Here is a 288358-nt window from a genome sequence, read left to right as displayed (position 1 = left end):
CAAGAGATAAACAGTCTCCTAGGATACAATGAGGAGAAGTTATGGGTTAGAAAGAATGAAGGTCACGCTGATGCCACCTGGACCATAGCTCATCAGTCTGCTAAGCCTTTCAAAGGCCTTGAAAAGCTTCGCTTTGAACATTTGTGTGTATTTTCCATAGCTCACGCGATTCAGCATAAGAATATTTAAAACAGCAAATTCTTAAGTCCACACGATGTTCGGAAAAGGAAAACTTTTCTTCTAAAACAAATTTTTTATTAATTTCACAGAGGAAGGGAGAGGGAAAGAGAGGTAGGAACAGCAACGATGAGAGAAAGAATCATTGATCAGCTGCCTCCTGCATGCCTTACACTGGGGATCGAACCCCAACCCAGGCATATGCCCTGACCAGAAATCAAACTGTGACCTCCTGGGCCATAGGTCAGTGCCAACCACTGAGTCACATCTATGTACAGGTGATGATCTTAGCATAATACAATGTTGGCATGAACAATAAAACACATTGGAATAATGTTGAAAAAAAATGAAAGAAATCACCCTCAATTCTACTCCAAAAACTATTTTTCATCTTTCATCTACCTTCCTGATCTTATTTATAACTGCAATCATAGTTTACATATCATTATATATTGTGCTTTTTTAAAAAGAAAAACAAACTTATCACAAATGTTTCCTACATTTTTACCTTGCTTATTTAATGATTGTATTTAATGGTTGTATTGTAGTTTCTTTTATTGATACACCATAATTCCATTATTCTCTCTTGTTGAATACTTAATGTTTTTCTTTTTTAGTTTCTTCTCTCTGTTACAGAAAGAAACATCTGTCCTACATCTGTCAAAATATTTCCTTAGGAAAAATTCTCTAATGTAGGATTACTTGTTCAAAGGAGATGAATGTTTTTATAGCTACTACTAAATGTTATCTTATCCCTTTAAAACTGAGATATGCTGATTTGAAATGCTCTTTGCTACATATTTGTATCTAAATTTTACTGTCATCTCAGGTGACATGAAATGCCGTCTCTGAATTGCATTTCTTTGACTAGTATCTTTGATTAAGCGGTACTTGAATCCTCACATCTCTCTTTTGTAATTCTTTCTCAAAGCTGAGCTTGTAACAGCAACAGCAGTTTACGAACTTCTTGTTGCTTTCATCCAGCGCTAAGTCAAATTGCAGAAGAAAATACTCATTGTACTTGAATAAACATTTTCCTGACTTCCTTCTGTGATATAAAGAACAACCTCAAATATTTTGTAAACATCCTATGTAATAAGTTAATGTTTCCTTAACTATACAAGGAAAAATGTACTCTAGTTATCCCAGGGGGAAAAGAACCTGTAGGAAATATATTAGTGAATCTGATAGAATATAAGGAATATCTGGGTCATATGATCCTTTCTTAGGATACATTTTATTGCAAGTAACCAAAAATCTGCCTAAGAGTGGCTTTAGAAATAAATAAATTTAATTATCTGGCAAAATAACCTTTCAGATATTTCTGGGCTGGTTTTGCCACTTACCGATGTCACCAAGGAGCCAGACTCTCCATCCTTTCATTTCAGCAGATCAGTGTGAAGCCATTACTCTGCTTGGTTACCTCGTGCTCACAGGACGGCTGCCTGAAGCAGGCATTCCTTTCAAAGGCAGGAAGCAGCGGGTGAGGGCGGTGGCTAAGGCAGAGGGAAACGTATTATTCTTTCTCTTTCTCAAGGAACAATAAATATTTCTCATAAGACATCTGCATAAGTCCTGTTACTACACTACATAGAACTAGGTTTATGAAAATGTTTAGGTAGAACTAGATTATAGGTTTATGACCATCTGTAGACTAGAAGAAGTCGGGCCGTTTTCAAGGAGATCAAGGAATCGTCAGCTGATACTGGAGGGAAATGATGGTGTCTGATAGTGGGTAAGAATGGAAGCTATGCCTCTCCGTAGACAGCCAGAGTGCGTGCCTCATATGAGGACAAGGGAGTTTGTGGACCTTCCTTTCTTCTATTAACAGGTTTTCATTATTAAGAAACTGAATATCTTTTTTTCCCCTTTGGTCAAACTCCAAAGGCCTATAAGAAAGAATCTTATTGGCTCCATGTGACCTACCAGAGAGAACTTGAATGTGGTGTCAGGGCTCCTGGTGCCTCCTCTGATGAGTCACAGGTGGGAGAAACGGGAGTCTCAGTCCTCAAACACTGGGAATTGTCCTGAGTCAGAGATAAACACAGCAGACACCCCTTACATCTATGTCAGGGGTTCTCAACCTTCCTAATGCCTCTAGCCTTAATACAGTTCCTCATGTTGTGGTGACCCCCAGCCATAAAATTATTTTCGTTGCTACTTCATAACTGTAATTTTGCTACTGTTATGAATCGTAATGTAAATATCTGATATGCAGGATGTATTTTCATTGTTACAAATTGAACATAATTAAAGCATAGTGATTAATCACAAAAACAATATGTAATTATATATGTGTTTTCCGATGGTCTTAGGCGACCCCTGTGAAAGGGTCGTTCGAACCCCAAAGGGGTCGAAACCCACAGGTTGAGAACCGCTGTTGTAGAAGGAATTGTGCCTGATCCTGTGGGATACAATCTATAAACTTTGTTCCTCACCCCTAAAGAGACTACGATCTGCTTGAGGCGAAGCTGATCGTACAAATGGAGTAGATGAGAGGCAATTATAAGGTACAGTAGGCAAGCAATGCATTGAGCCTAACAAGTGTTGTTGGAAATATTGGGACATGAACTGCTGCAGGAGGAAGAGAAAAGGCCTAGACATGTTTAATTCATGCAACCAACCCCCAGGGAGTCAGTTATGCCACAGCTTTTTAAAATATGTATATATTTCTTTATTGATTTCAGAGAGAAAGGGAAAGGGAGAGAGATAGAAACATAATGAGAATCATTGATTGGCTGCCTCGTGCACGCCCCGCCCCCTCCCCGCCATAGGGGATTTAGCCCGAAACCTGGGCATGTGCCCTGACTGGGAATCAAACCATAACCTCCTGGTTCATAGGTTAATGCTCAAGCACTGAGCCATGCTGGCCAAGCCACAGCTCTTTTTTGATCACCTCTCACCCCAGGTCCACAGTCTCTTCTGATGTTATATAACACACCATTTGGGGGCCATGGGCCAATGGTATGACCTTAGAGATTGCCTCGGAATCCTGCTTCCTTCAGGCAGCCTTCATCCTGCTTCCTTCAGGCAGCCTTCATCTTCCATTCATTTTAGCCCCTTCATCCCCACTCCACCCCCTCATTTTCTGAGTGGTTAGTGAAAACTCTATTATTAGGTACGAAGGTTTTTAAAATCTCTTTTATAGCCACAAAACAAGCATATAATATAGTTTACAGTTAATGATTCTGCCCCTGGTCTGCTGTGCAATAAACAGCAAGTCACTTAACCTTTCTGTGCTGAAGGAATCATTTAAAGAAAAATAATATTGGTCTCTTTCCCACCTTTTCAATCAGGTTCCTAGTGAAAATCATTAAGATGGACCCAAAAAACTTGGTAGCATTTCAGTAAAATATTTTATGAAAATATTTTATAATAACAGAGTTCAAATGGATGTGTTATGTATCCGCTCTCTCCTTGAGAGAGTTAATAGCCCTTCACTTGAAAAATCCAGTTACTGAAGTCTTATCATTTCTGCTGGTCATCAGAGAATTCAGAAACAGTACAAATCCATTTAAGAAAAAAAAATGTTCACACCCTTAAATGAATTACAGTCAGCAGGACTAAGATCTAATTAAAAATGCTGCTGCCATCTAAGATTACTTATGAGCCAAAAACAAACAGAGTGACTCCCAAAGGCCCTGGAAGAGTGTTTGGGTTCTGAACACGGTTAGTATGTTCCTCCCAGACTTAAGCACCCAGATCTGGGTCCACTATTACCACAGAGGGTTTTTTTTTTTTTTTTTTAATCATTGAATGTTATTCAGGACTATCCCCAGGAAACAGACCCTTAGGAACAGGAAGGCCTTGTAAAAATGTCTCCTTTTAGGAAAAAGAAGAGAAGTCAGGAAAAGGAGCTGCACGCTAGACAAGGAATCCACCAGGTACTAGACAGCATTATTCAGGGTTGCAGTTGAAAATGACTTCCTTTTTAAAGCCTTCCTTGATTCCATAAATTAACTCTTCACTTCTCCATGCTGGGAATTACCAGGGCTGATCATTTTAAATCTTTTCCTAACACTTATTTTACTGACTTACACTGCTGTTAGTTATTGCCCCATTAATCTTTCTCCCCAAAATTGTAACTTCTTGCACATTTTTGTCTCCTCCTCACCCCGACCATTGTCTGGAATAGTTATTTATTGAATAATAACTCCTACTGTATATCAGGCAGTTAGCTACTGGGGAGAAAATGGATAGCAAAATCAGCACCATTCTCTTCACTCATTGCTTAAAGTCTGAAATAGATAAGAGATACAACTGAATTAGCAATAACAACAACATGCCTTGCACTCTGTGAGACGAGCTGAGGTGTTGAGTAAGGGTTTATTTCGATGGTATGCCTGCATGATGAATTCCTCAAGGGCAGTATTTCCCAGGTAAAATGAAATGTGGGTTGTTCAGTAGCATTGCATTTGCCGTTGAACATGAATTCTTAGGAAGCTATGCTGCTAGCATTTTGAGGTTTTGATAAGAATCATGAGAGCCTCACCCCAGACTAGCTCCTCCAACTCCCCAGCTTTGCAGATTGTTCCTTTTAGTGAATATCTTTTCATATATTCCTAAGCCAATAGTTTTCTTATGCTATTTTTTCTTGTGCTAACACATGTGTGAGCCTCGCCATTCATGAGAAGTTCAAAGAATTGGACTTCTAGATGTGGAGACATACAGCCAAAGCACACAACCTATTTTCAACACACAGTCCATTGAATTATGAACAATTATGTAAATATTCAGGGACACTAAGAAAGTAAAAATCCAACTGATAATGATTGCTGACCCATTACATGTATGTTATTGTACAACTATGTAGTTATTTGAGGGTTTGGGGATTGTTAAATTAGACAAGGGTTTATTTCGATGGTTGCTGTTGTTACCTAAAAGCATTGCCCGCCCTTTGGTGAGTATAGGTAAAGATGAAGTGGGACAAGATAGAAAAACTATTTCTCATTCTTTGACACACCCTGTGATTTCCAGCATAGCGTGAGCAGAAGGCACACTCTGTCCATTGTACAGATTATCATACCTTCCTAATCAATGAGGTCTTTTGCTAGATGACTGAAGTTTAAGTCGTCTCCACTCAGTGAGGTTTCACCAAAATGTCCACTTAGATATGATTTTGAATGTGCAAACATCACAGAGTTGTAGAAAAAGAAGTGAGGTTTATTAAAGGAAATCCATTTAAGTTACCTATAGTCTTCTTAATGTATCTATATCCACATTGCCCTATGCACAGAATCCAACCTCCCTTAAGTTTATTAGTGCATTAACAAACCCTTAAAAATAAAATTTTAACTAACTTGCATGTGTTATATAAACCTGGGTTTTCCATGATCCATCTAAAGTTCCTTTTTCTAAATCAGAGGTGAAATGCTGGTATTTTAAAGACCTTTTCAAACCCCTCCATAGATTTGTCCTCAGAGGTTTTAGTTAGGATCATAACCTTGGTTCAAGTTGATGTTTGACACACTAGAGAGCATTTCCTTACTTTCCACAAGATCTTGTTTTTGCATGAGCCTGAACCTTTATAATAGCCACCTCTTTAGAATTAAGAGTGTCTAAAAGTTTCTTGTGCATTTTTTTATAGGGATTCCAGCAGAGATAAGAAACACCTTTCGTTCCCAAAGTCAAATACTATCCAAAAGCATACCTGCTATTTGTATATACATTTATTTTCTGGTCTGTCACTAGTTGGTAAGTAAAAGCGTACGTTCTGACACCTGAGATGATTTAACTTCAGGTGACTCGACTTCATGGCAACTCATTGCTTAACAACTGCTTCACCTTTGACTCAGCTGTAAAAGCGGCTTTCCTTGTCTTAAGGGTAATACCCTTTCTGAAAAACTTATTGTGGTATTGATAGGTACTACTGGGAAGTAAGAGACCGAAGTTTTGTTGATGGCCATGGAGCCACGAACAATTAGATACCCTTGTCTATTGTTTTTTAATACTGAGAGGATGAAAGTGCCACGAGGACTAATGGAGGACAGGACAAAGCCTTTGGATATAAGGCTTCACTATAGAATCGAGGTTTTCCTTGTTCTGGCTCTAAGGGCTATTGGGGAAAATTTGGAGAATAGCTGGGTAGGATCTATCTCAACTTTAACAGGTTCTTTTCCAATATTATTTTATGTTAGTAAAATGTTTAGCCCACAGAGTGCCCAATACATTGTCAACATCTTTATTTAGGGTCCTCATTAAATATAATGGAGAAAGGAAACATGTAACAGATAAAACTTGATTATGAAGAGACAAGTTCTCTGGAACCTCAAAAAACAGTCTACTTGGCGTGCATTTAATTTTACAATTTCCATTTGAAAAGATGTTTTGAAATTCTTGGGAGTCTCTGCTTTTGTATTAGTTTTCTGTTGCTGCTCTAAATAACCCACTGTCTTAAAACAACTCCAATTTCTATGGGTTAGAAGGTTAACAGAGGTCTCACGAGGCTGAAAATCAAGATAGACAATTAGCAGGGGGTTCTAGTGGAGAATCTGTTTCCTTACCTTTTCCAGAGGCTCCCCACATTCCTTGGCAGTGGGCTCTTCCTCCAACCACCTCAGATCTCTGCGGCCCTTCCATAGCTGTGTCTCCGTCTGAATCTCTTCTGTCTCTCTCTCCCTCTTCTCTTTTAAGGACCCTTGTGAATACATTGGGCCCACCTGGATAATCCAGGATACGCTCTACTTTAAGGTCAGCTGATTCACACACTCAGTTCCCTCCGCAAACTTAATCACCATTTGCCTTGTAATCTAAGATAGTCATAAGTTAAGATATGGACTTCCTTGGGGGTGGGGGGGGGGGGGGAGCATTGCTCTGCCTACCATAGCCTATTACATTTACTGGGGTGTTATAGAAGAGAAAGGGATGTTTTCAGTGAAGGGCCCAAGGATTGTAGTTAATGTCTGGGAGCTAGGAAAACTCTGAGGGTTATTTGAATAGTTACCACCTGTGTTGTAGGTTTACTCTGAGGAAGAGGCTGAGCAAAGTTGGCAGGATTTAATTAACATAGAAAGTCAGCACCTGTATCTACCAGGTGCCGGGATTCTCCTTATGACAAACACCACTTCCGTACAACAAATGCAAAGTGAAAGCACACAGCAAACAAAAAGGGATGGAAATAAATGGTCTGATTCCAGCAAGAATACACAGCAAATGGGAGCCGATAACAAAATCCAGAAACCAGACTGAGACTAAATAGCGGAGGAACTCCAAGCCACGAGAGCAGAGTTCAGGCTCGCTGCTGATTTATCACTTTGGCGTTAGCTCACCAACATGAGCCGCAAGGCACAAGGGCCTCCCTAGGTACCATCCCTGGTGGAAGGCTGAATGCTGCACCTGTGAGCCTCGGGGAAAACTGTAACAATAAGCAAAGACCATCTGAATAAAACCAAATCAATCTAATTCAGAGTTTGCTATACAAAGCCATAGTCAGACCAAAAGGGGCACAGAGGCAGGCAGGAGAATGAAAAAGCCTTGGAGTGAGACAAAGGAAGTCCTCAGCTATGTGTTAAGACAAGAGGAGCATGGGATGTGGTTGGTTTGGGGAGCATAGTTGCATTGTTGGCTTTTTCTTGTTCCTTCTTGGGAAGTGGGGAAAATTCTAGGGAGGCTGGTGGTCATTTATTAAGTCTTAACTGTTCTTGAAATATAGAGACAGCGGCATAACCTAATAATTAAGATTTCACAAAATTATGGTCCCTGTCCATGACACATTTACCTTTGGCACATGACAAACAGTCCCGTTCCATGGAGATGTAAAGAGAATCAACATCCATCCATCTTTCATGTCTAACGATGGCACTTCTCCATCTTTATCTCTTCACAATAGCTCAGTTTTGAGTCCCTTTTTGTGTGTGACAGTCTATAGCGGAGCTCTTCTGTGAAATTTCACATTGATCCCAACATTACTACTTATTTGACACTTTACACTTTTATCTTCTTGAAGGAAGAATACACTGTCACCAAATAAACTTGTTAATAAAGTGACTGCTAGTTTATCTCCTGCATGGTATATATGGGTTATATCTTTCTATCTTATCCATAGGCAGGAAAATTCATTCGACATTTCATAAACCAAAGAAGAGTGAGAACAAAACAGACATTCTAAAATAACATCTAACAATTCTTTTTAATATATTCTTATTTATTTCAGACAGGACGTGAGAGGGAAAAAGAGAGAAAAACATCAATGATAAGAGAGAACCATTGATTGATTGGCTGCCTCCTGCACACCCCGCACTGGGGATCAAACCCACAACCCAGGCATGTGCCCCGATTGGAATTGAACTGTGACCTCCTGGTTTATTGATCATTGAACTGTGACCTCCTGGTTTATTGATCAATGCTCAACCACTAAGCCACGAGAGCCAGACTGCATCTGACAATTCTTAAAGACAGGTCCTCTATTGCATTTTAGATTATATTCCTATATACTATAGAAAATATGTAGACAATTATCCAAAATGTTATCTATCCTCTAATTCAATCCCTCCCCCCAAAATATAGGAAGAGGACAACTTGAAGATTATAAACACTGTTTGGGTGAAGAAAACACCACTTGAATTTTAAAGTACATTTCCTTAATGCTAATTTTGACCATAAAAAAAGGATAAGGGAGAATTATATCAGTCAAGATAGACTAGGTTATGGTGCTGTAATAAACAGTCTCAAGCCTCAAATTGTTTAAAATAGTATATTCATTTTCTATTGCTGCTCTAGCAAATTACTACAAACTTAGTGGCTTAAAATAACATAGTTTTATTATCTTAGAGTTCAGGAGGTCAGAGGTCTGCAATGGGTTTCACTGGGCTGAACTCCTTCTGGAAGCTCAAGGGGAAAATCTACTTCCTTCCCGTTTCCAGTTTCTAGAAGCCACCTGAACCCCAGCCTCATCCTATAGCTTCAAGCCAGCAATCACATCATTCCAACCTTTGCTCCATTAACATTTCAAGGACCCTTGCGAATACAAAAGGCCAACCCAGATCATCCAAGATAATATGTAACCCAGTCTCAAGGTCCTTAACTTGACCGTATCTGCAACATCTCTTTAGCTACCTAGAGTAACAGGTTTCAGGAATTAGGACATGGACATCTTTGGGAAGACATTATTCTGTCTACCAAAAACAGCTCCTATTTGTTTCCTGCTCATGCCACATGCAGGGCCCATGGTAATCAGTCAGCCAACCAAGCTTCAGAGCAGCAAGTCTCTTGAGCAACATCAATTACAACAGGGGGGAAAAGATATCTCTCAGAAGCAATCAAATGCTTGGTCCTCAAGTCATACAAATAATTTTGTTTACAATTCATTGCTCAGAACCAATCACATTGTCTCACATGATTTCAAAGTGTCACCCTGCCATGTGAAAGGAGGCAGAACCTGAAATACTCGATGAATGGGATTCCTATCACAGACCTCGTCTCATACCCAAATCCTCTGATCACCCACATTACCCATGCAAATTGTGTTTTTTCTGCATCAAGAGAAACTGTGCTTGTCATTAGTGCTCTTCACCATTCAAATTACCCTTTAGATGCCTGTCATGATCAGACTAATTCAGAGCCACACGGAGAAAGGAAATTTAAAAGATGTTCTAGATATCTTCTACATGATAATGAGGAAACCCTAAGAGAGGTGGACAGTAGTAGTGAATAACCCAATAAGACTAAGGTGTTTGAACAAAAATGCCCTTATTGCATGCTTATTATAAAAGGTCTTGTAATCATGATATTCAATATCAAAACAATTTTAGTAGATTGATATTATCATTCTGAAGTGCTGGAAAAGTCTTATTTCTGGCTCTGAATGTTTGTTTCTTGATTTTCACTTTATAGTTATTAAGCCACATGTATTTTATTCATTTTTCTGTATGTAATAGTTTACAATAAATGAAGAAAAGTTATTAAGCTCAAAGATAGTACATTCAATGCATAGCCTATATTATTTCAATTTAGGGAACTCAAATTATAATCTTTCCAAAGTCAAGCTATCTTTCAGAAAAGCGATCTTCTAGTCCGTTGCATAGAGAACTTAGTAGCGTTCTGATGCATTTGTACTGCTGACGACCAAGTCCGATCAGAAATGATGGACTTTCATTTATCTTCAGCTGATGGAGCCAGAAGCAAAATATGTGAATGCTGTGCTTTGAGTAGCCAATGGCACGGCAGCACTTACTACTGCCCCCACTCAGCTCTAGATTCTCTTCAGGAGAAGAGATGTCTGATCATCAGTCTTCCTAAATCAGGTGATTATATCTAAAAGAGGGTACATTTATGAGATTTCCTCTGCTATTTAGCAAATCTGCTGATGAAAGCTGCAGCTGTGAATTCCCTCATGGGCACTGTGCCTCAGCTGGACACATGACAGAAATACTTGACAAAGAATGACTCGAAGTGTAAGAGCAAATTGCATAGGAAAGCAGATTGATTTTTTTATTTCATAAGTTCAGGCTACTGACTCCACTTTCAGTGTTGTAAACTGAGACTCAGAAAGGATTGCTAGGTGGCCTAAGGTCTCATGTCCAGTGAAGAGAGAAGGTGAGTCTGGATTCCTGTCGCCCAACACCCTGACGGATGTTTTTCCTTTCATGCTACCTGTACTCCCTGCACCCAAATTGGAGGCTCTCGTGCTCATTACTGTCCTTATTTTTCCCCCGTTGTTTTAAACCATACACTTTAGAGCAGTGATGGCGAACCTTTTGAGCTCGGCGTGTCAGCATTTTGAAAAACCCTAACTTAACTCTGGTGCCGTGTCACATATAGAAGTTTTTTGATATTTGCAACCATAGTAAAACAAAGACTTATATTTTTGATATTTATTTTATATATTGAAATGCCATTTAACAAAGAAAAATCAACCAAAAAAATGAGTTCGTGTGTCACCTCTGACACGCGTGTCATAGGTTCGCCATCACTGCTTTAGGGTTTATCCCACTTATATCACCATTTGAATTACACAGAGTTAGTTCTTTCAGGGGTCAGAGTCCTCAATGGAAGTGAAAAAAAACACACATTTTCAGAAGGAAATGGATATAAAATGTTAAGTGTTAGCATAAACTACTAGCTAAGAAAACCCAGCTTAATTTCTTAGTACTGGATTAGCACTTTCAAACTGTGACAGTTAAATAGCCCGAAGATTAAAAAGCAAGCAGCCTTATTACAACTCCTGATTAGCTCATTTGAAAAATTTATGAAGATGCAACTGGACCTTTTTAATGGCATTTGTTACCCATTGTCTTTCCTGTATTTGACTGCTAACTTAATAGAAAATGAAAATGATAAATTTAATGATTGAAGTATTTCAAAACAGCAACCAGTACAGCCTACATTTTACCTCTCTCCCAGCGGCAGAGTATCTATTATGCACAGTTGGACAAACCACTGGGTCCCCAAATGCAGAGAATAGTGCTCTTATCTCCCCGTGAATCAAGCATTGAGAATGAGAACAGCAACATTATACACAGTGTGCATTCAGAAGTTATGTCAGGATATAATCAATTAAATATTGAGTAGAAATGTGAGTACTGAACATGGAAATGTCAGATGCATTTAAATGGACTCTAGAAAATCACATAGAAAAAAAAATATTTTCTTCAGGGTTCATCTCATTCTTGAAATAGGGCCCTCATGAATAAAACTAAAGTTTACTTTTTACTATATTTTCTCCATCCTCACTACTTTTCCCACTCCATAAAACCATTTTCTGTATAAAACCTTGTTATTTATCTGTAAAGACCTTACCCTTGGATGTAAGCTCCCTTGTGGTGTATTGAAGAAGCCACACGCGACGCTCTTTCTGTGTAATTCTTCAGAATTTTAGAATGTACCTGGAGCTCATCTCATTGAGTAAGAGCTACAGACCTACACAAGACAATTGAACTAAAGTCTATGTTTCATGTTAAAATGAAATGGGCTTTACACCATGGCCAGTGTTCTCTGTATTTAGAGCATTGCCCTGTGCATGGAAGGGTCATAAGTTTGATTCACAGTCAAAGGCAGGTACTTGGGTTACAGGTGCTATTGCCAGCCCCAGTAGGGCTGGCAACCAATTGTTGTGTCTCTTTCCCCTCCTTGTGCCCTCCCCTGCACTCTCCCTAAAAATCAGTGGAAAATATATCCTCAGTTGAGGATTAACAAAAGAAAAGAAAGAAATAGGTTTTAAATGCAGCATGCTTCACAATAGACAAGATATGGAAATGGCGTGTCAATGAATGAGTAATTAAAAAGGATATGATATATATAAAATACACACATTATTTGATACACATACACACACACACTGATACAGTGGAATACTTTTCAGCTCTGAGAACAAAAAAATACTATCATTTGCAACAAGATGAATGGAATTTGAGGTGATTATGCTAAGTGAGATAAGCCAGAAAAAGACAAATGCTATATGATCTCTCTTATACATAGAATCTAAAAAGAATGGGACTCAAAGAAACAGGGTGGAATGGTGGTTACCAGGGGCTGGGGAGTGAGAGATCTAATACACAACACAGTAATTACAGACAATACAACTGTATTATCATCAAGCTTGCTAAGAGAATAGATCTTAAATGTTCCCACTAGAAGAAATGAATATCTGACATGACAGAGGGGTTAGCTAATGCTACAGCAGCAATCATACTGCAATATAAATGTATCAAATCATGTACTGTACCCTTAAATTTCACAACGTTAGAAGTTATAGCCAAATAAAAATTGATAAACTCGTCTCTTGGTAGCAAATGGGTACCACTCTTATAAACACCATTAATGGGTTTACAAACGTTTCTCAAAATGCATTACGTAAGTGCTATCTAAAAAATAGTAAGATAAAGAATAGAAAGACCAATCATCTAATTCACTTCTAGATTAATAATTGTGAAACAGTTTTAATAGGCAGAGCTATTTAGAAGCAGTTGCGCTTCAGTTAAAAAAGCAAACTATAGCATTTACACTTTTAAATGCCAATAGAAACTATTCTGAAGAAAGGCTAACTGTTGGTAACATCTCATTGCTTAGAATAAATGTGTTTTCTAAGGTGTTGGTTAGGGTGTTTGGGGGGGGGGTTGTTTATTTGTTTGTTTTTTAAGATAAATTATGGTTTAGTTGCTCTGTGGCAAATACTTATTAAAACAAATTTTAGGCCCTGACCGGTTTGGCTCAGTGGATAGAGCATCAGCCTGCGGACTCAAGGGTCCCAGGTTCGATTCCGGTCAAGGGCATGTACCTTGGTTGCGGGCACATGCCCAGTGGGGAGTGTGAAGGAGGCAGCTGATCGATGTTTCTCTCTCACCGATGTTTCTAACTCTCTATCCCTCTCCCTTCCTCTCTGTAAAAAATCAATAAAATATATTTTTAAAAAAACAAATTTTAGGAAGAAATTTCATATGACCTGAAACACTTAATGTTCATTCTTACACAAATTAACATCACAGGCTTTAAATCCACAGAAAAGAGGATTTATAATGAAAAATGCAATAGCACTGTCACTCTGGCAGAAGTGACAAATCTGTTATAATTGAGGTCATAGTGCTTCATTAATTCAAATGCAAAAATAGCCGATGAGTAGGCAACATGAAAGGAAATGCACTGCATGTAAGTAAAGCCATTATCAAATCTTTCCATTTTATGAATTCCCTCAATAATAATAATCTAACCATAATGTATCTGTTCTTTTGTTGTTGTGTTTTATTTTCTATTTTCTTTTTCCTCCAATACTATTTATGCTCCCTATACCCTTTTCTTCCATCTCCACCCACCCCCCTCACCTGTATCTGTTCTTAATCTCATATAGCCCAAACAGATTTTATTACCCAGCGTATTTCATCTGAAGATTCCCTCTAGTCATCTGAAGATTCCCTCTAATAGTACACACTCTAGTTAAAGTTATATCTTCCTAATAAAACTACAGATTCCTTAAGAGCAGGACTTTGGGAGGTTGCTCATCAGCGATGGCAGAGTTGGAATGTGCATTGGAGGTTGAGGGGACCAGCCACAGTGCGAACCCAGCTGTGTGCGGTGTGACCAGGAGGAGGGTCCTGACAAGGTCGCTTTCTCCAGGCTTCCTATTGATCGGAGAGCCATTCACCACCCTTACCATGATTTCGTCTCCTGCTTAGTTAGGGAGAGTTTCTACTGTGGGCAGCCAGGAACTCTGTCCGGTAAGCCAGAAATAATAAAAGGGCAAAAAGTGCAGGCTTTCCAGTTGTCAGCCATTTAACAGTGTGATTTAAGAGGTAAACTCAGGGCGGTTGTTCCTAAGCTTTGGGCCATGAAGAGCTGGGATGATAAGTCTATTCCATTTATGGTGTTTTTGAATCTAAGCACCCATCATATATTTTCAGGAGGCCAGAAAAAGAGCATGTGTGTCGCATTATAAACCACTCTTTCAGGTGAAGATGCTGAATTGTTTAATAAGATATCAATTTATTTAAAGAGTTACGGAATAGGAAGCTTTCATCATTCTGTATTTTCTTAAGCAAGACAGAAGAACTACTGTCACTTGGAAGCCTAATAAACTAATTCATCTTTTCAAAGAACAGCATACTCAAAAAGGGCTGCAACACTATTAGCGATCTTTTCTTTTTCACACAGAAAGAGTTATTATCAGGTTATTTTCAACCTAAATCTTCTAAATAATCCATGAAACCAATGAACACCTTCTAAATCAGCACAGCGATATGCACTCCTGAATACTAGCAAGCAATGGCAGACAGCTCAGTGACAGACAGGAGAAAGACCTGTGTGAGATAAACATGAAAACCAGTTCACCGTTATTGACGTTACGAAGTTGCAACTTGAAGCAACTGCAGCAGTCACCCAGGTGTTTTTAAGATTAGTCTTAAAAAAAAATAACCAAATTAAAATATATAAAAACCATGGTCAAAGATAGAAAATGATACACAATTGACCTGAAAAGGCAGACACAGGCAGGAGAGCAACATTTACTCTATTATAATGCTCTTCTAGGGTGTGTATAATACATTTTAGAAAGAACTACCATAAAGAAACCTAAATCACATTGTAGCTGTACATATATTTTATTTAGATATATTTTATTATTTTGCTATACATTTAAATGAACAGATTAGTATCTATTTACATTTCATTGGATATCAGAGTTCATATAACTTCTAATAAAGAAAATACTTTGGATATTAATAAAGTGAAGCATCTGAAATAAAATAAAAACAGATTTTGTGCTCTACACTAAGTAGACAAATTATGTGAATATTTCCCCCTTGAGCTTTGAATGAGGCTTTCCTTACATTTTTAAGACACTTTAATCCCATTCTTATTTCCTTTAAGGATTTTACTTACATGTATTACACACATCTCATGGGTCCATTCTTTAATTATCTATAACATGAAACTGACTGTATCTGCTTTATTGGAAAACTCAGACTCTTCAAAAGAATGTGCAAAATTTCTGATTCATGACTTGAGTTGTTTCTTTTTTAGTTTTCTTTTACTTTTAGTATTATTAATATCACTAAAGGATGAATTCAGATCTTCAGTCTATCATTTTGGTTTGCAGGGTAAACATAATATATTGCCTGTGTTAAAACATCCTAGGTAATGAATAGATTAAAGATAAATATAATTAAAAGTAATCATTGAATAGTTTTATTTCTAGCATTGTAAGACCTAATATCCCATGAAAATAACAAAATGTGTGGAATAAAATTATAAAAAACATTATGAATGTTGGCATGAGACGGCAATACAGTGAGGAAATCAGGACAGCAAATGAGCCAAGGTAGAGACGCAGAGAGGAAAGTGGAATACCTGAAGTTGCCCTTGTGCTTCTGAGCATTTTCCAAAACCCAGTGAACTTGACCTTCCAGGGTTCAGGGACCGGAAAATTAACTCAGCCTCACTTTATCCCTCTAAGACAGTGGTTCTCAACCTTGGCTGCACAGTAGAATCACCTGGGAATCTTTTTAAAATCCTGATTCCCAGGTGATTCTAATGTGCAGCCAAGGTTGAGAACCACTGCTCTAATAGGAAGTCGTGGTAAAATGGTGGACTATGAAATCTCCATCCCAACAATTCTACAATTAAACTGTCAGTCTCAAAACTACAAGCTCAATGGAGAAGAGAAAATTTCTCTCATGAATTTTAAACCACAAGCTATCCAACACGTAGGATTTTTTTTTTCTTTTTAACTAGTTCATACCATCTGAGTCGCCAAAACTTAAGAATTATGTTCTAAATGTGCAAATTGCTAACGTAAATACTTTCAGGATGAATTCACCTTCAACCCAGCTTTCAAACAACTTCCACAGATCAAGTTCCAAGGAAACTATATACCTATTGCTAACAAGAATTAAATATGTGTGATGGTAAATTTTATGAGTCAACTTGACTGGGCCACAGAATGCCCAAATATTTTGTCAAACATTATTCTGGGAGTGGTTTTTGAATGAGATAAAAATTCCCCACCCTGCCCTAGTTGTTTTGGCTCACTGAGTAGAGTGTTGGCCTGCGGACTGAAGGGTCCTGGGTTTGATTCTGACCAAGGGCACATGCCTGGGTTGTGGGCTTGATCCCCAGTAGGGGGCATGCAGGAGGCAGCCAATCAATGATTCTCTCTCATCATTGATGTTTCTATCTCTCTCTCCCTCTACCTTCCTCTCTGAAATCAATAAAAATATATATTTTTTTAAATCCCCACCCTAATGCATGTGACACTCCTACAATCAGTTGAAGGCCTGATTCCATAAAAACAATGACACTTGTACAGTAAGGGGCAATTCCTCCTGCCAGAGCCTGATCTGGGAAGCTGGCCTTTTCCTGCTGCGGGGCTCAAATGGAAACATCAGCTCTCCTTGGGTTTCAAACTTGCTGACTTTCAGACTGGAACTTGCATCAATGGCTCTGCTGGTTCTCAGACCTTTGCACTCAGACCAGCACTACCCCATCAGATCTCCTTAGCCTCCAGCTTGACAACTGAAGATTGTTAAAATCAAACAAATAGAAACCAGACTTGAGATTCCCTGAACAGACAAAACCAATTGAGTCATATAAGCAAAACTTAATTCAGCTTATTCTGCAATACAAGCCAAACTCAATTTGGGCTACTTCTTAATACCTCTGAAAATCAAACAAAACTTAAACTGTTCCCCAAAATTGATATGAGAGAACAACTTTTAACAATACTAGTTACACACACATACTAGTTACACACACACACACACACACACACACACACACACACACACTAAAATCTACTTCTGCTATTTCTGAACTTTAAATAATACCCTGGAGTTTCTTAGCCTCCAAAAATCACATGAGCCAGTTACTTAAAGTCGCTCATCATACACAGGTCAACTGAAACCACAAAGAAAAAATTCAAACTCACAAAAACTTTAGATATTTGGATGATCAGACATAGAATAAAATAAGAATTATTTTATTTTCAGATAAAATCAGCTTTAAAAAGTTAGTAAACAGCAAACTTGAAAGTAGCACAATAAAACCATACTTCTAGAAATGAAACTGTATACTTGAAAGCAAAATACTGATATATGTGTAAAAAAACAGCCTAGACATGGACAAAAAAAAAATTATTCATTGAAATATAACTGAAGAAATTAGCATAAATATAGCACAGAAAACAAAGAAGTACCACCATGAAAGTGAATTTAAGTACAATGAAGGTAAAATGAAATTTTAAACATATCCATTCAAAGTCCCATAATGTGAGGATAGAGAAAACATGGCAGAGGCACATTTTAAAAAGGAACACCAGAGAACACTTTATAGTTGGCGAGGAACTCCCATTAACGTTTAATATGCCCAATAAGTCTGAACCAGAGCAAATAAGACATTAATGTGTCCTGGTGAAATCACAGAACAGCTATGACCAAAAGGCCTTACAAGTAACCAGAAAGAAAACATTGCTTTGGGGGGACACCGACAGCGGGGCGGCAGCCGCAGGCGGGGCCATGGGAAGAGACATTACCAGGCGCTGGGCCTGGCCCGCGGTGCATCAGACCAGGGGACCAAGTGGGCCGACCGCCGCCAGGCGCTGCGCTGCCAACCGGACAAGAACCAGGAGCTGGGCGCCGAGGCCTCCGCCATGCTCAGCGACCCGAGCAAGCGCGAGATCTTCGGCCGCTACGGAAAGAAAGGCCAAGGGTGGTGGCCCCAGTGGTGGAGGCGGCGGCGGTGCTAACGGCACCTCCTTTAGCTACACATTCCATGGGGACCCTCAGGCCCTTTGCTGAGTTCTCCGGCGGCCGAAACCCCTTGGACGCCTTTTCTGGACAGCGGAACGGGGAAGAAGGCGTGGGCATTGAGGACCCGTCCTCTGGCTTCCCCATGGGCATGGGTGGCTTCACCAACAGGAACTGTGTCCGCTCCCGCCCTGCCCGAGAGCCCACCCGAAAGAAGCAGGACTCCCCTGTCACCCGTGACCTTAGGGTCTCCCTTGAAGAGAGCCACAGCGGCTGTACCAAGAAGATGAAGATCTCCCATAAAAGGCTGAACCCGGATGGGAAGAGCATTCACAGCGAAGACAAAATCTTGACCATTGAAGTGAAACGGGGGTGGAGAGAAGGGACCAAAATCACCTTCCCCAAGGAGGGAGACCAGACCTCTAACAACATTCCCGCTGACATCGTCTTTGTTTTAAAGGACAAGCCACACAATATCTTTAAGAGAGATGGCTCAGCTGTCATTGACCCAGCCAGGGTCACCCTTCGGGAGGCTCTGTGTGGCTGTCCTGTGAATGTCCCCACTCTGGACGGCAGGACCATACCCATCGTGTTAAGATGTCATCAGGCCTGGCATGCGGCGAAAAGTTCCTGGAGAAGGCCTCCCTCTCCCCAAAACACCCGAGAAACGCGGGGACCTTGTTACTGAGTTTGAGGTGATCTTCCCGGAAAGGATTCCCCAGACGTCAAGAACCATACTTGAGCAGGTTCTTCCAAAATAGCCACCTGTGTTCCCCAAGGACTGACCAGGGACCTTTCCACCAGTTGTGGACCCGCGAGAGAACGGGAGGGCCCAGGGAGGGCTTTCGTACTGCTGAATGTTTTCCAGAGAATATATTACAATCTAAAAAAAAAAGAAGAAAAGAAAAGAAAAAGAGAAAACATTGCTTTTAAAAGAGTGACAATTACCTGACATCTGACATCTCTAAATGTTTTCTGTAGCCCATGCTCAGGGAGGAAAAAAACATTATCAATCAAGAATTCAATTTCTGGCAGAAATATGTTTTCAGAATGTAGGCAAAATATAGAACACATTCAAAATACAATGGGGAGGAGGAGGTTTCTCTGTGTGATATTGAAATGGTTCTCTTTTATTTTTTTCAGGAGATTCCCAAGTCCATAGCTGAGACAGAAAGATCTGAATCTCATAGTTGGTGCGGCAGATCCTTACCCATAGCGAGGGCCCTGAAGATGCTGGATGGCCCAGAAAGGGAAGCAGCCACAGAGGGCCCCAGTGGCACACAAGGCTCCCCGACCAGAGGAGGAGAATCCCAGGGCCTGTTCTCCCCCAGGTGAAATGCAAGATCTGTGGGAGCTTTGGGCACAAGGAAAGCAGCCTCAGGTGTCCCATGAAGCATTGGTATAGGGCTGAGCCCACCCCCGCCACCCACTAGCCCCGAGGATCCAATAAGATGAAGGAGAACCAGAAGCCATTGGCTCCCCAGGATCCACAGAATCCATGTCGTCCTTACATGACTGCTAGGGATATTGAACAGAAATCAAGGCTCAATGAAGAACAGAGACCGGCTCAGAGCGAGAGAGACAAAAAGAGCCTCAGGAAACCTGGGAGGACGAGACAGAACTCTGTGGCTTTGTGAGACATCCAACCCGGCCGATGCCCATCCCCACAAGCAAGAGAAAGTATGTGCAAGACCCAGATGTCACCACTGAGTGACCTGTCAGAAAACCTGACGTGACATTCTCAGCACCTACAATCAAAACACTGAGGGAAGCACCTGCTCACCTCCTTGACTAATAGTGGGCAGGGAAGGCCTGTAGCAGGCACTCTTCACCCAGCAGCACGCTTTGTCCAGAATCCCACCCACAGTGTCCACCAGAGGAAGAACAGGCCCCATTTTGCCTCCAGCATCCCATGCTGCCACATGCTCATCCCTCAGGAACAAGCCAGGTTCCCTGACGGGAACTCATACAAGCCTCCAACCTCCTGCTGCACAGTGTGTGGGCCAGGATTCCAATCTCAGCGTCAAGAGACCAGACATCCTTCCAGATCTGCCAGAAGTGCCTCAAACACACACACACACACACACACACACACACACACACACACACACACACACACACCCCAGATTCAGCATCTGCCTGTCCCTGCAGAAGAACATGCAGAGACCAGAAGTGCAGCGTCTGGACCAGTGCCCTGCGTGTAAGACTGTGCAACCCTGCAATGTGCCCCAGCTCCCACCAATTCCCCAGGTTCCACACCAGCCCATCAAAACCGTCTTTAAGAGAATAGATGCAGGCCACGGGAGCTATAAGCTCCTGACAGCTACCACCCTCCCTCCTGCTGAGAAGCCCACCTGTGCTGCTCAGAGCCCTCACACCTCAGAGAAGTCAGAGGAACTCTGTCACAGGGTCCCTGAGTGTCCTATAGAAGCCCTTCAGGTTTTTTCTTCCTCTGAAGACAGGAACCACCAGTGAGACTCTCGAGTTAGCGATGACTGGCTCTTCAGCCCCAGGCCTCCTGGCAGTGACTGTGGAACTGGGGAGAGGTTGTCACAAGGAGCAACTGTTTCTGCTGGTTCAGAGCCTCTGTGCCATGCTGTGTGAACAGAGGGTGTGATCGCCAATGAGTCTGTAGACACACATGCCCAGTTACTGCACTTTCAAGTAAATGGACTGGCTTCCGACTTCTAGCTCTGCAAGAAAGGAGTTTAGAAGTCATCACCCATCTGTACAATAAGTAAAAAAGCTGAACACATTGAAAAACAACAAATGTTCTTGGGCCCTGGGAAAGGACGAAAGACAGGGGAAGCCACTGCCCCAGGACTGGAAAGACGGCCAGCGTACCTGAGAGGAGTCCCCGGAGCAGAATCCACGGCAGGAATCCGTGCCGGAGGAGGAAACCAGACACTAATTCATCAGTTGCTGGAGGCTCAGTGTGGACAGCTCTGAGATAAAAAAAATCAGGGTCCCCAGCCACAGGAGGCCTCCCACACTATTTTGAGATTTACCTTCAGGAACTCGAGGAGAGTCGAGCAGTAAACCTTCCAGGAAAATCCTCTCCTACTGTCAGGGGCGTGGTGAGAAGAAAAAGCAACCACTTTAATACCCTAGATCAGGGGTGGGCAAACTTTTTGACTCGAGGGCCACAATGGGTTCTTAAACTGGACCAGAGGGCCGGAACAAAAGCATGGATGGAGTGTTTGTGTGAACTAATATAAATTCAAAGTAAACATCATTACATAAAAGGGTACAGTCTTTTTTTTTTTAGTTTTATTCATTTCAAACGGGCCGGATCCGGCCCGCGGGCCGTAGTTTGCCCACGGCTGCCCTAGAGCATGCTGTTCTTCTTGACCAGGTGTACCTGCAGGTGAAACTGGTTAACCAGAGCCTCTGATTATAAAATGTCCTCAGTAGAAAAGAAGTTTAAAACATATACAATAAATGACAAAACTAAAGGGGAAAAAAAAGAGAAAGAAAATATTCTGAGGACACAGATCAGAGAAGTACAAACTGCTAATAAACATTAAAACATAAATGCTTAATATGACTAGTATTGGAAGAAATATAAATTATAACTCCAATAGCAGGCTCCTTTTTAAGCCATTATGTTAGCTAACACATTTTAAAGAAGTTTAGTTATTTTATAAAGGTACATAATTTATTAGCCCACACCTAAATGGTAAACAATTTGCTTTTTAAAAATTTTTCTCCTACTTTTCCTATCAACTCCCTGAGATACATTTCTATAACTAGAAACCCTGAAAGAAACAATAGGCTCATGTGATATGCCAAGTTGCCTTCCAGAATGCCAGCCTGAATACTGCTCGCTCTCAGGGCTGGCATTACGCACACTACACAGTTTCCTGGCCAAACAGAGTCTTGGGGGACAGGAAAGTGGGGAGGCTGAAATTTGGGTTATGATTTGCTTGCTAAGCCCTGATAAAAATCTGGGTCCTTTCTCATCTTTGTTACTTTTGTTCATAGCAACACACTAAGACAGTCCATCTTCTCCAAGGTCACTATACAGCAGAAAGAGCTGGTAGAGTTGCTTCATCGAAAGTGAACACTTGGTTCTTATTGACACAACTGCTTCTTATTCTCTTAATATAGGGAATCATGTCAATATCAGAAGCCAGTATGAAGTTTTTTGCATTCAATTTTATATTTTTCTTTAATATAACCAGTTGTCTTTAATATAATCATGTATTATTATTAGAAAACTGACGTACCATACTGAATTTTACCCATATATGACTTGATTGAATACTGTCATTATGAATTAAAATCTCACATCATTTCTTTTTCTTTTTAAAAATGGCCTTAAGCATTTTTGTGCATTAGTTTTAACAAATTTTGGAGCAGTTCAGTTGGAAAATTTTTTAAAATATGTTTTCATTGATTTCAGAGAGAGGAAGGGAGAGGGAGAGAGAGAGAGAAACATCAATGATGAGTGAGAATCATCAATCAGCTGCCTCCTGAAAAGGATCAAGCCTGAAACCCCGGACATGTGTGCTGACTGGTAATTGAACCCTGACCTCCTGGTTCATGGGTCAATGCTCAACCATAGAGCCACACTGGCTGGGGCCAGTTGGAATTTTTATTACAATTGTATTGTTCTTATATTTATGCTTAATTTTTGTGCAGGGCAAGCTAGTAAATATTTTGACTTTGTGGATCCTACAGTCTCTGTCAAAGCTCCTGAACCCCAGTGTTGGTGCACCAAAGGAGCCAGGTGAGGAGGACTGACCGTGAATCCATCAGGGTACCTGGAAAGGGAAGCCAGATTTGAGGGGCAAGAGAGGCTTATATGGGAAGAGGAATTCAATTGTTAAACAGTTTGAAAACATTCAAGTTGGATGTAACTGCAATCCATGTGCATATGGAGCTATAGGCCAGGGTCTGGCTCAGGGCTTTGGGTTGAAATACGAGTTTGTACTAATCTGCGACTGAAGCCATGAGTTGGATACATTTCACTGGGGACCAAATGTGGAAAAGAAAAGGTCAAAGAAACCAGGATAATCCTTGTACTAAGCATTCAGTTAGGACAATCAACTAGAAGAGCAATTTTTAACCTTTTCATTTCATGGCACACATAAACTAATTGCCAAAACTCTGGCACACTAAAAGATATATTTTTGCTCATCTGACAAAAAGTAGGTATAATTTTGATTCATTTCCAATGGACAGCTATTGTTATGTTGGCTGTTGTTGTTGTTTTTTTGATAATCTAAGGGAAAAGAGGTCAGTGCCCCTGACTAAATAGTCAGGTATTGCATGTTTTAAACATTCGTGTGGCACATAAATGTGCGCACCGTGGCACACCAGGTGAAAATTGCTGGGCTAGAAGCTTGCCAGAGTAAAGCATCTATAACAAAGAACCAGGGAAGGGCAGTGTCTGAGATGTGGAGAAAGAAGAGAGTTTCAAGAATGAATGGGTGGTCAAGAGAGGTCAAAGGAAATGAAGACTGGGGACAGTCATGGAGATGGCCCATAAGGGGGGCATTGTTCTAAGGATGTCAAGCTGAGCCTTTAGGCAAACTCTTCTGCTTTACATGAAGAATAACTAAGAAATTAGAAACAGTACAAAAAGATCTGCAGAAACATTGCTAAGTAGTAAGTATAAATCTTTCGCTAAATTATTTTTGTAATTTGTGGAAGAGATATCAACACCACCTACAGTTAGTTAGCATGTGCTATAAGCTTTTTTTCAAGACTTCTTGGTAACTTTAGAAAAGGAATTTTATTGGGAAACAGTTCTACTTATATTTTTATATAGAGGTGAACAAGGAAGCTTGCAAGTAAGGTACAGTGTAAAGGAAAGCTTTTTTTTTTAAATACAAAAAATATTTTTCATTACCTTATCTGAATTCTGAGTCAAAGAGACAATGATAGAGACTTCTAGCTTTTCATGTGTACTTACTGATTAAAGTTAACTAATATTAATGCAGAGTGTGCTCTGTAGCCAAGCCTTACAATTTTTTCCTTTTCATTTCTCAACCAAGGACTGAAGGCTACTGTTCTGAAATAGATGGCCCAAACTGGCTGATGGTAAAGAATTTAGAATTAATATTTCAGAATTCTATTTTCAGTGTGCCCTCCCTAATCACTGTCATCTCCCATGGACAGCAGACTTTCTTCCCAGGCACTCTCTTTGTCCTTATACTGGAAGGCTTAGAGATGGATTTGCCTAAAGGATGATGGATAGATTAGACAGCATTTCAAGGACCTTTGCTTACAGCTTTCTGATTTCATTATATTTGGGAGGACATCTGTATTTGTTTGCTGGGGCTGCAGTAACAAAATACCTCAGGCTGGGTGGCTTACACAACAGGAATTTATTCCTCATAATCTGGAAGCCAGAAGTCCAAAATAAAGGTGTCCACAGGTTCGGTTTCTTCAGAGGCCTCCAGCCTTCCTTGTAGATGGCAGCCTTCTAGCTGTGTCTTCACATCGTCTTTCCTCTGTGTGAGTGTGCACTTGTGTATGTGTATGTTCTAATCTCTTCTCATGTTGGATTATGAGCTCATATTGGATTATGTTCATATTGGATAGGGCTCAAAATATCATCTCATTTTGCCATAATCACCTCTGCAAAGGCCCTGGGTCCAAATACAGTTTCATTCTGAGGTATACATATTAATTTTAGGAGGGGACACAATTCAGCTCATAATATTGCACGTTATGGCTTGAAATGGCAGCTAATTTTGCAGGCAGATTTAGCTTGCACTGCTACACTGCAGGCCCCATAGCTCTGCTCCACCTTGCTGCTTCATGTACTACCCTTTGGATTTGAATGATTCAACAAACATGTCCACAGTTGGAGTTATGTGCTTCATAAATGTATATATTTCTGTGGAGCTATTTTTTAAACTAAGTTATAAACATTATAACACTCACTTCTAAATATCTGATTATCTCTAAAATACAACTATTTTCCTATTGAATTTATTTGTGATTTTATGAAATACTTATTCTCAAACATGAATTCAATTTTGATATTTTCCTTAAGCACTTATTTTTGCTCTCCCCTTTTTAATCAAGTGTGCATAATAATATCCTCTAGGTTGGTATTTCATCAACATTTTATAATAAATCATTTTGTGGTTAAGTAACATTAGAAAATGCTGATTAGGTTAATCTCAAGGATGTGGTTATGCATCATTATTCATCATTTTAGTAATACTACATTGATGTTAGTCACCCAGGTAAAGTTTATTGATGCTATAGTTTTGTGATTTCTGTCCATGTGAAACCAAAAAGAATCATGCCTCAAGGATAGTAAGTTTTAAATATTATTTTTAACAACATTTTTTTAGCTCTTTTAGTTTGAGCCCTTCCCTATTTTATTCCTTGGAGATACCCTCCCCCCCCCCTTTTTTTTTTCTGGGCTGTGGTCATGTTTCCCCAGAAAATGTATTTTCTTTATCCTTAATACCTGGTAAGAACTAACTTAAGTGTTACTATAAATGAGTCCACCCCTACCCCTCTTTCTATCTTTATTCATAGCCAGTTCTGCATAATGGAACCATTGTGTAGTTAGCTTCCACGTACACGCCCAGCCCAGAATCCTGCAAGGATATTCACTGTCTTCTTCCTCAAACTACATGAAACTAGAACTCCCCATTATCATATCTCTTTATCAGCATTACAAATTAAAATCCTACTGGTCTGTATTTGTCATTTTTTATACATAAGGCTCTATTTTTTAGCCTAGTGCTCTTTGAGTTTAGTCAAATATATTTGACAACTTTCAAGCAAGTGCCTGCCATCAAAGCCTTCACATATGACCCTCACCCTAACCAGAATGCCCTCCCAATTTCTTTTGAGAAACACTGTTATATTTTCGTTTTTTAAAATGTCTTTATTGATTAAGTTATTACATATGTGTCCTTATCCCCATATTGCCTCTCCCCATCCTCCCCCAATCATGCCCTCACCTCCCTGTTGTCTGTGTCCATTGGTTAGGCCTATATGCATGCATATAAGTCCTTTGGTTGATCTCTCCCCCTTACCCCCACCCTCCCCTACCTTCCCTCTGAGGTTTGACAGTCTGATCAATGCTTTTCTTTTTCTTTTTTTTTTCTTTTTTTGCCACTCTACCATTAAAGTTTTTTATTGATGATCTTTTCAAAATAGGCATTTGTGTTTTATAATCTGATTATATGTACTGTTTTGTATTACATTTTTATTTAGGTTTTTTTTAATTGTTTTATTGCTTAAAGTATTACAAAGAGTATTACATATGTCTCCTTTTTTTCCCCGCCCTTAACAATCCCCCGGCCTCCCCTACCCCCTAGCGCAGGGGTGGGCAAACTTTTTGACTCGAGGGCCACAATGGGTTCTTAAACTGGACCAGAGGGCCGGAACAAAAGCATGGATGGAGTGTTTGTGTGAATTAATATAAATTCAAAGTAAACATCATTACATAAAAGGGTACGATCTTTTTTTTTTTTTTAGTTTTATTCATTTCAAACGGGCCGGATCCGGCCCACGGGCCGTAGTTTGCCCACAGCTGCCCTAGTGTCGTAAGTCCATTGGTTATGCTTATATGCATGCATATAAGTCCTTCGGTTGATCTCTTACCCCCCCGCCCCGCCTGCCCCTCAACCCTCCCCGGCCTTCCTGCTGTAGTTTGACAGTCTGTTCGAGGCAGCTCTGCCTCTGTATCTATTTTTGTTCATAAGTTTATAATGGTCTTTATTATCCGTGAGTGAGTGAGATCATGTGGTGTTTTTCCTTCATTGACTGGCTTGTTTCACTTAGCATAATGCTCTCCAGTTCCATCCATGCCATTGCAAATGGTAAGAGTTCCTTCTTTTTTACAGCAGCATAGTATTCCATTGTGTAGATGTACCACAGTTTTCTAATCCATTCATCTACTGATGGGCACTTAGGCTGTTTCCAGATCTTAGCTATGGTGAATTGTGCTGCTATGAACATATATATATAACAGATACAGTCCTTCGTTGCATAAATTTTAGAAGCTAAAAGATGAGCATGTACAGCAATCATGCTGCCCACCTTAGGAGGGAACATTAAAAGAACTCATAGTGTTGCTATGAAAAATGTAGGGCAGGTATAGGCAAATATAATTTTCTCTGAAAACTATATCCTGTAAGGAATCTGCATTGTAAGGAAATTGTATTAAGTGCACAATTTCATTTTTAGTAGGGACTCATTTAAAAATAAATGCCATAAGAAAATTAGACACAACATGTATTTTTTAAACAGAATATTTCTGCCATATAAAGAATCTGGGTAGATGATGTATAATATATAGTGAGATAGGAAAATTTTGTTACCTGCAATGACACCAAGGAGATAAATGACAGTATTACCAATGAGCGTCTGTAGTGGTGGTGACCTGTGCCAATCCTCCCTTCAATCAATAAAAATGTGCTAGATTGAAGGGTTGTTTTTTTCCCCCTCAGGGAAGCCTAAACAGTTACTTCACTAATGATCCCAATTTCGACCAGTGACCCAGAAATGAAACACTACATCTCACAAAACTCTTAGAGTGCACTATAAACAAGACTTACAAAATGTCATGTCCTTGAAAACATGAAATCTAACATGCTGGTATGTGTCCTATATTCAGAATTGGGTTCAGAAAGAAATTGTTTAATGGGCCACAGAAGGAGGCTAGGTATATTATTAAAAAGAAACTCCCTTATAAGTAAAACAATAGAAAATCTGAAATATGAAGTTTCTGTGGTACAAGATCAACCACTCAATTCCTTTCATAACGTAGTGGTGCCATTTAAAGATTATTTATAGCTCTGAGGAGACTACATGGTTTTTGAAAGGTGTTGATCTGGGAAATCTTAGAAAGTCCAGGTTTGTTCACATACAAAAAGTAATTTAGCACTAGCTGATTGCCTGATTTTAAAAATTTCAAATAATTATGATGACCCATTTCTTAAGAAAACAATTTTGCTTGACAATTTATATCTTGAAATTTACCGTTTTTTATTCTCATAGCCGAAGAGAAATACAAATTTCAACCTAACAAATATTCAATTTCATTATAGTATATATGAAAATCATGTTGATATTATTTATTCTTTATCATTTTTATGTTTTTGAGGAAGGTCTTTTATCATACATGATTTGCAAATATTTCATTGCATCCATGTTTTGCCCCCTCGTTCTCTTAACAGTATTTTTTAAAGTCCAATTTGTCAGTTTTTTCTGTTATGGATTTTGCTTTTGATATTTTAATCTAAGTAATATTTGCTTAAACCAAAGTCACAAAGGGTTTAGTCCTATATTTTACTCTAGAAGTTTTATGATTTTTCATTTACCATTTAGGTCTGTGGCACAGTTTGAGTTAAAGTTTAAACATGATGTGCTTCATCTGCAGGTTCATTTTTTGCATATGGATAACCAGTTGGTATTGCACCATTTGCTGAAAAACTTCACTGTATGCATTGAATTGCATTTGCACCTTTGCTGGCAAACAATGGATGATCTCTGTGTAGGTCTATTTCTGAATTCTCTATTTAGTTTCCTTATCTATATATCTATACTTGTGCCTATACCAGCTGTCAGCAAATTATTTCTATAAAAGGTCAAATAGTAAATATATTAGACATTTTTTCTTTTATTTAATTTTCGTGAATTTAACTTTAAATTTACATAACCACATGGGACCAGCATCTACCATATTGGACTGAGCAAGTGTAAAAGGAAGTATTTATATGAGTATTTGATAACTCAAGGGTACATACTGTAATCACTATACTAGGGGATTAAAAAAAGGAAAAATGTTTAATTACTAAGCTTATTAGGTGTAAAGGTAGAATGATAAACATATTCATTTAATCTCAAAGAAATCAATTTAAAAAGAATAGAAATCAAATATTTAAACATAACTAAAGGAAAAGCATTTAAAGCTATACTATAGAAACACAAGCAAAGCTGATTTAACTATATCATTAAACATATAGGCTTTAATGTAAAAACTTTACTATAGATGAAGAGGATTTTTACAGTGTTAAAGGTTTCAATCTGTGACAACATCATAACAATTTTACTTTTATATACCCTAAAATGTAAAAAGTAAAACTGGACAAAACTAAAATCAGAAACAGATCATTTGACAATCATATTGCAAGATTTTAACAAATATCTGTCAATAACAGATAATATATATGTTATAACATGTAATAATATGATAAATATAATATTGTTTTATAGATACATAATATATAATTATATTTAAAATCTACACTAATAAAAGAGAAAAATGGTAATTGGCATACGACGCTACCCTTTTCATTGGCTAATCAGGGCTATATGTAAATTAACTGCCAACTAAGATTGGCAGTTAACTGCCAACAAGATGGCGGTTAACTGCCAACAAGATGGCGGTTAATTTGCATATGTAGGCACAATGCAGGGAGGCGAAAGGGAAAGCAGGAAGAAGCCCTCTGTCACTGACAGTGATCGGAAACCCAGGGGGGAGCTAAGAGCTGGGGGGCAGGGCAAAGGCGGCCCTGGGGCCGCCTTTGCCCTGCCCCCCAGCCATGATTGGAGAATCAGGTGCCTTTTCCGCCCTGGCCAGTGATAGCAGGAAGTAGGGGTGGAGCCAGCGATGGGAGCTGGACACAGTCGAAGCTGGCAGTCCCGGGAGCTAGGGGTCCCTTGCCTGGGCCTAAAGTGAAGCCCACGATCGCGGGGCCACTGCCACTGCGGGTCCCCGCTGCCCGGGCCGGACGCCTAGGCCAGAGGCGTTAGGCCTGGGAAGGGGCGGAGCCTGCAACCATGGGGAGCTGGGGGTCCCCTGCCCAGGCCTGACACCTCTGCCGGAGGCCTCAGGCCTGGTCAAGGGGCCGATCCGGTGATTGGTGATCGGAGGGTGATGAGGGTCAACTCCTCTGGCCGAGGCATCAGGCCTGGGTGGGGGGCTGAGCTGGGGATTGGGGGGATATGATGGTCCCCTTGCCCAGGCCTGAAGCCTGGGTCAGAGGCGTCAGGCTTGGGCGGGGGGTGGGGCAAGCAGTCAGAGGGAGATGGGGGTCCCCTGCCCAGGCATGATTCCTGGGCCAGAGGCCTCAGGCCTGGGCGGGGGCCAGAGCCAGTGATCGGGGGAAGATGGGAGTCCCCTGTCCAAGCCTGACACGTCTGGCGGAGGCGTCAGGCCTGGGCAAGGGGCCGATCAGGCGATCGGAGGGTGATGGGGGTCTACGCCTCTGGCCGAGGCATCAGGCCTGGGCAAGGGGCAGAGCCAGCAATCGGAGGGGTCTGGGGGTCCCCTGCCCAGGCCTGATGCCTGGGCCAGAGGCATCAGGCCTGGGCTGGGGGCAGAACCAGTGATGGGGGGAAATGAGGGTCCCCTGCCCAGGCCTGATGCCTCTGTCAGAGGCATCAGGCCTGGGCAAGGGGCCGATCCTGCGATTGGAGGGTGATGGGGGTCAACGCCTGAGGGCTCCCAGTATGTGAGAGGGGCAGGCTGGGCTGAGGGCCACACACACCCCCCCACCCAGTGCACGAATTTCGTGCACCGGGCCCCTAGTATGAATATAATTTACAATAGCCAAACCCAGGAAAATGACATGTTTTTAAGGTTTTTTTAAAAGGCAAATCTAAACTATCGTGTTAAAAAGAAGAAATTTTTTTAAGAAGGAGAGAGGGGACAACGGCGGGCGAGCAGGAGAGTTGCAAGTCCCTGAGCGGGCTGCTGGGTGGCCTGGCCCAGAAAGATTTCCACGGGCACCCGGGCATTACAGGCATTACGGAAGAGCTGCTGGGGAGCCAGCTCTACCTGGAGGTGCCGCCCGAGGAGTTCCGGCCTTTTCTGGCGAAGATGAGGGGGATTCTTAAGTCTGTTGCATCTGCAGACATGGATTTTAACCAGCTAGAAGCATTCTTGACTGCTCAAACCAAAAAGCAAGGAGGGAATCACATCTGATCAAGCTGCTATCATTTCTAAATTCTGGAAGAATCATAAGACAAAGATCCGAGAGAGCCTGATGAACCAGAGCCGCTGGGTCAGTGGGCTTCAGGGCCTAAGCTGGAGAGTTGATGGCAAATCACAGTCGAGGCACTCAGCTCAGATACACACCCCTGTTGCTATAATGGAGCTGGAAATGGGGAAACGTGGACAGGAATCTGAACTTCTGTGTTTGGAATTTGATGAGGCCAAGGCCAACCAAGTTCTGAAGAAGCCCTCAGAGGCAGAAGGAAGTATCAGCCCACCGACGCAGCCAGCCTGGCTGAAAATGCACTTGTGGAAGCCAAGGTGTTCAGATCTGTTTTGTTTTCTTTAAATATTACTCACCCATTAGTATTAAATCCTCAAATTCAAATTTGCCTGCCTCTGCTTGCTGGGACTTATTTTTTCCATTTACTCTTACAGTTGTTCTACTGCAAAGGCTCTTATACTTCAGCACGTAGAGGGACTTGTAACAGCATTGTTTTTTTTTAAAAGGAGGTGTCCAGAACCCTATCCCCAGAGACTTGGATTCAGGTTGGCTGGAGTCAACTTTAGAAACCCATATTATGGCGGTTTGTTCCTGAGTAGGATTTGAGGAATATATACATGATAAATTATACAAGAATTAGAAAACATTTTATACAAGCAAATACAAAGCTGACCAAATACTGTGTATCTTGAGCTGACACCTAGAGATTTGCTGACCCTTGACAGTAAAACCAGAGATGCTTCTGGAACTGACTCAGGTATTTGAGTTAGTTCTACCCAAATCTGGGGGATCTGGTTTGATCTGAGCTACTGAGAAACATGGGCTTTTTTAGAACCTAGAAATAAATTGATCTCATTACAAAGGGACTCGCTCACCTCAAGTCAGGACTGGGGGAAGAGAAAAATGTCACTGGAGGTGATGTGAGGTTCTTTACCTCAGAAAATGTTACTTGAATCATCAAATAAAACCTCTTTAAGAAAATATCTGCAGCCCAGCCGATGTGGCTCAGTGGTTGAGCATCGGCCCATGTACCAAGAGGTCACTGGTTCGATTCCCAGTCAGGACACATGCCCGGGTTGTGGGCTGGTTCCCCAGTAGGAGTTTGCAGGAGGCAGCCAATCAATGTTTCTCTCTCAGTGATGCTGCTTCTATATCTCTCTCCCTCTCCATTCTCTCTCTAAAGTCAATAAAAACATATTTAAAAAAAAAGAAGGAGAGAAGGTGGTTGGTTGAGGACAGAAAGTAGTCCTCTTATATACCAAAAATAAATGTGTAAGATCTTGACCTGGGCAGTGAGTATATGGGCATTCTCTTTGAAGTAATTCATTGGGCTGTATATCTATGTTTGCCTACTTTCTTTCAGTCTGTGTTTTATTTCAGTGTTTGATAAATTGTGATGAAAGGAGACTGGACTTAGGGTGGTAAACACACAATACAATATACAGATGATGTATTATAGGTTTCTAAACACACACACACACACACACACAAATTAAAAAACAAAACAAAACACATCTTCACTTCTATTCAAGATGGAGTAACAGAGGCCAAATTTACCCAATTGCCTGAAACAACAACCAAAAAAATGGGCAAATATATGAAACAACAGTTTCAAAACCCTGAATGTCAGTCACTGAGGGATAGTTACCCCAGAGAGCTAGGAAACAAAGGAGGTGAGCCCTACAATTAGCCCCTCTTATGGTCTGAGAGAGTTTCTAGCTGGAGGAGCAAAGGGGGAATTCAAACAGAGCCTGGGGAACATCAACAAAAGTCCTGGAGACCAATGTAGCCCCAGTTCCCAGGACCAAGGCCCAGAAGCAGAAAGGCTGCATGGAGAGGGAAGCAGAGATCTGCAGGGCGTCCCCGGTGGGAGCTCAGCAGCATTCTGAGGCACACATGCAAATGAAGAAAACATCCAAATTTGGGGAAAGAACCATCTGAAAGGACCCCCCGGGACAGTATGGAGCCATGGGAAAAGACACACCAGCGGATAGTTACTGAGTGACTCCTGTATGCCAGGTAAGCTGTCATGTATATCTTACCTTTACAATGACCTGTAAGATCAAATAGATAAATAACACCCTCATTTTACAGAAAGGAAGCTGGGGCTCCAGAAGGTAGGACATGCAGGGTTACACAGGTAGCAAATGTCAATGCCAGGACGCAAGATTAAGTCTTCTAACCTAAAAACACATGTCTTTTGTAGTTTTCTGTGCTCTCTCTCCTTACTCCATAGCCTGTGATTGACAAAATTCAGAGAGAATTAGCTTTTCTTGACTTACATGCTGGAGATCTCCTCCCTCCCTTACCAAACAATTGCTTGAAACTTGCACACGACACTTAAAACGTACTCCACTGATCTTAAGAATGCTGCAGCTTTCCTTCATCCTTTAACTCAAGGTCAACCTCCTTTAGAGGAGGGTTACGGTTTTTGATTCATTGAAAAATGAATTGAGTACCTATGGTATACCAGAACAAACTCTGTAAAAACATTTACACAGAGTTTTAAATATTTGTGTTTTTTTAATTTAAAATTTTTATTGTTTGAAGTATTATATATGTCTTCTTCCCCCCCCCCCCCCAACCCCCATGGACCTCTCCCCAGCCACTCCCACCCTGGGGTTTTTTTTCAATTAATGTTTCCCCTACAAAACCTTTTCCCTCTTCAAGAATGTAAGTGAAATCCAGGCACCTTAATTAAGTCATCCCTGAAGTCAGCATCAGATAACATCTCGCAAGGTTTGGTGGAATGAATGAAGGAAGAAGGAAGTCCCTATTTGAAGAATCGTGGAGCTGGGGCTAGTGTGGGCCGTCTCAAATTGAGCAATACCAACAAGGTGTCTGTCCTTAATCTGGGTCACTGGAATCCTGAATCTAGATCCAAAATCTCACATTTGTGCAGTTTTCCTGGGGGAACCTAACAGCTTTCTACAGATTTCAGAAGGAGTTTGTAATCCAGTAAAGATAAGAAACTTTTACTCAATACTAGTAGTTCTCAAAGTATAGCCTCTGGGCCGCCGCCACCACCAGCACCAGGGATCTTATAAAAACTGCAAGCGCTTCAACCTCCCCTAGACCTGCGGAGTCTGAGGCTAGGCTAGGGCCTTGTGATGCGTGTTTTCAGGAGCCCTCCAGGTTGTTCTGATACATGCTGAAGTTTGAGAACACTGCTCTAAGAGTCCCTTGGATTTACCTCAGAAAGCCACTAGTTCTCATCTGGCGGACAAAGGCTTTCCCTCATCTTCGTAGAACCCCCTCCCACCCACCCCCCTTTTTTTTGGGGTCTTGTTCAAGTTCATCTTTAATATTCTACTTAATACAGGAAGCTTTCCAAGCCTGGAGGAATTAAATTTGGTTTCTCCCATCATCTGGAAAGAGCCACCTCCCCCACCTCCCACCCTATCTCAGCACAGGATATTCACATTGTTTCTTAAAAGAAAAATAAATAAATACAGAAAACCAGAATCAAAACTTCAAACCAACCATAAAAAGCACTGGGTGTGTGTTTGGACAATATGTGCATAAACATGTGGCATGTTTATTTTAGCATTTTAGAGCTTAAACGTCTGGACTAAAGGGATTATAACATATGTATACTCATGGGCAACAGAAGAGCCAAATATATTTTTAAATGCTGGATAATAGTAAAAATGCACCCACTTTCTGATTCTGCCCTGTTATCTGCTATAGAATCACAGGTCTGAGTTTAGTTAGCATTAATGTACTTGCTTGCATTTAAACATGTTTATCAGAGGTTATGTCCCCATGGTGCTTTAGCCACTGCATGGAATATATAAAAGCCTCGACCCCTATTCCCATGGCCACTCCCCTGTGGCATTCTGTGCTTCTGGCTTGCCTTTCCCTGGGAAGAAAAACTGAAAACGTTCTTGGTACTGAGCCATGCTCCCATCTGGGATAAAGATTAGGAAAGAGGGAGGGAGCCTTTGTTCAGGTTATAAATGCCAGATGCTGCCACATTAATAGTCCTACACATCCCAGTGGTGCTTATTTCAAACATTTGGTTTTCAAACTCTCCTCTCTAAAGAATGTGCTGGTAACTGCCAAGAGTCACAGAAGAGGGACCCACTGCATTCATGAATACTTACTCCAAAATTGCCACTGATAGGATAAAGGGAAATCCCTAGACCGTATGGTGGTTTATCAGCTTTCACATAGCACAATGTTCCCCAGATTGGAGACTTCCATACTCCAGGGAATCATGAGAATTGTTGAAGAGGTCACCATGTCGGCTTTGAGCCAACAGAACATAAACCACCATCAGTGAAAGGCAGTTTAGCCTTAGAGTCACTATTGACTTATAGGAAACCACTCAGTGGTTATAAATAAAAGAGCTCTTTAACTATTTTCCTTGCAGACTCTGAGGAACAGCAAATGGGTCAAAGCTGTTGTGCAGAAAAAAAGTAGCAAAAAAAAAATGTGAGAGATAACAAATTAAAGAGAGAAAAGGACAGTCAAAACAGAGAATGTGAAAAGAGTAAGCAGGGAAGAGGGGGAAATAGTGCAACAGAACCAACTCAGTTTTTAATTATAGTAATAATTTTAGGCACAGCCTCCAACGGAGAAATAGTTATGAAGGAGTCTAACTAAAATCTATGAGATCAGCCCTGGCCAGTATGGTTCAGTTGGCTGAGTATCATCCCTTGCACTGAAGAGTTCGCCATTTTGATCCCCCGTTAGGGCACATGCAGGGAATGTGGGCTCCATCTCCAGTAGGGGGTGTGCAGCTAATCGATGGTTCTCTTTCGTTGGTGTTTCTCTCCCTTCCTTTCTCTCTCTAAAATCAATAAAAACGTGTTTGTTTTTAAAAATCTATTAAATCAGTATTACTGATTTTTCATTTTGCCTTAAGCTCCAATATGGGTTGCCCAGCGCTATTACTGATCGTGTCTTGATTTAAAATTTTGTTCATTATGGATTGTAATTTTTAAAAATATTGTGTTAAAATATCATTTATCTTGATTACTGAGTTTTGGGGCATCCCTTAAATTTCACAGCCACTTGCCTCACCCTAGTCCTGGCCCCATAGAGCATACTGTTCCTCCAAATTTGGTTGGATACTATCAGAATAAGAGATGGAGAAACAGAGGTGCTTCTTCCAAAGAGAGAGTCTAATTAAGTGTCTGGGTTCAGCTCAACATAGATTTTAAGGCTGGAAGCCCTCTTGGGAAGCTATTATGGGGCTGGAGAAATGCTTGCACCTTGAGAAATTAAGATGTGAAGACTTATTCTGAATAAAATTTCTTCCCAGTGTTCATTTACATCGTCCTGCCAAAGCCATGCAAGCAATGTTCTTATGGTTATCTCTTGCTCTGTCACAGATATAAGGCTCCAAGGTGAAACCAAAGAATTGTCCTGCCAAGTCTGATGAGTAGGGCAAACCAGGAACACAGCAACTTCAAGGTTTAAGTTGTGATCTGATCCTGATAAGCTGCTCCCCGGAGCAAGTGTAAGATGATTCAGGAAATATATGCTTCGACTATCAATCTGTCTATTCATGTGGGAAAGGATACATAGATCACAGTTTATACATATTATATCTGGATTTAGAGACTCCATCAGGAGACTACATAAAAGAATTTATTATTATTATTAAATATATTTTTATTTGTTTCAGAGATGAAGGGAGAGGGAGAGAAATATCAATGATGAGGGAGAATCATTGATCAGCTGCTTTCTGCACGCCCCCTACTGGGGATCAACCCCACAACCCATGTCCTGTGTCCTGACCAGGATCAAACTGCAACTTCTGGTTCCTAGGTCAACACTCAACCACCAAGCTACACCAGCCAGGCCAGTAAATCATTTAAATGAAGAAAATCCTTAGGGAATAAGACTAAAGTGGCTGACAAGAAAATTTGATGTTACCTTTCAAAGAAATGTACAATCCTATCTAATAAAAGAGAAACATGGTAATTAGCGTACGACCACTACCCTTCCCATTGGCTAATCAGGGCGATATGCAAATTAACTGCCAGCCAAGATGGCGGCCGGCAGCCAGGCAGCTTGAAACTAACATGAGGGTTGCTTGCTTCAGTGACGGAGGAAACCAACGTTCCCCGCCTGCCTTGCCGGCCTCTGAGCCTGCAGTTTGAAACATTGTAACAAATATAGAAGCTAAACAAAACCCCAGAAACCTGATCTCAGAGCTGGAGTTATACATTGTTTCGATTATAGAACCGAAACAAACCAGATACTTGCTTTCAGCAACAGAGGCCTCAGAGCTGGAGCCAGAGCTAAAGCTGGCTCAGAATAAAAAAAACAAAAAAGAAAAAAAGGAGCAGTTGGGAGCTTCAATCACCCACCAGCCTGAAAACAGCCCTCAGCACCTCACCCAGACTGGCCAGGCACCCTAGTGGGGACCCCCACCCTGAAGGGTGTGTGACCAGCTGCAAACAGCCATCATCCCCTCATCCAGGCTGACCAGGCACCCCAGTGGGGACCCCCACCCTGAAGGGTGTGTGAACAGCTGCAAACAGCCATCATCCCCTCACCCAGGCTGGCCAGGCACCCCAGTGGGGACCCCCACCCTGATCCAGGACACCCTTCAGGGCAAACCAGCCAGCCCCACCCATGCACCAGGCCTCTATCCTATATAGTAAAAGGGTAATATGCCTCCCAGCACTGGGATCAGCGGAGCCTCGAGGCCTCCAGGCACCAGGATCAGCATGACAGGGGGCAGGGCCCAAACCCCCTGATCGCCCTGTGGCTCTGTGTGTGACACGGGGCGGGGCCACAACCTCCCTATCCGCCCTGCTCTGTTCGTGACAGGGGAAGGTGCCCCAACCTCCTGATCAGCCCTGCTCTGTGCCTGATACGGGGGAGCTCCCCAACCCCCTGATCGCCCTGCGGCTCTGTGTGTGACAGGGTGTGGCGCCCCAACCCCCTGATCGGCCCTGCTCTGTGTGTGACAGGGTGCGGAGCCCCAACACTCCCCCCCCATGGGCCCTGCTCTGTGTGTGACAGGGTAGAGCCATAACCTCCCCATTGGCCCTGCCCTGAGTGTGAGAGTGGTGGCGCCCCTACCCCCTGATCCGCCCTGCTCTGTGGGTAATAGAGGGCAGTGCCCCAACCCCCTGATCCGCCCTGCTCTGTGTGTGACAGGGGGGAGCTCCTCAACCCCCTGATGGGCCCTGCTCTGTGCATGACAGGGGGGAGCTCCCCAACCCCCTGATGGGCCCTGCTCTGTGTATGACAGGGGGGAGCTCCCCAACCCCCTGATTGGCCCTGCCTTGAGTGTGACAGGGGGCGGTGCCCCAACCCCCCAATCGGCCCTACCCTGAACGTGACTGAGGGTGGCATCACAACCTCCCAATCCGCCCTGCTCTGTGCATGACAGGGGGTGGCGCCCCAACTCCCTAATCGGCCCTGCTCTGAGCCCGACCAGGGGCTGCACCTAGGGATTGGGCCTGCCCTCTGCCACCCGGGAGCGGGCCCAAGCCAGCAGGGCGTTATCTCCCGAGGGGTCCCAGACTGCAAGAGGGCACAGGCCGGGCTGAGGGACCCCCCCTTCCCCCCTGAGTGCACAAATTTTTGTGCACCGGGCCTCTAGTCTATACTAATAAAAGGGTAATATGCTAATTAGACAGGATCGGCTGTACATCTTCCTTATGTTTGACTTCCTTCCTGATAAAGCCACGGTGGTTGGGGCTGAGGCAGAGGCAGTTAGGGGCGATTAAGCCAGCAGGGGAGCAAGCAGTTAGGGGTGCGATCAGGCCAGCAAGGGGCAATCAGGCTGGCAGGGGAGGGCAGTTAGGGGTGATCAGGCAGGCAGGCAGGCGAGTGGTTAGGAGCCAGCAGTCCCAGATTATGAGAGGGATGTCCAACTGCCAGATTAGGCCCCATCCTGCAGCAGTCAGACATCCCCTGAAGGGCCTCAGATTGGAGAGGGTGCAGGCTGGGCTGAGGGACTGAGGGACACCTCCCCCTACCCCCCCCCCCCCCACATGAGTTTCATGCACTGGGCCTCTAGTTTCAAATGTGCATGATTCTAACAGTTGGTACATGTTAACAATAATAGTTTTTATTATCTTGTTACCATTTGTTAAGGGAGAACAGACAAAGTACTAGGCATTTTATTTATGTAACTTTTAAAATATTCATAATAACCACGAGTAGGAAACTTTTCTAGTCCCATTTTCCATATGAGGAAACTGAAAGTTAGAAAAGTGACTTGCCCCCAGCCAAATCAAGCAGTTTGTTAGTCATGGGTAAGGCCAGATATTTAACCTTAGTCTATCTAATACCACAATCACTGTGCTCTTCCTCTAAAAGAGACTACACGCCACACACTAAGTCTACTATGCCACCTCATGGACTGGAAACTAAAAACAGTTTTTACATCTTTAAGTGGTTGAAAGAAATCAAAAGAAGAATGCTATTTTGACACATGAAAATTACATGAAATTTACATTTCAGTGTTCATAAATAAAGTTTTATTGGAATCCAGCCATGCCTGTTCATTTTCTTTTTGTCTCTGTTGCATTTGCACTACAATGGCCGAGTTGAGTAGCTGATACAGAGACCTGACAGTGTACTACCTACTATTTACTATCAGGCCCTTCAAAATAACATTCGTAGGCCCTCTCCTGTATACTTACCTTAATGTTCTGTCAATCAGCTCAAACGGCTTTCTTCTTAAATAACAGTCTTCATGGAAGAGAAAAACTAAACAAGCACGTAGATGTGATGCTGGTTTCTTGATAAGTCATGAATTTCTGTCAAACCCATGACTGATTATAGGAATCATATGAAGCCAAGAGAGCTCACACTTAAGTCACAGCAAAAGAATATTTTTCCAAGCTGTATAATTCTATGAATAAAGAATAACAAAATTATGGCTAGGTAAACACTACCACACCACAATGCAAACAAAATAAAAAAGCTATTGCAAAATTCTCTCTTTAAACACCTAGTTTTAAATGTCTACTTCCAATGGATTTCTGCTGCCTGCATTTTCTCTGACAGTCACTCAGCTGACCTGGTAGCCCAGACATCATTGCATAAAATGTTCTGGGAAGCCAACAGGCAGTTTCACTGCCCTAGGTCTTGCCCCCAAGCATTATTCATAATGCTAATGTCATCACCAGGAGCCAGCTGTATTCCCATAATCCCCTTCAAACAGTGAAAGGAAGAAAGCTGGAGAAACTTCTATCCCAGGAACCTCAAGGGTAAGGCTGAGAGCAACTCTTCAGTTCACAGCAACCAGGGATAACCTGCTTCTCTAGCTCTTGCTTCCTGAGCCTCAGAGCATCCTGGATTTCCCTTCAGTGCTTTTCCAGTGGTACCCTCCACTCCAGCTCACGATATTTTGTTTGACTCTTGCCATCCACCAGAGGCATTCATCGAACGAATATGAAATATTGTTAACAGGGCTCGTAGAATGCTTTTTCTTGGATAATGAGGTAGAGGCGTCTATGCCAAAATCAATGTTCTTGGGTAGAAATCCTTTTTTTTTTTTTTTTTGCATGATATTTAGCCTTTTAACTTCTTTTTTCCCTAATCTTTGGCCTTAGTTTAACTCATCTTTTCACAGGAAAAATATTCCCAGCAACCTAAGTGCACAACCAACTTTCCATGAAAATAAACTTTATTTCTCCATTCCCCTGGCCTCCCATTTTTTGACACATTTGATATTCTCTAGAATCTGCCAAAGTCAAAGTACTTCCAAAAATGCCTCATGCACCAGTCTGGTTTTCAGCCCGACTTGATACGATGCAGTTGAAGTTTGACAGGCGAGCAGAAAGGAAATGACTTAAATCAGAAGCAGGCTTGGTTTAAAATTGTCTTGTCTGTGTGGTTGTTTGCTTTTCTCCTAGATGGTTCCAGAAAAAATAAAATACGATTCTTGTGAGTGCCTACTTTGGAAGTTGTTTTTTCCCTTCTTTGTCATTCTCTGTGTGACTCCCAAGGGTCGTGGAAGAGAATTTTCCAGGAGCTAAAGGAAGAGAAGAGCCTGTGAAAGACTCAGTTTGCTCTCACTCACTTAACTCTTTTTCACCCATGGGTGAGCTGTCTGGTCGGCCAGCAATGGCATCATTGTTCAAAGCTCACCTGTTTCCTTGAGTACCCTTTCGTTTAGAGCCGAGACCAGTCTGAAAAGTTCTCTTTAAGAATCTTGATAACGATGCCAGAAATGACTCAGAGAACTAAGGGTGCAGGACAAACCTTTAAAATTTAAAGTACTTACGGAAGGAAAACTAGCTTAAAAATAAAGAAGACAAACCCCAATGAGAGCCAAGATAACCCTTTAAAATATGGGAAGGAGCTGAGTCAGACCCTGTCAGCAAGCTTCACTGAGGCCAGGGGACTTGTAGCAACATGATTTTTTTTTTTAAATTTAAAAAAAAAAAAAAAGCCCTACATAGCAACTTTTATCCAAAGATCCCAAAGTAGTCTACACAAGTGAAATCACCTAACATTCCATCGGAGGGGGTAGGTTCAGGATATTACCATTGCCTCTCCAAAGCAGGGTTTCTCAACCTTGGCACTGCTGACATTCTGGGCTGGATGATTCTTAGTTGTGGGGCTGTCCTGTGCCATGTGAGATGTTTACCAGCATTTCTGACCTCTACCCATGAGATGCCAGTAGCACTACCTTCCCTTCCCCCAGTTGTGACAACCCAAATTGTGTCCTGATATTACTATGTGTCCTTTGGGGAGCTCCTGGTTGGGAACCACTGTTCTAAATGTCCTGCACCACCAAGATACAGAGCAGTCAAAAACTCACACAAGCTGGGCCAGTGTGGCTCCGTGGTTGAATGTCGACCTATGAACCAGAAGGTCGCGGTTTGATTCCTGGTCAGGGCACATGCCCAGGTTGCAGGCTCCATCCCCAGTAGGGGACCTGCAGGAGGCAGCTGATCAATGATTCTCATCATTGATGTTTCTATCTCTCTCTCCCTTTCTCAAAATCAAGAAAAATATATTTAAACAAACAAACAAACAAAAAAAACCACCTCACACAAAAGTGACCAGCCAAAAGGCAGTTGTCAGATTGGAAGAAGAAAATGAAGGCTCCTGAGTCCCAAGCACGTGACCATTACGACCACCACTGCTTCCTACCTCCGTGGAAACTCATCCGAGTTCCTAATTCATTCCTCAGGTTGACGATTTCTGAAAATACATCCACTGAGAGTCACCAGCATCAGTTTTCCCGCACGCTATACTGAAGGCTTGACTGTGTTGAGTATGTCTGATAGTGTTATTCTCCTGGGAGTCACTAAGTGGGTTCCGAGACTGAAAGTCCATATAGCATAAAATGGGCCCAAAGCAACCCTGTCCTGTACATGAGAATAACTTCCAGCTTAAAGCCTTTGCTAAGAGCAGAGCTGCTCATGGGCAGGATGGGGGAGATGAGGAGTCCACAGAATGAGTTAGCCAAGCAGGTAAATGCTTTTAGATTTGTTAAGTCCCTCAACGACATTAACTTTTTTCACAGAACTTCTTGGAAAGGATTGCAACATGCACCTTTGTTAATTTATTTATTTATTCAAAACACATCGTTTGCATACAAAATTTTCAATATGTCCACACTTGTCTCTTGATAAATTTTCAAATACCTGTTCCCTCCCTCCCTCTTCTTTGTTCACATCAGTGGATGAACTTGTTGATCTTTCCAAGTGAGTCAGCGAAGACAGGTACAGATGAATGAACCACATCAAGCATTTTGGGAATAGAGACAGGTGTTAAAACTTATTTTTATAACTTGAACTCTGGGAGGCACAGAAGAGGAGTGAGATGGCATGCTGGTGTAAGTAACTATTGCACAAAACTGGATATAAACCTGCACCACTCTGCTCTATATTTATTCAATGGACATGTGTTGAGTGCCCACTGGCTCCAAGGCCCTGTGCTGATACTAAGGAGAATACAAGAATGCCAAGAGTCAGGTTCTGTGTTGATTTTTATTTTTATTTTTTTGCATAGGCTAACAGAAAAACTATTTCATATGCATAAGTAATTATACTGTGAGGCAGAAGGCAATCAGTGCTTAAAGAGGAATAGGCAAAGTGTGTGATTTTGGCAGTCACAGTTTTGGGTCCCACCATATCACAAACAAGTCAGTTTTCATCATGAGGGGAGAGCTTGTATGAAGTAAAAGGGGCCCTAAATTCAGTATAAAAAACTCTGGGCTGGATCATAGTTCTTTCATTCTCTAGAATGCTACTTAACCTCTCTGAGCCTTCATTCCTTTTCCTACAAAAAGAGAACACGGTAACGATGAACAGCAAAATGTTGTTAAACTTTCAGACAAATGTTACAATTTCTAAGGTTGGGATTTAAGCGTAGCTATACTTTGCTTATTGCTTACTTTGTGCAAAGTCCCTTCAGTATAGTATCTTTGACCTACGGAATAGGCACCATTGTCCTCCTTTTATAGATAAGAAATTTGAAGGCCAGAGAGATGAAGTAATTCATCTGAAGTCACATCTGAAGTCACACAGCTGGCATCCAACAGACTGCTGAGTCTATTGAACCTAGGCCTCTGGAACTCAAGAACATGAGTAAATTTCATATCTCTATGTTGCCATTTCACCATAGTCTCTATTTTGCATAAAAGAACAAGTTGGGTAAACAAGTTACTGGTATGGCACTCATTGAAATATGGGGATTGATAAAATAACCATCAAGAAAAATATTGATTTATCATATTTCAAGAAAAAAAAACAAATACAAGTTACTCTCCACGGTATTCTTAAATCAGAGAAGGTAACTTAGAATTTGAGACAAAAAGTGTGAGAATTCTTGCAGAGGTCCCCACCCTATGCTTTCTTTGTTTAAATACTCAAGCAGATTGAGGGCCTGAAAACCTTGGGAGCTTTCCCGGGTTTATGTTTGAGCTCGGAACAGAGCAGGCCTCTCTTAGCCACAAAGGAAGAAAGGACCAGGCTAACACTGAATTCTGGAGTATAAAGAAGAGAAAGAATTAGATAGCTATTTTCAAGAAATGAATACATTTTCCTACTGGCAAATCATATAGTATGACATATCAGGTGGAAATAATCTACTTTTATGTATTACAGACTGAAAATGCTGCTTTTCTGGGAGGGGACAGGGAGACAGAATCCTGCAAAATATTCAAGGCCAGGGAGTATTTCGAGAGACTTCTTTATAGAGTGGTCTATTATGGGCTGGCTGCATACAGCTATCTTATTTAATCCTTAGGACAGTAATGTGAGCACATGCTGTACACTAGTTTGCGGATGAGTGCAGATGAGAAAATTGAGGTGCAATGAGCCTTGGGCTTTTCCCACGATGTCTCTGGAGTGGTCATGTGCTGCTTTATGAGAACTGCCCAACTTCAACATGGCTCCACCTAGGCCGGCCTTGTTCCGAGCACAGAAGCACTTCCCACTCACCTGCTCTGCACTGCTCTGCTCCAGCTCCGTTAGGCACACACAGGGAACACCAGCTGGTAACATGAAGCAGCCCTGACTATTTCCAGTAGCCAATGGCCTTTGAACTGACCAACGTTTGCAGCCAACACTCAATTATCTGCAAAAGGCTTGTACATCTCCTTGGAAAACTGCCACAGAGCTGTATTCCCACAATACAAGGGAATAATTCGCACAGTGTAAGGGAATGTTCATCTCTGCCTAAGCAAAGAATCAGGAAGATAAATCTGTAAGTGGAAAGGAATCCTATGAGGCCTCCAAAGCCAAAGAGAAATTCATTTTCTTTGGATCATCTATTACTCCCCTCCATTAGGGCAGATTATTGGGGTTGCCTGGAACCTCTAACCTTACTCCACCACTGAAAACTAGGTATTGGTCTATTTTCATAGATGATGAAAGTAAGTCTCAGAGGTTAAGCAACTTGCTCCAGGTTACACAGCTGGGAGGTGCCAGCTTTTCAACCTCACTTACCTTTGGTAAGGCACTCCCTTCCCATTAAAATAAACAGAAATAAGGGGAAACACTCCTTCTCTTTAAATGCATGACTAAAAAGTTAAAACTCTGGCTCAATGATCCAGCATTACACTTTGTCAGCTACCTACGGCGAATGTTGCATTTTATTCTTGTCCTTTCTTTATATCTAGTAAGTTTCAGGCCCCTGTCAATGTAAATGCTCATGAACTAAAGAATATTGTTAAGAGTATATAGCACTTCAAAAATAAAATCAAGGTGGGAAAACAACATCTCTTCCTCCGCCTCTCCAAAAAGCTCCTCTCTCTCTCTTTCTCTCTTTCTCTCTCTCTCTCTCTCTCTCTCTCTCTCTCTCTCTCTCTCTCTCTCTCCTCTCTTTCTCTCTGAAATCAATAAAAAATATATTTTAAAAAAAGATATATGATTCATTCCAAGTCAAACAGAAAAGGGTTTTCAATGAAAAAACAACAACACACGACTTAGATCATTTATTAATACCAGCAATAAAAATTACCATTAGGCATTAATTACATTTGCTCTAATTTATAAAATAAAAATTATTCTTCCTATATCATGCTGGCAAAACTAAAACCAAGCAACCTCTTCAAGACCAATGGCCTAGTAAGTGCTAGAACCTGGATTCAAACTTGAACTTTCTTGCTTACAAACCTATATTCTTCCTACTGCACCAACATCTATAACAAAGAGCTGTTTACATAGACAATCTGCGCATAATGACTTCTCAGCTCCTCGTAAATGTTAGGTGGTGGGAAGTCACAAGACCAAGACATCTGAACGGGTCCAGTGTCCTGAAGTCTTCACCGCTGGACTGTCTTAGGCCTCAAAATTTTCACCCTGCCGTCAGCCCACCAGAAAAATTAAAAATTATTAATTTCAAGAGCAAGCCGGATTAACTTGGGGGAAAGCATCCTGACAGATACTTCAGTCAAAAGAGTATACAGGTGGCAGCGTGAGGGCAATGGAGACCAGGAAAAAAATGGCCTCATGGCAAAGGTCAACCCAACTGCTGAACCTAGAAGCACTCCCCATCTGATGCATGGAGAATGGCTTATAAAAGATCTTTCAACAAAGCAGTGCTTCACTGATCATATGGCTCAGAGACCCCAGCTGCTAGTACAGAACATATATTTGCAAGAGAGGGTTGCCCTGACCGGTTTGGCTCAGTGGATAGAGTGTTGGCCTGCGGACTGAAAGGTCCCAGGTTTGATTCCAGTCAAGGGCATGTACCTTGGTTGCGGGCACTCCCCAGTGGGGGGTGTGCAAGAGGCAGCTGATCGATGTTTCACTCTCATTGATGTTTCTAACTCTCTATCTCTCTCTCTTCCTCTCTGTGAAAAATCAATAAAATATATTTTTTAAAAAAGAGAGAGGGCTAGTATCTATATTGTGTCTTCAAGAAGTAAATTGAGTCAGAATCCTGATTCCTCAGCCACAAACTGTTGCTGTACCAAAAGGACATATCGAGTCATCATATGCCCAGGTACTTTGTCACCCACTGAGATTACGACCCCAAATCTCTCTTCTTTTGTTGACCTGGGTAGGCACAGCGGCCTCCAGCTTAATTAAGGCTTAGCCTAGAAGTTGGCTGAACTTTCTGAGGCCAAGGTACTAGCAAAAACCTTGAACTAGCAAAACCTTGAGTGCTTATTAAAACCTGGGTTGATTCCTAGGCTCCACCCTCAGAAGTTCTTATTCAGTAGATCTGGGGTGGGGCTGAGAATCTTGAATCTCTGGGGCGGGGCCTGGGAATTTGCATGCCAAATTCTCTGGTGATGCTGAGGCAGCTGGTCTGGGAACCGCATTTTGAGAATCGCTATCAGAGATGCACACTCAGACTTGGTTCCCAGGGTCCTACATCTCCAAAAGCCGAAGGAGACAGACAAATGCAAGGAAAGAGCACCAGGACAAGAACAGCTGGCTAGTGGCCCCTTTCCCAGAGCGCTACTCAGTCTTTCCTAGGACTACTTCAGTCCCACTTTTCTTTGAACCAACCACAGGGAAGAAAAAGAAAAACAAAATTTAAGAAAACAATCTGAAGAGCAAAATAAGTTCCCCTCCCCTCTCAAAGGAACAGGGAAAAATGCTAACCTTGCTCCTGCCCAAGAAACTCCACTCCTTATCACAATGACCCAGCGATTGGTCTTCCTTTTAGTGGGGGAGCCCTAACAAGGTCTACAGTCACAGGCTGTATCAGAGGAACTCCATTTTGCAGACAATTACCCTAAAATAAAGGAATTGACACATCTACTAAAAATATCCCTCCAGAAATGCTTTTTGACCATTCCAGAGGAGCTTGCACTAAAATGAATCAACACACCAACACATGGTAACTCCTCAATTATTTTTTCTCTCTTTAGACCTATGGTTTCTGGAAGTGTTTTAACCCAGCAAATTAGAGGGACTGGAATTAATTCTATAATGTATTAGGCCGTTGCTGAGATCACTATTGATTTTTTTTTCACCTCACATGACTCAATTAAGGAACATGTACAATAAATTATCACTTCTTCAAGCTTGAATGGTAATTTATTACATCTTAGGGGTTAGGACCTGTAAAATATATTTAGCTTGGAAGATGTGTTACAGGCTGGAATGTTTGTGGGAAATATTCTCTACATGAAGAATTCCTGCTCCAAAATGCCTGGATTAATGAACATAAACAGCTTTGAGGAAAAAGGGAGCAGCATCTCACGTCTGGCAGGACCCTGGCAGGGTTCACTGGAAACTCTAATGCAAGCCAAGCACAGCGGAACCAGGCCTCTTCCATTCAGGGCTGGTCCAGCTCCAGGGAAACGCCCTAGGCTTGGGACAGTTCTAGAAAGGCTCTGCTCTAGTTGGCAGTGAACCAAAGTCCGTTTCTTCTTCTGCTCCCAGGTCTCCTGGCCGAATGAGTCAGCTCCAGGGCCCTGAAGGTGTGTGCGGCAGCAGAGGAGACCTGCAAGATCCTATCAAGAACAGCCCCAATGACCTGCCTGTTCTTCCCTGGGAGACTGCCCTTCCAGAATTCCAAAAAGGAATGAAGCATTATGGGAAAGAAGAGTAGTATGTACTATAATTATCCAGTTGAGCTTTTAAAGCATACATTATTTTATTTAGTTCTCACATTCACCCTGAAAGACAGGAATGATTGCCTCTTCTCTTATACATGGGGAAAGAGGAGGTGCTCAGAGATATTAAGTAATATGCCCAGCATCACACAGCACATTAATGACAGAACTAAGATAAGGACCAGAGCCTGTTTCATCCAAAGTAACCATGTCTACCAGGTCCTTCTAATTAACTATAGGAAGGGGGAAATTTCAGAACAGCTCTACAATATTTATTTTAAGCCATCCAGACAGAGTGGGGAACAAGTAATGTGCAGGTGTTTATCCATGTCAAGGAGTGATTCCCACCACCAGGCCTTGGGCAACATTTCAAAGTAGGTAATGTTGGTTTTACAACTTCCCCATCTCCCAGCATCCGTTTCCCACCACGCAGGACCTGCATTATCCTCTCTGTCAGAGATCTCCTCCAGCTCCTGAAGTCTTCCAAAATCCTGATGAGGCCCTCTGTGCTTGGACCTTTGCTGAAGCTGTTCCTTCCTCCAGCACACACTCGCCCAACCCTCATTCTTCCTCCCACTAATTAAATGTTATTCATTTCTCAAGGCCCATTTCAAATGTTATTTTCTTCTCAGTGTCTTTCCCAATCCCTCCCAACAGGGGCACATTTCTCCCTGTTTGAGCCGCTCAAGCACTATCTTTGTATTTACCAAAAGGGCTTTGTATTACAGTTGTTTGTGCTACATACTTGTCATATTTCTCCTACTAGAACTCTCATCAGAAAGGGTTGTTCATCCTTGTATTTTTAGCAATGCTGGGCACAATGTCTTGAGCACAGGAGATATTCAATACATGTTTTTTGATGGAAGTGAAAAGAAAACTGTAGAAGCGTAAAGAAGATACATGATCCTAGAATAGTCCCGTCTTTCTTTCTTGGAAAAGCAAAGAAGGGCACTTCGTAAACTCTGTCCATCCTCTTGGAGTCTTGAGCTGCTTTGCTTTGAATATGAAATTCAGGTTATTGTTCTTGCACTTTTCCTTCAGGCAGCTGTGATCCAGCCCAGAGATGAGAGTATTTGTTGAGGGATGACTGGGCATAGGCTAGTGCTCACCAGTCAGAAAAGGAAGTAGCAGGAGACCCGATTTCAGATAAGCAGAATTGTTTGCTCACCTTCCGTACTGAACTTGCTTGCCAATGTCTATAATAAAGCTTTATATTAGTAAAAAAAAAAAAAATGTTTTAAAATAGTTTGTTATTTTTTTCACATCTGGGGCCTCCAACAACAGACTAGTAGCCTGTGGCTTTGGAGTCCTCTCCTAGCAGCAGTGTAGGCCAGACTGATTTTTAAACCCCAATCAAAATGTTGGTTTAGATAGCAATTATGAAAGATTCTGTACGTTAAATTCTTTACTGTTGCCTGATCGCCCTTAGGCATTTTCATTCTACTAACTCAGTAGTTCATGTTACAGCAAGGGTAGCGTCCCCACCATGCTGGAGAGGCTTTTCCCACACCACCGCTGCCCATCAGGGGTCAGGGGCCCAGCCTTCTGTAAGGGGGACAATGCTCCCGAACGGCCGGCCTGACCTGCTGACAAGGAGGAGAAATCCATCGGGGGCAGTGTGCACAGTTTCCAGGAGACTCTGGCCACTCTCCAGGGATGGCGTGAGGTTAAGGAGAGGCTTGCCCTGGGCTCCATGCTTCTATCCTGAAGATTTCTGTGAAGTATGTTCCCACACCGCTTCCCCCCTCTTCCTTCCCATCTATCCTGCTCACTCTGCCAACCTTGGCTCCAGCCAGGTAACTCTCTTCTAGTTCACCTTTGTTAAAAGCAGAAACTCCATGGCAATCTAGTCCCATTATCCAAGGTCCAGCTTGGAAGTATAAAACTGAATAGCACCTGTTTCTTCTTTAGCTTCCTCACTAACTAGTCAGACTTCGGTTTGGCCCACAAACTTTTCTTTTAAAAAAAAAATATTTTTATTGATTTCAGAGAGGAAGGGAGAGGGAGAGGGAGAGAAATATCAATGATGAGAGAGAATCATTGATTGGCTGCCTCCTGCATGACCCCCACTGGGGATCAAGCCCATAACCCAGACATGTGACCTTGACTGGAATCAAACCTGGGACCCTTCAGTCCGCAGGCCGACACTCTATCCACTGAGCCAAACCGGCTAGGGCTTGCCCACAACCTCCTGATTTTCCCAGGGAAGAGACCAATTAGAGGCTCAGGGAGCAGAGCTGAGACTCAGATGATATGATTAGTGCTGTTGGACCAGAAGATGAATCCTTCTCCAACCGGGTGTCCCTGGGGGCACCTCCTAGATGAATCAGACCTGAGAAAAGAGAAATAGGTTTCTTTTTAGGTAGCTTGCACACCTGCCTCTCCTGCATACCTACAACCCCACCCTCCCATCCTCAACACACACCTGTATCAGGCTCTGAACCTCCCAGCCTTCTCTATGAGACCCTCTTCCTGTATGCCCCCACCTTTGTTACCTAGCCACAAAAGCCTGTACAGCAAACTGCTGCCACTTATCTACAAATCAGTGAGAAGACACCCAAGCCCCCTATGCCAATGCGCTTTCATCTATGAAAAGAGTGGAGCTACCCACGTGATAATAGAGAATGAAAGAGAACTCACAATGTCTATCTGCTTTCTAGTTTTTCCTGGGGCCACCCTACATAATCCTCAACAATCCATCTTCCACTCTTATCCAATAAAAAAAGCTGTTCCCAGAGGTGCTATCCCAAACACAGCGCATCACAGGTCAGTGGGCACACTGGCTAGCACGCACCGGGTTCCAATGTCTTAAAGACCCTCAGACACATCTCCTGGGAATTTTTTCCTAGGAGAGGGGGAAGGATTGTGGATCACTTCCCCATCCATTTTCTAATCCTGTTTTCTTTGGCAAATCCTCAAATCCATCGGAGAGGATAAGTGTAGTAGTGAAGTGCAGGGTCTTGAAGCCAGAATTGACTGGGTTCCAATTGTGAATCTGCAATTTGGGTTTTATGGCTTTGAGCAGATTACTCCGGCTTTCTGGGCCTTTGTTCCCTCAGGTGAATACTGGAGACCACATTGAACTTGCCAGGTGCTGTGAAGATAATACACTTCCTTAGCACAGTGAGGGTGCAGCAAAGGCAGGACTGCCAGTGTTGCGTGAGCATTCAGGGCCACTTGGGAACATGTATGAATGGCACACCCTGGAACTGCTTAGCGTGATGCCCAGAGGGACATATTATCCTATATTTCTCAGAAAATGTAAGTACAAAGGAGGACCTCTCAAATCCACATGAAGCAGAAGTTAGTCAGCTAGTGGGAGGTTCTCAGCAGCAGCCATTACATTTTCAATGTTTCCTAAGTACAAAGCTGGTTCAGGACAATTCTGCAGCCAGAGAGGAGGTCAACACTTTTTTAGTATTTTTTTTTTCTTCTGTAGTTCCTGTCACGAAACACTAGAATTTCTGAGTAAGTAATGGGGCATTAGGCAGGAACAAGGGGGATGCTATGCAGATTAGATGTGATTAGACATAACAATAAGACTTAATTGTTACCATTGAGGAGCTTCTAGTATAAAGAGCAGGGATTCTTGATCCTGAATGAGCCTTGGAGGACCCACGCACCTCCTGAAATTGTATGCAATTATGTGTATGTTTGGGGGCAATTTCTGGTCAGAAGGTCCGGAGCTTTGCTCAAATCCTCAAAGGGATCCAACAGAAAGTGTGTATAATAGGGAATAGGGGGTGCTGGGTTGGGGTGAGGGGTAAGAATCAAGACTAAAGAATCATTTAATTGTAATTTTTCTATGGAATGCTACAAAAATAGACTATTCACAGTCATCTAATTCTGGGTTTCTCACACTGGTTTAGATAAAGGACAAGCTTAATTCTTGGCCTGCTGAATTTAAAGATAGCCTTGAGTGTTCCATTCCTCTGTAAACATGTGATTTTTCAATACATTTGGATTTCTCAGAAACGGTTCACAAAACCCGTGCCAAGATCTATGGGCCCCTCGGTATTACATTTGGGCTGCCTTGAGCCACACAATAATTTATAACTAGCCCGCTGCGTTGAGCCCTCTTCCCTGTATGACTAACAGGAAGAGAAGTTTGGCAGCAACACAGCCTTAATGAATGAAAAATGCAAACCTTGCAAATCCCTCTGCATTTAAGTCCCCAAGAGTCCTGAGGCAGACACATTTCCAAAAAGCCTGTCTTTCCAAGATGCAATTTACTGCCCTTAGAGGGTTGCTGTAGGCTCCCCCAAAGTACATTGGCCTTATTAAAACAGATTTTAGCAGCCAAGCACATACAGTGATTTTTTTTTTTCTGTATGATAAAATGGGGACATTTGTTGAAATGAGGAGCTTCAGTGAGAATGACAAGTCACATATTATCACTGCACAGTCCAGGCTGATCTGCACACAAACCAGGAGAGAGACAGCTGACCTCTGAGTCCACGCCGCCACGCTGCATTCCACCACAGTTTCTCGAAGCAGGAAGGTGACTCCCAGCTAGTTGTGTCCTCGTCTGGGGTTTTCTCATAAAAACAAATGGGGCCTAGGAAGAAGCTACCACTGAATTCTCACAGGTTGTAGCCAGCAATTTCTCCTCTTCTGTGGGCTTGAATTTAGTGAGGTACCGACCCTCGGGAGGTGCTGGGTAGAGAAAGGTTGCTTCCTTGTTAGCATATGGAACACATGCTCTCCTGAATATTGTCAGTTAAGGCACTTTCACCCTAGGAATGGGATTTCATTACCCCAGGCAGGATACAAATTATAGTACACATCCAAGATCCATTATTCGAAACCCATCAGGCCAGATGTATTTCAGAATTTGGAATCGTTCCGATTTTTAAAAGTTTATTATTTTTGTTTTGCTTTGTTAATCCTCACCCAAGGCTATTTTTCCATTGCTTTTTACAGAGAGTAGAAGGAAGGGGGAGAGACACGGGAGAGAAACATCCTTGTGAGAGAGACACATTGGATTGTTTGCCTCCAACCAGAGCCAGGGATTGAACCTACAACCGGGGTACATACCCTGGAGTGGAATTGAACCTGGGACTCTTCAGTCCATTGGCTGACACTCTATCCACTGAGTCAAACTGGCTAGGCCTCTTTTAGATTTTTAAAAGGTTAATATGGAGCATATACTGTACTACTCAGAGAGGATGGGGCAGCACGCCATAATCAAACAGACTCCATTTTTATTTTCCTCCAACATTAAAGTGTTGATCATGTCTCCTGACATGATCATCGTCCCAAGAGCGTATAATAACTACATGAGTATTGTTCTCATGCAATGACAATGAAGAACAGAGGGAGAGGGACATGGCTTTCTCTCTTTGTCATCACAGAGAATGGTTCTTTTCTAGAAGCCCCAAGGAGACTTTCCCCAGGTACCATTACCCAGACATAATCTAATATGAATTCCAGGTGAAAAGTCATTCCCTGCAGTGGGAGGGGTATACCCTCCCGGAACACACTGCTGCCATAGCTGAACAAAAAAGCAAGAGCTCTTATTCAAGGAATAAGGAAGGAATATTGTTAGTTGGCAACTAGTGGCAACTACCACCACTACCTAGATTGTATCAGAGAGTCAAGGCAGTGTCCTAGTTCATAGGGAAGAAGCAGCAGAAATGGCCTAAATGACGTCTGATAAAAGTATTAACCCCCTGGGATCTTAATCTATCTGCCTCCTCGAAGAAGCCCCTGTGGACACTGAAACTTAGACTTGTTACTCAAGTACAAAGACTAAGTTCTATTGTTATAACCGGTGGTAATTAGTGTCCTATCTTCGGACTTGATATCAAGGCGTGTTGCTTTACTCTCAGCAATATAAGGGAAAGGGATGAGAGAGGAGATGGGAGTAAGAGAGTGGAAGATTAAGCAATAAAGACACGAGTTATAGACTAGACCAGGGGTTATCAAGCTGTGGCCCATAAAGATATACTGGTGCACAGTAATGCCCCTTGGTTACACTTCGTCTCCGGTTGCCTGTGTGTACAAATAGTAGAGCTGAATAATTGCAACATAGACCATAGGACCTGCAAATTGTAAACATTTGTTATGTAGCCCTTTAAGGAAAGTTTGCTGATCCCTGAGCTGGACCAACTGGACAAAGCAAGGTGATAAGTGAACAAATATAAGATAACACTCTCTGTTCTCAGATCAAGGGAGGATCCCAGAGGAATTAACAGGAATCCCAAAAGATAGACTAGCATAGCAACAGGGAATCTAGATTAAATGCCCTAAAATCTAGGCACAAGGCGAAAGGCATGTGGGAACTTGCATGGCCATGGCCACGAGGAAGAAGGAAATAGCCACACGAGGCCAGATCCCAGAACTCACTGCAGGACTACAGGATGAAGGAATGTGTTGGATGGGAATTCAAAATGAAACCCAAAGTAGATGTACGGTTCTTGCAAATGGGCTTATGAATCAGGGAGTGGGGAAGGATGTGTGTGTGTGTGTGTGTGTGTGTGTGTGTGTGTGTGTGTAAAAATTCAAAACTTTGAAGGTAAAACCCCATAATTGGGGTGAGAGCCCCACACATGACAAATCATGAAACTTGGTGGTCAGCACAGCACAGATTTGTAGCACAGAACCAGAGTTTGGGTATAGTATATGCGATAAACTTGCACTGGTTTGAGGGAACCCTGGGCTATTGAAATGATTTCTGCCTTAAGGCAGAATTGTTCTGGGAAGCAACTGGAACTGAGCCACATGGGGGGAAAGATCAGCAGCTTATCTGAGTCCCTGAGGGCAGTAGAGGCAGGGACACTGGGTGGCTGAAAAATAACTATTTTCATTGGGAGTAATTACTGGAGACTGTTGATCTAGAATCACCACCCCCTATCTTAAATAACATCCTCCCCCCCCCGCCCCAAAATAAAAACACTCCACATTATTTTCCAACTCTCTTTTTTCAAGATTCCTTTTCATTTGTTTAAGTACAAGTACATCCGCTATCTCCCCCTTCCCCACTCTATACTCTAGTGATGTTACTGTAACATGATGCCAGATTATATTTTTGGTTAATATTTCCTGGTGGCAGCAGGAAAGGAACCTTAACATCAATATTCAACATACGTGAACATTGAATTGTGAGATGGGCTTCCTGTAGACAGTGAATCCACATCACAGAGTGAGGATTCTTGCAGCTCCGTTAAAGAGGGTGTTCCCTTCCGGGAGGCAGTGCCCTTGTCGTTTCCTGTTCTTCTACAGCCCAGCTCTTATGAACAAGCCTCCCTAACCCTTGGAGATTTAGGTAAACTTGGTTTGAATTCCCAGAATTACAGCTTGTATGTGCCCAGGGCCTCCTAACATTTTCCCAAGAATTCTTGGCCTTGTAACCTCCTAATCCCTTCTATCTTTGCTCTTACATCTGTTTCTGTAATCTGGTTTCTATCCTGTTGTGGGTTGAATGACGGCTCCCAGGAATGACATGTTGAAGTTCTCACCCCTAGAACCCTCAGAATGTGATCTTATTTGGATCTAGGGTCTTTGTAGATGTAGTCAAGTTAAGAGGAAGTCATAAAGATGGGTCATCATCCAGTATGACTGAATTATTTCTAAAAAGGGGAAATTTGGACACAGAGAAAGACATGCACAGAGGGAAGATGAAGTGAAGAGACAGAAGGGGAAGATAGCCATCTACATAAAAGGAACCCTTAAGGTTACCAGAAGCTAGGAGAGACCCTTCCCTAGTGCCTTCAGAGGAAGAATAAACCTGCTGACACCTTAAATTTGGGTTCCTGGGCTCTGTACCTGTGAGACTATACATTTCCTTTGTTCTACTAAGCCAGTGATGGCGAACCTATGAACTCATTTTTTTGGTTGATTTTTCTTTGTTAAATGGCATTTCAATATATCAAATAAATATCAAAAATATAAGTCTTTGTTTTATTATGGTTGCAAATATCAAAAAATTTCTATATGTGACACGGCACCAGAGTTGAGTTAGGGTTTTTCAAAATGCTGATACGCCGAGCTCAAAAGGTTCGCCATCACTGTACTAAGCCATCTAATTTGTGGTATTTTGTCACAGTCCTAGGAAACAAATACATGTGCCCTACAGGCATGGGCTCAAAAGTCTGGACCGTATCCAGGGAACACCAACAAATCTGCTCATGTCAGGCCTCTCCTGAGATTAGCATTTAGGGTTCCCCACAGCAGTGACTGCACAACCTCCACACTGCCGCCTCGGCCTGCTTCAGCCTCCCCCTCACACTCCGCCTTCAGGGACAATTCACACTCCATGAAGCCTCCTGGGAAGTACAGCTGGGCCCCTGACCAGGCGCACCTGCCATCCCCAAAACTACTGCAGTTCTAGAAAGCAAAATTTCTCCAATTCAGTTTTCTAGCCTAATGTTTATTCCTGGGGTTCAGGTTGCTGATGAGATTTGCACCTTCACGCCTTTCTCCACTTTCTCCACCAAAGAGCAGCAAGCAAGAAGATCCAGCTGTTACCGTCACAAGGTGGGAAAAGGGGAAAGGCTGGGCCTTTTCTTTAACTCAGGACCTCGGAGACATAGCACATTGGCTTGAGCATGGCAGATCCAGGGGCTGGTCCTCAGCTTTCCACACAGTAAACGTTCAGCACGATCAGGTGGGTATAATCTTGAAACCAAAGTGCTAATCCAAGCAGTCTACTTAATTCTCAATATGAAAAATAATTGCCAGACCTACTGAAATACTCACGTCCTCCCTAAAAAAAAGGTGTTTTATTTTTCTTTTCTAAGTAAAAGTGCATTGAGACAGAGCAAACAATATTATGATTTGGACTACTGATAAATATCAAATCAGGATAACAGCAGCTAGCATACCCTGGTATGGAGATAAAAAAGCATCACCTCTAGCCCTAGCTGGTTTGGCTCAGTGACAGAGCGTCGGCCTGTGGACCAAAGGTCCCCGGGTTTGATTCTGGTCAAGGGCACATACCTTGGTTGCAGGCTCCTCCCTGGCCGGGCTAAAAAAAAAAATAAAGTATGAGTTCTAGAGGCAGACAGAATTGGATTTGAATCACAGCTCTACCACTTATTGGCTATATAACCTTGGGCAAATTACATAGCCTCAGTTTCTTCATCTGTAAAATGAAAATAATAATGGTTAACTCATAAGATTACTCTAAGAATTACATGAGTTGATGTAAAGTGCTTAGCAGAGGTCTACCTAATTCTTCCATAAATTACCTATTTTTTAAAAAAAATTTTGGTTAATCCTCACCCGAGGATATTTTTCCATTGATTTTTAGGGAGAGTAGAAGAGAGAGGGAAAGACAGAGAGAAGCATCAATGTGAGAGAAACACTTCTATTGGGCTGCAGTGGAGCCTGCAACCAAGGTAAGTGCCCTTGACTGGAACGGAACCCAGGACCATTTGTCTACAGGCCAATGCTCTAGCCACTGAGGCAAACCCACTAAGGCCATAAGTTACCTATCCTATATAATAAAAGCCTAATATGCTAAGTGTCCGGTCATTCGGTCATCCGTTCAACAAATCAAAGTGTAATATGCTAATGATATGCTAAGCCCGCTCAACCACTTGCTATGACATGCACTGACCACCAGAGGGCAGTCGACCTGTTGACCAGTCACCATGACGTCCACTGACCACCAGGACGCAGACAGTGAACTGGTCAACCAGTTGCTATGACATGCACTGACCACCAGGGGGCAGACGCTCTGACCAGTAGGTTAGCTTGCTGCTGGGGTCCAGCCAATTGGGACTGAGCAAGATGGGCTGGACACACCCTGGAACCCTCCTTCGGTCCCTCCCCGGCTGGCCAACCTCCTGCGTCCCTCCCTGGCCCCAATTGTGCACCAGTGGGGTCCCTTGGCCTGGCCTGTGCCCTCTGGCAATCCTGGACCCCTTGGGGGTGTCAGAGAGCCGGTTTCAGCCCAACGGCGGAACTACTGGTTGCTATGATGCGCACTGACCACCAAGGGGCAGACACTCAATGTAGGAGCTGCCCCCTGGTGGTCAGTGTGCTCCCACAGGGGAGCACTGATCAGCTAGAAGTCAGGCTCACAGCTGGCAAGTGCAGAGGCGGTGGCAGGAGCCTCTCCTGCCTCCTCCGCAGAATTAAGGATGTCTGACTGATGGCTTAGGCCCGCTCCCCTCTGTTAGTCAGACATCCCAGAGGGCTCCCGGACTGCGAGAGGGCGCAGGCCAGGTTGAGGGAACCCCTCCGCCCCCGCCGCCCCCCTTGCAATGCATGAATTTCATGCACCGGACCTCTAGTTAGTTGTAAAAAAGATCAGCTTTCTGATTGGAAGGAGGGAGAGTGGCATCTGCAAGCTATTGCCAGGAACTACATTTGGTTGCTAATAATAGGAATTTGAAATACCACAGTTTAAACAAAATAGAATATTTTTTCTTCCTCTCTCTTTCTCATTCTCTCTCTCCCTTCTCCCCCATTTCTTTCTCTGACAAGCAATGGGTAGCCAGGAAAGGTATTATGACTCACGGTCTAAGGGACTCAGGATCCTTATTCCTCTTTGCTCAGGCCTCTTTATCATGTTGCTTCTTTTCTCAAGTTCAGGTCATAATATAAGATGGAGCTCCAGCCATTACATCTGAATCAGACAGCTACCCATCTCGTTTAGAAATCTTCCCAGAAGAATCTCAACTAAAACCTCCTGTTTACATTTCACTAAACAGAATATAATCATATGGCCACACCTAACTGCAAGGTGGGTTGGGAAAGTAGCTTTTATCTGGGCACTTTGCTTTTCCAGATAAAATTACAGTAGCACCCCGTTATCTCAGTGGAATACAATCCAAGATCCCCAGTGGATGCTTGAAACCATGGATAGTACTAAATCATATACTGTAAAAGCTGTTTTCCCAAGGGGCCGTGGGTAATTGGCTGGCAGGCCCCACCCCCGATTAAGGTTGGGGGGCCGGCTGGGGGCAGGGCTGGCCATGGGGAGGGGCTGTGGGCAGTGGGTCGGCCAGCCCTGAGCCCGAATGGGGTGGGGAGTGCTGATCGGGGCCAGTGGCCTGGGGGAGGGGCCATGGATGGTTGGCCAGCCAGCCCTGCCCCTGATCGGGGTGGGGGGCTGATCAGGGTCGGGGCTGGCCAGGGGGAAAGGAGGGGATGTTTGGCCAGCCGGCCCACTCTTAATGGGGGTGGAAGAGTCTCGTCAGGGGCAGGCCAGCAGGGAGGGGGGGCGGTAAGGTTGGGCGGCCAGCCCCACCCCCTGATTGGTGGTTCGCTGGCCACAGTGGGTGTCATAGCAACTGGTCATTACAGTCATTATGGCCCTTAAGGTTGCTGGCTTTTTATATATAGAGATGTTATAATAAAAGTTATGTGAATTGTGGTCTCTCTGTCAAAATAGCTAATGATACTGTACTCACCTTTTCACTTAAGGAAGCACTTTATGGTTTCTCTTTGGGAGATCCTGATTTCCAGCATCACTACTACAGCACGTGGGGGCCATTAAGTGAAATAAGGGTGAATTGAACACAGGCACTGTGATACCAGGGTAGTCGAGGAAGGTTAGTAAATGACTAATGGTAGGAAGTGTCTACAGCGTCTTACTCAAAACGGCGTGAAATTTAAAACTTATGAATTGTTTATTTCTGGAATTTCCCACGTAATATTTTTGGGCCCTGGTTGACTGTAGGTATCTGAACCCCAGAACGCAAAATGAAGGTAACGGGGGAGAGGGAACTACTATGGAGTTCTCTTACTGAGGAAGAAGAGGAAAATGGATTTTGACAGGCCCTTTGTTCTCTGGAACAAGAACCTTTGTTTTCTAATTTAATCTTCATGTGGGCTTAGAGCTGTAAAGGACTTGAGGTTCGGAGGTCCAGAGAGAAAAAAAGGGGTCAAACTGAAGGGCCCAAATTGCTGAATCTAGGAGACCAGCCAGGATCTCTTTGGCCCAAACAGGTTATTTCTAGAGGCAGAAAGGGAAGAGGACCGGGACGAAAGGAAGACCCTGATTTGACAGGTGTTCAACATTTTAGAGAATAAAACTTGAACACGTTTCAGTGTTATTGCCCATTAGGAGTTGGTGATTTTTTAATGCCTGTAAGGCAAATATTGTAGAATAAACCCTGGACAAGGAAACCTGGGTCTGAGAACTGGTGCCTTCAGGGTGGGGCTTTGACTGTGTCACTCTCCTCCTGAAGGGAGGCAGGAAAAGGCAGTTACATTTACAAAATGCCTATTTTAAAGAAGATTTATATACTATTCTAACAGTTTTGAGGTAGATATTCTGAACTGCGGTATAGATGAACAAACTGAGGATCAGAGAGATTAGATAACTTACCCAGGGTCACTCAGCCAGGACTGAAGTCAAGGTCTACCTCACGCTGTAGCCTCAACTCTTACCTGCTCCATCCTCTTCAGCTGGTCCCTGGATGAGGCAAAAATGAGCCTGACTCATCGGAGGGTGAATGAATACAAAGGACCAGAAACATCAACTAACTTGGTAAACACCTGGGATTCTTTCTCTACCAGTTTTGCTCAGCATCCTCTCTTCTATTTTCTGGTAGGTCTGTTGTCTCGGCCACCATTTTAGTTGATGTTGATGTTATTGTTGATGATGATGATAAGAGACAATGATGATTCCTTGCACCGTTGTTTATTCTCTTGAGAAAACAAAAAGGAGGGTGTTATTCTGCCTTTAGAAAACATTGCACATTATAGCCACTTCCTTGATCCTCTCAGTGCATAAAATCTTGTAGTAAATAACTTAGTTTAATTTAGTTTAGTCTTGCATGGTTTACAATATTCCCTATTTCAGTTAGTGGCATTATTTTATCTTCCATCCAATTACCCATATAAGAAACTGTCAGATACACTGCTCACTCCTCTCCCACCCCCACACACATTGAAGGACCTAAAGGACCTATGCAGATCTTTTAGGAATGAAGGACATCTTAGTGGCACTCTATGTAAAAAAAAAAAAAAAAAAAAAACAACTAAAACAGGGGATGCCACATGACCAGATGATTCCAGGAACAGATGGATCCTTTCCCAACAACTTAGACAAACTGGAGATTAACCCTACTAGACTATAAGCTTCTTGATGGCAGAGCTTTCACAGAATTTCCTTTTAGTATTGCCTCACACAGGGGTGTCTATTACAAGAAATGCAAACGAGTAACAGTAAGTCCTGTTTCCTAGAAGGAAATTCCAGTTCTCAAACTGGAGTCTACAAAAGAAATAGATGCCTCTAGGTCAGGGGTGGGGAACGTCCAGCCTGTGGGCCGTGTAAGGCCCATGAAATCATTTGGTCTGGCCCTGCCGAGGCATTGGGGTGAGTTAATGAAATGTCTGACCAGATCTAGCAGGCTAATTTTTAAGCTGATAATTTTGTATGGCCTTCGAATGATGCTATACATATCCAAATGGCCCTGGGCAGAAAAAGGTTCCCCACCCTTGCAAGCCAACTGGTAATGTCCTAAACTCTATGTTACTGCACATAGCATATGGGACCTGGGGGGGGGGGGGGGGGAAACACAACACACTTCATCCCACTGTGGAGAAAAAAAGGATAGCTAGGACCGAGAAGGCCCACTGTTTGCTGTACGAACAGGGGCTGGTGAATGGGTTTCTGAGGGCCACATCTCACCTGCTCCTGTTTGTGCCTTCATTATGGTATCAACCATAAAACAAAAGACAACTAGGTATTCTGTCACCAAAAAAGATTTTTATTTGGGAACAAGAAAGGATTGCAGTCTGGTACGTGCAGCCATGGCAAGCCTTGCGAACAAACTGAACAAAGATGGAGGAAGCACTTTATAGAGGGGAAGAGGCAGTCAAGGGAAGGGGCTGTTATAACCTTAGAGCCAGGCTGAAAGCATAGACTTCTTCCTGTAGGACCCTGGTGATGATAGAGCATGGGAACTCCCACAGGTCCAAGCTCCGCCCACAGGCCTGCCAATTTCTGTCCTGGTTAAGGTCTCTGTTATAAATTTTTACAGTGGACGGAGGCCATTGCTCTTTGCGGTGGCGGCCATCTCCAGTAGGCCTCAGAGACCCTACTTCTCTTAGAGGCACCAGAGGAGGTGTCTTAGTTGACTGTTCTCTATCTTTCTATCCTGTTGGTATTCAGGCATCTAAATGCCAAGATTTTTTTTTTTTTTAAAGGTCATTTTTGGAATATATTAGTGCTTAAGTTTAAATGACCTCAGAAAAATATTTATTTTTTAAAATATATTTTATTGATTTTTTTTACAGAGAGAAAGGGAGAGGGATAGAGAGTTAGAAACATCAATGAGAGAGAAACATTGATCAGCTGCCTCCTGCACACTCCCTACTGGGGATGTGTCCGCAACCAAGGTACATGCCCCTGACAAGAATCGAACCCGGGACCCTTGAGTCCACAGGCTGACGCTCTATCCACTGAGCCAAACCGGTTAGGGCTCAGAAAAATATTTAAAAAGAAATTCTGAGAGCATATGAACAGGTTATAATAGTTTTCTACTACAAAATATAATGTCTTTGTTTAATAATTGCATTAAAAACCTTTTGAAATAATCAAAACTATACTAGAAAGCAATACCATTTTTTGGAAATCACAGTAGTGTACACATTTTAAACATATTAACATCCTTTTTATTGAACCCAAATGGCTCACAATTGTAATGAGATAATAACTATGGTTTTTGTTTTATTCTTTGCTCATTGCCAGCTTTAACTTTTTGTTAGGCAACTCACAATCTGAAAATAATTAATCACTTATCCAGGAATTCAAAGATGTAAGTATTTCCAGATAAATACATCAATGTTTTTCAATGAGGAAATCTCTGGATTCAACATTTCATAAAAAGAAAGAAAAGAGAACCTGCAGTGAAACATGTGACTAAATCATCAGCTACAATTTGTGCAAAATAACTTTTACGATGAACACAGACATTGAGTTCAGGAAACCATCCTTTTTAAACCGGGAGCTGGGGGGTGAGGGTGTTGAAAGTCTGAGGTGAAAGAGCTGGCACTCAGCGTCTCCATTACAGCAAAAGACTCTCAGGGTATCCTGTGCCCACTTCTCAGACTTGAACCTTGGATTCTCGCTCCTATTTAGATTCAGCATCTCCTTTTCTCTCATGTTGCTCACCCTCAGCTCTTTGTAGATTCCTAGGTCTAGCAATATCCAGGTCTCAGTGGTTTTGTCTTTGATGCTGTCCTGGTCAGTGTTTTTATCAAACAACTTGGAGGAATGCCGAGGTGAGGGAAAGGGCCAAGTCAGTGTGGCCAATGAGGCAACGAAGGTCATTCACTCACATAGACAACAGCAGTTCTGGGCTGAGACCTCTATCAGCATAACTGGGCTCCCCATCCTTCCCTGCTGGATTATTGCAACTCATACTTACAATTGTTTCCAATATGTGTTATTCCATTTGGTTTCCAATTCAGCTTGTCCCTGGCTGCAGATTTCTGACACCTCCTAAAACCCATCTCAGTGCCTCTCACAAAAATACCTGTTGCCAGCTCAGCTGTCTGACCACAGTCCAGCCTTCTAGATATTAGGCAACATCTAATACCCAGTTGAGACTCCAGTCACTGACTGAGTATGCCCCCAGACTGGGTTTCAGACAAGCCTAATCATGCTAGGGTGCAATCGAGCAAAGTTTTCGCATCTGTGGGTGACACAAAGCTAGGAGAGATGGCTATTATGATCTCAAAGCTCTTAAGAGGTTGGAACGCTGATTCAAAATCAACAGAATGAGATTTAATAGCCCTAAGTTTGGGTTCCAAATACCACCTCAAAAATACAGGTGATGGAAAGAAATGGTTTGACTATTTTATGTGAAAAGACTGGGGTGGTTTTGTTGATCATAAGTTCAGTGTGATGTGACTTAGTTGCCTTAAAAGCTAATCCTCTTGTGGGCTGCATTAATAGGATCCTATCCAAATCACGCAAGGCAATAATCTCAGTAGACTCACCTTCAATGGGTCAGGCAACAGCTGACTCCTCAGTTGTGACCTCCCCATCCTAGAAGAGGGCCATTCACAACCACAGGCAATTCAGGGGAAAGCAGACGAAGATGAAGAGATCTGGGCTCACCGCTGCACAGGGAGTGTTGGGGCATCGTTAACATTGTTGGGACAACTGTTTAGCCAGATCAATTGAAACTCCTTTGGTTCAACAGAAAACTCAGCTAGTTTAGGCAAGGAGGGGGTTATGAATCCTAATGATATAGACAGGGAAGCCATTCAGATGAGATGCGTAGGTTTGGCTGAACTAGTTGTTTATCTCTGGCATCTGCTCTGATTCATTGGTTCTCATAGAGTGCTGGCTTTATTGATTTGTTTTTTAATAATGTATCTTAAAATATTTATTTATTTTTTAAATTTTTTGAGGTGACATTGGTTAACAAAATTATATAGGTTTCAGGTGTACAATTCTATAATACATCATCTGAATATTGCACCCCAAGTCAAGTCTCCTTCTACCACCACTTATCCCCCCTTGATCCTCTTCTACCTTCCTCCCCATTCCTTCTGGTAATCACTATGCGATTGCCTGTGTCTATGAGTTTTGGGTTTGTTTGTTTTCCTTAATCCTTTCACCTTTTACACCCAGCCCCGAAACCCCCATCCCCTCTGACAGCTGTCAATTTGTTCTCTACCTATGAGTCTGTTTCTATTTTCTTTGTTAGTTTATCTTGTTCATTTGATTGCACATATGAGTGAACTCATATAGAGTACTGGCTTTAAAAATTTTGAATATCACCCCTGGAAACAGGAGTGCCTCAGGATCCCAGGGTTAGAGCAAGGACACGGACTGTCACTGGGATATATATACTGGCTCTCTGCTTCTTCCTTCTTCATTATTCTCTCTGTGTGCGTCAGCTTTCTCTAATCCCTAGTCCACTTGACAGAAACTGGCTTTCTCATGATCCCAGATCCAGGTCCCCGGTAGAAAGAAATCTGCTTAGTGTAGAATGGGTCGAGTGCCTACTATCCCTATCAACAGTGACCAAGTGAATGGAGAAGTTTAGGCAAATATGGCTGCTAGAAATCCACCCCTATGAATTAAGATGGAAATGATTAATGAATCATTCTGTGCAAATAAGCACCCAAAAAGTTTTGTATCAGTTTCTTAACTTTCTTTGATGTCACAGGCCCCTTTGAAAAGTTGGGGAAACTTACGTTTTTCTTTTTTTATAATTTTTTTTTTTGCTAGAAGCCTTTTATTTTATTTTTTAATATATTTTTATTGATTTTAGAGAGGAAGGGAGATGGAGAGAGATAGAAACATCAATGATGAGAGAGAATCATTGATCAGCTGCCTCCTGTATGCCTCCTACTGGGGATTGAGCCTGCAACCCGGGCATGTGCCCTGACCTGGTTCATAGGTCAATGCTCAACCACTGAGTGATTTTGGCTGAGTGAAATTTATGTTTTTCTTTACACAAAACCACACAATTCTGTTTATGTTTTCAAGAGGTTCCTAAAATCTTGGAATACACCCATGAATCCCTAAATGAGAAACCCTGGCCTAGAAAATAAAATACTCAGAGGAGAAAATACGAATATCTGCCTTCAAATAGCTAAAGAATTGTTGGAGAAGGGTATTAAAATATGTAAATGGATGTATAATAAAAACATTAGAATGCTATATAAAACTGAAAAAGTGTTTCTTTAGAGATGGTATAATGGATGGTTCTTACTTTTTCCTGTATTTTTCAACTATCCTACCAGGAACATATACAGCTAGTTTTATAGTCCAATAAAGCATTTTTCAAAAGCAAAAGTAATTAAGTTTTCAAATACTTTAGACTGAGTTTAGAATAATGTATGAAATTGACAAGAACACAGATTTTGACTCAATGGTGTGGGATAATCACAAGGTCCCTGAATCTATCCTTCCTTTCCCTTCTGTAATCTGTTCTCACGCTAGGAGCCAGTTGTGGTAAAACATAAGTCACAGTATGTCTCTCTGCTCAGAACCTCGCGATGGCTCCCCAGCTCACTGAGCGTAATGGCTACAGTCCTTGCATTGGCCTACGAGGCTCCACATGAACTGGCCCTGTTATACTTCCCCTCATCATCTCCTACAATTTTCCCTCCAACTCAGTCTGATTCCTCAGTTCCTTAAATTCCATCACCTCCTTAAGTCTCTGCAAATGGCATGCTCTCAGTGAGGCCCACCCTGTTTTAAATTGCATTTCCCCTACCCCGTCACCACTGTTACTCTCCATGCTCCTTACCCTATTCACTTTCTTTTTTGCTCAGAGGACTTATCACCTTCTAACATACTATATAAACTACTTATGCTCTTTTCTATTATCTGTTTCTCCATACTTGAATATAAGCTCCATGAAGGCAGAGGATTTTGTCTTTGATTTTTCTGTCTGGTTTGCTTAATCCTAAGCATCCAGAACAGTGCCTGGCTAATAATTTGTTGAGGGAAGAAAAGAAGAAAAGCAGGGAGGAGGGAAAAAAGATTTGAAATGGTCAAGCAAAGATAAAGTGGCTAACTCACAAAATAAATTTTTGAAATGGGGGAAAAGTTTGGTTTGAAAACTTCAAAGTTTTATTGCAAACCTAAGATTCTACATGATAGGATTCTTCCCTTCTTCCACTGTAACCCAGATTTTTACTTCGATTTTTTTACTTGCCTTTTTTTTTTTTAAGACAGGAATTATTTGGGTGCAAAGAGTAGAAACCACCCAGGTTACATTAAATTAAAAGGGAGGTTTCACCCGGCCAGTGTTGCTCAGTGGTTGAGCATCAATCTATGAACCCGGAGGTTACGGTTTGATTCCTGGTCAGGGCACATGCCTGCGTTACAGGCTCGATCCCCAGTGTGGGGCGTGCAGGAGGGAGCCGATCAATGATTCTTTCTCATCATTGATGTTTCTATCTCTCTCTCCCTCTCCCTTTCTCTCTAAAATCAATAAAAATATTTTTTAAACAATAAAATAAAAAGGGAAGTTTTTATTTAATGCATGGGATCTCATGGATCCCAAGGGCAAGAATTCCAGAGGTTGAAACCAGTATTGTCTCTCTGCCTTTCTGGTATTTTCTGAACATTCAGCTCTCTTTCCCTCAGCAGACACCTCATTTCTCCTTATAGGAGAACTTTAAGACCTCCCAGCTCCATGGCCCATCACTAACCAATTAGAGTCTCTGTCTCAAATTCTTTAAGAGTGAATCCAATTGGCTTGGAACAGCTTATCAATTGTTTTCCCATATGTCAAGTGGTATCACCAGAGACAATAGCATTAAAGAATGCAACTATGACCAAAGAATCCACACTGGTGGGCTTGAGAAGGGAAGAAGCACTTGAGCGGATCAGGCGAATTGGCTAGCACACCAAGGCACCACACCATTAGAATCTAACTGCTTTAACATTCTGAACAATCTAGTTTCATTTCCCTAGCAATTTCCTGCCTGGAAGAGGTTGCTGATGTCTTTGAAGCTAAAATAGGCACATCCTTCACTTATAAAAATAATAAACAGCTTTCTGAGAAACTTCTGAGAAAATTTTTTTACCACCTGGAAAAGGATTAATCTCCCAAAATAAAAGTGGCGGAGACTTTATTCTGAAACAGAGCCAAGATGTCACAAAATTCTGCACCATGACAAATGTATATATAATTGTTTTTTTTATAATAAATAAGCTTTTTAAAAATTGAAGTATAACATAAATGCAGAAATATGGACAAATCATAAATGTTCACTTGTACAATTCTTCTGCCCATTTTAATTAGGTTATTTTCCTATTATTGTGTTCTGATAGTTCTTTATATTACCTGGATACAAGTCCTATATCAAAAATTTTATTTGGAAATATGGCCTTCCAGTTTGTGGCTTCTCTTTTCACCCCCAACAGTGCCTTTCAAACAGTAGAGAGTCTTAATTTTGATAAAGTCCAATTTATCTTTTTTTTCTTTCTTTCATGGGTTATACTTTGGGTGTCATATTTAAAAGATCTTTACCTAAGTCAGAGTCACATAGATTTTCTCCTGTTTTCTTCCAGAAGTTTTATTTCTATTGGGTTTAACATGCAGGTCTATGATCCACTATGAGTGCATTCGTGCCTCTGCTGCAGTGTGCATAGAAGTTGTTTTTTTGTTTTTGTTTTGTTTTGTCTTGTTTTAGAGTTTTGATATCCAATTGCTTTGGCATCAATTATTGAAAAGACCATTCTTTCTTCTTCAAATTGCCTGTGCACCTCTGTCAAAAATCAATTGACCATGTAAGTGTGAGTCTATTTCTGGACTCTCTATTCTGTTCCATCAATCCATTTGTCTATCTTGATATCAATACTACACTGTCTTTATTATTGTGGCTTTATATACCTCTTCAAGTCAGATCATATAAGTTATTTAACTTTGTTGTTTTTAGTTAGCTTAAGTCCTTTGCATGCATTTCCATATAACTTTTAGAATTAATTTACCAATTTTAAAAAAAAAGCTTGCTTAAGAATTGATTGGAATTATGTTGAATTTATAGATCAAACTGAGGGAAAACTGACAACTTAATGATATTGTCTTGTGATTTACAAGCTCAGTATATCTTATGCCAGTGATGTTGTGTCTTGAATGTATAGATTTATAGTTGCAAGAAATTTGGATAACTTTTGGCTATTATCTCTTCAAATATTTTTCTATGCCCCACCCCTCGTTTGGAGACTCCAGTTACATGAATATTTTTTTTTTAAGTTGCAATGTAAGCCATTTATTGGGTACAGTTACATGAATATTGGGCCACTAAAAGTGAGCATATTTTTATTGATGCTCTGTTCATTATTTTCAATCTTTTGTTCTCTGTTTCATATTGTTATATGTTCAAATTCAGTAATATTTTCTTCTGCACTGCCTAATTTGTTGTTAATTGCATATAGTATTTTTTCATGTCATTCCTTGTTTTTTTCATCTCTAGAAGTTTCATTTAGGTCTTTGTAATATTTGTCATATCTCTGCTTCCTCTAGTCATTCCTCTAGTTTTTTGAACATGGGATATATATAGTTAAAACAACGGTTCTAATTTTGTTAACTAATTTTCTCATCTGTGTCATTTCTGGGCTGGCTTCAATTGATTTTTCTCCTCATTTTGGGTCATATTTACCTGTTCCCTTTAAATTTCTGATTGGGTGTCAAACATTGCACATTTTATTTTGCTGGGCATTGGGTATTTTTGTTTCCCTATAAATATACTGAGCTCCTGTTTAGGAAATGGTTAAGTTACTTGGAAACAGCTTGATCCTTTTGGGTGTTGCTGTTAAGTTTTCTTAGGAAAGACCACAACAGCATTTAGTCTAGGGCTAATTTTGTCACACTATTGAGACAAAAGTATTTTATAGTGCTTTGTGAATGATGATGTTTTTCATTCTGGCTGGGAGAACAAGAACTATTTCTACCCTGTGTGATTCTCCTGAGATTTTTCCTTGTAATCCTTCCCAGTGGTTCTTTCCCCATTTTTAAGTAGTTTCTTCACCTGCTTCTGCTGAGCAATATTCCGCTGAAGACTTGAAGGGACCACTTGAGTGGGGATCTCCACAGCTCTGATCTGAGAGCTGGGGAGGAGAGCATGATTCTAATTTTTTTGATTCTATAGAACCAAGTGGCATAAAAAGAGGGCAATTGGATTTATAAGTTAGTTGCTCAGGAGAGAGAACTAGGCTGGGGATAGAAATTAGTGAAGTGTCTATATATAGACAGAGTCAAGATCTCACTATATGTGAGAAAGTACAGAATGAGAAGAGAGGTGGGCTAGACCTCAGAATGCTAAGGCCAGTAAAAGAAGAGCCTGCCGGGAAACCTGCAGGCTCAGATTCAGCATTCCACAATGTCTAAGAGACCAAGAGTAAGACTGTTTTTTTAAAAAAAGTTTTTATTGATTTTTTCAGAGAGAGAAAGGGAGAGGGGAAGAGAGAGAAACATCGATGTGAGAGCCCGGCTGGTGTTGCTCAGTGGTTGAGCATCAACCTATGAACCAGGAGATCACGGTTCAATTCCCAGTCAGGGCACATGCCCAGGTTGAGGGGCTTGATCCCCAGTGTGGGGCGTGCAGGAGGCAGCAGATCAATGATTCTCTCTCATCCTTGATGTTCCTCTCTCTCCCTCTCCCTCTCCCTTTCACTCTGAAATCAATTAAAACATATGTTTTTTTTAAAAAAGAAAAAGAAACATTGATATGAGAGAAACATCAATCAGCTGCTTCCTGCAGGATCCCTACTGTGGATCGAGCCCCAAACCCACCCAGTGACCTCTTGCTTCCTGGGTCCACACTCAAACACTGAGCCATACCGCCTGGGCAAAGTACAGAGAGTTCTGACCTTGGCAAGTATAGAGAGGAATTGGGATGGTATCCAGAATGAGACAGATGGAGGAGGGATGGAAGATGAACTAGGAATAGAAACTATGGTCTGGATGTGAAAGAAAAGTAAAAAGCTGAAAAGGAATATAAATGTCAGGAGTTTTTCACATGGTTTGTTTTAGCAGAAGAGATGAGCATATGTTGAAAATGATACTTTTAACAATAGAGGTATATGTTTAAAATGTTATGGATCATTTAATTTATTTTAAATTAAAACTGAAAAGAACTGTAATCTGTTGCCTATAATCCTTTTGTCATATACAATGCAGCCAACTTTCATTTTCTTTTTTAAAATATATTTTATTGATTTTTTTACAGAGAGGAAGGAAGAGAGATAGAGAGCTAGAAACATCGATGAGAGAGAAACATCGATCAGCTGCCTCCTGCACATCCCCCACTGGGGAAGTGCCCGCAACCCAGGCACATGCTCCTGACCGGAATCGAACCTGGGACCTTTCAGTCCGCAGGCTGACGCTCTATCCACTGAGCCAAACCGGCTTTGGCCCAACTTTCATTTTCATTATTTGGTAGTTTATTTAGAAGAATAATGCTACCATTAGGGAAGAATTAAATAATCTGCAACTGCATGTTATCAGCAACTTCATATGAGATTCCTCCTCACAACAGCTACTTTAAAAGGCATCACAATGGTTCGCTTCCATTTTTTTAAAATGTGGTGCATTTGTGAATTATACCCAATCAGATTATGGTGGTGTAAACCAAAATTTGGCAAACTATAGCCCTTAGCCAAATCTGGCTCATCACTTTTTATAAATAAAGTTTTATTGGAACACACACACATAAAGGTGATGGAAATAATTACATTGAGAGTAGAGTAGGCATAGAGATAAGTGATCATTTGTAGGGTAAGGTTCTTTATATATATATATATATATATATATATATATATATATATATATATATATATATATATTATTGATTTCAAAGAGGAAGGGAGAGGGAGAGAAACATCAATGATGAGAGAGAATCATTGATCGGCAGCCTTTTGCAGACCCCCCCACTGGGGATTGAGTCTGCAACCCGGGCATATGCCCTTGACCAGAATCAAACCTTGGACCCTTCAGTCCACAGGCTGTTGCTCTATCCAATGAGCCAAACTGGCCAGGGCAAGGGTAAGGTTCTTGAGAAGGTGCAATGGGATGAAATCTAAAGCATAGGTGGAGTGATTGGCCTTTCATAGGAGGAAAGCAATGTCCTCTATTTGCTGTAGGAAGGAGGGAGAGAAGGAGGGAAGATAGTATGTAGGTTTGCAGGTTTGATGTTTGAAGGCTAAAGGTCAAAGGAGTTTCCATTTGAGCACGTTGGTTTTCTGGTAAAGCTATAAGAAAGATGATCAGTTGATGGGGAAGGTGGAGAGTTTGAAAATTTGAGAAATCTGAAGAAAGTTTGAGAGTTATTGTAAGCATCCTATATAATAAAGATGTAATATGCAAATTGACCTTCACTCCACAGCAGAGAAGGGGTTCCCGTAACAAGCCATAATGAGCGATCAGCAGGAACCTGAGGCTGCGTGGCTCTGGGCCGGGGCGGGGGACCTCAGGGGTGCCCCCCACCCCAGCGCCGGGCCAGGGGACCTGAGGCTGCGCCCCCTGCCCCGGGGGACCTGAGGCTGCGCCCCCTGCCCAGCGGGGCTTGACGGGGGACCTGAGGCTGTATCCTGCCTGGTGGGGATTGATGGGGGTGGGGTCGGCTGGGTCTGGGTCTCGCGAGATTTCGAGGTGCACACATGTGGGTGGGGACTTGGACTCTGGGTCTTGTGGCACACCCCAGACTCTAACAGGAGGAAGATTTTCATATACACTTTACTAATTTTCTTTCATCTCTGACACTTCTATTATAGAGAAAGGGAAAATAGCAATATTAAAATATTTCCTCTAATTAATTCCCTTTTAATAGGTTTGAATTTCGTGCACCAGACCACTAGTTATTCATGATAGCCAGAAAGTCAAAACAATCCAAATGTTTATCAACTGATAGATGAATAAACAAAATGTGATATATCCACACAATGGAATATTCTTTAACACTAGAAATGAAGTACTGATACATGCCACAACATGAATAAACCTTGACAAAAAGTGAAAAAAAAAACAATCACAAAAGGTCACAAACTGTATGATTCCATTTACATGAAGTGATCAAAAGAGGCAAATCCCATAGAAACAGAAAGATTAGTGGTTGTTGGGGGCATGGGGGATGGGGAGTTGGGGAGTGACTACAAATGCAAATGGGGTTTCTATTTGGGACAATGAAATATTCTGATATTAACTAGTGTTGAAGATGAAGAATTTTGTAAATATACTAAAACCCACGAAATTGTGCACTTGAAAAATGTGAATTTTATGATATGTGAATTAAATCTCAATAAAGCTGTTATTTAAAAAAAGAAAGTTATTGCAGAGAGTAGACTGTCCAGATAAAGTAGACTGTCCAGATATCGCCAAGGCTCCAGTAACTTGTTATTTTCTCATTCTAAATACATATTCACCCTAATTTTATATTTGTGATTGAATATTCTTTTTCTTTAAAAGGACTCCCCAAACCATATAAGCTCCAGAAAACCAAGATCTGCCCCTGCAGAGGCATCTATTTGAGGTCATTAAACATGAATATTTAGAGGATCTATTTGAGGTCATTTAACATGAATATTTAGTGGATCACGCATCCTTTTGTATAACTTGTTTCAACATCACTTGGCTGCAGGGATGCAGAAGATGGAGTTGGGTTCATTCAGAGTTGGGGTTTTGTGAATTGGGAGCATGTAGTAAAAGTGTGGACCATAAAATTTAAACTGAATAAGAGGGAGAATAAAGAAAGAAGAGGTCTGTTGGATCATGAGAAAATGGAGGCATCAACATGCTACAAAAGCTGTTGAGAAGAAAGATTACTTAGGAAGAACTTGAAAGATCAAGTTAGAAGATATATAAAGTGGGATGCTAGAGGTAAATGTTAAGGTCATATGGGTGAGTATTTGAAAGTCACTGGAGATAACATGGCCATTTGCGCTAAGGAAATGTCTGAACTCTGAGATTATCTCCACGGATCTGCACATTCTTTCCCTGGCACATTCTGCCTCTAGAACCTCTGCCTGTCACCCAGTGACCCTCTCACTGGCCTCACTGTTGCCTTCATTCAGTACTTGGTTGCTCCTTCTGAGGAGACAGAAGAAAGCTAGGCAGATAGCGGAGGGATCACGGGAAGGGAAAGTAAAACCCAAGAGCCCAACTAGGTGGAGTTACTAAGACACCCCAACTAGGCAGGGAAGAAAGGGTGCACATATGAGACATGAACTTTATTTTATTTTAAAATATATTTTATTGATTTTTTTACAGAGAGGAAGGGGGAGGGATAGAGAGTTTGAAACATCAATGAGAGAGGAACATCGATCAGCTGCCCTTGACCGGAATCGAACCTTGGATCCTTCAGGATGACGCTCTATCCACTGAGCCAAACTGGTTAGGGAAGAGACATGAACTTTAAAATGTATGGATATTGCTAAGACAGACAGCATGCAGATAACCAATCAGGAGCTGTCTCCACTCCCTGAATTAAAAGGCTAGCGCTTCCTTTCGCCCTCTCCCTTCTCCCCTGCATGCACTGGGTTCCTGATGTTTCTTCCTGTGTTATGGGAACGCTGCTCATATGGCTTATGGCCATATGGACCTCCACACATAGTGGACTTCAATTAGCTTGGATGCTGAACTCCTATTGACTGTAACAGGAAAAGGAAGTTCTGGACACTGGGCTGCTCTGGAAACCCAGCTACACCTTTTCCAGGACTGGCTTCTCCCAATAAACTTCGATCTGGCTGTTTTCGTCCGTGACTTCATTAGGACTCAACATCCCCCATTTTGGGTTTCACTTCCAGCCTGAGGACTTGCATAGTTTCTCTTCTATCTGAAATACTCTTCTCCACTATTTGGCCAGGCCAACTTCTACTCATCCTGAGGACCTCAATATAAAATCTTTCCCAAAGGAAGTCTTTCCCAACCTGTCCATTCTCCTTCCTGGTATACAGCCAAATTAGACTCTGTTTTCTTTCACATTACTTATTCACTGTATTGTGAAAGTTAAGGGGTTAATCACCTCTATGGTGTTTTTCTGCAGGATAGAGTAGTCCCAGAACAGGTCGGGTTTTTCCTCCCTACAGTATCTGGGGTCTTCAGGGACTTGATCATCCTAGGACATTCCATAAATATTTGTTGTATAAATGAAATTTAAGGTACTTATATTTAATAGGTTTTTCCAGCATACCTTTTAAAAATATATACATATTTTGTATTGATTTCAGAGAGGAAGTGAGAGGGAGAGATAGAAACATCAATGATGAGAGAGAATCATTGATCAGCTGCCTCCTGCACGCCCCACACCGGGAATTGAGCCCGCAGTCTGGACATATGCCCTGACTGCAATTGAACCGTGACCTCCAAGTTCATAGGTTGATGGGCAACCACTGAGCCACACCAGCCGGGCACTAGCATCTTTTTACAGTATAAAGGTATAAAATCTGAAATGGCATGTAATGTAAAAATAATGCAAATTTCCTTTCTAAAATACATACATAGAAACATATCTATTTTCAACCTCTCCTCAACTTTTATTAGAGCTCTAGAAATACTAATCTAAAACAACAGTCAATGGGAAAAATAAAGATTTCTTATATAGAAATGAGATGATTGAATCGCTTATTTGAAATATTAAAAATATATATTGGAACTTCCAAAAGCTAAACATATAAGATATATTACAATTTTCCATTGAAATGAATTTTATAGCAGGAGTGAGAGAGTGGTAAATTTTTGAAAGCCAACAGTGAACTACCCAACAATGGACTAATCTTACTAATGCTAATTATAAATACTTTTGATTCAGTGTGCTGACACATTACTTATGGGATAATAAGCAAAAAAAAAAAAAAAAAAAAAAACCAAACAAATTTGATGACATATTTTCATTTGGACAACTTGTGGCAAATTGGTATTCACCTACTTAAAAAGAATTGCTTTGGTTTATCAGCTCCCATAAAAATTACCCTCACTTGTTTTCTAAAAAGCCTTTACAACAAACCCCCTTGCTTCTTCTTTCTTTTGCAGTCATCCTTGTGGTTATGCCTTTTATTCTTCCTCAAAACAAGTCTGCTTCTCCTCCCTTACATCTTTCAAATATCTGGCTAAATGCCTCTTGGAGGAATACTTACCTCTTTTCTATCTGACCTAGTCCTACTTCTTTATTCTTTCAATTTACTGTGTTTATTTCCCCAGGGCATATTTTTCACAATCTGTACTACATTGTAGACCTTATATTTGCTTACTATCCTATGTCACCATCGGAATGTTATCTCAGTTAGCTCAGGGACCTTTATATGACACCACCCCCAGCATCTAATTTCCTGCTATAATTGTACATTTTCAAACTCAGAGGAACTCCTGGATATGAACGTGTTAATAAGAAAATGCCTAAGATAATTGTTTCCAGAAATATTCATTTATTTCCTAATACTTACAGCAGTTTTATCTATTATATTACCTTCTACGTTTTCTTTTAGGGCTTTGTCTTTCATAAATACGTTTGAAAAGCTATTTCTGTTACAGGATCGTGTTAAACCCAGGATCAGGTACCATCATTGTAAAACACACACAAGTAGGCACATAGAACATCCAGTAAGTTTCCCTTTTCTAGTCCAACATCTCAGGAGTCGATTTTTAAACAACTACAGTCAAGCAGAAGAAACTGGGAACAAAGAGACAGCGTGAGGCTTTCAACTGTCCCAAAGACAGACTCGGATCAAATCCTTTGGCCCCACCATATCCCGTGCGTTCCCAGCACACTGGCAGGGCTGCTCCGGGGACCATCCAACTCGAGCCCGGGGGGTTCGCCCCTCCAGGCCGGTATCAATGGCGCTCATCCCCGCGCCCTGCCCTCCCGGTCCCTGCCCTCCGGTTTCCCGGGCAGCCTCCCTCAAGGCCGGCTTGCCTTGCAGGCTGTCAAGTAGAGAAAACTCCACAAACTTCAGATCTCATGCACAGTACAGACTCCGAACAAACCCTATGATCCAAGACTGCAAACCCGACAGAACATGCTAACGTTCCTCACTCCACCCAGCGCCCAAGCCCGGGCCGCGATGCGCTCGCCTCGGCCTCGGCCGCCTTCCCCCCAGGAACCGGCGGGGGGCTCAGCCGCCGCCGCCGCCCCGCGGCCGAGGACCCCGCTCCAGCTTCCCGAACTACAAATCCCAGGGTGCCGCGAGGGCGCCGGCTCCCTCCCTCGCTCGCTCCCTCCTCCGCCAGGCGCCTCCTCCCCAGCCCTTGTTGTTTTGGCTGGGAGCGCTCGGGCGGAGTTTCAGAGAAAGTCTGGGCTGACACCGGAGCCGGCCCGAACGTGGGAAGGGGAGGAGGAAAGGGAGGAAGAGGGAACCCAGAGGCCGGGAGAGGGAGGGATCGGGCCGGGGGCCGGGCGGCTCAGAACCTGCCGCGCGCCCCGGGTGGGGGAGGCGGCGCGGGAGGAGCGCGAGGGCGCGGGACAGTGGGACCCATCCCCGGAGCCGAGCAGCCGAGCGCCTCGTTCCTCCGCCGCTCCCCGCCCTCCTCCGCGGCCGCGAGCGCGAACCCACCCTTCGGCGGGACCCGCTCCCTGCCCAGCGCCCGCCGCCCGGCGACGCCCCGCGCTTCGCCGCGGACCCGGGACCTGCCCTGTGCCCGCTGTCCACGGGACCCTCGCGCTTCCCTTTTCCTCCCGGCTTCCCGGGTGTGCGGGGAAGTGACCCACCCTCCCCCGGGGAGGGGGAGGAATAGGATCGCCCGAGGCGCACCCGAAACCGAGAGCGGGAGAGCCGGAGTGGGCGCCGCGCTGGGCATTGTGTGCGTGCGAGAGTGTGTGTGTGTGAGAGTGCGTGTGTCGGTGTGCGCGCGTGCAGCGTAGTGTCCGCTTCGGAAAACGCTCTGGGGAGGTGCTCCTTAGGGGGCGGAGCGCAGGGGGACCGAGGCCCCGGCTCGGCGCCGGGGCAGAGTCCCGCGGAGCCCGATCGCTGCTAAGGGCCGGCGGGACCGGGCGCCTGGCGGCGAGGCGGACTCACTGAAGGGAGGCCGAAGTGCCCTGGACGGGCGGCGGCCTCGGCCCCGAGGTGTCGGCCTCGGGGGGCACAGCCCGCTTCTGTTCCCGTCCGCCGACCCGCGGAGAAGAGGCTCGGACGCGGAGCCGCGCCGCGAAGCCAGCCCACCCCGCCCACCCCGTCGGACTGGGGTGCAGAGCCGGAGCGCGAGGTCCCCAGCGCCGCTCTGCCCGCCGGCGTCGGCTGTGTCTGGAGCGCGCCAGCCTGCCCCTCGGCTGCCCGGGCCGGAGCCCGAGGAGCGCGCACCATGAGCGGCGGCGAAGTGGTCTGCTCGGGATGGCTCCGCAAGTCCCCCCCGGAGAAAAAGTTGAAGCGTTATGTAAGTAGAGCTCCAGGGGCTGCGCGAGCCTGAGCGCCGGCCCCTCTGCCCGGCCGGCTCGCCGGTGGCTGCCGCTGGCCGCGCGCGGGGCTGGTTAGTCCCCGTCTCCTTCCCCTCGGCCCCCTTGGGACCGATCTGTACACTCACACCCAGACCTCCACTTTGCTGGGTAACTCTCTTCGTCCAGGTTCCAGGCGCCTTGCTTTGCGGGCCCCAGCGGCCCAGAAGAGGGCCCGGGATTTCCAGCTAGACGCCCGCTGACTTTTATGACTTCTTTTAGCAGGGCCGGGGAGAAGAGCATTCTCCTTCCTTTACATTTGCAATGGAATCGCCGTGGGGCTGCTGTGTACTACATTCCCCGCAGCAGGAAAACCGCAGAGGGTGTCATAAGTCACCAGCTCTCTGGACCGCACACCCTCTTGCTTTCTCCTGATGTGGGTTCCGGGAAGAGGGCTGTGGACCTGGGAAGTTAGCATTAGACACAAGTATCTCAAATCTGCAAAAGGAGAAAGAATGAGAAGTGATTACGCGCCCTACCGTTTGCTTAGCAGGGTTCACATTTTCGCGGTTTGAATCCAGCGACTTTGGAGTTTGGCCCAAGCGCCTTGGCAGCTTGCTGCGGGAGGAAGGCGCTGGGGGGAGCCTGGCGGCTGGTGTTTGGGCGCCTGGGGCACGCTGTCGAGCCCCGCAGGAGGGGACAGCTGAGGCTGGTCAGGATTTCTGTGGTCTTTTCCCAGGCCACTGGAGTTGCTCAAATGGTGTTTGTGTAATTGGTACAAGATGCCGATTATGTGTTAAACCGTTTTAACAGTTAGGAAAAATATTCCTTGAAAGAACCAACCTACTTTGGTGGAAATCTGTGTCTTCTTCAGGGGTCTGGGATCTCCTCCCTCCTTGTTTCTTTGGTCGCTGCTCTCCACCCTCCACACCCCCTTGCAAAGGAAAGAAATGGCACTTTTGCCCTGGCATATGGAGCAAAATTTCCCTAGTAAAATACATTTCAAAATCAGAATTTATGCCCCCTTAATTATAAATTTACTACCAAGGGGCCAACACTTCTAAAGGAACGTGTTCCTTGTTGAAGGGTATCTATACCCAGTATCAGAATGAAGTTAATCCTTTTAGTAACTGCTTGCTTGCACAAAACGGGGTGAAGTGCAATACTTAGCTTCACTGACAACTGGCCAGTGAGTTTCTTAGCTCTGCCAGGATTCGTTATAGACACGTAATTCTCATTTAAGGACTTGATGCCACACAGCCTAAGAAAGTTCTCCAGATATTTTGAGTCCTTCTAAATTCTGTCTCTTCACCTGTCACCTGTCACAGTTTGCCTTAATATCCTGGTAGAGAGTCTAACTTTATTCCAAAAGTGTAAGAGAGGCAGTGGATATCCCCCCCCCCCCCCCATCCCATACAAGAAGAGGGAATAGAGAGATAAAGAGATGTATTTGTTTTGAGAAGGCACATTTAGGAAACACCTACAACGAAGTGAGTGGGTTCTTGGGGGAACTAACGAACTATACATTTGCTGAAATTGGTAGTGATAATAGAAGTTTGATGCATTCTTTCACATGGTTGGTCTGTGGCTCTCTCAAAAGATGCTGTGCACTGGACTAGGCACCATCAGACTAGGAAACACAGTAAAAGTAAAGCCTGCCTTTTGGGCTTGCAGTTGAATGTAATATAAACCAGGAAGAAAATCGTCCGGAAAGATTGTCTTCAAGGAACCCCCCCAAAAAAGGAAAGTCCAAAATTTTTAAAAGTTATTATTTCATTTGATCATTCCAACAGTTCTATGAGGGAGCTTTATTTCTGTTTTACAGATAAGAAAACAGTCTATATGACTAGGATGTGCCAGAGGCAGAATTTGAACCTGGATCTGCCTGATTGATTGGTTAATTCAGATTAGACCATCTCTAAAGGTCCTTTCAGATGATAATTTTCTAGGAGTCCATGTGAATATGAGCTCAGAATGCAATGAAGAGGTGGAGTGTGGCACAGGCGAGCATTGCTGGAGGAGCAAGACCCCTCACGCGGCTTTCCGAGTCTACGGGAAGATGAGACCAGTATAGAGAGCAGACCAGCAGAGTGATTCTTGACTGTGTGCCCAAGCTGAGTGCCGTTGTTGTTTTTTTTAATAGATGTTTGGAGGGAAAAGCTCCGTGTAGTCTGAAACCCTGGGAATACTTTAGAGACAGTGGGCTCCCTAAATTGTGTTTTCAACAGGGGGAGCAATCTGCCTAACAGCTGGAGGGAGGCTGAGTTTTTCTCGCCTGGTGTAATATTAGTGTTTTCTTTTCTTTTTTTAAAACATTTTTATTGATTTCATAGAGGAAGGGAGAGGGAGAGAGAAACATCAATGATGACAGAGAATCATTGATCGGCTGCCTCCTGCACGCCCCCTACTGGGGATCGAGTCTGCACCCGGAACCCCGGGGGCATGTGCCCTTGACCGGAATCAAACCTGGGACCTTTCAGTCCACAGGCTGATGCTCTATCCACTGAGCCAAACCGGCTGCGGCTAGTAGTGTTTTCTCTTCACACTAGCGAAGTACCTGGAGGTGGCCCAGGAAGACAGTGGGTAGGCTGGTTGTCAGAATCGAGGGGTCCAAGAGGGTGACTAGGGTGTTACAAGTTAAAATGAAGCTTATGTGTGTATTTTAGCTGTCAAGTTTGTTGCCCAGAATATTTTGAAAATCTCAGATTATGGATCTTTTGGCTTTGGTATCCAGTTTCGATTGCTTTTGCTAAAGCAGCTTTGATCCTCACAGATATAGGCGCGCATTTATGCATTTCTTATGCTTGTTTTCTTTTCGTGTGAAATCTTTGTTTTCTGGTTAGAAGGAAACCTTGTTGGCTACCGAACAAGTAAACAGTTGCTTAATAATGTTTTGGTGTTTTTTTTTTATTCCTCAGCCAATGATATGTTTATTGATTTTGAGGGGGGTGGGTGGGAAGAGATATGTGAGAGAGAAACACGATTGATTGCTGGGATTGAACCCACAACCTAGGTATGTGCGCTGACCTGGAATCAAACCTGCAACCTTTTGGTGTCCTGAACAACCAAACTGAGCTCCAACCAACTGAGCTACCCAGCTGGAGTTTGATAATGGTTTTTAATGAATGGGTTTGCTGTGAAAAGATACTAGGATGCATGGTACTGTAATTGTTGAATGAGACTTCAGGGAGTTTGAGTATTGATCCTTTTGGGAAACGTTTGGCCCATGGGACTTTGACAGTTGTCTTGTTGTTTATAGGGTAGTCCCAACATTAAGATGATCCGAGAAAGGGCTGTTAAGTGACAGTTTTATCTCTAAAGTCATCTCAAGTTATGGCCCCAATGCATTCCATTTACAACTTCATTTTATGTTCACTGTTGACACTCAAGCAGCATTGTTTTTGCATGCTGGTGTGTTCAACTGATAAGGAAGCTTTTCTTGAATTTCCTAAACTAAGTGAAAGTGGCATTAAAGGAAGTGAGAGAAAGCCTGGAGTCCTTATGGATTCCTTAGCCTTTTTGTCTCTTTGTAACCTTTTCTATCTTTATTTGAAAAAGGGCAAGAATCTCTTATATGTGTTTTATTCTCTCTGAATTTTTCAAAGTTTATTAAGATGGAGGTGAAATTTTACATGCTTTTTTTTCCAGTTTTGCTGCTACTGTGTTGTTTTTGTCCTGCATTATATATTAAACAGCTGCTTTTTTATTTTTAAGGACCTGAGTGGAATCATATACAGATCACCACCACTAAGGGATATAGAAAACAAACTCTTGATAGTATGCGTTCAACAGATATGCTCAGATTTTTAAAGAGTTATTTAAAGGCAAATCTGCCATTTGCCTGGCTGGTATAGCTCAGTGATTAAGCATGGACCCATGAACCAGGAGGTCATAGTTTGATTCCCTGGCTGGTATAGCTCAGTGATTAAGCATGGACCCATGAACCAGGAGGTCATAGTTTGATTCCCAGTCAGGGCATATGCCTGGATGGTGGGCTCGACCCCCAGTAGAGGGCGTGCAGGAGGCAGCTGATCCATGGTTCTCTCTCATCATTGATATTTCTCTCTCTCCCTCTTCCTTTCCCACTGAAATCAATAAAAACGTACTTTAAAAAAAAAAAAGTCATAAATAAAGACAAACCAGCCACTTGAAATAATGATGGACTTTTCGTCAGAACTTGAAATTTTAGCTGAGATAAAATGTAAGTCTGGAAACAAAGGACTGATTCACGCCAGCTGGCTATCACCATCTCTCTGCAGGAGGAGCTGCCCTCTGGCCTGCCTTAAGCCTGGACACCCCGTGTGGGCTCCTCCATGGCCCAGCTGTCAGCATTGGGCAGGTGTGCAATCTCAGCAGGAGAACCTGGACAAGGTGGCCTGTTAGCTGCCAGCCAGCCTGGGAGCAAGAACTCAGCCAGTTCTCGGTATATAATCTGCACTGAGCTTGGCTTCTGCTGCTCTTCACTGTCATTTAAGAGGATGGTTCTTGTCTGGTCTTCCAAAACATATCTCCTCTTGCCCCAGTACTGGAAATGGGCCTAGAAACAGAAATAGCCTCTTGCTCTGTTTGGGCACCTGACATCTTACACGGAGAGGGGCATGGGCAGCCAGAGTAGCAACATCTCCTTGTTCAAGGACAACCTGGGACCTGTGCTAAGTGTTAAGTCTCTGTTCGGTAGTGTGGCTACAACCAAGATGTCTGGAAGCTTCTCCTGCCCCTTTTGGCGATTAACAGAAGCAGTCAATGGATTCTGAAACTTTTGCTTACAGTGAGTGAGGGACAAAATTATTCTGTTGAAGAAAATTTTTTTTCTTGCAATCCCCATGTTAGTAAACATTCCATTAAAATTCCAAATGTGTTGTTTTTGTTTTTACCTTTTCCATTGTGGCCGGAACATTGTTTCTATTAACAAAGATCAACAACTACCAATTGCATTAAGCCTTTATGATAGTTAATGATAGCTCATGCTTTCATTGTGCCCTGGCTTAACGATGAGTACAAAACTCCTTGTGAAACTGGCTGAGTTCCTAAGTCTGCTTGTCTTTTGGGATTCAAAATTACTGTGAGGAAGTTGTATCCATTTGGAAGGAAGCTTTAGAGTTCTGCTGTTCTAAAAATTTGTTTTTAAATTTTTAAAAAAGATCATCTTTGAACAAAACATAATATGGCAAGAGACTAGGATAATCTGGCTGACAGCTGAATTGGTTCTTTCAGTGTTTTGTTATTATAAGTCTGCTTTAAAAATCTGAAGGAAATACAATAACAAAGCACTTTTTAAGGCTAAATAAAATTCCACGTTTTGGAGTCAACATGAAGAACATAGATGAAGTCTTGACAGTTTGCAGATTGAGGAATTTTAAGAGGTGATAGATTCAAAACATTAAGTGCCGGCACTCTAATTTTCTTGTAGGTATTAATACAGGAGAAAGGAGGCAACGGGTAGACTTTATTTTCAACAGTTTTGGGTAAATTGTGCTACCGTGTAAGAAACCCCGGACTGAGTGTCAGGACCCAGAATTTGACTTGACTTTGCCACTGCCCAGTGATCTTTTGCCCGGTCTAATCCTCAGTTTCCTGTTCTATAAAATGGGGAGGGGTCGGTAATAGATCTACATTCTAAACCAGAGGTCCTCAAACTTTTTAAACAGGGGGCCAGTTCACTGTCCCTCAGACATTCCACACATGCGCAGTGCGGGCCCGGGACGAGTCGGCTGCTAAGCAGGACAGGCAGACAGGCAGCGGCGGCAAAAACACCCGGCGGGCCGGATAAATGTTTTCGGGGGGCCGCATGTGGCCCGCGGGCCGTAGTTTGAGCACGCCTGTTAAACTCTTGCAGGTTTTACATTCGTCTTGTCAGACATTTCCTTGGGAGATAGAGGCAGATGAGGAGCTTCTCAATAGGCCTTTTGGGGAAATAAATATTATTTATTGTTCCTTTTAAATAGTTTGGTAACTCTATTAGGAGCTGCTCAAGCAGAGGTTCTTTGGGGACTCTGGGTGTTTTGCTTAATAGAAATGCAGGCTCACTGAGCACCAGGCAAGCAGTTTCTGTGCTGGGTGCTGAGCACCAGGTAAGCTCAACAAATCTCTGTTAACTGAATAAATAAATGAACAAGTATTTCTGGAGCTTTTGCACTGTGCCGTGTGTGGAATACAATGGAGGGAAAGGCCCACTCCCTGCCCTTAAGGAGTTTCTAATCTGTTTTGAAGACAAACTGTAATTAATGCACGTACATATAAATCGTTTTATAAGACATGTTATAAAGCCATATATGATTAACCGCCAAATGAAACGATACAGATAATAATTGCTTAACAGTTCAGACTGAGGGGGCAGGGGGTGGGAGGCTGCCAGGGAAACTTCAGAAATGAATTTCAGGCTCAGTTCTAGGAAGAATTGAGATACTGCTGGTAGAAATGGCAAAATCATAAGCAAAGTCTGATTTTCAAGGAGGAATGAAGAATTTGTGTTGAGATCAGATACGCTCATGAGGAGAACGGCTTCAGGACCCCTCAGGTTCGTACATGGAGTTTGGACAGGGCTGTACTTGTGGTTCCAGAAGTTTCTGTTTCTGCTGTGGTGACCTAATGCTCCTGATGGGATCCGGACCGCAAGTGAATTTTATGTCTCTACTAGAAACAAACAAAGCACCGTGTTTGGTCACCTGAACTCATTAACATTCCAAGGGACATGTGTTAGTTAAGATTTCTTTATGTCTGTTTTGAGCTAAATAATTCATTCTGGCAAGCGTTTAGTTTGCAACAGAGAGGGAGCATGTTCTGGTGGGAGGGAGAATAAAGAGCCTTTGATTCCTTTGCTTCTGAGTTCCAGCAGGAGGGCCAGCGCCCGCCTTGGGCTAGCCTCTTATTTTGGACTTTGGAAGCCATCTTAGCCCAGCTGTGGGAGTGCCAGCTAGTGCTGGAGGAAAGAGAATAACCCCATTGGATCACATTAAACCCCCAGCTGACTGTGGATGGAGGGGTTTCTCTCCTTTCACATTCCTTGCATTAACACGGTGGCTAATTTCCACGAAGTTAGAGCTCCATTTGAATTTGCCATTTGAACTTGAATTGCAGTCACCACATTTTCGTGACTCCTTTTATCTCTGTCCACTAGAAAAAAAGGAAACTTATCAAGTCCCAGGTTCCCTCCCCCCCCCCCCGCCCCCCCTTCTGCTACAAGCACAACTAACGTTAGCATTCTTTTCTTCTTTCGATTACTCCTGGGGGAAAGTGGCTGTTTGTACTGATTTCTACATCCATTAAATAAGTAGCCTCTTCAGTTGCCAACCTAGTGGCTGAGGAACCATAATATGAATTGTCGTTGGAATGGAAGCCTGTGGAATTACTGGGAAAAGTCACTCCATGAACTGGAAGTTTGTGACCATTCCAGGCTTGTATGTATATAACACGAGAATGCCTTACCTGGGGGGAGGGGGGGACTCTTTTATATTTTAAGCAATTGTTTTACTCATAGGAGCAAAATTCTCCCTACCCGAAGAGAAAAATTCTCATCGCTGAATGCGTATGAAGTTGAACACAGCCGGCTATATAAAAAAACAGTTGAGCCTGTGCACTGAAATGCATGTGAGGTCGTTATCTCTGTTACATTAGCTCTCGAAGCATTCTGATTACGACTTGTAGCTGCCAAGCCCCGTCCTGCAGTGTTATCTGGAGCAGAAATTTTCCATGTGGTTTTTTTAGCAGAGCTACTATATGCAAACTGCACATGAAGCTGTAAGTTGCAAAGAAAAGAGCTTCTAGAAGAGGAAATGTGAGTTATCTTAATTTTTTTCTGCCATTTAATTGTTCTTTCCCGAGTGCACGTTTCAGACATTTTTATCATATTTCTGAGCTGAGTTTTATTTTTACGTATTGGAAAGAATGCCGAATTTACCATGAGTTTTTCTTACGGTGGCGTTTTTGGTTTTTGTTTGTTTTTTTTTCTCCCGGCTTTTTACTCTGAATTCATACTTGGCCTAGGTAATTCCCTGTGTGTTAAAAACAAAACAAAACAATGTCCCAAAGGGAAAACAAACAGACATGGCTACATTGTTCCATGAATTAAAAACAATATGCTGAGAGTCCAAACATTTCTTCTAAATGTAAAAAATTTTAGGTCATTATTTTTATAGGAAGAAAAATACTAAACCTTGCTTTAACTATCCTGTTCATTGTTTTTCTTCTCCCTTTTTTATTTATTTTGCTTTGTTTTGACTCATGTAGTTTAAATGTTTTTGAAAACAGTATTTATATGTTCTTCTTTACGAACATGACACATAAAAAGGAAAACATCAGAATTCCATTTTACATTTGAAGAGAAAAGTGACAGGAAGACATGTAGTCTAATGAGGGCAGGACATGTCTGTTAACATCAAGCTTTTTAACGCTCACGTTGCTTGGTTGCATTGCATAGTTGTCATTATTGTTCAGCTAGTACACACGAAATAGGCAGGTGAGTGCAATGTTCGTTAAGACGTTCACTTTCATGAAGTGACAATGTAGGACAATAGCATCAGGAGAAGGCTGAGAATTCAATCTGTTTTTTGTTGTCATCTTTATTATTTAATGCACCAGTTAGCCAATTGCTATAAAATTCTAATTGCTAACTTTTTAAAGTGGGTTAAAGGTAAAAGCATTCTTTGTCCCCTGGATCCCTACCCTCTGGCTCTTTTCCTCTGTTTCCACGTCTTCTCTGTAACATAAGCCTGGCCACCAGCATCGCAAAGTACAGTATGTGTGTCAGAATCTTGACACACACATTCTTTCACCTTTTCTCTAAAAGGGGGAGGCATCTCTAGCCCGGTAATGTGGTAATCGAGACTAGGAATAATCATGTTCCACAGGCATGTAGATTGTTTTTCTCTCCTGAAATTCAGTTTTAAGTTACTACTGTATTGGGAAATGTGGTTAGGGCACTTTCTGACGAGCAGAACTCCTCCCTGAGATGACTACCTGATTAAAGAATTAAGTACCTGGTTTGTTTTCTCTCAGCTCCAGCCCATCACACATTCCCATCAGTGCCTTGGCCAGAGTCTCCCAGTAGCCAAGATGAAAGCGCTTCTGGTTGGAGGGATGACCCATTTGATTGGCAGGAGAGAAGTGCTTTCATCTTAAGTTGACTCTGGGTAGAGACTTTGGGAAGAGAAACACTTGGTAAAAGGATACCTTCTGTGTTTTGAATTCCAGTGCTGTTAGTTGAGCTTGATGAGGAATGATCCCCTCATTTCACTTAGGGAGGTATTATCTGAACCGCCTTCTCTGTGTTAAAGTCATAATTGACCCTGAAGTTGTGGAAGAGTATTGGATTTTACACGTTCTCCTGGACAATTTCAGGTTTAAATGGTTGAAGTGCTGAGAGAAGGTAAAAGGAAATACTGAACTAGTAAGAATGCAAAATATTTGGGAAGCTACTTTGTTCTTAGTGATGCTGTTACATACAGCCAAAGCTTTCTGAGTAACCTTCACTGGATATATAGGTCATTTATTTCCAAAGAAAGTGGCACAAAATTAAATTGGTGCTGTTGATAGTATTTTTTTTTCTATATCTTCATTTAAACAAATAGTCACAACGGGAAAAGCAATATTTTAAAAAATATTTTTGTAGATGACTTTTATAATGACCCACAGATTACAAAGTAGAAAGTGTATACACATGCTTTGCTTACAAAGAAAATTGGGGCTTCATTTATCATCCTTTGGTGTTTGTAATAGGACATTCATTTCCAGAGGACAAAGATGGCATTTGTCCTCTGTGTCTAAAATGTACCACAGGATACCTGGCACAGCCTCTTGAACCATATGACCAGATAATTGTAGAACTTTAAACCTAAAAGCATAAATCATGTTGTCCAAAGATTCTCAATCTTTTGTAACCCATTTCTCTCTATGGTACTGTTTGAATGTCCTTTTTTTAAATTTTTTATAATTTATTATTTTTTAATCCTCACCTGAAGATGCTTTTTCATTGATATTTAGAGAGAGTGGAAGTGAGGGAGTAGACAGAAATATCTATGTGAGAGAAACACATTGATTGGTTGCCTCCTACACATGCCCCAACCAGGGCCTGGCCAGGGAGGAGCCTGCAACCAAGGTACAAACCCTTGAACAGAGTCGAACCTGGGACCCTTCGGTCCGCAGGCCCACACGCGATCCACTGAGCCAAACCAACTAGGGCTGAGTGTCTTTTGACTTTTAATCCAGTTTTACTTTCTATGATTTGTATCACCAAAACAATAGCTATATTGAATATCTTTTCCAGTTTTACATATCTCCTCCTTCCCTGGTTGAGTCCAGCCTCCTCATTTCACAGGGAATGAAACTTGGCCTCTGGCAGACTAATTGATTTGCCCGAGGTCATACAGTGCAGGGCCGCATGTCTCACCGCTCAGGTCGGATCCTTCAGTCACTGAGGGGATGTCTACGGAGAAGAATTCAGAAGAAGACCAAGAGGGCACTGTCCCCACGCTTCAGGAGTTTATATGCTACTAGGGACTTAGGATGCATTCAGTGCTGCAAATTATATTATGATCAGGAGTGTGTGAGACAAAGCTCCAGAAGAATTCAGCAGCGGGAGGTGAATTCAGGGACTCTCTGAAGGCTTAACGAAGGTGGTAAGAGAGATTTCACCAGGACCTTAAAAGATGGATTCAGTTTTCAAAGATGCGGCTGGAGGGAGACTCTATTTCTCCTTTTTTCCAGCCAGACGCTTGAGTGAGTTTTGTGCACTTGGCTGTCCCTTCTTCCTCACCTGCCACTCATTTCATAACCTGAGTTCTTCTCCACCACTCTTGTTGCCAAATCGAACAGAGCTAGACTTCAGCTTTGTGGTTCTTTTTTTTTTTTCATGAAACTCCTGATGGAAATGACCAACCCCTCTTCTCAAAAATGTGTTCTTTCCTGTGCCTTCCTGATGCCGGGCTCTGGTTTCCTTAATGTTGGAGTTCCTACGGGTTCTGGTGGTCTCCCTGGATGGTCTCTTCTCCCATCTCACACTGTTAGTGGTTCTTCATCTGTTGTGAGTTCACGAACTCTGAAAACTTGATAAAAGCTCTGGGCACACAGTTTCTGCAGAACCCTTACAAACTTGGATGCAGATGTTATTACAACCTTGCACATTTTCTAACCTTTAAAGCCCATCTCTGGATCTGAAATGCCTCTGAATTTATACTGTATAGGCTGATGATTCGAAGATTCTGTCTCACCCCTTTTCTCACTCCATGTCTATGGATCTGCTGAGATCCGTGTAACTGCTTAGAGAGCCTACAGCAACTCAGTTAGCATGTCCACAGCGGGCCTTCCCAGCCTGTCCCCTAAACCTGGTCCTCTCAATCCTCCCTCTCTCAGTCGCACCACCATCTCTTGTCTTGTGGCTTCAGCCAGAAGGTTTTCTTTGTTGTCCCTTCCTCATTCTCCACACTCAGTGACCAGATTCCGTCAGTTTACCTCCCAAATATCTCTATGCTTACTGACCCTTCTGTTGCCAAAGCTATTTTTGCCTTTTTTTTCCTGGATTGTTGCAATAGCCAGTTGATCTCCCTACTTTCATTCTTGCCACCCCTCGGCCCCCAGCCTGCCTTATCAAGGCATCCAGATTGGCCTTTCTGAACACAAGTCTGATAATACCATTCCTCAGTCTGAAGCTGTTCTGCAGCATTCCTTTGCCCCCCAGAAGGCCCACCGGGTCTCCCCTGAACTCACACATGCACACGGTGGGCGGAGCGTCTGTATTGTCCTCCTCCGATTCTCAGCACAGCCCCTGTCACACCTGATTATACTTGCTGCTTTTAATTGCTTTTCTCCCCACGAGATGGCGGAGCCACAATGTGAGGTTTTCCAACCTCTGGTACTTTTGCCTTCACGGCCCCCCAACCCCTCTAAAACGACAGAATAAACATTATATTTTGCAGCTGCACCAGTATGAAGATGAATATATTCCAAGCTGGCTTTGTTATTATATCTTTATTATTGTTATACAGGTGCATAGTAAATCAGGTTGAAAATAATTGTATGTTGAAAATGTATTTAATTCATCCTACCTACTGAACACCATAGCTTGGCCTAGCCCACCTGAAACGTGCTCAGAACACAATATCCAGAATCACTGGCAGCGCAGTCCCCTGCAGAGTGTGGGGTGGTCACCCTGCTGACCACCTGGTTGCCGGGTTGCTGCGCTCGCGGTCGCTGTCCAGCATCATGAGAGTGTATTTTACTGATTATCGCTAGTCTGGGAAAAGCTCAAAATTTGAAATACTAAAAAGGAGACAGATGTAAAACTTCAGAATAAAGAAAAGAAAAGAAAAATATTTCTTCTTAGTTTTGCTTGCTGGCATAGCAAACACATTTACTGACAAAAGATGTTTTTCAATAAAGTGCCAAAAGTAAAAATGGGAAAAAAAGTTTGAAGTATTGTTTTTACTGAAGGTGGGTAGCTTTTGCACCATCATAAAGTTGAGAAATTCAGAGTTAAGCCATCATAAATTTTGGAGACTCTGTATTCATTATTAATACTGATTTTAAAAGAAATTGATATTAACACATTTTTTTTGTGGGCTCCTATAAGCCTCATGGGCACTAGCACTGTGCCTCCTGTTAAATGGACATGAATGCTTTGGAGAGTCAACTGATTGATTGTGACCAGGAAGGGTGAGGAGCCCACTCAGTTATTTTGTAATGTGGCATTTCTGTAATGGCTTGGGTAGCTTACTAAAACAATAGTAAGATTTTGCATTTTAGTCCCTGGTAATGGAAAATAGGGTGATAAAAGGTGTTTTATATATATATACACATATATATATGTAAGAGCAAAAATCATGACGTGAAAAATATGTTCTATGAGCTGTTGATGATGTTGCTGCGTTGTTTTTTTAATCTTTATTGTTGAAAGTATTACATAGGTCCTCCTTCTCCCCTCCCCCCCATTAACCTCTTCCAGCCCTTTCCTGTCCTCTCCACCCCCCTTCCCACTCCCCACCCCACACAAACCAGACCCAGACCCTCACCACCCCATTGTCTGTGTCCACGCTCTGTGTTTTTTTAATGGGAGTGGGGAGGTGACATTTGGCAATGTCTGGAGGCATTTTTAATTGTCACAAATAGGGGTACTACTGGTTGATAGTGGGTAGAGGTCAGGGAGGCTACTAAACCTGCCGCAGTGCACAGGACTGCCCGCACAACAAACAATTACCAGGGCAGAGTGTCGAAGGTGCTGAAGTTGCAGAACATTTCTGTAGGGGGATCCTTCATAACGCTTGGTTCCTGTATCTGTATTATGTATTTAGTTTATTTCCCTGTGTTGCCTTTGAAAGCCATAATCCAGGTACAGGATTGTGTTGTAACACTGGAACCGAACATTTACTTTTCTGACTTCAATAAAGTTGCGGAAAGCAGTCATCAAGGTGACTGAGTTTTTGAACACCAGAGTTTAGTGCCCCGTGACCCTTCAACACGGGCTTAGATGATCGACAAAATCTCTCTCAACCCGTCTGTTGTCATTTAAATCGTTACCCAAGTACTCATTTTGCCCTTGCTAATTCTAGCTGGAGTACAACCAATTGTTGTCTGGGTGGGGAGGGGGGATGCTGAGTCATTTCTTCATGTTTTTTATTACCTCTTGGCGTGAATATCACCATTCATTGTTCCCAAGCCGCCCAGCTTGTTTACTTTTTATAAATTACATGCACTCACTCCTCCTGCAGGGCTGGCTACTGTAATTGGCAGTAGCCACAGAGCAGGGCTGACGGGTCTGCATTTATGCTGATGTTTCACATTCAGTTCCTGATGTACTCTCTATGCTTTCTTGCTTCTTCTATCTTTGTTTTAAAAGGAAAGCGAAGAGAGAACCACCATTCAGATGCTCTGATGGTACTTATTTACAGCTTGGCAGAGTCCCTGTGTCCTTTGGTTTGGGGAGGAGAGTCAAGGCTTTGGGTCAGTAGTCCTCAAATTTCAGTGTGTATAACAATCACCTGGGTAACTTCTAAAATGAAGATCCTGCCCCCCCCCAACCCCCCCTCCAGTTCTTCTCATTCACTTATCTTTTTAAAAATTAAAGTATACTTGGCATGCAATAGTAAATGAGTTTCTGGTGTGCACATAGTTATTCAACATTGATAACCCTTTGAAGTGATCACTGCAATAAATCTAGTAACCAGCTGTCACTGTACAAAGTTATTACAATACTATTGACTATAGTCCCTAATCTGTACGTAAAAAGAAGGTTCATGAGCCTTACCCACCTTCTGATATTTTTAGGAAGTCTTGGTAGAAGCCCAGAAATTACTTTTTCTAATCCACACCCCTGCTGATTTCTGATGTAGGTGGTCCTTAAATTATACTTGGAGAAATCCTGAGGTGAGTGTGGAGGGAAAAAGAGAGAAGGGAGAAAATCCAGTAGAAGCAGATTCATACAAAGAGTGGAAGAGGGAGATAAGAACCAAAATTCAGAAAGTAATTTAGCCTCTCTTTTGTGAGATACGGGAAATATGCTATAATGATTAACAAGATATGTGCTTAATGTTTTCTAGCAGTGATTTAGATCAAACTGTCTCCTAATGGCATATTTAGAGGATGACAAAAGTGAAAGGGAGTTTTTAGAAAGTTTAGACTATGAGAAAGTACCTAACTATTGGCAAGAAAGTCAAAAGGCTTTATTAAATCAAGGAAGGTATTATGTAGGTATTGATTTTAAAAAGAGTCTGTGTTCCTGGATCGAGCTTACGATAGACTTAAAAATGGAGAGGAGAAATGAAAGGGGGTTGATTAGCTCTTTACCAGATTTCTGGCTATTGGATCTGAAAGCATATTATTGAAATACAGTCCAGATTTCCTGGACTAGTTATGATTTTAAACATTCTTTCCCCATTGTCTTTATATTACACGTCTGGTTGGCCCAAATTTTTGGTTAGTTGAGATGTTTTTGATTTGTAAGAGCACCAAAGTAGTTGTATTTGACTAAAGAAGATCTCTGCACCCTCTTTCCTACTCCCCCCCTTTCTCTGTCTCACTTATTTTACTTAGCATAACTTCCTCTAGGTCAATCCATGTTGTTGCAGATGGCAAGATTTTGTTCTCTTTTATGGCTCAGTAATATCCCATCTAGATATATAAAAGCCTAAGCGACCGTCTGTTTGACCATTCGACCAGTAGCTATGATGTGCACTGACCACCAGGGGGCAGACGCTCAACACACAGGCATGGAAACATGGAACAGACTGATGAATCTCCGAGGGAAGCGGGGAGGAGGGAGGGCAGGAAGAGATTAACCAAAGATCTTATAAGCATACTAGAGGCCCGATGCACGGATTTGTTCCTCAGCCTGGCCTGCAGGGATTGGGTGAAACTGGCCCAGTGCACATAATTGTGTACCGGTGGGGTCCCTCGGCCTGGCCTTCAGGGATCGGGCTGAAACCGGCAGTCCGACATCCCCCGAGGGGTCCCGGATTTCGAATGCATGCACCGGGTCTCTAGTTTTATATATATACCACCTCTTCTTTATCTATCTCTTTTAACCTAAACTTTGATTTTAAAATCCGCTTTAGAGAAAGAAAGCAAAAGAGACAGGCAAAACAGACTCTAGTTTAGAAAATTGGTCAAGACATGGAACCAAGAAGGAATGGTTATTTAATTCCAGCAGGGGACTAAAGTAAGGGGTTTTATATCCAACTATGCACTGAACGTTGTTTCTAGAAAGCTATCATATTTTTCGACATATTATTTCCTTAGTGGTACTTTACGGTTTCTTTCGGTTACCTTGCAGAAAGTTCTTGACACACTCCTTGCCTAAAGTAAGAGGAATTTGGGGAGTTTCTTATAAAAATGACTATCATTAGCTTTCATTAAATCATTCACTAACCTGCTGTGTCTCTTCGTCGCAGCGTTCGTTTTTACATTTACGTCACCCTCGCCATCTCTGTGTCAAAGTGTTCCTTTTCCATGCTAGGAACCTAGATTATACTGCAGACCATTTCATCACTAGTTTGCTAATCTTTCCTTCCTCCCTTCCTATTCGCAATTCTCCATGCTCTCGCCCTTCTCCATTTCTTTTACTTCAGCCTCTTAGGTACTACGCTACGCCCATCTGCCCACAAGCTCTTATAGGATCTTCCTATCTCCTTTGTAAGTGGTGAGTATCATTATTGATATTGTTTTTTATAACTTTATTTCTTAATTACAGTTGATGTACATTTTTATATTAGTTTCAGGTGTACAACATAGTGATTAGTATTTATATAACTTACGAAGTGATCACCCCAGTAAGTCCAGTACCCATCTGACACCACACATAGTTATTAAAATATTATTGACTATACCCCATATGCTGTACTTTACAGCCCTGTGACTGTTTTTATAACTGACAGTTTGCACATCTTAATCCCTTCCCTATTTTCCCCATCCCCCCAGCTCCTCCTCCCATCTGGGAACCATCAAAGTGTTCTCTGATTCTGTGAGTTTGTTTCTGTTTTGTTTGTTCCTTTATTTTGTTTCTTGGTTTCCACATATAAGTGAAATCATATGGTATTTGTCTTTCTCTGTCTCACTTATTTCACTTAGATTACTTTCTCTAGGTCAATCCATGTTGATGCAAGTGGCAAGATTTTATTCTCTTTTATAGTTCAGTAATGTTCCATTTTATATATGTACCACCTCTTCTTTATCCATTCCTCTATCAATGGACCCTTAGGTTGCCACCACTTCTTGCTACATTGAATGTAAGAATGTACATGTCTTTCGAATTGGGTTTCTTGGAATACATACCCACAAGTGAAATTGCTAGTTCCTTTTTTGTCTCTTGTTGCAGCTTTTGTTTTAAAGTTGATTTTGTCTGATATAAGTATTGCTACTCCAGCCTTTTGTTTTGTTTGCTTTTCATTTACGTGAAATATCTTTTTCCATCCCTTTACTTTCAGGCTGTGTATCTTTTGATCGAAGTGGGTCTCTTGTAGACAGCATATATAAGGGTCTTGTTTTCTTATCGATTTAGCTACCCTAAATATTTTGACTGCAGTATTTTATTCATTTATATTTAAAGTAATTATCAGTGGTATGTAGTTGTCATTTTATTATTCATATTTTAAAATATTTTCTCCCTTAAACAAGTTCCTTTCACATTTCTTTTTTCATTTTTTATTTATTTAAATGTATTTTTATTGATTTCAGAGAGGAAGGGAGAGGGAGAGAGAGACAGAAACATCCATGATGAGAGAGAAGCATTGATCAGCTGCCTCCTGCACACTCCACACTGGGTGGGGATCAAGCCCGCAACCCAAGCATGTGCCCTGACCAGGAATCAAACTGTGACCTCCTGGTTCGTAGGTCAGTACTCAACCACTGAGCTACGCAAGCTGGACAACATTTCTTGTAATACTGGTTTGATAGTAATGAACTCCTTTAGCTTTTTCTTGTCTGGGAAGCTCTTTATCTGCTTTTTCCCTACTCTGCCATCCTGACCCGAAGTCCTTCATTACTGTTATTATATGAAGCCTCTGCCACACCCTCTTATTACACTGACAGTCCAAGTGCGTTTGGTTAGTAGATCACTTCGCTCCTGAAGTGAGTAATAGAAGGGCTGTTGCTGATGGTGGTGGAGACCCAGAACCAGCTGCAACCATTACTCTGGCAACCAGGCATGGCTAGGTTCCTGTGACTTCTATCCTGAACAAAGAATGAAGGCTAGGCTCACGATTGACTCCCTTCATTTCCGGTAACCTTATTTTCTTGCTTGCATATGTTTTTTAAATCATACATTTGGTAAACCTCTTTTATTCTTAATATTTCTAGTTATTTTTCTACAATTTATTCTAACCCATATGTTGTTTAACATGGTGGTAGATGTTTCCAATGAATGTTTATATTGGCTAACAACAAGTATAAATGCTTTGACGGAGAACCGTACGTTAAGTAGTCATCCAAGTGCAGCGTAAGAAATGTAGCTTATAAATTTTCGGTGGGAATATTTTAACGTAACATATTCTGGTTTGGGTTTAACATACAGAAAAAAATTATAAAATAGATAAGCAGATTTATTGCTCTTTGCATAAGTTAATAAAGGGAAATGTTTACTTAATAATTATATAAGGTTTATCATTAAAGTTAACACGCATATTTAGCTTTATAATCATTGTATTTTTACTTATATTTGAATAGCAAATAGACACAGGTTCACTTAAAATGCATAGATTTTGGTACTTTGATTATTCCTGTGTTTCAAGATATAATTTTTAATGTTCAGAACATATAAATGTTTAATATCTCCCTACTACTTATTTCAGTGATTTTTAAACAACTAAAAGATAGTCTTTTATGATAGGTTGTCTGCATACTAAATTTTTTAGCAAATGTGGTTTTTATCCCCAAGTTGGAGAAATAGTTGTATGTTGAGAAACCCATGTTTTTTACTAAGGGAAATTGTATCATGGATATTAAAATACTTTCATCTTTCAAAAAAGGTTCTAACCTTGAAAGCATCCATGTCTGTTTTCAAACAGAATCTGTTGTGTTTCTAAACCATATATTTCCAAAGCAGAATAAATTTTCATAACTTTCGAGATTTTTATGGAAATAGTTGAGAAGAAAATGACTTAAGGCAGTGGTTGGCACACTCATTAGTCAACAGAGCCAAATATCAACAGTACAACGATTGAAATTTCTTTTGAGAGCCACATTTTTTAAACTTAAACTATATAGGTAGGTACATTGTTATTAACTTAATTAGGGTACTCCTAAGGCTTAGGAAGAGCCACACTCAAGGGGCCAAAGAGCCGCATGTGGCTTGCGAGCCGCAGTTTGCCAACCACGGACTTAAGGAAGATAAAGGCCAGTTTTTCTTAAATGAATGAAAAGAGAAAAACTTTCTTTACTGTTCCTATTCTTTTTTTATTTAGTTTTTTTTACTGCTCCTATTTTTAATAGCAAAATGAGGCCCTAGGGAATTGAGGCCTTGGAAATACCCTGAGTCCAGGACCAGCTGTTTTCAGCAGGCAGATGTGGATGTGAACGCAAGCTGCCTGCCGCCTAGCCCTATGCCATTCCCAATCTGCCATACCCACCTCCTTCTTCAGTGGGTTGGTGTAATTTCTAAAATTCAGACACCTGACATTATAAAACATTCTAACTGCTCCTCAGAGCAATGGCAATATGGTAAGTTCAGGCCAGTCCCTCTCTTTTTTATTTTTAATTGTGGATAAAAGCACATAACATGAAATTTAACCAACACCTATTGGGAAGGTATGCACCGCACCTGTTTTTGCTTCGGCCCTGTAGTAGGAAGCTAATTATGTGGGATTGGCTCACCTGATCCCCACAGAAGCTCTTCCTTTAGTGCACATTTGGAAATCCCACACCCCTTTCTGGCCCCGAGGAAAAATTCTTTCCTGATCTTAGGTTCAGTGCTCAGTTTAATCTTGAGCATATGAGAATGAGTCACCCTGGGTAAGCATGCAGTCCCATTTATACCTTCCTTCCAACCTCCCTTTAACTTTTAAACTTAAGATACTGGATCCTGATTTCCTTCATAAGGTCTGGTAATCGGGGGGCTAATTTAGGAACTGGAAGATATTTAGGAACTGGGAGACGTTGAGGTTTTTTTTTTCGACCAGCACTTTCTGTTCCACTGAAAGTGAAGCTGCAGAGCCTGAGTTTTAAAATTCGGACTATGTGTGGAATGTCTTTGTGGATGAAGAAATAAGTAAATGCTTTTGGGGGGAGGCAGGCAGAGAGAGGAAGGAAAATTTTAAAATAGTCTGATTTTGTGGGAAATTTTTAGACTATGTACCAAAAATGAGTAACTAGTTGCTTTGTGATTTCTTTGTGGTTCACCAAAGAAATACTTGACATTGTGCTAAAGAGATAATTGTTGAATAGTTGTGTGAAGTGATTGGATATCCAAGTTCTGCTTTTGATTCCAGTTATCATTGTCTACACAGTGTATAACTACTGCTTCTACTGCTCATTTGTAGACTGAAAAATATTTCACCGGGGAATTATTTTTAAAAGAATACTTGTAAAGGGGCTTGGAATTTTTAAGGTACTTTGAATATAGTACTTAAAAATGTAAATCACCAATGCTGATGTTTTTACACCAATAGAGTAATATGGGAGTGGGAGTGACTTGACCATCACAACATTCATTTTTGAAGACAGCATACATTTGAGCAAAGCCATTCTCCCGTAAATGCTTATTTAAAATTGACAGTGTTTGAGCCAACAGTCAGTAATCTCACTTAGCAAGTGCTTTAACCTGCACCTGTTTTAACCTGCACAGGTTCAGTTCACACAAAGAAAGGGAGGGTGGGGTTATGTGATGGGAGCACCCTGTTCACTTTATTAACATATTTTGAATAATGGTATTTGAATATTTGCCAAGTAAGCTAGGCTATGAGGAGGCCTGCCAGTGAGCAGTGGGAATTTCTGAGAGGAGTGTAGAGATTTGAGCCTATAAAATACTTACTTTTTCTTCTTGGAGGGAAAGCATTTTAAAAGATCCTAGTTAGGATATTTTCCTTACTCTCCCAACAACATTTTAAAAAATTCTGCAGAAATCTTGGACCTTCCCTTTTCACCACCTTTTGGTGTTTTTTAGAATATGTACCAGAAGACTTGTCTCCAAAACAGCTTTTGGTAATCTCTCCTGGGTGAGTGTGAGTTCCTACGCAGCCGGTTTTTTGTCTTTGCAGAATTAGTCCTGAAGCTCTTTCTGTGAGCCTAGCTAGGGAACCTCTTCTGCAAGCCTATCTTGTGAACACAAATGGTTGGAACAGGACAGACAGGCTAAACTAGGGTGCCTGTAGCGTCAACTCCTACCTAGTAGATGCTCAGATCATCAAGATGCCAGCCTGGCTCAACTCTGTAGAAATGCTCTTTACAAGGTTCTAGTTTTGTGGCCTGTCTCTGCATCTGTCAGAAATATTCTTTTGACTTTGCATTGACACCTGCCTGGATGAAACCCACAACTTTAGATCCTAAAGCTAGTGAAAGGAGTAGCCATTAGAAAGCAGGGGTTCTCAAATATTCTGGTGTTAATCGGGTTTTAAGAGTGAGAAGGAGAGGCAGTGCATATGCTTGGTTCTCTCGTTCTCCTTCGAAGGCAAGTCAGGGGAATATCAGAATCACCAGGGAACTTTCTGAAAAACCATGCACCTTGATCCCCCTGCCCCCACTTACCTATTGCAGTGAGGGGTGGGGAGGGGTGGCGGAAATGTAAGGAGGTGGCATTTGAATCTAGAATCCGTGGAAGCCTTGCGAGCTTGCCACCCTGAAGTAGTTTCCATAGTTTAGTCTGGTTTGCAGCCCCTTCTCATGTTAGTTTTTGGAATGGAAAGATACAGCTTGATGATACCAATTCTCACTCCTCCTATCGAAGATTTTGAAATGATGTTAGATATGCATCTAATAAGATGCCAAAAGAGGGTCTCCTCTCCCCTGCCCTCCCCATTGGAGCTTTGTTTTTTTCTTTGTGTCTTTAAAGGTAGTTCTTAAGACTGACTTTTTTTTTTAAATCAGAAAAATGGGAGTATCAAAACCAGGAAAGAACAAATTTGATCATAGCTGTTAAAAACTTATTTTTAAATGCGAACCTAAGAAAGAACTCTGGTATATTAAACCAAGCCCTAAATTTTTTAACAGGCATTGTAATGAGCATATACTTATATTTTATATGCTAATCACATGTGTATATAAGTATATATGCTTTTAACTTTCTAGACTGAAGTTATTACATTTCAGCTAGCTTTTGTTCAACTTCACTGATTAACTTGTAATTTTATGTGTGATTATTATATTTACACAATCATTATCTACTCTTAACTAACTACAATGGATTCTTCATAACTTTTTCCCCCAGTTAATTCATAGCAGCCTGTATATAAGAAAAAATTTATAGGTGATTATAATCACGTAATTCATGAAGCATTGTAGGGTTAATGAATAGCTTTGATACCATTTTAGTATTTTCCATTTTTATTATAAAATGTTAAATATTGTATTTGTGGAGCTTCTCTGTTGTAGCAGTTTATTGTATTATAGGAATATTTACAAAATGTTGACCAGTTTCACTATTTAGTACATCTTTAACATTTCTGAGGGTGGTAGATATGAAATCTGTTTCTCAAACAAGTACATGCAGGAAACTGAAACAACTTATTCAAGTCATACAACCACACTAGTAAAACTTGAATTCTGGCACTCGGCCCATATTTAAGCTGATAGCATGTTTGTGTGGGAAGATGATACTAATTACTGATAACCTCTTTATAATGCATTAATATTTTTAGGTCCAAATATGAGTTATTCAATAGGTATACCAGATTAAAGAAAAACTAAGTGAAATGTAAATATTGACTTTTGTGTCCCTTTTAATGAACTTTAGCGACTTAGTAAGTTGGTACTTGTGGAAATATGCATAATAAGAACTTCTTTATTGGTTTTTGTATTCTCCCTAGTTTATTCATAAAGTGCTAGGAGAGTAGAGTGAATGAAGAGGCTGCCTGTAGGTGTAGTGAGGTTTAACTCATTGTACCATTGTTCCGGCTTGTCTGCCTGTCAGCTGGCTCCCTAGCTACCTGGCTTATTTCCATATTATTCAGTCCAGACTGGCTTGTCCTGTTTGCTAGGTTTGTTATAAACTGCAGAGCGGAGTCAATGTGTGATAACATTTAAGTGGCATTAGAACTTGAACAGTACTTGAGGAATGATGTAACACAGGGCCCCGGCTGTCAGGTGTCCCAGGGCCCGTTTTGGGGTCATTTCCCTTTTCTCTGAGTAACAGGAAATAAACGTGAAACTGTAGTAATGCCTGGCAGGAGGACCACTCCTTTGTCCAGATGATATCAGCATGCTACGTCTGATACTGAGAATGTTTGATACTAAAAGTAGATGTTAACTCTCTGTTAATGAGTTCTGTACATACTCAGAGATCAGCAAACTGAACCATTTTCATCTGTCTGTGCCCAACATGAGAACAGTGAAGGACAAAGATAACTAGATGAATCCAGTTCCCCTCCTACCCCGGTGTACAACGAGAGAATGTTTCCACCTGCTTTGGGATGAGCATTTCTGTTAGCTGCACGGTACCAGGTTAAGCTGATAGGCGGTGCCTTAACTCATCCCCAGTCCCTGGGTTATTGGCTTTTCCAAAGCATCCTCATTCTGGTCTGTCTAACTTCATGGACGGTGTGCGGAACCCTCTGTAGGGCTGTGTGTCCCCTTCAGTGTTGAGTATGTCCTTCAAGATTCACTTTTCGTCAGGCCCCCAGCTGGGAATTGAATCTAATGGTGGGCGTGGAAGCCTTTCCTGGAAAGCCTCCCCCCACCATATCGGCCTCTGAGATTTGCAGGGGTTGCCAGTGTCCAGGGTTGCTTGGTCAACCTAGAGTGATGGCCATGATCTCCTACTGCCATGTGATGCTCTACCATCTCTCACTTGTTCAGTCTCAGGGCTTCTCTTTGAGCAAAAAAACCTGGGGAACCTTCACTTAGAAGATCTCAGTTTAACAACCACCTACTTTTTCCCCACGAGTCACTCTTAGTTTGAAATATCTTAAAAGAGATTGTCATTTCTGTAGGTCAGGCAGGTTGTAGCCTGCTTTATTTATTTATTTATTTATTTATTTATTTATTTATTTATTTAAGTATCTTGGGTTAATAATGACTTTAGAGGGTAGACGAGGAAATGGCTCTTTTTATGAATGTTGCATAAAATGTTATGGCCTTCAAGCTCTCCCTCCCAGGAGCACACCCACGCCTTTTCCCTTCCCCTTCTTCTTCACCCACAGGCACGCATCTCCTAAACTCTAAGGGACCCCAAGGAGACTCACAACCAGGGAGCAATGGGCACCTCCCAGGAGCACACCCACGCCTTTTCCCTTCCCCTTCTTCTTCACCCACAGGCACGCATCTCCTAAACTCTAAGGGACCCCAAGGAGACTCACAACCAGGGAGCAATGGGCAGTGGCAGTTCGTCCGGGGCTAACCCCTGAACTATTGGAGTTTATAATCAGAAGATTGTGAGACCTTTAGAGGACAAAATGGAAAACGAAATTAGGTTTAGGACAAGGAATTCTACTTGGATATTGCAAAAATAGCAAACAAAAAATTTTAAGTGAATGAATAACTGGCAACACAGACTCTTTCCTGTAAGTTCCCTTTTCCCAAACCCTTGCCATCATACTAAAAAAAGTTTTCTTGTGAGTTGATTTTTTCTCAGAATCCTTCTGCTTACGGTTAGTAAGAATTCTTTCGTGTGCCAAAGTTTTGTTTTTCAAGGGATTTCTGCAGCCATTTGGTCTTACTGAAAATATTTTTTAAAGTACAGAGGTAAAAGTTAATGATAATAGGGCAAAAGGAAGATTTGATATATACTTCTATACAGTTTAGTTATAGTGACTAGGGGAAATTAAATGCATTACCCAAGGTGAATGAAGTTAGATTATTATAAAGGAAATATCAATTCCAACTAAAGATAAAGTATGAGTACTTATTTCCACTTTTAAAAGTTACATTTTTCAATTCCTACCTGGTCTTTTCCCCCAAGGATACGTATATTTAAGATTTCTCTATCAGGCTAACGCAAGGTGATGCTACTGACTGAACCAGCTTAATGGAAAGACATTACAGTTCCTTTGGGAATAATTAAGAAGGGAGATAAAAACTCAAATTTTCTGAAGGGAACAATTAGACCTCTTAAGCAAGAAAGTAACTGAATGCTTTTTAGGGGCTAGTGAGTGTTCTGCATTTCTCAGTCTGATGGGAAAGAAAGAAATCATGCTAGAATACTACTATTAAAACAGCACAGTGATGTAGCCATCCTATTGTTCTTGTTAAGAAATGATTTCAGAAATGCTCAATAACACCTTGGCAGCTCTCTCTGACTCTCTGACTTACTGGGAGGATCTCGCTGTATTTGTTTGCACTGTAAATCTTACCGTGGCCTTTGACCAAAAGTAATAAAATGTTACCTGACTTGGTAGATGAGTCAGGATTCTCAGCTGTAAGCAACAGAAACCTTTGGCTGATTTCATCAGAAAAGGAATGTATTGAGGACCAGTTAGTTAGCTCACAGTCTACTTGCATACAAACGTTTGGGTTATGACCTTTCTATTACTTGGGGACTGCCATTGCATTACCAGGAGCTTCCTCACTCCCAGGCTCCAAGGGGCCTTCCTTTACCTCTATAACTTATATCCTCAGCCCATTTCTTCTACGAATTACTTCCTCTACCTCTGTGGTTTTATAAGTAAATGTTCTCTTATTAAAGAAAACTTCCCTAAGATTTTTTTAAAAGAAGAGGAAACAGCAAAAGACACAGAGTGATTTTTACTTGGTAGGAGGAGATCTACAGTAGGGACCTCTTAGGGGAACCAAAGATCATAGTGTAAGAAAGAAGGTGTGGTTGGGAGTGAGGTGCTGTGGGAATCAAAATAAGATGGGATGGAAAAATGGCCATTGGAGTGGACTGGCCAAGCAGGGAGTTATGGTGGCCTTTTGCAATTTAAAAGAATATTCTCTGAATCTTTCCCTTCTATAAATCTACCACCAAGTGCCGTGACAGAGCACCACCAGTATTTTAGGTTTACATATTAAATGGATACATACAATTTGTCTATTTGTTTTTAACATTTTTAATTCTTTTTCAAAATATACGTATTTGTTGAATTTAGAGCGAAGATGAGAGGGAGAAAAAGATAGAAACATCATTGATGAGAGAGAATCATTGATCAGCTGTCTTCCCCTGGGAATCAAGCCCACAACCCAGGCATGTGCCCTGAGGGGGAATTGAACCATGACCTCTTGGTTCATAGGTTGTCACTAAACCACTGAGCCATGCCATCTGGGCTTAATTCCTTTTTTAATGATGCTTTGGTTTGGAGGACCACCCCATACAGTGAACAGTCAAGATGGATTAGAGTGTTTCTTCCCATTCTGGAGTCACATTTGCTGGTTTTGATGCCATTGTCCCTCAAAAAAGACTTAGATTGATCCCCACTTGGTCGGTTATCTTATGTCTACCCACATGGAAGCTAATCTTCCACTTTACTTGTGAAATCTTCTAATCTATTTGTCTTTATGCAAATCAAAGAGCCTAATGTCATCTTAAAGTATCCTTGTAATTAAACTTCAGAAAGTATGAGTGATTAAGATGTGGCTATTTACAGTTTAATTTCTCCTTCTCCCTCTTCCAAGTACATAGGCATGGGAGCAAAAGTATTCCTGGATAGATTATAGGAAACTAGTGGCCCGGTCCATGGGTTCGTGCACATTGAAAGGAAATTAATTAGAAGAAAGATTCATGCGGTTATTACGTTACTGCAAAAAATTACATGTCAAAATAGTATATATAATATCCTATATAATAAAGAGGTAATATGCAAATTAACCCTCACACCCTCACAAGATGGCTGCCTCGACCAGGTTAGTGAGGGACAACCAAATGACTGAACAGCAGGCTGCGTGGGGTGACCAGGCTGGCAGGTGGGCTATGAGGGATGACCAGGCCAGCAGAGGGGGCAGTTGGGGATGACCAGACCAGCAGGGGGGGCAGTTAGGGGTGACCAGGCAGGCAGAGGGGGGCAGTTGGGGGCAATTAGGCTGGCAGGGGGGGGCTGTGAGGAGCAACTAGGCTGGCAGGGGGGGTGCAGTTAGGAGTGACCAGGCTGGCAGTGGGGGGCAGTTAGGGGTGACCAGGCCAGCCGGGCAGGCAGTTAGGGTGATCAGGCCGCCATGCAGAGGCAGTGAGGGGCAATCAGGTTGGCAGGGGGTGGCAGTTAGGGGCGACCAGGCAGGCAGGCAGGAGAGCAATTAGGAGCCAGTGGTCCAGGATTGTGAGAGGGATGTCCGACTGCCGGTTTAGGACCAATCCCCGGGATTCCCCCGAGGGGTCCCGGATTGGAGAGAGTGCAGGCTGGGCTGAGGGGACCCCTCCCCATGCACGAATTTCATGCACTGGCCCTCAAGTAGTATAAAATTAAAACGTGTGCGATTGGCACCAGCAAGCGCTTTATAGGTACAGTGGGACCTTGACTTACGAGTTTAATTCGTTCCGTGATGGAGCTCATAACTCAAATTACTCGTATGTCAAATCAAAAAGTGAACGAGTGAGACACATGATGCTGGGCTGATGTTGTGGCATTCACTGTGACGTTCGCTGCGCCAACTAGCGGTGTGGTATCTGAAGCTGGCTCGTAACCCGAATTTTAGCTCGCAACTCAAAGCAAAAAATCGGCCGAGAGACGGCTCATATCTCGAAAAACTCGTTAGTCAGGACACTCATAAGTCAAGGCCCCACTGTATTGTGCATGCGCGAGTCAGCGTTTATTTTTAAGTTGTCATTGTGTGTCATATGTACCAGCCGGTCTGTCAGACGGACGGACGGTTGGTCACTTAGCCTTTTACTAGTATATATATAGAGATATAGATATAGATAGATGGATAGATAGATTATGTGGGAATCTGGAGGGGTGTCAGAACAGATTTTAAAACCTATGAGGTTGTATGTCCAGAGCAGCCTTTCTTGGCTGGGCTGGAGCAGGATGACTTTCTGTGATTTAGTTGCAGCCTTGTGCTGTCTACTCCTGCTCACAGCATGATTTCTCCTCTCTTCTGGGGATGATGGGATTCCTCTCAGTCCTTGCTCCTCATTGCTGTAGTCACAGGGTTTGCTAGTGCACTCCCCCACTCCGCATCAATGCCAGTCATCTCTGCCCTGCATTAGTTGGCACTGGAATGGAAGCAGGGAAGATGAACATGTAAGCTCTCCATGCATCTGCTTTTTAGTTATTGGTTTTTGTCACTCATCGCCTTTCACCTCGATGATGAAATGAATGCAAGTGGAGGGGGAAATGTTGCCTGACATTTCTAATATTCTTTTCCTTTTCTGCTCATGAAACCTCCCTCCCCCACTCCCACTCACCCTCGCCGCATTCTTCTTTCTAACCCTTCAATGTCTGTCTTCCTTGTTGGACAATAAGCTCCAGAAGGAGAAAAATCATGGTGATTTTTGTCTCTGCTGTGTCCCGCAGTGCTTAGTACAGGGCCTAATCTATAGACCTCAAAATATGCTTGCTTGGTGAATGAGTGAGGAATGGAGGCCAGTAGAGGGAGTAAGCTGTTATTTTTCCCTGTGTCATTCTTGACAACTTTACATGGTCTGATCTCTTACTCATCCCCCCATTCTCTAACCTGCTTCCCGGGAGCCTGCTTCCTGGGCAACAGCAAGAAGATGTTTGCCATAATGGGGTGCTAGACACATGGTCCCAGGGTGCAGTTTCTGCATGGTGGTTAGTCTGTTGGAACTATATACTTAAGGAAGCTTTTGTGGGCTGGCCAGAGAAGTGAACCATTATGTACAACAATGTTTCTATGGGAAAATGCATTCTGAGTTCAAATAAGTCTACTTGCATACAAACTTTTGGATTACGACCTTTCCATTAGTTGGGGATTGCCATTGCATGATCTTCCGTTCAGGCTTTTATTCATTACCAATATATAAATGAACAATAAGCCGTTTCTTTGTAGAAGGAGCAGAGCCAGGAATCTTTCCTTCTGAAATTGTAAACTATTACATTAAAATGAATTTCATTCATCCAACAAACATGGTATCTTATTTCAAATGTATTTATAGAATGCCTGGCATATGCTGGGGTTCATGGAAGGATTCACACGTGAATAAAATAGGGTCTCTATCTTGGCGAGGTCACAGTCAGGTTCCTAGTTAAGTAGGAATCGGACTCATGTAGTACACAAGGTCACTTCTAGCTCTGAAATTCAGTAATTCTCTGGTTCTGAATTGCTCTATTCATTTGCTCATTTTCCTTGTTATATATGGTTCTCCTATAAAATGTATTTTTAGAGATTACAAGAGGCATATTCACATTCATGAGTAATAATAGCAACAAACTCACCTTTTTTTTTTACCACTTTAAAGTAATTCTAAATTTGCTCTGTTTTTTTGTTTGTTTGTTTGTTTTTGTGTTTTTTTAATTAAGAATGCATAATCCAGGAACAACCATTTACTTAAAAATTTAAAAATTGAATTTATTGGGGTGACTGGTTAATAGAATTATATAGGTTTCAAGCGTACAATTTTATAATACATCATCTGTATATTGTATTGTGTGTACAACCATTTACTTTTATTGTGGCTTTTTATCATAAAAAGAATGAAGTCAGACATATCATGAACTAGACATAAATATGGAGTGATAGGGGCTATTACTTTGAAAGGAAAATATTCCACAGAGGTAATATAACATGGGTGTTGGATTAACAAATAATTTTGTTTGTTTGTTTTCTGCATGCTTTTCTGTAATTTTCCAACTTTTTTACAGCAAGTATGTGTCACTGCCATCATCACACACACATGCACGTGCACAATATTTCTTCAGATCAGTGAAAACATTTCAGTGAGGCGCCCTTTTTCTCCCCCAAATTATTTACCCATGTGTCTTAATAAATACTTGATGAACAAAACCTACTTTCTGGGAGTTGGAATATGGGCAATCTGGATGTTTATATAAAAAATTCTACAGACATTTATGAAATATACTTAGAACTCCCTGGAATAAAAAGCCTTTCCTGCACTTTCTGAGTTTTGACTTAGGTTGTGTGGAAATAGTCTTGTTCTGCCCTGAAACTTGGAAAAGTTACCTGGTAGTTGGATCGCTTTCATTTTTAATAAAGGCTGTAATTCAAGTTATACATTAACTGTTTCTGTCAAGCAGATTAGTGGCTGTTTCCTCCCAGGACCTGGAGAGAAACAGGTACTATGTCTAGCTTCTAAAATTACATTTAGTGATCAGGATAACAGGATAACCCCTGAATTTGTACTTAAATAAGAATTTGTAAATACACTTTAGAGTGTTATTTTTCTTTACAATAACTCCCAATAAACTGCATATTTTATTGCCTTGTTGGTTTCTTACTCATCATTTTAGCAGTTTCTTTCAATATAAAAATCGATCTTTGGCTGGAATTAGCTCCCCATAATTATGGGAAATTGAAAACCCACATCTGAGAAGTAGTTCAGCTGCAGTGAAAGAATAGTTCATGAATTATTCAGTAATTTGCTTTGGTGATCCTGTAAGTATTCTTACTGTTCTGTTTAATACAGAATGATAACTCATGCAGGTATCCATCACAGTGCTTCCACTGACAAAAAGAGCTTATGAGCTAGAGTTGGCAAGAATCTTGAGTTATTCAAACAAACTGGACTATCATATTAACTTGGTTTAGTCCATACTTATTATTGTTTCACTATTATAGAAATTAGAAGTAGAGATACTTTGGCAAGTTTATTGGAAGATTGTTTTGTTTTGTTTTTTAATTTTATTTATCTTTATTGTTGAAAGTATTACAGACATCCTCTTTGTTTTTTTCCCATTGACCCCCTTTACCCGCACCTGCCCCTCCCATTGTTTTTAACTAAAGTTTCCATTTTTAGGAGAAAATCACGTAATTGTAAAGTAATGAATCAAACTTAAAATGAGGGGAAGGCTTGATAACTGGCACATAATAGGTACACGATAAATGCTAATAATTTTATTGATGACAGAGACATCAATATTTGGATTTAGAAAGCTAAGGACACCTCACAATCCACAGATCTGCACATTGGGAGGCATTTTCCTTCTATTTTGCCTCACATATGGGCACATGGTGCAGAATTGGTGAGCTTCTTAAGGTTCTATGAGCAGTTAGTTGTATTACATTTTTCAGTTTCATTTGTTTTTACTCTTAAAGTGAACATTTACTTAAGCTATTTTTTTGCTTGTGATGAACCAAGTTTTGCTTATACTTGAATTTTTCTAAGTTCATGTGTATAGCAAAATCAGAAATTTATGGTAAATATAACCCAGAAGAAAATACTGTTAGTTTTCTTAAGTCTTCGACCCTTTCTTAGTAGAAGATACAATAAATTAAATACTAATATCAGGCCCACTTTGTGTAATTAAGAACAGGTAAATGAACCACCAACACAAAACAAAACCCAGTATCTGAAAATTTGTGATTATTGATTTTTACATCATCTTAGAAAACATATACAATGGCATATAGCCTCAGGTTTTTTGTGTGTGTTTTTTTAAAAGCCATTTGAAAATTAAACTTGATACCATATAAAGAACACTAATCACTTATACTAATGACTTCATTTTGTGTTCAAATATTAAAATTTACATGACTTCTGCTTATTTGTCATTTGTTTTTAATACTTGAAGTGAACCTGTTTGGGGGGTTAAGAAGAGAGCAGATTCATTTTTTTTTTTACAGATTCATTTCTCTTAGGACAGTTCTAAGGCAATGAATCTTAAACTCTTAAAAAAGATGTCAGCCTGCTTTTTGGCCCTATGTTCTGTACATATGTGGTATTCTCTACACATAGTTAATACATATGTCTAAGTGAACAATATGTGGACACTAGGCTAGCTATTCAAATTCTTTATAAACATTAAAAAGAATTAATTTAATTTAATTTAATTTTATTTTTTTTATTGCTTAAAGTATTACAAAGGGTATTACATATGTATCCATTTTATCCCCCCGCCCTAGACAGTCCCCTAGCCTCCCCTATCACCCAGTGTCTTATGTCCATTGGTTATGCTTATATGCATGCATACAAGTCCTTTAGTTGATCTCTTACCCCCCTACCTCCTGCCCCCCAACCCTCCCCAGCCTTCCCGCTGCAGTTTGACAATCTGTTTGAGGCAGCTCTGCCTCTGTATCTATTATTGTTCAAAAGTTTATAATGGTCTCTATTGTCCATGAATGAGTGAGATCATGTGGTATTTTTCCTTTATTGACTGGCTTATTTCACTTAGCATAATGCTCTCCAGTTCCATCCATGACGTTGCAAATGGTAAGAGTTCCTTCCTTTTTACAGCAGCATAGTATTCCATCGTGTAGATGTACCACAGTTTTCTAATCCATTCATCTACTGATGGGCACTTAGGCTGTTTCCAGATCTTAGCTATGGTGAATTGTGCTGCTATGAACATAGGGGTGCATATATCCTTTCTGATTGGTGTTTCTGGTTTCTTGGGATATATTCCTAGAAGTGGGATCACAGGGTCAAATGGGAGTTCCATTTTCAGTTTTTTGAGGAAACTCCATATAATTTTATTTTTTATAATAGTTTTATTGAGCTATAAATCACACACTATAAAGTTCACCCTTTTGTAGTGTCCAGTTGAGTGGTTTTCAGTATATTCACAGAACTGTGTATCCATCACCACTATCTAATTCCAGAGCATTTTTATCACTCCCAAAAGAAGCCCCAAATGCATTAGCCGTCACTCCTCATATCGCCTAAACAGTCCCCTACCAGCCTTAGGCAATCCCTAAGTGTACTTTCTGTTTATATGGATTTGCCTATTCTGGATATTTCATATAATGGAATATGTAGCCTTTTGTGTCTGGCTTCTCTCACTTGTTATGTTTTTAAAGTTCCTCCATGTTGTGGCATATAGAACCTAATTCCTTGTTATTGCCATTCCATTTTATGGCTATATTACAATTTGTTTGTCCAAAATGGATTAAATTTATTTTTGATTTAAAAACTTTACAGTCTTCAAGGCCCTTCATAATTTTCCCAGGCTTCTTTCTCTTACCTCTCTTTGTGCATGTGCCACACCTTTCAATGCAACTTTCTGAATTTTTCCCTTGGTCCCTTGAGTAATAAGCAGTGTCTTCCTTCAGATTCTCACGGTTCTTTGTCTTTCCACACTTTCAACTTCTGCTTTTGGTTATCTCTCATTTCATTTTTGAATACATGAGACAGGGACATTTCTGTTGCTATCAGATGTAGCTTTGCAAATAGCCAAAAATCAATAAAGAGTTTTTAAAGTAATGAATGAAATCATTGGAGATCACCTAGCTGTCATAAGGCTAAGGCTGTAATTTATATCTAGTTGGATGCCAAAACATTGTCTTAGGAATTAAGGAAAAATAACTCCATTTTTTTGAAAAAAACAACAACAACTATCTTCTTGTTATTAGTGCAGTGACCTAGTGTTTGGCACCTAGTTTGAACTTAATAAATGTTTGCTGAACTGGACCAAGTATTCGATAGCAGGACTGGGGAAATGTTCAATGTTTCTAGAAAGAAACTTCTGTAGTATTTCTTTATAAATATACCAAGAAGTCCCAAGTTTAAGAGAGAGAGAGTGAGAGAGTGTTTGGAGAGTGCCTCTTTGTAGGAGAGCCCAGGGCAATTGCTTTTCACTTTTATATTGGATGTGTCATATTTGGATATGTCAGCAAATGTTTGCTTTTTTTCTTTTCTCTTCCAGAAGAATAAATTTCAGTTACACTGAAGCCTTAATAAAACAGACTATAGTAAGTTCCCCTCTAAGAGCAAGGGCTTGAGGGTACAGCTCTCATCTTTTTTGTAGCTATTTGGACCAGCCTTAAGTCCGAGGTAGAGTTGCAAATTCGGATGAGGGTCTTTAAGTTCTGGTGATGGGCCCTTCACAGAGTGCTCCTCTTGGCTGCAGCATGGACTTTGATTCTGGGCTAGTGTTTTCAGTCACATCCACAGGGCTTTGAGAAGGAAGAAAGAGGTATTGGTAAGCCCTATTTTTTGAAGAAGAAAAAAGTGAACAGGGGTTCTGCTAGCATGACAAAGAATTTCTTATATTCTAGTGTTAATTTATATGGTCAAATATGAGAGAAAGGTCAGGACACCTGCCCAGTGTTGGAAGAGGTAAGCACCAAATACTTGGGGTTCTCTTAGTTTCTGTTTTTTCTCTAACAGTTGTCCCCCAAACAGGACTGTGCTGTTTTGGAGTAGATGATGCTACTCCGTCATCTTGTGATTGTCTAAAACTTAGATATTTAAACAGTTTGAAAGTTTGTTGCAGTAGGAATTATAAAAGTCTTATGACATCCACTTTTATCGTCTCCATTCTCACCTAAGTTACCAAAGATATGACAAATTTCTATAAATATATGCAATTAAAATATTTTAATTATAGTCCAAAAATAGTTTTTCTTGGCAGTAGATTCCTATGGAAATTTTTCTTCATATTTTGTGCAGTTCTCAAGGTTTTGTTTCTCTTTATGCAATAATTTATAAAGTCTTTGCTTTCCTTTGTCTAAATTCATCTGGCTTTATGTCTACTTTTCACACCCGATCTTTGTTTGCTTACTGCTTGCTATGTCCCTAGGCCATATAAAGAAATACTGACCCTTACCAAGCATTTTTATTCATTCTATACCACTGTGATGGCAATGAGAAAACAGTATTTTCCAACATGATACATTCTTTTAATGTTTTATGAGATAAAAATCAATGCACAGTGAAAATACCCTATTGCTCTAGTACTTTCCACAAAAGGCCAGCCTCCATAATAAAAGATGGGAAAGAGAAGTTTGGTGGTGTTTGTTCTTCCACCAACTCGCATCTGGAGAAAGCACATAACATAGACATGATTTCCTGATAACTGCCGTTGGTGTCCAAAATCTGATATTGTTGCGAGATAACCTGACATTGCTTCCTGTTTCTGAAGAAATGATTGGATGTGAAGCCAAATTGCTTGCTAAACCGGGAACTGCTCTTACAGAAGCACAGGAAGTCCAGCTGCTTGCGCCGTTGTGCTGAGACACAAGACTAACTGTAAACTGCACGGGCTGCGTGTCTGTCACTAGCGTGGCTGGTTTTGAAAGCTGGCTTCAAATAAGCGAAAGGCCTAGTGTTATTGTCATAGTCGCACTAAAACTTACGAATAAGAATGATAGAGTTGGCTGGATATGAAGGAGACACATGTAACCATTACAGCTGCGCAACGGAGCTCTCTAAAACCTAGGGTGCTCCCTCCCTGACCTGGAAGTGTTCGAGCAGAAACTGGGTGAGTACCCGCTTAGATGGGGCATTGGTCAGGGGCCTGGTGGGAAGCAGGTGGCAACACTCAAGTTGGGTATTTTGAGGAACATTTAGTAAAAAGACTACTTAACAATATATAGAGTCTACTGAGCATATAGGGGCAAGTAAGAGGGGTGGGCAAGGGCCAGTACCTACAGCTGAAGAGGAGAAAGGAGTTGCCTTTCCCATTTCGTTACCAAATGCCAAGAGAGAGAGGGCTGTGTAGAAATGGCTGCCTTGCAGAAGCTGAGGTCTTCATTCAAGGGGAATGACCACCTATTGAGAACACATAGGGGTGCAGCCAGGGGATCAGTCACTTGATCCTAGGCCCCTCGCCCTATATTCCCTACAGCCAAACCCAATCAAAAACCAAAGAGTGAGAGTTTGGTGCAGTCCTTAACAGTTCAGCCTCCCCAAGCTCAGAGCGGAATGGAACTAGGTGGAGCGTGGATCTGGAGTGGGTTGTGGAAACTGTCCAGTATGGATGCTGTGAAAGAGATTCCTGTGTTGAATGGGACATCCCTGTCATCCCCATTGCCACTACAGAACTCGTTTCTATGAAGAATCATTGAGTCTCAAAAATACTTGGTTACCTAGTTCATCCAATATCTAATTTAATATTTTAGTTAAGGAGAACAGTCTTCAAGAAGCAGCTTGTTCTGTTTTGAACAGCTCTAATATTGGGAAGGTTTCTCTTGCAATGATATTGGGCTTCCTCTAACTTGTAGTGGCTACCAGTTCTCTCTTTTGGAGCCATATAAAAAAAGACTACTCTTTTTCCCTTTAGCTGTTATCTCCGGTATAGCCTTTTTGTTGTTGTTTAATGGTCATGTGTTTATTCAATATGTATTTACTGAATGTCTGCTATGGATCAGGACTTCTTGGTGCTGGATAGTCAGTTGTAAACAAGATAAAACTGTTGCATTCATGGAGCTTCCAGTCTAGTGGGGAGAGACAGACATTGAGCAAACAAATATATAGTATGATGTCCAGGGTGATAATTGCTGAGACCAACAGCTTTGACTATCTTCATAAGAGAAAGCGATGGTTTTAGCTTGGTCTAAGTTCATTATGAGTCATCTGTGTAATGCAGTTGCCAAAAGGCCTAATTCCATTTTAGGCTGCTCAAGTAGAATGCCCACCACTAGGGAGGTCATGTTTCTCTGCTTCCTATTGTCCAGCTAGCACTGGAGTATTGCATTTACATTCTAGAGGGACATTGACAGGGGATGTTTCATCGGGGGATGTCCCCATTATGGCCTTGTAAATAGTTGAAAAAAGCCATCCCATCCCCCACAGAGTGTTCTGTAGGCCAAACCTTCAACAGTTTCTCTTGTGGAGCGATTTCTATGCTCTTAATTGACCTGATCTTTCTGAAATAATTAATTTTCTCTTAAAATGCTGCTCTCAGAACTTAACTTGTTTCTCTAGGTGTGGTTTCAACCTGGGTAATGCCTAGTGGACTGTTTCTTCCCTTGATCTGGTTATTTAATTTTAGTAATGCAGCTGAAGATTGCACTTTTTAATAGCTGTGTTAATTCTCACCCTAGAGTACTGTTAAACCAGGTCTCCAGCATTTCTCTTTGTACAGTTGATGCTTATACTTAAATATGGGACTCAAAATCTGTCTCTATTAGAATGCCATCTCACTGCTGTCCGTGCAGAATTCTACATTCTACAGTAAGATTCTTTTGAACATTTTCTTTCATCTAACTTTGTGTCATTTACAAAATTAATAAGCATATTCTCAAACTTCATCTATGTGATTATTATAATCATCAACTAAAAAAAAAATAATAATGACACCAGACCTTTTCTTCAGATTACAGCCACTTACTAATTAATACTCTTAGAGGATGGCCTTTCAAAAAAACTGGGCACACTTAAACTATGTCATCCATCTCACATTTCTTTTCATCCAGACAGTGTTAGGATGGCGATATGTTCTATTTATGTCATTTCTCTGATACCAGGCTTATCACAAAACATGTTAGGGTAATTGACATGAAATTGGAAAATACAATAAGCCATTGCTGCTCCCTCCTTCCCCCAAGCCTTAATAGACTATGGACTTGAAAACTGCAAGGTAGGATTTTGTTTGAATTGATCCTAGCTGACCCGTTTGGTTTACCCTTTTTGTATGTATCCCTTTCTCCTATGGAACCTCCACCTTCATGTGTAGAGAGCGTGTCAGTTATCATCCCCTTGGTTCCTGAGGATGAGATGTGGCTAAAATTTAAAAGTGACCTTTGTTCCCTCTTTTTAGGATGGGCTACCATTTCCAGTTTTAAATCTCTTTCTTGATCAAATCTAGAACACTGAGCTAAAATAGAAGTTGCGCAAACTGGCCTTCTGACTTTTGTGAAAGCTGTGCCATCTTCCTCAGAATTTTCCTCTTGCTTCTCATAAGCTCAAAAGAAGGTGAGAGAATGGCTGTGTTGCCACTGCTGCTGGCTGTACCTGAGGTCTTCCCGGGCCCCTCCAGCCTCCTAATGCACATGCAGGCACTGAACTCCTGCATCCGGCCTTCGGTAGTTGCCCAAAGCATTAGCACATGATTTTGGTTTGCTTTTTCATCTGCAAGCTCCCTGTCTGATTGTAGTGTTTTCTTTAGAGACCTCCTTATTTATGCGTTGGAAAAAGGACAGTATTGACTTCATTCTTCCTGGAAATAGTTTTGTTTTCAAGAGGTTGGTATCCTGTTTTCTAGGATTCTCTAGATTAAATGTCTAACATCTTGGCTCCGCTCAAATGCCCATGACCCCATACATCTTGCCGATAGTGTAACTTGAAAGGGAAGCATTACGGAGGCCGTCTCTTGACTTGGTACAGACAAGTGTCCATGGACCAGGATGTGGTTAAACATGACAACCCTGTAAAGTCAAATGACTTTTAACTGAGGGTTTGCATTGACTGCAGGTTCCAGAAATGTGTGTGTGCTGAATGGAGGATCGGTGTCTTAGGAGGGTCAGCATATCAGCTAAACTTAAAAGACCAGAAGCTGTTTAACAGTTGTTCTGACTCCCACCTGCCCACTGCTGTGGGAATCTCATACTTGAGGTTCATAAACAGAGTATGTTCAGGCTTTTCAGATTTGGCACTTGCTTGGGTGTGTTCCGTGTTGATTCTATACTGAGTATCAAGTTTCTTTCCTTTGGATTATAACAGATTTTTAGTTAACTGAAAAAGTTGAAGTCATATTTATGTTTGGTACCTACAGCTATTCCCAGGTTCATGTGGGCCTCATTGTCCACCTGCTGTTACTTCAGAAGTGCTGCCATGGCTGTGATGGCTTTGGTGAGCACTTGTCTTGATTTTGTATACTGTTGTCCCGGTATAACTCATTCTCAAAACTATCTTGGTTCAGAAGAAAACTTGTACGGTTCCCTTGGCTACATCCCAGAATATCCTAGAAAGCAGGTGGTTCCCACTGTGCAGTCATTGCTCTGCCATCTGGGCCTTCTTTACTAACCTCTCCCTAAAAAAAAGAACCCAGTGACTTGCAGGACCAGAAAACCCAATAATCCTTTGGATACTGTTGTCTTCTTGGAGGGACATCTGATTACATAATACCTTAGAGCAGCGGTTCTCTACCTGTGGGTTGCGACCCCTTTGGCGGTCGAACGACCCTTTCACAGGGGTCGCCGAAGACCATCCTGCATATCAGATATTTACATTACGATTCATAACAGTAGCAACATTACAGTTATGAAGTAGCGACGAAAATAATTTTATGGTTGGGTCACAACATGAGGAACTGTATTTAAAGGGCCAGAAGGTTGAGAACCACTGCCTTAGAAGGACAGAGATGATATGCATGGCTCAGGAACAATTTCTAGTGGGATTGATCTATGTCAAAACTTGCTAGTGAAGGCTTCTTGGTGATATCTGCCGAATAAATGAAGTTTTGATATCTAATGGGTCTTTTAAAGAACCCGTGGACTTTTTGCAAACTGCATTGCATCTTTCTCTATCCAAGTTTTGATCACTTTGATTTTTCTGTCTCCTTCACTAGATGGTAGCATTGGAAGGCAGGGACCATGGCTCATTCATCTTGCATTCCACCATTGATCATTCAGCAGTATGGGTAAGAGAAAAACGGAGGTAGTGCAAGAAAGGGAACCATGAATAAGTCCTGTTGCTTTCTGCTTCCCTTTTAGGAACTGAAGTGTTTGAACTGCCTGTCTAGGAAAAGGAATGCCTGTCTAGGAAAAGGAGTAAATATTTTAGGAAATGGCCTCCACAGTTTTCTGAATATGACATATGATTTAGTTTCCCAGGCTTGTTACCCTATAGCAGTGGTCAGCAAACTCATTAGTCAACAGAGCCAAATATCAACAGTACAACGATTGAAATTTCTTTTGAGAGCCAAATTTTTTAAACTTAAACTATATAGGTAGGTACATTGTTATTAACTTAATTAGGGTACTCCTAAGCTGGCCTTTGCTAAAAACGTCCTCAATCTGATTGAGGTACATTCGCTGAGGTCGACCCCTTCTAACTCTCCCACCCACATTTGTCTTGTATACTTGTTTCGCCTCTCTCCTTTCTGAAAATCGACTTCTGTGCATGGGCCACGAAGTTTCAATCGCACTGTACGTGAGCGCCCGCACATGGTATTTTGTGGAAGAGCCACACTCAAGGGGCCAAAGAGCCGCATGTGGCTCGCGAGCCATGGATTGCCAACCACTGGCCTACAGCAGGACTTCGCAACCTCAGCACTATCGGCAGTGCTGACCAGGATGATCCTTTGTAATGGGGCTGCCTGTGAATTGTAGTATGTTTAGTTCACAGCATCCTCAGTTTCTACCAGTAGATGCCAGTAGCACAGCTCACCCCCAGCTGTGATAACCACAAGTGTCTCCAACATTGGCAAATGTCTAGGGGGCAAAATAGCCGCCCTCCCCCCTCCTTAAGAACCCTTGCTCTACAGGAGTTCATGTCTGGGATAGAGGCAGACCAGAGAAACCAGCAAATGATAGGATTTGGGGGTTGGAAGGGAAGTTAGAAATCTTGGAGCATGTTGCTTCTCCTGGTGCCTCTTGCCCACTTCCACTCCAACACACACCACCATTTTGTACCTGAAGAAACTATGACCCGGGGGGATTAGTGAATACAAAAAAGAAAAAATACAGGTATTTGAGGTAGTGTTGATTTTGGACTGTAGGCTTCTCTATTTTAAGCTTGTTCACAGATTGGGCAAGTAAGTCTACTTTCTAGCAACTCAAAATAAGAAAACAGGCTTATGGGAACAGATACGGGGGGCTGAGGATTGTGTCACAGAAAAGGTGAAGGCTAGCACCACTGAAAAAAGAACTTAATAAGTGTGTTACCTGTTTTTCAGACTTAAAAGATTAGAGCAAACTCAGTAGAGCATGGCTGGCTTTCTGGCCCAGCCCTGCAGAGCTGTAGCGGCCTCACATTAGACTATTTTAAGTGCTTGTGTCTAAAAAAGAAACAGAAAAGAGTATTTAAAGAAAAATAATTTGCCTTTTTTTTAAAAAAAAAATGACTAGCTTTTGATATCTAGATAATCGAGATAATGGCCTACCTGATACTTCTACTGTAGGTTATGTTTTATAAAGGCATTTTATATCTTACTGAGAATTCTCACTGAGAGGTAAGAACACCAAATTAAATATTAGCTGCTTATGGTTATTTTAAGACTCATCTCAATAACTGAGGGAATTTGGTTCTCACACTTTGTACCTTTTGATTTCAAACAGCTTTAAACAGGTTTATGTTGTCCTTCATCAAAAATTATAGAGGATCGGCAGACTGAGACGCTTTGGGATTGAAATTAGGCCATTCAGAGTTCCTCATGCGTGGTGGCTGCCTTTTGTGTTGATCCCTATCATTCTTAGTCTGTCTTTTTCAAGAATATCCTGGAAGGACTGTCCTGAGTGAGGACACAAGCGAAAATGGCAGGCTACTGAGCCACCGGGTGCACACAATACCTGCTCTTTGAGGTAGGGGGAAACCCAACTGGCAGATTGTTGTCAGGACTACGTTCTGGTCACCAATGTCCTTTAATAGCCACAGTGATCACAACTCTTCTCTTATTTACCTCTGCATATATGAGCTGGAATTTTTATCTTCTTAAACCTGGCACCTCAATTCTCAGTGACACAACTTTCAACCATGTATGTGGATGGTCCGTTGAAAATTCATAACTGAAAACATGCCATTCTGCTTTTAGTATTTGAAATCCCTTGGCCGGGAGACATTTTTCTGAAAACAGATCTGAAGGACCTCAAAAAGTTAATTATTCTGGTAAGACACGCTTTCTAAATCATTACAGTATTATGCTGATTTATCTAAAAGTGGGTTCTGAACTTGACTAACTGCCGAGTCCTGGCAGACATGAGCATGTCAGATGTCTTGGCAGAGTGCGGGGCCTGAAAGGGACTTTCCCACTTCTTTATGTTATCCACAATCATGACATGTGGGAGTTTTATGAAATTTCTTCTGTTATACTGAAATGCTTAGCTTTTCATACTGTCCGTGCAGCTCAGTGAAAACAGGCTCTGTGTGTGTCTGTATATATTTAAATGAAATGAAAAAGAAAAGTGAAATCCAAGAAATTCCTTACGTTTGCAGTGGTAATTATTTTTAGGCCAATGTTCATGTGTTTCAAAAGATCTCTTTTTTTTTTTTTTTTTTTTTTTTCTTTTCTTTCTTTTTTTTCAAAAGATCTCTTTTAAGTCAATTGATTGGAACTTGGAACAGAGCTGCCTATGGAAACAATAGTGTAGCATATGTGGTAGTAAAGTTTCCAGACTAGCCCTCAAAATGTATTTAACCCATCAAATGCTAACTTGCTTTGCAGTACAAGGGACAGTGGTGAGCAGCCTATCCAAACACTGTTTTTTTTGTTTGTTTGTTTGTTTGTTTTTTGTTTTTGTTTTTTTTAAATATATTTTATTGATTTTTTACAGAGAGGAAGGGAGAGAGATAGAGAGTCAGAAACATCGATGAGAGAGAAACATCGATCAGCTGCCCCCCACACATCTCCCACTGGGGATGTGCCCGCAACCCAGGTACATGCCCTTGACTGGAATCGAACCTGGGACCCTTCAGTCCGCAGGCCGACGCTCTATCCACTGAGCCAAACCGGCTTCGGCTATCCAAACACTGTTTAATGATATTCAACTTGCAACTTGTTTCAATGCTAGAGATTAAATAAAATTGAAATTAAAAAATGAATAAGGAATAAATTTGATTTCTTTTAAAGGGGAGCGGAGTTGTAGGGAAAGTAGTTTTAAGACGTGGGGTGGGGTTGAAGGGCCCCAGGCAGACCTAAACAGGTGCTATTAGCAGTTTGAGCATCTTGGACAATTGCATCAACCTCTCAAGCCTCAGTTTCTTCAAATGTCATGAAGTTGTTTTGAGAATCAGAGCAGAAGATGCACATAAAGGTGATTTGTAATCTGTGGAGTTCTATACACATATATAGTGTATGTTCCGGTTCCTTCTTTAATATATGAGAATTCTGTCATGGCCTTTCTTTTTCTTGACACATAGGTATTAGTAGCAAAACTCTTTATGCTTAACAGCAATTAATAAAGTCCCACCTAGCTCACAGACACAATATATGCATGCTATTTTGACTCACTTGGAAGACAGTAACATTTGCTTTTTTGAGACGGTAGGAATTTCCAAGGTAATCTCTCACTCTCCTCTCACTCATGGTCTCATTTTTCTAGTCTCCAAATCCCTTCTGTTCTTTCCTTGTCTGAGTATTTCTTTCTCAACCACCTCCTCGAGTTTTAGATTACACACCAGGGCTCACACTCCAGGCTGGCCTCCCAGTGGCCCTGGCCTCTCTCTGACCTGTGCCTCTGGCCTCAGACCAGCTCCACAGTCCTGGCCGACCCTGACGAGGGGCCCTCTTCTGCTCAAGGTCTCACCAGATACCAAACAGAGGCAGCCTGTCTTGGGGGAACGCAGCCTGTCTGGGGAGAGCGCAGCCCGGCAACAGTATTTCTGATGTGATAGGCCCAGCCTTGGGCCCTGATCCAAGAGTAAAACTAGAAGTACAGTGGGCCTAATCCCCCAGACCCGAGGATCTTTTCTGGTAAACGTGTTAGGAAAGGAAATGAGGATTCAGTGGCCACCGAGGAGAAAAGCTTTCCCATTCCCTGCCTCATTCATTGGGGCAGGTGGGGTGGGGACTACTTGTCTACCCCTAAGATTCACAGTAACCCCCAAACAGGCAGATTGAAAGGGGCTTACTAAAATATTTGTGTGTGTGTGTGTGTGTGTGTGTGTGTGTGTGTGTGTGTGTATAAAAGTTATACCTTTAAGGACTAAACGGAATAATGACATTTAATATGGGAAGAGGCCTCCTTAGCGGTCAGGAAGTACAACGTATTCCTTTTAGAGCAGAGGAGTCTTAGCCTAGACAGGTGAGTGTTTTGCAAGTGTCTGTGCCTTCCAATCTTGAGTCCTTTCATAGCAGGTCCTTAAGACACTACATCTGGGTCTTGTGTCTTGTGCCCCCTCTTTCCTTGTGTAAATTTGGCACTAATCTTGCACAGCTATGTGCCGAGATCCTAAAATCTGCTAAAAAGACCCGAAATGAAGTAGGGGGTAGCATACTACACCACCTCTGACTTCTTCCTCCCAACACAGGGAGAAGTAGTAATATTTATTAAGCAAGGCAGTTTGTAGGATCTTAGAAACAGGAAATATGACACAGTTCCAGCTCTTTTAGAGCTTACAGCACTGTGTTATCTTAGTCATTAGAGGGAGCCAATTCTGGACCATGGAGCACACACCGAATTGCATATTAGTGCATGGGTTCTAGTTTTGTTTCTTCCCCTGGTTCTTGTTAAGACTTAGAAAAGATTGTGTACTTCTTGGGGCTTAGTTTTCTTATCCATCAAATGAAGAGATTGAATCCTAAAGCCTTATGTCTGTTCATTTTGTGAGTCCTAGTTTCATGATCCTTTTTTTCTTTTTTCATCACCGGGCTTTTGATCCCTATTACTCTTTTTATTTCAATAAATTACTGGCCAAGATGTAGTAGACACTAATTTATTTGTTGATATGATAGGCAACTTAGCAATTTGACCCACAGGCTAGAAAAAAGAGTCTGAAAATGTGTAATGGTCCATTTCTTCAATTTTGAGGCAGAACTAGATCCCAAGCCTGTGTAAGATCATTTGGATTATTATATACCTCATTAGGTTTGTAAATTAGAATATACCTGCTTTTGGATATTCAGAATCTTAGAAAGTACAATAGAGGGTGATTATTATAAAAGAACTTTTGACTTTACAAAGGGATTGGACCACAGAATTCTTTTTAATAGTGAGTTCCTCCAGTGCATTTAAAACATAGTATGATTAACAGAAGCTTAGTTTATGTACATCAGAAATACACGGTTGTATTTACAGCTCATAATTTTCCGCAGCTGTACTGAGCTTGTATACACCAAATATGCTTTCTGCTACCTAATTGGGAAATTTCGATGGTTTGAGAGTGGGGGTTTCTTTTTTTGTTTGCTTCGCTTTTTGCTGTTGTGTTGGAATTTCACGGACCTTTCTTCCCTCACTGCCCATGTTCTTTCCAGTTGGTCAGGCAGCTCAAATATGGGAAGTCATCTCCAGCTGTTGGATGGGTTGCCCATGTAGGGGATGAGCCTGTGACTGGGGTGGTAGGATGCTTTCTTCAAGGGCAGGAACATGGACTCTTAAAAACAGATGTAGGTTCAGATACCTCTCACTAGCATTCAGCAGGGTACTAACCCTTTACATAGTCTCCATTTTTCATCTGTAAAATGGGAATAATCATCATAATGCTGATATCACATGATAAATGAGAGCATTTATCTTTTATGAAGGGGCTGATATAAAACAAGGACTCAATGCAAGGTAGCTCTCTGCCCTTCCCCTCCAATCCAGGGAGTAGCCCCAAAATGTAGCCCTGGGAGTAGCAGTGACTGAGGCCTCCCTAAGGTTTAGTCGGATGGGGCTGTGTCCAATGGCAGGATTCAACGTGGGGTAGTCTGGGTTTAACTGTACTAGCCCCGTGATCTTGGAAAACTAACTTACATGTTCAGTACCTCAGTTTCCTTAACTGTAAACTGAGGCGAATAGCACTTATCTCTTCAGGTTGTTGGAGAACCTCTGTTTCAATTTGTATAAAGTGCTCAGGTCAGTTCCTGGCACATACACTCTGTGTTAACTACAGTCCATTACAGTGAAAACCCTTTTTGTTAGAATTTAATGCAAACTTTAAAAACATGGCATGGCCCTGGCCAGCTGGCTCAGTTGGTTGGAGTATTATCCCGTACACCAAAGATTGGGGGTTCAATTCCGGTCAGGGCACATACCTAGGTTGCGGATTCAGTCCCCAGTGAGGGCATGTACCGGAGGCAACTAATCGATGTTTTTCTCTCTTTTCCTCTCTCTCTAAAAATCAATCAATAATTGTTTTTAATTGGCCTGGAAAAACTGTAGGCTTTGTAAAGAGAACTGATTTTTTTTCCATCGAGGAGGCTGTTGTTTCTGAACAGTGCTCGGCCAGTTTCTTTCACAGGAGATAGATTTGCTCTTAGAAGTCTGCACCAGTCTTTCATCTCTTCCTCTCTCCCTGCCTGTCCACTCTGTACAGCTTTTGTTATTAATGTGGAGCAGTTGAAGTCACTGACTTGGGTGCAGGCCAGGCCAGCGTTTCTGTGGGCATATCTATTACTTTCCTAGACTCTGGTCATGAACAGGATGATGGAAGGCAGAGGTGCGGGGACGCTGTCCTTGTAGGCAGCCTGCGTGAAAGGTGTGTTCGTTGTCTTCGTCACATTGATGCTAATAGATCAGAATCTTGCTTTGTATCTTAGCACTGTTTTTCTTCTCTTACCCTACAACCTTTATCTCTTTGGACTGTCATTTTGCTTGCTCTCTGGTAAACAGATGAATGCTGTTTTGTTATGTCTTTCTCCATTGTTGTTTCATCGTTGAAAAGCTTTTCTTCAGTTAACTAAATATTTATTTAAGGCAGGTTAGTTTTCTCCATGAAACTGTATATTTCTGTAGGGTACCCCCCCCCCACATACACACACACTTGGGGATTATTTAGTCTATATTGTCTTTTTTCCTCTGTAAATAAAATAACCCTATGGAGTTATTTATTGAACTAGCAAGTGAAGTGTGTTTCCCTTAGGAATGGTGTAATTTGAGAACACACTTTGATTTTCTGCTCTGCTTTTGTATTAGAGCTTGGGAAACTAGTTTTTGTTGTTTTGGAAAAGCAATGGAATTTTATCACACATTTTCCTGAAACTCCCTAGCTTCACCTTTTCCTGAAATATTTCTTTCAAAGGTCTGTTTTCCTCTGTTAAGAGGTTCCATCATTTAAAAAGTAAAGGAGCTTGATTAACTTAGGCCTTTTTACAAGCTGTTGGCTTTATAAAAGAAGAGACTGTTTGTCTGAGAAACAGTACTTGAGGGATCATATGACCATTAGTGTGAAACTTGGGCCAGTGATATGTTAGCTTGAGCCATTATGATTTTTCCCCCCGGTATCTGCAAATAAATACATGGCCTCGGACCTTGTTGTGCCTTGTGACTGGTGGTAGGTTATACTTAGTCCGGTTTTGGACTTTATTCTCACTCTCTCTAATTGTGGGGTTTTTTTTATGGATTTAGAAATCTTGTTGTGAAATAACTGATTTCTAGTTGATTTTAGCCATTGCTAAATTGTGACATGCATATATTTCTTTTTAATTTAACAGTTGTTGTTTTTCTTTCTTGCTCTTTTATCAATTTGAAAGCAGTAATTGTGAATTAGAATTCCTGGAAATATTTGTCCATAATGATATGTCACAGATGTTTGAGTGCTCTGCACACTCCCCACTCCATTTAATGTCAATTTAGTGAAGAGAAAACGTGGATAATAGCTGTGTGTTGTAGTGAGTCCGGACCCTCTCCCCAGTGGCTCTGCTTCTCCATATGTTATGGTACCTCTCTGATCTTTCTGAAATGTGCCCCGTCAGACACTGAGACTTGAGCTGTTTCATATGAGTGTCTGAGATTTTTATATGATTTGGACATAAAGTAGCGTGTACCATTTCCCAAACCACATTCTACATCCTCTTACAGAACACAGTGAAAGGAGAAAACTGCCTTTGGTGTCATGATGGTCTTTATAGAGTCTAGTGCTTTTAAAAACATACTTTTATGATATGTTATAGAACATTTTGAAAATGCTGGGAAGAAAAGTCACTTGTAATTTTACCACTCAGAGGAATGAAATGTTAACATATTTATTTCCAGACTAATTTTCTATGCATATTTATATAGATACATAGTCATTCCTTTATAAGAATGTCTACGATGCTTTTTGAAACCTGCTTTTTTTTTTTTTTAACAAAACAGTGTATGTGAGAACATTTTCCATATCACAGTTTATTCTTTGACAATATGATTTTAAATGGCTGCATAGTTTGGCATCCATTATGGTTTGGCTCTGGAAATACTTAGAGATGTTCCAAATGAAAAAGACCATTTTGGGAGTGAGGTCTTCCTTCCTAATTTTAATATCAACAGAGAACATGTTAATTTCGTGCTTTACTCCAGGTAGACTTATCTGTTCTTCGCTATGTTTCTGTAACAAAACACTTTCTTTAAATATACTACAGTCTTTGGTATAGCAGCCACTAATTATAATTAATTTTTAATCAGCCATTTATAGCAGATTCAACAAATGAAGTTTTCAAAAATCAGCATACTATTTAAAGAAATCAAATTAATTTTGAAGTAGATTAAACTTTTCACAACTGAATTTGGGGTGTACCTGTCATGATCAGGTGTCATAATTTCGGGGTGAACTCGACTTTCCTTGAGCCTCCAGGCTGGAGGCTCCAGGCAGGACAGGAGAGGCCATGTGGTCAGGGAGACGGAGCCAGATGGTCCCCTGATGGGTGCCAAGCTCCCAGCAGAGACGGATGCTACACCTGACAGCCCGGAGTAAACAGCAAATGTTGGTGGCACGGCTCACCCTTTCCTGGAGAGAAAAGAAGCTAAGCTCTTCGCCTCTGCTGGCATAGTTTGAAACTGCTTTGCAGGCTCTGTTCAGCCTGGAGTAGCAGGTGTCCAGGCAGTGAACTTCTAATGGGCAGTGGAGGAGGAGGAGGAGGTGGAGGCCAGGCTGGGGCCGAGTTGGCAGCCCCTGTGGCTGTCTCATGAAATGCACTTTCTGGCATTCTCAGAGCCTTTCAAAGGAATCTGGGTAAGTCATTTAACCTTGTGTCACTTTGGTTTACTTGGCTTTTAGAAGGGAGTAGTAATTAAACCAAATGGAGCCGTCAATCAGTGGATCTCTGTGGCGCTTTTCAGTTTGAAAAGCGCAGAGCCATCTAAAGTCACAGAGCCATCTCGAAGTTTCACCCTAGAATTGACTACTGTGGCTTGTCCTTGACACGAGGGAGCTGATTTGGGGGGAAGAACGTGTTTGAGAGTCATATATCCCCGAGTTAATACACCTGGCTGGGCAGCTACTTAGGAGCAGGGTGACTTGGGGCACATTGATCTCTCTGGGCCTCATCTGTAAAAAATGATCATCATAATAGCTGCTTTCAAGATAAGTGAGAGCTGTACTTTATAAGTGCATGGCACAGAATAAGCTTTCAGATGTTAGTTCCCGCGATGAAGATAGATTCGTGCCCAGTCATCTGACCACAGTGTGGGTTTGTGATTGATCTTCGATCATTGGATAGCCCTACAACAAAGTGCTCTCCCGTTATGAATACAGCTGCATGCACTGAGATAAACTGGAAAATGCAAAGCTTTATAAAAAGGTCCCCCAAAGTATATTGACCTAAGCAGAAGTGTTGGGGGCTTTCTTTTCTCTCTCTCTCCCCCCCTGTCTCACAACAGTCCATCTGACCCCCAGCTAGGACAGGGCCCCAATGGACAGGTCCCTTCCATCTTGTTTCTGTGCCATCCTGAGGGTGTTGTCCCACCTTCACAGTCTAAGTCAGTGGTTCTCAACCTTCCTAATGCCGCGACCCTTTAATACAGTTCCTCATGTTGTGGTGACCCCCAATTTCATTGTTACAAATTGAACATAATGAAAGCCTAGTGATTAATCACAAAAACAATATGTAATTATATATGTGTTTTCCGATGGTCTTAGGCGACCCCTGTGAAAGGGTCGTTCGACCCCCAAAGGGGTCGCAACCCACAGGTTGAGAACCGCTGGTCTAAGGTGACTCACTGTGATCTCTTTTCATCTGAGAGGAGGGCGGTGGTCTGGAAGTCCTACGGCCATTTTCACTCACGTTCTCTTCATCAGAACAGTCACTAACCACAGCTAGCTGTCAGGAAGGCTGGGAATTGTCATCTTTAGCAAGCCAGACACCCTGTGGAAGTTTCTGTTACTATAGAACAGGAGTCTGAGCGACAATCAGCCTGTCATTGTGAGTAAAATTGTATTGGGACACGGCCACTCACTTAGGAATTGTCTGTGGCTGCTCTCACAGTGGGCGGAGTAGAGTGGTTGTGACAGAGACCATATTGTCTGCAAAGCCTAAGGTAGTTGCTCTCTTTCCCTTTCCAGAAGTTTGCCTAGAGAAAATGGGGAAATGAATATCAGGGGAGCAACAGGTAGTCTCTGCCACCATCAGGGACCTGGTGAGCAGGTTAGTCACTTGCTGCCTTGGAAATGCAGCCTTAGGAGGTTGTCCCTTTGAAGACTAGTGCCCCATGGGAGAGTGAGTTGGTGTGCGAGCAATTGTTGAAGAATCGTGTTGGAGGGAAGATTTGAGGAGCCAGGCATGCAGTGGCCTGGTGGAGATGGAGGAGGGGGAGTTAGAAAGCTGCTTACTGAAGTGAGCTTCCATCTTAAAGTGGAGCACCACAGTGGAAGTGCTTCACCGTCCTGCAGCCCGCGCGGTCTTGCTTTGACACTTGCTGCAGTCCCACTGTGACCAAAGGCTCTTAGCTGATGGCCTTCTCACTGGTCTCCCTGCCCAGAGCCTCAGCCTCCTCCAGACCCTCCAGGGTAACCTCCTGTGACTGCCCTCAGAGGACTCAGTGCATTCCTGTGACCTACTCAGTAAAGGCCCAGCTCCTCGGTCTGCCCCTCCAGGGCTTCTCCTCCTCACTTCTGTTTCCCTGCACGGTCTGACACACACGCTGGGCTCCTGCCTCACAGAGACACCTGTCCTCTCAGCACTTTGCTGTCTCCATGCATTTGCTCCAGTGTCTCCTGAGCCTCCCTCTATCAAGGCGTTGGGGACCCAGGACTGCACAGGCACAGGATACACATCCAGAGCAGGGCACCTGGGGATGCTGGCTTCCTTTTGGTACTGCCCACATTTGTATTTCCTCTTCCACCTTGTCCCTTTCTCCCAACCTAAGGATTAGCTCTCCCCTCTTGAATGCTTACAGGGTGTTGTTTGTATCCTGTGTGGCCCCGGTGGCTTTCTGTGGTGTTGGAGCTGTTCTGTGCCTGTTTCCAGTCTTGTGGAGACTGTGAGGTCTTGGAGGCCGGGTCCAGATCTGACTGAGCTGCTCAGCCTACACTTTCATCTAGTAAGTGTTGGCCAGTGTTGCCATGATGCTGTCTACAACCATCACCATCCACAAATGAATGCCTCTCAACGAAAAATGTAATTTACAACCTGTAGGGATTTAAGGGCAAATGAAAATAGAGTGCTGGTAATTGTGCTGAAAATGAGTGTGTCATGTAAAGGCTTCACCCAGAGCAGTTTGTAGCTAGTTTTTAGTGAAAGCACACTACATTTAAAAATACTTTCTTAAGATCGGAAGCAGTTTTTGAATACAGTTCCATTTGGAAATTTTAAACAGTTCCTTGTACAGGAGATTTGATTTTGGGTGGTGGGCACACAGTGCAATATATAGATCTTGTAACATAGAAACCCACACCTGTAACCTATATGCTCACGTTGACCAATGTCACCACAATAAATTTAATAAATAAACAGTTCCTTGAAAAACCAAGACTGAGTCCGAAATCAGCACTTTTGTGGGGCATAAGTAGGGGCATATGAGCGGAACTCCTGGAGTGCAGAGATGGGCCACCTGCAGAAAAGCCAGGATTGGAGCATTTTCTAAAAGCTACTGATTGCCAGAGACATCACTAACTACCCAGAACAGTGATTTTCAACCAGTGTGGCAAAAGAGGCACACTGGTGTGCTGCAACAATGTTTAAAACATGCAATACCTGACTACTTAGGGGCACTGACCTCTTTTCCCTTAGATTGTCAAATAAAAGAATGACAACTGCCGACACAATAGCTGTCTGGTGTGAATGAATCAAAAAAATTCTATTTTTTTTCAGAGCGGCAACAAATACAATATTTTAGTAATTAGTTTATGTGCGCCAAGAGATGAAAAAGGTTGAAAATCGCTGACCTAGAAGATCCATCTAAAATTACTCACATTATACTCACAAAGGTTGTATTTTCACAGCTTCGTCTTTCCACAGTCGGTAATCAAATGTAAGAAGAGCTTTTATTTTTATAGAAAAGTTACCCGATGGAGTGCCAAGTTCTTTTTTACCAAGCATACAATGAGGAGACCAATCTAAATAATGAAATACTTGCTTATGCTGGCAAAGGATTCCCGATGTTCACTCATCTCCTGTTAATTAATACCTAGCGAAGTTGGCGACGATGTTGGGAAGCAGATGGATGCGCATGAGTTTTAACTGAATATTCACAGCTTTGGAAAGGACTGGAAGGAGAGATGCTACCTAGACAGGAGTTGTAAAGCTTCACCTTTGAGCTCACTAGCTGATGTTGGGAACATAGAGTGCTTATAGCTCCCTCCTCCCCACTCCCCTGACAGAGGGCTGTCTGACAGGTAAGCACAGAAAGGAAAGGTTTTCTTTCCTTGCAGTGTATGTGTTTTGCAGTTATTAAAGAGCAAGGCAGTTCAGGAGTTTCTATTCAAGCGTAAGGTAGGATAAAAACCAATACCATTATGTGAAAGTCACTGCTTTGCCCCTGTTCCTTACCTCTGCTTGTGCATACTGTTCTGTGTCCAGTGTCTGGCATAGTACTCAACCAACAGTAAATGCTCAGTTCGTGTTTGTTGAATGAATAAGTAAATGGACGCTGGCACTTCATTATAAGAGGTTTCTGGAAGAGTAAATGGATTCTTAAGCAAAATGATTTCTTTAAGGGGTGAAATGTGAAGACAAAAGAAGCTCATGTTTCCATCCCCCTTCACCCTGTCAAGCACCCCAGTACTGCACCCTGGCAGCTCTCCGCGTGTGAGTTTTAAACGTTTGGGAGGAGTAAAGGTGTGTGGCCTCATATTACTGAAAGGAAAACCCCAAGGTTGTGTAAATGTTTCTTGGCCCATTCATAATAAACATAATGTGAAACACAGCCAAAATGAGTTCCTTTTGAATTAATCCTGTTTCTTACAGTGCTTGATTGAGGTACAGACCTAGGCTTTGTGTAACATAATAGAATTTTGGAAAGGGAGTACAAAGTTTCATCCAGAAGGCTGTTTCAACTTGGCCCACTGTCTTTTATTCCTTTGAAGTTTGGGGGTATTTATACAAATTTAGATCTTCAATAAACAGATTAAGGCTATTTATGAACAAGCCAAATATAATTTATATCCCTTAATTTGAGCTCATAATTTCTACCCTAGGTAGATAAGCAATAACACAGAAGAAAAATCTCAGTTAGGGTGAGATTGTACAATTGCAAAGTGATTAGGCTTCCTTCTAAGAAACACCGCCTGTGATCGGCCTTTGAACTTTGCATCACCCAAATCTGAATTGAAGAATTGTTTTGCCACTCTTTGTCCCTGGGAAAAAACTCTGTCCTCCAAATCTGTGTTTCTGATTCTGGAAAATGGGAATAGAGGCACATTCATGAGATAATTCAATGTAAGGCATCCAGAACATTGCTACGTGTAGTGCTTGGACCGATTACGATAAAGAGTCTTTACTGCTGGAACAGTGACCCCAAAATGCAGTAAATTAAGGGAGATACAGCTTCATTTACTCTAACAAGGCAAGCATTCTAAGCTTGCAAGGCAGTCATGCTCCTTGCAGAAATTCAGGGACCCAGGTTCCGTCTACTTTGTTATTCCACCCTTTCAACATTGAAGAGTCCATCTACATAGTCAAGGCAAGGTCATGGGCACTTCTTTGTCCCAGCTTGAGGGGAGGAAAGGAGTCCAGAGGCATCATGCCCTGTGTCTTTAAGCCTAGAGGCCCAGGAAAGGTATCCATTCCTGCCACTCACTTTCCTTTGGGGAGAATTAAGTCACTTGGCCACATCTGTCTATGAGAGAGGCTGGGAAGTGGGGTTTCTAGCTGGACGCCATGTACCCAGTTACAAAGCCTTCACTGTGGAAGATGGGAAGAATAGATTTCAGTGAGCATCTAAGGGTCTACAGCACCATGCTTAGTTAATGCAACCATTATTCACTTATTAGAAAACAGTAGTTCAAGTGAGGGTTTAAATGTCCTTGTTCTAGGGGTAGAGGAATTAAAGAGCAGCTGCAACTCAGAAGTTGTGTCTCCAGTAAGTTGTTAATTATTTTGGGGGGGGGAAAGGGGCCCCTTAAGTATTGAATCACAAATCTAAGTAAGCCCTGAGGGAGAATAGAAAGGGTGGCAAGAAGCAGTAGAAGGGGTGGGAATGACCCTGATTAGCTATGCTCTTCCTGCTTCTCAGGCCACCTGCTCTGTAAATTAAACTTAACCCCTTATCTGACCTGGTGAGGACAAAGTACACTAGCTTCTAAAGAAACTTTTCTAGAAGCAAGGTTTTTGTTTCCAAGCACAGAAAAGAAGGCAGAGAAGAGGGGAATTGTACAGGGTAATATCCACCTTGAATTTTCTCTTTGAAAGACATGCTTTGTGCTATAGAAAGGAAAAAAAATTATATAAATACTTATTGAGACTATCTCTGACTTGACACCATGGCCAAAGAAAAAACAAAGGCTAAATACACGAGTCTCTGCATGTAGATGTACCCCAGGTAAAAATTAACTATTAAGTAAGCAACTTTTCTCAACAGGAGAAGTGTACAAATTCTTAAGGACATCCAAGTTGGGGGTATAGATCTAGGGTTTCAGGAAATATTTTTAGCCGCTTATAAAATTACTCCTCACAGTCACTGTATTCTTCTGTATTTAGCAATTGCTAAGAAACAATAAGAGGGAGTGAAATGATGTCCTGAGTTGCTCCATAGTATTTGAAAAAATTTACAATTTCAGGCTTGGCGAGGAATATATACTGGACTTGTTTGTATGCAAGTCATGCTCATATGTTTGATAACGGGGTGACCTTAAAGAGCAGGCATTTGTTTTGGTTTTTATAAGTAACCCATTGCCTAACTGCTGAAAATAGCTGCATTTATTTTAAACAGGTGGTCCAAAGTTGATAGGAAAGAAAGTAGAAGTGAGTCTGTTTCTCAATTTTGATTTTTTCCCCACATCAAAAATCATAGTTAACAATATATACTCTGAACCAAATGTCGTCTAAATGTTTACCTGTAAGGAGTAGATTGCCTAAGAGATAGGATTGTAGATTGAGCTGTTTGACTTGTGGAGTCAAAAGCCAAAATAAAGTGCTTCACTTCTTATTTTCTGATTGGGTTTATCAAAATGATCAAGGCATTGTTGAAACAGAGCTTTTGATTCTTAGAAGAAAATTAAGCTGTGAAATATACTGAGCCTATGAAAACTTCAAGAAGTTCAGGTGGTAAGTGCTGATGACTTGTTCAGATTTGATGTGAGTAGGACCTGGCCAGAGGACCAGGAAGAATACAGATCGAAAGTTCACATTTCCATGATTTCCAAGTTCCACGGAGGTCTTAAGCCAGTAATTCATTAGCTTCTCTCCTTTGGTTTCTGACATTGAAGATAATGAATATTTTGGTAATGCAACAATGAATTCATATTAATGAAGGACATTGAAAATAAAGCATTTCTTTAATATGCAGATGCTGTTTTTAGACATCAGTGAGCAGGTTACGATAGTAATTCTGTCCGCTGATAATGTAAGGAACATGAAAATCTAGAGTTTTCTATAAGTGTGAAATACTAGGTTGCTGAAGTTCACTTAGATTTTTGGTGTGTTTTTTTAAATTAATTTACATTTGTGATAATTACACCTGGGTCCTATCTATAAACTTATGCCTGTGCATGTCCACAAAGCACCTACAATTCTTTGGTTTGATGTTTGCGTTTTCTTCACTGTTTCCACACAACTAAGAGCTCTTGGGCGCTCATAGACTATGGCAGGGCTGGGCAAACTTTTTGACTCGAGGGCCACAATGGGTTCTTAAACTGGACTGGAGGGCCGGAACAAAAGCATGGATGGAGTGTTTGTGTGAACTAATATAAATTAAAAGTAAGCATCATTACATAAAAAGGTACGGTCTTTTTTTTCAATAGTTTTATTCATTTCAAACGATCCGGCCCGCGGGCCGTAGTTTGCCCACGGCTGGACTATGGACTGTAAATTCACCTATCATCTTTCGCTTTTGCTTCTATCTCAGTTTGTCTAAATGAAACATAGTGGGACTGGCTCATATTAAGTAATAAAATCATAGCCTAGCAGTCAGCAAACTATAGCCTGTAGACCTGGTTATGTCTAAGACAGTTATTTACATTTTAAAAATATTGTAACAACAACGACAAGAAGAATATGAGATGGAGACCACTGTAGCCTGAAAGACCTAAAATATTTATCTGGCCCTTTACAAAAAAGTTTGCCACCCCTTGTCATAGACAGATAATATAATGTTAAGTGGTTAAGGGCACTGGTCTTAGGGCCAGAGTGCATTGGTTCAAATCTTGTCTTTACCACGTTCTAGTATGACCTTGGGCAAATTACTTAATCTCTCTGTGACCCATTTTCTCATCTATAAATGGGCATAATTACAGGGCCTACCTCATAGGGCTGTGGTGAGAACTTTGATAATATATAAAGTGCTTAGAACAATGCGTGGTACTTAGTGAGTACTCAATAAATGTTAATGATTATAATGATTATGGTGGTTGAAAGTTTTGAAAGACCATTTGAACTAGTCCTCACTTTCAACAAACAGGTGGACTTCCAACTTATCAAAGACTATTTTCTGTTTCTTTCGTCAAGAATGAAGGCCCGTTTTCTTTTCAATAGTGCCTGCTTTACTGGAAAAAGTCAAGACAGACCTATACTCAAATGTAAAAAAAAAAAACATGTTTGAAAGTATAAAAGGAAATGATAAAGATAAATTAAGAAAAAGACATTAAATGTGACACTAAAAAAAGCAAATTCTGTGGTGTACTTATGATAACGTGCAAGAAGAAACAAAGTGGAAATGAGAGACATAGAAGAGGGATAATGGTTAGAGAGAGAAGGAAGAGGAAACAAGAGTAAGAAAGTCAGCAGAGCAGGAGAAAGATGTAGATCGAAAGGGAGGCTGGAGGTTATTCCAGAATGTCCAGTGTTAGCATCTCTCCTTCCCCTGGAGCCCGCCTCAGTTATTGTGTCCAATAAAATTGCTTCCATTTGAAAGAAAGCATGGCTCCTTTTGTGTGATTATTTTCCATTGCAGAAATAATTTTTCGGCATCAAGTGTTTGTTGGACACATGTTGTGTGTAAGATATGTTTCCTAAGAAAACCTGTCACGTAGTATATCTACAAAACCATCTTCTTTTGTATATTTTTTTAGGTCAAATAATTTTCTTACCTTTAGCCACTTGCCTTAACCATCACAAACCATGTGTTGATCCCTAAATACCTTTATCTTCTTTAACACCTCTTTGTTTGCTCCATGTGCTCTTTTAAGTAGGGGAAGAATAGGCGTAGTTGTTTACAAAATGTAGAAAATGTTTTAAAAACCAGAAAGTGTAATGAAGTATAATTTGTTCTCTTTTTTTCACTTGAGTTGTTTATTCTGTTTATGTACATTAGACTAGAGATGACTGTTCCAGGACTGGCATTTGATGTTGTCCAGGGACCGAAATAATGGCCGCACACGGCGCTTTTACTGGTTTAGTTTTCCTCCACTAGAATTTAAGTTTGCTGAGGTTGCTGAATTTTTGTTTCTTGAACTACTATTCCTCCAGCAGCTAGAACAGTGGCACATGTAGGTGCTCGATAAACGTTTTTGGAGGAGCGAATGAATGAATGAGTGAAAGAATGAATGAAATATAGCTACTCATTATTTCCACTGAAATATCTTCCCCAGGTGCATATAGCTTGCCAGTTGATATAATTTTAGGTGCCTTTATGCTAAGAAGAATATTTTAAGAATGAATTCTGTTTAATAAATACGCAATTGAGTACATAAAAGGGAAATTGAACATGAAATCCACTCATGGATTCATACTAAATTAAATGGTAAACAGTAATATTATTAGGTGCACATGACTCAGACAGTTAAGACCTTTTGGGGAACTCAACATTTTTGAGAGGGCTTTAAAAAATATTGTTCCCTTTATTCTAAGAGAATAGCATAATAAATACTAATTTTTAAAAACAATGTTCTTTCGAATAGAAATGAATTCTAAAACATAATTAACCTCTCCCCTGCCTACTTTAAAGCATGCCTTCCATGTACTCTTTCTTAGGATGTGGATGTAACAAAATGGGGAGTAAACTAAGATAGAGGAAGGCATGGCACGCAGGGGTTGGTGGGCCCACCCTGGGAAAGCAGTGTAGGAGATGAATGGGTGAAAGCCTGAACCAGGCCTGTCAGCACCCATTCCTAGGAAAGGGGAAGGGCGGGGCAGGGTGGGACCCAGAAGAGGGCACCTAGAAAAGGGGAAAGGAAGGATAAAATAGGAGGCTTGGGAAAAGTTGACAGTCTAATCAAGGTAATTGATGAGATAGAAAACGGCATCCATTCATCCTCACGTGACCTGGGAGGTAGGGGGTCCTGACACTGGACAAATACAGACGTAAATGCAATCCTAGCCTCTACTTGGGACTGTAGGGAACAACACATCCAAGGTCGTGATAGTGTACAGGCAGTCCTCGGGTTACCTCGGACTCGACGTATGTCATTTCGTGGTTACGTTGCCATCTCCTATTTATTTATAAAAAAAAAAAAGTTCCGTCATTTTGACGTATGTACATATGTGCTTTATGTTTTTTATCATTTATTTACCACAAGTAAAGGTCAGGAATCGTTATCTTTCTTTTGAATTTTTTTTACTGTTTCACTTCATTACTGCTGTGCCTGTGCTCCACGTGAGTGGCATAGGTGCTTATGTAGGTGGGTTCCGACTTAACGGCGAAAATCACGTTACGTCGCGCCATAGACGTAACCGAGGACCTACTGTATATTCATTCCCTTGATTGGTTTTAGGCTCTTAGACTCAACCTTTAGGGTAAAAGAAACACATAGAAAATTGAGGTGGTTATAGAACAGAATGTAAATGTTATTAACCTTGACAGTGTAAAAGTATATGCACAACAGATGAAAAGTCGCCAGTGGAAGGGTGTGAGGGAAGATGAAGGGAGAGAATGGAAAATAACACACAAGAAAAGTCAGTGTTGCCTGCAGCCACTCTGTGGCTGGCCAACTAAAACAGCGGCTTAACTATGTGGCTTGAAGTCCCTCTGGTTGAGGGACTGGTGGTGTCACTGCCTTGGGAGGAAGGAGGGAGAGGCATTGGGGAAAGTCAGCCGACCGTTAAGGCTGAACGTCAATAATTAATGTCTAAAAATGATGTCATATATAAGCATAGAATTTGGAAATGTGAGGTGTCCTTTTTAGTGTCCTGGTAGGAAATGCTGATTTTAATGAAGAGACTACGTATGGTGCTTTGGGCTGGGTTTAGATTAGGGTCCTTACACCTTTAGGGCTGGAGTGACTGGAGGAAATTTTAAAAGGTAATTTTAAAAACTGTGTACACTAGACCAGTGATCCCTGGAACAGTGGAGGAGTGACGACCAAGGGTGCTGTGGTCAGGAAATTGGCAGCCACTGCTGGAAACTGGGAGTTAAAGCCAGGAGAGAGGGAATACATTCATCTCTCCCCAAACAGAGAGAATGGGTGGGGCTGGGGTGCAGGGGTGGGGGTGGGGGAGAGGGTAAACCACCAAGAGGAGCCCAAACCAGGACTTGCTTCTCTTTGGAGTGGAACCAGGAGCAGGGATACCCAGGGTAGGTTTATTGTGTTGCCTATACGCTCTTCGGTACAATTTGATGTTTTAACTTCCTGCGGGTATGAATTTAATAGTATTTTAATATAAATACTTTTATTCAGCACCTGTTATTTCATCTAATGGGCTGGGAGCTTGGTGGGCCAGAGTGACTCAAACAGAGAGAATCTCTGTCCTGAAAATGCTTTTGGTCTCCTTGGAGAGATAGGATGCTAAACACACATAATAGGTGTGATTACAAGTGGTGATTAATGCTTAAGTTTAATGTCATAGCACACAAGAAAAATCAGTGTTGCCTGCATAATCTTAAGTCTTTAGTAATGATGTAACACTAATTTATAAAACATCATTTTTTGGGAGTAGAAACAATTCTTTCTTGAGTAGCCTGTTTCGCTCTATTTAACTATAAATACACTACATGCTCTAAATCAGATATACTGATGAAACAGCTGCCTCTTCATTGTTTTATTCCTTTGTTACTCAATTTAATGAATACTTTGAACAGATTCCAAAACATTAAATTAGATGTATACGCATGCTTTAAGAATTATATCATGATGTTAGTGTATTTAAAACTCAGTGATATCATTGTTTAAATATAGTAAATAAGAAAGTTAATTATTTGAGCCACTTTTACCCTCTATAAATAATCTGGCAGTACAACAGACAAGAGATAAAAATTAACCCAATAATCCATATCTAAGTATAGAGTCAGGGAAATTCCCCCCACCTTCCTTCTTCCTGACATATGAACCTTGATGATTGCAATAAATCTTTTGAGGCCCTTGATTGAAATTTGCCCTTCCTTGCTTTTCTAGTAGAGATCTGAGCAACGACAGACATTGGGGGGAAACATTAAAAGCACAAGAATTTTATTCTGTCTTCCTTGATACTTCCGTTGGCTGACTGTTTTGTCCAAAGGGAATAGATGAATGAACAGAGGAAGCTGGTTGTCAACTGTCTCCTATCCCTCCCACCGTTCACAGCACTCACAACAGTCTGAGAACAGAAAACTTTAAATCCTGTGTTCCTATATCCTGAGCATTTTCTTGTTAAAATAAACCGGTGAACACTTTATCTCCCTTGATTTAGTTTATTCTGTTTCCTCCATGAAAAAGTTGCTGAAGGTGTTTTAAGCTGATACTGCATACATGTAAAGTATAGTCATAAATCACTGGAAGCTCACTGCTTTTAGAACCTGCCAGAATTATCATACTAATGCACTTCCACAAATGGTGTTAAAAATAGTAATTAAGTAAATTCTATTTATCTTAGTCCCTCTTTTCATCTCAACTTTTTTTTTTTTTTTTTGGTATGGATTCTGTCATTTGATTTTTATACAGTTCTGGGAAACAGAATTCCTGCCAATACAGGAGGAGTTTTATACGTTTAAGTCCTTAAACATGGGAGAAAATCTAGAATTGCCCCTCTAGAAATCATTTTGTTTGCAATAATCATGACTTACTATGCATTCTGATTGCCCTAGAAGTTAAGAAATGAAACCACTGGGTCACTGAAGATCCAGAAACTATGCCTAATGCTTATATTTCTCCTTCAGGGATAATTTTCTAATGTCTTATTCAGGTAGTATAGTTTGTATAACCCTGGCCGACTGTCTTGCAAATGTGTGTCACCAGTCACAAGGGGAGGGGTGTCACGTGATTGGTTGTTTACATAAGTCACAGTAGCCATGTCTGTCATCTTCATATTTAAAGAACTATGCATGTTGGTGCAAAACTGTAGTTTAAAATGGGAAGCCGGTTTAGAGAGTCCGCTGTTGCTGATGATGAGATCATAGACAAAACCCACACCCCTTTCTAGACAGAAAGATTCCCATGGAGATAAGCATGCCTTCTGAGAGGAGTCACTCAGCCACGCCTGCCATCACTGAACCACTGTCTCCGTTTCACTTTACCTGTTCCTTGACTTGGAGTATTGCGGAAATTAATCCATAGATTTCCAGAATCTTCTTCATGGAAATGATTTTGTTTTTGCTATACATACACCTGAAAACCAAAAATAAAGTGGCCAGACCATGTCAGCTTACTAGCAGTCAGTAAATTATTTGTCTGCTTAAATATTAAGAAAGGCATATACTACCTAGATGCAATCTAGAGGTGCATACTTTTCCTTAAAAGGCAATGATTAAAAGTCCAAAGGTGCACAAGGAATTGGTGAACCTAAGTTGATACAAAGTTTTGTCTTTGGGACAAAAGTGTTAAATAGGAATTCATAAGTTAACTTTTCTGTTCTTGAGTGACTGCTTTATACAAGTCCAAAGTTAGCTCTCTGTGCTTTGTGTTCTGTTCTGTTCTGTTCTTTTTATTTGTTTTTCCTGATTTTTATAGTGCCTGCCTATCTTATGTTTTCTATATTCATAAGGACTCCACTAGGGGGCAGACAAAAGAATGGAGATGAAAGGAAAACCACATCAATGCATTTACTTAACTTTATGCCTTATGTTTGCTGCTGCTTTTGCATACCTTGTGGAAAAGTTTTTCTATTTAGTTGTAGTTCGTATAATAGCACCTAACGTAGTTTTTAGTATGCTTAGTTCTACATCTAAAGCGTAAACGCTTATACTGATTTAATGGTAATTTTTCAGTTAATTGTCACAATATTTCTTTTGCTTTTCTGGCATGTTTCCACCATCAAACCACTTAATAATAAACACTTACTTAGTAATTGTTTGTGGATGACTGTAATGCTGATCCCCATAGGGTTCACCTTACACTGTGCATCAAGACTGAGTCATTCCTCCACTCTCTCAGTCACCACTTGCTGAGTCTCTACTTTTTGCCAAGCATTGTGTGTGTTAAGTTTTGAGAACAGAGCCTTGAAGAGAAAGACCCTAAACAATTGAGTATAAACAAATGATTAGTTATAGTTGCCCTCTAAGCCATTTGGTGAAAGACTAGGCTAAAAGGAACCAGAAGGGATTCTTAATGCTACAATGCTGGATAGTTTTTATTTCTGATTATTCTTTTCAGACTGCTCATGAAGATTAAAATGTCATATAGGGTTGGCTTAGGGACTTCAATTGGAAGTGAGTGAACTGAACTAGCCTCTCCCTTAATCTGGGAGGCTAGCTAAAGATGTGGTTTTTTGTTTTGTTTCAATTTTTTTCTTCATTTTTCAATTATAGTTGACATTTTGTATTACATCACTTTCATGTGTACAGCATAGTGGTTAGACATTTATGTAACTTATGAAGTGATCCCCCCAATAAGTCTAGTACCCCCTGATACCATACATAGTTATTACAATATCATCAAATATAGTCTCTATGCTGAACTTTATATTCTTTTTTAAAAATGTATTTTATTGATTTTTTTACAGAGAGGAAGGGAGAAGGATAGAGAGTTAGAAACATCGATGAGAGAGAAACATCGATCAGCTGCCTCCTGCACACCTTTTATTGGGGATGTGCCCACAACCAAGGTACATGCCCTTGACTGGAATCAAACCTGGGACCCTTCAGTCCACAGGCTGATGCTCTATCCACTGAGCCAAACCAGTTAGGGCAAGTACTTTATATTCTTGTGACTATTTTGTAACTGTCAATTTGTTCTTCTTAATCCCTTTACCTTTTTCATCTAGTCCCCCAACCACCCTCCCACCTGGCAACCATCAGTTTATTCTTTGTATCTATGAGTTTGTTTCGCTTTTGTTTGTTTGTTTGTTTGTTCTTTAGGTTCCAAAAATGAAATTGTATGGTATTTGTCTCTGTCTGACTTATTTCTCTTGGCATAATATCCTCTAGGTTCATCCATGTTGCAAATGGTAAGATAATCATTCTTTTTTTAAGGCTGAGTTGTATTTCATTGTATGTATTTACCACATTTTCTTTATTCAGTCATCCATTGATGGACACTGAGGTTTTGTTTTCTTATTCATTTAGCCACTCTGTGTCTTATATAAAGCATTTAGTTCATTTACATTTAAAGTAATTATTGATAGTTATCTAGTTATTGCTATTATAGTTCTGTTGTTACTGTTTTTTTCCTCCTCTTCCTCTTCCTCCTTTTTCTCCTTCATTCCTTTAACTGTTAAAGTTTAACATGTCTTGTAATACTGCTTTGTCTTTAACCTTTGGTATTTTAATTATGACATGTCTTGGTATGGTCCTCCTTGGGTTCATCTTGTTTGGGACTCTGGCTTCCTGGACTTGTATATCTATTTCTTTCATCAGGTAAGGGAAGTTTTTCATCATTATTTTTCAAATATGTTTTCAATCCTTACTCCCTCTTTCTTCTCCCTTTGATACCCTTATGATGCCAATGTTGGTATGTTTGATGTTGTCCGAGAGGTCCCTTAAACTATCCTATTTATTTTATTTTATTTTATTTATGTCCTGATTCAGTGATTTCTACGACCTTATCTTCCAAATCACTGATTTAATCCTCTGCTTTATCTATTATACTGTTCATTCCCTTTAATGTAGTCTTCATGTTGGTTACTGTATTCTTCATTTCTAACTGGTTCTTTTTTATGTTTTCTATCTCTATTTTTATGTTTTCTATGTCTTTGTTAAAGTTTTCACTGAGTTCATCTATTCTTCCCCCAAGTTCATTGAGCATCCTTAGAATCAATGTTTTGAACTCTGTATCTGTTAAATCGATTATTTCCATTTTGTTTAATTCTTTTTCTGGAGTTTTGTTCTGTTTTTTAAATTTGTTTTCATTTGGGACATGTTTTCATTTGTCTCCTAATTTTGGCAGCCTCTCTGTATTTGTTTCTATCTATTAGATAGATCTGCTACATCTCCCAGACTTGGCAGGGTGGCCTTACCATATATAGTAGCTGTCCTGTGGGACCTAATAGTGCAGTCTCCTGGCCACCTGAGCCAGCACTCCACGGGCATGGGTTGTTTGTGCCCTTCAGTCATAGTTGAGCCTTGATTGCTGTTGGCATGTCTGTGAGTGGAATTAACTCTCAGGCTGGCTGGCTTTGAGGATTGGTCATGACTACAACGGATGAGTTGTGTGTGGGCTGACCCCACAGATTGGGATTCACTGTAGCAGGTCTCTTGTCTGCTTACTCCGCCCTTTGGTGAAACTCATTGGGTGGTGCTCTGATATGGTCTGAAACCGGTCACCAGGTGTGTTGATTCTGGGGCCTCTTCTTGGAGGGACTCTTTTGCAGGCCCAGGGCAGCCACTGTCTGTGCCCTACCCAGGCCACCTAGTAGGAGCTACAATGAATCTGTGGTGGGTAGCTGCCTATTCTGGGCTTCAATGTGCCTGGGAGTGGCTATACTACAAACCAAGGTTGGCTGCTACTAATGCTGGGCTTGGAGCTGCTTTGCAAGAACTACAGGGCACCCTGAGGCCAGCTGCTGCTTGTTCAGAGATCTTAGGGAAGACCACAGGGTACGCCATGGTCAGCCACTTGTGAGTAATAGCTGCTGAAAGAGGTTAGGGCCTGTGCACAAGTTGGGTGGGACTAGTTCTCAGGGAATCACCAAGGTGGGGCAAGTTTGATGGAGACTCGGATGTGGTGCCCACCACCTGAAGCCAGACAGTTCAGTTCTTCCCCGTATGTCCCTGGTCCTTAGGAGCAGTTGCTCAGTGCTGGAGCTTAGAGCAAGTGAATCTGTCAGCAATACATGGGCCCTTTAAGAGGGATGCCTGGGGAGCCCAGTGTGGAGCTGGGATCGCTGGCTTCTCAGCTGGGATCTCTTTCTTCTCTGCAGCCGAGACATCCCTTCTGATTCTTTACCGCCGCACATGTGTGTGGAACCAGCCTATTTCCAGTCTCCACCTCTCCTACTAGTCTCTATGTGGCTTCTTCTCTATATCCTTAGTTATTAGAGTTCTGTTCAGCTAGTCTTCAGGTGGTTCTCAAAGGAGGCGAGTACAGTGTTTCCTTACTCTTCCATCTTGTCCAGAAGTCTCTAAAGATGTGATTTTTATTGTCTTTGTGCTCCACCAAGAATTGGATCTAGTTACCAAAAAGTCATTTATCTCAGTCAGCCTAGGGTTATATAATCTTATTCTTTAAATGAATATCTCATTGCTTTGCCTTTTCATGGTCAGTTATTCAATGAAGTGGTGCTTTTGTTTTTATTTCTTTTTAAAAGCGGGGTCAAATTTTAACTTGAGTTATTTTGTTTCTCTTCAACTTTCTCTTTATTTTTGGAACAAACCATCATGTGTTCATTGTAGATAATCTATCAATAGATTGCCTAATATTTTAATTTTGAAGGCATAAATACTTAAGTGGCCAAAAAGTAGAGATATTTATTCTAAGAATGTCTTCAGGTTACAATGCCTAACATAAGTTGGAATATCAAATGATTTTTTTTTCTGGAATAAATTCTTTATAGATTTAATTATTTTATATAGTGTTAGATTGCAGTTATTGCTAAACAAGTATTTCTGTTGAGAGGATTATATACACAGTAGTTCCCCTTATCTTCAGGGGATATGTTCCATCCTTTTTTATATACATTCATAACTTTTCACTTAAAGGAAGTACTTCATGGCTTATCTCTGGCATATCAGAATTGCCAGCATCTCTTTTGTGTTTAGGGGACATTATTAAGTAAGATAGGGTTATTTGAGTATAGGCATTGTGATACCATCTGATGACCAAGACAGTTACTAAGTGACTAACGGGAGGAGACAGATACAGCATGGAGACTCTGGACAAAGGGATGACTCACATCCTAGGCAGGACAGAGTAGGATGGTTCAAGATTTCATCACACTACTCAGAAAAGCATGCAATTTAAAACGTATGAATTGTTTATTTCTGGAATTTTCCATTTAATATTTTTCAGACCATGATTGACTATGGGTAACTGAAACCATGGCAAATAAGACCACGGATAAGGTGGAGACTGCTGTGCTTGCTTCAGTCATTTTTTTAAAAATATATATTTTATTGATTTTTTACAGAGAAGAAGGGAGAGGGACAGTTAGAAACATCGATGAGAGAGATCCATCAGCTGCCTCCTGCACGCCCCCTACTGGGGACGTGCCCGCAACCAAGGTACATGCCCTTGACCGGAATGGAACTCGGGACCCCTCAGTCTGCAGGCCGACGCTCTATCCACTGAGCCAAACCGGTTCGGCGCTTCAGTCATTTTTTGCTTAGAGCATCAGCTGCATACACAGGACAGTCTTTGAGTTAATTAAATAGTTTAATTGCTAGAATATATCTGGGATACTGTGCTATGTAAGAAATTCCATGGTGAATAAATGTCTTGTGTTTTTACAATCATCAAATGTACCTTCTTTTTAAAAAAAAATATATTGGTTTTTTACAGAGAGGAAGGGAGAGGGATAGAGAGTTAGAAACATCGATGAGAGAGAAACATCGATCAGCTGCCTCCTGCACATCTCCCATTGGGGATATGCCCGCAACCAAGGTACATGCCCCTGACTGGAATCGAGCCTGGGACCCTTCAGTCCGCAGGCCAACACTCCATCCATCCACTGAGCCAAACCAGCCAGAGCTAAATGTACCTTCTTAATTGGGTTTCAGAAAACATAAAAGTGAGGTCTTCACCTTTATTTGTGTAATTTTAGCATGATAAACAATACTTAGAAAAAGTCACACTGTGAAATATTAATGAATTAAAATTTTAAATCTGAGAATTTTAAAGCTCAGGAAGTTAGAAGTGTGGCTCGTGAAACCAAAGATACATTTAAAAGTATGTATGTGTATGAATAAAAATTAGATGAAGATATTAAAAACTATTCTTTATGGTAGTGGGATTATATACAATTTTTCCATGATTTTTCAGTTGAATTTGCTCTTAGTAGTTTATTAAAAAATAAATTTGTTAAGAAAATGCCCATAAGACTTACATGATTTTATTCTGGAGAATACTTCACTTGGACATATTGAATAACCTCCAGAAATACAGATTTTATCACAATACTATAAATTAAGAGGCACAGACTTTTGATGTTTATGACATACAACTATAGGGGTAAATCTGTTGGTGCAGGTTTCTTTCTGTTATGTTTCTTTGTTTGTTTAGTTAGTTACTAGAGACCCTATGCATGAAATTCGTGCAAGAATAGGCCTTTGCAGCCCTGGTTGCCTCGGCCCTCGCAGCCCCAGCTTTGTCCGGAAGGTCGTCCAGAAAGACGTCCTGGCAGTCATTCCGTTGTTCGGCTGTTCAGTCGATTTGCATATAATGCTTTTATTATTATAGATTTTTATTGATTTCAGAAAGGAAGGGGGAGAGAGACAGAAACATCAATGATGAGAGAGACTCACCAATCGGCTGCCTCCTGCACACCCCCCAGTGGGGATCGAGCCCGCAACTCCGGCATGTTCCCTGGACCCAGAACCCTTCAGTCCACAGGCTGCCACTCCATCCACTGAGCCAAACTGGCCAGGGCCTTTCTGTTATGTTTTGAACAGCTGCTGCATGTTCAAGATTTAGAATTAAAGGCAGAGGGTAACATTTAAACCAGTCCTATCCAAAAGTCAATTTCCCCTGACTGATGTGGCTCAGTTGGTTAGAGCATCATCCCATGCACCCTAAGGTTGTGGGTTTGATTCCCAGTCAGGGCACACACCCAAGTTGCAGGGTGCATGGGGGAGGCAACCGATGTTTTTCTCTCTCTCTCCTTTCCTCTCTCTGAAAATCAAGAAAACTTAAAAACATAATAATAATTGTACATACTTACAAGAGACAACATAGACATTTTTTTTAATGCTGATAAAATACTCACTTGAACTCTTAATGGTCTTAGTACAAGTGCCCCAAGAGTTCCAATTGATATGAGCATTATAGTTTTTAGTTGGAAAGTTTTCCCTTGTTTGATTTAGATTTATCTCACTCTGCAGGAACAGGATAACAAATTACTGTTTTCAAAATGCATACACTCATGTAGCAGTTGGGATGTGGGGAAGTTACATCGAGGTACATGTCCCACTTGACTTCCTGTCTGCAGTTATCTGTTGCAGCAGTGTCTACAGGTTTGAGAGTGAGGAAAGGGAGAGGGACAGCTACACTGGGAAGTGGATGTGCGGAGTGGAAAACACAGACAGGATATCCCCTTTCAGACTCTGAGGAAGGTCTGTTCCACCACAAAGAGTTAGGGGTTTGGGGTATTCTGGAAGCCCCCTTATTAAATGGGGGGAGGGTACCATCTGTTCCTTTCCTGCTCGCCTTCCCCATTCCAAACCCACCCCTTCCTCACTGTAGTTAAATACCACCAACTGTGTATTTAACGTAAAACACTGAAATGTGGATTTCTGAGGTGAAGTGTGGGATGTCCTGATGACGCTTCCGAAAAACCCAAAGCCAATCCCTGTCCTCCGAACTCACGGTTTATATTTAGAAGACAGCGTGGATCCTGTATTTTTAAAGTGCCGTAAACATGTTTGTGTGGTTATTTTTAGCTTTCACAGACTTTAGTGAATGTCCAAGTTGGCAAGTCAGACACAGTCAGTTGTCTGTTACCTCAGAGGCCAGCACCCTGAATGACTGATTGTCTCACAGGGTTTCTAGCCTGAGTAACGCAGATAAGTGTGTAAGCGATCAGTGTCAACTGCATGTGGTGTATCTACATTCTGTTATCCCACATCCTGTACATAGTCCTTTTAGCCTTTATGGATGGTATGACTTGGATAACAGTGTTGTTTGGAGTTCAAGATGAGTTGGTTTCTGCTAAATGGCACTGTTATTCCTCTGGCAGAAATAGTCATTTTCTCTCCCCATCCCCACAACCCTAATCTCCTAGTCCCCAAGCATTAAATTATGCATACACAAGTCCTTACAGTCGCTGTTATCTTTAGTCCACTGTATCTGCTTCCTGTGGGTCAAAAGTTATGAGGCTTGGGTGCCATAGAGGGAGGTGGAAAGTTGGCCTCAGGTTAGGGCAGACACACCATAGAACGGGCAAGATAGCACTCCATGTGCTGAGAACAAAAAGAGGTAAATGGACAACAGCTTTTCTTGGAGGATGAGATTATTATCTGTATATTACATGGATGAAAAAGCATTTCCCCCCAAAGAATCATGTTTTGCATGGAGGGGTCGGGAGGTCATTAGCAGCAGTACTTGAGCTAAGGCTTCCCTTTTCGCATCAGAGATCTTCTTGATGTCATATCGGCGGAGTAATTTTTGTATCAGGTTCAGCTTTGTACTCAGTTCTTCTCTTTGGATGAGGTTCTTCTTCCTTGCATCTTGAACTTAATGTGTTCTGTAGTCAGTGACTTTAGAATGCATAATTTATCTCATTGGAAGTATGTTTTGTTTTGTTTTTAAGGAAACCTTTTATTGCCACATATCTTTTGTTCTAGAAGCTTTACACTGAGTTTTATGTTGAGAAGAAAATTACTGTACTTAGGCATTATTTTGGCTTATTGCCTATAATTTTGTAATTATGGAAATGTACTTATGGAAATTTGAAATTTCTTTTTGTAGCACTTCAGTGCTTTTCCTTTAGTTCCTAATGTGTGTTGTTTTTGAAATGTGACCCAGATTTCCATGTATCGTTGTTTTAATTTATTGTAAATTGTGAATGTTCAATAAGAAACTTAGAGGATAAGATGAGAATGTCTTTATATGTTTTGCCAGAAACTTAAAACACTATTTCTACCCTAGAATTCTTTTGGATTAGATAACTGAACAACAAATAGAGTTTAGAAATTTGTAGGTTTTATGAAAGATAAATTTTTAAAAATATATATTTTATTGATTTTTTTACAGAGAGGAAGGGAGATAGAAAGTTAGAAACATCAATCAGCTGCCTCCTGCACAGCCCCCACTGGGGATGTGCCCACCACCAAGGTACATGCCCTTGACTGGAATCAAACCTGGGACCTTTCAGTCCGCAGGCTGATGCTCTATCCACTGAGCCAAACCAGTCAGGGCGATAAATTTTTATTTTAAAAAATCCAGATTGTTATTAGTGTTATGTGTGTGTTTTTTAAATCTCTATTTAAGCAAGCATTTTTTCCCCCCCCAAAAAATAATAATAACAACAGCAACCCATGTGACATGTTTTTTTGGGGCAAAGTAAGTTTGTGGAACATAGTAAATCAGGAAATAGGTTCATGTAATTGTTAGCATCTCAGACACATCAGCTTATAGTAGCACTACAGAATTTAAACATTAATTTTATTTTGTTTTATTGTCATTTAGAACTACAGTTCTTCAGGGATTACTATTGCTTTTCCCTCAATTCAAATAAGTGGCCTTTAAAACTGTACTGTTCAGATGATAGCTCTAGCTACACATGACAAAATTAAATTAAATTGGACAATTGATTCCAGCCACTTTTCAAGTTCTCTATAGCCACATGTGGCTAGTGGTTACTGTGATGATCAGCACAGCCACTTTCATCATCAAGAATGTTCTGTTGGACAATACTGCTTTCAAACTGCAGTTAGAATTGTAATTTGCATCTGTGCTAGAAAATTGTGTGACTTTAATTTGAGATATGATATCGGTTTCCTATCACTTAAAACAACAATGTTTAAGTAAACTTCTCACACCTTGTTCTTTAGTTAAACATTTACGCTGATACCATAGTTCATAACACATGGCATTTGCCCTTATTCTCTCCAATGGTATTACGTTCTACCCTCAGAGACTGGAGTGGCCTTACACATACACACACACAAAACAATGTGGAATATCTATCTGTCTCAGAATCTACATATACATACAGAGAATATATCACTATGTATATATAAATAAATATGCTAACATAATGTTATATAACTAAAATATGTAGACATTCTCATAGTACTATAGGTACTGTCTGAAGTTGTAGGTTCCTAATATTAGCATACTAGAGGCCCGATCCCTGCAGGCCAGGCCGAGGGACCCCACCAGTGCACAAATTCATGCACCAGGCCTCTAGTATGCATATAAGATATTTGGTTAATCTCTTTCCGCCCTCCCCACTTCCCTCTGAGATTCATCTTTCCATGACTGTGTGTTGAGCGTCTGCCCCCAGGTGGTCATTGCACATCATAGCTACCGGCTGGATGGTCACTTAGGCTTTTATATATATAGATCGGCATGGTATCATATTGACTTGATCCTTAAGTTTCACTTTTTGTTGACTGAGCCTTGTGGAGTTGGAGATTTGGCAGGGTTTATCGCTGAATTCTTACAGCAGTAAGAAGCTCCACTGTTGGTTTGGTGTCTCGTCCATTTATAGTATTAAATACTAAGTTAGTGAAGAACAGAGACCACATCATCAGGGTCACCAGGAGTCATTAATTTGTTCATTTATTCAAATAACACACATGCCTTTTAAGCAGCCAAGTCCTTTTGCAGGCTCTACACTATACTCAGCACCAAAAATGGAATAAGACAGGGTATCTCGGGGAGGAAAGCAACTATATGAAGGATTGATTGACATACAGGAGGGGAATACCTTGATGGAGGTGTGCACAAGGTGCTGTGGATACCTGAGCGGTCAGCGCTATCTGGCACAGCGGACAGGAGAGCCAGAAAAGATAGAAAAGAAGGTATATAGCCAGTATTCCTCCACACCAGATTCCATTTAACTCCAAATGGAAGATTAGTTCATTGCCAAGATCTCAGTATTTTGGAAATTTTGCAAACCATGGAGACCTACGGGAAAGAGGGATATTTTTTAAATACCATTCAAATGTGGGTTTTTTTGCCCTAGCCGGTTTGGCTCAGTGGATAGTGTTGGCCTGCAGACTGAAGGGTCCTAGGTTTGATTCTGATCAAGGGAACATACCTCAGTTGCAGGCTCCTCCCCGTCTTGCAGTAGGCAACCAATCAATGTGTTTCTGTCACAGTGATATTTCTGTCTTTCCCTCTCTCTTCCACTCTCTCTGAAAATCAATGGAAAAATATCCTTGGGTGAGGATTTAAAAAAAAAAAGTGTAGTTTTAATGACTGTAAGTAAGACTCCCTTGTGGAGATGTATCATAATTTATTTATTCAATCCTGGTTTGCCCAGGACTAAGGGGTTTCTCATGATGGGGAACTCTCAGTGCTAAAATCAGGACAACTGGGAAAACTGGGACGGTTGCGCTGCCTACCTACTGTCGAATGTTTAGATTGTGTCACATATTTACTAGAGTATAAACACTGAGTTGAGTATGTTGAAGCCTACATGTTTAGCTGCATTTTACATTATTTCCTTAGGTGGGATTCCTAGAAGAGGAATCAATGGCTCAATGACCCTGGGCCTGAATACGAATGCTCTTAGTAATGCTCGCAGCCCTTTACTGTGCCTGTACCGTTTACCTCTAGATGGGTGGGAGTCTGCCTGGACATTTACGCTGCCTCTGCTTCCACAGGCTCTTAGGGAGATATACAGAAGACAGGGCCAGGGGCATACTTGTCTATCACTAGAGTGGCTCCCAGTCTCTTAACTGGCCAGATTGCATGTGACTCTAACTCTCCTTTTCTCTAGGCCAGAGGCAAGCTGACTCCGATTCCAAAAGATAGAGTGGACCCCCTGACTCCATTTTCCTCTGGCCACACCCTGATGTGAGCTCACTGACTCTTAACTGCACGTGGTAGGAAGGATAGGGTGATATCAGATGAAACACAAGGCAGGTGGTCTTTCTTCCCAGTACAGCCTCAGCTGTGCATCACCATAGGTCTCTGTTCCCAGTCACACAGGACAGTGCAAGCTGGGCTCCTGCCTCCCTGCAGCCTCGTCCTGGGCAGGGTGAACGCACCTAAAACCCTGGAATTAAGAGAGTGTCTCCATAGCCCTGACAGTCGGTAATTCTGATGAGATAGGAACTAGTATTTACAAGTAAACGTATGCGGGCCCCATAATGCTCTATTGAGAGCGACCTACTTTCCTATGGACTTTTAGTAACTAAATTTCCCTGGTTGGGGGGGTCCAAGGTCTCAAACCACACTGTTCTTTGCAGAAAGAAGTATTAAGTATAGTCTGTTTCAACTGTTCTTACCGTGTGCCGTACGAGTCCTGTGATCCCCTGAAACTGCGTACAATTTCAAAACCGTGCCTTTTTTCCAAGAAAAAGTTTCATTGCTTTTCTCAGATTTTCAAAGCAGTTCTATGACCCAGAAAAGGTGTAAGAACTATGTACTCTGTATATACTAAATGCTAAGGAGTGTTTGTCATTACTTTTTTGTTTGGTTTCTGCAGGACTTAGGCGGACGGAGCTTTGGGGTGGGCATCAGTTTAGCAATGATTTCAACAAGTAAATTATATGCACTATTAAATCATCATTTAAAATTCCCACATGTTTTCCCCCAGCTGCGATGACATTGCTGTTGAATTGGATGTTTTGGTTAGGTTTGCTGGTAATGAAATCGTTTCAGGTGCAGCTAGTTTGTTTTTGTCCGGGCCATGTATGTAAACTCCTATTGAAAAGGTCTGTGAATCAGTTGTTAGCTTCCATCTAGCCATTGTTCTGCATTATTTTTGGTGTATTCTTTTGTTTATATTACTAAGCTAAAGTTAGCACAGATAACACTAGGCTAGAAAATGGTGACAATCGTTTGAAAACAGGAAATTTTAGGCTTGTGTGTGTGTTTGGAACAGATGATCATAATGATAGAGCCGGTGGAGTGGAAACTTCCACCGAGCCTGTTTTTTCCTTATTTTGCTCTATGAGAAAAGATGGTGCTTCCTGGAAAACAACTCAAAGTGTTTTAAAGCAAATGGTTTTCTTTTGTCCCTGCTGCATGGTTAATTTGTTTTTCTTTATAGTATTTACCCTGATAGTATTATTATGGAAATTTAATATTTTTAATAGGTAATTTCCAAAGTGCTTATTTTAGATATTTAAATAGCTAAGTATGTTACCATTTACTGACATGCTTTGTAAAGAAAGTTAAAATAGTATGTATAGTATAACCACCAGACTTTATGGGAAGAAGAGGAGAAATTTGTTCCTCTATTTTAAGTGTTCCCAACTTTCCTTTTTTTTTTAACCCTCCAAATTTCAAGTCTTTAAAAACAAAGTCGTTCTACTTTATTTGTCTAAGCTATTTCCTGACTGAGACTCCTTCCAGATGTATCCTGGAATTCTATATTTAAAAGAAAGGTTAAATTCATTCATTAGTTGCAGAGTAAGAAGAGAGGGTGCATTTCCATATGTATATGAACGTTTTTGTTTTGTGTACATCATTTCTAGATTAAAAAAAAACACTTCTTTTTTAGAGCATTTCTAGGCATGTGCTTTTGTTTTTGTGAATCCTCACTGGAGGATTTTTTCCCATTGATTTTTAGAGAGTGGAAGGGAGGGAAGGAAGGAGGGGGGGGGAAGATCAGTGTGAGCGGCACAGCGATTGGTTGCCTCCCACATGCACTCCAAAATCCGACCTGGGCTGGGATTAAACCTGCAACCTATGTACCTGAGCTTCACTGGGAATGGAACCAAATTCTTTCCCCTTGGTGCAGGGCCAATGCTCTAACCCCTGAGCCACATCCACCAAGTCTAGGTATATTAGTAAGCTTTTAAACATGTGATTTTTAAAAAAAAAAAAACAAGAGTAATAAATGGAAGTTCTTGAAAATCAGACTATAAAATATATATATATATATATAATAAAAATATGAAACGTCTGACCTACCATTCCTGTTCCTGGAATTACCACAGTTAACATTCCTGGTATGTCTCCTTCCAAACGTGTCCTCTAAGCATAGTTTGTGTTTGTTGTGTGTATACAAAAACAATCACTCAGACAGAGGAAATTATACACGCACAATTCCGCAACATGCTTTTTTTCTTATTCAATAATTAGCTTGTGGGCATTTGTCATATATATAGTCTTGGTTTTTAAAGGTTTTGTATCAATTTGTTATTATTATATAGATATCTCATAATTTATTTAAATTTAAGCTTACCCTGCTGATGGAATTTACATTAAAATCTATCTTACTAAAAAATAGCATTTTTCGCCCTGACTGGTTTTGCTCAGTGGATAGAGTGTTGGCCTGCGGACTGAAGGGTCCCAGGTTCGATTCTGGTCAAGGGCATGTACCTTGGTTGCGGGCACATCCCCAGTGGGAGGTGTGCAGGAGGCAGCTGATCCATGTTTCTCTCTCATCGATGTTTCTAGCTCTCTATCTCTCTCCCTTCCTCTCTGTGAAAAATCAATAAAATATATTTTTTAAAAAATAGCATTTTCATCTAGCAATCTAATTTTGTCTATTGATTGGATAGTTGTTCTCAGTCTTGGTGACACCTTAGAATTACCTATTGAGCATTTAAAACTACCTATCCCTGGGCCAAGGCTAAACCCCCAGACTAGTCTTATAGGGGATCTCAGGTGAGTCCCTTGGCATCTTTTCTTAAAAAGTTCTCCAGATATACAGGTAGGGTTGAAAATCACTGGACCACCCTGACCTCTCTTTGCCCACACAAATATTGGCTATTTCTTTAGTGATTAGCTCTTCCAGTAAAGATATATTGGAGAGATTAAGGGGCCTTGGCAAGTGTTACACCAGGCTTGAGCTCCATCAGTAACACCAGAGAGAACTCAGAAAACAAGTATAAAGAAACTTAATATCTTCAACCCTAACATTCTTCAAATTTCTGAGATGACACATACATTTTGAATTCTACCAAAGAATTCACAGTAATGATCTTCTTTCCTGAAATATCAGTTGTGAAATACCGTTTAAGAGATTTCAAAATAAGAAAGTCCCACTATCCTTTTCCCCCCAGTTCTCTGGGATAATGTAGGGTTATTAAGATTACAGTGCTGATGTTTCATAATGGAAGGGCTGTTGGCTCAAGAATGTAGAAAATGCTGTTCTCCTTCAGATTATCAGCTCAAACTCTACTATATAGGGTTTGGCAACTGAAGACCTACGTGTAGTAGTCATCAGAGTTCTTTCTGAAGTGCGTAAGGGAATAGATTGCTAACAAGCTACTGGGAACCTGTGTGCTGAGAGCTCAGAGGAGTAGCAGCAGGTAGGTGCCTTAACTTGGAGGGGGGCAATTAAAGATGGGGATACTTCAAAGAGGAGTCCTTGGGCTAGGTCTTAAAGAGTGAGTAGGAGCTCATTGGATGAGAATGAGGATGGGTTAGATTCAAAATAAAACAACAAAACATAAAGCCATGGAGAAAGGAAGAAACCATGTGGGTGTTTGCTGCAGTGGAGGTGAGAGATGGGAGACGTGAGGCAGGTAAGTATGGTTCTGAGAACCTTGTATGCCATCCCCTGAAAGGAGTTTGAACTTTACCCTAATAACAACTCTAGACTTCACTTTCTTTTCCCTGAGGTCCTTTCATGTAAGATCACTGGCTTTCCATGACCATTCGGATGAACAGAAAACTTTAAAAGCATTCCACCCAGGCTGTGAGGGCTTCACACTGTGCGAAGCGCTGTCACAGATACAAAAAAAAAATGTAAGGAACGGTCTCAACTTTCAAGGAACTTGAAGTCTAGTTGGGAAAATAATTCACAAGCGTTTGGAACTTTGGTAAATGTATTTAGTAAAAATAACAGATGGCTCCAAACTGTTCCGTAGCAATGCAAGAGGCATTTCAGGGCAGTAGATGGTGGGTTGCCAGGAGCCCAGAGGGAAGGTGTGGCGAGGAAAAGACAAGGTTTGGACAGAATGTTGAAGACTGGATGAGGTTTCCAATAGTAGAAAGGAGTTTAAACATTCGCTAATGGGATAAATATTGTGAACAAAAACAGGGAGGGGGATATAAACCACATTGGGAAGAGCTGAAGGCAAGAGAAGATAAGGAATTAGATATGTGCTGAAAAGGACCTCTGATCTATTTTGTAAAATTCTATTTTAAGGAGCAATCTAATCCTGTTTATTGATTGGATGGTGGTTCTCAGTCTTGGTGGCACATTAGAATTACCTGTTCAGCATTTAAAACTACCTATGCCTGGGTCAGGGCTTAAGCCCCCAGGTGAGGCCCCGGGCATCAATTTTTTTTTTCAAGTTCTCTAGATATTTGTTATGTTCAGTTAGGGTTGGGAATCACTGGACCACCCTGATCTCTTCTCTTTTGCCCACCCATATACTCGCTGTTTTCTCAGTAATTATCTCTAACAGTAAAGGTACAGGGAAGATATTAAGGGGCCTTGGCTAGGGATACACCAGGCATGTTCTCCATCAGTTATGCCACAGAGAACTCCGAAAACAAGTATGTAGCAGTTACCAAGTTTTCTTTATGACTGAGCCCATTTGCCATTTAGGCAAGCTAGGCACATTTTGTGAATATGTTAATATTATTGCAGATAATGGCTTGAGACTAATGCAGATTGAATTTATTTATTTGTTTGTTTGTTTGTTTATTTATTTTTATCACTAAGGAACCTCTGGGTAGGGAGGATAGGACTCCATCTGTACTTCCTTGCCGATATGTATGTATGTACATATCTATTCTCTATAGGGTGTGTGATAAACCTATCTTAAGACCTCGATTCAGTGTGACAGGTCTATTTTCAAATTTAATATATACAATTTGCTTAAATGCAGAAAGTATGTATGTATGTATGTATGTATGTATGTATGTATGTATTTTAATATATTTTATTGGTTTTTCACAGAGAGGAAGGGAGAGGGATAGAGAGCCAGAAACATCGATGAGAGAAACATCGATCAGCTGCCTCCTGCACACTCCCCAATCGGGATGAGCCCGCAACCAAGATACATGCCCTTGACTGGAATTGAACCTGGGACCTTTGAGTCCACAGGCTGACGCTCTATTCACTGAGCCAAACCGGTTAGGGCAATGCAGAAAGTATTTAAAATAAATGTTTTTTAATGAAGTTTAAAAATACCCTTCATATCTATAGAGGTTTATTATTATTATTATTAATTTATGGTTTGTACCCCTCTGCCTTGCCTGACAATTCTTGTGGCAGTGGTGTCAATACCCCATAAAGCCTGGATAGTGTGAGAGCTCTATCCTCGCCTCGCCTCTTTGGTTGGCATGCTCAGCAGACTGAGTAGCTACTGGGGACTAGGCAAGGGGGAAAAGAAAGATGAAAGGTGAAGAGACACGGATCCAGTCCTCTTTTTAGGGGTGTCAAACTCCGTAAACTAGGAACAAGGCAGAAATAAAGGAAGAGCTTGGAGGGGCCCGCCCAGGAACGGTGCTCCGAGGAGGTTGAGCTGAATCCAGGGGCTGGATTATGTGCCGAGGGGGAGCAGGTGTCGGGTCCAGAGGCAAAAAAGAAGCTGAGTGTTAGGGGAACTGCAGGCCTTTCCCATGTGGGTGGAAGACAGAGAGGCAAGAAGTGAGGTTGGAAGAGGTAGGGAAGACTTGGGGCCCCTGTGACCTGCCCAAGAGTTAGGTTTTACCCTGCAGACACTAGTACCCACTGAGCTTAGGGAATGTGTAAGTTGCAGTGCCTATACTCCAAACATTATAGATATTTATTTAGTGTGGCAGCCTGATCTAGGTATATTTTCATTGGGATCCGTGGACTATGCGTGCTGTTCTCTTTTGATATTAATGCCGTAGCCAACGTCAATCCTGAAATCCTGAGATGAGGCACTGGTGTCAGAATATGGTGCTTTTAAAATGCACTCTAGCTGATGAGGGCTTACTTAAAATCGCAGTGACTATTACATATAGAAAATGACCACAAACATTTTTGCACAGTTCCTCTCAAGCAAACCTGCCTGTAATGGGAGTCCAGTAGTTAAAAAGATTTTTTTTTTCCACATGAATTTTGTGGAAAATTGCACTGAGGGCTTGATTTTGAAAGTTTCTAGAAAACGTGTCCCCTTTTGTCCGTTACTGCTCTGCAGCCCTGGTGAGGCAATGTACAGTTTCCTCTGGGGCTACCAAGGCAGCAAGGATAAAAATAGGGCAAACTGTAAGAATCCCAGATATTTTCGGATAACAAAGACCGATTTATGTGGACCCATTTTGTGCTCTGACAAAACATAGAGAAGCTTTTGTGCTGTGATTAGCAAGGGTGCTGATGTCAGTTCTCTCATCCAGCATCCAGCTTTATTCTGTGGCTAAATTGTGCTTTGTACCGTAATCCAGAGAACCTTTGTATCTGCCTTATTAAAGTGTGTAGTTTATGTAATTGCTTTTGTTTCCCAGTTTAATCTGTGCCAGATTCAATGAGAGTGACTCATTTTGTGACTGAGACAAACATTCCCATTTGGACCATGTTAAAAATAAATAAATAAGTGGCAGGTGCTGCTTGGCTAAATTCTGTGTTTTAATGCTGTAATTTCCTGCTGTAAAGAGTTCCTCTCTTATATAATGTCTACTCAGGCGTCTGTAATCACTAGCCCAATCTGTCTGGTGCACCTCGATTCATTGCTACTCATTTCTTGGCAGTTTGTTTTCGTTTCCAGGGGCCTTGTATATTTTAACGGTATCTTTTCAACAGATAGGCAATGAAATGAATGGGAAGCGACAGTTAACCAGAAGACAAAAGAGTGACACATAAGCCATAGCAAAAGGACACATTCCCTTCTTTTCTCTTTTTGTCATTTCCCAAGGTTGCAGGTTGGATTCCCAGGTTGGATTTCTGTTTGGGGCACATGCCTGCATTGTGGGTTCCATCCCCAGTCAGGGTGCGTGCAGGAGGCAACTGATCAATGTTTCGCTCTCATCTCTCTCCCCCCCCCCCCCTATCTAAAATCAATTTTAAAATATATCCTCAGGTGAGGATATGAAAAAAAAAATACAGCTCTTATCCATGTAGTCTGAACAGCAGTCTAGCCAAAAGGAAGACACAGTCCACTTATGTGTTTACTTTATTTGCTTACTTTCCAGGTAAAAAACCAGAAACATTTCTATACCCATTTTTTCCTCCCTACTTCTTACCTGAGCCCGCCCCCCCCCACCACACACACAGACACACACACACACACACACACACAGAGACAGAGAGAGACCTATCGCCTAAAATATGAAGTGTTTTGAAGAAGCACCTTTGTGTGTACTCTTTATGGCATGATGTTAACACATAAAAAATTGCTGCTTTAAAAAAACTGTAAGATATTTAGCAAAATTTACAATTTTAACCATTTTTAAGCGCATTAAGTACATTCACATTAATGTGCAGCCATTGCTACCATCCATCTTCAGAACGTCTTCATCATCCCAAACTGAAACTCTACCCATTAAACACTAACTCTTCTTCCTCCTCTCCCCACAACCCCTGGCTTTCTGTCTTTATGAATTTGGTTACTATAGGTACCTCATATAAGTGGAACCGTACAATTTTTGTCTGATATATTTCACTTACCATAACATCTCAAGGTTCATCCATGTTATATAGCTTTTGCCACAATTTTCTTCCCTTTTAAGGCTGAAAAATATTCATATATATATATATATATACATATATATATATATATAATTGTATTTATTTCATCAGTAGACACTTGGGTTGCTTCCAGTGTTTGTTGTGAATAATGCTGCTATGAATATAGGTGTACAAATACCTGTTTGAGACTTTGATTGCAATTCATTTGGTTATAGACCTATAACTGGAATTTTTTGAGGACCTGCCATACTGTTTTTTTACAGCAGTTAGGCTGTTTTATATTTCTACCAGGAATACAAAACATTTCCGCTTTTTCGATAGTAGTTATTCTAATATGTATGAAGTGGTATCTCTTTATGGTTTTGATTTGCATTTCTCTAATGATAGTGATATTGAACATCTTTTCATGCATTGGCCAATTGTGTGTCTTCTTTGAGAGTCTATTGAAACACTTTGCCCGTTTACACTTTGCCCGTTTTTTAATTGGGTGGCTTATTTTTATTGTTAATGAGTTATAGCTGTTCTTTATGTATCCCGGACATTAATCTCTTATCAGATATATGATTTGCAAATATGTTCTCTGGTTCTTTGAGTTGCCTTTTTACTCTGTTGATCATATCCTTCAACATATAAAACTTATAAATTTTGAAGTAGATCAGTTTACTCTTATTTTTTCTTCTGTTTCCTGTGCTCACAGTGTCATATCCAAGAAGTTATTGCCAAATCTAATGTCATGAAGCTTTTGTCATGTTTTATAGTTTTAGCTTTTACATTGAAGTCTTTGATCCATTTTGAGTTAATTTTTATATGATGTAAGACAAGACTCTAAGTCCAATATTTTGCATGTGGATATCTGTTTTTCTAGCATCATTTGTTGAAGCCACTGCTTTTTTAGTTAGTAATACCTAAATCTTCCTTGTTTTGTTGACTTGATATCACATATTGGTGTGATATCTTTTAATATCAATCAATATCTTCTCATATTCTATTAGGAGCCCTAATAGAAAGTAATAAACATGTATAGATACACATTATTAAGTTAATTTGGGCATCAGTAAACTCCACTGGAGTGTAGATAAGTCTATGGAAACAGAGAAAACATTGTATGTGACTTTCTCTAGACCAGGGGTGGGCAAACTTTTTGACTCGAGGGCCACAATGGGTTCTTAAACTGGACCAGAGGGCCGGAACAAAAGCATGGATGGAGTGTTTGTGTGAACTAATATAAATTCAAAGTAAACATCATTACATAAAAGGGTACGGTCTTTTTTTTTTTTAGTTTTATTCATTTCAAACGGGCCGGATTCGGCCCGCGGGCCGTAGTTTGCCCACGGCTGCTCTAGACAATGCCTTTGTAAAATTGATTTGATAAATGCGCATCTTCTTGAAAACTTTCTCAAGTTAACACGAGGTGGATATTTTGTTTTGTTTCTAGGCGTGGAAGAGGAGATGGTTTGTGTTACGCAGTGGCCGTTTGACTGGAGATCCAGACGTCTTGGAATATTACAAAAATGATCATGCCAAGAAGCCTATCCGCATTATTGATTTAAATTTATGTCAGCAAGTTGATGCTGGGTTGACATTTAACAAAAAGGAGTTTGAAAACAGCTACATTTTTGATATCAACACCATTGACCGGATTTTCTACTTGGTAGCAGACAGCGAGGAAGAGATGAATAAGTGGGTTCGCTGTATTTGCGACATATGTGGGTTTAATCCTACTGAAGAAGGTAAGTTCAAGATTCTCCTATTCAACCTCTTTCCTTTATTATTGCATTTTTAGAACGGTTATGAAATTCTTTGTTATTTCAGTTACACGATATAATATTTGGGATTTTTTTATAATAGTAATAACATTTGGAAAAAGCAACTGAACCCTTTCATCAGACTGGGCTGCAACTTTTTATAGGTTTTAGAAAGAGAAATTTAACCATTGTGGGGCAGTGTCTAAATAATTGTCCTGAAGAAGAAGGTGACAAGAAGACATACTATTTCAGAGCCTTTCTTGAGTTCCTGTATAAATATTACTTTGAACTTATAACATTCCTATATGAATATTACTTTGAACTTATAACATTGCTGATATTTTTGACCAATTAAAAGCAGCATTTTCATGTGGCTCAATGTAATTCTTCAGTTATTTTTAAAACTATGTTGCCACGGCAGGTGTCAATAACTATGAAAAGCAAATGAGAATTAATCACAAAACATGATGAAAAAGTACAATGAGTTTACTTACCACAGGGGTAAGAGGGGGCTTAAGGTTCAGAAAAGAGGTAGTGAAGAAAGCTCAGAGGAAAACACAGGACTTTTGGAGGAAGTAGTATTTCTACGTAAGTGAAGGGAGGGGTGCAGAACCCTCCAGTCTTAGGGGCTAGAAAGAGGAGGAATGGAATTCTCCTTGACTCCAAAAGGCCAGGGGAGAGTCGCTTGAGGAGCTGAGGTTTGGGGTGCTTGTCCTCGGAAGAGGCCTCAGGAAGAGTTTTACAAGTGGAATTCCTCTCCAGGTGCGTGTATATGGCTGTCCTGACCACGTATCCCCTGTCCACTTCTCTTCCTTGTTAAACAAACACTAAGAACCTATGTAAGGTTTGCAGAGCCAAGAATCAGGAATAATGTCTTTGACCCTATTGTCTTCACATTTATACTCAAGTTCACAAGTGTGCATTTCCAAATATCTATATTTAGGAGTGCTGGAGATTCATTGAGGGGTGGAAAAATTGTATTAACAATCAACATCAAGTTTGGGGTTGAAATGAAACAGTAATCATCTCTAATTAGCTTAGGTCAGCATGCTGTTTCCTCTCTGGCCAGTGAGCAGGCCAAGAGAAGGGCCTTCGAGGCCTGGGATTGGCCCAGCGGGGTTGGGGAAACCCCTTGGTAAGGATTGCAGAATGCCCAAGGGAGCAGTGCAGAGAGAGGGAAGGAGGCATCCCGTTTAGACAGGAGGCGGCTAATGAAGGAGAGCTCTTCACCAGAGCTCTGATTAAAAGCCTCACGGCAGGGCTTCATGTGGGGAGTAAAGGCTTCAGTTGTTTTTGTGAAGTTACTAAATATGTTCACATTCTAAGTAGGTCAGGGGTATTAGTTCTAACTCGAGTTAAACTCCTTTCCTGTCTTGTTTGCATATACAGTCTATATTTGAGTGCAGTGGAGGATTTTAAAGTTAAAGGCACAAATGAGATAGCTTTTTATTTAATGGTTACTTAACAACCACTCTGTAATGACAATTACTGGATTTGGATACCACATTAGTTTTGTCATGTGATGGACTTTTAGTTAAAATAATTTAAGTCATTGTATAATCTTCTTGCCGATGTTCTTTTTGCCTGCTGCCTTCCAATTTAGAATTTATTGGGGGGACATAAAGGCAGACTTCTGTCCCCTTTGGTTGCCTTATTTTTTTAATAGATTCGGCTGATCTGAAAGACTGAGTAGGTGTTCTTCCATCTCTCTTTGTTTTCTTTATAATTCTCCTAAATATATTTAACAAAAGAAATGAGGTGCCCCTCTTAGAGGAGCTGCATTGTTCAGTTAAGAACTATGAGTGTCTAACTTTTGGAAGCTCATTTAGGGGTAAGTAGTGTTACGAACCCCCCAAATAAGAATTTCTAATGCTCACCTTGGCTGGTGTGGCTCAGTTGGTTGAGTATCATCCTGTGCGCCTAAAGGTTGCTGGTTCAATTCCCGGTCAGGGCACGGCCCTGGGAGGCAACCAATCGATGTGACTCTCTCACATTGTTTCTCTATCTCCTCCCTTCCACTCTCTCTAAAAATCAATGGAAAAATATCCTCGGGTGAGCATTAGCAACAACAACAAAAGAAATGTCTGACTCTACGATGTTGAAGACATGAGTTTCTTGGAAGAAATCAGTAAAAGAGGAACAGTTCTTCATTGTGTAGTATCAGGGAGCTACAAAAATATTTCACGCTATAAGGTTTTAAAATCAACCACTGAATTTCCTTATTCATTTGGAGTAGCTGATTTTGCTAGGTTCTGTTTTAAAAACATCTACACACTTAAAAATTTGTATCAAAATAAACCTCCAAGAACTGCTATTATCCTTTATGATCACATTCATACAGTTTAATATGACCAGGTAAATATCAATGCCATTACTACTTGCTTTATATTCTCTTGCTTCCAAATAGATGCACCCCCTCCCCCCCATCACTAAGTAGGTGTTTTTGTTTTTACCTACATCTGCCTCCTTGAGAGTTGAAGATGCCCCCACTCATGCCTTAAAACTGATAACACAAAATGATATTTAATTATACTAATTTCAGGCTAGACATGGGAAGAAATAGACTCTGCTTAGATATTGTAGTCTGAGAAAATAACTATCCCCAGTCCCTAGGAGAATAACTAATTTTCTCCTGAAAACAAAAGGAAAGGGGAAAACTCTGACCTGTGTTTTGATTCCAGGAACCTCTCAAAATATCGTTACCATGTTATTTCCGCTGCCCCAGGTGACCACTGCTATTATTGAATACTCAGAATGCTGGCATGCTGAATCTGTTTTTGAATTCTAAGCTGGTTGAACTGTGTGTGGTTCCTATGAGTGGCTTTTATTTAGTAGATTTGAGGATAGAAACTAATTTCTTTTGTTTTTCTTGGAAATGGGCAGATTTATTTTTGTTTCTGCACCGACTTGGAAACTGGTAAATGTGCTGAACAAGTGCCGGGAAACACAGCCTAAGGGTTGTGTGCAGCTAACTAACTTGGCGCAAAGGCTCCTGCTCTAATTTTAGGATGCACCATAAGAAAGTTGCCTCTTATCAGTTGAGATACTTTGCCCAAAATGCCCAGATAATAGTGGCTTAAAAAAAAAAAATAGTGCGATTCTCGGTTTGATTTTCTTCTTTTTGGGAAAGTAGGTTAATGATTGTCTGACTACTGTGTTGTACACCTGAAAGTAATAACAAAAAATATGTTAAAAAAATATAATAATAATGAAAGTAGGTTAAACTAACACATAAGACTACACATATGCTTCCTCTCCCGATTCTTAATTAGGAAACTTTTAAATTTCTTTTTATTCACTTTGTATTTGGGTATCACTTACTACTACGAAAAGCACAGAACTTAAGTGTACAGTTCAATATAGTTTTATATATTCATCTATATCTATACATAGAAATCTGTGTAATTGGCAAACTCAGATCAAGAAATGGAAATTTCTAGTCCCCAAAGGTTTTCTCATGCTTCTTCCCAATAACCCCCCCCCCAAAAAAAAAAGAAGCCCAAGGATAACCATTGTTTTGCATTTATAACCATAGATTAGTTTTGCCTAGAGTTGAACTTCATATAAATAAAACCTTTGAGTCTGGCTTGTTTTTCCCAATCTTAAGTCTGTGGGATTCATCCCCGTGGCATGTAGCAGTTCTTCATCCTACGTAGCATTACACTGTGCAACTGTATAACAAACTTTTGACCAATTTGAATGTTGATAGACATTTGGGTTGTTTATACCTTTTAGTTAATATAAGTAAAGTTGTTGTGAACATTCTTACACATGTCTTTTGATGGACATGACACTTAGTTTTTGGGGGTATGTACCCATGAGTGGAATTGCTACATCATAGGATATGTAGCAATATATATATACATTTAGTGTTAGAAGATTTAGTAGCTTTAGTTTTCCAAAATTATTGTATTAATTGCTTTTCTACCAGCAGTGTAGGAGACTTTCAGTTAGTCTGCATTCTAACAACACTTGGTATTGTCAGTCATTAATTTTAGCCATTCTAGGGAATGTGTAGTGGTATCTCACAGTAGTTTTAATTTGCATTTTCCTGGGGATCAAGTCAACCAGAGAATTTATTTTGTTTTATTATACATTTTCAAACTACTGCCCCTGAGATCTTGATTCATTGAGTCTCCTGAGATGGAGCCCAGGCACCTAGATTGCTAAAATACCCCACAAGTGATTCTGATGTCATGATACCTCTGGGATAAGAATTAGGCATTTATCACCACTTCCTAAAGGTTTAGTTTCAATGTCTCCAAGGAAGTTTTCACAGTCTGTGAAGGAGATGGTCATGACAAATAAGATAAAAAAAATTTCTACTTCAAACACGTTAAATAGATTGGGCTTTGATTAGAGGTCTTCAATATTTGACTAAATAAACTGAAGAAACTGCAGGTTGCTTCACTGGAAATTGCAACTACTGCTGTTTCTTGTTTGTATCCATTTGTGAAATTTACATTTATAAAATGTTCTTTCATAAAAAAATGGTCTGTTCAGAAGTGAGAAGATTATTTTAGCATTAATGATAATGCATACTCTTTGTGGGCTCTTATTTGCTAAGTTATTTAGACATAGATCTATTCAAAGTGCTTCTCTTTACAGGAAAAAAAATTTTCAACAGACCAGATAAGTCAGTAATCAATAGAAACCGAGTAACCTTGACCTATTTACCTTTAATTGTGAGCATCAAGATAACACTTTTTCAATAGAAACCCAGAGCACATTCAATTAGCAAATGTCACCCATCTTCAGAGAAAAGGACCTCCTCTGGTCCAAGAGGGACATGAGCAACACCACAGTTTTATGACCACATGCTCAGATACAGCATGCTAGTGTCACAAAATCCACGGGCCTATGGCATCAACTTTGAAATATTCTCCTTACCAGTAAGAAAGAGTAGAATTGCTTCCCTGGGTTTCAGCTCTTGAGCCATTTGATTAGAAAAACATGTATATTCTTTTGAATATTTAGAGGCATTATCAGGGCAACCCAACTTCTGTGACGTCAGTAGGGTTTCAAATAGGATAAAACTGTGCATTAAGCTAGGGACAGTTGCAGACCAATTTATTATTTGCGGTTCTCCTCACATACCAATCTAATTCTCTCCACCGAAAGCTGGTGGAGACTTTCCTTAGCGGTGTTCATTCATTTTCCAAGTGAAATTCTATAGGAGTTTGCTCCAACAGCTTATTAGCCCTTTAATGAATGCTGATTATACTCTTCATGCCTTCTAAATTAAGAAATAACTCAGAAAATAATTTTACACACATAAGCAAACCCAAAACTGATATTTGGTTCTCAGAAACTTGATCCCAACATTACTTGGAAAGAGCAGTAAGTTAGAAACCTAGGTGAGGCAAAAAGCAACAAACATGGTCCATTCAACTACTTGTAGAGTCGAATGGGGGCAAATGACATGTTTTTATAAGACAGAAGTTTCTTTTTTAGGTCAGTTGATTAACTTTGGACAGAAATTTTATTTATAGAATATTAAGACAATGCAGTGCTTACATTAAAATAGGAAGAGCTGAGTAAATGGTCAGATTAACATGAGTAAAACAATCCTGAAGACGAAACTTGGAAAATAGTGCATTTTCTGAGCCAAAGTGGTAGGGCAGTGTCCCTTTCCTTTTAAAGAACTTTGCTCATCATGTCGTTTGGGAGGGTTGGGCTTGCTTTTTATGGCTGTTGGGAGGTCTTTTCTTTCATGAGCTTGCTAATGAACATAATGGAAGTTTCTTTCTAGTTCCTGGCCCATAGTTAAGTGCTTAATAAATTAGTTCTTTACTTGCTGACACCTTTTGCATGAAAATCCTACAGAAATACAATAAATGGCAAATGAGATGATGAGTTGAGGGAAGGGGGGATGCCTTAAAGAAAAGCTCTTTCCCTGAATCCCCCAGTTAGAACTAGTTCTCCCTAGTCGGCTGAGAAGTAGAAAGATGAGCAGCAGAATAAAGATGAGGTCAAGAGCTGACCCTGGTACCCGCAGCACCATGGACCTGTAGGCGCCACATAATAACATGGCCACCTGGGAAGGTTGGCTTGGCGTAGGAAGCACTTTATCATCATGGAAAAAATCTGCCTTTTGTGCTAAAGATGGTAGAATATGGTAGATCATCTTCCTTTCCAGGAGCCTCAAAGCTAAAGACTGTTCAAGGCAAGGTTAACCATGGCAGCCTCTGGAAGACAGATCCCTGCTCTTCAGATCTCTTTAATATGAAACAGTTATCTTCTGTATAAATGTTGTCATTTAGGTGGTCGTATTTGTTTTAACTGACAGGATCATGCCCGTGGTCGGCAAACTGCGGCTCGCGAGCCTCATGCGGCTCTTTGGCCCCTTGAGTGTGGCTCTTCCTAAGCCTTAGGAGTACCCTAATTAAGTTAATAACAATGTACCTACCTATATAGTTTAAGTTTAAAAAATTTGGCTGTCAAAAGAAATTTCAATCGTTGTACTGTTGATATTTGGCTCTGTTGACTAATGAGTTTGCTGACCACTGGTTTAGCCTATTTCCATGTATTTAAACAACTTACCTCCAAACTTTCAAGTGGCTTTGCTTTAGAAAAAAATTCTTAACATGGGATAGAGAATGACAGCCCTACTTTGGCGTCGCAGATCCTGTGAAGCCCCCTGGCAGCTCCTTACAAGTGGATTTACCGTCGGCTGTCATTACAACACCACCGTCCGCCCAGGTGAACTCGTCCTCTGGTGCCCAGCCTCCTCCATATCAGCTCATTAACCTGCCACCACATATGGAGACTCTTGGCATCCAGGAGGATCCTCAAGACTACCTCTTGCTAATCAACTGTCAAAGCAAGACGCTTGAACCCACCAGGTAAACCACATATGCCTGCCTCTGTGTGTGTGTGTGTGTGTGTGTGTGTATGTATGTATGCGCGTGCACACTCATTTAGGAATCTTACCTGTAAACTTTTTTAAGGTTTAAAAGAAACCATCCATATAGGTTTCTATTTTATGCATATATTTCAAGTTTATATTCTTCCACGAATGATCTCTGTTATTCATGAGGTTTTGTTGAAGAAACACGTTCTCTAGCATCTTTGGCAAGGAACACTTATACCGGAAGCTCTTTGGGAAACCTGTCTTCCGTTTCATAGTCTTTGTTACAGACTCACAGTATTACTTGCTTAACAGATTTCACTGATTTAAAATGGTGATCTTGCTCCATTTCTTATGTGATTATAAACCAGCCAAGGGTCATCTTTTGTTTCTGAAGAAGGAGAGGAATACCTACTGCTAGAAGATTTTGAAAGCAAAACGATTCCATTGCAGTGAGTGTGTTGTGGTTGCTTTGGATCTGTGTGAGAAATCATACAGGTAAAATCCCAATATAGCAAAACCTACGGAAAACACAAATGGAGCTTTAGTGAAATTGGATGAAATCAAATATATTGCTAAAAGCTATGAAAGGTGGATTTTCCTACCTAGCAGTGAAGTGGAGCTTACCCAAGCCTTCACTTTACAAATTTTAAGTAGAAAGAAGTATGTGGATTTCGGTGCTTGACCAGAGGTATCATAAGGACCTTCCCAAATCCTGGCTTTTCCCGTCATCTCCATCCCTGCTCCAAGACCCCTCTCTTCTGAGCTGTAAGATATTTTAATTTGATATTGAGTAATTGGAAGGCTTGAGGTCATGGTAAGTGTTGGAGCTGAAAAATAATGATCAGGAGGCCTGTCAATGCCATTAACATCTGTGACAACTAATGATATTGGGTATATTTATTATCTGAATTTGTAGTATAAATGTGGACATGAATTGCATAGTAGATGTGAAGGATTTTTAAACAGGGTTATTGGATACTAAGCATTATTGTTTATAACAAAAAGATTTTTTTTTCATGTAGACAGTGACTGGGCTAGAAATACACAAAGCGCTTGTTTAAAAAATTTTATATAGAATTTTTAAGATCCACAAATTCATTTCTGTGACCTATTCCCTAAGATAATGGAATCAAACACAAGATGCATTTCTATATATTTGTTGTAATGGGATTTTACCTGTAAGAGAAAATGAAATAATTTATAAATCAACACTAGTTAATAATACCAAATTCTAACTTGATTTTTGCTTGTTTGCCGTGAGTATTTAAAATTACACACTTGCAACTTTGTTACCTATGCTACTAACTAAGATTTTATTTTACGGAGAGTCACGATTATTTTTCAGTATCAACTTTTTAAAAAGCCAACAGTTAAGTGACAGTTTTCAGTACATTTTCTTTTTATATAAAATCTTTCATTGATCTCACTGTTATCACAGCTTTCCTGTTGTGATCAAAATTATGCTCAAATACATTTTGCATCTACTTTTTTTGCAAAAATGACAGTTAACAAATATTTATGTGCCCACTATTTCGTTAAATGCTCTGAAGGTACAAACTAATTACATACGTTACAGCCCCCTCAGATACAGTCACCTTCACAGTTTACAAGTAAACCTGTGAAAAAGTCAAAACATGTAAATATTTTAAGCATTTATAGATGGAGGCAAGATAGGAGAATTGCAAACCCTTGTTCAGACTGCAAGTCTCAGCTCAGACATATGTAGGAAACATTTCCCCAAACTCCATGGCTGGATTAAATGCCACTGTGGGTCTTTATAGCATCCTGGTTGTACCTTCATATCTCTGTTTTATCATAGAACTGGAAATAGATTGATATTTTTATTCACTCTCACCTAAACTATAAGCTAGTCAAAGGTAGGAAGTTTATTGCTCATTGTGCTTCTGGCATCTTATAACTCACATGTTTGAATTCACTGACAGTGCACATTTTTAGAAAATGTGTAAATATGTTGGAAATTCCTTCCCAGGGAGGAGTAGAATTTGAGCCACACCTGGTTGGTAAGAGAAAGGGAGGCTATCATTAGTAATTTGCATAAAAATGCTTGAGGGATAGGAGAGGTGAAAATGAGAGTGCTGGGTTGAAGATGAGGAGGAGAGCCTGCTGGAGTAAAGGCTTTGGTTTGCGGAATAGTAGGACATAAAAGGTAGAGCCAGGTTATTAGTAAGCCTCAATGCTAAGGGGACTAGTTTGTGGGCTTTTTGTAGTTCCCACACCCATAGAGATCTTAAACAGGATTTTCTCTAAGTGTATAAGTGATATGAAAGCCATGTTTTAAAAAAATATATTTTTAATCCTCACCTGAGGTTATTTTTCCATTGACTTTTAGAGAGAGTGGAAGAAAGAGGGAAAGAGAGTAATATTGCAATGTGAGAGAAACACATCGATTGGTTGCCTCCTGCACGCGCTCCGACCAGGGCCCACGCCGGGGAGGTACATGCCCTTGACCAGAATCAAACCCGGGCCCCTTTCCAAACTGTCTAGGGCTGAAAATATTGATCTTACCACAGCATAGCAGTATGATCCCATGCATAGATTGGAAGAAAAAGAATCTAGGGTACAGAAGTTTACTTAGGAGGGTTCAGAAGTATAGAACTTAGCAGAGACCTGAACTTGGGTTGGTGACAGTGAAAATAGGGCAAGGGATGGACACTTGGTTAGGAAGAAAGACTTTGTGACTGAGTGATGGTGGTGATCAAAGAGAATGAATCAAAGCTGATTGGGTTTTGAGCCTAGAGAACCTGAATGAGGACATTTCTTTTAAGGGTAAATCGGAAAGGGCTGTCAAAGTTGGGTTTTGTTTGATTCACATAAGCTACTGGAATAACCAAGTAGAAATATGAACAGTTGGAGAATACGGGACTCATAGATGGAAGTTGTCAGCATTCGCTGGAAGGTGACGGTAGGAGACAGGAGGACTTTTTAATGGTGTGTGTGCTCACGAATGAGAGGATTGAATTCTGTTGGCCATTCCTAGGCAGAGAGACAGGAAGAAGGAACCTGTCAGTGAACAAGGGGATGATCAGTGAGGGACAAGGAAAATTAGGATATCACAACATGGGTTCTTTATAGCAGCAGAGGAGAATGCCAAAACATAAATGGAGTACGTAGAGCCAGGTGTTACTAAAATGTCAAGGAAGAAAAGCCCTTAAAAATCTCTGACAAGTTCATTTTTAAAATTAGTAAGTTTAAGTTCCTACAGGACTTCAGACAGCAAGCATAGGTAGCTTAGGGATCCTGTTTAACATTACGGAGTGGGCTGGTATCCAGATCGTAGCTTCATTTTGCCTTCTACCCACATTTTGTGATACGACAAAATGCAGAGACTGAAAATGTACCCAAAGCATAAAATATACTCTAATGAGATTCCTCAAGGTTAATTAGTTTGGAATTGGCTCACTCTGTGACTTGTGTTTTGATCCTCTTTACAGTATTGGCTAAATGCTTGTTAAAGAAAATTAGTAGAACGGAAGATATACCAAGCCTTTCAAGTTGCCCCCCCCCCCCCCCCCGGTAGATCACACTGAATTTATTCAATGCCAGGTAATCATTCGACTTCCAGTGGTACAGAACAACAGATTAGCCACAGGTGGGCTAAAGAGCAATGGGATCACCTTGATAAGTTGTGTTGGCACCACGTTTTTGCATGCTCTTCAGAGGAAATGCTTTTTTTCCTTGTGTCTGTGCCTTAATCATTTACCTTTCTAATTCCAGTACTTCAGGGATTGTGGTTTTATGTGTGGATTTAATAGGTGGAGTTAGGGGTGTGGGCAGGTCCAGGACAGAAATTAGGAAGAATGCCTTTGGTGGTTTTGTGGTGGCGGTTTTGTTGTCTGGTGTATAATCATAAAAATGAGCAGCATTTGTGCTTTCAATCTCATGGATCACACCAAAAAAAAAAAATCTAATGAAAAAAGCCATGGATTTTGATTGCTAAGCTGTTAATATATTTATTAAAAAGCAGTCTTATGTCCTCACCCTGTTTTATTTTCTGTCATTAACAATTTTTATTTAGAGCACATGCTGATTCCGCAAAATCCACCTCTTCTGAAACAGACTGCAATGATAATGTCCCTGCTCATAAAAACCCTGCTTCCTCCCAGAGCAAACACGGGGTGAACGGCTTCTTCCAGCAGCCAATCATGTATGACTCCCCGCCGCCTCGCGCCGTGTCTGTTTCTGTGGACTCCAGCCTCTACAACCTGCCCAGGAGTTACTCCCACGACGTTCTACCAAAGGCGTCTCCATCGAGTACCGAGGCCGATGGAGAACTCTACGTGTTTAATACCCCCTCTGGGACTTCGAGTATAGAGACTCAAATGAGGCACGTGTCTATTAGCTATGACATTCCTCCAGCACCTGGTAATACTTATCAGATTCCACGAACATTTCCGGAAGGAACCTTGGGACAGACGTCAAAGCTAGACACTATTCCAGATATCCCTCCCCCCCGGCCACCGAAACCACACCCGGCTCACGACCGATCTCCTGTGGAAACGGGCAGCATCACACGCACGGCCTCGGACACCGACAGTAGCTACTGTGTTCCCACCGCAGGGATGCCGCCCTCGCGCAGTAACACCATCTCCACCGTGGATTTGAACAAACTGCGGAAAGGTCAGCGCTCCTTGGCTTCTCTATTAGAGGTTCATGATGGAAAACATGGTGTTCTGAATATTGGTTCTTTTTAAAAAAAAATAAAAATACATTCTTACTGATTTCAGAGAGGAAGGGAGAGGGAGAGAGAAACATCGATGATGAGAGAGAATCATGGATGGGCTGCCTCCTGCATGCCCCACACTGGGAATCGAGCCCACAACCTGGGAATGTGCCCTGAATGGGAATTGAACCTGTGACCTCCTGGTTCATAAGTCGATGCTCAACCACTGAGCCACACCTGCCAGGCTGAATATTTGTTCTATTAAGCATAATAGGATACCAAATGATAGTCCTTTGTTTCTTCAGTCCTGCAGTTACCCACTCATGTAGCAAAGATACCAGGGTCTCAGTAGATTCCCAGGAGAGAGAGAGAGAGAGAGAGAGAGAGAGAGAGAGAGAGAGAGAGAGAGAGAGAGAGATATGAGTGCCTGTGTGTGTGTTCTGCCAGAAGGGACAAAGAGTTGGAGGTTTTCATCCCTGAAGAAGTATAGCCTTAGCAGTTCTTTCCCGCCTCAGGAAGTCTGCAGCCCTCTCTCCCTCTTTCTATATATCATGGAAGGATAGACCCTGATGGGGCAGAGGAGCAGGAAATGGGCCAGCCACACAGCTTCCGAGACTCATACCCTTTCCTGTATTTGTGCCCTTAGGGCCACTTCTATGTGTCACATCGATTGGGCTCCATTTCCTTCCTTGCTAGATAAGCAGTGTTTACGTTGTGTCTAGCAGGTAATCATCAGTCCCAATCAAGCAACTCTGATTTTTGTTTGCTGTTTTTTATTTTTAAAGCTCTGAATCTTCTCTCTCCTTATTCCTCGTCACTTCACTTATTCCTGCTCTGTCTCCTTGAGCCTTCCAGAAGTTACAGACCTTGAGAGGAGAAAAATTGAGTCTGGGTTATACCCTAAGATTCTTAATATCCTAAAAATAGAAAGTCAAAGTGTAAAATTCTCACACCCTAAAAAATATGGTGGAGTTATCCAGCTGTCTTACAGAAGATAAAGATTTAATGCATCTAATTCCCTTGAAGTGTTTGGGCAATCTGGGTGTAAGTTAGTGAGATATAATTGAAGCCCAACGTGGTGCAAAAGGTAAGAAAATAGAAGTATATCTTTCTCCATTTTTGGATAACCCACCACGACCCCAGTCTTAGACAGTCACTCACCGTCATAATCAAATACTGGTACTGGTTAGCATGTGACCGAGTGCCTGCATTTTCTAACGTACCAATTCAAGATACTATTCTGTGAGCATCCTTTTTAAGGCCTGTGTGCATATGTACCTGCATGTGTGTGTGTGTTTAAAGAGAGAGAGAAAGAATAGGTCATTCCTGACTACCCTGAGAGCTGGCAAATGTGGGAAGAAATGTTTATAGTTTGTTCTTTATTTTAGATGCTAGTTCTCAAGACTGCTATGATATTCCACGAACATTTCCAAGTGATAGATCTAGTTCCCTTGAAGGCTTCCATAACCACTTTGTAAGTATAACTGACCTTGGCATGATCGAGTGTATATTTCATTGTCAAAAATCTTGATGCTTAGTTCCCTGAGACTAAATGAGATCATGAAATAAAAGCCCCTTCAGATCCTTAGGAATAGGTGTGACGTACAATTATGTTTTCCTGTTTGACAGCAGTTTTTGTTTATTAAAAGAAATGTATGTGTGTTTTAGAAAATCAAAAATGTATTGACAGTGGGAAGTGTATCAAGTGAAGAGCTGGATGAGAATTACGTGCCGATGAATCCCAACTCTCCGCCGAGACAGCATTCCAGCAGTTTTACAGAACCCATTCAGGAAGCAAATTATGTGCCCATGACCCCAGGGACGTTTGATTTCTCTTCATTTGGAATGCAAGTTCCTCCTCCTGCTCATATGGGCTTCAGGTCCAGCCCAAAGACCCCTCCCAGAAGGCCCGTCCCCGTTGCAGACTGTGAACCACCCCCCGTGGATAGGAACCTCAAGCCGGACCGAAAAGGTAAGCAGAGCAGGGCATAGCAGAAGAGTCTAGCTCTGCCTTGAACTGTCATTAAATCCAGAACAGGATTGGGACTAGAAATTCTGAAATATTTCCTATTACCTTAGTTATTAACTTGTTTGAGCGATATTGTTGTAGATGAATAATTATTATATTATATGTTGATGCCTACATGCGATTTTTAAATCTCCTGTCTCGACAGCACAGGTTACAAACTAAAGCACTCACAAGGATTGGCAGGGAAGAGGAGGAGAGAATTAGGAAAAACTCGAGTGCCCTAATTGAAGTAACTAACTGCTCCTGGACCACAATCCTTTGTTGACTTGTGAAAATAATATAGACCCGTACATGCAAATCTTCTGATGTATCAGGAGAAACCAGAAATTTCACATTTAATGTGTATTATCTTTTGACTTTTAAGTTCTAAGAACTAATTTAATTATTTTAAACGAACAAAACATTGCAGATCAAACCAGAGTATATAGTATCAAATCAAACTTGAGATAATTAATGTGCCTGACAGTGAGATTGCTTGTACAGTCTTTCCATTCTGTTGTATAACAACTTCTTAAAAATTATTCTTCCTTGCTGGGGTATAAATAAATGCTTCTAGTCTTTTCTTTCGTACTGGCCTTCATAAGTAACATTAATTCTCAAGTAGCGTGGTTTGTCAAGAACTCCATGGAAAATAAACTTTTCAGCCAAATGGGTGATATGTACTAAAGGTTTACAATTTGGGTTTGAGTGGTTAAGACCCTCACAGCTAGCTGTGTTGCAGCTTTGCTGTTAATGTGACTTAATCTGGACCACTGAGTAAGTTATTAAATCTGCTGTGACCAGTGGCACAACTTCTGGAGTATTCAGCACATTTGAAAAGTCTCATGTGCTATACATAGCTTTTATCTTTTTCTTTTTTTAATATATTTTTATTGATTTCAGAGAGGAAGGCAGAGGGAGAAAGAGATAGAAACATCAGTAATGAGAGAGAATCATTGATTGGCTGCCTCCGGCATGCCCCGCACTGGGGATCGAGCCCACAACCCGGGCATGTGCCCTTGACTGGAATCAAACCCAGCACCCTCAGTCTACAGGCCAGCGCTCTATCCACTGAGCCAAACCGGCTAAGCTATACGTAGCTTTTTAAGAGCATGTCATGTCTGTGTAAATTTCTCATTAGCCTGGGCTTAGATCATTAATATTAATTCTAATTAAGTACCAGTTGTGGGGAAGGGAGACGGACTCTCACTCAGAGTAACTTGAACGTGAGTTTTGTTTCCTTTTGCTGTAAGTGAGGAAACTCCTGTGCTGAAGTGAGAAAGTGATTGGGATCTGAGGCACCCCTAGGGCACTGGCACTTTGTCCTGCTCTCTGCATGTCTGTCCTGTGGGAAGTCTTCTCGTCTGCTTTGTTCTCTCTCACATTCTTTCCTTCTTTGTGTTCCTCTGCTCTGTATCCTCTACCTGACTTGGTTTTCTGCTTTCCCAGAGCTCTGGCCTACAGTGCCCCCTCGCTGGCCTGGATTCTGCCTCGCGGCCCCTTTTTACATGCCCCTGCAGCTTCCACATCTGCTAATTGCCTCCTTCATTATTTACGCACTTCAGGTCACTCGGAGAGATTGCTCTCCCTTGTCGTTCACACCAAGCCACATGATAGATGGTAGGCCAGGCCACAGTTTGGCTGCTGTTGGGTCCCGGGTCCACCTTTGGTCCAGCCGCTGGGAAGATGGTCACGTTTAACATCCATACCACCCAGACAGCCCCAGAAGCAGGGCCATGATCCGGACGGTTACCTTACAAAGGGTGTGAGCACCACTGGCTTTTTACTTAATAATTTTGTCCTTCTGTTACTCTTTGTCCTCATTTGTCTTTAAATTTATGTAGACACTATTGGTCGTTTTCTTCTTTGCCTGCAATGTGTGAAAGCATTTTTGGACATGCGTACACTTATCATTGAGCTCAAGGTCGCTGAAGGATTAAAATTGCAAGTGTCACGAACTCTTTGCAATTATGAAATATTCATTTTAATGCTACACTGGTTCTTTTCTTATTTTTCTGTAGTTAGTGCATGGTAGCAGAAGAGCTACACTTTTTAACGACAAACGTCACAGTTGTATATCTTGAGGTCTTCCGTAAATGTGGAGGTGGTGCAGGTGATAAGGTCCAGGCTCCGACTCCCACCTGTTTTACTCCCCTTCCTGTTCCTATTTCCCCTCGGGCTGTGCGGAACGCAGTTTGACAATTCCTGGTCGATTTCACAGTTAATAATTCTATGTGGTAAGCTTAATGCAGAATCAGAAAAGATCCTTACTTATATGTTAGAAAAGTTGTAAAATAATGCTTTTAGTATCATCGAGATCTAACAGAGCTTGTGTACCCCATATTATAATAGACAGTATATCATAATAATATGGCATGTACTAGTATGCTATATCTGATATGTTATATATATAACATATTTGTATATTTTCACCTCCCTATGTGTATAGTGACAGTATATTCTAGCACATGGCAGAGTAATTGACCTCCATAAAGTGACTTCACATTAGAACAGAACAAAGCAGGTTTTTGGTGACTTCTGGAGATTGTGTTCAGTCTTTCATAAAATTAGCTGAACTGTTGAGAGACAGTTCTGAGCGCATGGGCCAGAATATTTATTTGGTATCTTTTCTTAGATGCAAAATGAACTGAGAAGGCACCCAGAATAAATACCCACATAGTTTTTGGCAAAATCAAGGAGAATGGGTTTTGCAAAATAATAGTTACTAAAATCATAGTAATAAAGAAAATGTTGACCTAGCCTGTTTGGCTCAGTGGATAGAGAATCGGCCTGTGGACTGAAGGGTCCCAGGTTCAATTCCGGCAAAGGACACATACCTTGGCTGCAAGCTGGATCCCTGGCCCTGGTCAGAGCGCATGTGGAAGGCAACCAATTGATGTGTCTCTTTCACATTGATGTTTCTCTCTCTGTGGCTCTTCCCCTCCCTTCTACTCTCTCTAAAAATCATTGGAAAAATATCCTTGGGGGAGGATTAACAAAAATAATGAATAAATAAGAAAATATTTTTGCTTTTCTTTAGTACTGTCCTACTTTTTCAGTAAATATGATACAAGAGAGGATGCGTGAGAAGGTATTTAATATTGCAGTACAAACATTGTCAACCTACTTTAGAAAGTTTTAACTATTCAAGAAAAACACATTTTAAACCTAAATTTAGACCTTGAAGCAAAGTTTATTCTTCAGAACTTAAATTGTAAAACAAATGTCTTATTTGGTCATGAAATTCTTTTCATTATCATAGCATCAGATGAGTCTGTTGTAAATTTTTCATTCTGTGACATCAGATACATGACTCAATCTATTATTCTAGTATCTCTTATTAACTAAACATAATAATAAACAAACCTACTTCTATCAAATATGGCTTGATTAGTTTCAGAGCCTGGTTCAACATCCAGTATTGCCAGTTTCTGGAGTATCTTTGGAAGGGTCTATAATAAATGAGTGACATTCTAGTCTTATTTATACCCCCAATTATAGATGTCAGCTGCTGTAGTTTGTAGTGCAGATGAGTTTTTCAAATACTTCTGAGTAACTGAAGCCGCAGAAATACAGAGATATTCTAAACTCATATGTTTAATGTATTTTCATGGATCCTTGGCCAGTCCCCTAGCCTGTGATAGCTATATTTTTACCCGTACCATTTCTGTCATGATAGTATTTGTTTTGAACCAAGTTTTATGTATATTACTAGAGGAAAATACATCATTCCATGTGTTCTATTAAATATTAGGAAAGCAGATGAGTCCTTGGAAATGCAGCACAAATTATGTTTTGATTGTTTTCACTGAAATGTTTATATTTTCATAGAAAAGCTATTGCAAAGTTTGAGAAATTTCTGTAAGATGTCTATCGTAGCTTCTCTTAAAGTCAGTCTTTGCATAAATCTACCGTATTTAATCACGGCACTTGTCTAGACCCCTTCCCCGATTCAGTCTCCTCCTAACATGATGGAGCAGCTGTTTGAGCCTCAGATGCTGTCTTTTTTATTTTGTTTTGTTTGGCTTTGTCCATTCATGGCTCTCTGCAGTGGTTCTGACTGTTCGCTATGGTATTGGTTTGGAAAAAGCGGTGCAAGCTTAGTTACTTCTGGTGTTTTGGTACATGAGTTTGGTTAAAGTGCCGTCAAGTCTGGCTCGTCGCTTTGGTGCAGGAAGCATCGTGAAGAGCTTCCTTGGGTGGGTCTTTTCTGGGCACAGTGATACATTTGCTCTAAACATTTTTTTCAAGACATTTTCTATAGAAGTTTTTGAATGTAATTAAAAATTAGCATGCTTTCTCAAAGTGGCTTTTATGCTATAATAAATGGATGATGGATGAATGACACTGGCAAAAATAACTAGATTTTATTAAACAAGTGTTAAAGTTTGACTTTCAGTTAGGTTTCTGTTTGGTGTTACAATGTAAAGGGAGTGAAAATGGAGTGTATTTTTACAGCATCGCCTTTACATGTGGGGTTTTTCCCCCCTAAACATTCTGGACCTCCCAGTATAATTATTATTATTCTCTATACAGTGAGACCATTAAAACAAGTGGGAAAGTTTTTCATATGCTACCTTGATTACTTTTTGGAATTAGCAGAGAATAATAACGTAAATTAGTTTTCTTTCCTGAATTTTGAGATGCCTACTGGAAATAGCATAATCTGCAAAAGTTCGGAGGAGCATAAATAATTCCACGTTGAGTTGAATGCATATAGAGGCAGTACCTATTAAAATAATATTTGAAAGTTCATGGATTTTGCAAAAAGATGGCACCTGCTTATTTGAAATGACCTCATGTGACTGCCGTGACCGTATTTGGGGATGACCAACTTTTAAAACATTCATTCACTCTTTTTTACCTCTTAAAGGACAAACAAAAAATTATGACATTGATCAGATTACACACCACAGCTTTTTAAATATGGTAGGTTTCAGTGCCTACCAGCTTACCCATGCCCTTTGCTAGGTCTTGTCGGGGAAGGAAAGATGGCTTCCCTGAAGAAGCTCACCTTCAGTGGAGGAGGGAGAAAAGTAAACACATTATCATAATTAGCATGGAAGGGGCGGTGGTTGAGGTAAGCTCTTGGCACTATTAGCTAAGCTCCCCTGAGGATAGTCTGAGTGGGTGAGTGGCAATTAAATGATGGTAGAGGAGGGGAGGGTGGCAGAGGATCTTCTAGTCAGAATAAACAGCATGCCCAGATCCTTTAAAAAGAGGGGAGATGGGGCTGGCACAGTCGTGGGTGGGAGGGAGGGAGGAAAGTAAGAATGGAGGAATGGATGCCAAATGCCTTGCAGGTGCCTGATCCTGAGAGTATTATGATCCACGCTAATGAGTTTGGGCTTTATTCTGAGCACCTCATGAAAGGGTTTTATACAGGCGAGTAATATAATCAGGCTGGCCTCTAGAAAGCTCATTCTAAGACTGAATGATCTGATAGAAATATTGTTATTGTATTTTAAAATTATACCTTTTTCAGCATCTTTCTCAGAGAGTGCTTTGCCTTCATTTTCCAAGTCCAGGGTTCTTGAAGCCTTGATTTAGAGATGATCAAATAAGAAAGGCCTTTCCTGGCTCTCAGTGCTCCCTCAACGTGGGGACTTACAGTGATTTTTAAAGTTTGAGGGCACGTGCAGTATACGGGGGAGGTCATTTAGCCGCACAGTGTGAGTTCTGCTCCCCAAAAAGCAGGTAACTGACGTGCACATTAGTAAAGGAAGGAAGGACTTCAGACTTTCAGATTTTTTTTTAAATTCTTGGGTGAATGAAAACAAACAATTACATTGTCAGTATAAGTATAAAGTAAACCTGATATAGGGAGGTGAGAAAGTGGAATCTGAGAGATCTGCTGTGGGAACCAGGAGTATAGGAAGCGAAGCAGGTTGGTGGTGGGTGAGTCAAAGGATAAATTCCTTTCTGAACATGTAGTGCCAACGCCCGCAGACCATCCATGCGGGTGGTTTTGTAGATATGTGGATTAGGATCTGGAGCAGAGATCTGAACCAGAGATTAAGGTTTACCAAACTGTGCTCCAAATAAGGAAGAAACACATGATCCAGAGATTGACAGTCTGGGGGAGATAAGCACAATAGGAATTTCAGCAGTAGTTGGCACTTTTTGCCAAATGAAAAAAAAAAAAAGTCACTTTTTTGTTCCAACCTCGTCCAGCTAAAGCCAAGTCATAACTAACTGCCTTGGATTTAAAAGTTGAGGCTCAAATGAGTTCCTCTGTTTACGCTCCGAATTTGAGAATCAGTCTATCTTCAGATTGGTTCATTTTTGCCTTTCTTACCTCTTACTCTTTATCTTCACACCTTTCTTCAACAGTCAGAAGAGCATTCAAGTATTTGCCTAGAAGGAGAAGACATTACAAGACAAGCATATTTACACCGTGGGGCGTGACTTTTATTGAGTTTGGAAGGATAGAGAGAAATATAGCTAACAAAATGTCTCAGTGACTCAGCACAGTTCAGTACAACCTATCCACATTGCAACTTTTCTCCTAAAATCAACCTTAAGCTCTGGATGCTGAGAAAATACATGTAAATGTTTTAAAGGCACTTTAAAAATCTCACTCAATACCATATTTTTCTATTCAAAAAAACAAGGAGTACCCTTGAGAGTACTTGAGAGATGGCATTGGTTTGGAGGAGAGATGATGACCTCAGTGTCAAATGTTGGAAGGATAATTGGAGGTGACCTGTCAGACAGCTGAAGTGTGGAAGTACGTAGATCAGAACTAGGTAGATGTAGAAGTCATGTGACCTTGATTATTTAACCACAAATATAGGTAAGATGCCAAGGGTGAAAGTTGAGAGATGTAAGGAATGACCCACTGTTAGACAAACCACAGTGAAAAATCAGGCAGAAGCTGCGAGCTAATGAAAGCGGGTCTCTTAGAAAAGGAGGCGGGCAGAGAACACACTGAGTAGGCACCAACAAACCAAAAGTAGCTCTAAAAGCAATTTGTAATTTTTAAACATCACCCCACTCACATATCCACCATCTGTGGCATTCAGGTCGATGTAAGATCTCAAGCAACTGAGGAGTTCAAAATGAAACTCTAAACACTGATTTTCTAAGATTCTCTATTTCCCAAAAGGATAGAGAGGTACAACAAAATGGGATCGTACGGGAGCATGGTGTGACCTGAGCAAGTCACTTAACCTCTTTTCATCTTCAAGGATATCTCATCCCTAAAATGAAGAAGCTGGGTTTGGGCTGTAAAGGCCTTTCAGCTCTAAAATAAATGTATTTTCTTATGGAAATACACTATTTTGGAGAAGTATAAAAAGCTGACATGCCCTTTTGTTTTAGAAAAGTTCCCGGTCAGCATGGGCCCTGGATAGGTCAGTATTAGGAGTAGGATCATGGCCCAAAATGTTAGCACTCACATCTTAAAGTAGGCCTGCGTCATTTCTGAATTAACTCAGTGTATTAATTGCATAACTCAGAAAATTGGTTCATTAGAGAATGTTCATGTTTTATAATCTAGATAATCACATTTAAAAAAATATATTATTCATTTCAGAGAGGAAAGGAGAGGGAGAAAGAAATAGAAACATCAGTCATGAGAGATTCATTGATTGGTTGCCTCCTGCACATCCGCTCCTCTGGGGATCAAGCCCGCAACCCTGGCATGTGCCCTGGTTCATAGGTTGACAAGCACTGAGCCACACCAGCTGGGCTCTAGGTAATCACATTTTAAGAAACTTTTAGATTTGGGTAGATAAGGTGCAGATATCATCGATTCTTATTTTGCCATCTAATAGATGTCAACTCAGCTTTGTAAAAGCCATGAAAAAAAGAAAATTTGGTACCATTGAGAATAGAGTAGTTTAAGTAACTTATTCAAATGATACTGCTACTCTGACATCCAGGCTTCATGTGGGAAAAAGGATGAAGCCAACTGCTGGGTATTGACCCTGCCTTTTCCAGGTTTTTCATCATCACTTGTCTGTGCCAGAGATTACATGGAAAGAAAACGGCGAACGAATTTGTGTTTTTAACTCCTTACATTGAAGCTAGACCCTCGGCAGCTCCAGAATGTAGACGTCTGATCCGTGCAAAATGATGTCACCAGACACCACTGAGTGTCCAGGGGAAACAAATGTTGGTCTTGGGTTAGCAAGCACTGCAGCGTCCACATGCCTCTCTAGAAGGGGTTTGCTCAGGAGGTGAAGGAATGGTCAGATTAGGCTTTTGAAAATACCTCCACCAAATTAATATTGAGGAAGGGGGTAGCCTCAGAACTTTATTAGGACACCAAACTTTAAAGAAAAGGCATACTTGAGATCTGACTGAGGGATTTAAAATGTTTTTTATTTAACCCAGTTTTCTAAGGCATGTTAGAAGAGCTAACATGGAACGTCTTTTTCCTCCTTCCCACAAATAAAGATAACTAACTGGGCCACTTATCCCACTAAACCCCGCCACCTGTTGTAACACTTCGCATATTATATTGTTGCATGCAGCTTTCTCTTTTCCAGTGGATTGAGCGTGAGTGATGCATAGCAAGATTGAAATATCTCCACCAAGGAACTTTTGTTTATGCTTTTGAGATGTAACATTTCTGCTCAGGGCTCTGTTGCTTTTTTACAGAGTCCATTTTTTCCCATTAAAAAATAACATATTAAGAGAGTCTTCTTTTTACCAATTAGGTCAAAGTCCTAAAATTTTAAGACCCAAACCCCATGGTTTAGAGCGAACTGATTCACAAAGCATACGTGACTTTGCTACGAGAAGAAAGGGTATGTACTTTAGCACCGCATGCTGGATGGGGCGTTTGGGAATTTAATTATTTTGTGAAAAGTAAAGATAGAGCCTTAAATCCCACTGCTTTGTAAATAAAGCTTCCCAGCATGTTATTTCTAATGAATGCTTCCCGTAATATAAAATGAGTCTCCTTGTTATGCCATTAACAGCAGCATGTTAAACATTTGATAATATGTGATAATCAGTCTTGTCCTTTTGCATTCTTTTAACCCTTTAGGCTTCAATACATTGTTTTCTTTAAGCTTGTGAGCTGCTTGTGAATTCCAATCATCTCCTATATTTATATATAATGTATGTTTTCTGTTCTGAGCTAGAATGCAAACTCATTCCCATGGATTAATTGTTTTATGCCATGACTTAGAATTTGACAACTAAACTGCTATTAACCTTTGGGTTTCAAAAAAAGGGAAATATAAGAGTTAAAGAAATACTTTCAGTCAGCACAGTATTCTGTACATGTCCATTGTAAGTGTATAGATGAGCAAAATTATTTTAACTTGAACTTAAATCAATCTAGTCTTTAGAAAATCACATTGAGTTTTTTGTATTTGAGTTAAAACTTCGTTATGAGCACCAGTGAATCTACCTAGCCCTTTAAAATGACCACTTATTTTATTGTTTGATGGTAATTATAACATAGTTGGTTAAAAGTACACATATATGGACAAAGTCTAGAAGGAAACCTGGAAAAATAAAAATTTTTAATTTAGAATGGCAGGATGAAAGGTGACAAATACTTATCTAGTATATTTAAATAGTTTCCTAAAATATAATTAACATTAACAAATAATATTATTTTAGTTCTTCTGCTCATTTAATTAATTTCTGAAGTGTTTCAGTCTTGATGTGAAGGGCCGAGAGCTCTGTGGTTTATACTAGCATAGCTGTTGTCACTACAATAATGAGGTAAATAAGCAAAGACCATTTATAAATAAAACAAATAAGAATATTAGCACTTATTTTTTTTTTTTACTTAATTTGGTAGAGGTAATTGCTTGATTATGGCCTTTTCTCAGAGCTGAATTTGAGTCTAAAGATATAATTATTGCGTTGTTTTCTTTGTTTCCAGAGACTGAGCATGAACTAATTTAGAAAATTTAGTCATTCATTTTTTTTGTTTGTTTTTTATTTTAACAAAATTTTGTATTTAATGCTTTTCATACATTATTTTATTGTATAGTTATATAACTGATACTTAATATTGAAGAATTGGAACATTTTTACATAGATGATTAAATTTCCATATTTAAGGATAAAATTAGGTAAAAATAAAATAAGGAAATCATGAAAAGTATAAATCAAGTAACTGTGAAGGAATTGCATCACATTACTCTCTTTTGTTATCATTTAGTTTATCTTCATAAAATATTTAAATTAAGAAGCAACATGTTTGCAATAGAGCTTTAGGCTTTCAGTCAACAATCATGAAACATTACCTGATTAACTTTGTCACTAATTGTTTAGCTGTGTAATCTTGGGCAAATCATATAAACATCCACGAACATTGTTTCATCTGTGAAACTAGTTGGTCTTAGATGTACTCTGTCTATAACGTATAAATATATAGGGAGAGGATCTGGTTTTGTTTTCCAAATTTCTGTATACTAAAAATCTCTTTTTCTCTCTTTTATTCCAGCCAAGCCAGCACCTTTAGAAATAAAACCTTTGCCAGAATGGGAAGAATTACAAGCCCCAGTTAGGTCTCCCATCACTAGAAGTTTTGCTCGAGAGTAAGTCTTACTTAAATATATAGCTTGATTGTTCATTATAATGGAAAATACAGTACCTGGAACAGTGGTTTTCAAAGGACGGTCTGGGAAGCTTCCTTTTGGGGGTTCTGTGAAATCAAAACTGTTTTCATTAAGATACCGAGATGTCAATTGCTTTTTCCACTCTTCTTCTCTCATGAGTGTACACTGGAGTTTTCCAGAGGCTGCATAATATTAGATGAGATTGTGTGACAGCAAATAGAATGTGTATTTGTCTACTCTTATGTTTAAAAATTTTTATATTTCTTGTAATATGGTAAATATCAATAGTTAGAACCCATATAAACAAAAGTTCCTTGGAGTTCACAATAGTTTTTATTTTTATTTTTTTAAATATATTTTATTGATTTTTCACATAGAGGAAGGGAGAGAGATAGAAAGTTAGAAACATCGATGAGAGAGAAACATCGATCAGCTGCCTCCTGCACATCTCCCACTGGGGATGTGCCCGCAACCCAGGTACATGCCCTTGACCGGAATCGAACCTGGGACCTTTCAGTCCGCAGGCCAACGCTCTATCCACTGAGCCAAACCGGTTTCGGCCACAATAGTTTTTAAGAGTGTAAAGGGTTCATGAGGCTAGAAATTTCTAAGAACTAAGTGATATGGAAAATATGGTAGTTTCTATGGTAGGAATTTATTTAATTAAGATTCATTTAAATGTATATAAAGAAATGAATATATGAAGTTACTAACCTATGTTGAATATGTGTTCATGTTTCTTGGTATATATAGTTATTTTCAATGGAAATTCATAAATCTTTTCTTTTTATATCTTTTGACTTTCTAGTTATCCTCCAAATCCCTAACAATACTTTTTTCTTTGTTTTGCACAGATCATTTGGTGCCCAAAATATACATTTGCAATGTAGCTATAAATATTGGTTGTGCGTTTGAATGTGTGCTAAAATTGGATTATAATAAACTAGAGGCCCAGTGCACGAAATTTGTGCACTTGGCAGCAGGGTGGGGGGGAGGGTGGTGTCCCTCAGACCAGCCTGTGCTCTCTCACAGTCTGGGAACCCTCGGGGGATGTCCGACTGACATGGAGGCAGGAGAGGCTCCCACCACCACTGCTGTACTCGCCAGCTGGAGCCTGGCGCAGGGCTTCTGGCTGAGTGGCACTCCCCCTGTGAGAGCACACTGACTACCAGGGGGCAGCTCCTGCATTGAGTGCCTGTCCCCTGGTGGTCAGTGCACATCATAGCGACCGGTCGTTCCACCGTTCATTCAATTTGCATATTAGCCTTTTATTATAATAAATGTGTAAATAGATTATTATAAACTTAAATGGGAATTTCTGAAAGAATGGAAACTGTCACTCATTTTATTTTGGAAGTGATATTAGAAACTTTGTCAGGGTTTGTGTTTGTAATGATCATTTTTGTAATTAGTTCCTCTAGGTTTCCCATGTCTCCCCGACCGGGTTCAGTGCATAGCACAACCTCAAGCAGCGACTCACACGATAGTGAAGAGAATTATGTACCCATGAATCCAAACCTATCTGGTGAAGACTCGGTATGTAAAGTCTCATCTTAACTTCTCTCTTATTTCTCCCAGTGTATCAATCTTATCCTTACAACTTGCTTTATACCTAAGGAAAAAGGATAAAAGACAGTTTGTTAGTGCTTTTTAAAAATAGTATGCTAAAGCCTAAAACCAGTAGAGGGTCAAAGTGTAATATCAATATCTAAAAAGTAGAAATAAAATTAATTTTAAAAGGCTTCTAGTTGTAATTTTTATAGGATGTACTTGATTTTTGAAACTATCCAAGAAAATACTTTATACTGGATGCTGCCTATTCATTTATACACAGATCCAAAGTCAAGCATTCGTGAATTGAGCCCTTAATGTGACTCCTGAAATTTGAATGACAAATACCTCATTACTAAAGACAAATATTGTTATGTAACAATAACAACAAAAATATGTTCAATAATTTTGCAAACTTTTAAAATAATTTTAGGAAAACAAAGTTGTTTTTATTTTATTCTTCTAATTCGCAGAACACTCATAATAACTCCTAGAATCTTAGGGTTTTTCTAAACTGTTTTGAGAAAACACTGGGCTAAAGGCTAGAACACAGTGACAGGCTGTTCCCAATTGAGATTAGATCAGGAGCACATAGGGGCATAAATTTTAACAATACTTCAAGATGAAAAAATTTCCAGTTCTAGTAATAATTAGAAAACAGTTTACCTAGCAATTCTGAGAAATCCTTTTTGGGAACAACTCACTGACATTAAACGTGTACATCAAATAAACTCTTGGGTCCTTTCATAGCCTTGTGATACTGTGAATTCTAGGTGTTTCCAATTAGGGAAATTCCAGGTACAGGTTCTTCCACTGGTCACATTTGAATACAAAAAAATTTTCACACATACACACACCTGCTTGATTTTTTATGTTAGAATGAAATATCACCTCACTTAGAGGAAAAAATCAGTTTCTTTATGAATTAGGAGAAAAAGGCAGGAGGAAAATGGCTGTTTGTACTGAGTACCAAAACTTGCTTATTTTTTTGTCCCCTGCATGTTGTATTAGGAATAGTTGACAAATTTGGTTTAAAAATCTGTTCCTGCTAATAGAGCCATCACATTCGGTGGTGCAGATTGGTTACTGCATAATCACCCTGCCTACAGTGTGTAGTGTGTACAAAAGGCTGCACTCACGAGCTATGGAGCAACCCAGACCATGTCCCGTCCACCCGCGGCAGGGCCTGGCACAGAGCCTTGACACCCAGAGGAAGGAGAGCATCTTTTTCTAATTCACAAAAACATTGCACACGGCCTGTCAGCAGCCCTGCTTACAAATGAGGGGTAAACTGTTTTCCTAGCAATTATCTTTGCCCTAAATCACAGTTTACTCTGTTTAACCTTAGCAAAAATTGCTGTCCACTATCTCCCTTCTTTATCTTTTTTTTTTTTTTTTAGAGACTAGCCCTACTCTTGTACAAATCCTATTAGGATGGAAAGGATAAGACCAAGAGAAGACAGGAAATTAAGTGGTAAAAATTCTAGATGGTAGAAATAAAATACAGTTTGCCAATAGGGTCATTATTCTAGAAGAGTGGTTCTCAACCTGTGGATCACGACCCCTGAGGGGTCGCCTAAGACCATCAGAAAATACATATATAATTACATATTTTTTTGTGATTAATCACCATGCTTTAATTATGTTCAATTTGTAACAATGAAATTGGGTGTCACCACAACATGAGGAACTGTATTAAAGGGTCGCGGCATTAGGAAGGTTGAGAACCACTGTTCTAGAAGCTTTCTTTAACATACTTATTCTAAACTAATTTCAGTGTGAAAGCCTTTAAGTAAAATATAGAACTTTTTAAAAAAATTTAATTTGAAGGCAAGGTGCATACGGATCCTGTAGTTTAAAAATATAATTGAGCCCTAGCTGATTTGGCTCAGTGAATAGAGCATCAACCTGAGGACTGAAGCGTCCTGGGTTCAATTCCAGTCAAGGGCACATGCCTGGGTTTTAGGCTCAGTCCCCAGTAGGGGGCATGCAGGAGGCAGCCGATCGATGGTTCTCGTTCATCGTTGATGTTTCTATCCCTCTCTCCCTTTTTCTCCCTCCCTGAAATCAATAAAAATATATTGTAAAATAAATAAATATGTAATTGAATACATATATCATTTTAATAATATTCAAGTTGAGCTATCAAAACTTATAGTAGCTTGACATCCCAGTCTTGGTTTGAACCAAGTTTGACTTTTGACACTACTTTTAGCTTATTCTAAAGTAAGTTTTGATCAGTTTTTTGAGACATTACTTATTTTTCCCCGATCCTAAAAAGTTAGTTTTCTAAGCAGACATTTTTCCAGCTATGTCCTCTTGGAATAAATATTTAGGCTTTAGTAGGTGGCAAGTGAGAAAAGCAATATGTCTCCTGAATGTTTGGCAGTTGATTTTGTTGTATTGTCCTTTCAGAATCTTTTTGGCAGTAGCAGTCTTGATGGAGGAAGCAGCCCTATGATCAAGCCCAAAGGAGACAAACAAGTGGAATACCTCGATCTAGATTTAGATTCTGGGAAATCCACACCACCTCGTAAAGTAAGTGAAAGCTCATTCTGTAAATACAGGGTGGGGGGAAGTCGGTTTACAGTTGTGAATACGTGAAACATAGAGCTTATTCTTGTATTATTATTATTTATTAGTTACTGTATTATTTTCCGTATGAAAAACTTTACTAATTCTCTTCTTTGAGGTTTCTGATTAGACATTAGTTAGAACTTCTCATTCTATCTTTTGTACCTCTTATCCCTCTTTCATATTTTCTCTTTTTTTATTTTTAAATTCCTTTGAGCATTTCACACATATATATTTTATGTTTATGCAATAATTTCAATATCTGAAGTTCTTGGGGGTCTGAATCTGTGTGCTTATTGTTTTTGCTAACTCGCACTCCTGATGGCTTGTTTCCTTGTGTGTTTTATTTTTATTTTTTTTAATCCTCACCCAAGGATGTTTTTTCATTGCTTTTTAGAGAATGGAAGAGAGAGGGAAGGACTGAGAGAAACATCAGTGTGAGAGAAACACATCGATTGGTTGCCTCCTGCACAAGCCCTGACCAAGGCCCAGGCCTGGGAGGAACCTGCAACTGAAATAGGTGCCCTTGACTGGAATCGAACCTGGGACCCTTCGGTCCGCAAGCCGATGCTCTATCCACTGAGCCAAACCGGCTAGGGCCCCTTGTGTGTTTTATACATTGTTATTGTGAATTCATTTTGCTGAGGCTATCTGTGGGGATCTTGCGTTGGCCTCTGCTAGGAAGCCGTGGTGCTCCCATGCTAGGACCAAGTCAGTTCGCTTCAGGGCTCCCGAACTTAACAGAGTAGACCTGGTTCAGCATGCCTCCCACCCAGCGCCTCTTAACCTTGCAGAGATTGACATCCATCCTAAAGACAGCACTGCCTTTACCATTTAGCAGACCTCTGCTGCCTCTGCTTCCCTCACACCCTGGGTATTTTCCGTATTGTCTAGCAAGCCCAGCAATGCATTAATCGTTGTTTTTGGCCCTAACTGGTTTGGCTCAGTGGATAGAGCATCAGCCTACGGCAGGGGTGGGCAAACTTTTTGACTCGAGGGCCACAATGGGTTCTTAAACTGGACCGGAGGGCCGGAACAAAAGCATGGATGGAGTGTTTGTGTGAACTGATATAAATTCAAAGTAAGCATCATTACATAAAAGGGTACGGTCTTTTTTTTTTTTTTTTTTTTTAGTTTTATTCATTTCAAATGGGCTGGATCCGGCCCGTGGGCCGTAGTTTGCCCACGGCTGGCCTACAGACTGAAGGGTCCCGAGTTCGATTCCGGTCAAGGGCAAATGCCTAGATTGCAGGCTCAGTCCCCAGTGGGGGGCGTGCAGGAGGCAGCCCATCAATGATTCTCTCTCATCATTGATGTTTCTATTTCTTTCTCTCACTCTCCCTTCCTCTCTGAAATCAATAAAAATATATATTTTAAAAAATAATATTATTATTTTTGTTTTAAGTTAGCTAGTGTTTAGTTGTATTTTAGGAGTTAGAGGGCCAGCCCATCTGCCTGTGTAGTTTGTCATTCTTGAAAATACTGCTTTTCAAAAAAACTTTTCTTCACTTCTGAAAGTAAGCACTGACACATGTTCTCAGGACTTGAAAAAGTTAAGCTTAAGCTAAAGGCTAAAGGGTTCTAGAAGCAAATTGTGTGTCTTAAGAGAACCAGGTGTCTGCTATCCCTACTTTATAAGAATTTCATCTGTGATGGGGAGCATTAGTTTGAATTCTTACTATATACTAGAGGCCCAATGCATGAAATTTGTGCAAGAGTAGGCCTTTCTTCCCCCCGGCTGCAAACACCGGCTTCCCTCCGGCACCTGGGACCCGGGCTTCCCTCCGGCTACTGGCAGGCACTCAGAACCCAGGCTTGTCCAGAAGAACGTCCAGTCTAATTAGCATGTTACGCTTTTATTATTATAGATGATAATTTTAAATGGAAGGAAAAACAATGTACAGTTAAGAGAGAGACAACATTGTTAAATTGAGGTGATATTTTTGTGTGTGTGATCAAATAGAATTTCAAGAGTTATTTATTCTGCATGTTTATCTGTGTTTTAAGACTGAATTTTTTGTTATTATTGTTAATCCTCACCTGAGGATATTTTTCCATTGATTTTTTAGAGGGGGGGGGGGGAGAGAAAGAGAGAGACACAGAGAGAGAGATTTCGATGTGACAGAGACACATCGATTGACTGCCTCCAACACACACCCAGACTGAGGCCGGGGATTGAACCTGCAACACAGGTATGTGCCCTTGACTGGGAATTGAAACCACAACCTTTCAGTGCGCAAGCTGACACTCTAACCACTGAGACACACCAGCCAGGGCTTAAGACCAAATTTCACTCAGAAGCACTCCTTTCTATGTGGAAATTTATGAGTTTTTTTTTTTAATTTGCATTTTTCTAGCAAAAGATCAGCGGCTCAGGAAGCAATGTAGCAGATGAGAGAGTGGATTATGTTGTAGTTGACCAACAGAAGACCCTAGCTCTGAAGAGCACCCGAGAAGCCTGGACAGACGGGAGACAGTCCACAGAATCCGACACACCAACCAAGAGTGTGAAATGAATATATTGCTCTGCTGTGTCTGAACAAAAGAGAATGGATTGTAAAGATAAATCCTGTTTGAAGACAACTTGACACTTAAACTCCAGGTAGATCCTGGAGTTTACTCTAGTTGAAGTCAAAGGACCTTTCAGACATAATCAAGCAATTTACACTGTCACTGGTGCTTTATGGTATCTGAACAGTTCATAACCTGTAAAAAAAAAAAAATGTAGGGAAATAGTATTGTTTAGCTCCCAGAAAAAAATTGGTTCCATAGTTAACACACTTGTAGTATTACTGTATTTATGCACTTTTTCATTTAAAACATTGATTGGGGTATTCGCAAATGTACCTTAACATAATTCCTTGGGAAGTGTTTGTTTTTCCTCACACTACTGTAGATGGCCATACTAAGTTAACTAAGCTACTTGTAGGTTTGTAAATTTCTCTTTAAACTTCAGTGTAATGCTAAGATGAGAAAGTAGATTCACAATTTACCTTTCTACCTGAAACTGCAGGTGGTAGTCATTAAACTACAGAGTACAGTTGGACTCATCATTCATTGCTTTCTCAAATGCTAAGGATAATATGTATACTACTATTAGGACTGGTTCTCTGGTTCATGTACAGTTAGTTCTCAGTGTAGAACTTTATTATATTTTGTTAATTACAGTGTTCTTAGTTCACTGAGTGAAGATTCTGCCGGGTGGGATCTTGTACCTCGGAAAGACTGAATAATTACACTACCAAGTAAGCCTACAGATCACTGATGGCATGAGGTGATGATGTGCTCTCACACTTGTTAACATGTATTAAACTTTATATTATTTGCAAATTGTAGTTTATGTAACTAATCAGGTACGTACCAGGCACTGATGTGCTAATACACCAGTCAGGTTTAGACAGTGAGCTTTAGTTTGCTCTTGTTAGTCCTGATTTCCAATTTGGAATTAATGATATAGTTGACATTCATTGTTAGTTATAGCAACATACTGTGATTTTTTTTAATTAGACAGTAATTCAGATTTATTACTCTAAGAATGAAATTCTATCTTTTGACACCATAGTGCCCTTTCTATGATTTTTTAACTTTACTTAATATTCTTCTTAGCCTTATATTTAAATTCCTATGCAATTAATATTTTATACCTGCATTAAAAAAAAAGATGTTATGTAAGTGATACTCATATGTAGTACCTATTGCTTTTCCAGTTAAAAAAAAAAAAATAAGGATTTTGTACTGTGATTTATATTCACTGTCCCAGTTCAAGAAATATTGGAGTCTTGCTATAATGTGAAATCTTGTAGTCATGGACCTCTTTCAACCAGATTTCTGAAACCACCAGAGGAATCATATAATTCTGTCTCACCTATACATGATATCAAGACTACAAATTATAGTGAAGCTACAATTATATGTATCTGTCTTGGCTTTGGTATGTAATTTAGAAAGCAGAGTTGTTTGTTTGTTTTTAACTAAATGACATACAATCTCTTATGTATTGATTTAAGATCTACTAACAGTTGTTAGAGGGGGCATAGAGATTGCAGTGCCCATGGCTGAGGCAAGACCCCCTCCATTCAGACCTCTGTTGCCTGAGTACACAGATGTGCCCTGATATCTGGCCTCTGGCCATAGTTCTGTGCCTAATCAATATAATGGGTTTGTTTCCCTGATCCACAAACTAAAAATGTGCATAACAAGATGATGAATTGTAGATTAGTAACAGTTGATGCTTTCAAATGTTTGCTTCTTTTTCAAACAAAGGCTAAAACCCAGAAGTGAATTTTGAGGTGGATTTTTAAATAAAGAGATTGTTTGAGTTTGGCGTGCGCAAGCTGTTTCATACTGAAACCACAACATAAGATCTAAAATCACTGAAATGTGCCTGAACACAATGCAGTTTGGTGTGTGATGATAGGAAATTGTGTCATGTGGAGGAGGGCCATATTTTTAGATTAAAACACCATACACATTAATTAAAAAATAGAAATCTTATTTAAAGCTGCCTATCAAAAGAGTTTAAGCAATTATGAATTTTTTAGTGTAATTTTTTATTACAAGTTACCATTTTTGAAGATCTGTAGCACTCAGATTTGTAGAAATGTTCCCATTGTGCAGAAGAATTTAAGAATTGAAATGTCTTAAGTTTGTCTCAGACATTGAACATTGTATTAACAAATTACATTAAAAGGCAGTTTCTTGTGGAGCACTCTTTTCCAAACATTTTTAGCCTAGAATCTTTTTTAAATAAAATTTTGTGTACCCCCAATACCGAAAGCCTGAAAAGTTTATTTCATCAGTATAAATGCGTTTGAAGTTCACATTTATGTTCATTTATTTTAGTCCATTTCTGAATAACACAGATATGAAATTGGGGTTATCGATAGCTGGTGAAAAGCTTTAGCAGTTTCTATCCCTTGTTTTATTTGCATGCTGTCAAAACTTTGATTCACACAAACGTATGTAAGTGCAAATAATAGCAGGTTCTAAGCATACTTATCAGAATGTTCTTAAAGGTGTATTCCAAGGTTGATACCAAAATAAATTATCCTGGTAGGAGAAGTTAATACATAAGCAGTCTCCAGTATGGAAAACTTGGGGTATGTAACAAATTAGGATGTACATTTTTATTACATTTTTTTAAATATCTAGATATGTAAAAGGCTAATATACAAAGTGTCCCCTTGGGAGTTCGACCAGGAGTTCGATCGCTCGCTATGACGTGTGCTGACCACCAGGAGGTGGCATGGAACAAAGGAAGGCCCCAGCTGGCAGAAGGCCCCAGAGAGCAGCCAGAAGGCCCCTATCATCCCTGATCACTGGCCAGGCCTAGAGACCCTACCCATGCACAAATTTCATGCACTAGGCCTCTAGCATACTTATAAAAACAAAATTTGAGTCAAGCCCTTTTAATAACCCTGATCACCTCCAGGAAGCTGTGTTTGGGCCAGGCCTCGGTTGAAAACCACTGGTTTAATCATGTGACAGTTATAAGTCAGAAGTCTTTTATCTCTTACATGTTTGATGTTGTCTACCTTTTATTTCTTACTTGGAAAAACTAAAATTTCACACAGATTTGAATACCAAAACACAGCTCTGTTTTCAAAAATCAAAATTCAAACTTGAATAATGTAAGCTATGTAACCCACAGAGGGTATTGCTTAGTAAGCTATAAAAGATGGTTTTGATCTACATTCTGGTTTGTACATCTTCATTTTTATTTCTATCAGTACCATATAAGCTACTGTGAGCATTTTAGAGAATTGCATAAAGATACTAGGAGTGTGTGTGTGTGAATATTGAGCATTGTATTTAAGCATTGACTGAGAAGAAAGTACTGTTTCAGGTTTTTATGCTAGTAGATGGTGGCTTATTAAAAATTAAGTCATTTGACTAGAATAACTGCTGCATATGTGGCATCATGCAAGGTGCTATGGAAAACACAGAAGAAACATCATCTTTTATCTTTACAAATAGTATGTGTAAATAAAAACAAAGATATGGGGTATTACTTCTGATGTAACAGCAATAAACTACTGAAGGAAAATAAATATATAAATAATAAAATAAAATAACTACTGAAGAAAAGACTGTCAGAGAATCATAGTCAAGCCCGGTTGGCCTGGTTCAGTGGTTAAGCATCCACCTGTGAACCAGGATGTCACAGTTCGATTCCCTGTCAGGGCACATGCCTAGGTTGCGGGCTCAATACCCAGTAGAGGGCATGCAGGAGGCAGCCAATCAATGATTCTCTCTCATTGATGTTTCTATCTCCCCTTCTCCCTTCGTTTCTTTGAAATCAATTTTTTAAAAGTAAACTGTAATTGAAAAATAATAAATAAATATTTCATAGAGATTGAGCAGGACTTTGGAGAATAGACAAGAAGGAAAAAGGAAGGCATCCGAAAAGAGAATAATATGAACAATTTATTTATTAGTTTGCTATTAATTTAGTTGTTTTATGAGGAGTGTAAAAAAGAGAAGAAAAGCAGAATATGGAGACTATTAGGTGGAAGGTTATAAATATTGTATGTATCTAATGCTGTGTAACAAGCCAAAATGTAATGGCTTAAAAAAAAAAAATGGTGATCTATTCTCACAGTTTCCATGGTCAGTAATTAAGGAGTATCTTGGTGAGACTCTAATGAAATGACAGTCAAATCAGCTGAGACCATAGTCATCTTGGGGCTGAAGGCTCTGTTTCCACAGTGGTCTGCTCACATGGCAGAAAGCCTGTGTTCCCCTTCATGTGGGTTCTTCACAGAGATGCTTGAGTATCCTCACAGCATGGCGTCTGGCTTCCCCCAAAGCTAGTGATCCCAGAGGCTCAGCAGAGCTGTAATGCCTTTTATGACTCAGGCTTAGAAGCCACACACTGTCATCTCTGCTGTATTCTAGTGGGTCCTACAAGCCACACACTCATTTCCGCTGTACTCTAATGGGTCCTTGTAAGTCCTTGTGGAAGCAAACTTACAAGGACATGAATAACCAGGAAAGATCACTGGTAGCATCTTTGAAGCCAGCTATCACACAGGCAGAGCTGAGCATTATGAAGTGAGGCAGTATATTCTGCATCTTCCCATTGCTATGAAAATGTGATCCTGGGTTCAGCCATTGGGGTGGTGGCTTCCTGAACTGGATTCCTGAGTGTCTCCATCTTCGGCAGTACTGTGGCATTGTTCCGAGAGCCACTCCTAAAGACCCTTCACACCCATCGGGGATTGCAAATACCTTAATTCTCTATATTCCTCTTTGTTTAGAGGGGCTTAAGTCTTTTTGAGAACTGACACAGGGCCCAGCCCTCTTGCATTCTGGAATATTTTTCTTATTCCCATGTTGTAAAACGGTAATTAAAGAAAATTTCAAAAGAGGAAAAAATGCCCACAAACTGTTACTTCCCTATCTTTGACTGTAATTGGATCCTGCTATTTGCATTGGTTACTGTCATAAATATTTCCCCAGGTGTTAAGGATCTGAATTGTCATCTTTTTAAAGACTGCATAATATTCCTTCAAATATTTAAAAATACTCAGTGATCATATCCAATACAGGTGTGGCGAGTAGAACACTATCATATATTACCAGGGGGACCATCAGTTGGTACAACTTTTTAAACTGTACTTGATCAACACAATATTAGTCTTGAAACTGTACTTAACCTTTAATCCAGCAATTGCATTTCAAGCGTTTAATCCTAAAGCATTAGTCAAAGGTGTTCACAAAAATTTATCTCCAAGGGATTAGAAGCATATCCAACAATGGAGAATTGGTTAAATTGTACATGCATATGTATATAGCCATTCATAATATAGACCAATAATCTTCAAGTGTGTTTCTCCATGAGGAGAAACCTCTGGAACAAAAGGGAGACCAAGTATTTGGGAGATCCAATCCTCCTTCACTTGGTTTATTTAGAGCATCTCCACATTTTCTTTGGTCTGAAGTCTATTTTATCTGATAATGATGTAGCCACTCCTTTCTTTCCAATAATGTTTAAGGTATATCTTTCATCTTCTTAATTCCAGTCTTTTGAGCAAAGGCACATCCAGATTTCTCAACCTTTAATCGAGCAAGTGCATTGCTACAGCTAATTCTTTTGAAAATGTTTCAGGGGTGGTGGCAGTACATTTTAACTTAGGGTCATAATATCTGGGTCCCTCGAACCAATTCAATGAAGAAGAAAGTATTTTCCACAAGCAGGAAGGAAATGCACAGCACACATATGGACACGTGATTTATGGCAAGGTAGCTCTGCAACCTGTGGGAAAATAATCTTATTTTCAATAAATTGTGGACCAACTGGATATACATATAAATAAATAAAAGGACTAACTTCTAGCTCACATCATAAACAAATATCAATTCCCTGTAACTTGTAGACATTGTGGAAGGCAAAGAACACAACTAATATAGGATAATTTTATCATGATTTGGAGTAAGAGGAGATTTCTTAAAGAGTACCAAAAAAAGAATGAGTCAAAAAAGAAATTATTGATAGATTGGATTGGATTAAATAAAAATTAAGAATATCTATTCATCAATAGACACCATTAAGAGAGTCAAATCAAAACATTCTGGGTTATATTTGCAGCCCATTTAACTGACAAAGGCCTATTGTAATCTAAATATATCTAGAACTCCTATAGATGAATTTTAAAAATGCAGTAATCCAAAAAGGAAAAGAGGAGACAGAAATGAACAGAATTTTCACCAAAAATACATTAAAAAGGCTCATATATGAAATGGTTCCATATTCCTCATAATAGGGAAATGCAAATTAAAATCACAATGTCGTAATACTGTATATCCACCAAAATGATTAAAATTAAAAAGACTGCCAATACAAGCGTTGACAACAGGTATTTTCATACAATGCTAGTGGGAGTTCAAACTGATACAAGTAGTTTGACTCATTTCTTATGAAAGTTGCACATATACATACCCTATGGCCCAATAATTATATTCCTGTGTATTGTCCCAGCTGATATGCATGCTTGTGTGTACAAAGAGACATACACAAGAATGTCCATGGTAGCATTGTTTATAAAAACCAAACATGCAAAGCCCAGCTGCCGTGTCTCAGTGGTTGAACATCAACCCATGAACCAGGAGTTCACGGTTCAATTCCCAGTCAGGGCACATGCCCGGGTTGCAGACTTGATTTCCAGTAGGGGGCACGCAGAAAGCAGCCGATTGATGATTCTCATCATTGATGTTTCTCTCTCTCTCTCTCTCTCTCTCTCTCTCTCTCTCTCTCTCTCTCTCTCCCTTTCTCTCTGAAATCAATAATAATAATACATGGGGAAATCCTTGAGCTCATTAGAATATGTTTTTAAAAAACTAGTAGTATGCATTAGCAACCATTTTTAAAAACATTTTTTTAAATATATTTTATTGATTTTTTACAGAGAGGAAGGGAGAGAGATAGAGTTAGAAACATCGATGAAAGAGAAACATCAATCAGCCACCTCCTGCACATCTCCTACTGGGGATGTGCCCGCAACCCAGGTACATGCCCTTGACCGGAATCGAACCCGGGACCTTTCGTCCTCAGGCTGACTCTCTATCCACTGAGCCAAACCTGCTAGGGCAATGTCAATTGTTTTTTATACTTTTCCCCCTGAGGTTTTGTTTGCATATTTCCAGCAGCTATGAACAAATTTGTTATTTGGTGGACATCGCCCTCTTGTGTATAAAACCGAATCTGCAAGTTTGTAAGTCCTGGCAAAAAAAGTGGGATAAATTCATGAGTATTCTTTTTTTTAAAAAAAAAAATATATTTTATTGATTTTTTACAGAGAGGAAGGGAGAGAGATAGAGAGTTAGAAACATCGATGAGAGAGAAACATCGATCAGTTGCCTCCTGCACATCTCCCACGGGGGATGTGCCCGAAACCCAAGTACATGCCCTTGACCGGAATCAAACCCAGGACCCTTGAGTCCGCAGGCCGGCACTCTATCCACTGAGCCAAACCGGTTTCGGCCATATGAGTATTCTTTCATGGAATTACAGTCTACTTTTGCCTCTATAGATTTCCCTTTTCTAGAAATTTAATATAAATGGAATCATATGAGGTTTTATTGTTTGTGAATTTCTTCTTTTCACTTAGCTTAATGTGTGCAAGATTCATTTGTGTTGTAGCATGTTTCAGTATTTCATTCCTTTTTATAACTGAACTAGAGGTCTGGTGCATGACATTCGTGCACTGGGGGTGGGGATCCCTCAGCCCAGCCTGCACCCTTTCCAGTTCAGGACCCCTCGGGGGATGTCCAACTGCCACGGAGGTGGGAGAGGCTCCTGCCACCCCTGCTGCATTTACCAGCCATGAGCCCAGCTTCCTGTGGGAGCACACTGACCACCAGGGGGCAGCTCCTGCATTGAGCATCTGCCCCCTGGTTGTCAGTACACATCATAGCGACTGGTCATTCTGCTGTTTGGTCAATTTGCATATTAGGGTTTTATTATATAGGAGGATAATATTCCACTGTAGGGATGCACATTGGTAGACATTTGGTAGACATTTCCACTCTTGCTATTATAAATAATGCTGCCACAAACATGCAATTTACAGTTGCAAAAAGAGAAGCCTTCTGAACTGAATAATCAAAGGCTTATAACAGGAGGTAGGAATTGTCCTACTCAGGACGTCACTTTGCTCATCACTGCAAACACAGTGGCAGCCACTGTACCTGAGGGCTCCTCACATCCCCAGTCACCCCAACATTCACCTGAAGTCTTGTCATCTACCACTCCAGTTCACCAACTCCAAAAATGACCATCCTGTCAGCTGCCAGTCTCCCACCCCTTTCCCTTTCCCAAACCTTTTTTCTGGTTCTCTGCAAACTTTATTTTGACTTTATGCCACATTTGCCTTGATGGAATGTGGGCTCCCCTGAGGATACCACTTCCCCAAAGTCTTCCATGTGGAGCTATTTCCTGTCATACTCCAGGCCCTGGAAGCAGAAAGTGAATCCCCTTCTTCTGCAACACTGCTTCAAATCAGTTCTCCTTTCTCCTCCCCAAACCCTGGCAATTGGGGAGCTTCAGGCACCACCCTTCTTGTCACTATAATTCAGTGACTCCCAGTCACCTGTTCTCATTCAGTGATCACTCCCTCCCACACCCCACAGCTCACCATCCCTCGTCACCTCCTCTCCATTCCTTCCAACATTCTGGATGATGTTAATTTCCTTTCTGACTTTTATGGCCTCCTGAGCAGTTCTGACAGTACACAAGCTTCTCTCAGTTTCTGAATTCCACCTGCTCTAGCCATCCACCATCAAGTGTCCACCCTAGATCTTGCAGAATCAGGTCAATTCACAAAACAAAACAAAACAAAACAGTTGGCAGAATTTACTTAATTCTTGTTACTATAAATAAAATTAAGAATTCTCTGCCTACCAGAAAGAAGAGTAGCTCCATATATCTGGACTGGGGATTTATTGTGTTGTTGTCTTTATGCTTGCTTGACCTGTGACTGAAATTTTAAAATTGAAACTATAAATGTTTTCTACCTATGTATATAATGCAGAAAGATCTTTACTATTCATTGTGTCATTGTATAAGGTTTTTCCATTTCAGGACGTGATTGATAATTATACAGGTTTTTTTTTAATTTGTTTTTATTGTTGAGAGAATTACAGATGTCCCCTACTTTCTCCCCCTTTGCTGCACTCCACCTGATTCCCACCTCACCCCAGGCCTTCACCTCACTATTGTCTGTGACCATGGACTATGCATATATGCATATACGTCCTTTAATTAATTTCTTCCCGCCCACCCCTGAACCCACGTCCCTCTGAAGTACGTCAGTCAGTGTGTTTCATGCTTCCATGTCCATGGGCTGATTGTGTTTGTCAGTTTATTTTGTTCCACGTGTAAGTGAGATCATGTGCTATTTGCCTTTCTCTGACTGGTTTATATCACTTAGCATAATACTCTCCTGGTGCATCATGATGTCTCAAAGGGTAAAAGATCCTTCTTCTTCATTTTTTTTTACAACCGCATACTATTTTATTGTGTAAATGTACCCCAGCTATTTTTTTAATCCCCCCCATCTTCTGTTGGGCACTTGGCTGTTTCCAGATCTTAGCTATTGTAAATAATGCTGCTATGAACAGAGGGGACATATATTCTTTCTGATTGGTGTCTTGAGTTTCTTTGGATATGTACCCAGAAGTGGGATCACTGAGTCAAGGGCAATTTCATTTTCAATTTTTTAAAGAAATTCCATACTGTTTTCCACAGTGACTGCACAGTCTGCATTCCCACTAGCAGTGTACTAGGGTTCCCTTTTCTCCACAGCCTCGCCAGCAATTGTCATTTGTTGATGGTAACCATTCTGGCAGGTGTGAGGTGATACCTCATTGTAGTTTTTATCTGCATCTGTCTGATGATTAGTGACCTTGAGCATTGTTTCATATGTCTCTTGGCCAGCTAAAGTCCTCTGCAAAGGAACCCATTGTGTGGGAGAACATGTTCCTCAGTGACACATCTGATCATGGGTTAATTTCTAAAATATATAAAGAACTCATATAACTCATCAAGAGGAAGACAAACAGTCCAATTAAAAGATGGACAAAGGACCTGAACAGACACTTCTCCATAGTATATAGTTTTAAAGGGTCCTGTTCTGATTGGCTGATAGGGGTAAATATGCACCTGCATGGGTTGAAAGTTCCTAAAATTCCCAGAAATTAACAAACTTGTAAAACTTCAAGTGTGCTAGAATCTAAAGGGAAATAAAAGCATTCTTTAAAAAAATTAACAAGTAATGTTTAAAGAAGCGAAGTTCATTAAATTTAGTGAATCTTTGGCAAACACGAATAGTTTAATATTTGTTTTTAATATTAAACTATTCAAAACTAGCTATGTCTTCTCTGGCTTATCAGTGTTAAATATAATGCAAGCCTATATTCTGTTCGAGTTGGGGATGTTCTTCTTCATAAATTTATATTGGTTTATTGATCAAATAAGCTAATATTACTGCCAGTTAATGTTTAAGATTATAAAAAATATAAATTAGTGTTTGTTTATTTTTGTTAATCCTCACCTGAGGATATTTTTCCATTGACTTTTAGGGAGAGTGGAAGAGAGGGAAAGACAGACAGAAACATAAACACATCAACTGGTTGCCTCCTGCATGAGCCCGGGCTGAGGAGGAGCCTGCAACCAAGGTACATGCCCTTGACCGGAATCGAACCCAGGACCGCTTGGTCTGCAGGCCAACGCTCTATCCACTGAACCAAATGAGCTAGGGCATAAATTAATGTTTAGATAAACTGAATCATTATTCTGATTTTCAATAGTAGTTACATTTTATGACATGTGCTAACTTGCTCATTTCTTTAGGTAATTTTGGACTTACATTAAATTAATTCCCAGATAGTCAGTGGATGCCTAAGTCATTTCTAAGTAAGAAATGACACTGAAACATTGATTACTAAATAGAACTTTCAGTTTATATGCTTTTGGTTTGTATTTTAAATGCTACAAAGAGGCTATTTCTGTGGATCTGTTAATGAATGTGCTTATTTTGCCACTTTGAGACACCTTGTTAAGGATGAGTACAGCTGTAGAAATTATGTGTATTCATGAGCTTTGCTAATCTGCAAAAATGCCAGTGCATGACAGTTCACAATTATCCACCCCCTAGTGTTCTGTGAAATCAAGTTCCTTTGGTTAAAAGTTACTATTAATACAAATGATTGAGACTATACTTAGGAGCAATAGTTTGAGAAAAATACAACTGTGTGTGTGCTTCTGCTTTTCAGGGAGAATACTAGTTTTTTCCCTAAAGCAGCCATTCTCAGGGTTTGTTTGTTTTTAATATATTTTTATTGATTTCAAAGAGGAAGGGAGAGAGAGAGGGAGGGAGGGAGAGAGGGAGAGCGAGAGAGAGAGAGAGAGAGAGAGAGAGAGAAAGAGAGAGACATCAATGTTGAGAAAGAATCATTAATTGGCTGCCTCCCCACACTGGAGATCGAGCCCGCAACCCAGGCATGTGCCCTTGACCAGAATCAAACCTGGGACCGTTCAGTCCCCAGGCTGACGCTCCATCCACTGAGCCAAACTAGCTAGGACTCACGGGGTTTTTTGGTCTACAAATTCCTTTGCGCCACATCTCCATCAGCAATGTATGAGTGATTTAGTTTCTCCGTATCTTCACCAGCATTTGGTGTTGTCATTATTTTCTATTTTAGTTATTCTGTTAGATGTAAAGTGATATATCTCATTGTGGTTTTAATTTGCATTTCTTTTATGACTAATGAAGTTACACATTTTTTCATGTGCTATTTGATATCTGTATATATATTCTTTTATATATATACTAGAGGCCCCGTGCACAAAAATTTGTGCACTAGGGGGAAGGGAGGGTCCCTCAGCCCGGCCTGTGCCCTCTCGCAGTCTGGGACCCCTCGGGAGATAACGACCTGCTGGCTTAGGCCTGCTCCCGGGTGGCAGAGGGCAGGCCCAATCCCTAGGTCCAGACCCTGGTCGGACTCAGAGCAGGGCCGATTGGGGAGTTGGGACGCCTTCCCCTGTCATGCACAGAGCAGGGCAGATTGGGAGGTTGCGATGCCACCCTCAGTCACGCTCAGGGTAGGGCCGATTGGGGGGTTGGGGCACCGTCCCCTGTCACACTCAAGGCAGGGTCGATGGGGAGGTTGCGGCGCCACCCCCTGTCACGCACAGAGCAGGGCCCATCAGGGGGGTTGGGGCTCCGTACCCTGTCATGCACAGAGCAGGGCCAATCAGGGGGTTGGGGTGTTGCCCCCTGTCACGCACAGAGTAGGGCCCATCAGGAGGGTTGGGGCTCCATACCCTGTCATGCACAGAGCAGGGTCAATAAGGGGGTTGGGGAGCTCCCCCGTCATGCACAGAGCAGGGCCGATCAGGGGGTTGAGGAGCTCCCCCCTGTCACTCACAGAGTAGGGCCGATAGGGGAGTTGGGGCACCGCCCCCTGTCACATTCAGGGCAGGGTGGATCAGGGGGTTGGGGTGCCGCCCTCTATCACCCACAGAGCAGGGCTGATCAGGGGGTTGGGGTGCTGCCACTGTCACACTCAGGGCAGGGCAGATGGGGAAGGTTATGACTCTACCCCATCACACACAGAGCAGGGCCCATGGGGGGCGGGGGCGCCGCCCTCTATCACCCACAGAGCAGGGCCGATCAGGTGGTTGGGGCGCCGCCACTCTCATACTCAGGGCAGGGCCAATGGGGAGGTTATGACTCTACCCTGTCACACACAGAGCAGGGCCCGTGGAGGGTGGGGGGGTTGGGGCCCCGCCCCCTGTCACACACAGAGCTGCAGGGCAATCAGGGGGTTGGGGCGCTGCCCCCTGTCACACTGATCCCGGTGCCGGGAGGCATATTACCCTTTTACTATATAGGATAGATGCCTGGTGCATGGGTGGGGCTGGCTGGTTTGCCCTGAAGGGTGTCCTGGATCAGGGTGGGGGTCCCCACTGGGGTGCCTGGCCAGCCTGGATGAGGGGATGATGGCTGTTTGCAGCTGTTCACACACCCTTCAGGGTGGGGGTCCCCACTGGGGTGCCTGGCCAGCCTGGGTGAGGGGATGATGGCTGTTTGTAGCTGGTCACACACCCTTCAGGGTGGGGGTCCCCACTGGGGTGCCTGGCCAGTCTGGGTGAGGGGCTGAGGGCTATTTTCAGGCTGGGACTGAAGCTCCCAAACGCTCCTTTTTTTCTTTTTCTTTTTTTTTTTATTCTGGGCCAGCTTTAGCTCTGAGGCCTCGGCTGCTGAAAAGAGGTTTCTGGCCTTTGTTTACCGTCTGTATTTGATACAATGTTGTGGTCTGGCTGGCTGAAGCCCCGCTGAGTAAAGCAGGTTTCTGGGTTTTTTTTAGCTTCTATATTTGCAACATAGTTACTTAGAATTGCAGCTGAGAGGCCCGCAAGTCAGGCGGGGAACGTTGGAGTCAAACATCACTGAAGCAAGCAAGCAAGCCTCCCTGTTCGCATCAGCTGCCTGGCTGCCAGCCGCCATCTTTACTGCCAGTTAATTTGCATATCTCGCTGATTAGCCAATGGGAAGGGTAGCGGTCGTACGCCAATTACCATGTTTCTCTTTTATTAGTGTAGATGTGAAATGTCTATTTCTTTTCCCCACATTCTAAATAGGCTGTTTTTCCTGTTGAATTTATTATATTCTAGATACTCATCCTTTCTCTGATATTTTGTAAGCATTTTATCCCACTCTATAGTTTGTCTCTTTGCCTTCTTGACAGTCTCTCACAGAGAAAAAATTTTAATTTTGTGATACTGTTTATCAATTTTTTCTGTAATCATGTTTTTTTTTGTGTGTGTCAAAGGGCAACTCTATTATCTAGCCCTAGATCCTTAGCATTGTCTCCCTTTTTTCTAAAATTTTTATAGTTTTCTGTTTTACATTAAATCTATTATTAATTTTGTGTTGCTTTTTGTACAAAGCATGAGACTTAGCAAGATTCTTTGTTTGTTTGTTTAAACATATGTTTTTCCAGGACCACTTGTTGAAAAGACTATTTTTCATTGAATCCACATGTTTATTGCTAGTTTTAAGAAATACAGTTGATTTTTCAAAGTTTATCTTGTATCCTGAAACCTTGCAGAACTCAGTTACAAGACCAAGGAAATTTCTTGGAATTTTCTATGTAAATAAGCATGCCACCTGCAAATGAGTTTTTTCTTTCTTGCACTGTGTTGAATATCAGTGATGTGAGCAGAATCCTTGCCTGTGTCTGACCTTAGGGAAAAAGTAGTCTCATTAGGAATAATGTAGGGCACCTGGCTGGTGTGGCTGTGGTTGTGTATCCACCTATGAACCAGGAGGTCACAGTTCAATTACCAGTCAGGGCACATGTCCAGGTTGCAGGCTCGATCCCCATTAGGGGACGTGCAGGAGGCAGCCGATCAATAATTCTCTCTCATCTCATCATTGATGTTTCTAACTCTCTCTCCCTCTCTGAAATCAATAAAAATATATTTTAAACAATTTTTATTAAATGCTTCTTCTACATTGATTAATAAAAGCATGCGTTTTCTTCTCTAACCTGTTAGTATGGCAAATAAAGTTGATTTTCAAATATTGAATCAGTCTTGCATCTCTGGAATAAATCCTATTTGATCAGGGTACATAATTCTTTTTACATATTGTGTAATTGTATTTGCTAAATACTTTAAGAATTTTGCATCTATATTTTTCAAGAATATTGATCTGCCAATTTTTATAGTATCTTTGTTTGGTTTGATATCAGGATTATAGTAGCTTCATAAAATGAATTGGAAACAGTAACCTCTTCTATTTTCTAGAGGAGATTGTATATAATTGATGTAGAATTGTGCAGAAATACTCGGTAGAATTCTCCTGTGAAACCACCTGGGCCTAGAGATTTCCTAGGTCGAGGCTCAATCACTGAGCAGGCTGGGCTGCCAGTTTTTGCTTCACATATTTTGCAGCTCTGTTGTTTGGTGCATGCACATTTTGAAATTTTATGTTTTCTTGGTGGATTGACACTTTCATCATTATAGAATGTTCCTCTTTAATTTTCTTTGAAGTCTACTTTATCTGATAATGATGCAGCCACTCCTGCTTTCTTTTGAATAAGGTTTGAGGTATACCTTTTGCATCTTCTTAATTTCAATCAGTTGAACAAAGGCAAACCCAAATTTCTTAATCATAGCTTTGGCTATGGTTGATTCTTTTGAAAATATTTCAGAGTTGGTGATAGTTAAAATTTAACTTCAGATCATAATATTTGGGTTCCTAGGAGTATTTAGCCTAAGAACCAGAGAAGAAAATGTTTTTAAAAAGCCGGAAGGAAATGCACAGAGAACTTGGACTTTTAAGTTATAAAGAGTAAGGAAAGGCAACTCTAAGTGACTATATATATATATATATATATATATATATATATATATATATATAATTATTTTTTCAACAGATACTAACTCGTCCAATGATGTCAGTTGGTGACCAATTATGAAGGGAATGTGTTTAAACCTTACTTATTTATTACGAGAATAATGTTTTTCTTTAATTGAAATCCCCTTACATGGCAAATAACCTACCTAGGAGAATTCTGAAAAAGATACATAGATGTGATCATCGATATCCAGTGTTGGACAGTCCCATTCTTAGATACAAATCAATACTGCTTTATTGTTGCAATGTAATAGCCAACCTTTATTTTCCTAGGCTTTTACAAAATAAAATAAGCATGCAATGAAGAGGCCCAGCACTCCTACTCTGTCCTTGATTAACTTCACTCCTTCCTGTTACTATTCAAGGACAAAATGCTGAGACAGTCCTGGTTCTTTGGCATCTTTTGTCCCCTGGCAATCTCTCTTTCCCTCCCTATTTGTACTTATTCAGTACAGCACATGCTGTTTGTTCTAGCACACTAAATCTAAGGAAAGGAATTCTAGATATAAATGTAAGTATTTGCATATTTGAGATAGAACATTGTAACATTCTATTTCTGAGATCATGCTTAAAACACGAATCCCTGGCAGTGTTTTCTTGACACTATTCCCCTTTACCCTTCCTCCTTATTCAAAAACCATCGGATTCCCCTTCCTCCCACTACTCTCTAACCTTTATGCTTATGATTCTTATGACAAGAATATTTAACACTTGAATCCAGAGCTCACTATATGTTGGGTACCATAGTAAACACCCTACATGAACTATCTTATTTAATTCTTATGACATTATTATAAGAATATTATCCAACACATATGCACCCATATGTTCACAGCAGCACAATTCACCATAGCTAAGATCTGGAAACAGCCTAAGTGCCCATCAGTAGATAAATGGATTAGAAAACTGTGGTACATCTACACCATGGAATACTATGCTGCTGTAAAAAAGAAGGAACTCTTACCATTTGCAATGGCATGGATGGAACTGGAGAGCATTATGCTAAGTGAAATAAGCCAGTCAATAAAGGAAAAATACCACATGATCTCACTCATTCATGGATAATAGAGACCATTATAAACTTTTGAACAATAATAGATACAGAGGCAGAGCTGCCTCAAACAGATTGTCAAACTGCAGCGGGAAGGCCAGGGAGGGTTGGGGGGCAAGAGGGAGGGGGGGTAAGAGATCAACCGAAAAACTTGTATGCATGCATATAAGCATAACCAATGGACATAAGACACTGGGGGGTAGGGGAGGCCAGGGGATTGTCAAGGGCGGGGGGGGGGGGGGAGGACACATATGTAATACCCTTTGTAATACTTTAAGCAATAAAAAAAGAAAAGAAAAAAAGAATATTATCCAACATAAAGTTGGGATAAGATACAGGCATATGTTTATTGCACTTCACTTTATTGTGCTTTACAGACACTGCGTGTTTTTTTGTTTTGTTTTGTTTTGAAATATATTTTATTGATTTTTTTTTACAGAGAGGAAGGGAGAGAGATAGAGAGTTAGAAACATCGATGAGAGAGAAACATTGATCAGCCGCCTCCCGCACATCTCCTACTGGGGATGTGCCCACAACCCAGGCACATGCCCCTGACCGGAATCGAACCTGGGACCCCTCAGTCCGCAGGCCGACACTCCATCCACTGAGCCAAACCGGTTTCGGCAGACACTGCGTTTTTATTTTGAATTTTTAATTGAGGGTTTGTGGCAAGCCTGTGTGGAGCAAGTTTTTCAGTGCCATTTTTCCCACATCATTTACTCACTTCAGGCCTCTGTGTCACAGTTTGGTAATTCTCACAATATTTCACTTTTTCACTATTATTACATTTATAATAATGAATATTACATGAATATTACATAAACTTAGTTGATAAAACAGCAGCAGGATTTGAGACTGAAAGTTCTTTGAAAAAAGTTCTACTGTGGGAAAAATGTTATCAAAAAGCATCACATGCAATCATTCCTGAAGGGAATAGTCAGTTGATGGGCAAACTTCATTGATGGCTTATTTTAAGAAATTGCCAGAGCCACCCCAACCTTCAGTGTCACCCCTCTGATCAGTTAACAGCCATCAATATTGAGGCATGACCCTCTACTGGTAAAATGATTGACTCAGTTAAGGCTCAGATGATGGTTAGCATTTTTTTAAAAAAAGTAATTCACAATTAGGCATGCAATTTTTTTTTAGACATAGTACTATTTCAGACTTAACACATTTTGTACCGCTCAGTTTTCTCGTGTTTCGCGCCCATGGAAAAAGGAGCAAATCTAGATACTTATGTAAATTTTGTTTGGTCCCTCTTCATAGAGGAAAATGTTTTAAGCAGTACCATATGTTAAAAAAGTAATAGGAACTTTAATTGTTTTTGTAAATAAAAATGTTATAATTATTGAAAAACAAGACCTAAAGTGCATTATGATGATTTAAATAACGTGCAGTTTGCCCAAAAACGTGCGGTCCCTGGCGTATGTCTTAGAGATTTCTATGTGGTACGCAATGTGTTTAATAGACTACAGTACACCGTAAGCATAACTTTTATATGCACTGGGAAACCCCAAAATTTGTGTGACTCACTTTATTGCAATAATCACTCTATGGTGCCTCTCTGGACTGAACCCACAATATATTTGAGGTATGCTTGCAATAATAAAAAGATGGGAAAACTGATTTCAAATAAGTTATAAAACATCTGCATTCACACAGATAATAAGTTCTGAAGTCTGCACTGGAATCTAAGGTGCACAAGGTCATTAGGCTGTGCAAATAATTAATGTTGATTATCTGTTAACATTTCTTGAGAAGAACGTAAATTTTTATTTAATATTTGATGGTTGAGGAAAAGATATGACCCATGGTCTCTCTTCCTTATCTATCGGTTACTCATACACTTAAGGTAGCCTGCACTTAATTTGCTTACTTTTAGCGTATAAACTAAGAGGAAATATCATCTAAGTGTGTATGGAGGGGAAATAGAATGTATTTAGATATGACTGACATAAATAACGTGAAAACTAAAAATAAAAAAATCACACTAATTGGTACTTTTTCCTCCCCAACAAAAAACTGAACCGTCACTTGGGATAACCATAATGTCGTCACGCCGTGACGTCACGCCGGTAGGGGGAGGCAGGATTGGGGTTAAGGCCAGTGCAGTCATCCAAGTTTCATTAGGCGGCACAGGAGCTGGGCACGTTCTCAGCGAGCGACGCAGGGACAAGAAGACACCGCGGCGGAACACACTGGGCGGGTAAGAACACGTGTAAGCCTGCGCTCGCGTCCAGTCCACGGATCCCACACACAAACCTAAACCTAAGCCACCACGCTCCGCACCGAGGCCCCGCCCACTCCGGAGGGGGCGGGACCACGAGGAAGGCGTGGAGAATGCGCATGCGCATCCCAAACCCAGCCACTTCGCCAAGTATCAATCTCGCGAGGGTTGAAAGTCAGTGGCGTAGATAAGTGTCCTGGATCCTGGCGAGATCTATGATAGCGACCCAAGAAGACGAAGCGGCGAGTCTGTTTCCTCGCCTCGGCCTTTCTTTGGCTTTCTTTTCCCTTTCCCTCAACTCTCCACGCTCCAGGAAACCAGCCCGCCTTTCCTGACCTCCGTGACCCGGTGGCCCCGCCCACTCGCGTCGACGTGATTCCCGCCGTGAGGTCAGCACCGGCCGAACCTCAGCCCGGCGGAAGCGGCGGACGAGGAGAGCTGTGCTCGGCCCAGGCTGACCGCGGATCCCGGCACTCGGGGCATCGGGGTAGCCTGCCCGTCCCTCCCGTCAGTCCTTTGCGACGTAGCCGCCCCAGCGTAGGCCTCCTCATCCCTGCGGCGCCTGGCTCCCAGCGGCTGCGGGTGACGCAGACGGAACATCATGTCGTCCGCGGCCGAGCCTCCGCCACCCCCGCCTCCCGAGAGCGCGCCTTCCAAGCCCGCAGCCTCGGCCGCCAGCAGCGGGAGCGGCAACAGCAACAAAGGCGGCCCCGAGGGCATCGCGGCCCAGGCGGCTCCCTCGGCGGCCGGCGCCGGCTCCGCGGACTCGGAGATGGAGGTGAGAGTGCGGCCCGGGGAGGGCGCGCAGTGGGAGAGGAGGAGCTGGTGCCCTGCGCGCATTTTAGCGGCCGGACCCCTCGGCACCCAAACTCGGCCTCGGGCCTTTGGACCCGAGATGATGCTTCCACCTTCTGTGCTTAACCTTTCCAGGCGGACTGTGGCTTTTTGGCGCCGCGCATTTTTTTTTTAAGCGAACCTTGCCACATCTTCCAAGACTCTTAGGAAACATATGTTCTTGGTTACTGAGGCGGAGCGGGACCTTCCCGTTTGTTTGCCCCAGACTCCCATAATCCCCTCCCCATCTCGGAACCAAGGTTTTAGTTTCACTGAACTTGGGGGAAGGGCGAGAGAGCGTCCCCTTCCAAGTGAGGGATAGACGCGGGTGGCGGGGGGAGGAGGGGGTGCATTTAAAAGCCGCGCATCGTCGGACTCGGGCCTCCTTCTCTTAATCCCGGTTCTTGCGGGGGCGGTATCTGTTCCGGGGAGAAAACAATGGCGAGAGCTGGATGGCCGAGTGCGCAGTGGGGATGAGCGAGGCGCAGCTGCCCTGGCGGAGGGAATGGTGGCCCCTCCCAGGCACTGTGCCCCTGGGGAGGGGAACGACCCGGCGGTGGCAGCTGTGTCTTGGACCCCCTCGTCCCCCCCTAATGTGAGGGGGGAGTGGATGGGTGGGTGAATGAATTAGTAGGTCAGGGTCGGTGGGTTGGCTTTCAATCCAGCTCTGTTCCTCCTTTGGGGCCTTGGCCTTTTTTGGGGGCGGGTTGGGGGGCGAGGGGTTGGTACAGCTTGCTGCTGAGCCTGCCTTCTGGGCTGGTGTTGGCGGGGGGATGGTGAGAGTCCTGCGGGTGGGGGGGAGGGGGTGGACAGACGAGGGAGCGCCAGGCGGGTCTCTTGGGTGCGCTCCAAGGTTTTGCGATGTCTGGGAACAAAGTGCTTCTTGCAGATTTTATGCTTGGCCTTCAGTCTGTGTAGGCGTTGGGCCCAAAGGTTTCTGGGATCCTTCCATCCTTGGATAGGCAGCATGAAGGTAATGCTGCTCTCGGAATGAACCTTGATGCAGAGTTGACACAGTAAGGAACCCGTAGCGCCGTTTACCATTGAAGCATTTGGCGCAATAGTTTATTTGGTCACCAAAGGTCTAGTTTGGGGTGAAGTAACATTGTGTTACTAGTTTTCGTTTGTTTTGTTCATCCTCACCCGAGGATATTTTTTCATTGGTTTTTAGAGAGAGGGGAAGAGAAACACATGGACTGGTTGTGTCCTGCACGCGCCCTGACCGGGGCCCAGGCCAGGGCAGAGTCTGCCACCCCGTTGCGTGCCCTTGACCAGAATCAAACCGGCACCCTTTGGTCCGCGGGCCCCCGCTCTGTCCACTAAGCCAGACTGGCTAGGGCTGTGTTATTTTAAAGAGAACTTTGAGTGGTTTGGTAGGTTTTAGGGGAATAGGACACCTGATATTCTGTACTTTTAAGTGATTTGAAATTTGCCTCAAATTCCTATCTACTGATGCCTATTTTTTCCCCCTTAAGGTTTTAAATGGTTCTTTTGGATCACCAGGGCTGTTTAATCTGCTCCATGGCGTAATGGGGGTTGAAAATCTGTGACACTGAAATAGTGTATCTAAATGAGCAGTTCTTTACAAAGTGATGTTCATAGTCTCCATTAGCTTCTCAAGAGGATCTGTCATTCAAATTTTGGAATAACAACCAATGTCTCACTAGAGATCTTATTTAAACATCAGAAAATAGTAATTTAAGGCCTAAAATAAATATTTTGTTCAGTTGCTGTTTTAAAAATTGAGTTAAAGTTAGTATGAATATTGATCTGATAACCATATGAAGTCAGCGATACTTTTCTTTGCCCAATTGGGAAGTAGAACCTGTCATAGAACCTAGGTCTGGCTCTGAAACTGACCCTTTTCCAACATGTGTCCTGTCATATTCTTTTAAAAAAGATAGTTGACAGTTTTATTTACTGAAGAATGACTTAGTTATTTCAAACTTCTCAGTATAGGAATATTACTAATTTTATCTTTTATTAGTCTTTCACTAATTGTTTTTTTCATATTATAGTGTGATTTTTTGTGTCTTTTAAAATAAATGTACCTTCAGTATTTTTTTTTAAACTGAATTTAGAAATCATTGAGGTTTACTGGTAAAAACCAGGTTTGAGCATAAATGTGTTATAATTCCTGACAATAATGTTTCACAGTTGAAAAAAGTTTTAATGCCCTTTTCGTGTTTTCACATAGAATATAAAGCAGGTTTGTTGTGGGGTTTTTTTTTTTGACAAAGCTGACTGTCACAAATATTTTTTATTTTTGTTTTTAAATAGGCTTTTATTGCGTTTTAGAGCGAGGGGGGAAGGAGAAACATCTATAAGAAACATCACATCCATCTACTGCCTATTGCATGCTGGCTGCTGGGGATTGAGCCCACAACCCAGGCTTGTGCTCTGACCGGGAATTCAACTGTGGTTCATAGGTGGATGCTCAACCACTGAGCTACATGGGCTGGACCTTATGTTGTTTTTTAAATAGATGATTAGAACTTTGCAGTGTAGAAGTTAGTACTGTATTGGTTTTTTTATGTGGTTTGTGGCATTTTTAATACCAGGAAGAATAAATTTGCAAGAGTAACACATTTATTACCAATTTAGGAATCAGACTGTATTCAACTGAAGCAACATGAAAAATTTTTTGCAATATTCCGAAAGATAGAAATCAGGTTGACTAAATACTACTACTTCCCAGGTATACATTTGTATTGTAGCATAGTTGATACTGCAATTTTGTGATTACAGTGGAACCTTGTTTCTTGAATTTAATTCGTTACAGAAGGCTGTTTGAAAACTGAAGCATTTTTTTCCCATTAGAAATAATGTAAATGGAATTAATCCGTTCTGGACCCCCAAATGATTCCCTTTTGTAACCTTTCTTATATACGCTACATGTCTACTGTACTGTTTGATCTATAAATAATACTTTAAAACAAAAAGGACATGAACTGTAATTGAAAATTTAACAAAAAGGAAATGTACAGTAAAAAAATGAAAACTTAATAATCAGCAACAAAAGCAAAAAAAACCCACAAAAATATTCACAGCAATAAATTGACGCATACTCGAGAATTCTCTCCTTTTTTTTTTTTTTTGCCTGAGAGATGCGTGACGTCATACAGGTATAAGCATGAAAGTGTTGTCAAGTTGAGAAGGAATTGTTCAGGATGGGAGATGTTCGAGAATTGAGGTTTGACTGTAAAAAGAAACATTTTCTTCACTTTTTATACTGTTTAATTTGATCTCATAATTTTTATTAGAAAAAGAAATAGATTTGCTGAAGATAATTTTGTTCTAGGATGTTGTAGATAATAATCTGTTGTCAGTAGCCATGCTGTTTACATATGTGGGTTAATATATAGGTTGTATCATTTTGGTGTTACATTTCATCAAGGTTTTCTATAAGGTTAGTGATAGCCATTTAATTATCTGGGACAAGAATATGTTACTTATAATGTGTTTCGGGCAGAAATCAGTCTAAAAATGGTGTGTTGACTATTCTTGAAAAACAATCCATGATTTTTCCCTCCTACCAGGAAGTATTTGATGATGCATCTCCTGGAAAGCAAAAAGAAATCCAAGAACCAGATCCAACCTATGAAGAAAAAATGGTATGTTCTAGGTTATATGAATAGAGTCTATAATAATAACTTTTTATTAGGTGATTGACTATACCAAACTTCTGTTCTATTTAATTTAGGTATAGATAGCCAATTGAAATGCATAGCATGGGATTCTTTAACCTGTATCTTATTTGCCTATATAGAGCAAATATAGAAGTCTTACATGAATTCACATAATACTATGTAATTATATGGATTGTGTTAAAACCCCCTTTATTTTAAAATTTAGCATCAGTGAGATGAGTTAAAGACCAGAGAAATTGTTATTAAAGTGAATAATATAAGCTCCTTGCTCATAGCATTCAGTATGCATGGGATCTTTACAAAAGAGGACATGATGTTATAATTGAATCCTTGAAAGACCCAGCTTACATTTCATATCCTCTAGGAAACTTTTGTTGTATGTCATTTAACCAGTATTTACAAAAAGCTTTAAATTTAAATGTGTGTGTACCTGTAACTGTTCCATCTCCTTTATTTGTTGTCAAACTTATTTACAGAAAAAGAGATAGTTGCCAGCTCTACTTTTTCCATTCATTCCTTTAACTGTCACAATTTAGATTTTGCTATTAACACTGTGTTAGTGATTCTAATTGCCAATTCTGTGGCTTAATTTTAGCTTCATTCTCCCTGATCTCACTTGACTTTCACATTATTGACCATGCCTCAGAGATTTTTTACTTGCCGGAGAGACCCTTTTTTCTTTGATGATATCCTATTTACTTGACTTTTCTTTTGTTCATTACTTTCTGAACATTTCTTCCTAGATATTTTTTATCCTTATCATTGGTTTTCATCTGCCATATTTATTTGTAGCCCAAATGCCTCCAACCATTTTACCCCTGAGCATTTATTACTTTCTGACAATTTAACATAATTTACCTATTATGTTTGTTTTTGATATTAGACTTATAATGAAAACTTCATAAAGAGACAAAGTACCTTTTCTGATAGGAGTATTTGTTGAACAGCTACGTAAGATGATAATGTGAAAGAAGTGAAGAATACTTACTCAGTGATTTGAAGAATGTAGAATAGTTTTTACCTTAAAATGGCTAGGTTTTAACCTATCTAAATTTATTTCCAGAGCGTATTTCTCTTGATTTCAAATAATTGCAACAATTGAATAGTCTTTTTTTAGACCCAGTATCTTCTAGTTGCATGTTCTTGGCTTTTCTTCGATTATATATGAATTAAGAAGACTGTCATTTTTTGACTTAACGAAACATTCTCACCATGTGCCTTGCTGGTAGCAAATTGGCCTTCAGGTTTTTTTTAAAATATATTTTATTGATTTTTTACAGAGAGAAAGGGCGAGGGATAGAGAGTTAGAAACATTGATGAGAGAGAGAAATATCGATCAGTTGCCTTCTGCACACCCCCTACTGTGGATGTGCCCGCAACCAAGGTACATGTCCTTGACCAGAATTGAACCTGGGACCCTTCAGTCCGCAGACCAATGCTCTATCCACTGAGCCAAACTGGTTAGGGCTGGCCTTCAGTTTTTATATTGGTGTGATTTTTTAAAAAATTACATAGCTTTTACAATGCAGTGGTATATGGATGCCTCTGGTGTTTGCTTGCCAGGTAAAAGGTCTTTGTAAAATTCATTGTAAAACTGATATTTAAAAAATAACTGGTTTCTCTATTTGTTGCTCTTGTTTCCCCTTTTTATTGTTATTATTTTTAAAAAATGTATCTTTATTGATTTCAGAGAAGGAAGGGAGAGGGAGGGAGATAAAAAGATCAGTGATAAGAGAGAATCATTGATCATGACCCCCACTGGGGATTGAGCCTGCAACCTGGCCATGTGCCCTTGATAGGAATTGAACCCGGGACCCTTCAGTCCACAGGCAGATGCATCCACTGAGCCAAACCTGCTAGGGCTCTTGTTTCCCCTTTTTAAAACCAAAATACTAGTGTGTCTGCAAAGGGTCTGTTGCCTAATGACTTTAGATTTCATTGTTTATTTTTGTAAAAACTTGATTTCAAGGATCTTAAATTTTTCTGTTCAAATTATTTCATTCTTGGTGTGATACTAGGGACTATTGAAAATGACAGATGTTAGATATGAAAGGAAGAAATAGTATTAAACCTGCATTGGGTAAATGGATAATTAATGAACTTAATAGGTGCTTTCCATGCTTGATACCTATTTAAAATTGGCACAGCCTAACTGATTAATGACCAATGCATTTTTCTCCACTTTTGGATAAATTGACTTATATTACATTATGTCTTCTAAATTTGCATTTGCTATTTTTGGTCAGCTCTGTTGGAGTATAATTTTTACACAATAATTTTAAGTTCTTAACTCAAGTTTTGGTACACATTCGTAGTCATTTAACCACCACTACAATTATGATGTAAAACAGTTCCATCATCTCAAAAAAGTTTGCTCCTGCCCTCTTCCCCTTGCTACTTCAGATCTGCGTTCTATCATTAGAATTTTATAAAAGTAGAGTCATACAGTATGTGATTGGTTTCTTTTATATAGCATAAAGCTTCTGAAACTAATCTATGTTGTTGCATGTATCGGTAGCTTGTTCCTTTTTATTGCTGTGTTCATTGTATGGAGACATGTTAAAACTTTGATTTCTGAAGTAATTTATATTAATCTAACAAAATGTGTCTCAAAATTTTTTGCAGCAAACTGACAGAGCAAATAGATTTGAGTATTTATTAAAGCAGACAGAGCTGTTTGCACATTTCATTCAGCCTGCTGCTCAGAAGACTCCAACCTCACCTTTAAAGATGAAACCAGGGCGCCCACGAATCAAAAAGGATGAGAAACAGAATTTGCTATCAGTTGGCGAGTGAGTAATGGTTTATACTTCATAGTTGGACTCAGATTTATTTTTATAATCTTTATTAGAAGCTTAAAATCATTTCATTTCAAAAATTGTTTTAATTCTGTTATTTATTTGGCCCCCATTGGTTTGGGCAGGATGTATTCATACATGTATAAATAAATAAATATATCTTTATATAGCATTATACAGTTTGTGGATTGCAACAACTATATTGAGTAGGGAATTCAAATTTTATGCTATTTATGCTGTTCCTTGGAGAGGAAACAAATGCAGAGGTTAAGTCTCTACTGATCTGTGGAATATTATGATGATTTTTGCCACAGCAATTTGTTTAAAATTTTTGTTACATACTTAGTTGTCTTTACACAATTGACATGCCAAGATACTGTTCAAAGTGTGAAATAACTCTTTTATGTTGAATTTATTAATTCTGCTTTAGAATTCTTGTGCTAGTTGGATAACTAAGATGTTTAATTAGTAATAATTAATAGATATAAAGCAGTCTCAACTCCCTAGATCAGCGGTTCTCAACCTGTGGGTCGCGACCCCTTTGGGGGAAGTCAAACGACCCTTTCACAGGGGTTACCTAAGACCATCAGAAAACACATATATAATTACATATTGTTTTTGTGATTAATCACTATGCTTTAATTATGTTCAATTTGTAACAATGAAATTGGGGGTCACCACAACATGAGGAACTGTATTAAAGGGTCAAGGCATTAGGAAGGTTGAGAACTACTGCCCTAAATGGTTGTGTGAAAAATGAAATGTGGTAAGTAAGGAATGAAAATACTCAAGGTTATCTAAAAGAGGAAATTACAAACTGTTATCAACCATCTTAAACTTATAACACAATTTACAGAAGCATGGGAAGTATAATCTCTGTCTTAAAGGGATTATCATCGAAAACATAAGCATAAGACCTCATTTTATTGGGATTTTCCACTCATCCAATATATTTTGCTCCTTATCCATTGTATACAACTAGAATGCTATTGTTTTAATACTTATGAAACTTCATAAGAGAGAACATTATACTTCAGATGTGTTTAAATGGCTTCAGACTTAAGTTTGCAGCTGTTTAAATGGCATTGGTCTCATCCTCTAGAAATATGAACTATAGTGGATATGTAATAGGGTAGTCAATATGGTGTCATGAAAAACACTTCTATTAAGATGAGATCTAGATATTCTATAGTAAATACAAAATTGTTTAGCTTGGTCTACTTGTTAGGGTTATTAGGGAAAGGGCACCTCAGTTAATAGATTCCTTTTCTTCCCTTGGTAGAAATTAAGCTATAAATTAGATTTAGAGGTCATAATAGTGGCATAATCTGCTATTTTCTAATTTAAGTGAGAACATTTGGAAGTATAAAGGTGTAAAATTGTATGCTTCAGAATTGGAGAGTAACTAGTTTTGCTAACCTAAAATTTACTACTTCTTAAGCCCTTTTGGGATTAAGACATCTGGCATTATTATGACTTATGAAAATTAGTTTGTAAAAGGATGTACTAGTATCTGACTCTTGGGATATTGAATCTGGGGTTGTGTAATCAAAAAGCTTTGCGTAATTCTGATGAATCTATGGTTAAGAGTCATTGCTTAAGCTCCTATGTGTCTATTCTGCATATTCTGCAGCTTTTGGTGAAAATAGTAGTTTTAAAAATGTGATTTCTGGAACTATTTTTTTCTGATAAAAATACATAAAAAGGTAACTTTGAAATACAAATTATGAGGTTTAACTGACTGCATATTTCCTTGAAAATAAATTATCACATTTAAGTTTATTGGTTCTGGTTAACATAGGGTACTACTTTGTTTAAACAATTCTGTATTTTAGAAAACCTTGTAAAACATTTCCAGTTTAAATTTACTATTTCGATTGTTCACTTAAATACTATTTTTAATTACTATTATGGGATTTTGGTCAGTCAACTTAACTGTTAACGTTGAAATAGTTGCAGCTAGTTAAAATTACAGCCAAAACTGATAACACTTGGTTTTTTTTTAAACTTAATAGTTATCGACACCGTAGAACTGAGCAAGAGGAGGATGAAGAACTATTAACAGAAAGCTCCAAAGCAACTAATGTTTGTACTCGATTTGAAGACTCTCCTTCATGTATGTATTATGAACTTAATTACTTGATTTTTAGAAAACTCCCTCACCCCCCTTTTTTTGTTGTTAATTCTCACCTGAGAATATTTTTCCATTGATTTTTTTAGAGGGAGTGGAAAGGAGGGGAAGAGAGAGAGAAACATTGATGTGAGAGACACATCAATTGGTTGCTTACTGCCCGTGCCCCTTCCAGGGCCAAGGTGCATACCCTTGACCTGAATCAAACCTGGGACCCTTTAGTCCTCAGGCCAATGCTCTCCACAGAGCCAAACTGGCTAGGGTGAAAAATCCCCTTTTGAGACATCCTTTGGTTAATGTTTTGGATTTATCTTGGCTGTAATTTATAAAGGGAATGTTTAGTAGTCTTTTGAAATTTATTTCACTGGTTGTGAAATAAACCAGATTTTTTTTTAATGGAAATGATAGTATATTGTGATAGAGGTGCTAATTTCAAAGGGGCATAAAATACCATTGTGTTAATTATTGCCTTAATGAATATGTAACACTAGAAATAGTTTTTATATTTATATATAAATATATAAATATAAATATAAATATATTCACACACACACACACATACATACATACATACATGACATGCTGTTTGGATTTGTTTTTTTATTGCTGTTAACTTGAATTCTTTGGAAATTGAACTTGAGGCAAGACAAAATCTGGTTAGAAATTCAGCAATTTGTGTAGTGTGTACTTTCACTTTTTAAGGGGGGTTTATAGAGTACCCAGTTTCATTTCTTTTCATGATGCTAGAGGCCAGAGACAGTTGTATGGTACAAGGGGGAAGGAAATTGAATTATTTGGGTTATTTCTTTCTTACATTCCTACATTTAACTATTTTTCCCAATATTGGTTAGCTTTTCATCCTGAAGTAGTGTTTTTTGAAAGAGGATGGGGATACTGAATGTACTAACTTTAAAAAAATCAGGTGATTGGGATGTATATACAGTATTTAGTAATAGGAGAGGGGGGAGGGATATGTAGTAAACCCTGAAAGAGAGATCGTCTCTCTTTTTTTTTTTTTATCCTCACCCGAGGATATGTTTATTGATTTTAGAGCGAGAGGAAGGTTGGGGGGTGGGGGGGAGAAAGAGAGAGAGAGAAAGAAAGACATTTCATTGATGTGAGAGAAACATTAATCAGTTGCCTCCCATATGTGCCCTGATTGGGGATTGAACTTGCAACCTTTTGGTGTGTGAGATGACACTCCAAACAAATGAGCCACCCAGCCAGGGCGATAGTATCCCTTTGTAGGAACTATTGGAAAAGTAACTTAAAAGGAAATAAGAGCCTCCAGGACCAAAAAATGGGTAGCACAGGAACCCGAGTGTTTGGTGGGTATTGTGTCTACAGTCATGTTTCCTACATCTGGTTATCTTTCCTATCCATCTATTCCTACTTCACTCAAGACCACAGTCACTGCCTCCAGGGACTTGCAAAATTGGAACTTTTCAAATTTCCCATTCTAAAATCTAGTAAAGAAAGAGTAAAGACATGTAGGCCCAAGTTAAACCTCTGAGTATCAGATGAAGGGTACTGCCTACCTATATTGCTTGTCTTTAAAATATGTATTTGTTTTTTCTTTTGTTTTTAGATGTAAAGTGGGGTAAACTGAGAGATTATCAAGTCCGGGGATTAAATTGGCTCATTTCTTTGTATGAGAATGGAATCAATGGTATCCTTGCAGATGAAATGGTATGTGTTTGGTAGTTTTTTAGAAGGTGTTATTTTGCAATTTAAAATTTATACCATTATGTTTGTAAAAGTGAAGACAGTATAACATAGTTTTTTTTTTTTTATTACAATCTAGAACTGTTAGCAAACTAATTCTCTGACAAACTGATATAAGCAGCTTGCTTTTGTTCATAAAGTGGGATCTATATTGTGAGGAATTATTCATTATCTATGAAAGTAATACATTTAAAAAATACATTTTGAGAAACATGCTTTTGGTTGACTTTTGTAATGTAATGATTGTGAGGAATTATTCATTATCTATGAAAGTAATACATTTAAAAAATACATTTTGAGAAACATGCTTTTGGTTGACTTTTGTAATGTAATGATTTTGCCATTTTCCCCCACTTCTATAGAAAACAACTGAGGTCATTGAATGTTTAATTTATCATCAATAAATATTTTTTTCAGGGGGCTGTTTGTGCAGTTCTGTCTCATAAAACATTTTATCTCTTGTTTACTTACTAGTTATGTAGTGAATGTTTAAAAACATTTCCATATACCTATAGTGATAAAACTATCAATTGTTTGGAGAAAGTATGGAGGCAAAAGAAATGGGTTTCCGTAGCTCTATTTGGTGACCTCCTTCACAGACTTGTAAAGATTTAAATGACACAACAATCATAAACGTGACACATATCAAATCTTTGTCATTTGTTAGCTATTAAAAACACATAGCTTTTCTTATAAATGAATATGTCAGAAAGCATAAATATGGAAGTCTGTATTTTTGTTGTTGTTTTTAATTACTTTGTGGTTATTCTGAAATCTTTCAGGGCTTGGGAAAGACTCTTCAAACAATTTCTCTTCTTGGATACATGAAACACTATAGAAACATTCCTGGCCCTCACATGGTTTTGGTTCCTAAGTCTACATTACACAACTGGATGAGTGAATTCAAGAGATGGGTACCAACACTTAGATCTGTTTGTTTAATAGGAGATAAAGAACAAAGAGTAAGTTTCTAGTATTTTTGATATTAAAAGAATTTAGGTTTGGTGCAGAGGGAATAGCTAGAGGAGGGATAAAAGAGCAGAGGTCCATAATAAACTTGGTCTTTACAAATATCAGTAATTTACAAATGTAGTATTGCCTTGGGGGTTAAGAATCATATTGGGGAAAAGGATTTATAGACTATAGAGAGCTATGAGAATATAGTTTGTTTTTCCTTCTTTTGGGGGTGGTTGTATAAAATCAAAGGCTGTGTTCTCATTCTAGAAGCATTTTCTTGTTTTTAAAAGAAGATAAGTGTGTGAGGCGGTTGGAAATGTAAGGAGTCAGTTTTTTGGATTGGAGCATATAATGTTAATAGTCATAAAATAGTAATTTTTTAAAATGGACTAAGTCAATTATAGTAATTTGGTGAGTTGGTATGATAGCTATCGAAATAAAGTTAAAATGTTTATCAATTTGACATCCTTTTAGAAGAAATGGAAATAATACTGTTAAAAACATAAACCTTAGATTTAAAAATTTACTCAACCTGTACTGAAAGATTATATGCTTAATTTTGTTTTCCCTTTTTTTGGTTATCAGTGATGATTCTTGATATTTTTTCCTCCCGTTAGAGATACTTTGAGTATTTTAAGTTACCAAATTGGTTTTTATGTTTTGGAGCCCAATTGTTTAACCACTATTTGCTTCACTTTCCTTACTTGTAAAATGAGAATAGTAATACAATGTCTTACTACAGTCCATAAACATGAAAAGGCATGAAAATGCTTACTGCAAACTATCCTTTAGTCCACTGTCTTTCAGTATGTCAGACCCATCCCCCTTTTTCCTAAACCTGTCTTCTAAGAATTTCAGGACCTAGTAGAATCTGAGAAAGAAAACATTTTAAGAGTTAGTCTGTTGAATTTTGCCCTGATTAATATTGTCAGTTATTTTTTACTAAATGGCTTCAACACTTAAATGACTAATGAAATTAACTTTAGTGATAAGAAACCATGCATAATATAGATAACTAGCCCTTTTTAATATTCCCACCACTTTTGTGTATTAGATTACTAGTCACCAACAAATTTGATATATAGTTTATTTCTGCATGATGTATTTTTTTTTTTTTTTTGTCTTGCTACACAGGCTGCTTTTGTCAGAGACGTTTTATTACCGGGAGAATGGGATGTATGTGTAACATCTTATGAAATGCTTATCAAAGAGAAGTCTGTTTTCAAAAAATTTAATTGGAGGTACTTAGTTATAGATGAAGCTCACAGGATCAAAAATGAAAAATCTAAGGTAATTTGATATTTAGATGTGAAAATTATTTGTGCCATTATGTGATCAACATGCAGAATATACTAATGATGATCTTGATTCTTTTAGTTGTCAGAAATAGTGAGGGAATTCAAGACTACAAATCGACTGTTACTAACTGGAACACCTCTTCAAAACAACTTGCATGAGCTCTGGTCACTTCTTAATTTTTTGTTGCCAGATGTCTTTAATTCAGCTGATGTAAGTATTTCTAATTGTTCTCTGGTTGGACTAATAATGTTTTTATTTAAATGTTATACATTTTCTTGTAATAGAATTGGCCTGCTTTTCAGCACTCCTAAGGGTTTTAGGGGAGGTGACAGGGGAAGAGCTCAATAGAATGAATATTCAGCAGCTTTCCAAGTCTATCCTTTCAGGGTAGGCACCAGGGCAGGGGGTCATTATTCAGTGCAGCTGTTCCTGAGGTCATCCTTGGCCGGTGTTGCTTGTCTGGTTTTGCTGCTTTTCTGTGCCTGGAGCTGAAATACAACTAAGGCCTAGATGTTATCTTTAGGGAAAAAAGGTCAGAGTGCCAATCCCATGACCAGGAATGTGCTAGGGGAAGAAAGATCACCCTGGGGGTGAGGTCCCACCCTATAATTGCCCTTTGCTAGGCACCCAGGGGTTTTCACCCTGGTCACCTTTTGTACCTGGCCCATCGTCCTTGCTCTGCTCCTCTAACTGCCTACCATAGTCCGTGTGGTCTTAGAGAACAAACTCTAAAGTGATTTTAATTTTTTTTAAAAAATATATTTCTTTATTGATTTCAGAGAGGAAGGGAGAGGGAGAGAGAGCTAGAAACATCAATGAGAGAGAATCATTGATTGGCTGCCTCCTGCAACGGCCCCCACTGGGGTTGGAGCCTGCAACCCGGGCATACGCCCTTCGCCGGAATCGAACCTGGGACCCTTCAGTCCACAGGCCGACGCTCTATCCACTGAGCCAGACCGGCTAGAGCGTGATTTTAATTTTTAAGCTTTTCTGAAACAGGATATATTTCAAGAATATTAATTTTCTAGTTATTTTTATACTTGCTTTCCAACTATTTTCACTGAAAATTGTCATCTTGATGTTTTTTTTTAAAATGTTTGGAAATAATATGATTTTCAAACTAGTTATAAAATTATTTGCTAACAATAGTGCACCTATGAAAAATAGGGGATTAAAACGAAATGATTTTTGTTGTTCACAACTCAAATATTAAACAGTTCTAGAAATCAGTGCTATAGCTAGCATAATAGGATATTTGTATTATTACCTCTGATTTTAGCATATGTTTTGTTTGTTAATCTAGGACTTTGATTCCTGGTTTGATACAAACAATTGCCTTGGGGATCAAAAGCTAGTTGAGAGGCTTCACATGGTAAGTATTTACAGTATGATTAAGACACATTTCTAAATGGGAATAATGATAGAGATTTAAATTAGTGGATTACTTCTCTGTTAACAAAATATAGTGGCTTTAGAATCCGGTCTGTTTGAATCCTGCTTCTTAATGATTTGATCTTATAATGGGGGAAGGAGTCATGTATGGCATTTTTAGTGTTAGGACCTTGGATGCAATCCTGGATTAGTGATTGGAAAAAGTAATCCCTTAGGGTTAAAAAGAAGTACAGTGGGGAAAAGAAGAGTTGCATAAAGATTAACATAGACAAGTTTTCAAAGGTTAATTCCATTTACATTCTGTAGAAGACTCTATATCAGGTTTCATTCTGAAAGGCTTAAAGCTCCATCCGTTCAGTTCTTAAATCCAATGACTGTGTGTAAGCAATTGCTAATGGTGCATTGTGAGCAGAGTTTTCCTTGCTATGAAGATTCACAAGTGAAAGCTGGTAGGTAGAAAAATTTATCTAATAGACCCCCAGATAAAGAAATCCTGGCCAACAGGATAAAGCCAGACCTTGTAAGCCAGGTATATAATAAACTTCTATTGACATTCCAAGTCAGGATAATTCTTTGGGGGAGGAGGAAGCTGATTTTCCTGTGTAATGGCATCCTGACACTTCTACCAGAGATACCAGTAAGCAAGCTCCCATTGGTGACAAGCAAAAATGTCTGTACGCGTTACATATGTTCCCTTACATATGTTCCGTTACATATGTCCCTCTAAGGCCTAGAGCAGTGGTTCTCAACCTTTCGAATGCCGCGACCCTTTAATACAGTTCCTCATTTTGTGGTAACCCCCAACCATAAAATTTTTTTCGTTGCTACTTCCTAACTGTAATTTTGCTACTGTTATGAATCGTAATGTAAATATCTGATATGCAGGATGTATTTTCATAGTTACAAATTGAACATAATTAAAGCATAGTGATTAATCACAAAAACAATATGTAATTATATATGTGTTTTCCGATGGTCTTAGGCGACCCCTGTGAAAGGGTCGTTCGACCCCCAAAGGGGTCGCGACCCACAGGTTGAGAACCACTGGGTTAGACAATTACACAATTTACGAAGTGATTACCCCAATAAATCTAGTATACATCTGACACCATACATAGTTATTATATTACTAGAAGCCCTAGTGGTAGGTCCCTAGTGGCTGCCGGCTGCTGGCCAAATGCTCCCTCCTTTCCCCTGGCCAGCCTGCCCCCTGGTCGAACTCCCAGAAGAACTCCGGTCAAGCGGACAGTTTGCATACTATGCTTTTATTATATAGGATTGTCTATATTCCCCATGCTGTACTTTACATCCCCATGATTATTTTGTAACAACCAATTTGTAGTTTGTAATCCCTTCACCTTTTTCACTCAGCCCCACCTTCCTCTCTGGCAACCCTTGGTTTGTTTTCTGTAACTATTAGTCTGTTTCTGTTTTGTTTGTTTATATTTTGTTATTTAGATTCCACAAATATATGAAATCGTATGTTCTTAGTCTTTCTCTATCTGACTTAGTATAATACCTTCTAGATCAATGGTTCTCAACCTTCCTAATGCCTTGACCCTTTAACACAGTTCCTCATGTTGTGGTGACCCCCAATTTTATTGTTACAAATTGAACATAATTAAAGCATAGTGATTAATCACAAAAACAATATGTAATTATATATGTGTTTTCCAATGGTCTTAGGCGACCCCTGTGAAAGGGTCGTTCGACCCCTAAAGGGCCTGCGACCCACAGGTTGAGAACCGCTGGCTTAGAGGGACATCATCCCCCTCAACCCCCTTTACATGATCTAACATTTCTCCAACTTCTATTTCACATCTTTAAAAAAATTTTTTAAATTACAGTTGACATTCAGATGTACAGTGTAGTGATTAGGCATTTATGTATCTTATAAGGTGTTATATTCCACCCACCCCCCCTTGCTAAGTCTAGTTATTTCACTTCTTTTTTTTTTTTTATTGCTTAAAGTATTACAAAGGGTATTACATATGTGTCCTTTTTTTTTTCTCCCCGCCCTTGACAATCCCCTGGCCTCCCCTATCCCCCAGTGTCTTATGTCCATTGGTTATGCTTATATGTATGCATACAAGTCCTTCGGTTGATCTCTTACCCCCCTCCCTCCTGCCCCCCAACCCTCCCGGCCTTCCCGCTGCAGTTTGACAATCTGTTTGAGGCAGCTCTGCCTCTGTATCTATTATTGTTCAAAAGTTTATAATGGTCTCTATTATCCATGAATGAGTGAGATCATGTGGTATTTTTCCTTCATTGACTGGCTTATTTCACTTAGCATAATGCTCTCCAGTTCCATCCATGCCATTGCAAATGGTAAGAGTTCCTTCTTTTTTACAGCAGCATAGTATTCCATCGTGTGGATGTACCACAGTTTTCTAATCCATTCATCTACTGATGGGCACTTAGGCTGTTTCCAGATCTTAGCTATGGTGAATTGTGCTGCTATGAACATATGGGTGCATATATCCTTTCTGATTGGTGTTTCAGTTATTTCACTTCTTATGTCAAGCTTTAATTTGCTAGAATTTCTGAACCCATGTCAGTTTTCTGTAAACATGCTAATTCCAGTCTCTCTGTCTGCTTATTTTCCAGTTACATCTGGTATCCCCTTTCCTGCCTTCTTGATTAGTACCTAGCTTAAGATTCATTGATTAAGTCACCTCTGTTAAGAATACCAAAGCTGAGGCCAGCCAAGAGATGCCTGTGTATTCCATCTTTGATAATTTTGGCATTCTAACATATTAGGACTTTGCGTAGGGTAGTGAAATGACTAATTTACAAGTGTTTTCCCTGATGCGTTGTAAACAAAAAGGCAGAAAACATGTCATATTTGTTTTTTTTTATATACATATCATCTTATTGATTTCAGAGAGGAAGGGAGAGGGAGAGAGAGATAGAGACATCAATGATGAGAAAGAATCATTGATTGGCTGCCATCTGCATGCCCCATACTGGGGATCAAGCCCACAACCAGGCCATGTGCCCTGACAGTAAATTGAACCGTGACCTCCTGGTTCATAGGTCGTTGTTCAATCACTAAGCTGATGCTGGCCGGGCTGTCTTTCTTTTTTTTTTTTTTTTTAAAGTAAAGTATAGTTAGCATACAATGTAATATTAGTTTAAAGTGTACAACTTATATTCTTTGTATCCGCCTGGCTCATAGTGGATATTTGAACAGTGGGGAAAATTAAGTATGAATGTTCAGTTACTATATAAATTAATGATATGGTACTTTAAAATTCTTGTGCACTTAAATTCATTTTGTTAGATATTTAAAGGTGATAATCTCCTATGTACCTTTGTTTTAAACATGTAAGACCTCAATTTAGATTTACCTATTTGAAGGATTATGGAGTATATATGTATACTTTGCTTTATTAAATAGACTAGAGGGGGGGTGGGGGCCCCTGAGCCCTCTCTCAGTCTGGGACCCCTTGAGGGATGTCCATCTGCTGCAGAGGCGGGAGAGGCTCCCACTACCGCCGCTGCGCTCGACAGCCGTGAACTCAGCTTCTGGCTGAGTGGCACTCCCCCTGTGGGAGCACACTGACCGTCAGGGGGCAGCTCCTGCGTTGAGCATCTGCCCCCTGGTGGTCAGTACGCATCATAGCCACCGTTTGTTCCGCCGTTCAGTTGATTTGCGTATTAAGGTTTTATTATATAGGATAGGATAGGTGCTTATAGGTAAAACAGTCCCCACAACAGAATCAACCAGTTTTGCATCTCTGTTTATATTCAGAAAAGTAGTACAAAGATGCTTATCAAATCCATAAGAGGAGGTCTGGTAATGACCTTTCCACTCTCTTAATTTTTGCTCTGAAATTCCTGTGGTTTTGAAAGAGGATATTCAGAATTTGCATGGGTATACTTAGGAATGAGATCATTCTTACTTGATGTGTCAGGTTTCTACTACTGCAAAACATCCCACCCCCAGAAAACCTTAATAAGCATATATTTAATAACTCCAGAATTTATGGGTTGGTTGAGTGGTTTCTTTGCTGGTTTTACGTGGATTCATCCTGCTGCATTTACATGGACAATTCTGGAAGAGGGCCACTGGGGAACATAGTGTTTTGATAAGCCAGTATAAATAGAACAAGGGAAGATACAAATAACAGGTTTTCTTTAGTTTCATATTTGACAGTTTATGAAAATGAGTTACATACAACATGGATATGTCTGTAAGCATGATGTTGAGTAAAACAAACTAGATATAAATGAATCTGTATATAAAGTTAAAAATAACAGACAAAACCAATCTACTATGCTAAAAAGTATAAAAATATTGCTTACCCTTTGGGATGAAAGGGGGGATAGTGACTGGGAAGGTTTTAAAAACTGTAACTGTAAAGACATCTTAATGTGGATCTTGCTATTTCTTAAGTAATATCAGACAATCTTTATGCAAGTAACTAGTTCTAACCTGAAACGCAGTGAATGTTGAAAACATTATCTTTAAAGCTTATTATTTTTAGTAATTTATGACACTATAACAAGATATACTCATTACATATATTAAATAACGATATTGTATTAACCTTCAGGAAATCACTAATAAATTTTTATATATTTGGAAGGGAGAAGTCCTAAAACTCACTTGATATTTAAACAGATAAGTTTCTTTCCCATGTACTTAATAGGCAATTTTGAGATCCTGAAATTAAATACTTTGGTTACAGATAAGGTCATCTGTTGTTGTTTTTTATTCTTTTAAGGTTTTGCGTCCATTCCTCCTTCGTCGAATTAAGGCTGATGTTGAAAAGAGTTTGCCCCCCAAAAAGGAAGTGAAAATCTATGTGGGTCTCAGCAAAATGCAAAGGGAATGGTATGTGATATCACTATTGATTTTTCACTAATTTTCATTTGTATTTTGTTTTCCTAATTTATAACTTCCAGGAATTTCTGTTGGCTGGATTGAACTCAGCATGAAGAGTTTTCTGGTCATATAACACAGGGCTTGCCAATCAAATGTATGATACAAAGTCTTAGAACTATTGGATGATGGAATCAGGATGGGAAGTTTATGAATCTGAAAATCAAACTTGGGATTTATTAAACAGGGATACAATATAAAGTCCTCTACTTGAGTTTTTTTTTAAAGAGGATGCTTTGATTGCACAAACATGAGACACATAATTAACTTAGTAGATTGTAGATTCTGGGTCAGGGATTGGTGCTAGTCTCTGAAGTTGCAGATTATTTGTATAGATATGAGAAAAATGCAGTTCTTTATTTTATTCCATAAAGCTACATTTAATTTAAAAGATTCCATTCTTTGTTGATGTCTTATTTTAGGCAGGATAAAATGTCTTTTTGTGAAATTATGGTGATGATACATGGTGGGTGGCTATTTTTTAAAATACCTACATAGGACAAAATAAAAATCTTGAAAACTGTGTAAGCTGCTTCTCCTCCCCCCCCACCCCCAAGTTTTGTTTTGGTTTTTTTAAATATGTTTTATTGATTTTTTTACAGAGAGGAAGGGAGAAGGAGAGGGATAGAGAGTTAGAAACATCAATAGAGAAACGATTCAGCTGCCTCCTGCACACTCCCCTACTGGGGATGTGCCCAAAACCAAGGTACATGCCCTTGACCAGAATCGAACCTGGGACCCCTCAGTCCACAGGCCGACGCTCTATCCACTGAGCCAAACAGGTCAGGGCTCCCCCCCTCCCCCCCTCCAGGTTTTAATAGATGTATGAAATCCAAAAGGCTAGAAACCTTTAACTTAGTATTAATTTGTGTGTGTGATAGAAAGCTCAACTTGAACCAACAATGTGAGTTAGCTACACAAAAAAATACTGTAACCTAAACACATCCTATATAATAAAAGTCTAATATGCTAAGTGTCCGGTTGTCTGGTGACCAGTTGACTGTTCAACCAATCAAAGCGTAATATGCTAGTGATATGCTATGGCGTTCACTGACCACTAGGGTGGCAGACAGTCTACTGGTCGACCAGTTGCTATGATGTGCAGACGCTCTGACTGGTAGGTTAGCTTGCTTGCTTGGGTCGGCTGATGAGGACTGAGCGAGATGGGCTGGACATGCCCTGGAGCCCTCCCACAGTCCCTCCCCACCCCCAATCGTGCACTGGTGGGGCCCTCAGCCTGGCCTGTGCCCTCGCAATCCAGGACCCTTCGGGGGATGTCAAAGAGCTGGTTTCGGCCCAGTCCCACAGGCTACTCCCCTCAGGAGGGTGCCAGACTCAGGGCTCGTGGCTGGCGAGCGCTGCTGCAGCGGCACAAGCCTCTCCTGATTGGGACTGATTGAGTGCGAGCCCGCGGCAGGTGCAGTGGGGCCGGGATGAGCGAGAGCAGCAGGTAGGAGCTTGCAGGCAGCATTGGGCTGTGGGTTTCGGTTGCAGGCCACCCTGAGGGATCCCACCTGTGCACAAATTTGTGCACTAGGCCTCTAGTATTAATGTAAGTGTAGTGTTTAAGGTCAGGAAATAATTAGCCACCTTGTTCTTTACTGGTTACACCACATCTCAGGTATATTCAATTCTGTACTTAATATTGATCAGTATTTACAAGGGGCTGGAGTAGTTGGGAGACATAATGAAAGGCTGTAATTTAAAGAAATGGATGTGTTAATGGAAAAGAACCACCATAGGACTATGGTAGACCACCTTAAATATCAAAACTTTAGAAAGGCTTTTATAAGGTAGCAAAGATACTAGGCTTATCTTGTGTGACTCTAAAGTACAGAACTAAAACATGAGTTCGTGCTAAGAGACGAAAGATCTTTTTTAGCTAAACATACTGATAAACTATCTTAGAACTGTGATAGGACTGCCTTTAATAATATTTTGTGCCCCATAATTGGAGTTGTTAAGCATAGATTGCGTAGGTTATTCAACTTACTTTGTTGAGGTTTCAAGGTCCTGAAACTTTGGTATTTAGACAGATTGCTCTGTCCTGCAGGATAATGTCTAAATACTTAGTGTGTATTCAAGGCTTTTTACAATCTGGCCTGTGGCTGTAGCTTGTATGACCTCTCCCATGTACTTTTATTTATATTTAAATCATGTTGTATTCTTCTTATGCTCATCGTCATGCCTTACTCTCATGATTCTTCCTTCCTCCTCAATTAGTGTTCGTACCCAAATGCTGTACTAGCTACAATGGATATGACATTCTTCTCTTAGAAAAGATTGAAAATTAAAACCATTTTTAAACTTAGGTTTTAAGTTATGCTTATTAATTATTTTTTAAATGTGGTATTATACTCTTTTAATTTATCCCAAGGAGATGAATTTATACTCTTTTGGGACTCAATGCCCAAGGCACAAGTGTGGACATAAGAACACTGAGGGCAATAGAGAAAAACAGGAAAAAAGAAAGAGATTATATATGGTAAATTCCTAACCACACTTTAGAAGTTGATGGGTTGTTTTTTACAGATTTTTTTTTTTTTTTTTTTTGGATTGAAGTAGGGAAGGTGATTGAGTGTGTAAAGTGGCAGGAACTGATCAGGGAGTATATGAGCCCTCTCAATATATTTTTCTCCCAATAGGTATACTCGGATATTAATGAAGGATATAGACATTCTGAACTCTGCAGGGAAAATGGACAAAATGAGGTTATTGAACATCCTGATGCAGTTGAGGAAGTGCTGTAATCACCCATACCTCTTCGATGGAGCGGAGCCTGGTCCACCTTATACAACAGATATGCATTTGGTCACCAACAGTGGCAAGATGGTAGTGCTAGACAAGCTGCTTCCTAAACTAAAAGAACAAGGTATCTGTGTTACCTGTATCATAATAAGAAGTAATGAGTCCTGCCCTGGCCAGTATGGCTCAGTTTGTTGGGCATCATCCCATGCACTGAAAGGTTGCCAGTTCGATTCCAGGTCATGGCTTATACTTGGGTTGCCACTTCGATCCCCCAGTAGGTGGCATGCAGGAGGCAGCCAATCAATGTTTCACTTTATATCAATGTTTCACTCTCATATCGATGTTTCTCTCTTTCCTCCCTTCCTTTCTCTAAAAATCAGGTGTTTTTTAAAAAGAAGTAATGAAAATTTTTTAAAGGTTCGAATGTTAATAAGGAGCACTACATGAAAAGATGGGATTTCCTAAAGTTGAAGTGTAGAATATTTACAAACTTCTATTCATTATTTGAGCTCCATCTTCTCCCAAATTATAGGCTTTAAGTCGTTTAGAAAGTATCAGGAGTTAGGGCAACCATACTTCTGGATTTGGGGGGAAGAGTTCTCATTTTATATATGTTTTCCCAGAAATACCAACTTTTTGTTTTAAAATGCTAAGCATGCTCTCCCCACCTATACACAGTTCCTAGATACTTGGGTAGACAGTGATGGTGTGTTTGTGGTATTGTTTTTCAGTTACTTACTTAAATATTATGTGTATGGGTCCAGTTTTACTTACAACATCAAAATGAGTATGTGGTATGTGTACAGGTGTATTTAAATTACATGAATTTAGAGCTAACTTAGTATAGATCCAGCTTTAACAATTATAAACTCATGGCAAAACTTGTTTTTGTCTATATTGTACCTGCTTGTCTCCTGTCAGATTTCAGATTTCTCCATTTGTTTCTCTATTTTTTTTTATTGTTTAAAGTATTAAAAATAGTACATATGTCTCCTTTTTTTCCCCCAATTGACCTTCCCCCAACTGACCCCCCTGCACATGCCCTTACCCCCCTCCCAGTGCCTTGCGTCCATTGGTTATGCTTATGTGCATGCATACAAGTCCTTCTCTCTATTTTTTTAAATATATGTTTTTATTGGTTTTAGAGAGAGAGAGGAAGGGGGGGGAGATAGAAACATCTATGAGAGAAACATCATCCATCAGCTGCCTCCTGCATGTACAACTCGGGCATGTGCCCTGACTGGGAATCAAATCAGCCACCTCTTGGTGGGTGTCATGATGCTCAAACAACTGAGCCACAATGGCTGGGCTTTCTCTCTGTATTTTGATAAGAATGACAGTTATACCAATAGATGACTATATGATAATGACTATCAAAAACAGTCAATCGATGTTTCACTCTCACATCAATGTTTCCTCCCTTCCTCTCTCAAAATCAGTTTAAAAAATAAAAAGTGATGAAAACTTTTTAAAAGTTCGAATGCTAAAATGAGCACTACAGAAAAGACTATTCTGGCATTTCCTAAAGTTGAAGTGTAGGATATTTAAAAGCCAATTCACTAACAACTTTTGTCCCACCCTATATGTGTGACTAAAAGGTAATGATTCAGCCTTTGGGATGGCAAGACCTTCCAGGGTAGACACATGTACCCTTTCCTACTTACCTTAGTGTGCTGTACAAATGTTGCCCTTTTCTACATATGTCATAATGGGGAAAATGTGAGGAGTGACTGACTCGGTTAATAAATAATGTAATTTTTCTTGTAACTAAGTAGGTAACTTAGATTTAAGGAGTAATTGGTTAGCTTCAAATTTTTAAAGAGGTTTTTTTTTTATGATAATGTGCTATTATATTCAATAGGTTCACGTGTACTAATCTTCAGTCAGATGACAAGGGTTTTGGACATTTTGGAAGATTACTGCATGTGGAGAAATTATGAGTACTGCAGATTGGATGGGCAGACACCCCATGATGAGAGACAAGTGAGTAAAATCCAGAAAGGGGAGATAAAAAATAAATATCAGATAAAACAATTGTCTGACATTTCTTTTATTTTATGTGTATAGGACTCCATCAATGCATATAATGAACCAAACAGCACAAAGTTTGTTTTCATGTTAAGCACACGTGCTGGTGGTCTTGGCATCAATCTTGCTACTGCTGATGTAGTAATTTTGTATGATTCAGATTGGAATCCCCAAGTAGATCTCCAGGCCATGGTAAGAGATAAATAAATTTATTATTTTGTACTTACAGATTTTTTAGTTAAAGCAATATAATAATCTACAAATGCCAGTGATTTAACCAATTAGAATGTTATTTTCCTCTGACCTGATAGTTTAGTGATACTTTACAGTTGCTCTTCCATCTATATCAATATACACATGCTCTTTGACTTAACAATGGAGTTATGTTCTTGGGACATAATCTCATCATTAAGTTTAAAATACTGTAAGTTGAAAAGGCATTTAACCTGCCAAACGTTATAGTTTAGCCTACCCGGTTTCTACTGGTGTGACACCATCGTAGTCGGAAAATCATCAAACCAGTGTAAGTCTGGGACCATCTGTATTTCCATCTTCCAGCTTTGCCATGTCTTAGGACCTTGGAGTCCTGCTTGGTGCTCTGCATTCTGGTGGCAGAAGGGGGAAGAGAGAGAGAGTGCTGAGGAAAATTTTTTATGGGTCAGACCTGAAAGTGCCCTAATATTCCTTAGCCAGAACTAGTCAAATAGCATACTTGACTGCAAGGGAATCGCTAAATGATCATGTAGTTGTGCTCTAGAAGGACAGGAAATGGGTTTTGTGAACTACAAACTTCCTGCCACATTAGATGCTTAAAATTTAGGCCCATGTCTGGGAATACCTTGGCCAGATCAGGAAGATGATTCTTTTTTGAGAAAGTTTATGATCTGTAGATTAAATAGAAAACTTAACAAATTCTTAAGACTGAGATTGCTAGAGATTTGACCCATGATATTGGTGAACATAGACCCAACGGTTACATCTCTGGTGTTAGTCACTTCCATCCTGTATTCTTTGTAAGGGTGGCTGGGAAGATGAAGCAATAAGATGGGGGTGTTTGATAGGAATGTGGTTTGTTGAACTTACCAGACTGGGATTTTTATATTGTTTGTAGAGTTCATAGCAGTGAAAATTCATATTTGACTTAGGTAGAAACACATTTTGAAAAAGATTTTTAATAAACTATCAAACTTAAAAACTATAGTTACTTATTGTCTTGAGACATTATGTGTATTTTTTCTCAGTATAATTTAGTAAAACTAATCTGAAAATTCTCACAGATTCAGCAGCTATGATGTGTTCCATACCTCCTAAAAGTTTTCCTTGTGAGATAACCAGTTAATTTGATTGAAACTAAGAAACTTTGAGAATTTAAGAAATGTACTAGTAACATACTGTGAATCTATCTTCAGTATAGTTTTTTGTTAATAATTTTTAAAAGTTTTTGCTTGAATATTTAAATTCCGTTTCTTAGTATACACACATTTTTCAAATGCTATTTATGTGAATTTTTACCTTATTCAAAATATATGGTAATTTGCCTAGGACCGAGCACATAGAATTGGACAAACCAAGACTGTCAGAGTGTTCCGCTTTATAACTGATAACACTGTAGAAGAAAGAATAGTGGAACGTGCTGAGATGAAACTCAGACTGGATTCAATAGTCATTCAACAAGGTGAGCCTTAGACCTTAAAAAAATTTGCCCAAGTTGTATTGATGGATGTTTTCCCCCTGGATGTTGAAGGAGATTCCTGTTATTAAACATCTATTGACTCAAGCTAGCAGCCAGAGATAGTAAGCTTTAGTTTTGCTAAAGGGATATATTCAGGCTCAGAAAGGTTTACATTTGAATATTGACTGCCAGTTAGCAATTCTTTTATACCATCTGAGCCTGTTTTTTCATCTAGTAAATCAGGATAAAGGTAACTACTATTTAGGATTTTTAAGGATTAAAGGTAATAATGTACATAAAATACTTAGCATTCAGTGTGGTGCATAATGAACAGAGCTATGGTGATTATGATTTACATGTACTAAGCACTCCATTGATGACTCTGAGGGATACTGAAGAAATAAAAATGAAACTCAAACTGATTATTAATACTCTGTCTAGTCTGCAACTATTTATTGAGCTCCCAGCAGATGCCAGGCACTGTTCTTAGTGCTGACAATACACTGGTGAATGAAACTGACCAATGTTCTTACTTTCAAGGAGCTTATAATTTAGTGAGAGGGAGAAATGGAATAAACATTTATGGAAATAGGACTAGAGGAAAGTGGAATTTTATTTTGAATTAATTGAAGGAAATTTCAAGTTCTTACTGTAGATCAGCTTTTAAGGAAGAGATTTATGTTTTCATGAAGCTATTGTTGATGATGAGACGTGGAGAAAAGCCTGGCCGGCATGACTCAGTGGTTGAGCGTTGACCTACGAACCAAAATGGAAAAAAAAAAATTCTCCATAACTTTAAACTGACATTAGTTATTTTCCTTCTCATAATGCATCATGAGCATATTTTTTCTGTCTGAAAAACTGAGAGGTACACTGTTACCATGTTCACTGATAATGTATGTATCTTGATTTTGTCAACCAGTCTCTAATTTCCATATAAATGTCACATTTCTTTGCTATCTGTCTCATAATGCCAGCCATAGTGTTGGTCACACGTCTGAATACCTGAAGACAGTAAATGATTGATTATTTCTAGTTGTTTTTGTTAATAATAGTTTAACATTGAATCTTGCTTTGTGCCAAACAGTCTTTACATCCGTTATGTCCTTTAGTCTTCATGCCAGATTGAGGCTAGCATCAGGTAGGAGCAAGTCACTTGTCCATCGTTTTTATACCAGTACAGCTAGAAAGTGACTCAGACATGGGTTCAGGAACTATATTAACTATTAGAGTGAAGTGTATAATTAGGAAAATCTCTGGGAACTTAAAGGGACTTGCGAAAGAGTGAAATTTCTCATGGGTGATGCAATGATTAGTTGTTTTTCCCCCTCACAGTTATCCATGTGTTTAGAAAACACCTGCCATGTGGCTCTTGTTCTCAATTATTCTCACCTATGAAACATGTTTGTTTGTTTTATATTAAAATAATATTAATTCCTTTACTTAGAAAATCTGTTTGAGTTTTTCAGCTTATTTTTTAAAGTTACTTACTGGGGCAGATTTTGTGCCAGTAGCTTTGTTACTCGGGTGCATGCCTCTGTTACTGTCTTGTGGACTTAGGGACAAGACGAGAACCCCGGAAGCCCCGTACGTCTGAAAAGCTTCCTCACAAGGAAGCAGTTTACATGAGCCTAAGGACAGTTTCGACAGCCGTGTGATGGGTTTTAACCCAAAGAAAAATGCTCTGTGGACACAATAGTTCCCTCTTATCCACAGTTTTGCTTTTTGTGGTTTTGTTATCCATAGTCAACCACAGTCTAAAAATGCTTAAGGGCTATTTTTAGAAAACAAAAAACACAGTTCATAACTTTTAAATTGTGTGCTGGCTCATAATGTAGCATAAATGAAATCTCCCGCTTCCGTCCCACTTGGGACATGAATGATTCCTTTGTCCAGTGTGTCTATGCTGTACAGCAAGCATATCAAACTCCTGTAGGCCACATACCTCGTTTATTTGGCCCGTGTTAGCCTTTGAGTTTGACATGCTTGCTGTATAGGCTACCTGCCCATTAGTCACTTGGTAGCTGTCTCGGTTATCAGAGAGAGACCACATTCACACAACTTCTATTATAAATATATTCTCATCAAGATAAACTTTCAACAGTTTCAGTTCTTAAGATTAGGGAGTTTTCAGAAATTGATGTATATTTTGGTCCTTACATAAAATTTGGAGATTTGAAGTTTTTTTTGTACTCCACCATTCTGAATAGGAAAAGTTGATTTTAATATTGCTAATAATTTCAATTTTACATATCTCAAATTACTATTATTCACCCAATACAAGAATATATTTTATTGACTATAAAACAGGTTTCATCACATAATACATAAATAGGTTTAGAAACATTTCAAAGCTTACCAAGTGAAAATTTGGCTTTAAATTTTATATAAAAATGAAAAGTATATGTGACATATGAAATGACTGATATTTGAAGAAAAATGACACACTATTAGGTCTGACATTTAAAATTTCAGGTTTCCAGTAAAATAAAGTTCAGTTAACATTATACAACATAATATTTTTTCAGGAAGACTTGTGGATCAGAATCTGAACAAAATTGGGAAAGATGAAATGCTTCAAATGATTAGACATGGGGCAACACATGTATTTGCTTCAAAGGAAAGTGAGATTACTGATGAGGATATTGATGGTATTTTGGAAAGAGGTGCAAAAAAGGTGAGATATAGATTAAATGATAATCTTTGCAATATGTGAAATATTTTAAACCCAAACTGAGGAAAGAATTGTTATGTGAATTATAGTGTTATTTCCATAAAAGCTTTTGTGTACTGTGAAGCCTAACCCACTTGACCATAGTTCTGCTTTTTAAATTCTTAAACTAAAAGGTGTTTCTTTTGTTCTTAGACTGCAGAGATGAATGAGAAACTCTCCAAGATGGGTGAGAGCTCCCTTAGGAACTTCACAATGGACACGGAGTCGAGTGTTTATAACTTCGAAGGGGAGGACTATAGAGAAAAACAAAAGGTACTTACACAGAGGCTTTGCTGACTCGAAGGCTTTTTTTACTTGAAACTTGGAATTTTCAATGTTAGTTGTAAATTTATTAACATTTAGACATAATATCCTCTGAATATTGTCTAGGCTAAATATGTATCTACATTTTTCTCCTAATTTGAGTTGTAGTATACATTTTGTTGCTCCTCCCCCCCCCACCCTTGAATAGAATTATTAATTTGGTCAAAAAATACTTACTGAATAGCCTGTGCTCTTCACTAGACATTATACTACATGTTGATAACAGTGTTGAACAAAGTATCGCAGTCCCTGTTCTTGTAGAGCTTGTAGTCCAGGATTTTATGAATGTCTTTCCATTTGCAAGCAGTAATCTAAATCAGCGGTCGCCAATCTGTGATCCATGGACCACTGGTGGTCCATGAGGTCCGAAAGGTTGGCGACCGCTGGCCTAAATGATGTATACAATGTAACTAGCATTTCTGTAAGATATGCAACTAGATATAATAAAAGTCTGTGATTTGAATTGTTTCTCATCTGCTAGATTGCATTCACAGAGTGGATTGAACCACCTAAACGAGAAAGAAAAGCCAACTATGCCGTTGATGCCTATTTCAGGGAAGCTCTTCGTGTGAGTGAACCTAAAGCACCCAAGGTGAGTTGACAGAGCAAAAAAACTTTGATATTGGAAATGTAAAGCATTTTTTTCTCCTTTTTTAAGTATGTTTTTATTGCTTTCAGAGAGAAAGGGAGAGGGAGAGATAGAAGCATCAATGATGGGAGAGAGTCATGGATCAGCTGCCTCCTGCATGCTCCCTACTGGGAACTGAGCCTGCAACCCAGGCATGTGCCCTGACTGGGAATTGAACCCTGACTTCTTGGTTCATAGGTCAAGGCTCAACCACGGAGCCACACTGGCTGGGTTCTTTTATTCTTACCAAATTTCCCAGGAAATTTACATTTCGTGTGATTTCTTATAGTGTGCCTCAGTCAGTTTTTAATTGCTAAAAGTTTTCTTAAAATTGATTTTGGATCTGCATTTAAATGATTGTTATTTCAGTTGTATTGAAATATGAATTTTCTTGCTTAAAAAATTGGTTGCCATGGTTTATGGACTAAAGATGATTAGAGATAGATTTAAAGCAAAATAGTTGATTCTTTACGGACAATATAATTTTCTTTTTCTCTAGGCTCCTCGACCTCCAAAACAACCCAATGTTCAGGATTTCCAGTTCTTTCCTCCACGTTTATTTGAATTATTGGAAAAAGAGATTCTGTATTACAGAAAAACTATTGGGTACAAGGTAATAACAAATAACACTTTGTTCATAACTAATCTGGTTTGTTTTTAACTTAATAAAATAAATAGAAGCTCTTGGTACGTTTTCTTGCATGGTTGGATTAAAATTTGTGAAATGTCATTTAGTTTAAGGGTTAATTAGTCCATCACATTTTTTGTAAATTTTACTGATTGGTGACATAGGAAAATATACTTTTTTTAGGTACCTCGAAATCCTGACCTACCAAATGCAGCACAGGCACAAAAAGAAGAACAGCTTAAAATTGATGAAGCTGAACCCCTTAATGATGAAGAGTTAGAAGAAAAAGAGAAGCTTCTAACACAGGTATAGTCTTCAATCAATACAAAATTTAGTAACTGTTGTTTTGTAAGGTACTGTGTTGGGTGGGGTATACAAAGGAGTACAAGTTTTGGGGATTAAAAATGGTGGCGGAGTAAGTGGACGCTGCATGGACATGCTCCTAGGACCAAACTATAATTGCAACTAAAATACAGAAAAACTTCCTGAACAAAAGAGTACAAGTTTTTGTTTCAAAGTGGAGCAATTGAAGATGATAAAACATGGGTTAAGGCTATATTTTGATTGTCACTAGTTAAGGTAGTTGAGAAGATGATAGATTTGCACCAGCCTTGGTTAAGTGGGTGTCCTTTTGATTAACTTTCTTCTAGTGTTCTCATCTTTCCTTGTGAATCTTCCACATTGCTACTAAGTTATAATTGTCAGTTATACATCTTTGCTTGGTGCTTTTTGCTTATCATCCTTTAGAGTTCAATAAAAGTCTTTCAGAATCTGGCCTTAATCTAACATTAAAGCTTCGTTTTCCCTTTTCTTAGGTCTCTGCTCTTTAAGCTATGTTCATTCTTCCTGGCGAACTCCTTATCTGTCAGAGCTCAGTGAAAATGTCACCTTTACATGCAGCATTTCTTACTCTCTTCCAGTTAGATTGAGTATTTGTGCAATATATGTGTACATGAAAAGTTACCACTGAAAAATATTTAATTTAAAAAAAGATAAACTAGAACCCTGGCCAGGGGGTGGGGATGGGGGTGGGGGGGCTGAATGTCTAGAGCACCCACTCTCGGCACCAAGGGGACACAGGTTAGATTCCCGGTCAAGGGCACATACCTGGGTTGCAGGTTAGATCCCAAGCCTGGTCAGTGTATGCATGCAGGAGGCAACCAATCGATGTGTCTCTCCCACATTGATGTTCCTAACTCTCTCCTCCTCCCTCCCTTCCACCCTCTCTAAAAAGCAATGGGAAAAATATCCTCGGGTGAGGATTAACAACAACAACAAAAAGATGAGGAACAAGCCAAAATTAGTATTTTCTGTAATACTTACAAGCATTGATAAAATGTAATAGCATCTTTTCTAAGTTTATTGTGCTGTGATTAAATATTGTTTCTGTTGCTTTGAAGGGATTTACCAATTGGAATAAGAGAGATTTTAACCAGTTTATCAAAGCTAATGAGAAGTGGGGTCGTGATGATATTGAAAATATAGCAAGAGAAGTAGAAGGAAAAACTCCAGAAGAAGTTATTGAATATTCAGGTAACTCTTACTTTAATCAGTATAAGAATGTTCTCAGCCTTTTGGAGAGCTGCTGGAAAGTTCAGATTTTCTTACTCTGAATTACTGTGTTTTGATAAGCTAAATTTTGCCTCAACTTCTTAAAACTGAGTTAGAAAATGTTCCCTTCTTTAAAATGACACAATTGTTTATTTTTTTACCCTAGCTAAATAGCTATAGCCAAGAAAGTAAGAATAGGTTGCTGAAAAGTATGCTGTCATTAATACTTTATCTCTCTCCATAACTTCTCAAGTGTTAAACACCTGTTTCTTAAAGTCAGTTGGATTGTCAAGTGTATATGTGTAGTTGGGCTGTGATGAGTCTGCTTAGAATTTCAGAGTAGCAGAAATTGAAGAATTGGGAGGTATTTAAATCATCCAATTTATCTCTTTATTTTTTTTTACAGTTAAGGAAACTGAGAAATTATAAATACCTATCTACTTTCCAGTATTATATTTGGGAGAACTGGAAACATTTCTTAGCAAATAAAATAAGAGCATTAATACTAACAAGTTATATTTCTCTCCCTCCCACCCATCTCATCTGTCCAACTTTTATTTTACAGCTGTGTTTTGGGAAAGATGCAATGAGCTCCAGGACATAGAAAAAATTATGGCTCAGATTGAAAGGGGAGAGGCAAGAATTCAAAGAAGAATTAGTATCAAAAAAGCACTTGATACAAAGGTACTTGGCACATTAATAAATGTGGTAGTTAGTAACTTCTATCTGTATAAAAATTAAAATAACCTTTAACAAAGAAAAGAATGATGATTTAAAATTAGAGTTTTCTTCAGAGAAAAACGTTTAAATGTTACAGGTATTCTCTCAACTGAATTTACCTCAGATTTCAGTTGCTGTATCTGGGTCTGAGGCAATCAGCTCTTTCTCTTTAGAACAGTAAAGACTAAAATTGTTTTAGGACAAAGAGGATATAATGCAATTGAGGTGTTATGGGTAGAAAATTCTGATTTGAAATATAGCATAGCTAATTTTACTAAAGCTGAGTTTGAAATCCAGATTATATAGGATTTAGATTTTATATAATGTAAAATCTGACTTTGCTAGATTGGACGGTACAAAGCACCTTTTCATCAGCTGAGAATATCATATGGTACTAACAAAGGAAAAAACTATACTGAAGAAGAGGATCGTTTTCTGATCTGCATGCTTCATAAGCTTGGATTCGACAAAGAAAATGTTTATGATGAACTGCGACAGTGTATTCGCAACTCTCCTCAGTTCAGATTTGACTGGTTTCTTAAATCCAGAACTGCAATGGTGAGTGCTTGGGTCTTGTGTAATGCGCAAGCGGTTACTATTCTCTAACTAAGGTAACTTCTTTTCTTAGAGAAAATTGTGCTTCCACTGCTTCTTTGAGTTAATTTTGTTAAAATATTGTTGGTGTCATAGGTTAAATCATTAAAATCCCAGTACCATCTATAACTTGAGTTTATTGGTCCTATCCTTTACTATTATAGATACTAACATGCCCAAAAGTTTTAAGTTTGGGAAATATTGGGATAAACAAAGTTTAAACATCTTTATATTTATAATACGATTTCCTTAGGTATATTTAAAACGTACTGTCACTCTTCAAGATGTGGGATAGTGGGCAATCTTTTCATGTTTGACGACTGAAGAATTTTCCCCCCCAGTAAACATCCAGAGGGGTTGCTGTTTTGTGAAACCCTAACTTGGGAAATGCCGAGGTACAAATGCATTATAAATGTAGTTAGAGGTTATAGATTCAGTTGCTAACGGCTCTACCATATGCCCTTTCAAGTAGGAGCTATTTATATAGTTCATAAGGAAGCACAGTTTTGTGCTGAGTAAAACAAGACACATAGGGTCACATCGATTTACCATTACAATGCCATGGTGTAAAACTGTGTATTAACTTTCATGTTTTATGTTGAGTCACACATAAAAATTAATAATATGTATGGCCCCTTATGATAAACAGTTGAGGTGTAATCCTTTCCTAAGAGCCAAGAGAATTCATACTGCAGCACATCTGTAACACATCCTGGCATATGTGCCTCACAGTGCCCCTGTTAAGGGAAATACAGTGTTCTGCCTCCTAGCTCTATGCTATTGCAAATATTTCTAAACCTTGTATGGTATATTCTATAAAACAGTATTTTAAAATGATTTTTCTGTGATTGTGTAATAGTATCACTATAAGAAAATAATTTTTGCTCAGGAAGGAAGGGAGCTGCTAGCCAGCAACAAGTAGACTCCTGTTTTTTTGGGGGGGAGGGTTATCTATTTCTACACTATACTCTAAAATCTTCTCTGGAGGTTGTATAGGTTACTAGAGAGAGAGGAGGTAGAGCTCATCGTAAACTTCATTGCCTATAATTTCAAAATTGGGGAGGATGGCATGTGGTACTGATAATGCTTTTAAGGCAAAGATTATATGCACCTGTTACTAAAGTTATAGTTGGTTTTTAAAAATACATTTTTATTTCAGAGAGGAAGGGAGAAGGAGATATAGATAGGAACATCAGTAATGAGAGACTCATTGATTGCCTGCCTCCTGCACATCCCCCACTGGGGACTGAGCCCGCAACCCGGGCATGTGCCCTTGACCGAAATCGAACCCAGGACCCTTCAGTCCACAGGCTGACACTATCCACTGAGCAAAATTGGCTAGGGCTCTAGTTGATTTTTTGACCCTCAAATATGCACACTATTACCTAAGTTTGGATATAAATGACAGTTCTCAGGCATAGACTCTTAGTAGCAGTGTTGCATATATTATGAGATAATCATTTTCACTGTTAATTCTGAAGTGAATGAAGGGTTTATAAAGAATCACAGTAGTTTGGCTTTAAATAATAAAAATATTTACAAATACGTTTTTATCCTTATATTTATTACAGGGGTGTAAGTGACTTTATATTACTCTATTTAAACATTCTTTAACTATAATCATGAAACGTATAATGAAAAATACAAATACTGTGTAAATTTGTGTTTGCACTCAGGAGCTCCAAAGGAGGTGTAACACTTTAATAACCTTGATTGAAAGAGAAAACATGGAACTAGAAGAAAAGGAGAAGGCAGAGAAAAAGAAAAGAGGACCAAAGCCTTCAGTAAGTAGTCACAAATATGTGAATACTAGAGGCCCAGTGCACGAAATTTGTGCACGGTAGGGTCCCTAGGCCTGGCTGATGATCAGGGCCAATTGGGGCCTTCTGGCTGCTGGCTGCCAACTGGGGCCTCCCTTCCCTGGCTGCTGGTTGCCGGCTGGGCCTCCCTTCATTCCATGCCGCCCCCTGGTGGTCAGCACAGGTCACAGTGAAAGGATAGCACTCCAGGCTGAACTCCCGCAAGGGCACTTTGCATATTAACCTTTTATATATATATAGATTTGAGCACTTAATTTTTTTCTTTTTAAGAATATGTGCACTACTTGGCTATCATTGATATTAGGTTCCTTTTGTTTTGGTTTTGGTAAATAATATAGCCTTGGGTCACTTAAAGTATAAATTAAACTTGATTGCATTGTGGATGACATCACATTATGATATGATAGTTCATAAATATGGGGGATTTGTGGAAATCTGCAAAGTATGAATGCCAGGAGTGTACACGTGACCTTGGGGAATACAAGTTATAATTTAGAGTGTTTAAAGAAATATTAGGATTAACTTAAGATGGCCAAAGCACTGATATTACATATTTGCTGTAAAGAGAATTATAAGCGTTTTATTTTTCTGATATTAAAAGTTACTTAATAAAGACTTGTTTCCATTAACTTAAAAAAAAAAAAAGAAATAGTAAGAAAGCAATGGCTTTACAACTTCACTATGAACTTGATTTATTGTCCTAGTGATTGATATCTTAGCAATGTGAAAGTAAAACTTTTAAGGTAAAGAAGCCATCTTGTTATTTAATAGTTTATAAAATCATGAATAAATAAATGTTTCTGGATAATATCTGATATATACGTAATCTCACCAAATACTTTTTATTACTGCTTTCTTTTGGTAAGAGGGCATTTTAGATATTTGGTGTATTGATTTACCTGCTGCTCGTGAGTTATTTCATTATTAGCATTAAAAAATTTTTTATTTGTTAGTAATATGAGTAGATAAGATTCTGGGTAAGAGCATCTAATACCTATTACTATGTAGCAGTTATTAGTAAAGTGCTATGGTGTGTCTGTTAATACACTTAACATTAACATTAGTCTTGTGATGAAAAGTAATCCTTCTGTTTGTTTATAGACACAGAAACGTAAAATGGATGGAGCACCTGATGGTCGAGGAAGAAAAAAGAAGCTGAAACTATGAATACACATTTGTTTCATAATCACTAACTTTAAACCAGTAGTTCTTTAATTTACGGGTCTTCATAAGATGTACTGTACAATGCTCAATTGTTATGTCATTCAAAGACATCAGGTTCATCTGTTTATTGAGCTAGAAACATAGTATGTAGTTTCACTTTTTTAAATGCAACAGCTGTGCTGAAATTTTTTTATCATTAACACTTGAAATAATAAAATAGGCTTCATTTATTAATAAATGTTTCATTTGATTTATTTTTCTATTATAGTTCCATATGTGAAGATTGTGCCTATTTGTTTGTCAGCTATAGTTTCTACACTCACAGGGCTTAAAAAAAGCAAACAAAAAAAAATGGCAAATGACATTTGTCCCTTCAGTTTTCACTTCTGTAATTGTTTTAATTCACTTTGCCTTTGCAGAAATTTGGGTATCACCTTTGTAGTGCTATTTAGTCTCATCTGGAAAGATTGTATAAATTCTCCTTGCTTATTATATGGGTAGAATGGGAGAAAAAGGCAAGAAAAATTATCATTCTATTCTATGCATATTTCTGTTACGCTTTCTGTTTCTGTAGTTGGTTGTGAGGTGAATAAGCCCCATTCTTTTGGGAAATGGCCTTTTAGTTGTATAGCCAAAGACATTTAGTATCTTCTGGTTCCTTAGGTGTTACCATTTTATAAGAGGGATATTATTTTTTTTAATTGGTGAAATTTTGACTAATTACCTTCTAAAGCAGCCACAACTTAGAAAGATAATGTCAAAACTAAGGTGATTATTTTCCCAGCCAAAATAAGGTTGTGAATTTGTCATGCTGTTAAACTGAAATTGGTAACAAAATGTATCCCCTTCCAGTTTACCTTTTTTGAGTTTTAGAGAATTGAAAACTTTATTTTATTATATTTTAAAATAATTTCTACATGTGAGCAGCAAGACTGACTGTAATTCCAGTTTTAATTTTCTATGGACGGACTTGACAAACTGGAGACCCTGCAGCAGGATTACCCAAATTGTAGTGTCAGGATTTAGCTGTACCAGAAGCCTTTATGTGCTACACATAATTTGTATAAAGTTTTATATGTACAAATTGGGTACATAAACAGTTCTCCATTTTTCTAAGGGAATGCAATAAATGTAGCATCGTGAATAAATATAACTTTTATAATCCTTAAGTGGTCTTTTCTTTCCATTTCTTTATCTTTCTTTTCTGAGTTGATTTTTATTCACTTATTTCCTTAGGACATTATCTTTTCCCTTTACTTCGACTTCTTCCTTTAAAATTTCTGTGTGTTGAACAAAACAATGTTTATGGCAAATGTAGAGTAATTTGAATTTATTTTGTGCTCCCCCCAAAGTGATTTCTATACTACCTTGGATTCTTAAGATAATAGTCATAGATCTAATGCAGGGGTCCTCAAACTACGGCCCGCGGGCCACATGCAAATACAAATACTGTATTTGTTCCCGTTTTGTTTTTTTTTACTTCAAAATAAGATATGTGCAGTGTGCATAGGAATTTGTTCATAGTTTTGGTTTTTTTTTTAAACTATAGTCCGGCCCTCCAATGGTCTGAGGGACAGTGAACTGGCCCCCTGTTTAAAAAGTTTGAGGACCCCTAATCTAATGTATGGAAAATTTGAGGAAAGCTTACTCTTTTTCATGGAAGGAGCTACTAAGAGTGGTGACCTCGTTTTGGAAGAAATAGGAAAAATAAAAGCCTGAGGAAATGTTACAGGGGACACACAAAGAAGGGATGTTTTCTAAAGGAAGAGAAGTGGTCTAAAGCTGGGGTGGGGGTGGGGGAATAGACAGTAGAAATGCAAAATGAATCAAATATATAGTGCCAGCCCCTAAGAACATGTGGACTCAAATACAAAAGAAAGGGAAACACTTGAAAAAAGTATGTAAGAAACAATACTCAAATTTAGTGTATCAGTTTAGCCAATTTGTGAGACTGGTGTTTCACAAGTTAATTTGGCTGTTGCTACTGTATGTTTACCTAGAATAAAGTAAAGCCATGTTTTTTATATATACTGTTAAAGGAAGGAAGCATGGTCAGACCGTGATTTAAATAGGAACTATGTTGGAGAAGATAGACTAAAAGTTGAAAGTATATTTCCATTTTTTTTTCCAATTTCCATTGAGGAAGAAGAAGCTTTAAACGTAGAATGGTGCCTGAGGCCAACCTAGAAGCTGGTGCTTACATAGGTGAACAGGGTTACAGTCGTTTGTTATTCAGAATGTTACGTTGAATACCTGAGTAAGGCTATCTCTCTATATCATTAGGAAGATTATATTTTATTGAGATCCTGATAAAATGTAATCATTTTCAACGTTAATATTTTAAATATTAACATTAAAACCTTGAAGAAATGATAATGGAGATTTTTCTGTGGAGGCAGACAAGGTCAGAGCCAAGAGGAAAGGCAGGGTACAGAAGGTTATCATGGAAAGCTGCAGGTGTCTAGCAACAGGCAAAACTGGGAAATCAAGGACCTCACCCCCAGGGTAACATTACCATACCTTCCCTAGTGTATCTTTGGTCATGCAGTTTTGAGCCCTTGACATTCCATAGCGCTGGTCATGTGATTTGAATTCTTCCCTGCTTTTTCCAACTATGGCATGTTTCTAGTCATATGCGTTAGGACACCCCCCCCCCCCCCCCCCTTAGAGGGGGAACGAACAAGGGGGCTGCAGAATAGTCTAAGCATTAAGCCTCCAGGACATTGATGTTCTGACACATCAAATACATCTAGGCCTCAGTTGTGTTGTCAGCTCCAGGCCCAGAAAAGCAGGCTACCTCAGGACTAGCTGCATTGAATAATGACCCCCACCCCCAAGGACACACCTGGAAAGCGGATGAGTATTAAGACTAGAGGCCCGATGCACAAAATGTGTGCACTCGGGGGCGGGGGGGTTCCCTCAGCCCAGCCTGCACCCTCTCGCAGTCCAAGAGCAGGCCTAATCCGGCAGTTGGACATCCTTAGTGCTGCCGCAGAGGCAGAAGAGGCTCCTGCCACTACCACTGCGCTCGCCAGCCATGAGCCCGGCTTCTGGCTGAGCGGTGCTCCCCCTGTGGGAGTGCACTGACCACCAGGGGGCAGCTCCTGCATTGACGGTCTGCCCCCTCCCTGGTGGTCAGTGTGCCGCTCAGTGGATTTGAGCATTAGCCTTTTATTATATAGGATTCTCCCCTAGATCCTCCCCTAAAGTCCCCTGCCCTTAAAAGCCCTTAGGATGTTCCCGCACTTTTCCCTTCTTCATTGTTCCCCCTACTTTTAGAAGGGATAACTTTATCTTTCTCCTATGCTCCAAAGGCCCCTTGCCTCTGTAACTTGTTTCCTGAGCCTGCTTCTACTTCTCCCTTCTACTTCTGTGACTTTTTTCCTTGTTTTTAAATTTCAGTCAGCTTTTCTTTTTCCCCCCTATATCCTCTTCCACCTCTGCCCATCCCCCTCTGCCTGTGATTTTCTAAATAAATGTGCTCTTATAGTTTGAGTCTTGGCTCTGAATTCTTTCCTAGGCAGAACTCAAGTATTGAGGTTCTGAACCAAGGTCCCATCTGATTCCTCTGGTCTAATATCTGGCGCCATTCTCGCTGCTGCCAACATTTCCAATAGCAAACTTATTTATTTAGAGTACTTAACATATAGTAGATGAAGTGTGCCTAATTTTATAGCAGTGCTTATACTTATTACAACGTATTAAAAGTTATATTTACCTCGGAAATCTGAATGAAACAGTCCTAATTTAGGGTAGTTGCATTTATATGCACCTCTAAATGTTGGTCTTCTTTAAAGGAGACACAATACCTTGTTACATGTAGATATATCATAGCAAAAAAGTAAACTGATCAATATTTAGTATTTAACACTTTGCTAATTAGCCTATCTGTTGATAGCTTTCAAATATTTTTCTCAAATAGAATTATGCTTTATAATATTGTTTATGTAATCTTAAAAATGTTAATTCAGCCCAGCCAGTGTTGCTCAGTGATTGAGCATCGATCCATGAACCAGGAGATCATGGTTCAATTCCTGGTCAGGATACATGCCTGGGTTGCAGGCTCAATCCCCAGTAGGAGGCATGTAGGAGGCAGCCAATCAATGATTCTCTCTCATCATTGATGTTTCTCTCTCTCCCTCTCTCTAAAATCAATAAAAACATTATCTTTTTTTTAAAAAAAAAGTTAATTCAGTGAGCAATCTTGAGCCAGGCTAGTAAGCCAAGACAAGCAGAATAGGGAAACTGAGACGGTTAAACAGCAGTTTGCAGCCATATAGAAAATCTAGATGCAAGCAGTTTGCAGCCACCTATTAAATCCTATCTTCCCTAAACCAGGGACATGTAAGAGTAAGTGAGGGTAAATAGCTTAAATTACCCTACTCAGGGAGATAGCAGGAATCTAATTAGTGCCATTTGCCAACCCTACCCAAGGACAGATGAAGAGAATAAACCTCATTTTGGTACATAAGCATAAAGCTGGTGAATATTCTATTGAGATCCTCCCCTAAACACCCAGCCTTTAAAACTTTAAAACCCCTCAAAACAAAGGTCCCACCTTGTTCTCTCCCTGCCAGGAGCACACTGGAGCCTTCTCTCCTCCTCCCCGCCCGCCCCCCCAACCCCCACCTTTTTCCTCCCACAGGCAAACATCTCCTCAATTCTAAGGGACCCCAGGAGGCTTGCAATCAGGACAGCAATGGGCAGTGGCAGTTCATCCCGGGCAAACCACTTGAACCTGTCCCCAAGGCCCCCTTTTTTATGACTTCTTAGCCAAAGCAGCCCAGCCTAGGCTCATTTCCCCAGCCCTTGTTTTACTGCCTCCAGCTTTAATAAACGTCCTCTAAAATTCTCCTGGACGTGTGTCATCCTTCCTGCACGAAGTCCAGAACTCACACACTACCCACTGGCCTGAGGCAGACCCGTTCAGGACCAGGTCCCCTTCCAGTAACAATCTCAAGTTGAAAAAGTATGAGGAAGTTGAATCAAGTTCAAAATATTGCACTTGCTCCAGGCATTGAACACATTCCTATTGCCATTTTTAATTTTTATTGATTTTAGAGAGGAAGGGAGAGGGAAAGAGATAGAAACATCAATGATGAGAGAGAATCATTGACTTGCTGCCTCCTGCACACCCCCCCACTGGGGATTGAGCCCGCAACCCTGGGCATGTGCCCTTGACCGGAATCGAATCTGGGACCCCCGGTCCGCAGGCTGACGCTCTATCCACTGAGCCAAACCAGCTAGGGCCCTATTGCCATTTTAAAGAAAAGGGCAGGCAGCTCTTTTAAATATAATGATGTAACCTATTTCAATGTATCTATCCAAAACAGTGCATAGGCCCCACATTCAGATTTAGGCAGCCACGGTTGAGAATCTGCTCAAGGTTAGGCAGTCACCCGTCTCCGGTGAACCTCAACAGCATAAATGTGGTAGGCAGTTAGACAGACGTGAGCAGAGCAAAGACGATGGGCCAGGTACAAAAGATCACCAGAGTGAAAAGCCCTACGTGCCTAGCAATGGACAGGTGCAGGATGGGACGTCATCCCCAGGGTGACCTTTCCTCCCCTAGCACATTGCTGGTCTTGCCATTTGGACTATCCTACCTTTCACATCACTGATCATGACCCCTGACCTTTCCTCCCTAGAGATAACATCTAGGTAGGCCTCAGTTGTATTTCAGCTCTAGGCCCAGAAAAGCTTCAAACCAGACAACGCAATGGCCAACGGCATTGAATAATGACCCCCTGCCCTGGTGCTGGCCAATCAGCCAGTGGAGACCACAACCCTGAAAGGACACACCTGGAAAACTGTTGAACATTTTATGGAGATTTCCCCAGTGTCCTCCCTTAGAAACTGCACCCTTAAAACCCTTAGGAAAGGGGACACGGCTCACTCTCCCTCCTGGGAGCCCACATCTTTTCCTTCCTCCTCCCCCCCCCCCCCCCCCAGGCTCATCACCTTTACCTCTCTCACTTCTAAACTATAAGGGCCCTCCTTTTGCTTCTGTAACTTGTTTCCTAAACCCATTTTTTTCCCATCACCTACTTCTTCCACCTCTGTGATTTTCTAAATAAATGTTGTCTTATAGTTTGAGTCTTGGCTTTGAATTCTTTCCTAGCCAGAACTCAAGTAGTACCAAGGTTGCTGAACCCAGGTCCGGTCTGACTCCACCAGTCTAACACCTGGTGGTGTTCCCAACAGAAACATTCTAATGTCCTCACCATGGACACGCAGGTCTCTTACTCTTGCCTGAAACCACTTTCTTTCTGCTGTCTCGCATCACTGAGCACTGCATGTTTTACTTGAAAAACCTGTTACTCTAAGTCTGATGTAGTTTGAAAATTGAGATCACAGTAAACTCCAGGCCTTCAGCTATAAGCTCAAAACCTTCACCGGGGAGCTAGTTAGAAAAGCAGAATCTAAGGCCTCCTCCCAGAACTGCTAAATTAGAATCTGCATTTTAATAAGATCCTCAAAGGCGATCCATGTGAAAAGCACTATTTTAAAACATGTTGCCAAAGAAAGTAAAATTAAACTTAAACAGCTATTTAACATACCTCCAGATTAAGGTGACCTCCCAGTCACATGGATTTTATTTTAAAGTGTAGAGTTAGGAAGATTATTCAATAGTATTTCAGAGAAAATGTTTTTATCTTGAATATTGGATATGCAGATAGCTTACCAGGGGTTTCTCTGGTTGAAACCGGATAACCAATGGGTCCGGGCTGCCTGTCGCCACTTGAGCCAATTCAGCAGAGACAGGGTTGAATCATATATGAGTGTTTATTCCAATACTGCCAGCAGTATGGGAGAGCAGTTGGTCACCCACAAAAATCTGCTCTGACCCCCCTTGCCAGTTGGCTGGTTATAGACACATGAGGGAGAAGATAGCTACGTGCAGCTGCGAGCTACAAGTGTAACATGGAAAGGCAAGGGTAGAGTCTGCAGTCCGGCCTTCAGGAGCTCCAAGTCCGCTAACAAGGTGGCTAACCTTCTATGATGTTACAAACAGCTCAGCCCGTTCCTGGGACTGGAGAATGCTCAGCGTTCCTGAGAAAAACTCCTGGAGGAGGTCAGGGTCCAGGTGCAGCGACCAAATCAAAGCGTGTCCTGTCCTTGGTCTGCTCTCAAAATGTATTTCTTTTCTGAGTAATGGACCCATCTGGGCTCTGAGGTGTCTTATCTTTTATAGGCTGTTTCATCCTCCAGTTTCCCAGGGTCTGTAAGAAAACTTACCTATAGTTAGTAAGGTGAATAATTATTAGACAACTGTGGCTCTGTTCTCATTACATGTCCTTTCCCACTCTCAATTTTCACCATTACAATCAAAAGAGAAGACTCAAGTGATTTACATGAAATCCATTGGTGATAGATTAGGAAGGCGGGAATTGGAAAACCTCTGGAATTGGATGAAAAGTAAAATGGCCCTGGCTGGTGTGGCTCAGTTAGATGAGCGTTGTCCTGTGCACTGAAAGATCTTGGGTTGCGGGCTCAATCCCCGGTTGGGGAGCATATGGGAGGCAACTTATCAATGTCTCTCTCTCTCCCTCTCTAAGAATCAATTAAAAAACATATTTTTTTAAAATATATTTTATTGATTTTTTACAGAGAGGAAGGGAGAGAGATAGAGAGCTAGAAACATCGATGAGAGAGAAACATCAATCAGCTGCCTCCTGCACATCCCCCACTGGGGATGTGCCTGCAACCCAGGTACATGCCCCTGACCGGAATCGAACCTGGGACCCTTGAGTCCGCAGGCCGACGCTCTATCCACTGAGCCAAACCGGTTTCGGCTAAAAAACATATTTAAGAAAAGTAAAATGATAGACACATACATCTTTTACATAGACGGGTACAGGATAGTTAACAGTCAACAGTTAACATGATAACAATAACTGGGAGGATTTATAGGGTCTGCCCTAGTGCATTGGTGGTGCCGTGAGGGGTTTGGAAAAAGGAGTTTCCCTGCCATTTCAACGTAAGTTACCTTACGTGCAAAAGACAATAGACAAGCTCAGTCAAGGTAAAGACTGGCCTTTGTCATGGAAGATTCTAGCCTAGGACATGTCGACCTGCCATAAACTGCTTTTAGTTAAAAAGGTTTAATTTCAGACCATCCTTTGTGGTTACTTTAGGTCCCTGAGTTTGCAAGCCCACCATGCAGGCCTCCCCTGAGCATATCCGGTTAGCATGTGGCCCCTTTTCATGCACAGTGTTATAGCAAACGTTATTTGGGAACCTGCCGTTGGTAGTACTGAAGTCACTATGCTACCTGGCGCTGGGGTTTTTGGGTTCCCTGAAGCATAGTAACCTCTGTTTTGTAAAAACTGCTGTTTGAATTTTCCACTAAGCATAGATAGTTCTTTGTTCTGTGAATTAACCCAGCTATTCTTGGCTTCTGTAAGCATGCTTGCTTGCTTGAATACTAGGGAGAATGAGCTCACTTTTCTGGTCCTGCAGGACCTGTTTACTTCCGCACTGCTCCCATTTGGGAAAGGCCATAAACCATACAACCCCCAGACGGAGTTATCGATACTGGCACTGCCAGGCCTTGAGATACAGTCTCACTGCCCTCACCCCAGCACATAGGGCTCTTTGTAAAGCCTGCAAAAGGTCCAGAAAACCCATATTTGGGGGACAGAGACACTGGGAAAGTATAAAGGGAAAATTTCCTCCGTGCTTTTTGCTCAGACTTTGAGAGACAATTCCTCTGAGACCCCCTAGTGTAATAAAAGACTCCAAATTTGGCTTACTGATTAATTAAGGCGTCCTCTGTTTAGCTCCCTGATTTACAATATAACATCCCCAAGATAAAAATGGAGAAGCCCCAGAGAAATTTCCAAACAGATTTTATTAAGCTTATGCTCCCCCACAAAGGAAGGAGCACAGAGGAAAGGAAGGTCCACTGTGCTGGCGTGAAGGCTGGCTCTTGTTTGGCTGCTTTTATAAACTGGGGACAAAACGGGCTTGTGCACAGAGGTGGGCTTTCTGAAAAAGTCAGAAATTGTGCAATTTCCATCTCAGGGCCCAGTGACGTCCTTTTCCAGCTGTCTTGCCTGGTAACTATGGTTGTGCCTGCACTGTGGAGGGAAGATGGCCAACGACTCATTACCGCCACCCTCTGAAGGTCATGTAGCGGTCAAACCTTGATCAACTTCACATGCGGGCCAGTGGTTTCAACATCTGCAAGGAAGCAGACAGTTAGAAAGGGAGATAAAATCAGCTACCTCTGCGTTTTTCAGTAAGGAGGGCAGGGTGGGTGACATTCTTGTGGTCAGCCTCTCCGTGGTTCCTTCTGACAACCTGGTCTTAACTTGGCTTCTTGGCCACCAGTATTTTCCATTCCCGGGCCCAAGTCCTATGCTCTCTCAAGAACATCTCGGTTATATTAGAGCAGTGTTACTCCAGGGTGTGCCCGAGGACCAGCAGCCAAGACAGCATCGAAAGCCTGTAAAAATACGAATTCTCAGATCATGCTCCAATCTACTGTATCAGGATCTCTGTGGGTGGGACCCCACAATTCATGTCCTAAGCTTTCAGGTAATTAATTCTTCAGTCACACGGAAGTTTGAGGTGCACATTGTTAGCACACCTCAATATACCTGTTGGTTATCATTTTCCTTTAAATGGACTGTTACAGAACTTTTGATCATGACTTGTTGTTTTCCTGCTCTCAAATTTATAAATCTGCCCAGCCAGTGTGGCTCAGTGTGGTTCATCTATGAACCAGGAGGTTATGGTTCGATTCCTGGTCAGGGCACATGCCCGGTTGTGGGCTCCATTCCTAGATGTTTCTATCTCTCTCTCCCTTTCCCTCTTCCTTCCTCTCTGAAATCAATAAAATTATATACATAAAATTTAAATGTAAGTTGTGGGATATAAACTTGGAAGAGGGCAGCAGAAGCCTGGCTGAAACCATCAGGTCCTGGCTGGTTCGCTAGAGGCAGTGCCTCCTTGTGGTTTGTGGCTAATTGAGCATCAATATCCACATTGTTAAGTTTTCTAACTCGAGCCTTTGGCTGTGCTCTATCCTAGAAGATGACATGAGATATTTGGTATTAGCTTTTAAACCTTAGTATTATTAAAAAGTAATCAGTTTCCCCCTGACTAAAGCATAACTTTTTAAAAAAATATGTTTTTATTGATTTTAGAGCGAGAGGAAGGAGAAGGAAGAGAGAGATGGAAACACTGATGAGAATCATTGATCGGCTGCCTCCTGCATGCCCCTACTAGGAATTGAGCTCCCAACCCGGGCATGTGCTCTGACTAGGAATTGAACCAGTGACCTCTTGGTGCATGGGACGACACTCAACCCTAAAAGGAAGTCTCCAGTGGGCAGGCAGATCTTTGAGCTGCCCTGGGGTATAGGCTAGGGCTCCTTTTATCCCCTTGGAGGGGGCTTAACTGCGTTGGGCCTGTCCTGTCATCTGTCCTTGCATGAAATTCAGATGGGGCTTTTCTCCATTTTCTCTAAGGGTCGGGAGCATGGAGAAGGAGGGTCTAAGAGGAAGGAGAATATGCCAGGGGAGAAAAGGTCAGGGGGAGAATCTGGCCGACAAAACCTGAGACAATCTAGGGGAGGAAAGGGTACCTTGCGGGGAGGTCCTGATTATCTTATCTCACCCTAGCCGGTTTGGCTCAGTGGATAGAGAGTCAGCCTGTGGACTGAAGGGTCCTGGGTTCAATTTTGATCAAGGGCACATGCCTCAATTGCAGGCTAGATCCCTAGCTCTGGTCAGGCGCATGTGGGAGGCAACAAATCAATGTATCTCTCTCTCTCTGTCTCTCCTCCTCCCTTCTACTCTCTAAAAATCAATAGAAAATTATCCTCAGGTGAGGATTAACAACAACAACAACAACAACAACAAAGATAAATAAATTAAAAACTCACCAAAAGCCCTAGCTGGTTTGGCTCAGTGGCTAGAGAGTCGGCCTGTGCACTGAAGGGTCCCGGGTTAGATTCCAGTCAAGGGCACAATGTCCAGGTTTAGAGTTCCATCCCCAGTAGGGGGCGTGTAGGAGACAGCCAATCAATAATTCTCATTGATGTTTCTATCTCTCTCTCTCCCTTTCCCTTCCTCTCTGAAATGAATAAAATATATATTTAAACACAAACACACATACACCAAAAAACAAATCTTCTCTTCAAAACTTGCTCTACCATTTCTGCCCATTGTGTCCACGACTTTCTGTCCAGGGGACCTTCTCTAAACTGGCCCATGGTTTTTGCTCTGCTCAAGTCTGTCTAACCGCCCACCACAGAAACACCTTCTCAATATTGCAAGTGGAAGATTCACCTAAATTTCGAACTAGAACCGCTATTACACAATCATAGGTCATTGAACCTGAAAGAAAATATGTAAGTCTGATGTCATGTTGATGTAAGGGAAAAGTCAGATCAGATAAAGTGTGCTCATGAGTTTGGCATCTATGCTTTCTTATTTTCAGATGCAAAATTAGTGATTGCAAATGTTTCAGAAGAATGAAAAAACTCATAAAGACCTAAAGGAAACATTATTAAGATTAGTCAAAAGCAGCCAATATTTTGGATGCTGAAAAATAGGGTTTTCCTAGAATTTCCTAATAAAATTATGAAATACTATACAAGTCATTGAAATAGATGACAGCATTGCTCTCTCAAGGTTTCATTTTAAAAAAATAAATGAAAAAGAAGGTCACATGACCAATGGCGGCACCCTCATCCCTGCTGCTTGTATTTTAAATCAGAAATAATTTTGGATTTCATCTTTCATGACAGTTCTGAGAATTAGTAGTAACCACTTGGAGTACAGACTTGGGAAACTTACAGATTTGGGGAGTTCAGCAGAAACATACATCAGTCATTAGTTCATTGAGATGAGAGAATCTGATAGATGAGAACTGTGAAGACTTCTGCCCAGAATGTAAAAGTGTTCGTTGTCCTCCGTGCACTAGGCTTTGCACTTTGAAAGGTTCTTCCAAAAGTAGAAAAATGAATAAAATTCCAACTGATTTTATCTCATCATACTTCCTTGCATCCAAGTCGTGGCATGTGACTCTTTGACACGTTTTTTTCTGTTTTGTTTTTGTCTCCTAGAGGCTGTGGGATCTGTGAGGACTGATGATTGTGACAAACACTCAGCTCACCCAGAGCTGGAGGAGATAGTAGGTGTGGAGGCAGAAGCATTCTTAGCTTGTTCTTTCATGCTTCCCTCAACCCTGTCCTGCACTTTGGGGACCTCTTATCTGTTTTCATTAAGAGATGTTTTTACTATATTAATATGTATTTCTATCTGTCTAATCCTATATAATAAAAGGCTAATATGCAAATTGACCGAACAGTGGAACAACCAGTCACTATGATGTGCACTGACCACCGGGGGGCAGATGCTCAATACAGGAGCTGCCCCTGGTGGTCAGTGCACTCCACAGGGGGAGCACCGCTCAGCCAGAAGCCCTGAATTGGGCTCAGGGCTGGTGAGTGCAGCGGCAATGGCGGGAGAGGCTCTGTGGCAGTGCTAAGGATGTCCTGACTGTGCTAAGGACGTCCCCGAGGGCTCCTGGATGGTGAGAGGGCATAGGCTGGGCTGAGGCCCCCTCCGCCCCCCGCCCCAGTGCATGAATTTCATGCACCAGGCCTCTAGTGGTTTTACATTGAGTGAACAAGACTCATAGGATACAATGAAAAATAACTTTAGTTATGTCTCCTGTGTCCTTTAAAATATATTCTATAGAACGGGTTCTTCTCTTGCTTCCCTGTCAAAAGCTGGGTAGACCCCATTAATATCCCCAAGTGTCACTGTTAGGTAACACCAATGGTACAGTCATGTGCATGATATGAGGTAGAATTTTATATTGATTTTTATGTAAATGATTTGGCTCTTAAGTTTCTTATGAGAAATTTGCTACATTTGATAAGATAAAGGCCTGGAATAAACCAGAAGGCTCTTATTCAGTTACTGTATGTTAATATCACTAAAATACCCCTTTCCCAGGTCCTCCCTTGGCTTCCCATAACCTCCCTTCAGTGTCTCTCACTTTCCCCCCTTCATTTTCTCCCTAGTTTAGGCCTTTTGCTTACACAGAAGCAGACACCCAGGCCGGAAGGATAAAATTTTCTAATCAGCTTCACTCCCATCCCCCACTCCACGCCCACATTTTAAGAAATTCAGCATGAACCTGTCATGGGATCCTGTTAGCTTTATAGGTCGGATTTCTTTACTATAATCTAATGCTAATTTATTATAAATTATTAAGAGAATAAAGGTCATTTCTTCCCACAAACTTTATTTTATTTTAATCTTCTTTTTAAAAAATATGTTTCTATTCATGTTAGAGAGAGAGAAAAGAGAGGAATAGAGAGATAGAAACATCCATTATACCTCCAACATGCCCTACACTGGGGATCAAGCCTGCAACCCTGGCATGTGCCTTAAGGGGGAACTGAACCGGTGACCTTTTAGTTCATGGGTCGAGGCTACACTGAGCTACACAGGCTGGGCTCTTCCCACAAACTTTAAATTCAAATGTGAGAAGTCCATAGACAGAAGTACACAGAAATTAACAGAAAAAGTTCAAGGAAGTTGAAACAATTCTTGCTTCTCTGAATTCTCTTGCTCTGGTTTAGACGGCACAGTCACTTGAATCCTGCTGTTTTTGACTTGTAAGTTACTTCAGAGACAAGGTTAGTCTCATGCTCTCTTTTGGTTCAACATTTTATTTTTATTGAAAAACGCACATTTTAAAAAGTACATTGTCTTAGTGCTTGGGGTCATCTATGTGATTAGATATACACAATAATACTGTTAAAACTACTCTAAAAATATATACCAACAGAATTGTGCTGTTTTTATTCTTTATTTTAAAAAGACAACTTAGTATAAGAACATTCTCTGAACATACAAGCAGGTTAAGATTTAAATTTTTTAATTTATTAAAAAATAAATTTAAGTTGGCAGGTCAGATATGTACATAATATTCCTTATTATCGCACATCAATGGAAAGCCACATGGATTTTTACTAATGTGGAAGTAGAATATCACAGGAAGGTACTTCTTTGTTTTTATACTGCTACTTATGTTTCACTATAAATGAGTGACAGCAGTATAGGCACAAAGCCTGAGTCTCATATCTAGAAATTTCTTTTAGATTATTTAAACCAATTTTCAAAACCTTCTTAATTAGAAAACCTAGGAATGGATGGATTAAAGAATTTATCTGAGAACACTAAAAAAGAATGCAACAGAAACCTATTAAAATATTCACCTGCATATCAAGTTCGCACATCTTGTTGCATTTACAGAGTTTTCTTTTGCAAAGAAAAGTCATTAATTCTTTTCTTTCTCAAGATTCTCTGACCATTTAATAAGTAACTCTTGCAGTGGAACACAATGAATGCATCAGAGAGTGGCCTGGAGAAGTTAATGCTGTAACATCAGACACATTTAAATGAGCCGTTTATATATATGTAACATTTCACTTATTTTAATGGGAAAAACTTTTTGTATTGATTTATGCATTAAAGGACGAATGTAAGTGTCATTTTATATATCTATGTCTACGCCTATACCTATACACACATGTGTCTGCACATATATATGTATGTATGTATGCAAGGCATTTATTTCCAAGTACACACTTTATTATTGGGACTAAAGATTTCATCACCATTAGTGTATTAGCATATCTTGCTTATTCAGTAATGAAGGAAATGATAAGATTTTATTTAAAATGAAAATAGATTCAGAAGTTTAGAATGGGAAAAGAATGTAGATTTTACCTATAATAATACAAGCCTTTCACTTGACAGCACAATTATTAAAATACAATAGACTAGAATTCCAAATCAATTAACTATAAAAATTATGTTAACACACAGAAGCAACTATTTGAAAGAAACTATTTGTTCTTCATTTTGAAATTTTAACAAGTAGAGGCATTTTCCATCATTGAGTCACAGGGCTCATTATGATGAAATTTTCATCTTGAAATTGTACAATTTAGGAATGTATACTATTTATTAGCGTGTCCAGATTACATGTTAACTTTTCACTTGACTGAAGTCTCATGTCCTTTAGTTCTTCCAAAATTTGGCTCGGTGAGCAGATTCTCATTGATTATATTTCTGTAGAAGAATTATAGAGGGGAAAAAACCCAATAGTATGAGACATAGTTTATATTTAAATACAACAGAAAATTAATGCATAAAATAAATTTCAGAATTCTACATTCTTACAGTGTTGTTCTTACATATAATTGTTGGGAAATGAAAGAAAATTCCATTCAGAATAGCTTTACTAGAATTATGTGCAAAGATACGGAATTTCTTAGAATATTTATTCTAAATGCTTTAGGTAAGAAACAAACATAATTGCTCTGCTCCTACTTTCTACAGAGATGAGAAACTAACATAGAACTTGTGCAGGGGCAGAATATAGTGGGAAGGCAGTAAGTGATAAGTGAGTTGAATTACATATGTGTAAATTCAAAAAGTTAAGGTGAGCCTGGCTGGTGTGGCTCAGTGGTTGAGCATCAACCTATGAACCAGGAGGTTGCGGTTTGATTCCTGGTCAGGGCACATGCTCAGGTTTCGGGCTCAATCCCCAATGGGAGGTCTACAGGAGGCGGCCAATAATAATTCTCTTCTCATCATTGCTGTTTCTATCTCTCTCCCTCTCCCTTCCTCTCTGAAGTCAATAAAAAACTTTTTTTTTTTTTATGATTCCCAAAGTCTAGGAAACCTAGGTAGTCCTTTGAAGGTAGGGGCTTGGTCCAGGGTTAAAACTAGAAGCTGAACATTTACAGGACCTTGGTTCTGTCAGGATGTATGATGATCATAGGAAAACCTTCTATCAATGCAGAATCAGATCCTTTCCTTTGAACGCTGAAGCCCATTCCACAGAGACTTGTTCTTGGTGGACATCTCCCAGAATAGATGCCACTTGGGTTTATGCTTCGGGCAAAGTTTAACAGGCACTAGATATTTAATTCGTGAGGTCAACTAAGAGGCCACTATGAATGAAATACATGAAACTGACTTGGTATTTTAATAAATATTCGAGACAGCAGCCACGACTCAGCTCTTATGAATTGCTACCATGCTGGTATGGAGGCTTCACATTGTTTTCTGTAAGGGTGTTCTTTAATGTAAAAATCTCCCACTTTTTAAGGCTGGCAATAAACACTCTTTTAAAAGACAACACTGCGTGGGGAAATAGTATTGAAGACGACGAACAACCTGTACCCAGAGTTCTCCACATGTTGTGTATTTACTTTGCGACTGGGAGTGAAAATGAAAACTACTATGGCCATAACTGTTCTAGATGCTGTAGCTCATGTATTTCTCATGCAGTTTTACATGATTGACACTATCATTATGTCCCTATTAAATTATCTTTGTGTTAACTATCATTATCTCCCTATGAGTAGCTTGCTTGAGGTTGTAAGTGTTGAAATATGAACTCAAATCCAGGTCTGGCTCCAGATCAGGGGCTGTTAAACCATACCTATTGCAAGGTCTCCTTAATATAACTTTATAATTCGGAAAATAAGTGGACTGAAGAATTTTGTTTTTGCGTAACTTACAGCAAGCATGTCAAACTCGTGGCCCGCCGGAATAAGTTTGACATGCTTGACTTACAGTATTTGTGTTGCTTTTTTTAAAAAAAAGATCCTTTATGCTCTGGCAAGTTTCCTCAGTGGTTAGAGCATTGGACTGAATGCTCAAGGGTTTGATTTCTGGTCAAGGACATGTATCTCGGTTGCAGGTCCCCCAGCCCCGGTAGGGGCCTGTTTGGGAGGCAACCAATTGATGTTTCTCTCTCACATTGATGTTTCTCTCTCTCTCTCTCTCTCTCTCTCTCTCTCTCTCTCTCTCTCTCTCTCCAACCGATCGCCCTGCAGAGGGAGGCCCAGGCCACCGGCCTGCAGGGCAATTGACCGGAGGGTGGTGGGGGTGGGTGGGAGATGAGGCTGGCTCTGAGATTGCTCCAAAGAGGGAGGCCCAGGCCACCTCTGTGTGGAGATCCATTGTGGAGCTCTAGCCAGGTGGGCTGGGCCTTCCTCTTCTGGGTGATCGATCACCCCAAAGAGGGAGGCCCAGGCTACCCGGCCAGCGGTGCTGTGGTGGGTGGGCGGGGCTGGCCAGCGATTTCCCTCAGAGTGAGGCCCAGGCCAGCCAAGCGATCGCACCCTATGCTTGTCGTGAGCAGAGAGGGGTGACCAGTGGCGGAGGGGGTGGGGGCGGCAGCACCACATAGATGGCAAGCAGTGGCAGTGGCAGGGGTTGGGCCAGCTGCTGGCAGCTGGGGGAAGAAAAGCCCTGACAGGCCCTGATCACCAGCCAGGCCTAGGGACCCTATCTGAGGGGTCCCAGATTGCAAGAGGACAACCTCCCTGTCCCCCTCCCCCCCGCCCTGTGCATGAATTTCGTGCACTGGGCCTCTAGTAGAATACACTGGTAAATGAATCCCAATTGAACACACCCTTCCCAAATCAGAAAGACGTAATTCATTAATTTATTTCCCTTCCCCAAAGGCCAAAGGCAATAAGAATAGTCACACCAACCTGGATTTCCTGTTTCTACAGAACTTAAAGGAGCGTCTGGGTCATGTGAGAATGTAGATTGCACATTAAGTGAACGTTTCTATAAGTAAAAGGCAGAAAAATATTAATGTCAACATTTCCTAAACTTAAGACACTATAAAGAAAAAGATCTCAGATGAAAAAATTTTTTGGCTAAAGTTGTTCTCTTTGTAATTCACTTTGTAGAGTCTTTTTTTCCCCTTCTTTTTAGAAAGGTTATTATTTCATAGATACTTACAAACTTTTATAAACTTGTATTTGTACTTCTAAATAGTAAAATACTATTTGTCATTTCCATAGCTGAATTATTACTTCAAACATTGACTGCCTTACGTCCCTGCTATAATAAAAAGATAAAATGGAAATTTTATAGAGAGATAAAAATCTCTTAGTCATACTGACCATGACCCAATTTTACTATACGCATGTAGAAACTTTTCTCTGAATTCTGTCAACTAAGCATTTCATTGATTCTTTCAGATTTTAGATCAACTAAGAGAAGACAAAAACGTAGTTTGTCATATATGCTCAAATACAAGAAGAAAATCTCTTTAATATTTATTCTGCAGACAAGAGAAGACTGCCTGTATTCAAGTCTTCACAGAATCTCTCATATTAGTGCAAACACTCCATTACTTTACTTTTGTTAAGAAAGTGTTCTTTAGATAAGATCCATTTACATGGAGTAATGACAATCAAGCATAACTTTAGGTGATTAAGTCACATAAAAGAAGTAGTTGAAAAAAGAAAAGGGCAAAGGAATTTAGTGTAGATTTACCATCAATCTTGCTATAGCTTCCCCACTAAACAAGCCTTTTAAAAATTATTTATTTATTTAAAAAATTGATTCTAGAGAGAGGAAGAGTGAGAGAGAGGGGAGAGAGAGAGAGAGAGGGAGAGAGAGAGAAGAGAGAGAAACAACATCGATCAGCCACCTCCCGCAGGTGTTCCGACTGGGGATTGAACCTGAAACCCGGATACATGCCCTGACTGGTGTACTGGACAATGCTCCATATCAACTTGTGCGTTCCATCCCCAGTCGGGCCTTTGGGAGGCGGCCAATTGATGTTTGTTTCTCACATCGGTATTTCTCTCTCCTTTCTCTCCGTCTCTCTCTCCCTCTCCCTCTCCCCCTCCCTTTCCTTCTCTCTAAAACCAATAAACCAAAAAACCCAATAGCATCAATAGCCAAACTAAATTCTCACCTTAGTTAGTTTGCCAATAACATAAGCAAAAAGGAGTATAGTTCCAATGACACCAGCCAACACCCCAAAAATAATGACTATTGTCACTATGGGAGAAAAAGAGAGCAGAAAATTATAAAACTGTGACATAAATGACCGCATATCAATTAAAGAAACATTAATATATTTTATCTTTTAAAAAACAAGATTTTCCAAAGTAACCACGTGATGAACTGAACTGGTGAATAGTAAAGTCTTTTGTCCAAGGTCACACATCTGACAGAACCAAGACCCCAGTGTCCCAACTCCAAATCCAGGGCTCTTCACAGGCCTCACAGGCAGCTGTGTGGATGTTCTACCCCGATATGGGAAAAACCATGAAGTGTTTCACAGGCTCAAAGTGATGAGAGAAAATAATGTCTTGACATAGAAAGGGGTATTGGACAGATCATAGAATCAGAACTTTGGAAGGAAACTGATATAAGCAGTTTGCAAATGAAGAAAAGAAGCCCAGTGAGTTTAAGTTACTTATCCTAGGTGAGACAACTAGTTAGAAGGAATGTGACCATAGTTCGGGTCACCTAGATTCTAAGCTTCTGTTCCTTCTACATTACTCTTATGCATGCTCTATAACATACTCACTAAGAAGATATTTTCAAATCTTACATGCTGGGAAGAAAACAAAGTTTATGCTAGTGGTACTCTCGCATATTCATAGCATATTTGTAGAGATTCCAAGTTAAGTAAGTAGAAGGCAAAACATATAGGTTAAATGGCTTATTTATTTGGCTAATTTACACTTAAAAGTCTTATTATTGATTAAAAGAAAACAAAGTAAAAGCCCAGCCTTTCTGTCCACCTAGCTGTAATGCAATAGTGATTCAGTTCCACAATTCATTGTGTGTGTGTGTGTGAGGTTTGGACACAGGTCACGCGTGAAGGGCAGCTCAGAAATGCAGACTAGTAAGTAAGCACATAAATGACTAATGTCAGATCTACAGCAGTTGCTGAGGGAGAAAGTGTCAGTCCCCAGGTGGAGGGGTTTGGAAGACAGCCCCACAGTGGTAGCATAGGGCCAGACATGAATAGAGATTGAGACATGAATGGTCTGTATAAGAATAATCTTGATAAGGGGTCAATTAGTGAGATGACTTATTACTCTTTGCTTTCTTCATGGTAGGGATAAGAGAAGTTTAATTGTTTTATAAGCTCTTAAAGAGACTTTTCTCTAGTAACTACGGTGATTAAGGTCTAACTTAAAAGGAAAATTACTGTTGCCCTAGCCAGTTTTCTCAGTGGATAGAGCATTGGCCTGCGGACTGAAAGGTCCCAGATTCGATTCTGGTCAAGGGAATATGCCTGGGTGGTGGGCTCAATCCCCAGTAGGGGCGTGCAGGAGGCAGCCGATCAATGATTCTCTCCCTCTCCCTTCCTCTCTGAAATCAATGAAAGTATATATAAAAATAGAAAAAAAATGATCAAGTTATGTATTGCTATTTCCAAAATGTTTAAGAAAATAAGACATGCCTATTTTAATTTTAAAAAGAGCATATTTTGTTTGCCTTTACATTATTGTGTGATTAAAATTAATAACATGTGATTTTGTTTTTAAATGTGACGCTTCTTATTTTCTTTTCTTAGGCATTTGGAACTAGCAACACATAACTAAACTGGACAGATTGTTAGTCCATGTAAACGATAACATACCTGGTGCTGAGAACATGTGCTTAAGGTATTTGCTTTGTCCTAAAAAGACAAAATTTCAAAATAAGTCAGAATGCATACGTTACCATGTCTAAAATATACCATTTTGGAATTAGATTATTTAGTGGGTTTCTTTTTTTTTAAATTGTGTTTAGGGAGCTATTGTTCAAATTTCAACAGCTGCTAAAACTTATGAGATACTGTCTTACTATTAATAATTCCATATCTACTTTCAACTACCCAACAATCTTTCAAGGGTCAGAAATTAGCAAGCAGTCTTATTGATTGAAGTGCAGAGTATTATAAAATACTGAAAGAACTATCTATTGATTTCCACAAGAAACAGGGCATTAAAAAAAAGTAAAAATAGTCCTGGCCAGGTGGCTCGGTTGGTTGGAGTGTCGTCCCGTAAGCCAAAAGGTGACGGGTGCAATTCCCATGTGGGACTTGAACGAGAGGCAACTGATTGATGTTTTCTCTCTCAAATCAATAAAAACACATCCTCGGGTGAGGACAAAAATAATGTAAAAATAAAACACTAAAAAATTTTTATTTTAAATGTAAAAACGGTGAGCAGAAAGGAGATGCATTGAGTCATCACCCCACATGGACTTCAGTCGAACCCAAAAGAGGTACATTGCTATCTATTTTCCAGATTTATGCCACTCTTTGAATCCAAACTCCTGTTGTGTCTCCTCTGAGCTTCTGTCCACAGTCCCCCTAAATGCTTTGTCTGCAGAAGTTCCCAGCACAGTTGCCCTAATGCTTCGCCAGTTACCTCCCCTTTTCAGTCCACAGTTTACATTTCTTTTTCTGCTGTCTCCAAATACCACTTTATGTCATGAAGCCCTCTTCCTACTACAACCACACGATTTTCCGGCATTTAATTGTTACCAATAACATACTGCACTGTATCATGTCACATCGCCCAGGTCTCGGTACGTCCCTCACTCTGGAGCAGTCATTTACAAAGGTTAACGGGGCTTGTCCTCTCTGTGGCCGGTGCAGCTGTGGCGGTGGACGCGCTCTGGCGAAGAACAGATGGGGTTTCAGCCTCCCACTGGCTGGACGGCCTTGGACCTGTTATGTTATCTCTTTGTGAGCAAATGAAGACTGTAACACCTATCTCTTTGGCTTCCTATAGGGGTCAAATCAGGGAGTGCATGAACACGCTCAGCACAACGCCCACCGCGCTGGCTGTTATTTGTCGGATTCACAGCAGGATTCACAACTGTCCGCAGCTGGCCTTCAAATGCGCTCTGGTTTGACACCACCACATCGACTTCACGTTTGAAAACGGTTGTTTAACTGGACTCAGAAGCCCAATAATTAGTTCCAAGCCCTTAGCATAATTTTCCTCTCTTGGTCACTGTTAAAATGTGTTGCTTCCATTTCTCTTGCTCTATTTTCTCGATGATTCTATTAGCCAATGATCCCGTAGCCACAGTAAGCCTTCTCTGGGGCTTTATTTTAAACCTGGAGTGTCCTGCTTCGACCCCATCCACAAGGACACTCTTTCATTCAACCTGCTCTTGCAAAGTCATCTTCTCCCCAGAGAAATCACCAGAGAGTGGACGCCGCCGAACCACCCTTATCTCAGCAACCAGCTTGGCTCAGAGTGATAGTGATTAGGCGCTTCTAATGTGTCAGGCTCCGCGCAGCAATTTTACACACATCTTCTTCATCTTCAGAGAAACACCACGAGATAACTATGATGGGCCCCATTTAAAAATTTAGGGGACAGAGACCCCTTGGGGAAGAGTCTCCCACGGTCAGCAGCGCGGACAGCCAAGCCAGACAAGGATTCACCACAACCCCTCCTCTCCCCCACAACCCCTCCTCTCCCCCACAACCCCTCCTCTCCCCCACAATCCCTCCTCTCCCCCACTATCCCTCCTCTCCCCCACTATCCCTCCTCTCCCCCACAATCCCTCCTCTCCCCCACTATCCCTCCTCTCCCCCACTATCCCTCCTCTCCCCCACTATCCCTCCTCTCCCCCACAATCCCTCCTCTCCCCCACTATCCCTCCCTCACCCCACAATCCCTCCCTCCCCCACATCCCTCCTCTCCCCCACATCCCCTCACTCCACCCCACAATCCCTCCTCTCCCCCACTATCCCTCCTCTCCCCCCACAATCCCTCCTCACCCCCCACAATCCCACCCTCACCCCCACAACCCTCCTCTCCCCCACAATCCCACCTCACCCCACTCATCCCCTCCTCTCCACACAATCCCTCCTCTCCCCCACTATCCCTCCTCTCCCCCACTATCCCTCCTCTCCCCCACAATCCCTCCTCTCCCCCACAACCCTTCCTCTCCCCCACCATCCCTCCTCTCTCCCACCACCCCTCCTTTCCCCCACCATCCCTCCTCTCCCCCACCACCCCTCCTCTCCCCACCATCCCTCCTCTCCCCCACCATCCCTCCTCTCCCCACAGCCCTTCCTCTCCCCACCATCCCTCCTCTCCCCCACCATCCCTCCTCTCCCCACAGCCCTTCCTCTCCCCCACCATCCCTCCTCTCCCCCACCATCCCTCCTCTCCACCTCATCTGTGGCTCCCTCCATGTGGCCCTGTTCACAGCCACACGCATCCTTCACGTGCTTTTGCTGGGTGGCTTCATGCCTTTAACCTGAAGTATTGTTTCTGTGAGATAGTCCAGAAGTGAGACCTTTTGGAAGTATAGGGACTGTGTCTAGTTATTAGCTTCCGTTTCTTAGACTTTGTCACTGTTTTCTCGCACCAACAGGTCCCATGAAATAGGTGTTGTGTCATAACAATAACTCCAGGGCAACTATTTAAAAATATGGACAAACCTTGTGTGGCAGGTGGATCTTTTCTTGTAACTGGAAGTTCCGTTGTTCTTTGATTAGCAGGAGTATGTTCAACTGGTAAGGGAGTCGCAGCTGAGTAAAATAGAAGTTGAGAAAGGCATTAAGAGTGAGGTGCTGGCGTAGAGCACAGAGCACATCACAAAAGACAGATTTATCCCATGCCTCTCCCACATGCATAGCATTTTACAAAACTCAGGGAAATTGTCTGTTCCGTGCCTCCTTTGCTCCATTTCCCAGATACAGTCCTATTTCCTCGGTAAAAATTAAAACAAAGACACTTTAAATTCAATTTTCTTCTGGCCTCAAAGGAGGTAAATCAGTTCTAAGGTTCCTTACCCACACTTCTTTTCTTTCTTTATACTCCTCAGGGACTTAAGCTACTTTCAAATTTCAAGGTAAGGAAATGAAAATTCCACAATATGTACCCCCAACAGCCACCAAGAGAGTTCTAACACTACCGTTCATAGCCAGAGCGCTCACGGCTATCTGGCCTCCCAGGTTTCTCAGGCCCTTATCAGCTAACAGACCTCTGTGGATATAGTTATGCAAAGCTGTGAAATTTCTCTTGAATAAGTGGATTTTAAACAGGGCTTTTTACAATAATCTCCTTAGTTGGGTCTACTTGGTAGAAAAGATCCAAATGAACTTGTAACCATTAAACAACAGGTGTGGTTTGCCTAAACCTCTTAAGGACTAGATTATGTGAAGGGTCTCTCTTCAACCCTTCCTCTCTCTCTCTCTCTCTCTCTCTCTCTCTCTCTCTCTCTCTCTCTCTCTCTCTCTCTCTCTCTCTCGTACTCTGAGCCCATAGCTTTCTGTATCTAGATCAGCTTTCACTGTCTGTTTGCATTGTTTTCAGATTACAGGTTAATTTAAGTATTGTCCTATTTCATTCACAATGCATTTTTATGTTTTATATTAAAAGGACACTTGGAACTTTAAATCCAACTTCCTTACCATACAAATAAGAAATTTGATACCACCAAAATTAAATGATTAGCTCAGGTTAACAGCTGGTAAGGACAGAAACAGAGGCCTAATTCTGCTGATTCCCACTGTTATTCCCACCTCCCAGATCGCTGCCTGACTGAGATCTTGTCAGCGAGATGCCTTTGATGTTTTAGCTTACCGATTGGTGAACACTGGGGTGCGTTGTACACAAAACAAGACAAGTAAATTTCTTGAGAGGCTCTAGAATTTTAACGATTAGGTAGTTTTCATTTTGACGATTTTTTCACACCAATTTATTGTGCTATTTACATCACATCTCTTAGCCCTCAGGGTCCTCTTGCTACTAAGAGAAACTGTTTTCTGCCCTAGCACTATTGACATGTGGGTCATTTTCTTACTCCCTTCACCTCTTCTAACAAGGACACATCCATTCTATACCTGAAAAATGCCACCTCTCTCTCCAAGAGAGGTATGTTGACCTTGAGGTATGATAGCAGATGTGTCCAGCATCTGGCTACCCAGCAACAGGTGGATTGTGGGGCAGCACTTCACATTTCCCAAGCTGCTCTGGGCGCTGGACAACTTACTCTATCCTATTTGCAACTGGCTGGACCTTGAAGGGAGGGTAGAGTTTTAAGTGGAAATGGGGAGGAGGGGGAATTGAGGTAAAGAAAGGGCATGGGCTGGGCTAACAGGGAGAAGGGAGAGGACGAGTGCATTCAAGCAGAGGCCAGCGGGCAGTGTGCAGGCAAAGGGAGGCAAACCTCTCAGGTTGACAAGAGTTTAATGTTCACATGGAAAATTAGTGTAAGATAAAATAGAAGGGAAGGTTGGGCAAGGCCTCAGACCCCTAGTTTAAAAATCTGTTTTCATTCCCTAGACACCAAAATGCCATTTGCTATGGTGCTTTGTACAAAGTACGTATTTGTGACCTGAACTGAATACCAACATTTTAAGCTTGGGAAGGGTGGAATGAATGAATGAACGAATGGATGAATGAATGACTATACCACCCAGAATAGGAAATATTCCAAATGTGCGTGGTTTACAGTTTACATTTGCATTAACATTTAAATTGTTTCAAAACATTCACCTCTTTCCTCTCATCCTCACCGCCCTGACCTCGCAGTTGCTCTGGAACACTCCACCAGCCTGGGAGTTCTGTGTGTTGGGGGAGGGCCCTACCACTGCTCCTCTTGCACCAAGGAGGTTGGGTGACTTGTGGGCCCAGAACACAAGGGATATAATTGGGAACAGAAGGCTAGCCTCCCAACATTCTGCTCTATGCTCTACCCATGAAACCCCCGCTCGCCCCAGCAGTGGGCACTTATAACGCGGGATGTTATTAGAAAGAGCAGCAGTAAAATGCAATGTTGGGTGAGGACCCTGCAGTTTTGCTCTGTGCCAAAACTTCCAGTAGCTGGGCTCCTGTCACAAAGTGATAAGTCAGTTCACGCAGCAGCTGGCTTGGTTTTGGTTCCCTCCTGACTTGCAGTTGATAGAAGTGTTATCTTGCAAAAACAAACTCTTACAAGGATACACCCTGCCTATGAAATATTTGACTTCAATAGTTTCCAAGTCAGAAACCTAAATATTCTGAGTGTTATAGTTTTGGGCATTGTGATGACCGTGAAACCTGATAGATGAATTTATTTGTGGAAGTTCTGCACGGTTAATTTGTGGTAAAACCTGGGGCAAGAACTCACATCTGCTGATTCTCAGTCAGTGCTTTTTGCTGCTGAACTGTGCTGTGTTACACAGAATGCATGTGTGAATGTTCCAGAGAGTGTTGGAGAAGGCTATTGCTGTGAAGTAATATTTTTTTAAAATATATTTTCATTGGTTTCAGAGAGGAAAGGAGAGGGAGAGAGAGAGATAGAAGCATCAATGATGAGAGAGAATCATCGATTGGCTGCCTCCTGCACGCCCCCTACTGGGGATCGAGCCTGCAACCCAGGCATGTGCCCTCGATCGGAATTGAACCTGGGACTCTTCAGTCCACAGGCTGATGCTTTAACCACTGAGCAATCCAGCGAGGGCTGTGAAGTAATATTTTAAGGGAAACATTCAGTTTTGCTGTTGAACCAAAGGCTGAAAAACTCAGCCCAGGTCAAGGTGTGATAATAGAATCGTATGTCCATCTGTTGTCATTCACTGTGCATTCTTTAATAAGGGTTTTAATAAGCTAAAGTAGCCACTTAAAATTTAGAACAATTGAACTTTCTAATGGATTAAGTGTTTGGTGTGATAACATTTGAACCTAGTCTTTGTTGACTTTTCCCCATGGGTTTAAAATATTTCCAAATAAAAATTTGGGAAAAGAAATACAGTAATATAGTGTATTATATTCATGTATACACAAAGAAAATATTTGTTTTACCTATTCTATTATTATTATTATTTGGTTAATCCTCACCTGAGGATATTTTTCCATTGATTTTTTAGAGAGAGTAGAAGGGAGAGAGAGAGAGACAGAGAGAAACATCAATGTGAGAGAGACACATTGATTGGTTGCCTCCTGCATGCACCCCGACCAGGGCCCGGGAACCTGCAACCAAGGTGCATGCCCTTGGCCAGAATCAAACCTTCAGTCATCTGAGACAGTCTATCCATTGAGCCAAACTGCCTAGGGCTTTTTCACTTATTCTTGTGTTTTTGGTTTTTTTTAAACATCTCTTCTACTATAATTGGAATAGATAGCTACTTCTTCAAAATATCTTCCATGCTTAAAATTAGCATGTAGTAGTGATTAATACATTTTAAAAAATAAAGTGGGCAAAAATTTATTTAGCTTTTTGGTAGCCAATGCACATGTATATACACACAAATAAATTGCAGAAAAATTTTATGTATCACAAATCAACACTAATAAAAGAGAAAAATGGTAATTGGCGTACGAGCTACCCTTTTCATTGGCTAATCAGGGCTATATGCAAATTAACTGCCAACTAAGATTGGCAGTTAACTGACAACAAGATGGCGGTTAACTGTCAACAAGATGGCGGTTAATTTGCATATGTAGGCACAATGCAGGGAGGCAAAAGGGAAAGCAGGAAGAAGCCCCCTGCCACTGACAGTGATCGGAAACCCAGGGGGGAGCTAAGAGCTGCCCCCCAGCCATGATAGGAGAATCAGGCGCCTTTGCCGCCCTGGCCAGTGATAGCAGGAAGTAGGGGTGGAGCCAGCGATGGGAGCTGGGCACGGTCGAAGCTGGCAGTCCCAGGAGCTAGGGGTCCCTTGCCTGGGCCTAAAGCGGAGCCCACAATCGCGGGGCCGCTGCAGCTGCGGGTCCCCGCTGCCCGGGCCGGACGCCTCAGCCAGAGGCCTCAGGCCTGGTCAAGGGGCTGATCCGGTGATTGGTGATCGGAGGGTGATGAGGGTCAACTCCTCTGGCCGAGGCATCAGGCCTGGGTGGGGGGCGGAGCCGGGGATTGGGGGGATATGATGGTTCTCTTGCCCAGGCCTGAAGCCTGGGTCAGAGGCGTCAGGCTTGGGCGGGGGGTGGAGCAAGCGATCAGAGGGAGATGGGGGTCCCCTGACCAGGCCTGACGCCTCTGGCGGAGGCGTCAGGCCTGGGCAAGGGGCCGATCAGGCGATCGGAGGGTGATGGGGGTCTACGCCTCTGGCCGAGGCATCAGGCCTGGGCTTGGGGCAGAACCAGTGATGGGGGGAAATGAGGGTCCCCTGCCCAGGCCTGACACCTCTGTCAGAGGCGTCAGGCCTGGGCAAGGGGCTGATCCTGCGATTGGAGGGTGATGGGGGTCAATGCCTGAGGGCTCCCAGTATGTGAGAGGGGACAGGCTGGGCTGAGGGACACTCCCCCCCACCCCACCCCCGACACCCAGTGCACTAATTTCGTGCACCGGGCCCCTAGTATAGATATAAAATTCTTAACACAAATATTAAATGCAGTACGATATTAAAAGAATATTCTACAATAGCCTAGTGCACTGATGGCGAACCTTTTGAGCTCGGCGTGTCAGCATTTTGAAAAACCCTAACTTAACTCTGGTGCCGTGTCACATATAGAAAGTTTTTGATATTTGCAACCATAGTAAAACAAAGATTTATATTTTTGATATTTATTTTATATATTTAAATGCCATTTAACAAAGAAAAATCAACCAAAAAAATGAGTTCACGTGTCACCTCTGACACACTTGTCATAGTTTCGCCATCACTGGAGTGGTTAGGTTTATGCCAGGATGGAAGTAATGCAATATTATAATGTTCATTGATATGAATCATCATTTCAACATATTAAAGAATAAAAATACATTCACATGAAAAGAAACAAATAGGATTAACAGACATTCCTAAAGAAAGGAAACACAAGCTTAAAAAGTGTTCCTGGCCCAGCCAGCATGGCTCAGTGGTTGAGCATTGACCTATGAACCAGGAGGTCATGGTTAATTTCCCTGTCAGGGCACATGGCTGGGTTGTAGCCTCGATCCCCAGTAGAGGGTGTGCAGGAGTAGCCGATCAACGATTCTCTCTCACCATTGATGTTTCTATCTCTCTCTCCCTCTCCCTTCCTCTCTGAAATCAATAAAAACATATTAAAAGAAAAAGAAAGGAGAGCTCTTTATGGGTCACATTCGGCCTTTGTACTCTTAACCTCCTGTTACCGTAACTTATGGCAGTTTCCATTCCAATTACAGATTTTCCACTTTACCTTTGTACCACCTATGTCCTTAGGCACTGTGAATCCAGTGATACAAACATTTATCAGTGATAAAGAAAAGGAGTTCTGTACTTCCAAAAAACCATACGTAAAGAGAGGGTCATGGCATATATTTTGTTTTCACATCTTCATTAAAGAAAAATGAGAATTTGACGACGTTAATAGTTCTTACTGAATATTTTCTATGTACCAGGCAGCATGCCAAGCTCTTTACATAGATTATTTCATTTTATCCTGATAACTTTAATATGGAGTAGGTATTATCCCCATTGCACAGACAGAAAAACAGAGATTCACACAATTTAAAAATATAGTCAGTGGGCAGTGAAGCTAGATGCCAACCCAGGAGGTTTGACTGTAGGGCCCTCGTCCTTAACCAATATTTTTTCCTTCCTTCCCCAGGAGAGGATAACAATTCATCCCCCACTCTGCTCTCCAGAAATCTGCACTGTTGACATTTTTGTGCAAATCTTTCAGATACATTTTCTAGATATGTTTATAAATATATACTTAAAAATTACTCTGTGTAATATTCTGAAACCTGTCTTTTCCTCATTCAAAGAGCATTTTTGTCCATATTAGGGGAAACACTTGTAAAACATTTTAATGGCTTCATAATGTTACATTTGATGCATAAATCATGGTTTACTTAACCCCTGTCATGCTTTTGATTACATAGGCTGTTTCTGCTTCATATTAAACTTTTTTAAAAATATTTTTTTATTGATTTAAGAGAGGAAGGGAGCGGGAGAGAGAAACAGAAACATCAATGATGAGAGAGAATCATTGATCGGCTGTCCCCTACTGGGGATTGAGCCTGCAACCCAGGCAAGTGCCCTTGATCGGATTTGACCCCCAGGACCCTTCAGTCCACAGGCCGAAGTTCTATCCATTGAATCAAACCAGCTTGGGCAAGAGGTCTCCTTTCAGATTGGACTGGAAGAAACTCAGCCAACCACCTTTAACTTGATCCCTTCTCATTTACTACCAGGGATCTAAACTTCTCTTCCCCGAGGCAAGAGCATTTGTTTTTCTTGTTCTACCTAATTCACTGATGAAATTTAAGAACACCTCTGTGGATTTATGCACACCTCAGTGGGGAGAAACCTAGACCCTTTTGCGTCGGACCTTCAAAGCAAACTGCTGAGTTGGAGTCTGACCTAAAATGTCAAGGGGAGCAGGTCCTCCACGCCCTGAGGGTCAGACCCCTCCTCCTGCTCTGTGCACCGGGGGTGCTAGGGGGCTGAGAGAAGAACTACCACATTTAATGCGTTGGGGCTTACAATGCTTTTGAACTCATTTACTTTTCTGGGAGAGGGATGGGCTCGAACACTGCCTGACTCCCATGATGTGATAGAAGTCTCCCAGTGACTGAAGTGACTAAAGGTCCTATATGTGGTCACTTTTCCGATACTCTTAGCTACTGAAGCATGGTCTTTGGGGACTTGGGGAATCATAACAGGAACAAGCCATATAAAAAAACAGAAGATGGGATACATATTAATGGTGGGTTATCACATGTTCACCGTCAGTTGTTGCTCTTTTCTCTATCAAATCCCTGAAATCAGTTTCAGCATACACCATAACCAAGTGTTCGAGTAGCAGTAAACCGTGATGAAATGAACGCTGGTATCTTGGATTCTCTCCATCAATGTTTGTTGGCATTCTTTCTAAGAAGGAGACCTCTTAGAAAGCAGAGATTGTATTTGTTCAGTTCACTTGTAAAAATATTTTAAACTTGTCCTGATTACAAATTATGACTCTCCTGGCAGAAAATTTAGAAAGTATTAAGAAGCAGAAAAAAACCATTCCCCACACCCAGAGAGAGCCCTGGGATGTTTCTTTAGTTTTAGTTTAGTTCATTTAGCACAGAAAACTACACAGATAGGTACTTATTAAATGTATGGATATGATGATAAAGGCTGGAAATCGATTACCCACTTGTAGGTTTAAAATTAAAACTTGGGAAATCTATTACCCACTGATGTTTGATCAACGCTGTCCGTCGGAGGTGCAGAGGTGGCATTTGATGTCAAAATATAACCTATAACGACAAGTTGGGAAAATTACTTAAAATGTGCTTCCCAAGTAGGTTCATTGATGTTTTCAATAATCCTCCAGAAAACAAAGTAGAAAGAAATTTATCACAAGTATGCTAATTTTGCAATTTAAAATTAGTGTAAGTTAACTTCAAGATACCATCCATTCTTTTCCCTCTCTTAGGATTCCTCCTTCAAAGAAATTCATAGTAGAATGCCTATTTCTTTCCAAAAACCCAATTTCACACCAAGCTAAAGGGATGTATAGGTCTGAGAACCAGACTCCAGTCATCTCAGGCTTACCTTTGAGGACTCATTGAAGTTTAGAGATGAAAAGGATTTTAGATGCCATCTATTCTGTACTTTATTTAATGTACATAAGGAAACTGAGGCCCATGGAGGCTCATTGATTTTGCACAATTAAAGTAGTCCACAGCAAAATTCTGGTTATTTGTCATTTGTGCCACTATTATTTATTGAGTGCCTTCTGTGTGCTAGCAATGTGTGGGATAGAGAAATGAAGACCCAAGTTTTAATTTTAAAAAATGTATAAAGTCTTGTGGTCCCTGAAATCCGACTTAGAACTCTTTCCTAAAGAATTAAATGGGCAGAAAGGCGCGTTTCTTGGGTCACTGAAGAAAAAGAGCTGCCTTGTTTCTTTATGTCATCCGTAGCACGCGCTTGTCATTCACGCTGGTGTGCCTGCGGTGTGTGTAATCAGATGCACAGGTGATCATTCTCTTCCTACATAAAAACAACATTCTCTTTTTGCCTTCTCTTCCCTCCCTCTACTTCCTTCCTTGCTGGTTCAACCAATATTTTACTACAGGTCATGAGCTGGGCTAGATTCTGGGGCTACACCAACGAATAATTCAGGAGTGATAATACCTGTCCCTTTGGATTTTCCAATTAAATCAGCATATTATGACCTAGAATTCAAATTTTGCATGATTTTTAAAGTAAAATCAGGAAACTTTAGAGGGTGCTGGCTTAGGGTATAATTTCCTAGTTGAAGTGATATAATACTGTATTCTCAAATTCTTAGCATCGGAAGCTGATTTTCAAACAAAAGCTTGGCCTTTCCTTGAACACACTAAGTTCTCTCCTATCTCAGAACTTCCGCCCTCTACCTTCTAGTGCCCTTTCCCCAGCTTTTGCAAGGTTGGCTTTTTCTCACTGTTCACCTCTCAGCACAAATGTCACCTCCTGGAGAAAAGCTTCCTGCTACCCATTTCCAAAGCAGCCCCTGCTTATGTTTACCACCTTACCTGGCTTCATTTTCTTTGTCTTATTTTTTGTTGTCAGTTATTTTAACAGGTTGCTTGTTCTGTTAATTGTGGACCTTGCCACTGTTTCCTCTGCCCCCCTCACTGAATGTACCCTTCCCGGGCACTCATTCGTCTTACTACTCTGGCCTCAGTGTTGGGCACCTGACATAGAATTACTGAATGAACCAATGAGGGAATGATTGGAAAGGAAATCATTTGCAAAAAACTAACTCTCCATGAGGCAGATGATACTTGAGGTTGGAAATACTGGCTATTGCCTTAAGATTACTGGAGAAAGCAAAACCATCATTTCTTTTTCCCTTGCTAATGATGTTTACCCTTCCTCACATTTTTTTAGGTTTCCTCTTCAACTAAAGAGTCAAGGGGGGCTGTTTCCATACCTGTCTATGATTCTGTAAAGTAGTCACATTAAGAGACTTTCCGTGAAGGGCTTCGGAAGATGCAAAGATTGTAAGAGCGCTAGCCTTGAAGGCCAAGGGAGCCTTCCGAGTCATGTGGCCTCGCTGAGCTCCCGTGAAGTATCATTTAAGCCATGACTCCACTGTCTGCTTGTGCAGGTGTAGACGTGCAGAATTTACTTCTTTTCCAGGCATCCTTCCTGACTTGGGGGCAGCTCGAAGATGCATCCAGTTTTTCCAGATCTTGGGCCCCACCCAAAGGAAAGGGTGGTGTCTACTTTGAGTGACCCTACCTGGCCCTCTGGGACAACACAAAGGAGACCTCTCCTCTCTTCTTGTAAAACTCTACAAATATTTGCATATATTTAAATATCACACCCTGTACCCTCCCATTTGTTTTTTTCAAGAGGAATGTTTTCACACTTTGCTTCTTAAAAAACTTTGGAGCAACTTCATTAGTCTTTGGTTTTCCTCTTCTCAGAAATCACCACTACATATCTAGGTTTGTAGTTCCCTAGTCTATAATTATTATCATTTTTACATACGTATTTAGTACTTTATTATGTGCTAGGCAATGGAGGAAGTACATTGGTTACTTTCTCAAAGTCCTCACGTGATTACTATGGAGCAGATACTAACACTGTCTACGTTTCATAGATGAGGGTGTTGAAACAAAAAGAGGTAAGCAATCTGACTTCATTGTTCTCCAACCTTTCAGACGTGGAACCAGATTTGAACCCAGTTCTCCCTGACCCTCAGGTCAGCACTTTGACTGTTACACAATTTCCCCCTCTGAAGTCCCTTAGCAAATGCTGGCTCTCTTCCCTGCCTCCCACAGGGTGCCCAGGAGGCGCCTGCTACTTGCTCTGACTCCAGTTAGAGAAATGTCTGTCAGGCTAAATATCACTGCTTCTCCTTCACTACGTGCTGGGCGCTAGTATTTCTAACACACAAACACTGCCTTTCGAGAAGATGATCACCGTAACATTCTCAGGAAGAGGCCAAAAATAATGAGAATTTACCCTTACATTATTTCTTTATTTTAATAAATTGATTTAGTTGTGTCCCCAAACCGAGTAACACCTAAGCCAAGACAGTTGTTATTTCTTTTTTTCCACCTCACACCTCAGTAACAGACCCACAGAGTGACGCCTGTAGTTACTGAGTCCATGCGTGTGGCTTGTACCTTTCTGACAGGAGGAGGAGGAAATTATAATATTCTGGGAAACTTGTTAAAAATGGAGGACCAGGTATCTATCCTCGTCCTCATTAATGACTCTTTTATTTAGAAGTTCACCTCATTAAAACGTAAACAAAGCAACTAATGTATTTGCACAGAAATAGTTCTCATACTCGTTGATAGAATTCTTTTAACCTAGCGAGGCTGAGAATTAAAGCATGCGTCTCACACTGGAAAACGGTGATCCGGCCACAGTTACTGGCTCCCTCGTGCTATTTCCTCTACTTTGACAGCCGAGTCCCAATAAAATCCCTCCAGCAAACTGGGATCTGAGATGGTACTCATTTATTTATTCATTTGAATAAGACAGAACTAAAGTGGGATAGTTTATATTTTAATCTATAACCTTATATCCAATAGAACAGCCTTAGGCTAAAAAAAATTCCACTTACCTGACAATAGTAATGCAATTATTATTTTTTCATACATCCTGAGATCATGAGCTGGCTCACAGAAGTCAGGGCACGAGGAGCAGCTGGGACGGTGGAGTGTCAGCCTCCAGCCCGAGCCTGCACCCTGTTATCTGCCAGGCCCACCTTCCCGCCGGCATCGCTGATAGGCTGGGGTGGCATTTTAAATTATGCAAAGTTGTCAAACGCCTGTCAATAAAGGTGCGTGGGTATGTGCTGAATTGGGATTATTAAAGTGTTAAGTAAAATCTCCACTTCGAGGAACTGGCTGCTCCATGTTCATTTTACTTTACATAAATGAAGTGGGCATGGCAAGGTAGCAGAAGGCAGGAGCCGCCCCATTGGACAAACAAGAACTGGACTGTGGAGGCCTGAGGCCAGGACACCAGCAGGCTGTGGTGACTGCTAGGGAGTTAGCAACCTGTACATGATTAATGTGGAGATTCTTGGGTGCCAGGAGGAAAGAGACTCTACCTGTAGAATAAGTGAATTTGAGAACTTCAGTGATTATTTGAGTGCTCTGAGGTTTGAACAAACTCTCACGACAGGCTACCCAGCTACAGAAGAATACAGGAGACACAGGAAATCTCTTATTCAAAGCAGAGTTTGAACTGAACAGCTGCCCAAATAGGTGCACAACCAGTGAGACTTTCTCTCTAAAACGTGCCCCACCGGGCAAGGGTAAGTTAATGCCCCAACAATAAATTCAAGTGCTCAGCACCGAAAACAAGCAGGCAAACCAAAGCCCTTGTTGCAAAGAGGGTTAAAGTGAGGGGCAGGGCCAGCTGAGGAAGATCACTTTTAAAGGCAGACAGAACAAATGCAACAGGAATTAGATCTGAAACAGCTCAAAAGAAGGGGAGTGGACCCTTCACCTAAATTGTCCTACTTCCTTAAGAGTGTTTGTGAAAGTTGTCAAATATGTTGTATTTACATTTTTACCCTGAAATATGGTTTTTAAAAATTATGAAATGATGTTTGCAACTTCGGAAATTGAGTCACAGACTGAAAAATCACTTAGGGGAAAGGATGGAGGTAAATATCAACTAACATCCTAAGAGAAGGTGCCTGAGGCTGAGGAGGAGATGGGGAGCTGAGATTGGGAGAGATGAAGACTGAGGGACCTGACCGGTTTGGCTCAGCGGATAGAGCGTCGGCCTGCGGATTCGGGGGTCCCGGGTTCGATTCTGGTCAGGGGCACATCCCCAGTGGGGAGTGTGCAGGAGGCAGCTGATTGATGTTCCTCTCTCATCGATGTTTCTAACTTTCTATCCCTCTCCCTTCCTCTCTGTAAAAAATCAATAAAATATATATATTTTTAAAAAAAGACTGAGGGACACAGGGACTCTGAGGGAGAGTGGGGGGATCTTAAAGCCCCAGAAGCCTTGAGCCCCTCTTAAGACCCTGACAATTTATGCAAAACAGTGCAGCCAAATTTACAAATAGTTAAATTGAACCAATATTTTGTAAACCAATACTTTGCTTAAATTCAGTGTTGTTGTGGGTGGATATCAATCAGTTGGGTTCAGAAATTGTTCTCAACAGACAGCCAAATGAAGGAGATTTTGTGGATATGAATATAATCATTTTACATGATATTATATTGATAAGGGGAGAGCAATTAGCATGAGCCTTAAAAATGTTATTTCCCTTTGATGGGTAAATAAATTAGTCACTATCCTCCCAATGGACCATCAGGCAGCCGTTAAAATCATGTTTTTGCCCTAGCTGGTTTGGCTCAGTGGATAGAGCATCGGCCTGTGGAGTGAAGGGTCCCGGGTTTGATTCTGGTCAAGGGCACATGCCTCAGCTCGATCCCCAGTAGGGGGCGTGCAGGATCAATGATTCTCTTTCATCACTGATGTTTCTCTCTCTCTCTCTCTATCCCTTCCTCTCTGAAATCAATAAAAATATATTTTAAAAAAATCATGTTTTCAATAATAGTTAATGATATGGTGACTCAGGATAAAATAAGTAAGTGGAAAGCAGCAAAATACAAAACTGTCTATACAAAAATAAATACCTATTTGATTATTTTTTCTTTCGGGCTGTGCTATCTCTGCCTAAAACACTCTTATTCTCTTCTTATATGGCTACTTCCATTCTGCTTAGGGTCTCAATTTAATAACTTCTCAGGAGGCCTTCCCTGACTTCACCTGACTTTAATAACTTCACCAGGGACCCCTGCTCTGTACTCACATTCAACCCTGTTCTTCCCTCATCATAGCACTTGTCGCACTGCATTACACTCATCTTTGAGTCCCCACTGGACTATAAATTCTAAGTGGCCACGTCCTGCCGGTGACTATCTTACTTGGCCGCCAGTGCTTGGGGCGCAGTTAACAATAAATATTTGTCAAGTCAATAAATGACAAATGAATATTTCAATATAGAGGAAAGCAACTTCTCTTGGGCAGTCTTGGGAGGGGAGTGGAGGCTGATCTGCTCAGTGTCAGGTTACGCCGGTATGGAGGTCTTTTCCTTCTTGGAGAAGGAAAATCAGCCTAAAATCCAGCTTGAATACCTGCTTCGCCTGGAGTGACTGGACTGTGAGCACACATTCTTCCCGTGACCCCTGCTTTCCTACGGAATCACTTCCTGAATCCTTCTTGGGACTCCTGTGGCAGCCACATGCACTCGTTCACTGACTGCCCTGCATGGTCCTGGTCCTTGTATGTGCGGGTCCTGTTTTCCTTGGTCTGTTTCAGCATCAGGCGGAATGCCCTACAGAGGCCGAGGGGCAGTTAGCAACTTGTCATCTGTGCTGGCAGCCAGATGACTTGGTAGTCACCTTCATGAACGCGAGGCCACAGGAAAGGAATGGGCGCTTGGCTCTTGGTCACCTAGAAGGGCTAGTCAGATCTACTAACGAGGGAAGTGGGGACTGACCTGGGGTCGAATATGGGTTTGGGGTTTCCCTCAGGCAGACATTTGGACCTCATGGTCGGTGTTACGCGCTGTTGAGTCGGCTCCAGTTCCTGGCGACTTTGTGAGTGATGTTCACCGTGTCCTGTCTCAACAGCCCCGCTCAGCTCCTGCAGACTCACACCTACGCCCTCTTCTAGGGCAGTGATGGCGAACCTGTTGAGCTCGGCGTGTCAGCATTTTGAAAAACCCTAACTTAACTCTGGTGCCGTGTCACATATAGAAATTTTTTGATATTTGCAACCATAGTAAAACAAAGACTTCTATTTTTGATATTTACTTTATATATTTAAATCCCATTTAACAAAGAAAAATCAACCAAAAAATGAGTTCGCGTGTCACCTCTGACACGCGTGTCATAGGTTCGCCATCACTGTTCTATGGAGTCAATTCATCTCATATTTCATCTTCCTCTTCCTGCTGCCTTCTGTTTTGCCGGGCATTATTGTTTCTTCCAAAGAACCCTGTCTTCTCATGATGTGCCCGAAGTAAGACAGCTTCAGTTTTGACATTTCTGCTTCCAGCGATGTTTCAGGCTTAATTTATTCAAAACCTGTAGGGTTCTCGGTGTAGAAATTGGAGGTCAGACACGTTACACACAGGGTGTGGATGCAGAACTCTACAGTGACCTCTAGTGGCATATCTGCATAATGGAAGGAAAACTGTGAGACCTGAAAATAAAACAGAAAAAAACCCAAAACACATCAGATGACAGGTTTCTGCTTCAGGCATTTCCTCCATCTTCTTTAGATTCTTACTGAAACACATGTTCAGGATCACCATCATTTTTCCCCAAGTGGTTTTTAAAAACATGTTTATGTAGTTGCCAATATTTTAAAAAAGTGTATATTAATTAAAAATCAGGGGGTATTTAATTGAAATCTAGTCCCTCTTAAACAACACGAAGACCTGTGAAGAGAGCTTGGATTTCCATGTAATGACAATCACTGGAGCTGAAGACCGGCTGTCCCTTGCGGCTTTCTTGAATGAGCTAAATCCTCCACCCGATGTCTGCAGCAGTCAGCTGAGATTATATTAAACGCTCCTAAAACCTAAAAACTGCAGTGTCTTACAGCAACTTACAGTGTCTTACAGTGCTTAAATGCCATTGTCCGTGGTGGATGTAGGTTTCGGGGTCCTGAATGAAGGAGCAGCCCCCGTTTGGAATATGCTGTCCTTGCTGCAGAGGGAAAAGAAAAATGGTCACACGGAGCCAAGGCTTTGTGCTTCTGCTCACACACGGCAAATGTTTCTGTTCACATTCTATTGGCCAAAGCAAATCATGGGCCAAGCTGACATCAGTGGGGCAAGGAAGTCTACTTCCTCCAAAGGGAAGTCCTGCAAGTCATATGGCCACGGTGAGAATATAGAAAGCACTTATGGGAAGGGCAGTGAATAATTGAGAACAAGAATATAATTGGTCACATTCATTTATACTTTCTGCATTGGGTTTGCAAATCCAATTTAGGTAGATATCAGTAAAAGATAAGGGACTAATCTATAGTAATTTCTTATATTTAGTTTTTATTGAGATGTAATGTACACAAATTTTAAGTGTGCAACTTGTTGAGTCAGTTGCACACACCACACGCATATACACACACACACACGTGTGTGTGTGTGTGTGTAACCACCACTCAGATCAGTATGCAGAACATTTTTAACACTGCCAGTAATTTCTTTCTTGCTCCTTCCCAGTCAATACCTATCCTGCATAGAGGTAACAGCTACTCTAACTTCTAATGCTGTTGAAGATCACGAGTTTCAGTAGGATTTGTTGAATCTGAGATTTCTCTGGAAGATTCCAGTGGAGAGGTAAAGTAGGAAGATGGAAGATTGAACTTGGCACTTAGAAGAGGTATCTGGACTGGAGATAGAGATGAGGCAGTTGTGAGCCTATACATAGGAGATAGTGATGGACAGGAGACAAGGGCAGGTCAATAGTGTCTTCAAGCTTGATGGACAAGCACCAGAATATGTCTAGCCTCACCCTGGGAACTGGAGACTCAGAGGAGACCCAAGTCTATTGTCTCAACTACTGGTAAGTTGTAGGTTCCTGAAGCATCCATCTGGAGCCTTATTAAAGACTAGTAGCCTGGTGCACAAAAATTTGTGCACTCGGGGGGAGGGGTCCCTCAACCCAGCCTATGCCCTCTTGCAGTCTGGGACCCCTCGGAGGATGTCCACCTGCTGGCTTAGGCCCACTCCCTGGGGGATTGGGCCCAAGCTGGCAGTCAGACATCCCTCTGGCAGCCTGGCAGCCCTTGGGGGATGTCCACTTGCCAGCGGGGAGCAGGCCTAGGCTGCAGTCGGACATCCTTAGTGCTTCTGAGAAGGCGGTAGAGGCTCCCACCACCACCATTGTACTGGCAGCCGTCAGCCTGGCTTGTGGCTGAGCAGAGCTCCCGCTGTGGGAGTGCATGACCACCAGGGAGCAGCTCCTGCATTGAGCATCTGCCCCCTGGTGGTCATTGTGTGTCATAGTGACCAGTCATTCCAGTCGTTCTGCTATTATGGTCAATTGCATATTACCCTTTTATTATATAGGATTGAGGCCTGGTACACGGGTGGGGGCTGGCTGGTTTGCCCTGAAGGGTGTCCCGGATCAGGTGGGGGTCCTGCTGGGGTGCCTGGCCAGCCTAGGTGAGGGGCTGATGGGTGTTTGCAGGCTGGTCACACCCCCTTCAGGGTGGGGGGTTCCCACTGGGTGCCTGGCCTGTCTGGGTGAGGGGCTGAGGGCCATTTTCAGGCTGGCCAAGCCCCCCGGCGACAGAAGCTCCCAGCCTCTCCTTTTTTCTTTTTTTTAATTCTGGGATCTATTTACCTTCTATAATTGAAATTTTGTAGCCTTGAGAGGAGCTCAGAGCCGGCCATGGCAGGCAGGAGGGAAGCCTCCTGCTCGCTCCAGCTCCGTGGCCACGGCTGGCTGAAAGCAGGTATCTGGGGTTTATTTACCTTCTATAATTGAAACTTTGTTGCTTTGAGTGGAGCTCAGAGCTGCTGCGGTAGTTGGGAAGCTTGGCTTCCTCCATCATTGGGGCAACCAAGCCTCCTGCTTGCTCCAGCTCAGTGGCTGCTGTCTGCCATCTTGGTTGGGTTAATTTGCATACAGTCACTCTGATTGGCTGGTGGGCGTGGCTTAAGGTATAGCAATGGTATGGTCAATTTGCATGTTTGTCTTTTGTTAGTGTAGATACCTTTTGCCTGGAATTCACCCCGTTTCTTAGAGTATCTCTCTCCTTTTCAGAGGTGGCCCACAGTAGACCTATATTATGTGACCATTAATTTTGACCATGACTGATTAGCTCCTACATGGATACCTGATACAATTTGAGCCCATCTGGGGAATGTTTTATTGAGAAATACAGATGATGGGGAACTAGAAGTTAAACTCTACAAATGATGGAGTTCTTGGGTGAATCTCAACAAAAAATTCCTGAGCTCCGTGGAACTGCCTGGGTTCCCACCCTTTTTGATGCCTGGAATCCATGAGGTACCCCGTGCCTTTTCATTAAATCTCTTGTTCTATGAAGCTATTTTGAAGTGGGTTTGGGATATTGTAACCAAAAGAGTCTTAATTAGGACGGGCCTTGATGTGTCTAATTAGGGGATCATTAACAGCATGAAGCAAAGACTGAGGCTGAGCTGAACTGGCCAGGAACCAAGACAGGCAGCTTTACAAGTCTCCATGACAAGAGCGAAGAGTGTGGTGACTGTGCTCCCTGAAGTCATTGCAGATCATTTGGCATCAAATGACTAAAGGGCCCTTTTGTGCATGGCTAATCATGTGGGGATGTTTAGCACAATCCAATATGCCCGTTGGTCCTGCCATGGCACTCCATAAGTGAGATGTGAGTCTGCACTGTCTCTTCCAGACAAACCTTGCTATGTGTGCATGTGCGTGTGTGTGTGTGTGTTTTACTATCTGACTAGTGGAGAAGGGATTCAATTACCCCTTTAGCCTTAAAAAATAAGCCAAAGGATGGTGCTGGCCTTCTGTGGCTTGGAACTAACTTATATTGCACAAATCTGTTTCTCGTTTATGTGGTTCAGCCAAATCACCAGGGTTGTTTTTCTCCCCATAGAATGTGACAGCACAGAAGGCTGGCATCCTTTTTATTGGGCATTCCACACAGATCCTGAGCATAGAGGGGAATATAAGACATTTCTGGAAATTTTTGATGTCTGTCTTTATAGGACAGAAGCTCTCAGAATAAATAATGATGGAAGAAGGCATTTTCAAATACCCAATTAATTTCTGTTACTAGACTCACATTCTATTAGCTGGTGTGATTCCCGAAATGAGTCTTATGGTGATGTTTCTAATGCACTGCCTTCAATACAAAATTGTGACTGATGCAAGATAGAGTTTAAAAGAATATGAAAGAAAATACTATGCCCTAATAAGGTAAACAAGCGTTCTGGAATGTAATACTCCCAGAGAACTGAGGGATTTATTTGTTTAAATTTTATATATAGAGTGTCCCCCAAAAGTATACACACTCTTTGAATAATTATAAAGGCAGTGTTTATCAAAACACATTTCATTTTCAAAATTGAGCTATCAACTGTTAAAGTATGTATGCATTTTTTGGGGGAGACATGCTGTATTATGATGATTCTGTAAAAGGCCATAGCTAGTAAAAAATGAGAACCTAGACATAACCTAAAAGTTATTTCTTAAAAAGAGACACCTAGCCCTAACCGGTTTGGCTCAGTGGATAGAGCCTTGGCCTGCGGACTGAAGAGTACCAGGTTCCATTCTGGTCAAGGGCATGTACCTGGGTTGCGGGCACATCCCTAGTAGGGAGTGTGCAGGAGGCAGCTGATCGATGTTTCTCTCTCATCGATGTTTCTAACTCTCTATTCCCTCTCCCTCCCTCTCTGTAAAAAATCAATAAAATATATTAAAAAAAGAGACACCTAATGGACGTCATTATTTATCTGGGGAGAACATGGAAGTACAACATAAATGTCTCATTTAGTAAAGAAATATGACTTTGATTCTCTACACAGTCTTTGCCCTGGGTGAGCAGGGCTGAAGAGATACCCATGCATCTGCCACAGGGGATTTTATGTGGAGGGACTCAAACACAGTACATGGTTTGAGCTGGCTCTTCTTAACCAGCCCCTGGAGAGACGGTCCTTTAAAACCCTTTTCCTGGATCCCTCAAGCTACTTTATTTATTTACTAGAGGCCCAATGCATGAAATTCGTGCAGGAGTAGGCCTTCCTTCCCCTGGCTGCTGGCACCGGCTTCCCTCTGGCACCTGGGACCCCAGCTTCCCTCGCAGCCCCGACTTTGTCCCGAAGGTCATCTGGAAGGACGTCCAGTCTAACTAGCATATTACACTTTTATTACTATAGATTTATTTATTTATTCATTTTTATTTTTTGGCTCCTGTTAGCTAGCATTGATTCATTTTGCTTGCAACCACATAATCCTACCTAATACAATAGAAGGCACGCAGCAGAGAGAAGTAGCCTGGGGTTCACCATCTGAGTCGATGCCACACCTGAGGACCAGGATGCACAGCTTCAGCCTGCATCCTCTCCAGGGGTGGGCAAACTTTTTGACTCGAGGGCCACAATGGGTTCTTAAACTGGACTCAGAAGAAGGAGCTGCGGCCGTGTTTCCCGACG

At 40.7% G+C, this 288358-nt stretch overlaps 4 protein-coding genes and 1 pseudogene across 12 annotated transcripts; 4 read left to right on the top strand and 1 right to left on the bottom strand.

Moving 5' to 3' along the window:
* The first annotated feature begins 16184 nt into the window (after window positions 1–16184).
* On the top strand, window positions 16185–19138 carry LOC132236138 (dnaJ homolog subfamily B member 1-like; annotated as a pseudogene).
* A 1697-nt stretch (window positions 19139–20835) lies between these two features.
* Window positions 20836–48220, top strand: LOC132236137 (COMM domain-containing protein 1-like). Its single transcript, XM_059699527.1, is given in 5 exon segments — window positions 20836–20955; window positions 22989–23076; window positions 30953–31242; window positions 31244–31587; window positions 48052–48220. Coding segments are annotated over 5 exon segments (1011 nt in total).
* Window positions 48221–77004: 28784 nt separating this feature from the next.
* Window positions 77005–192788, top strand: GAB1 (GRB2 associated binding protein 1). 8 transcript variants are annotated; one of them, XM_059697936.1, is made up of 12 exons: window positions 77007–77965; window positions 159510–159804; window positions 166445–166664; window positions 167041–167121; window positions 170709–171310; window positions 172742–172827; window positions 173022–173325; window positions 182028–182117; window positions 183779–183872; window positions 185306–185429; window positions 187860–187982; window positions 190376–192788. In XM_059697936.1, the coding sequence occupies exons 1-12, from the start codon at window positions 77894–77896 to the stop codon at window positions 190532–190534; spliced, it is 2250 nt and encodes a 749-aa protein (XP_059553919.1). In that variant the 5' UTR covers window positions 77007–77893; the 3' UTR covers window positions 190535–192788. The 8 variants fall into 8 exon arrangements, with proteins under 8 accessions (XP_059553926.1, XP_059553919.1, XP_059553922.1 ...); XM_059697942.1 differs by lacking the exon at window positions 77007–77965 and adding an exon at window positions 95491–95664; XM_059697937.1 differs by lacking the exon at window positions 77007–77965 and adding an exon at window positions 116810–116896.
* A 16612-nt stretch (window positions 192789–209400) lies between these two features.
* SMARCA5 (SWI/SNF related, matrix associated, actin dependent regulator of chromatin, subfamily a, member 5) lies at window positions 209401–246659 on the top strand. Of its 2 annotated transcripts, XM_059697934.1 has the most exons (24): window positions 209403–210004; window positions 213600–213674; window positions 216336–216502; window positions 218524–218624; window positions 220228–220328; window positions 221147–221326; window positions 222456–222611; window positions 222699–222830; window positions 223924–223992; window positions 228743–228852; window positions 231546–231772; window positions 233510–233631; window positions 233716–233868; window positions 235219–235351; window positions 237877–238025; window positions 238215–238334; window positions 238867–238977; window positions 239513–239626; window positions 239825–239947; window positions 241042–241174; window positions 241758–241876; window positions 242258–242470; window positions 244183–244290; window positions 245428–246659. In XM_059697934.1, exons 1-24 carry the CDS (start codon window positions 209828–209830, stop codon window positions 245491–245493), a joined length of 3159 nt encoding a protein of 1052 aa, XP_059553917.1. In that variant the 5' UTR covers window positions 209403–209827; the 3' UTR covers window positions 245494–246659. The 2 variants fall into 2 exon arrangements, with proteins under 2 accessions (XP_059553918.1, XP_059553917.1); XM_059697935.1 differs by lacking the exon at window positions 242258–242470 and having other exon boundaries at window positions 209401–210004.
* Window positions 246660–259299: 12640 nt separating this feature from the next.
* Window positions 259300–279917, bottom strand: GYPA (glycophorin A (MNS blood group)). The gene is made up of 7 exons (XM_059695316.1): window positions 279773–279917; window positions 276393–276458; window positions 268762–268851; window positions 265948–265986; window positions 264262–264347; window positions 263039–263117; window positions 259300–260597 (listed from the first exon to the last, which is right to left on the bottom strand). The coding sequence occupies exons 1-7, from the start codon at window positions 279807–279809 to the stop codon at window positions 260590–260592; spliced, it is 405 nt and encodes a 134-aa protein (XP_059551299.1). The 5' UTR covers window positions 279810–279917; the 3' UTR covers window positions 259300–260589.
* Between the last annotated feature and the right edge of the window lie 8441 nt (window positions 279918–288358).

Source organism: Myotis daubentonii, chromosome 5 (genome assembly GCF_963259705.1).
Source record: "Myotis daubentonii chromosome 5, mMyoDau2.1, whole genome shotgun sequence".
In the NCBI taxonomy this organism is placed as follows: Eukaryota; Metazoa; Chordata; class Mammalia; order Chiroptera; family Vespertilionidae; genus Myotis; species Myotis daubentonii.
This window is presented reverse-complemented; position numbering and strand designations above follow the sequence as displayed.

Excerpts from the sequence above, each read along its gene's own strand:
- GYPA (XM_059695316.1), bottom strand. The coding sequence starts at position 279,809 with ATGTATGAAAAAATAATAATTGCATTACTATTGTCAG. Across the intron at positions 265,987-268,761 it reads AGATCCACCTGCCACACAAG|GACAAAGCAAATACCTTAAG; the intron begins GTTTGTCCATAT and ends TTGTCTTTTTAG. Across the intron at positions 263,118-264,261 it reads TTATTGGCAAACTAACTAAG|AAACGTTCACTTAATGTGCA; the intron begins GTGAGAATTTAG and ends TTTTACTTATAG.
- SMARCA5 (XM_059697934.1), top strand. The coding sequence starts at position 209,828 with ATGTCGTCCGCGGCCGAGCCTCCGCCACCCCCGCCTCCCGAGAGCGCG. Across the intron at positions 216,503-218,523 it reads AATTTGCTATCAGTTGGCGA|TTATCGACACCGTAGAACTG; the intron begins GTGAGTAATGGT and ends TAAACTTAATAG. Across the intron at positions 228,853-231,545 it reads AGCAAAATGCAAAGGGAATG|GTATACTCGGATATTAATGA; the intron begins GTATGTGATATC and ends TTCTCCCAATAG.
- GAB1 (XM_059697936.1), top strand. The coding sequence starts at position 77,894 with ATGAGCGGCGGCGAAGTGGTCTGCTCGGGATGGCTCCGCAAGTCCCCC. Across the intron at positions 171,311-172,741 it reads TTTGAACAAACTGCGGAAAG|ATGCTAGTTCTCAAGACTGC; the intron begins GTCAGCGCTCCT and ends TCTTTATTTTAG. Across the intron at positions 173,326-182,027 it reads CCTCAAGCCGGACCGAAAAG|GTCAAAGTCCTAAAATTTTA; the intron begins GTAAGCAGAGCA and ends TTTACCAATTAG.